This window comes from Amblyomma mixtum, chromosome 1, assembly GCF_055824585.1.
Source record: "Amblyomma mixtum isolate Tamu chromosome 1, ASM5582458v1, whole genome shotgun sequence".
NCBI lineage: Eukaryota > Metazoa > Arthropoda > Arachnida > Ixodida > Ixodidae > Amblyomma > Amblyomma mixtum.
In genome coordinates, this window is record NC_143012.1 from 37262098 (window position 1) to 37529116 (window position 267019).

The 267019-nt window shown below is 48.3% G+C and overlaps 10 protein-coding genes across 12 annotated transcripts; 7 read left to right on the forward strand and 3 right to left on the reverse strand.

Moving 5' to 3' along the window:
- The first annotated feature begins 16792 nt into the window (after positions 1–16792).
- On the forward strand, positions 16793–40314 carry LOC149366040 (uncharacterized). Its single transcript, XM_089569577.1, has 12 exons — positions 16793–16917; positions 17965–18116; positions 19464–19796; positions 21330–21599; positions 22679–22945; positions 23747–23925; positions 31213–31352; positions 32987–33141; positions 34231–34312; positions 34986–35106; positions 37725–38061; positions 39996–40314. Exons 1-12 carry the CDS (start codon positions 16793–16795, stop codon positions 40250–40252), a joined length of 2418 nt encoding a protein of 805 aa, XP_089425703.1. The 3' UTR covers positions 40253–40314.
- A 13674-nt stretch (positions 40315–53988) lies between these two features.
- On the forward strand, positions 53989–58263 carry RpL37a (ribosomal protein L37a). The gene is made up of 4 exons (XM_089547886.1): positions 53989–54038; positions 54295–54430; positions 55058–55142; positions 58123–58263. The coding sequence occupies exons 1-4, from the start codon at positions 54036–54038 to the stop codon at positions 58199–58201; spliced, it is 303 nt and encodes a 100-aa protein (XP_089404012.1). The 5' UTR covers positions 53989–54035; the 3' UTR covers positions 58202–58263.
- A 2063-nt stretch (positions 58264–60326) lies between these two features.
- Positions 60327–85552, reverse strand: AMPKalpha (AMP-activated protein kinase alpha subunit). Its single transcript, XM_089547873.1, has 15 exons — positions 85229–85552; positions 77155–77296; positions 76967–77060; positions 76456–76600; positions 76241–76328; positions 76064–76133; positions 75643–75691; positions 74436–74541; positions 72744–72849; positions 71290–71472; positions 66247–66361; positions 64827–64897; positions 63855–63920; positions 63687–63786; positions 60327–61674 (listed from the first exon to the last, which is right to left on the reverse strand). Exons 1-15 carry the CDS (start codon positions 85335–85337, stop codon positions 61586–61588), a joined length of 1533 nt encoding a protein of 510 aa, XP_089403999.1. The 5' UTR covers positions 85338–85552; the 3' UTR covers positions 60327–61585.
- A 103-nt stretch (positions 85553–85655) lies between these two features.
- Positions 85656–88678, forward strand: LOC149366043 (armadillo repeat-containing protein 7-like). The gene is made up of 5 exons (XM_089547898.1): positions 85656–85846; positions 85923–86021; positions 86087–86155; positions 86938–87075; positions 88166–88678. Exons 1-5 carry the CDS (start codon positions 85768–85770, stop codon positions 88315–88317), a joined length of 537 nt encoding a protein of 178 aa, XP_089404024.1. The 5' UTR covers positions 85656–85767; the 3' UTR covers positions 88318–88678.
- A 2116-nt stretch (positions 88679–90794) lies between these two features.
- LOC149366044 (sushi, von Willebrand factor type A, EGF and pentraxin domain-containing protein 1-like) lies at positions 90795–148739 on the reverse strand. The gene is made up of 34 exons (XM_089547911.1): positions 146832–148739; positions 145237–145492; positions 143117–143293; positions 142074–142232; positions 140157–140336; positions 138545–138724; positions 137098–137292; positions 134330–134581; positions 132671–132910; positions 131004–131195; positions 129997–130124; positions 129734–129875; positions 128555–128764; positions 127311–127481; positions 126563–126724; positions 125239–125397; positions 124147–124287; positions 122556–122783; positions 120741–120942; positions 119086–119243; positions 118453–118651; positions 117454–117626; positions 116509–116748; positions 113984–114151; positions 112623–112796; positions 110755–111211; positions 108765–108969; positions 107481–107584; positions 104421–104757; positions 102561–102772; positions 101385–101612; positions 100482–100766; positions 98592–98949; positions 90795–91160 (listed from the first exon to the last, which is right to left on the reverse strand). Exons 1-34 carry the CDS (start codon positions 147333–147335, stop codon positions 90822–90824), a joined length of 7515 nt encoding a protein of 2504 aa, XP_089404037.1. The 5' UTR covers positions 147336–148739; the 3' UTR covers positions 90795–90821.
- A 3495-nt stretch (positions 148740–152234) lies between these two features.
- LOC149366045 (neprilysin-1-like) lies at positions 152235–161588 on the reverse strand. Its single transcript, XM_089569582.1, has 6 exons — positions 161308–161588; positions 157788–157917; positions 156623–156809; positions 154743–154950; positions 152677–153780; positions 152235–152574 (listed from the first exon to the last, which is right to left on the reverse strand). The coding sequence occupies exons 1-6, from the start codon at positions 161586–161588 to the stop codon at positions 152235–152237; spliced, it is 2250 nt and encodes a 749-aa protein (XP_089425708.1).
- A 14940-nt stretch (positions 161589–176528) lies between these two features.
- On the forward strand, positions 176529–185697 carry LOC149366046 (pancreatic triacylglycerol lipase-like). Its single transcript, XM_089550415.1, has 7 exons — positions 176529–176803; positions 178272–178418; positions 178506–178614; positions 180025–180147; positions 180798–180917; positions 181816–182085; positions 185537–185697. Exons 1-7 carry the CDS (start codon positions 176531–176533, stop codon positions 185653–185655), a joined length of 1161 nt encoding a protein of 386 aa, XP_089406541.1. The 5' UTR covers positions 176529–176530; the 3' UTR covers positions 185656–185697.
- Positions 185698–195428: 9731 nt separating this feature from the next.
- Positions 195429–210311, forward strand: LOC149366047 (uncharacterized). Its single transcript, XM_089569591.1, has 6 exons — positions 195429–195491; positions 198649–199609; positions 202176–202413; positions 206518–206800; positions 208334–208477; positions 209994–210311. The coding sequence occupies exons 1-6, from the start codon at positions 195429–195431 to the stop codon at positions 210282–210284; spliced, it is 1980 nt and encodes a 659-aa protein (XP_089425717.1). The 3' UTR covers positions 210285–210311.
- A 10088-nt stretch (positions 210312–220399) lies between these two features.
- Positions 220400–239637, forward strand: LOC149366048 (pancreatic triacylglycerol lipase-like). The gene is made up of 10 exons (XM_089569599.1): positions 220400–220580; positions 224630–224907; positions 225518–225664; positions 225754–225862; positions 227976–228098; positions 229419–229538; positions 230492–230761; positions 236064–236178; positions 238378–238551; positions 239553–239637. Exons 1-10 carry the CDS (start codon positions 220484–220486, stop codon positions 239635–239637), a joined length of 1518 nt encoding a protein of 505 aa, XP_089425725.1. The 5' UTR covers positions 220400–220483.
- A 9788-nt stretch (positions 239638–249425) lies between these two features.
- On the forward strand, positions 249426–261445 carry LOC149366049 (uncharacterized). 3 transcript variants are annotated; one of them, XM_089550502.1, is made up of 7 exons: positions 249426–249725; positions 249847–249894; positions 250245–250353; positions 251842–252927; positions 255293–255372; positions 259958–260048; positions 261126–261445. In XM_089550502.1, exons 4-7 carry the CDS (start codon positions 251975–251977, stop codon positions 261250–261252), a joined length of 1251 nt encoding a protein of 416 aa, XP_089406628.1. In that variant the 5' UTR covers positions 249426–249725; positions 249847–249894; positions 250245–250353; positions 251842–251974; the 3' UTR covers positions 261253–261445. The 3 variants fall into 3 exon arrangements, with proteins under 3 accessions (XP_089406628.1, XP_089406694.1, XP_089406759.1); XM_089550568.1 differs by having other exon boundaries at positions 249426–249584; XM_089550633.1 differs by lacking the exon at positions 249847–249894 and having other exon boundaries at positions 249426–249584.
- Positions 261446–267019: the final 5574 nt, after the last annotated feature.

The following is a 267019-nucleotide window of genomic DNA, read 5'->3' on the forward strand; positions in this document are numbered from 1 at the left end:
CTTCCCTTACGGCGCGGTACGGTGTCCACCGAGGTTGGAGACAGTTATACTGCGCCATTTATTTTCCTAAAAAACAAAACAAAAAATCAATTTTGTCTTAAAAGTCGGCGGCCTTCCGCAAGCGGACTGTACGAAGAAATAAAGATGTAATGTTCTTTACATAAACAGAGAACATGTTACAGGCGGTTATGCTGAATGTAAAGGAGGATCAAAAACAACGCGCGCGTTCCGAAGACTATAGAAACAACTATTTTCTTTTCTTCTTTGTTTCCGCAATGAACCGACTTGTTTCATGTTGATCGAAATTGGTTCTTCGGAGTTGTCAGTTCCCAGGCTGAGCTCGCGTTTGAACAGAAAGGTAAAACACACGTCCCAAAGCCTGTCTAAAGAACAAATGTGTGACGCATGCGCAGTTGTACGCACAGTACGAACAATGCCGAGGCCTGCAATTCTCGGTGCCCTTTTGTAAGGCTGTAGGCACACGTCCACCTTTCGTTGCACTGCACAAGATTACGCAAGTATGCATGTCATGCAATACCTCAGTGTCGCGCGGAAACCTCCTTTCTCTCGCTGGTTATCGTGCTGATTGAGTGCGCGCTACCGTTACAAGCGCGACGGGAAGCATTGGCAGTGGGCATTGTAACCTGTGAGGAAACCGATTGGTGGGAAGTGTTATCTTCGACCAACGCGAACTCGAGTTTTTTTCTTAGAAGTGCCTGTTTCCTTTTTTTTTTCTTCCTTCTATCTCTGTTCTGAGGAAGGAGCCAATGCTAAAATCAAGAGTGCGACGTGCTTGTACGGCTGTCGGCGCTACTCGTAGCGCAGCGGAGCCGTCACTTTCCCCAGGGGAGTTGATTGATGGGTGCGACAAAGTATTCGCTACAAGTTGAAAGGCAAGACACTGGCTACTCATCGGCGAGGCATTGGCGTGCTAACGGTTGCAAGTCAACGACCGACATGTCCTCAGGGATAATTCGCACTGGCATCAGCACAAAACAAGTCGCACAGAAGAAAACACGGGAGTCGCTCTGCTAACGATTGCAGCTCTCGCAAGCTCACTAATGAGTGACATCCACAACCGTTACCTGAATCCGCATGTGGGAGGAGTGCTCGCTTTAGCAAATCAACGCATTCAGATTTGGCTCGTGAACATTCACTGATCAGTCGGTCGACCGACCGACCGACCGACCGTCCGTCCATCCATCCATCCACCCTTCAATCAATCAATCAATCAATCAATCAATCAATCAATCAATCAATCAATCAATCAATCAATCAATCAATCAATCAATCAATCACTGATGCGCTGCCGTCACTTTGAAACTCGGCCGCCGCGGTGGCTCAGTGGTTATGGCGCTCGGCTGCTGATCCGAAAGACGCGGGTCCGATACCGGCTGACGGCGGTCGTAATTCGATGGAGGCGAAATGCTAGAAGCCCGTGTACTGTGCGATGTCTGTGCACGCTAAGGAACCCCAGGTGGTCGAAATTTACGGAGCCCTTCACAACGGCGTCCCTCATAGCCTGAGTCGCTTCAGGACTTTAAACTCCCATAAACCAAACAATAAACCAAACTTTGAAGCTCGCTGCTCTCAAGAAGCTCGTCGCTTACCTTTACACCACCAATAATTAAATTAGTCAATCAACAAGTCGTACGCGCGCAACTGCGCACGCGCATACCAAGAACACTTTCCTGATCCCGCCAGCTTTGCACTAACTCTCACAGTGAGACAATATTCAGTGACCAAGGTCAGCATGAGTAGGTGGTTGTGTCCATGCCTCCAGAAAGATGACGTCACACCGTTGGTACTTTAAGTCATGGAAGACGAAAAAACAAAAAAAAACGCTGTTGGGCCCGGCAAAGCTGGAGCTAATTCCTTGTCTCCGACAGTAGGAAAATGAAATAAAAAAGGTTCAAAAACAAGAAAATGAATTCGTTTTGCGCGCAGCTGTGTAGAATAGGCGCGATCTTAGAAACCACGACAGCACACCATTCGAAACAGCCATCCTGTTGGCATGGCGGTAATTAATAGCACCCTAACGTGTGTTTCACCTGTGTAGAAACAAAGCTGTCTGCAACAACAAAGAAACCGATGTTAAAAACAACTGGTCATATCCGTCCGTACACTGTCCAAACTTGGCTCGGCTTCACAGACTGTGCCCAAGAGCGCTCCGATATTGGCCGAGAATCTCCGATCGATAAAGGACCGTTATTGGCTCTGGTTAGCCACTATCGGCAAGAATGTTCTCCAAGAGCTGACTGGACCCAAACCTTGAACGGAAACAACACAGATAAAGCGATAAGTGAGCATTTTCTACGTCTTGCGGGGTGTAAAGAAATAGTGGCGTTACGCCCTCTTCCCGTGATAACGCCCACTGTAAGGCAACACATTGGCCTCGCCCCCTATATCACGTGATCCCCTCATTGGGGGGGGGGGGGGGGGGGGGGTGCTCTTTCTTGGAAAAGCTAGTTCCAGCAGGTGAACGAAGGAATGTCTGGTCGCCGGGACGCCATTCATTCGAGAAAAAAGTTCCCACGTGCCCATCGCTCTATCTAGAACAGTACACAGCGTCTAAAGCGAACGCCCGCGTGTCAACTTTCGGTGAGTGTTGCGATGCGCGGAATGGTCTCATTCCGTCGTCTCTGGGAGTTATGACCGGCCACACGACTGAAACTCTGGGAATACAGTCGCGCCCACTTATAACGAACCTGATGATTACGCGGATGGCTTTCACTGTATCCGAAGTTCGCAGTAAATGGATTCGCCAATTTACTGTAAAAATGCTAAGTCCGACGAAACTGGCATTTATTTATTTTAAAAAAATACGAGCTATGCGCGCTGTTTCTTTAAAGCAGATACTATCTCGCAGCTTTCCAAGCTTTCGATTGGCTTTGCTGCAAACAGTATGCTCTGGGACGCGATATAAGTAATCGCGGTTTGAAGTGTTTACGGCAAGTGAAGTTCGCGGTGCTGTACATTATGTGCCGGATCCGGTTCGCGTTAGTGGAACGCCCATTACGTTCTTTCTCTGAGCCCTCCGCACAACCGCAGAGAAGAGGGTGAATAATACTCAGCCCAGCGGGATAAGGGGGGCGCCGGATAACGGAGGATTACGGGATAGGTCAAACTCTCTTCAGGGACGGATTCATTAGGTCGCATCTTGTGTGCACGTGCTTGCGGCGAGGCGGTATCCGCGTCACAGTGCGTGGCTTTTGTCCCATGTCTGCAGCGGCGTGCGTTGACAGCTTGAAGCGCGGTCAACAGGATATTGCCACGCTAGCTGCAAGCATGAGGAGCGACGATGCGGAACAGATGGGTTGAAGTGGCTTTCCTTGAACTTGGGTCAAGCGGACGTTGGGAAAGTGAGAGTGTTCGCGAAGCTCGCAGCAGGAAAGCATTATTCTCCAAAATCGTGATGGTAGAAAGTGTACATATGTGTACAGTGTTTGTCGCGATGAGTTACCTTCTTTCCCCAATCATTGATTGGTTGTGTTCTCCTTTCCGAATTGTTGATTAGTGATGTTTTCCTTTCCCCAATAATTTACTGGGTGGATGTTTCTGTAGTTACCTGATTGGTTATTCTCCCCACCGAGGGCATGGACATAGGTTTTAAAACCAGCTGTTTCGGAAGGACCGAGGGCTGGTTTCGTCACGTAGAACTACGAGTCAGTCAAGTGTAAATATGTTTTCTCCTTGCTTGAATCTTCCTTTGTGCTTTAAATTGTTATAAAAAGTTAACCTTTCCAGAAGTGTCCTCTAGCAATGTGATTGAGCAATTCGAATCTGCAAGACGTCAAGCATCCTCCAACAATTATCATCAACCCAGTTTCCCTATACAAGATCTCAAGACAGGATTTCAACTGGCGCAGCCCTAGGGGGGACTTTGAACTCGGCAGCTGGTGGCAGGTGTGCCTTCTTAATAAGATTCCTGGCGGTCGTGGAGTTCCCGCACTTCGCGTACAATGACTTCATTCGAGTAGGTCTCTGCGATGCCGACGTCTTCACTAACGAGGTCATCCCAGCAGACATCCGACCAAGTGTGCATCAACGACGTGCTGCTGCAAATCTCTTCGCCGCCGCGGTGGCTCAGCGGTTACGGTGCTCGGCTGCTGTCCCGAAAGACGCGGGTTCGATCCCGGCCACGGCGGCTAGAATTTCTTTGGAGGAGAAATTCTGGAGGCCGGTGTACTGTGCGATGTCAGTGCACGTTAAAGAACCCCAGGTGGTCCAAATTTCTGGAGCCCTCCACTACGGCGTCTCTCATAGCCTTAGCCGCTTTGGGACGTTAAACCCCAGAAACCAAACCAAACCAAACCAAATCTCTTCGACGTGTCTTCGATACGTGGGCTTTCGACACCGCCATTTGTCCCGCACGGGTCAATGCAGTGATGAGCGCATAGCGCAGCGCACGTGTGAACAGAACGTACCAGGTGCATTGCCTGCTCTGTGCACTGTCTTCAGGCGATAGCAGCAAACAATGTGGAGAGCCGAGTAGGCAGGCGACGCATATGCTCTAAACAGGAATACACCTATATGGGAGTAATAAGGGAGTAATCTGGCTGCTAGGAAGTGTGCTAGAAGCCAGCTTACTACATGTTTTACTCCTTTCCGTTTTGGGGGCCTGCCCCCACCGGTCCCTTCTGGTCGGCTTGACCAGCGAGGCCTGCAAGGCATTCAAACTTCTCAAATCGCCACTGTTAGTTGGTCTACGACCGTGAGCTTCGCTATCGAATATGCCCCTGTATAGCGCCTACCGCGCGTCTCCTAAGTTAGACGCTTAACCCAATCGACACTCACGCAAGGAATGACTGACTTTGTTGGCAATCGGCGAATCCACTCGCTTGGCCGGCGGTTACCTTTGGGTCACTTGGTTGCCTACAGTTTCAATTACTTTCTTTATTAGGCGAAAACTTTATAATGGTTCGTTAGCAATGAAACCCGGCGTCGTTGACGGCGTCTAGGATAATTGCTCCACGAAACACCCAGTGACCTCATCAGCGAAGAGAAAATTTCTTCCGAAGGTGCGGGCAATTGAACTAAGGGCCTTCAAATTGCAAGGTGAGCACGCAACTCAAAGGACGCAAAACCGCGTTGCTACTTGGTGAATGAAGGCGAACCTAGTATATGCGTAGCCTTACGACTGTATGCCAATGAGTAGGTGTGTCATTAGAATGGAAGGAAAAATATAAATAAAAATTAATGCTGTCGACTTCAAAGCACGCCAGTATTCTTAAGTGTCCTTTGATTTTTTTGCTTTTTTTGTTCAACACATCCCTTCCAAGAGAAGCCACCACTTGCGTACCTTTCTGTCCATGGGCAAAACCGTTCGGTTCTGCAACTCATCGCCAACAAGCGCGGCCTATTAGGTTCAGTCTCGTAAACTATGCAAATTAAAAAAAAAATGTCAGGGTGCGAACGCAGCGAACACATTAATACTAGTTCATTTGTTGATCCTTTCCAGAAGGCCCCCGCAAAAATACTGTTGAACCTCGTTATAGACCGTTTACAGCGCGCAGTTCTTCCGTTTGAAACCAGATGGCGCCACCGGTGCGCTCAGAACACGGCGTCATTACTTGCCTCGTAAGTCGCCGGCGTGTATGCCTCGACACAGCAGTGGAAATGCAAAAGAGAAAATACATGCTCTGTTGTGGATTGCAAGAATTGCGACAAACAGTTAAAGGGGCGGGATGCGATCGTTTGCGAGCTTCACGGAACCGAACTGAACAAGAACGTACTGCCCCTGTTCGCGCCCGTTCGCCATGCACCCTTTCCAAACGGGCGAACGCAACACCCATACTCGCCAGAACTAGACAGCGAATATAGAAGGAAATGTCTCTATCTTGGAAAATCTGCGAGGGTAAGTGCGCAACATAGCCGCATGAACAAGCTGTCCCGCCACCGAAACGGCACAAAAAAAAAAAAAACGACTTACGCCGCTACTGCATTGCATAGCCGTGCGAGCGGACAACGCTTACCGTCAGTTCGTGTATTACACACCGTCTTGGTGCTACTGTTGAACTTCGCTCCAAGTAGCGCGGTTTTCGTGGACCACAATCGGAATAACGCATTTGTGTTACGGCAGCTGTGCTCTGTGCTCTCCGGTTGTCACTTCCTCGCGATCCATGTGAGACAGTCACTAGAAGTGACTCCGGTGATTACTTACAACCAACGAGACCTCGAGCATTTTCATCTCCGCATATTGAGCATGGAGCGTGCCACAATTTTATACTATCTGAGGCTGATATAATTGTGAACTTCTTGTAGTGAACGCTCTACCATGCGCGCGTTATAACAATTATATCGCGGAATCCTTCTAAACTATTGCATGCAAGCTTGTGATGGCTGCTTGATGCATGGTACTGCTTACATGATTGGGTAACATTTGTTTGTTTATTTATTTTTGTCGCCTTCCCTTGTTTAGCAAACCAACAGAAAATATTTTAGGCTTCATAAGCACCTTTAACAGGTTGTAAACAAATGAGTACGATGTGCATGTGAGCGTTTTAGAGCAATCTCCGCATGCATGTACACAATACAACAACGACCTGCGCAGCCGCAGGGTCATTAAACCTTGCTGTTTTAGATAAATACCAATAAAAAAATATTAAGCAAAGCCTTCAGCGGCATTCAGGCGATCCACCCGTTGCCTCGATCAGGCGGAGAGCTCAGCGGCTCTTCGCGACATGAAGCCCGATCACGTTTTCACACCTAAAGTGATCAAAGTAGGGTTTTCACATGTGCTTCGAAGCTTCGGACCAACCACAGTGTCGTCTTCCCACTCCTTTACAACCGTATCAGCCGACACACTGCCTGCGGGAACCGAAACATCAGACGCAGCAGCCGTCGCGACGAGGCGCGCGCCGAGCGGTCAGGAGGCGAGTAATGGCGGCGTGATCACGTGATCAAAGATGGCAGCCCCCATGATACGCCGCTGTAAAGCGTGTATAAGGGAACTGACGGGGCCCGGCGGTTACTTCGTTATAGCCGTAGCTTCGTTATAGCAAGTGTTGAAGCTTCCAAGGGGAATCGTCATTACTTCGTTATATCCATTATTTCGTTACAAACCTTTTTCTTACAACGAAGTTGAAGGGGCCCGGCGATTACTTCGTTATAGCCGTAGCTTCGTTATAGCCCGTGTTCAGGAGCTACCAAGGGGATTCGTCATGTCTTCGTTATATCAATTATTTCGTTATAAACCTTTTTCTTACAACGAAGTGGAAGGGGCCCAGCAATTACTTCCTTATAGCCGTAGCTTCGTTATATAGCCGGTTTTCACGAGCTGCCAAAGGGAATCGCCATTTCTTCGTTGTATCCGTTATTTCGTTACAAACCTTTTTCTTAGAGAGAAGGTGAAGGGGCAAGGTGATTATTTAGTTATGACCCGTTATGGATGTAGTTTGTTATAGCCCATGTTGACCGAGTTTCCAAGTGTAATCGTCCATCCCTTCGTTATATAAATTATTTCGTTATAACGAGCTCCGATTGTGATCCGTATTTGCACCATTTATAACTAAATAAACGTCAGGTGCGCATAACAAAGAGACCGCAGTGAAATGACGCCAGAGATCACACGCGATGCGTTTGCCTCCAACAACAATAGCAACAGCTATATAGCGCGACACGGCTGCTGTAACGGCGTCGTTTCATTACGGACTGCTGGTGGGAGCCACAGAACAGCGGCGGCGACCAAATTGGCGTCCCCATCTTGCGTGCATATCAAAGAGGTTGGCCCCATCGTACCGTCGGTCCACTTTCCCGGTTTCGAATGTGGTTCCCACCACCTCACCACCTCCTCTCCCGTTTTACCGTTGTCCGCCTCCCCCCCTCCTCCCCCTCAGCCCTCCGTGGACGACCCATTCACGGGACGAGCCAAGCGTAGCGTGACGTCTGTACGCCGCGAGGCGTGCTACAAGCGCGGTTATAAACGAATACGTGCGAGGAGAAGGCGGTTAATGGAAGTAGGGGGAGGGAACGAGAAAGGAGAAGAGTTGGTGAGGAGAAGCGCCACAACAACGGAGCTGACCGAGGGGGGCCCCCAAAAATGAAACCACTCGTCACGTGGTTCACAGTTGATGGACCACGAGGGAGGTGTACGGACGAGACACTGCGCTGACGCTCAAGACGACGGCCGTGGTCAAGAGTGACGACGACGATAGTGACAGTGGCGGTTAGGGGTGTGTGTGCCTGTGATGGGTCTAGAGACCCGGATGTCCAAAGACGCTGCTGACGGACCGTCCCTTCCAGGACTGGATTGACGTCGACGTGTTACGCCGGTGCCCAGGTATGTATTGAGTTCACGTTATCTATCGATAAGCGTATTGGTGGGGATCGTTGCAAGAAGTCGTCCTTTGCGATGTCCTGTGGTACCAGCCACGTCCACTCTATGCCTACTGTTTATTTTTATCTCCTCACTACACCTGATTATCACGGCTACGCGCCCCGTTCCCTTATCAACGTACCACTCCCTTCCTCTAGTAGGCCTTCGGTTATCAACTCCCTCTTCGACTCATAATGTACCGCCAAAGGTCCAAGTCTTGACGAAGTGTGCTGTGTGGTGCCAGTGCACGTTGGAGAATCATAGGAGCTTTAAATCAGTGCGGAAAGCTTCACTATGGTGCCCTTTTCTCTACACCCTTCCACTCCCACTCACAGCGGGTTAGAGGTGTTCACCGTGGGTGAGGATTGCTGCGCCTCTCCTAATCACCACCCCACCTCACAATGACGAAGTTAATTTCTTGTTTCCAGTTTTACACTGGGACATCAAACTTATTTAACTTTATTTATCTCTTGAGTTGTCAAAAAGAGTGCCGTTAAATGATGGGCGGTGTTACAGGCAAACCAATAGCACAGCGTAAATCCAAGATGGTCAGCACATAAAACGTGACTGCGTATCTAAAGAACAAGTCTAGGAATTTGAGTCTGAATAACGCATAAATAATCCATAAAAGATAGCAAGAATGGCGGTCGTGGCGTTAATGCCGGGCCGACCATTGCAGGACCGCGCATACGTTCTATAAACACAATCATCGGAAACAACCGCGTTAATAAGCCTTACCGATCACGATGACGACTTAATGAAATCACAATGCGATCAAACACCAGACCGCTCGCTTTGCTAATATGTTGGTACAATGCAGAAGGCGCACATTATTCTTGTTTTATTTTGTTCACTTATTTTTATTTTGGATCATAATGCTGGCCTCTTTCGAAGTTGTTGCAGGTTTGGGGCACAAAGTGATGTTTTTAGACACAACACAAAAAAAAGCCATCCACAAAATGAAAGTTCACACAACAGAAATACGAACACAGCAACATCAATATCATATGCCAAATTTTCTAAACAGCTTATGCGATTATATATTATGCAATATTTGTACGGTATGGAAAATAAAGTTTCTTAAAATGTAGTGCATGCTATGCAAGTGTAATGGTTCAAATATACAATTATGACAAGTCAGAAAGAAAATTGCTCAGAGATTCAGAAACAACAGGATACTCTGTTAACATACTTCATTCCCTGATCGCTTGCGGTGAAAATAAATGACGAAAGGTGACAGTATAAATTGAAACTAATAATTCGTTTCAGGTAGAACCTTTATTTCAAGTACATACTTACGTTATTTGTCCAAATGTGAAAATATCGCTATTTTGCCCGCGCCTACCAAATCGAATGCGGTGATGTAGGACCTGTTTGTTCATCTTGTTACAACGCAATGCGCAGTTATCACTCCAAGGTGTCGTAAGATCCAGCGAGCGAAAGCTTCAAAATACTCTCTCAGCTTTGTACTCTTCGAGGTCGTAGGAGTTCTCTCTACACTTACCACCTCAATACGTTTGTTTTACTAAGCATTATCATCATCCTCAGCCTGACTACGCCCATTGTAGGATAAACACCTCTCCCATATCTCTCCATTTAACCGTGTCCTTTGCCAGTTACAGCCACCGTATCCCCGCAAACTTCTTAATCTCATGCGCCCACCTAACACTCTGCCGCCCCCTGCTACGTTTGCCTTCCCTTGGAATCCACTCCGTTACCCTTAAAGAACAGCGGTTATCTTGCCTTCGCATTACATGCCCTGACCAAGCCCATTTCTTCCTCTTGATTTCGGCTAGAACACAGCTTTTCCCCCGATCCCAATGGCTTGCCCGCAGCTGGGTTCCAGGTCAGAAAGCAAGGAGGCGGGATCGACCTTTAGGATTGTGCGATCCTCAGAGAAACCACTGCCTACAACGAACGCTGCAGGCTCGTCGAGCGAAGGTCATGAACCCCTCCTCGGCACGCGACGGCGCTGCAAAGAACTCACAAAGAGTGCTCTCAAAACAGGAGCGACCGAATGGAAGAGGACAGTGAATTAAATGCAGACCCGCTTGTTATATCGTGAAGCAGAAAAAGAGAGAGAAACGCCGGACAAAGGGACAGCATTAACAACGAAATGCGCGCGAGAGAAAAAAAAAGACTCGAGCGCTGTCCAGAACGCAGCAAGCGATGCGTGTCTGCCGCAGAACGATGTTTGCTCTGCTCGGCACAAGGGCCGTCCGCAGGACATCCTCTGGCCCAGTTTGAGCGTTGCGAAAATTGAAGACCGACCGCCCAGAGATGGATGATATACGGACCAAGCTCGCTCTTACGGGATGTCCATCACATCCTCCCCAGTAGCCGCTAGACGGCAGCACAGGCAACACGCGGATGTGCTTGCGAGGCTGTAACGTATACGACGCTGTCAATATCGTCGTTACAGTGATCAGTCTCATAGTTACATCCCTGCCAAGAAAAAGGACTCTGTTATAAATCTACAACTATCCCTGTCCTATGTCTGCCGACGCTAACCTATGAAAGAAAATTTCTTGACCACATCCGTTCACCTTACTTTCTGCCGATACTGGCTACGGGGTCTTTCCCTTGGAATCTACTCCACACTTTTAACAAAGTGACGGTCAGCTGTTCTCCGCATTGCAAGCCCTGTTCAAACCAATTTCTTCCCCGCGACTTCCCTCGGGCGTTAAGTCGAGTTTGAACTTTAATGTAGGCCGCTTTCCTTGGGTCCCTTAAATTTATGCCGCCGCGGTGGCTCAGCGGTTATGGTGCTCGGCTGCTGACCCGAAAGACGCGGGTTCGATCCCGGCCGCGGCGGCTAGAATTTCTTTGGAGGAGAAATTCTAGAGGCCCGTGTACTGTGCGATGTCAGTGCACGTTAAAGAACCCCAGGTGGCCGAAATTTCCGGAGCCCTCCACTACGGCGTCTCTCATAGCCTGAGTCGCTTTGGGACGTTAAACCTCATAAACCAAACCATAAACCAAACCTTTAAATTTATCGCTAACACTTTTCGCCAAACAGGGCAGCAGGTAAAGATAGGAAAACTGTGGAAAACGGACATGTATGCTCACTCATGAAAGGAAGTACGGTGGGCTTCCAGAAAGCGTGCATCTTGCAACATGCCCTCTCTTGCTGTCACTGGAATCAGTTACACGAGCGGATTGTAAGAATGGAATAGAATCGGACGAGTAGAATTGCATCATACCGGCCTTACATTCTGTAAGAGCCTTCAATCAACTGCTTACCAACAAATTGAACTCACAATGCGCCGTTGGTCAGATGTTTAGGGGAATCGCCCAAGGTCTACTGCACCTTGGGGTATTCCCCTAAACATCAGACCAACGCTGTTCCCACTTCGAGTAACTGATCGATTCGCTCTCGCCCTACCTTATGCTAGCTGCCCCGGCTAGCTCAGTCGGTAGAGCTACTGCTCCGGTGAAGCGATGGCCCCGGGTTCGAACCACGGTCCAGGAGGAATTTTTATTTAAATACGAAGTTTCTGTGCAAACCGTATAGTTTTCCTCTGTAACCGTGTGGCTGCACTTGGGTGCATGCCAATGAGCAATTACACCCTTACTACAAAGCGTGGTTAATGGCTCCATGGAAAGAGCGGGTCGGAATATGCGATCTCATTGGTCTCGCTTTACACTTGCACACAGGAGTATAACTTTTGTTTTCTGATTAGATAAGCACAAAAAAAGGCAAAAGGGTGTAGTTTTATCAGTTCGAGCTAAAGCGACAGTGTGACAAAGTTTTTTATCTTGTTTTCTGATCAAGCAGCAGCATCGTTAGGTCATGAGTGCCTGTAATGCTTATTAAGGCGAAAAATTGCATTTGTATTTTTGTCATTTGCCCATTGTACAAGAGTCTTCTATGCCGATGTCATACAGTCTAAACACAGATAGGACTAAATGGGTGTAAAAAGTGGAGTAAGCTGTCCTTTAGAGAACACCGTTTTGTAGAAGGGAGTGCGCTAGAAGACAGATTACTCCCGTTTTTAATAATTTCTGTTTAGAGTATAGGGGGTTTGAAATCCATCTGAAGCGCGTCGTCTGTCTGGCGCTTAATTTCACACCAGATGGTTTCAATCGCCAAACAGCGATTTCTTCCTTATGTCGCATTTATTCCTTTACGCCGCCGCGGTGGCTCAGTGGCTATGGTGCTCAGCTGCTGACACAAAAGACGCGGGTTCGATCCCGGCCGCGGCGGCTGGAATTTCTTTGGAGGAGAAATCCTAGAGGCCCGTGTGATGTGCGATGTCAGTGCACGTCAAAGAACCCCAGGTGGTCGAAATTTCCGGAGCCCTCAACTACGGCGTCTCTCATAGCCTGAGTCGCTTTGGGACGTTAAACCCCATAAACCATAAACCATTTATTCCTTTACGCAGTCGAGGAAAGGAGACTGCTGGGCTCATACGAGGCCGCCACTATCGACGAACAAGTGCGAGTTTACCGTGAAATTTTAGAACAAGCGCGCTTAGGCCTAAGCTCACCACATGTAGCATCAACTGCGCCCCCTGTGGGTCGTGGAAATCGCTAATAGGCCAGTTACTATTACGATTCACTATTCTTTAAGCATAATTACGATGCTCTAACTTGATTTTTTTTTCTCTACCGCATCAGGGCATTTGAGAATTATTTTTTTCTTTTTTCTTGTTTTTTAAATTAGTTTAGCGTCAAAATCATCCAAATTGTCAAAAAGATAGCAATCGTGTTCTCGGAAACAAGCATCGAGAGTTTTATCCTTAAGGCTTAGTAATTTGTTCCTAAGTTCTGAAGTAAATGTTCTAGCACATGAAAAAAGTGCCATTCTGAATAATGAACGAAGTTACATGACTCCCCCCCCCCCCGTTTAAAATAATTGATTATGACAGATATAATTGTGATTACGTCATACCGCAACTGTTCTAATCTTAAAATGAAGCCATGTTGTCCGCAGCATAGATAATTTATGGTACAGGATTTGAGTAAGGTGACAGACGGGAATATTACTGCACTATACTTGTGATCCTTGAACTTTCTGACTATGCTGTGACGCGAAATTATTATTGATATTATTGATAGTGATAGGTCGCATTACAAAAAAAAACATAAATATAAGTTAAACCGCAAAACGTTTACAAACTGTGGAAAGAAAGCCCGAAATTATTGTGTGTACATTACTTTAATGAGCTTAAAAGCATTACAAGATATAAAAGCGTGATGTAAAGCGGTATAGGAAATAAGAACGTTGTTTTTGACTGTTCTTTATTGAGTGCATTCCAATTTATTTTAAATTGCTAATCAGAAAGTTGCGTTTTTTGGTGTTATATTCTTTCAAATACAAGTTCTGTGATTGCACAATCTTTTGATCTTCCTTGTGCAATGTTTTACGAGGTGTCTGATCGACTAAGAAGCGCTAATTGCTTTCCATGACCACAAACGCTTTTGTACGATATATTTTTTAGTCACCTTCGATTCAATTTTACTCGATTAAATTCGACGAAATGGCGAATTACAGCGGATGAAGACGGATATGAGCTCTTTCGAAGAGTTGCCACACTGTCTGTCGGTTCATTTTTTTTTTGTATATATCTGAACAAACAGTCATATTAACGGTTTCTATTGGCAGTTAAGAAACCTACTCTTTGTCTTAATATTACAACCTACACGCTCACTGGCTTCTTGAACTCAGGTTATGCACAAAGGATCGCTAAGCTAAGATCTAAGCTAAGATTTGACCACTCTTTCGTCGTTTTGCAGTCTGACACTCTATGAGCTGGCGCTAAATAAAGGCTCTGCCGCGACTCGAACTAAACTCGCAGCGGAACGTTGCACGCTGCCTCTCTCACTCGTCACACATCGTGGTCCCTCGAACATGCGCCATCTTTTTTTACGCAGTGCACAAGGCACACCTGCATGCTCTATTCTGTACTGTGCTTGATACGGAAGAAGTGAACATCATAGCCATGCCTTCGGTTCTTGAGACTTGTGAGGATTGTATTGAACGAATAGAAGTCTTACGTGGCAAAGAGGCATATTCAGAGGCAACGTTTCTACTTTTTCACGCAACTATTATTAAAACTCAGGGACATGCCCACAACAGTTCCGGAGAGCAGTTCGAAGTATCCATGTTCTACCTGTAGAATACTAACATCACCTGAGTGAAACTAGCGAAGAAGGTTGAAGAACTTAGCACTTTGATCCCTAACACTGCACTCTTTGTAACTTACAGCAGCTTTCCATTCAATCGCGGCATAAGTGAATTAGTATAGTCCGGCTGTTGTGTACTTCATTAATAATGTCAGTCCTTGTATTAGAACAGGCTTTGTCCTGCTGGCTGAATCCTTTTCACTGCGGAGATATTTGCCTTAGCTAATAAAAGCGCACGGTATTGCGCTGTCGATCACTCTGGTGTCGTTCAATAGCGAGAGAGAGATAAAGAGGAAGAGGAGAAGGCAGAGATGTGCGCCAAATTAGCGCTCTTACGAAATAAGTCACAGTGTGCGACTCATTCCGCGAATGGTTGCTAAAGTTCTCTGCGCATTAACGACGCCAAGAAATCGAATGATTTGTCGTCTTTTATCCATTTGCGTTCCCTGTATACGCCTTCAGCTTTATACCGTAAAGTACAGGTTGTATTCGCCAGGCGACGGCATTAGAGAGCGCGCTAACACAAAGATAAGCCTGGAAAAACGTGAGGATATAAATTTCAGAGCTTGTTGTCCTCGAGACCTAGCGGCAGATAAGATAGTGCCACCTACACTGAGCATCGGTTTTATGTCAGGAAGGTGCTTGAACCCACGTTGCCGACAGGCATGTAGCGCTTGAAGCAAATGAACAAGTAACCATCCTCGGCCTCACATTCCTTTAGATTCACTTTCAATAAAATCACGTTCGCGGTGGAATAGTGGACCCTAAGTTTCTTGCTTAAAACATGATAGTGACTGTAAAAGCCTTTTCCGAAAGTTTATTGTCCAGGTCTGTTTGTTTCCGGGTAGTGTGTGGCTTGTTATGTATCCACAAAATTAGTACATTTATCTTGAAGATGAGAGTTACTCCTGTCCTCCAACCACCGAAGGTTAGGACTTACGCAGATGCTATAACTCCCCCCCCCCCCCCCCCCATCGGGCTCTAAACTTTTGACAAAGGCTGTTATAAACTGTGCTCTAACAGTGTCCCTACCGCTGTAATATTACTACTACTACTACTACTACTACTACTACTACTACTACTACTACTACTACCACTACTGCTACTGCTATAGTACTACTACATCTGCTACCACTTTTATTATAGTACTACTACACGTCCTGCTCCTACTAATAGTATCTAAGATGGTACCACTATAGCACTACTACATCTACTACCACTACTATTATAGTACTACTACATGTCCTACTCCTACTAATAGTAAGATGGTACCACTATAGCACTATTAGCACTATACCACTAACGGTGCCAGCTCCGTTGCTCTGCACCATGTAAAGGTAAACTAGCGCCTTCAAGGATTCCTTGCTGCGATGACGGGGAGGAAGGCGGGGGGGGGGGGGGGGGTGCTCCTTTAGAAAGCGCCGCTTCAGACAGGCGCAAAAGCAGATCTATAAAAATGAAGCGCAAGAAAGAAGTAAATACAGCTAAACAAATCCGAGCGCGCTCTGAAAAAGGCGGACGAACCGGCGTGAAAAAGTTGACGTTGCTGACCTTGCGGCTCTTTAAATGCGAAAAGGCAGGCAGAAATTCACAACGCTCCCGCCTCCTTCTATAAGGGGTTTGTTAGCCCCCCATGTTAAGTAGGCCATATACCTGGCGCCCCGTATGTGACTCGGAATAAAGGAGGTGCAGAAGGCGAGGGGGCGAACGCCGTTACACAACAAAAGGTGGGACGGGGTAAAAAAAAAAATCATAAACGTCCGTAAACATGAAAACAAATAAAAAAATGCAGGGTGCATGTGTGTACAACATCCCGTTTCGTCTCCGTATGTGACTGAACCGCGAACAAAAAAGAAAGACAAAAGAAGAAAAAAAAGTGGGAGACCACTGCACACTTTGGCAGCGGACACACGCATACACGAGTGTGAAGCAAGAAGAATCAACAAAACAAAAAAAAGGAGATTAGAAGAAAATCTGGGCTAAGAGAGGGTAGATAGAGAGAGAGTGCTGACAACCTTTCCCCCTCCCCAGCCGAAGACAATCCGGTCAAAACGTGGTCCGTCATGCGTGCTACCAAAAGCCGGCCGGGCGTGTAAATGAACAAGCAGAGAAATGAAGCGGTGCTGGGCAAGAAAGCGGGCGCACAATGCGGGGACGGCTCTCCACCGGCGACGGCGCCCTAACGGAGAGGAGAATGCATATGCGTATGAATAGGGCCATATGGACGAGCGAGAATGGTCCGTCCGCGTAACGCACTACACAGCGTATATACAGTGCGGCCGGAGTTTCTATTTCAGAACAAGGGAGTCGATGCCCTCAACGCGTGCGGTGGTCGTGATTATCGCGATGGCGATGGTGCTGCCGCTGTCCCATAGGGTGCTCCTACCGTGGGAGCCATCCTCGAACGACGCCACCAGGAAGTCACCGAGCGTGTTCGCGGCCTGTCCGTTGCAGGACAGTGCGGAGTCTTTGTAGCGCTGCAGTGACAGCTGCATCGGAGGACATTGGAGTGACCACGCCCAAGTCGCGCTGAGGGTGTCAAGAAGTTGACAAGAGCCGTGTAGGTGGGCGGGGAGCTTCGTGGCGTCGCTGTGAACGTCTTTTTGTTCCTGAGTAGCGGTTATTTGGGTCAGGCTAACCAGGCGGGATATTTCGACGGTGGGTAGCGTGGACAGATCAATCGACGCGTATACATGGCTTCCGTCCCAGCAGCCCACAGCTCTGCGAGTGATCTCAAGCGCGGCTGTAAACAACGAACTGATTCAGTGTTGTCCACAAAGTAATGTCACCATTCGCGCAGATGCGAATGACGTGTTGATTATATTGGACAGGGCGTGACGACCACCGCGTACGTCTAAACTGTTTGCTCAAGGTACTACATCAATGTAGAGGCAAACGATAAAAGGAAGGTGCCGCGAAGTTTTAGAGAATTTTAAGATCCTAATGCCATTTTTCGATACTAAATTGCAAGTATTCCCACCAATCTACCGCCTAATGACTAGATGCACACAACCTAGATTATATGGGACACGGCATGACAGTACACCGCTGGTCGATTATTTGGCTTAGAAAGGGGCAAAAATCACGTATTGTGCCACCCACGCTCTGAAGTTTTTGCATGTGGCGTTTGGGTAAGGGAAAAGTCAAACGACAGTAATACTCCGCGGGGCTCCACAAGTGACGTACTTTCAGTTGGGAATATATGAATGAGTTTTCTCAGAACTCAGGCAAGTTAATTGTGACAAGCCTTGTTGCTACGAATCACTGAATTCGTAATGACGCCATCTACCTGGCCTCTTTCCGCTGCACACAGCGCAGTCACACAGTCGCCATAAAAGGATACCATTCTCGTGGGCGTCGCATGTCTCCTTCTCATTAACGTACATGCACGTCCTTGGACATTAAAACGGTGTGAGAAACTCCTGCTCTTCACTTCCTACAGTTCACAAGGGCATAGGTCGTGGCTAAGTGTTTTGGAAAAATTAACTGCGGCCCGATGTAACGGTGCCGGGGTGCAGGACAAGGGACATGCGGTCGGGGACCGGCGGGCTGGCCCTGACCGCCTGGACTGCTGGTGTCCTCCTCCTCCTCAACGTCGGCACCATGGCGGACCCCCAGGCCAGGGAACTGCCCACGCTGAGGGATGTCCAGTTCTGGGACAAGCCGACAGGTGAGGGAGGGCGCCACTCGGCTCAAGTTACTCCCATAGGGGCAGAAAGCTTCTGAGAGACTAAGCCAAGAGACTATCAAGTCTGAAATGGTACAGGAAACGAATAATGTGCTCAAGATACTGTTACTGCAAGCAATCGATAGTGAAGAATAGAAATCTGCCTGAAAGCTCTACCGATATCTAATGTGACCGGTTCTGCGTCGATATACTAACACTGTCCACTGAACGGAAGGCAAGATGTATGTGGACATACCCAAAATTCCACGAGAATGCATCTCACATGAGAGTATATAGCCGAAAAAGAAGATTATATATAGAGAGAAATCTGATACTGAGCAGCGTCTATGCTGTGACATGTGACGCCACGCACTTCAAAACAGACCTTGTAACTCCGTAAAGTGAAAAAAGTGATATGGCAACGCTAAGCCTAAAGACGCTACTTAGAACCTCAACAATACGCTTGGTGCGACTGGTTGGTGCACTTTCTGGTGGTAGAACAACAAAACAGAGCACAGGCATAGCGAGAACTGAAGACAGTCGAAATCGCTGACCGTAGCGCCTTGTCTGTTTTTAGAGGTCGATCGCCTCTTTGAACAAGCTTGGACGGATATAAAGATCAGCCGTTCGCTTCATATACAATCGCTGGCATCGTCATGATTCCTCATCTGAGTTAATGAGAATCAATCACATCAAGTTCATAGAGTCCTTGAGAAACCATGCACGGTTAAAAGTCCTTTTTAAGCTCTATTATGGCCAGTTCCGCATTAACCCTTCAATATACTTGCAGCCCTTATCAACTAGAGTCACAAAACATTACCATGCTCATAAAGTGACTCCGTTATTCGCCCGCACAAACATCTTTAAATATTCCTTCTTTCCTGTATCCGATTGGAATAATCTACCAGCCCATATGTTCGCCGTAGAAAGTGTGCTCTCTGCGATTGAACGAGCTTTTGACTGTTGGCCTTTGTTGCTCATCTGTCAGAACCATGTTTTCTGTATTTCCTCTTTTTTCGTGTTTTTTTTTCATCCCGTGTACAGATCTTTACACTTCGCATTGTGTAATAATGGTCCACTTCATGATTCCTCACTCCTGCTTGGTTCGTTTTCGCTTGCAGTATTGTACAACCCAAGCAGCACAGGTAATCGGCCCAATATTGGAAAAGAATGGTTTCACTCTGGTCCTTTGTAGCACCGACCTCTGCCAATACATTTACAACACTGGGCCAATATTGCCAATAAGTTGCCAATATTGGGCCGCTACCTTGAGCTGCATTTTCCGTGCCACATTTCGCACAGTCCACGTTCAGGACCTGCACAGCGCTGCGCGACTGCCGCCTTTTTCAGTGCACTCGAGGAACGAGCAGTGCCCCCAGGGCGAGGACACGGTCACGTTCGAGAAGACCGTGGCCATGAAGCCCGGCTCTCGGCGCCTGTCGCCCATGTTCGCCCCCCGAGAGGACTTCCGCTCGCGGGGCGCCGTCACCCTGGACTGCCTGCGGCGCTGCCAGGCGTCTCCCCGCTGCCTGGGCGTGGTGGTGAACTACGAGCACAACGCGTGCTTCGCGGCCACCGCGCTGGACGACGAGGACGTGGCCAATGCGCTGGGGTCCGCCGACCAGGCGCCCCTGGTGCCGGCCTCGGACCGCTCCAACTACTTCGCCAAGATGTGCGTCCACGGTGGGTGTCCCGGAAGGAACTAGTGGGCTTCCGGCCATCGTCGCGCTTAGCACGAAGACACTGAAAGAGTGGAGGAATCATTTTTATTAAAAAAAATGGCAGTGGTTGGATTGCGAAAGCAACGAGGAGAGAGAGAGAAAGGTGATGGAGAGCGCGCGGCAGCGGCGGCAGCACGCTAGCTATGCGCCGCTACTGCGCATGTGCAACTGGCAAGCGTGGCGGCGGCACCTCTGAAGCCTGTCACACATGCAAGCGAAAACGCTAGCGAATCCTGCCGCCGCGTCGGGAAAACCTGTTTGGAGCCGTCGCTGCGATGAGCGGCAAGGTTTCAACAAGTTGGAAATTTTGGCTGCGATGCGCCGCTCATGTGAACCAGCCTTGAGTAACCCGCGCAGCGACGGCGGCGGCGCGCCAGCTGTGCGCTGTGTGACGTCACTGCTCTTCGCGCATGCGCAGTATGACCTTTCCTCGGCTCCGCGAAATGGCTCGGCGACTAGCGTAGTGTTGCTTTCGCAACAAAAACAGAGATTAAGACTCCGAATACCAAAGCCAATTGGTACTCCAGGTGGAGCGGACGAAACCCTGTCTAAAAAAAAAAAAACGACAGAACGTGTCAAAAATGCGATCAATTATTTTGTAGTGTTGTCGTAACGACAGATTTTCCTTATGTTCTGCAGTATTTTTATATCGTACTGTAGTTTTTTTCTGTAGTACTCTTCAGTAGTCTCTAGTTCTGTAGGACATTCCTCTAGTAACTACACTACAAAAATTTCGGTGGTTACAGCAAGGTTTCGGTCAAAAGCGTTACAAAACATTACAGAAAATCTGTTGCGACAACATAAATTTTTCTGTTGCGTTTTTCGAGTGGCAATCCAGACACTCCAAGATGGCAAAGGGGACCAGGGCGGAGTGTGAAGGATGATGCCACTGGGCACTGTGAGAACGCTCCAGGCTGGGGTATGGGGAGGGTAAGACTGGCAAGCAAGTTTCATAATGGAGTTTATGAAACATTTGTTAGGTTATTTCTAACAATCTGAGTTTGCGTCGCATCTCGTTCAGGGAACATTAGAAGTTCGAATAACTTAGTGGCAGACAAGGAGCTGGCTATGGGATGCTTATTCCACGGCCCTTCTGGCGCCTGCGTTCATGGCGGTTCCTTGAACTGCACGGCGCATGCGTATACAGGCAGTGTCTACGCGAACGTCCCCAAGAGAGAGTTGTCCCCGAGCGAGCTACGCTCGGGGACAACTTTCTGTGGCTCTGTGCCAGAAGCAATGAGTTCGAGGGTTCGGCTTCCAGACATCTGTGGCCGGCTCGTAACAGCACACTAGTGGAAGCATTCACTAGAGCGCTTCACTGCACTGCAGTGCAGGACCACAGAATGCTTTTTCCAAGTATTCATAATGTGAGCCGCGTGCACTTCCGGATACTGGGGGCTACATTCTGTGGCTCTCCAGTGATAATAAAGTTGTCCTCTCTCCGTTCCAAGGTATGACACTGTCACTCAGCCACATCCTCCGCACATGCCGACAGGTCCCGCGTGCGACAAGGACTGGGTGATGGAGCGCGTCCCCGACAAGGAGCTGCGCGGTTTCGACGACCGGGTGGTGTCCGGCGTGCCCACTTGCCAGCGCTGTCAGGAGCTCTGCCTGCACGAGACTTCCTTCCCGTGTCGCTCGGGGGAGTTCGACGGCCGCGCCAGGGAGTGCCGCCTCAGCTCGCAGGACAGGCGCTCCCAGCCGGGCGCCTTCGGCCCGGCGCAGAGTCCGCACATGCACTACTTCGAGAATCTCTGCCTGCCCGGTAAGACGAGTGTTGTGTCCCGAGGCCACAGAGCTTCGCATCCTCAGTCGATTTCGTTAATAGCGGGGGCTTTTATTTCGTTGTGTTGGACAATGAAGGAGCAGCAAAAGGAATCTAAGTGAATTATGATCACAATAGAATAGTTATATTATTCCGACTGAAAAGGTGGAGGAATCACCGTTATAAGGAATCGACTCAGGATAATGGTTTTGTCTTATTTTCACTGTGCCCACACGCTAAGAACAAAAAGTGCATGGCGTCGTCTTCAGTCTCTGTTCAAAATGTAACTAAGAGAGCACTTAGTAATTGCAAACCTTCGTGTTCAAGTCTTCTTGCACACCCTGTATACATCCGGTGTACGGATCGTGTGTGATGGATGCATGGGAGATAGAAGCGTCCCCTTTGAAATGGTGTGATGGTAGTTGTCACCATGCTCGGCTTTTATTGCGAAAGCAATACTACGCCAGGTGTCGCCTCTTCGCGGTACCGCAGCCTACCCTTCACGGTCGGTGGTCGGTCATGTGACTACTGACGTCATACCAGAGCGAGAGATGGGGCACCAAGTCAGCTCTTCAGCGCGCCGCAGCTAGACTTTGCGGCCGGCCGAACGACCACCTGCGAACGGCGGCAAGCGATTGACGCCATACAAGTTGCAAGAGCTTACAGACCTTGCTGCGGTGATGGATGTGTGTTGCAGCGTGTGGTATAACGTCATCCACAGAAATCCAGGCGTTATCGGGTGTAGAGAAAAGTAGCGCCTGCTCGCCGGTTCTTCGGTATAGCTATGGAAGACTTGGGACGCGAGTCAAGATTCTTGTGTTGTGTTACCGTTCAACCTGATGGAGGCTATGGATATCGAATATGCTACAAGTTACACCACTTGTGTTCGCAATTACCTAGGCTTAACCATCCCAGCAATTTTTTTTATATTTGTTTAAGTGTGTTGCAACTGGGGCTTAAAATTCGCCATTTTCTTTAAATACGTTTTCCTGCTCTTCGAACCTTCTGTCCCCTCTCTGCTTTTCAGCCACCGATCTTCCAATCGCTTTTTTTTGCCAACTTCCGCCGCCTCCTCGCAGCGTCGTCCTCTGGCGGCCTGAGCTGCGACTTCGAGCTGCACAAGGACGTGGACCTGCGGCGGCCCGACCAGGTGCGCAGCGCCTTCAGCGCCGACCAGTGCCGCTCGCTGTGCGAGACAAGCCGCGAGTTCGCCTGCCGCAGCTACAGCTTCGCCCCGGCCTCGGGCGTCTGCGCCATGTCCGGAGACGACACCGTCAGCCTCGGGGGCTTCGCGCTGCGCATGACGCCCGGAGTCGGGTACTACCAGAGGCCCGCCTGCCCCGAACGTGCGTACATACTACACACGCTTCTCGTGGTACTTTTTTCTGGGCGTACGTCGTTGGTGGTGCCCTTACAGGCTGTCACATATTTCGAATGCAGTTATTAGAATGAGTCACCCAACCACTGTTCATTAAAGAATAGCAAACGCAAGTCAGAATTCCGACTGAACCAAAGTGTCAAAAAGGATACCTTTGGTTATCGTGCCTTGCAGTTTGGTGGTAAAGAGCGAGACGGTGATAAAACAGGAGCTAAGGGTACGCCTTCGGAATGGAAGCAAAGTCTAGGATGGCCTCCAGCGCTGCAGCGAAATGGGTTGTCGTGAAGAAGCTTGTGACTTCTACTCCAGTGCGCATTTGCTTTCTATTAATCTTTCTCGAGCCACAGCGCCCACGGCAATCGCGTTTTCGAAATTCCAGAAACTTAATTGGCTGTATTACTAATGGCCAACTACAATCCTCTAATTACAACAGGGCGCATATCTGTAGTAGTTAGAAAGTTAGGTATTCAATGTTTCTTAACCAGCTTACTAGTTGACAAGATTCATTTGTTTTCTGACGTTCGCGAACACTGGTATTACTATTCCTCCGAAGTCAACTTTACACTCCAAAAAGCCTAGTTTTAAAAATCAGAGTCAAGCTTCCCTGAAACACCCGGAGTAATAATGCGCAGTTTCTGTAGGTTGCAGCCTCTATAGACCTATGCAGCTATCTTCAGGCTATAGCCTACAATAAGTGCGCTATTACAGCTACCGTGTCCCTGCGCTGTTATGGATATTTTGACGACGTTATCTGTTCATGACATCGCAGCCGTGCAGCTATCGTGCACGCGAGAGTCGATGTCACTGACGTTGCACACCAAGGACCCGTTCGGAGGCAGGATCTACCCGCGGGAAGAGACCGCCGGCTGTGACGTCCAGGGCCGGGGATCCCGGGAGACCACACTCGTCATGGGCCTCATGGATCGCCATTGCGGAGTCTCGGAGGACGTGCGTCTCTTTTGTTTTGCATGTGACTATAGACAGCGCATTAGACTGCAGTGCGGTGCGCAAGCTGAGACAATACTGCTCTAAAGGTTAACGCGAAGATCTTTGACAGAAGTCCGTCAGATTGAGATTGGCACCACCAAAGTTTTAGAACAGTCACAAAGTTTCGGAATGAACTCGAGGGGCGACTGAATGGTCAGCGCGTGGCAGGCAGGAGTCAGACGCCCGGGGTCATTGCCCTCCGCCTAAGCCAATGACCTCCGTCACGTGGCTGTGGAGGAAAAGCGAGGTCTGCTGCCTGCTGCGTGAAGACCGTTTCGTCGTCTCCTGAAGAAGCGAATGAGCGGGATTTCGTTCTGTACCTTTGGTTGGTGTCAGAGTATCCTGTATGGTTATGAGGGTTAAAAAGCTAACGATTCAGTGGACAGGACTGGTCAATGTCATTCGAGGTTCGAAAAGGAAGCACAGGGCCACCATGGTCTTTCACCCGATGTGTCAGGTGAACAGATCTACAGATCTAGTGTTCTGCTACCACATTGGCCACCGGGTTTACCTTATCGGAAATTATTTCTGACGCATTGGGCGCAGTGGCTATAGCATTTAGCAGGTAATATCGGCTGAACGTCCTAGTATTTCCTTCCGTTATTAGCTATCCTCTTAGATATGATGGACATATCTAATCCCCGAGCTCTGAAATAAAAGGAGAATACTGATAAAGTTTCATGGCTTTAGATGCTGATCAACCAAAGGTGACCGCCCTTATGAGAAGCCCAATTTTTTTTAAGCGCATGGGGTGTGTCCTGCTTTAAAGGGACTCGGAGGGCAAACTGCAGTAGGCCTCTGTCAATATATTGCCACAATCTTGGGCACTCTCGGGGCGCCGTCTTCCGGCCGAACTGCCTTGACCGCTATTCTGGCTAGCCTTAGCCATGGTGGCGGGCGGTGTCTTCTTCTTCGTCGTCTCTTCTGTGTGGTGCCCTCGGGAGTCCGCTGCTGCCTGGTGCTTCACAGCAAAGCGTGTCCTGGCCGTCCCGACTGTCTAGCTGTGACATATTTGGTGGAGCCGTGCTGGGTAACGTCCCATGTACACTGACTCTGAAGACGCCTTTGAAGCCGATTCTCAGGGCGTCGATACAACCCCCGTCCACAAAGCGAGCCGCCGCCTGCTAGGCCTACAGCCAGAGTTCAGCGGCCTGACAAAACCAAGGAAGATGACATCAACCACTGGCAGCCAGACCACTCAACGTTTTGGAGCTGACGCTCCGTTCGTGCTCCACGCGCCCCGGTCACCGCCGACGTTCCACGGAGACAGGTTTGAAGACGTTGAAGATTGGTTGGCCAGCTTCGACCGTGTGGCAGCCTTCAACCAGTGGGACGGTGAGCGGAAATTGAGGAATGTCTACTTCGCGCTAGAGGACTCTGCAAAGATCTGGTTCGAGAACCACGAGACCTCTTTTGCCACCTGGGAGGTCTTTCGGCGTGAATTGCTAGCGACATTCGGCAACAGTGAAAGAAAAGAGAAGGCTGAAGTCGCTCTGCACTCCCGGTCGCAGCAGCCAAATGAAAGCGTCACCATGTTTGTTGAGGACATGATGCGACTGTTCAATCGAGCCGACCCTGCTATGGCCGAGGCCAAGAAAGTGCGGCACCTAATGCGGGGTGTCAAGGAACAGCTCTTTGCTGGACTTGTCCGCGACCCTCCAAGGACAGTGGCCGATTTCACAAGAGAGGCAATGAGCATGGAGCGCTCCTTGCAGGAACGCGGCGCGCAGTACGGCCGGCAAGCTAGTATGGCAACCGCCCAAATCTGCACGCCTACACCGCTGCCCGCAGAGGATCTTCGAGAGCTCGTCAGGAGCATTGTTCGCGAAGAACTAGCGAAACTCCGCGTCGAAGCCACACAGCCCACCGTCGCTGCACTGTCTGACGTGGTGCGGGATGAAATACGGCGAGTGGTGCAGCCAGCACCAGTGGTTCCGGAGCCGCAGCCCCACATCATGTCCTACAGTGAAGCACTTCGACGGCCTGCGGCAGTGGCACAAGCTTTTTCACCTGTGCCGGCTGTGCAGTACCCACGTCCAGCTGTACCCACCACCGTGCCGCAGGAATTCCGGCCCGCCATGCGTAAAGCGGACGTGTGGCGTACGCCGAGGAACCGGCCACTCTGCTACCACTGCGGCGAGCCCGGTCATATCCTGCGCCACTGCCCCTACCGTCGAATGGGTTTAAGGGGTTTTGCTTCGGACGCTCCTCGCCCACGCTACGGCGAACGACCTCAGGAGATTGAACAGTTCCTGACTTCCAACCTGCAGGCTCCGACCGTGCCGCAACGTCAGTCTCGATCCCCATCGCCACGGAGATTCTCTTCTCCCAGCCGTCCATCAACCTCTGGCGTATTCAGAGGCACGTCCCCACGGCGGGAAAACTGAAAACGGCGTCCTCCGGGGGTAGGGCCGCCGCGGCTGGGAAGAGACAAGAGCCTCCACTCGACGATTTGCAGCGACGACGAGACCTACGACCACCTGACCCGACGAGCACACCGACGAAGAGCCAGCGACTGGCTTCAACGGAAATACCAGTAACCGCCGATAACCTAGAAATAACCGCACTAGTGGATACCGGCGCTGATTTCTCTGTGATAAGCAGCCGGCTAGCCACGACCCTCAGGAAGGTTTTGACACCTTGGACTGGGCCGCAGATCCGCACAGCCGGCGGCCATGTTGTGACGCCGACCGGCGTCTGCACCGTGCGAATTCAGATCCGCGGCGTCACTTTCCCCGGCTGCTTTGCTGTGCTTCCTGAGTGCTCTAAAGACCTCATACTCGGTTTGGATTTCCTCCGGGAATACGGGGCGGTCATCGACTTTAAGGAGCTCATCGTCTCGTTTGCCGCACACCGCACTGTTGCCAACGAACCTCAGCAACGCAGGACTAAGTTGCGGGTCTGCGATGATGACGTGGTGATTCCGTCGAGAACCAGCATGTTAGTAACTGTGGAGTGCGATGACAGCGCCGGCACCCATGGTATCGCTGAAGCCAACATGTCGCTGCTCCTGGGTCGGCAAGTGTGTGTAGCTCGCGGGCTTATAGAATTGAGCAAAAAGCGAGCCGAGCTTTTGATCACAAATTTCGGTTGTGAACCCCAACGTTTAGCGGCCAACACAACGGTTGCTTATTTTGAAGAACTCGGGGAATGCGCCGGAGAGTACTCGCTGACGGGGGCTACGAAATCAGTAGAGTCCACGAAGGCTCCTGTTAAACTCGACGTGAACCCGAATCTCCTGCCTAGTGAAAAACGCAACCTGCAGACTGTCCTTGACTTTTTCCGGGACTGTTTTGCGTCAACCTCCAGAGTTAGGCAAACTCCGATAACAAAACACCGAATTATAGTCGACGAAAGCCAGAGACCATTACGCCAGTCGCCGTACCGTGTATCTTCAAAGGAACGAGACGCAATTCGAAAGCAAGTTCAAGAAATGCTCCAGGACGACGTGATCCAGCCATCCAAGAGCCCGTGGGCGTCGCCTGTGGTCCTAGTTGCAAAGAAAGATGGGACCTTACGGTTTTGTGTTGATTATCGACGCCTGAACAAAGTAACTAAGAAAGACGTTTATCCTTTGCCGCGCATTGATGACTCCCTCGACCGCCTGCGCCATGCCAAATACTTTTCATCACTCGATTTACGCAGCGGCTACTGGCAAATAGAGGTGGACGAACGTGACCGGGAGAAGACCGCATTTATTACTCCGGACGGTTTATACGAATTCAGGGTGCTACCTTTCGGTCTATGCTCGGCTCCGGCAACTTTCCAACGGATGATGGACACTGTACTTTCAGACCTCAAATGGCAGTCCTGCCTCGTGTACCTGGATGATGTTGTCATCTTCTCCGACACTTTTGAAGAACACCTCAGCCGCTTACACGCTGTTTTCGAAGCTATCCGTTCAGCCGGTCTCTCCCTTAAGCCAGAAAAATGTCACTTCGCTTTCGAGGAGCTGAAGTTTTTGGGCCACATTGTGAGCGCCAAGGGCGTTAGCCCAGACCCCGACAAGACTGCCGCCGTAGCTGCTTTTCCCATTCCTGCTGACAAGCGAAGTGTGCGCCGTTTTCTGGGTCTCTGCGCCTATTATCGGCGTTTTGTGAAGAACTTCTCCCGAATTGCTGAGCCCCTTACCCGCCTCACCAAAGATAACGAACCGTTCTTCTGGGGTCGGGAGCAACAACATGCCTTCGAAGAGCTACGCACGCGTCTTCAAAGTACACCCATACTCGGGCACTTCGACGAGGCAGCTGCCACAGAACTGCACACAGACGCGAGTAACGTTGGCCTTGGTGCGGTCCTTGTACAGTGGCAGGATGGTGTCGAACGCGTAATCGCTTACGCAAGCCGCACGTTATCACGATCTGAGGTGAACTATTCCACCACCGAAAAAGAATGCCTAGCTATTGTGTGGGCAGTAACGAAATTTCGCCCCTATTTGTATGGCCGCCCTTTCCGAGTGGTGAGCGACCACCACTCATTGTGTTGGCTGGCAAACCTCAAGGATCCTTCAGGGCGACTCGCACGCTGGAGCCTCCGACTGCAAGAATTTGATGTCACCATTGTGTATAAATCAGGGCAAAAGCACAGTGACGCAGATTGTTTGTCCCGTGCCCCACTTCCAACCAACAGCGCGGACCTCGACGACGATTCCCTTTTCCTTGGGGTCATCTCCGCGTCCGACTTGGCTCAACGCCAACGAGAGGACACGGAATTACGGTCCCTGATTGACTATCTCGAAGGACGCGCTCCGACTCCGCCCCGCATCTTTTCACGCGGCCTGTCATCATTCTGTTTACGGGACGGCATCCTGTACAAAAAGAACTATGGGCCGACGGAGGCCGTCTATCTGCTCGTTATACCTAATGCCTTTCGTGATGAAGTCTTGCAGGCGTGCCACGATGACCCTTCCTCTGGTCACCTTGGTTTCTCTCGAACTTTGGCACGCATACGACAAAAGTATTACTGGCCCAAGCTCGCGGTGGTTGTGAAACGCTACGTCCGAACTTGTCGCGAGTGTCAACGTCGCAAGACGTCGTCCACTAAGCCGGCCGGACTACTGCAGCCTATTGATCCACCACACGTTCCTTTCTACCAAGTCGGCATGGATTTACTCGGCCCCTTTCCGGAGTCTTCGCTCGGTAACCGGTACATTGTGGTCGCCACCGACTACCTCAGTCGCTACTGTGAGACGAAAGCTCTTCCCCGTGGAACAGCTGCGGAAATTGCCGCCTTCTTCATGCACAACATCGTGCTTCGTCACGGCGCACCCACGGTCGTTATAACTGACAGAGGGACGGCCTTTACTTCGGCGCTGACAGAAGAAGTTATGCGACTCAGCGGCACCAGCCACCGACGAACAACAGCTTATCACCCGCAAACTAATGGACTCACTGAGCGCCTAAATAAGACGATCGCCGACATGATTTCTATGTATGTGGACGACGACCACCGCAACTGGGATGCAGTACTCCCTTACGTAACTTTCGCATATAACACTGCGCTGCAAGAGACGACTCACTTCACACCGTTTAGCTTAGTACATGGTCGCGAAGCCACGACTATGCTCGACGCAATGCTTCTTCCTGGTAGTGTAAACTCCGCTGTCGTGGGGGCCGACCGCTTTGTTCACGAAGCTGAGGCCGCCCGCCAACTTGCTCGGCAACATATTCGGCATCAACAAGCAAAAGACGCTCACCGTTACAACCATCGCCACAGGGATGTCACTTACCAGCCCGGAGAAAACGTTTGGGTGTGGAGCCCAATCCGCCAACGAGGGCGCTCTGAAAAGCTGCTTCGGAGGTACTTTGGCCCCTATAAAGTGATACGACAACTCGGCGAGGTAAACTATGAAGTTCTCCCTCAAGGAACTGTTCGTTCCTCTAGACGACCAACGTCCGAAGTTGTGCATGTCGCTCGAATGAAGCCTTACCACGCCCGCTAGCAGCTCACTCGTCTCTACCTGCGGGCGCCGAAGACGGCGGTATTCAGCGTGCGCGCCCGTCGAGATGGTGGTCGGCCAGAACCGCCTCATGGAATCCCGCACTCGCCCTGCTGTCTAACCTCAACACGCTGCCGCTTGAATACTCCGTCGGACAGCCTCGGTTTCGAGAACGCTCAACGACCGCGTGCTGCTCGAACCGGAAGTACCAAATGTCCAGACGACTGAGAGCTGTCTCTCCCTCCTCGTATACGAGATCAAGACAGCCGAGACAGTGGATTCCGCGCCCGCCGACGATCACTGATACATGCACCAGGGCCACTGCCCCTCTGCACGGGCGCCCCATCAACAGCAGGTGTTCGCGTGCCAAACTCCCGTTCCCGGGGGAGCCGCCGTCGGTCCACACGACCTGCCGCGCCGAGGGCGGCGCTTCCCAGAGGGGGGAGCAATGCCACAATCTTGGGCACTCTCGGGGCGCCGTCTTCCGGCCGAACTGCCTTGACCGCTATTCTGGCTAGCCTTAGCCATGGTGGCGGGCGGTGTCTTCTTCTTCGTCGTCTCTTCTGTGTGGTGCCCTCGGGAGTCCGCTGCTGCCTGGTGCTTCACAGCAAAGCGTGTCCTGGCCGTCCCGACTGTCTAGCTGTGACAATATTAGCTAGTTCTAATCACAAAGACGGCACTTTCGTTGAAAGCAGAACTTCAATTTATAAACCAGAGAAGGCCAAAAAATTAAACACAGGTGCCGCTGTATTTCGCTGCAAAAATATTGCTTTGGAAAACTGTTTCACTTGACTGTTCCTATAAAAAGAAAAATATGCTTATCTTTTTTCGCGGTTCGCTGAGGCTACGCTACATCGCTATTCATTTCCAAGCAGTGATCACGGAGTCGTCCCTCGTCCTGACGTCACGAGTATGAATCAAATGCTGGGAAAATTTTTAAATCCAATTTCCTCAGCAATTAATGCACCTTTTGACGCCAAACAAACACTGACATCGCCAGAAAGAGCTTCAACCCTGATTCTCATTAAGAACATGACTTGCAAGGAGCCGTCCTCAGCCTCCATTTACGAGGATGGTTCATAACAGTGGGATCTGTGTGTGCTGTTTCTATGAAGCTGGCCGTATTTTGGAGAGCCTGCAGTTATCAACAGGGATATACCCCTGTCAGCCACCCCCTGAATATGCCTCCTAACCCGGGAGGCCTTAGCGAACCTAAACATCACGGAGAGCCTTCGTCATTGTTCTCCGTATCACCACGTGGCTTACACGTGCCACGAGGAGACTCTGCCGAGCACCGATGCTCTCCGCAGGACCGCGGACGGTTCACGAGCACGATAGTGATCCAGCAGCACCCGGTCATCCAGCAGAAGGGCGACAGAATCGTCAAGCTGTTCTGTATCTTCGACACGGGCAATCGCACGGTCACCAACACCTACAAGGTCCTCGTCGGGTGAGCTTGTGTGCAGCATTGTAAGCTCTGTCTTCTGCGCGCTGTGATTCCTCGCGCGGGTCATTTGAAGTGTTTGAAATCAGCCCTCACGTAACCGCGGCGATGCTTACCACCCACCAGTTCTTGAGATACAGCACATAGCTGATAGGAAGTTTACAGGGCGAGCTAAATTGAAGTAAACCAAGGCCGATTTGGTGACAATAGGTAGTGGGTTTCTCGATTTAATTAGAGGCAACGTGCGCATTATTGTGAGCAGTACTATATGCAATCTATAGTCTGTCTCTATTGTATACCAGACACCAGACGTCTATACAGCATCCTGAAGAGGGATGGAATACAATATATATATATATATATATATATATATATATATATATATATATATATATATATATATATATATATATATATATATATATATATATATATATATATATATATATATATATATATATATATATATATATATATTGCCAGGTGGCGCATAGCTGACGACGACGAAGTAGGGCTCGCTCCGTGAGGAATCTGTCGCCTTTGTTGCCCAGCTTGCCTGGCCTTGTCTGTCTTCGTGCCTGGTATTAAAGCCCCCTTCGTCAACAAGTACGCAACAGCTACAATATATATATATATAAATATATATATATATATATATATATATATACACAGAGACAAAGAGAGAGAGAGAGAGAGAAGGCTTTAGTGAAAGTCAAAACGAACAATCGGAAAGCAAACGGCTTGACGGCTTGCAATCGAGCACAGCCACGCCGTTATAGATCGAGTACCCCAGTGCCAAGCTTCTTCGGGAATGTTGGCGCGAAGATAATACTCTCAGTGAATCCAAAACAGCGGCCGCGTCTGCCTTCACACAAGTTTGTGTTAGATTTGTCGCTGCAAGGGGTAAAAGCGCTAGCAAGCTCTGGTAGCTTGCTGATTTTCTTTGAAAAAAAAAAGACGAATAGTATCAGCATTTGTTTCTGTATTGGGTTTATAGGTAGGGGTAGTACAATTAAAATAGCTCTGCAGCGGTAGCCTAGTGGTCTGAGCATCCGCCTCGCACATTGGAGCTGCGGACTTAGATCCCAAATGCAGTATGTTATCCGCCGGATGTCCAATGGGTGCAAGCTTTCCACCGGAATGGTGGTCGGCTTCTCTGGGGTGAGATGCTTAGAAAATGGGTCTCTGACCCCATATTGTGTAGAGAATGGCGCACTTTGGACAAGCTGCCCATCGCGCCATTCAAATTTTTTCATTAACATTATCATCCATAGCACTTTTAGGCTTGCTCATAGTCATTTTGGTTTGCACCTGCTTAAATGGGGTGCGATGCCAGTCAGAAACGGGGTTGGCATCTTGAGGGAATGTATCAATGGCGTGCGGGTTTAAGCTAATATATCAGGACGAAGTAATCGTCCGTGCCTGTCTTCCCTTTCTCCCTGTCAATATTTAGCGCTCCCTGGCATTTCAGCCCCAACTATAGCCCAATCTACCACCCTTTAAGCTGTTTCTCTGCAAACACTATCGAGCGAGAGGTGCTAATGGGTATTAATACGGGAGTAGAGAGATGAAGCATCTTTTATGAACCCTGAAGGGTTGCTTCGCAATCTTCCAATCCCTCCCTCGACTTTTCGTTCCAGCGGCGTGGGCCCAGCGAGCAGGGTGCCCGGAGTGGTGAACGCCACGGCCCCATCGCCCAACGTACGCCTGCGCATCACGGACAGGCAAGGGGTTGACGTGGCCGGCGCCAAGCTGGGGGATGAACTGTTCCTTCGCATCGAGATGGACGACGACAGTACGTGGCCTCCGAAAGAGCACTGCACCTTCGTGCACTCTGATAACCAGCCCCACGTCCTTTTCAGGCCTATACCTCTCTCCATATGCTAATGGCGTATTCGCCATGACGAGTTGCGAATACTTTTTCGACCTGGGCGTCGCCTTATTGCTCGGCTGGGTTGCTCTGAAACTGACGCAGTCATAGTGGAAGCGGCAGCACACGTCGCCGAGCAACACGGGGCGACTCCTAGTTTGAAAAGTTTATACCAAGAACTGGCTCGCTGCTGACAATGTGCACATTCTCTAATGAAACTTGCAAGTCGTCATACATAACCCCAGCAGAGCAGGCAATTGGCCCAATATTAGAAATATATTGGCAAAGCCGGTACTACAAAGGCCCAGAGTGAAGACGTACATTTCCAATACTGGGCCCATTACCTGTGCTGCTTGGGTAAAGGTCACTCTCAAAACAGGACTTGATATCGGGGTCGACGTCGCCGACAGTGAGAAACCGGATGTAGAACAAGTGTCGCGTCACTTCCGCGAAGCCTCCGATTGGTTCGATGGCTTTGCATTATGAGTTTCAGGGCAGGAAACTGGAGCAGTGAGCCATTGCTCCACAAATCTCGTCCTTCGAGCAAACTGACCATTTGCCACTTTCGATTTTCGTCTGTGCGACTTCGATTCGAAAGTGTTAATAGGCCATACGGTGGACACAATCTGGGCTAATCTGGAATGAAGGACACGGAGTCAAACGGCAAACAGTATTTTTCGAAAGCTATATACACTGAAAAGCTCAAGAAGCCATGCACGATTCAAATTCACTCAAGCCCCGTGGGGTACACTGGCGTTTGCTGTCTGACATGTGTGAATTTATCGAAACGGAATCCGGCGACCTTGCTGCCGGGCCTGTGACTAGTAGTGCTCAGTAATAAGCCACGCCCGTGAATTGTATTCACATTATTTCTCACGTTTTAAGAAGTTCAGCTTCCACATCACTGGAAACGTAGTACTCCGTATCTGTGCATGAACGTCTGGATGATATGGGGTGCATTTTCTTTACTGGCCTCTTACTAACGCGTTAGTCATTGCGATGTCGTTTCCGCAGGCGTGTTTGGACTGTTCGCGAGAAACCTCGTTGCCACGAGTGGCCAGAACGACGATTCGATCGTACTCATCGACAGTTCCGGGTAAGTGCCACCGGTTCACTATCGTGCAGCAGCGGATTTAAAAATAGGTGGTAAAATAGAAGGGGAAGGGGGGGGGGGGGTTGAATGCCCCTGCCTAGCTTCTTTTTTTTTTTGCGAATAACGTTTTCAAAAACAAAAATACATTGGGTATTAGATAAAAGTGGTGCAGTGTTTCATGAATGAATTCGGAAGACTTGTCGCAAGACACAGCCCCTGTTCTCCAAATCAGTAATTCGATCGTGATCGCGCCAGTAACCTGCTGACGGGATCGACCGCCTCCACGCTATTGGCACCAAGGCGAGATATCTCGCATTAGTCATGCTATTTCAGTTAGGCAATGAAGATCAAGCAGACAAAGAACAGTACATTCAGCAAACAGGGGGTGATTTTGCTAACTAGCCCCTCCGAATCTGTCCTGACCGTATTCGTTCTCGGGAGGAAGAATTAGGGGCGTTGATATTATGGACTAGCTGAATTACGGCCGCACAGTATAAGGCTACACCCTTTCTATGTGGAGTCTCTGATTCAGTGCTAGAACAGCAGTACTCATTGGCCTCAGATAGTAGATTTTGCAGGAAAGACGGAATGCCGCCAAACTCTAAGCGCAAAAAATCTTTAGTAGTTTATACAAAAGATATCTCCTCGTCTTTTCCTTCATTTGGTCGCAACGCAGGTGTCCCACGGACCGAAACATATTTCCAGCCCTGGAGAAGTTGCCCGGGGACAAGACGAGGACGTTGCAGAGCCGCTTTGAAGCCTTCAAGTTTGCCGACGATGTCGTCGTTCGCTTTCAGGTATGTACGCAAGCCTATCACACTCATTATGCGATTGACGCCTTAGTCGCCAATGAATCGCTAGTATCAAATATACCCGGTGATTGCTATACAGCCGATGAACGCTGTGTCCTTTTTCTCGAGACATGTAGAAAATGTGATAGCAGTTCGAACCATGCTACAAGCACTATTTTTACCACGTAGTGCTCCTTTTTTCTCTTTCTCTCACACACAAACGCGCGCTCACGCACGCACACGCACGCACACGCACCCGTTCAAACATTATTCCACATTAAAGGGACACTGAGGGTGACTCCATCCGATTATTGTTATCCGTAAAAACTGATCCCCCTACTCTTTCAGACTATGTTGGCGTTTTTCCGGCAACAAAACACGCATTCATTGGAGAGAAAATCGTATTTAAAAATCTCCCCGCCAGTCGATCCAGTCTCGTGACGTCCTTACCAAAAAAGGATGGATTGCCGTCGTTTTGAAGCAAACTGTGGTGTGGCGTAGCATCCGGGATCCGTGCCCAAAAGTACACATTTTAGTTGCGAATTCGGTCGACAATGGTGCCACCAGTATTTCGTTGTTTGTTCTTTTCTGGCTTATAAAAACTCCGTTTTCGGTGAGAGTGGCCTGTTTGTGATTAGAACGTGGTACTCCATCGATACAGGCCAACCTATATTTGTCCCCAGTGTTTTTATTAAAAAAAAACACACTAAGTTCGCGCCTATTACGCTAAGCAATTGAAATAGAATTGAAGATATTTCAGCTCTGACTTCTATACAAGGTAAGCAACATGTTACGTAGGTTTTTTGGCGCTCATCCATGGTCCACAACAGCATAAGGCACGAGGTAGACAAGGAATGAGCGACTGATCGCTCATCTACATCCTTCGTTTTCGTGTCTCGCGTTGTTTTTTTGAACAATTGATGAGCATCAAATTTCTCAACTCATCTTACTTCTACAGCATGTTTTCACTTCTGCTAACAGATGTCATGCCGCAGTCGTGAACCATCGTCCTGCCTTCGAGCGAAGCAGACTCATTGGTTTGAATGCTGATCCACAAAACTAAACGGTCGGGTGTCCTTGATCATCTGAATAAGCGTGCTTTCTGATCTATTTCTCTCAGGCGCAGCGAGAAACGTTTGCTTTCTGCCTTCAGTGGTTTTGCCAAACACAAACCCAGCGATCCTAATAAAAGCTTACGCAAAACGGAGGCGAATAATTGAGTACACTGACGATCGACAAGGTGAGACGGATTACACGACGAGTGCGGAAAGCTGGAAGGACAAATACACCTATCGTCAAAAGTTTAAAGTCCAAGCAGTTTGCTTCTCAGCCACGCTGTGTGATTCGAATTATGCATCGCTAGTGTTCTAAATTTGTTGAAAGTGAGCGGAACGCATGAATTCATTCTTCCTGAAGTTAAGACGTCTATGGATGCTACAGGAGGTCTACTACGTGACTCAGAAGCAAACCCTCTAGGCTCTTACTTTTGACAAAGGCTGCTATGAAGTTTGCGCACCACACGATCTTTTTCTCCGCGGTATCGGCTTCGATCGCGAAGTCATGATTAAGCTAACGTCAGTAGTTTCGAACAAACAGAACAGATGGCGGTGTATTTTACAGTAGAAGCACGCAACTATAGGTCTTGCGAAGTTTGCCACTCCGCAGCACTTGTATTTTGCTTAGAAAAGGCTTCCGGGCGAAACGAAACAGAAATAAGGACAACAAGATGAAACACCACCCGGGCCTGTCCCGTCGCCTTTCTTCGTGTTAGTGTGTTAGCACTATAAAGATTTTAAATTCTACTCCCCTGCTCGCCGATTTCGCCGTTGTCAGTGCGGTTCCACCACGGCAGGTGGGAGTTCATTGATAGATTAGTCGCGAGAGGAGCAACCTGGGTCGCCAAGCCCCACCGCTGGCAGCACCTGCCATCGCAGGGCAGTGGCGCATCGTTTTACCGCTGCACCACTGCGCCAGGAGTGGCATAAGGACTCCCAGGGATCTATGAATGTAAAGTAGAGAATGGCCAGTTCTGAACATATGGACATTAACTCATTATCGCTATCGTGTCATACCCTTAAGACGGAGCCTAAGTCCGATTTCGCCGATCATTGTCTGATACGTACTTGACCTTGAAAACCGAGCCTCGAAACGAAACCGAAGCGCTACCGCACCTAGCTAATTCGCATTTGGCCTAATCACGCTACATCATCCGCCATTTTTTCTGTCTCGTCCCGGCACTCTCTGACCAATATTACTTCCAACCAACTAGACCCAACAGCAAGTCATTTGGAGACACAGTAGTAACCTGCCTTGTTTGATGGAAATTAGAACATCATTACCTCACCGGCACCACGTCGTCGCCTTACGACTAATGAGAATGAATACCTGCCTTGGTTACATGTGCGCCATTGAGAAGGTGTATTCTTTTGTGATATGGTCTAGTTTTACACCTGAATTATGGGTGAAAGCTTTGAGAGAAGTTACATTAGTAAAACGAATGATTACTGTCTCTTGGTTCCCGGGAAATGCCCGGGGGAACACAGATGCGCACAAAATTTTGTGTGCGCATCTGTGTTCTGCATGGGTGCACGTTACAAGTCTTCTCCCTCACTCGGCTCTCGCAGGTAACGGTGCAGTTCTGCCTGCACGAATGCGCACCGGCGACGTGCGGTTCGGGCGCGGCTCGGTCCTTCGGCAAAAGACGAAGGCGGCGCCGTATGTACTTCCGACCGCTGGGTCTCCAGAGGCGGATGGGCCGCAGGTCGGTCACCGCCACGGCGACACCGCCCAGGACCGCCTCGAACGCCACGGCGGCGACCGGCAAGACCAGTAAAAGCGCGGCGTCCAAGAAGAACATACTGCCTACCATGCTTCCAGAGTATCCGCTGCAGAGGGAGATCATTGTGCAGGGCATCGGAGAGGGCTCCACGGATTCTGGGATCTTCAGCAGAAGGGACAGAAGTGAGTTTCTCGTGGCACGTCGGTGTCCAGGATAGCAGGACGCATCTGCGACAAAGTGCGGAGGCATATGGACGCGTTAAAGCGGCTCTTGGGCATCGCAAAACGTTGAGTTGGGCTAGTTGGCATAGGTTCATTATAAAACAGCCCAAAGAACGAGAGACAGAAAGAAAGACACGGCACAGCGCTCGTCCTGTGTCTTTCTTTCGCTGGTCTCTCCGTTTTTTGCGCTGTTTTACACTGAACCTTGGGTACCGCTAAACAGATCCCATAGTAAACTCGTGGGGCCCGGCAACGGAAAATTTGTCCAATATATTGGACAAAGGAATCAAGGCGCGGCAGCCATGGATAAACGTTTAGTGCCTAAAAATATATTTCTCGGCTTCAATTACTATATTGTGGAGCTACCGAAGTGAGTATGGTTAAGATGGTATCCTTTCCGTCCTCTTCACGAGCCTTCGAAAGGTGCGAATCGGTGCGAGTATGTTTAAAGGTGGTAGTCCAAAAAAAAAAAAAAAGCGGAACCAACACACATAATTAAGCATGTATTTGAGCGACGAAAGCTCTAATGTTTACTTGTGCTTCGGAAAGTTCAAGATTTTCTTCATATTGTACATTTTTCTGCACACAGCCAAAATTTCGAAATGCAGAAAAATATGTTTAAATAATGTTGTAGGCCCGAATTGCCATATCATAAGCGTTTGAAAGAAATCGGTGCCATAGTTTAACCTGCGAGCAGATCTCGAGGAGGGTGGTCCCTAACGCATGCCGTCTACTTTATCCATTGACCCATGTTGTACACATGTTGACCCATGTATTGACCCGGCCATGTTGTGACCTGGCATAGAAAAAATACAACTGCACCTTTTTACAGGGTCACGGTCGTTGTGTTGGCAACACGGAACAATTAAATCGTTTCCGCACACCATGCACGCCCTTCCGTTTATTGGCGTAAAGAAAATATGACGCGAACCGCAAGCGTTCGAAACAGCGAAGACAGAGGGAAATTATAGCCGACTGGGCATTTCCGGCGCCCAGCTCAGCCATGCCGGTCTTGTAAGGATACAGAGGCAAACAGCTGTATTCGGCATCCTCATCTATCCACATTCTGCAGCTCTCTTCTACATTAACTCTGTTTAAGATTTAAAATAATTTCTCGCTATCAGCTTATAGACTTGGCCAGCGCGAAACATACTACACATCGTTGCAGTTGAGGCGCAGTGATACGTTATTTCAATGTTTGAGAAGATCATGACATTGGGGTAGTCGGCGTTTTAATGTGGGCATTACTGCGGCAAGCTCTGCTACTGTGCAGAGGAAGCCTACTTAATTTAAGATTTATTTTACCGCGAATTATAAGATCTAAACACAGAAAGGGACAACCGTTTATGTCGCGTTATTTCTCCCCACGCATTCCTGCCATAGTTCGCATGGACATATTCCTAACAGTATCTGCTGTATAGAGCTTTGCAGGTTTGCAAGGAATGCAAAAACTTTGATATCATTGCGGTGACCCGCACTGGAGCAATGCGAAAGCAAAATGTCCACATACTACATCGACGTCCGTGGATGTTCTGACGTCCTTGTACTATATTGACGTCCGCGGCTATTTTGACGTCTAAGTGTATTTTAACGCGTTTTTTTCGCGTTTAATTAACAAACTAATACACACGCTCATTAACCAAATTTTTCCCACGTCAACATTTTATGACACACTATCTGTCACAATCACACTGTCATTTATCTACACAGCACGACGTAATCGTGCGGACAAAATTTGCGGACTCTTTTTCTGACGCAATAGATCCATATAATGCTCTCGCATTAATGAAACTGTCTTCGCAGAACTGAGTTCAGGCTGCGGGGTGAAGTGTTATCAAGGTTTATACAAACCCGGAGCGTGCTGAGCAGTCGTCGTTCTGTTTCTTCTCTCCCAGCGTCCAGGAGCGACTCGCGGATGGTCTGCGCAACACCCAGCGTCCTGACCGCGGCTGTGGTGGCGGCCTTCCTGGTCCAGCTGGCGTTGATCGCCGCCTGCCTCTCGTGCGTGGCCCTGGCCCGACGCTGCGGCGAGAAGCGCCGGGGACACATCGACGACGACGACGACGAGGAAGCACCGGCGCCGTCCAGTAGAATGCCGCCAGTGAGGGCGTCACAGCCTCCGCGCCGAGTTTGGACATCCTCGTTCAGATGATGAGTGTGCGCCGGCAAGGGGCTGGGCAGGAGGGAGAGCTTTCGATAGGAGGGACCTTGAAATATCTTGGTCAGCTCTGGAAAGAAGGGACCTTGGACAGAATGGGACCTTGCAATACCTTGGAAAGCTTTGGATAGAAGGGACCTTGGACAGCAGAGACCTGGGAATACCTTGGACAGCTTTTGGCAGAAGAGATCTTGAACAGAAGTGACCTTGGACAGAATGGTAGCTTGGAATACCTTGGACAGCTTTGGATAGAAGGGACCTTGGACAGCATGGACCTGGGAATACCTTGGACAGCTTTTGGCAGAGGAGACCTTGGACAGAAGTGACCTTAGACAGAATGAGAGCTTGGAATACCTTGGACAGATTTGGAGAGAAGAGATCTTGAATACGTTGGACAGCTTTTGGCAGAAGAGGTCTTTCACAGGAGGGACCTTAGACAGGAGAGACCTTGGACGGGATGGACCTTGAAATACCTTGGACAGCTTTGAACAGAAGTGACCTTGGACAGCATGGGACCCTGGAATACCTTGGACAGCTTTGGGCAGAAGAGATCTTGGACACGAGGGACCTTATACAGGAGGAAGCTTGGAATACCTGATCAGCTTTGGGTAGGTGGGACCTCGAACAGAAGGTCCCTTGGAATACCTTGGACAGCTTTGTGCAGAAGAAATCTTGGACAGGAGGAACATTTGACAGAAGAGATCTCGAACAGAAGGGACCTTAGGCAGGAGGAACCTTGGAATACCTTGGACGGCAGGGATGACTTTGGTCAGGACAGGAGAGACCTTGAAATATCTTGGACAACGTGGGACTTGGACAGCAGGAATTTTTGGAATATCTTCGACAGCTGGGACGCCTTCGGACCACAATGGCTAGCCCGAACATTCAAGGTCTTCGACGATTTCTTTCGACACGTGTACCGCGGCTATCCAGGGTGCGCAGTCCGAGACGAATACAACACACGGACCAATGAACTGACAACACTGCTGCGATGTAGCGATCGATATCCGAGCGGTCACGACAACGCGCCTAGCGAAGGAGAGGAGAGACGACCCGTGATGTGTGAGAGCGGGAAAGAACAACAAAGGCTGGAAGGCGTCGCTGTTTTTCGAGTTGTTTTACACAGAGGAATAAAGATAGAGATCTGTGCATTGTGCGGGAGGTATCGGTACCAAGCGACTCGTGGCTTATTAGTGGTAAGCCAGAAACAGCTCCTTGCCAGAGCCACGATGCTGGCATTCTTTTGAGTCAGAAGGAGTGTGGGGAGGGGAATACCACGAGGCAGCTAATTGTCTGCGTTCACCTCAGTCGCACGTGTGTGTCGAGGACGAAGATCTGCAAGATTTTCGCGTCTCTTACTTGGGGCTGCCCGACTACCGTAAACACGGCCTGCCAAATGCGTACACGGTTTTGGTTTTGGCAATGATTATTTTATATGAGCAATTGGCAGGTAAAAATTATTTTGTACGCACTCAGAACCCCTAGACTGGCGAGTTCTTGTTGATGAGAGATGTTTTGAGATATCTTTGTTGTTCTCTGAATGGACTCTCAGTACCAGAAATTATCCGGCGCAATCACAGATTTATTTCACCAGCCCAAGATGGCCACTAAGATGACCCCGACTGCAACTAAAATGATTTACATTTCAAGGCTATAGGACGGCGTGCTGATGCCACTTCCATAGTCACAATTACTTTAACAACTGAGAAACAGTCGGTGCGGTCTGTTTAGCTGGATAGTAAGCAAGGCGGACATGGTGTGCTTCATATGGATCAATAATTAGACGATTAATTAACTTAAATTGACGATTTCTTATTTTTAATTTTAGGGATCAAGGTTATATAGCGAAACTGATGGCCGTCAACATCGAAAATGAGCCCTGTTTTGAAATTTTCTTACCGGGTTTTAAATATCGAGCTTTAAAAAAGCATATCTGAAAGATTATTGAGTTGGCTTTCCTGCATTACCTTATCATAAAACGGCTTCGCTGCACGTGGTATCATCACAGAAATCACAAGTTCACTTGTTCTACATAATGAGATACACCAGCTGCGTTTGTATTTGATACATAAGAAGTACGAGAGACGGCATCTTATAAATAAACAATGAGGGAAAGCCAATTCAACGAGGTTTCAAATCCGTATTTTTGAAGTTCGATAAGCACAATGCCGATTAAGAAAATTTCAAAACACAGCTCACCTTCGATGTTGACTGCCACCAATTTCGCAATATAACCTTGTCCTCTAAAATAAAAAATTATAAGTTTATTAATTTATCTTAATTAAACGTCTAATTCCTAATCCATATCAGGTATATAATGTCCGCGTTGCTGTACAATCCAGCTCAACAGACCGTACCGGCTGCCTTTCACAATTTTTGAAATAAAAATCGGGACAGGTTAAAAAAATCACCCTAGCAGTTTAAACAACTTCCATAAACTACCATGCCAACTACATTGGTCTACCATTGCGCAAGGACGGCCTATAGCGTCGGCAAAACCTGCCGCTAACACACCGTTCTCCGCTGAGAAATTAAAGACCAGGTAATTTCACGCCTAACGGCCAGTTCGCTTATTGCCCAATTCCTCCCCTGTTTGATGTCGCCGCAAGCTGTGACCGTATAGCCTATCACGGATATCGCGTAATTTCACGACGCGCACATCATACTAAGGGCGCCGAGGTGGAACGTTATCTGAACATCAACGTACTGCCTAGGTGATATCGAAGAACAATAAAAAAAAAACTGAAAAATTTTCTTTCGTGCTTGTATCGACGAGTCGCCAATAAAAAGCCGGAGCATTTACGTGAGAAAAAGGTTGCGCCCGAGGATATACAACATTTGGTCGATCCCGGATCTGCCTTCCATGTAGCAATGGCTTTCCGAACCCAGTTCATCACTATCAGTGCCAGGCTTTGATACTAGCAGTGTGTGTAGACGTCAACAATCAACGGATGAGTCTTTCAAACGCAGGTACAAGAAAGCGTTCATGGCGTGCATGTTCTGCTGGAAGATATGCCAGCACCGTTTCTTCTAGGAGATTTCAGGATCATTTCGCAATTTTTGTGTGTGCGTGTGTGTGTGGTTTATCGAAAACGTTGAAGTTGTAATGCGTGCGGACGAAACGAAACGAGAATGGAGACGATGAGGATTAGAACGCCGGTCAGAGGATACCATTGCAAAGCTCCGCTTGAAAAAGTGACTTCTTTCAGCAGCCTCTTTCCGGGTGCTTACGGATGGTTGCGCCATCTGAAAGTGACAAATAAAAGCTGATGCCTTATGTCGCCATCGTCTTCTGGAAGGCTTCCTTTTCTGCTTCTTTTATCTCTTAATTTATGTGTCTGCAGGATACGTCGCTGGGCGAGTTGGTTCATGACGAAGGGAAGGTAAGTGCGCAAAAAAGGACGATCACAAGAGAAGAGACTGGACTTTATCGTTATCGGTCCGACTGTTATACCCACAAATTTTTGTTAATAAATCTGCTTCATTGATTTTGTTGGCAGGCGGTTTTGCGTTTATCAACAACATTAAAGTTTGCAACTGGAACCCAGCTTACATCATTCAGCGCGAGCGGCGCGGCAATTCGTAAACACCCGAATTTTGTCCACTCATTGCCTTTTTGGATACATATCAATTCCAGGCAACGTAATGACGTCGGTCAAAGCACTAGAATGCACAAGGCCCGCAATTCCTCCACGTATTCGCTCCTCCAGCGCGGGTATGCAAGTGTAATTTACACTGTAAAGCCTGTTTCACCCCTATTGTTTTTAATATATATTAACGATCTCCCACAGTATGTATCCTGCCAAATTCGAATGTTCGCTGACGACTGCGTAATTTACAGCCAAGTAACAAAATAACTGATCAAGAAGCCCTCCAGCAGGACCTTAACCAAATTGAACAGTGGTGCGAAGATTGGCTTATGACCCTCAACCCTAGCAAATGCAAGCTTCTTTCCATTACCCGTCGCAAAAAGAGTCATGCCTTCAATACAAAATCGCTAACGAGTCCTTAGAATCTGTATCATCTTTCAAATACTTAGGCGTCACATTATCTAATGACCTAACATGGAATGCACATGTTGCTAACGTGATATCATCTGCTAAAAAAAACTCTGGGATTTCTTAAACGTCACCTTCGCCTCACCTCGCATCACGTGAAATTACTCGCCTACAAGTCACTCATTAGACCTAAACTTGAATATGCATCCTCCATATGGGACCCGCATCATATTAACCTCGTAAACGATCTAGAAGCCGTTCAAAACCGCGCTACAAGGTTCATTCACTCTTCTTACTCCTATGACGTCAGTGTTTCAGCCCTAAAAACTAAATCAGCACTATCGCCTCTTTCCGTTCGTCGTCGCATAGCCACGCTATCCCTGTATCACAAGTTATTTTACTCATCACTTAACCGTGCCCCTTACATCACGCCAGCATCATACATTTCTCACCACACTAGCCACAAGCGTCAAGTTTTTCGCCCACGCGCCCGAACCGTTACTTTTTCAGCCTCCTTCTTCCCACGTGCAGCTAAAGATTGGAACGGCCTTCCCCAGCATATCGTCGACATCACCTGCCCTTTATCATTTGCTAGCAATCTAAACAACATTTTTGTACATGATCACAAATTGCATTGTCTTGTACCTTTTCTGCTCATCCCACCCCTTATGTAATACCCCGCGAGGGGTCTTTAAGGTAATAAAATGAAATGAAATGAAGCGGAAACGCTAGCGAAACCTGCCGCCGCGGCGGAAAAACCTGTTTTGAGTCGTCGCTGCGATTCCTGTTTCTAACATCAGCTATATTACATTTAAATTTAGCCCACGTGGCCATGGGACTGATATGGGATATGGGATGCATTCTCGGGTCATGAATAGCAGCTTACTAATATAGACCAGATTTTTGAGCCTCTCCTGGGCGCGGCCATTTTGCACCGACTGGCGCGCCGCGGTGCGGGCGTTTCGTTGGGGACTGCGGGGCTGCGGCAGTTCCGCGGCCGCGCCTGCATATAGCCGCGCTTCGGGCGCTAAAAAAACATTGTCGAGCATACTTCCGCTTCGTGGCTGTGTTGCAGGAAGTATTTACGTTATCAAAGCGATAACATTGACGCGTTTTAATTACATTTAGTTTGACATTCAAGTTAATTGTGCCGGCGCTTAGAACGCGCTCGTGCTTAATCGAATTCCGTCTTGGTGCTCCACCGCAAAGAAACTTTTTATTCAATATCAAGAATTAGGTGTGCGGCTAGTATGCAGTTCCAATTCCCATGCACTCTTATTCCTTCCTGCCGGCCATAAAGCCCCCCCCCCCCCCCCCCCTTCCACAAACGGCTTTCTTGTCGCCGCGCCAGTTTATCAACAAATTACCGCTGTGAGCTCAACTGAGTCGCAGCGCCAACAGAAAACAAATTTTGTCATGGTTTATGCAACCTGGTGCATAAAAACGTACTTCCGCTTAATTTATAAAAGCTTGAATAGATATGAGCAGCTAATCCAGCTTTCACTAATTCTGAGGTCCGAAGTCGCGTTATTTTATTCAGGAGCTCTCGCCGCGTGTGAGAGCGTTGCGTAGGCGTTTGGCTAAGTGTGGAAAATGTAATGAAATCGCGCATATTTTCCTATGAATAATGTAGATACCGCACCGCTGCGGTGGCTCAGTGGTTACGGCTCTCTGCTCTGGCCCAAAAGACGCGGGTTCGACCCCGGCCGCGGCGGCCGAATTTCGAAGGAGGCGAAATTCTAGAGGCCCGTGTCAGGTGGTCGAAATTTCCGGACCCCTTCACTACGGCGTCCCTCATAGCCTGAGTCGCTTTGGGACGTAAAACCTTAATAAACCAAACCAAGCTAAGGTAGATACCAACAGCAGAAAGATACTATAGATAAACCTTTCCCCAGATACCTCTAACATGCGTGCGGAAAAAGCAGCTGAAATCGGTAGCGGTCGTGCTTACAATCCTCTGCATGAAATGTGTTTAATGGGAACAAGAGCAAGCTCAGCGCAAGGGTGCCGAACACGTACATGGTGATCGAAAACACGCGCTCCGTCGGGACAACCTTCAGTCTGCAGCTCGCCTATCCAGTTACTACTCCACTGAGTCAAATCAATAGATCTACATTCTGATGCATAAAATTATCATAGATGATATCGCACGTAAAAGGCGACGACAAACGACACGACAGCGCAGAAATCTGCTTAGAAGTGCCGGTTTCCAGTCCGTACACTACTTGGTCGACTACACTCGGATGTCACGTTAACGAGTAACTGCGCACAAGATAACCGCAGCACTGTCTGGAAGAGGGCAAATGTGAGTAGTGACGCACAGCACACACCCTCATACGTTAGCTGATGGAGCACAAAACGGCAGAAGCGAACACGTAAACATGCGTTCTATGCGCGGCGCCGGCGCGACCCGCAGTCCCTCGGGCCGCGCGCGCCGACAGATGGCGACTGGCGTCGAGAGTAGGCGCGCGTCCGCAGCCTGCGTGCGAGGGTAAAAAAATCTGGTCTATACCTGAAGAGGAATCTGTACAATAATTTTACTTTGACAGTGCGTGCGCACCTGTGGGTCTGAAACTTCCAAATCAACGGAGAGTCTCGAAATCAAGCAGAGGGCAGCGGAAATCTAGATCAGCTAGATAAGACATATAGGTGGGACATGCATTATCGACAACATACAGCATGTTCTGCAGTTAAACATGCGCCGTAGAATGCTTCTCTCAGCTAAACTGACGCCCGTGACGTTACTTTTGCTGCTTCATTTTTTTCCCGGGCTGCTGCAGACTGGAGCGACCTACCCAACAACATCGCAGCCATCAAAATTCGCCGAAAATGTCGCCAGTTATATTTCGCGGTGTTAAATACTTGCTCCCCATTCTATTTGTACCCCTGCCCCTTGTGTAGTTCCCGTCACCGGGTCTTTAAAGGGACCCTGAAATTATATCGGTAGGCATATTCTAGTGGAGCAGATAGATCTATAAAGGTGGTCTCTGTCTGTATTCGAGTCAAATTCGAAAGACCTGCTTGGGCCCTATAATTTATAAATACTTTTTTTTAAAAGCCGCTGCTCGCAGTAGATAGCCACCGATTAGGGCGACACACCTCACCGTGCGTCTCCTTCCCCGATGACGTCAGTGGGCGGACGGGGCAAGCTTGAAGGCTTGCTCTTCAGCCCACTGACGTCATCGGGGAGGAGGAAGCGGGCTAGTGCGAGCAGCGGTTTTTAAAACTTCATGGTATTCAGATGAAATTAAATGAATTGTGCGGGCTCAAATTGCAGCCAAAAATGGCATTTGGTCGGCAGAATTGTTGTATGCTGCATTTTTGGGGGGGAACTTCCCTCAATCAATCGAAAAAAGTCGGATATTCGCATCGTCCGTAGCGACGACGAAACAGAACAGACCGTTAACCGTTATCTCAGCTTATTGTACCTGTGGCGCCATCTCGTTTGTCGGTCGTGGAACTTTGGCAAAGAATGGAGGGTGGGTGAGGGTGCTTTGCGGGAGGTTTAAAGGCGTCTGTTCACGAAAGACTTTAAAGTTAGTGCATTTATGGCCAAACAAAGTTTTTTTCTTTTGTCATCACTGATAAAGCAGTAAAAAAAGTATTCACTTCAAAACCAAGATTTTAATGTTTGCACACTAATGCTCATTAATACGTCATAGTGAAGAGCTTCGAAACCGTTTCGGTAGCGGAGGCTTCTCAGTTTTCACCGAAATACCGTTATACTGGCTTAAGCTGAGAAATGCGTTTTTTTTTTCGGAGCGCTTTTTTTTTGTCTGCATTATTATGACGACTAATTGTAAAACATTTTATTGGTCGGAAAGAGCGTAGTGCTAGAAGATCGCGTTAAGTGTTCGAGAGTGCATAGCACTCGACGACTTTGCGAGCCCATTCCATCGCCAGAACTTGCGTTCTGGGGTCAGAGCTAGCCAGCACGGTCTTCCACCGCTCGAGAGAACAAGAGGTAACTAGATCACCCGGTGGAAGCTCTATTTGCAATCCCATTGGATATGTTCGTAGTTGTCTCGTTGGCCGCCGCGTTTACAGTGTGACGATTTGATTGTAAAACATTTTATTCGCCGGGAAGAGCTTGGCAAGAGGTCGCGTTAAGTGGTCGAGAGTACATAGCCCTCGACGACTTTGTCAGCCCACTCCACCGCCAAAACTTGCGTTCTGGGGTCAGCGCTAGCCAGCACGGTCTCCCACCGCTCGAGAGAAGGAGCTGTAAGTAGATCACCCGGAGGTGGCTCTATTTTGCAGTCCCACAGGATGTGATCGCAGGTACGATTCATTTCCAAGTTGCAAGCGTTTGAAAGTCGCGCTACTTCGATACCAGCTAGCCCTGCGTTCTTAGACAAGTTCTTCGACAGTTTCAGTTTCGCTGTCGCGACTACCGTGGACGTCGTTGGAACTAACGGCGTTGCAGTCGCGCTTTTCTACATGTCTCGCGCGTCGCTTGCAATGACTTTCTAAAGACAGGCGGCGTCGTGCCCATATCTGCGGGTAAATGCTTTTTTTTTTTCGGCGTGAACAAACAAGAAAATGGTCTAACTGATGTTGGTGCATGGTGAAAATAGCACGTGATACGCTTCGCCTTATTACGCATTGTGTGTCTTATGCTGTCCATGCGCTTTACTTTTTCGCTCTGTTCTTTTCGTCGGTAATAGCACTTAACACCAATCGGATGTAATGACAGAACTGTCTCAATGTACAAGCACCGAGCTGTGCACTGTCATGCCAGACGCCGATGACATGAATGCCGGGTGCTGCAAAGGTAGACCAACATGCATGCACTGCTCTTTGAGTTCCTTGGTCTTTAACTTCGGACTGTGCTGCTTTCAATGTCAGGACTTTTCGCTTTTTTCTACCCCGCGGAAGCGTTCTGTGATGAACAGTTTCCAACTTCGCCACCCGTCCGTACTCAGGCGAAAGAACCATTAGGTACAATTGGTCTTTCCCATTGGCTCCAATTGTGCATTTGAAACCAATTGGTTCCAAATGGGACGCCCCAAATCCTGCTTTCAGTTGGTTCCAAATGCACAATTGGAACCAACTAGACATTCAAATTGGTTCCATCTGGAATCGTTGGGTTCCGAATACACAACTGGAACTGACTGGACATTCCTATTGAATCCACTTGGAAGCCCCAGTCCCACTGGTTTTTTCGCCTCAAGGTCAGTGACAGAGGCTGCAGTTTTCAACAGCTTCTTGCGCAGCTTGTTGCTATTCACAACGCACCTAGAATATTCTTGACAATTAACATCCTTCGGAATTATTAGACGGCCTGCATCTATAGTTTTCTGGAGTAAAAAGCTCCAGGCACCTTACCTGCTATTTCATCGTGCTTCATGTCACCAGTCTGCAGAGGCGCCACAGTCACCAGGACCCCAAGCGTCAGTGTCTCAGTCGAGCAGGAAAGCGGCACCAACTCATTCGGAATGAATGCATATGAACGGCTCGCTGGAAGACGATGCAAGGATCTCTGGACTTGTAAGCCTGCATGAAAGCACGCTTATTTGGTGACTTTCGCCTGTAGCGCACATTTTAGTGCTAGAACACTTGAGCACTTTAGAAAGCACTTATAGTGAATACAAGTTGCATGTTGTATACACTCACATCTTCAGCTAATGGAGTGGGTCTGATCTTTTTGATGGCATATTTGCATGTGCGCCTAGTGGAGCTCTTCGTCATTGCTGGTTCTTGCAAAGCGTTTAAGTTGTGTGCTGTCACAACTGGCGAGCCTGCAAGCTTGAGCAGTGCTTTGAACGAAAACATCTTCGACGGAGGTCCGTCTGGTTGGGTTTTTGATAGTTAAGAGAAAAAAAAACGCATAAGTTACATTTATGTTATTTAAATGTTTCATTAATTTTCGGAGAATGCTATTCTAAAGTTTATATGTAGCATTACAAAAAGGCTAAAAAAAAAGGAGATTAAGAACATTGAAATAACATTCGACCAAGAAAAAAATGTAACATTATTGTAATCTTACGGTGCTTGGGTGCTTGTAGTACTTGAGAATGTCATCACCCTCAGAAGGACGCTCACGTATATAAGACGTGCGAGACAGTTGTTCTTGCGACGAAATATCTGCTCCAACCTTTTAAACTGGCTGTCTTGGCTAGGCGATGTGAAAAAATGGTGATCAGTGCCGTCGTTTCTGTTGCCACTTGTGCAGCCAGGCCCAAAACAGACTGACATGTGCGACACTCACGAAGTCATCAAGTGCATAGATTACACCTCAAAGAAGTTTTCCCAATCACTATGAGCACCATACACGCAAAAAACAGCTTGAAAATCCGACTAACTTGTTACTGCGCGACCGAAACTCCCGCGACAGCAGATTTCGACTACAGCGCCACTAGTTCCCGTGGCCGACACTTCAGCCACCTTCAGTTTCAGTTTCGCAGTTCCTTTCAGCTGCAAAACAAACGGTTTCATCACCTACAGCATTCAAGAACACGACCCCCAAGATGTAAATTTAAATGCGTCGCGAATATGGACCATTACACAACGGAATTCCAGTACTTGCGGGTTTGATAGCATGCTGAACGCAATACGGACGACAAACATTCGAATATTCTGCAGTAAAGGCTATGCACACAAGGCATACACGGCGGGTCATTAAGGTCACGGTGGAAGAAACAGACTGTCTGAACGCGGCTGCCACGCCGGCGACTTTTTTGATCGTAGTTTACGCCTCTCTCGGCAGATGGCGTGGATCGTTGGGGGGTCAACCGTAGCACCCGACGCGGCGCGCGGACCTCCACAAACATTCGCACGCGCGTAAGAATGACCAGTAAATTGCCCGATATATGTCTGTATACTAGACTGAACGTCCGGCAAGCCTTTGGAAGCAAGCTTAGGTATATACTCATGATTATTTCAGCTTAGAAATGCTATTCATACCTAAGCGCGCTTTGGTACTCGTAAACGTCCAATATATCGACCACAGTGGAATCGGCCGCGTGCTTACTAGTCCTCAGCTTGTACAAACGCAAAGCAATTTGGCTTGTGCGGAATGCAGAATTCTTAGAAATTTCCAAATACGCGCTATTATGATGTCAAGAAATCCTAGTCACGCATGTCAAATACGCTAGCTCCTGATAACGGAAGGTGATCGTTGGTTCCCGCTTGGTTTTGTGTCTGGAATTATTGCTCACGTAGGTGCTCGCTTTCCAATTCCATATCTGCGCGAAAATAGTGGCCCCACGCAAACTACGGGCTGCCGCGTGTTCCCGTAATGCACTGTCTCCACCTCTGTTTTGCCGGCACAAGCGTACAGGCACGCAAAGTAAAGTTTGAAGGCCGTGCTCTCGAAATGTCTCATAAAACAACCGGCTACACAACAAGACGGATTTTACTTTTCACATTCATGCAGACGTCGCCAACACAATATCACATCGGAGGCCGAATTTCGATGAAAGCGAAATTCGAGAGGCCCGTGTGCTGAGCGATGTCAGTGCACGTTAAAGAACCCCAGGTGGTCCAAATTTCCGGAGTCTTCACTACGGCGTCCCTAATAGCCTGAGTTGCTTTGGGACGTTAAACCCCAATAAACCAAACCAAACCTAAATTCAGGACTGCAGTGCTTTTCAAGGTGTTTGGCATGCTAGACAAGCCTTGAAAGCTTCCTAAGATGTTGCATTTTCGCTTTCGAGTCAATTTTTGTCTGTTTGCAGGCCTGCGTCATTCGCATAGCAATGTAATAGTGCAGCAAATTTGTCATCATATCTTCTTTATGCTCATGCTCCTCACATGAGAACGAGAATGTATGCTTTGCTAGCATATAGCTTCAATTGTTACCTCATACGCATTCATGTGTGTGGCATTTTGCTGAAATTCTTTTTCAGCGATCTGCAGCCAAGAAAAAATTGTGAGATTTGGGTGCAGGAGCCCACCTCTTGTCTTACATTGCACAAGTGTGCTTTCAGGCTGAGCATGGACCTCAGTTTCTTCAACAAGGCTCTGTCTGCATGCGGGGCAGGTTGAGCCCTTCAACATTTTTCTGCACATAAACCCAGCCAGGTAATACACAATGCAGTCAGCAGCCTCTGGCTCTGCACATACCTCACCAAACGCTTCATCACACTCAACCTCCGCGGCAACCAATCCATCCAGTTTGCATTTTAGCTGCTGAAGACGAGTCTCTTGTTTTCCGTCCATTTGGAACGCAAGCTTTAGATCAGCCAGCGTAAGCATATGTGTTTCCCGAGCTTGCTCTATCTCGCAGTTCCCAAGCTTGGGTGGTTTGATCAGGATATACACTGAAAGCATGTTATATAGCTGAAGAAATGTGGGTAAGGAGGGATGGTCATTCTGACCACCTGCTTGGCGGATTGTCCCAAAAAAACGCTCTAATACATCCTGGTTAAATTTTCCAGTCAGTACTTACTTGAAGCCCCACTGTTTGAGCAAATATCTTGTCAGCACTAAAGCTGACAAAACTGTGACACGCATAAGCCTGCTACAGTATGCTCTGTCAGAAAATGATCGCGAGATATCCTTCCGGCCACCACTTCCCCCTCCCACTTGTTGAGCCAGTACAAGAAGGAGGCGAGAACTCTGAGATCTTTGCTGCTTTCACTGATGCCTTCTTTGGGATGATTGCGATTGAGTGCGTCAAACAGATCGTTAAATTTCAAGGTGAATTCTACCGTGCCTTTAACATTCTCCAGTCCCACTGTTTTCCTTTGCGAGTAAAACTCCAGCCCGCTGGCCACACTTCGACTGAACATCTGGGTAGCGAGTTTTACGCGCATCTTCTCCGTGTTCGGCGGATTAATATGGGCATATGTGAGCTTGTGGCAAACACGCAAATGTCCAGGCTGCTTTTGGTCTTGAACAAAAAGCTCATCATAGTGTGCCCATCGGACACGGCCACCAGGAAAGTTTAGAACCTTTTGGGAATGCAGACGGTTACGCACACACTTCATAAGATGCGGAGCATCCGAAAAGACAAATATGCTACGCTTGTCATCAACAGGGATGAATGAAACAGCTTTTACCCTTCACACAATACACAGGAGTGTATGACGGAAAATATAATGGGCAAAAAAAGACACGTGGCACAAAAACAAGCACAGCGATCACTACCTCTCCTCCAAATACATTCGCCGGCACACATACCGCCCACACGCTCGCTCACCCCCTAATCTGCTAGCGCCATCTCACGACGCTCCCAGAAAACACGAGCCGACGGTCGTCAACTTCGCCTGCTGGAAAGGCGCTCTCGTTCAGACACCTAGTATATTCATCCACCGTGCCCGTGACGTTGCCTAACCTAACCTAACCTAATGGGAAGTAGGAATGCTGGAAATGGCTCCAGAAGTAGCATGGAACTCTAGGAAGGTGGCAAGATTAAGGTGTAAGCTTCCTTACCAGCCATGCATTTTAATAAATTTCGTCATCAGCTTCAACTTTACACTCTCGAAGTTATGCATGGTGTGAGTATAATACATACTTACCGCCTTTATAACTTACAAGAACAAGTTGTCATTATCTACAGAAGTCGTAGCCCTAAACAACCGCTGGAAAAGTCAGCGGATGAAAAAAAAAAAGTACTTAGGACTGACCTTTAAGAGATCTTGTAAGGTTCAGTTACTACGGTAATGCTTTTTGTTTATTTTACTACAAAATTACGCATATTTTTATTATATAAATAAGCACACAACTGCTAGCGCATATTTTGACCAACCACTAGCGCCACCACTAACCTTGTGCTCATATTGCTGATATCGTTTGTGGTGCCAGGTCCTTTCCCGGATTGGTAGATCGTCAAGATGGTGAGTGCTTCTTGGTCGCTTCAAAATCTGTTGAAATCGGGAAATTTAGAGTTAAATACCTAATATACCTCATAGCAAACGTGTTTATGACTGCCAGCCAATACTGCCAATTTCATATTTTACCTGAAGGTGTCCTAATTTAATGAAAACTTGCCGTCGGCGTCCATGCACCGCGGCTTTGGCTTTCACTCAACGCGTCGCACGGTTTGTGTTTTGACTTGGTTGATGACAACGTGTTCCTGCTTTTTCCTCTCAGACGAAAGGTACCTCCAGTTTTGGAAAACGGAGGAATAAGACCCACACGCTGTGCCGGCGTTGTGGGCGCAGCAGTTACCACATCCAGAAGTCGCGATGTGCTCAATGCGGCTACCCCAACAGCAAGATGCGCCACTGTAAGTTGCCTACACCTGTCTTGGTATTTATCGTCATGGTATTTAGCAGTGCATTTCGCGGACAGTTCTTTCTGCTCTGTCGGTACAGTTAATATTTTTTAACGGATCCCGCCGCTTCTGTGTTGTGATTGCTCGCAAGAAAGTTCTTAGTGTCGTTCTCGATTGCAAAGCGTGTTTGCTTTTTCAGTGCAGGCTTTGTTGGGTTATCGAAAACAGCGTAAATAACTTCGTGGGTGTTGGCGGAGAGCACAAGGACCCGGTAGGAAGGAATTAAACTCGTGTGATCGAGCCGATCGCACGACCGACTTCATATCACTCAGTGGCAGTAGTAACTATTCCTTGAAGGCATAGTTACTAATTTTATTTCACGAGCTTCTTATTCTAAAGCTCGGTGTTGCATTTCTGTATGTGTTCTTCATTTGGGAAGGCCGCACGGTATCCTGTACCGCCGCGAAAGCACTGCTGATTACCAATTGACGACTGCCTTAACGGCGTGCACATGATGTAAAAATTTCATCACTTATGAATCGTGCTGATCTAAGGAACCACTGATGCCTCGCTCTTTCTATTCGTTGCTGCACGGCTGTGATTGCAGAGTTCTAAGTTTGGTGCATCTTTTTCTTGCAGACAACTGGAGCGTCAAGGCTAAGAGGAGGAAGACCACTGGTACTGGCCGTCTCCGCCACCTTAGGAAGGTCTGGAGGCGTTTCAGGTGAGCTTGGACAAACTTGTTGGGTTGTACTGTTGCATCTGCTTGTACTCTTTGAGTCTGCTCTCTTTTCACTGATGCCGTAGTTACTGACAAAGGTCTACAGATGTGACAAAAGTGTGCTTTAGAACTGCACGAGGCCAACAGCGAAGCACATGAAATGCTTTTCGCGCAGTTAGTGTATCGTAATTAGAACTTTAGGTGCCACTTTGGTTGACGAATTGGGTGTCGCATACATTTCAGTAGCATGTCAGTGGCATGGTGCTACATGGCGAGAGATTCCTCAGGAATTCATGCGAGTTAAGCAAGTACGCACATGCCCTAAAATTGTTGGCAGCTCTTAAGTTCCAGCTAGATTCTTTCATCCAGACATTATTTTTAGGGTCATGTTTCTTTGGGTGTTAGACAGCATTTCATATGATTTTAGCCAGGAATATAACTGGAGACAATCCAGAAACACATTCAGAGCATTAACCAGCGGAGTGATGACGGGTGTTGCTGCATGTGTTTTATTTGGGCAAGAACTGCTTGTGCATTTTATTTGTTGGGGGCGTTTGATGATTGCCGTACTGTTTAGGTTTATGGGGGTTTAACCTCCCAAGGCGACTCAGGCTATGAGGGACGCCGTAGTGAAGGGCTCCGCAAAATTTCAACCATCTAGGGTTCTTTAATGTGCACTGACATCGCACAGTACACTGGCCCCTAGCATTTCGCTTCTATTGAAATGCGACCGCCGTGGCCAGGATCGAGTCCGCGTCTTTCGGGTCAGCAGCCGAGCGCCGTAACCACTGAGTCACCGCATGATTGCCTTACTGTAGGTTCCCTGCTGAAGTGCCAAGGTAGTATACTTGTTTAACTTGTAGTTTAGCCTTTGTATCTTCCAAGAGTGCACTCTGAGGCTGAATTTGTTACATTTGCCTGTGAAACACAGTTGATTGGTGACACAGTCTAACCATCATAGAAAGGTGTGAAGTTTTGTAACACTGGCAGAGACTTTCGGCGCTTAAGTTCAGGCACGCTTCCTGAACATGTCACTCTCGTGGGAGCTATTTTCGGCGCTGTTACACCTGGGCTTGGTTTACTAAAGCTGTATTATCAGTACTATGCTGCAGTCGTATAGCTTAGCTTGGCTGTGCTGCTGGTTGTTAGTTGGAACTCGATTCAACGCATTTTTGTTGGCAGTGCAGTTTAAATTTTTCAGCTTGGCTGAGAGGTTTGCTGTCATGTGGTCGGTTGTCTGCAGTTGTGATACTGCATGTACTCTGTACAGGTCAATCTGTTCTTGTTTCTTCCTGCCTCAAAATTATGCTGTCTAGACTCTGGGCTTGGACATTATGCGTGTCTCAGCCAGAGTAATGTGCAAACCGGCTGCAAACATAGGAAGGAAGGGAATGATGCCAATGTTGCCTTAATCTTGTGTTCTGGTAGCCCTCTTGTCTTTGACTATCAAATGTAGGTGTTAACAGTGACATCATTCGTGCATTCTTAGCATGAGGCATCTTCATGCTCGGCGCAGCGGATTCTTCAGTGGCAGGTTGCCTTATTCATGTTTGAGTCTCAAGATATCATTGCTTGGTTTCTACGGCATTCAATTTTTTTTCTTCTTGAAGTTAGGGGGTTGACTTGTACAACATAGTGACCAGTATGGAGTATGAACAGTCAGTATTGATAGCGTGAAAGTTACGCAGGGATTACTGATTAGACTTTCACTTTGGAGGCTCACTGTGAACGTAGTGCAGGGTCAGGTTGCAGCTTTTACGAAATTCGTTGTGTGGTCCATGAACAGACGCTAACGCTGCCAGCTGTGACAGTATAGGATGAGACGTCAACCCAGCAAAGTCATTCACTATCGCCAGCAGACGCATTTGATGTGCTTTTGCTTTGTTGTATGATCCATTGCGTTCAGCTTCCTCACATCCAAGCTTCAAGAATCTCTGGCTGCATCTTGTAGTGGTTATGTACTTTGAGTGACTACTTGCCTGATCTGATCAGGATCAATTGGAGACCACTAGAGCCTGCAATGACAGCGGACCAGAAAGGCAACATTTCTCAGACTGTACCAGTGACGCCATCTCGCGCCCACCGTAGGAACGGGTGGTGTCTTGATCTGGGCTGGATCAAGCTTGTGATGCTTTGCCTGACCGGCAGAAATCGCATTTATATCGGGCTTCCATGCATCTGATAGCATACGGGGAATCCTCAACTGCGCACTGCCAGCCAACTTGCCAAGGCGCTGCTGGGTGTAGGCTTGGCACCAAATCCGCCAGCTCATAGCCAGGAGCACGCAGAGTGCGGCCCCTCATGAGGCACCTAAAAGGTCGCCGTGGTGGCTCAGTGGTTACGGCGCTCGGCTGCTCACCTGAAAGACTCTGGTTCGATCCTGGCCGTGGCGGTCGAATTTCGATGGAGGCGAAATTCCAGAGGCCCGTGTACTGTGCGATATGTCAGTGCACGTTAAAGAACCCCAGGTGGTAGAAATTTCCGGAGCCCTGCACTACGGCGTCCCTCATAGCATCAGTCGCTTTGGGACGTTAAACACCCATGAACCAAACCTGGAATAGTCACCCACTAAAAAATCACCGGGATGATGACTGCATACTTGGGTAATCATATCTTACGAATGATAATGTGGTGCTTTCTCAGTAGTTCTTGATTTTTATTCAGTTTCCCTTTAAAGTTGTCTAGTTGTGTGTGCATTACTTGGATGTTGTTGGTTTTTTTGGGTCAGTGTGGTCATGTCTGTGGGTTGCAGTCTGTCATGTCTTGAGGGAAGTAATGAAGACCTTGAGAGGTTTAACACAGAAACTGTCACTATGGTTGACACCAGCGCAGCCCGAGAGTTCTTGTAGTCAAGGTTTAAAAGGTGACATAAGCCATGGCAGAGAGAAGTGCAAAATGGGGAGCAATAGTCCTGTGTTCAGTGCTCATGCTTTGTTTCAAAATGGTTCTGGGAGTTTAAAACAGTGATTGTGTTGTTTTGCAGGAACGGTTTCCGTGAGGGAGGTCTGCCGAAGTCCCAGAAGCACGCCGTTGCTGGTGGATCCGCATCCGGCGGCAAATAAATGTGTATAAAAGCCATCGAAGCTCTCACAGTAAAAAAAACTGAACATTGCTACCTGGCCTATTCTGCTGACTCACTGTGGCACTAATTACTGCATTAACCTTGTAGTGGGTGAAAGTGCTGCTGGAATAGTCTCTTTGCGCAATTCATTACTCTAGCTGCAGTGTGGAGCAATTTTTTCCTCGAGTTCCTGGCCATAGAAACTAAAATGACAAACCACATGTCATGCTTATGTTATTGAAGTAAGGAATTAGCTCATTAGGCCTTGCTACCATCAAGGAAACAGTGAAATTCTCTACCCACAGTAAATATTCCCACTCGGGCAAATATTTTAACGTGGTGTTCTAACATCAGTCAATGCATTTAATTTCTTTTTTAAAGTGCTAGGGCCATTCCCTGCTTTTAGCCGTTGTTTGAGGCCTGCTCCACTGGCCTGTGGGCAATCTGGCAACTTGCTACGGTGGGCAGGCAGGCAGTAAATCAATGAATGTGTCGCAAGCGGTTGCTTGGAAAGAGCAACGAATTAAGTATATATGAGCTGTAACTTATCATTGCCTGGACACCAGAACCGAAGTTCTAGCCCATCTAATTCACATTTGGCCTAACTGCACAAATTGCCATTGTTTCTGCCGCGCAAGATAATTGGACTTCAGGAAGTTGGAAAGATGTGGCGGTATAACACGCAGCTGGTAGGCAGACTTCATATGTGCCTGAAAAGTAGTTCACACTTCATGGACATTATAGCCTGAAGGCCTGAACCTTGGTCTCTCAGTTTCCACCATGATCTTCAATGGTAGCACTTCGTTGTCCAAACGCTTGCCAAGACTTCGAAAAGAATAAATGATTTGAGGCGGAGTAGTACGGTTTCACGGATGCACAGCTTTTGGAGCTTCCACAGCGTTGACTGCTATGTATAGTTGCAAATTCTGTTGCAAGTCGGGACTGGGAAAGATGAAATAAAAGTCTTGTGGTATTGCACCAACTTGTGGTTACTAAGAAGGAACATGCATTATGCAAAGTCTAAAAAGAATGGATTCAAATGTTCAGTAGCGCCACGAGTAAGCTGAATGGCCAAGAGGCACCACGAAGCCTGGAATGACTCATTAAACTTGTGTAATATAATTTGCTGTTTCGTTTAACTTAAAACTATCTCTGTACTTTATTGTTCCCGGACAGTTCGGCCAATTTTTTACTGGTCAGCTATCGCACTTTCACTACCAGAACAAGAACATGACGCTCTGGTATTTAGCACAACCATAAATAAGCTTAAGAGTATACAGCAGCTACAGAACTTCAGCTGTTTGTACAAGAGGGACATACTAGGTTTACATTCCTTATGTTCAAGCACTGTAAAACTGGTGCAGAATTGAAGGCCTTTTACAGTGATGCCCACAGCCTAAACCAATTATGCATTCATAAACCAGTGTAAATATCCTTGTGAATTTTTTGGCTTTCTCCGGCAGCGCAAGACAGTTTGTAACACTTGATAAAATGTAGGTCGAAACATGACCATGAAAGGTGTGCGACTCTACAACCATTACTACGGAACTGGGCTCTACAGCCAAATACCACAATTAAGGCAAGAAATGAACAAGACTCAATGGTATTGTTCTTGTATTGACGTATACGTACATATGTATATATTTATAATATGTACAGGATAATTCATTTTAGACTACAGAACAAAAAACAAATTCCCCTCCATCTCTACTACTGCATGCTTGGGGTATCTATCCCAGGCGCCAGCTAAGCTGGTATTTATTTATTTCTTTTTTTACAGAAAGTTTGTCTGCCACACAGCCTTTCCAACAACTCTCATGAGCTTGGGAATCTCGCATTCAGGCTACACACAGCCGCACAAAAATTCTTCACTTTTGCTTTTCAGGTCAATACTGAACGTATATTTTAAACCTTTCCTCAATCCACAACTACTGATTTCGCGCACAGCATTCAACCCCTTCGCTTCAATGCTATTGGGGTGTGTGATATGCCGAATTACATAAAAGCACAGGTTCACTACTTGGTTTCAAATCTATCCAATGCTAGGTTGTCCGATGACACTAGATTACCACTGCACGTCGACAATTTCACTTTGGCGGGGTTTTGCCACTCCAGCTTGTCATATCTTTGTAACAAACTAGGCTGTCAAACATCCTTCAGCGCTTCATGCTGCTACAAGCTTGCAGCGTTTCTACTGCAAGTATGAATACTTATCGATCTGCGGAATTAAAGACTGACTACAGGCCTTCCCTGTACTCTGTCAGTGAGGTTGTGCAGAAGTGCCCAAACTGCACATTAAACCATGAAAAGAAAGCACATTAACACTAACTGCAGCAATTCAGTAAAAACAGCTCGGCCCCAGCGGCTTCTACATAACAGGCCTGTCTCTACAAGAGGAGGCTATGCATCTAAACAAAAAGCCACAACGGTCCAAGAACCAAATGTTAATTTCTTGCATTTTGTGCAAACAAATACTAGCACCACTAGGTGGAATTAGAAATGACTGTTAAGACTGCGTCACTGCAGGCCAAAGCCTGCAGTGATGCAGACTAAAGCCAGGTTTGCAACATTCCAGTGGCTAGCATTACCACCTTCCACTTTTTACCTCATTCCCGTCGCAGTAGAAACGTCTTCTCTTTTCCTTTTTTCTAAGTAGACTAAGAAAAAGTAACAAGAACTAAAACATCCTATATATATATATCCATCTCCGCTCACAGAGAAAGGAGCGGATTGTGCAACATGGCACATGCAAGCACGTACATAATAGGTGGCTTGTCGTATACGGGGTACGGTGACTAGATTTGGCTAGCGTGCCACCCGCTCTAATGAGAGAAGAAAATGTACTGCAAGTGTTGATCGAGGCACGGGGACGCTACTCGAGGAAGAAAAGGCAATTGTAGGCAGCCTTAGATCCCATGGCTCTGTTAATTAATATGCACGCTGTACAGACCACATCTGGATCCTCATTCAGAATGAGATATTAATCTCGGCCTTCACAAAAAAAAAAAAGCAAAGTGTAATTGAAGCACAGATTCCAAGCTGCAGCCACTGCTTTAGTATGTGCCGAGTTGTAGTTTGTTTGGTTCAGGCTTTTAGTTAGTCCGAACATCATCACTCCCGTTATTCAGCTACGCGCTCCAGTCCTAGAGCAGGCAAGTCCTCCCACAATGCCCGGTGCTCACGAACTGCTTCAAATAGTTGGTGCACTACTGGAAAATGTTGACAGCTGGGGAAAAAAAAACCTAGAATCTGCGGTGACCATGCCTAGCAAGGTCACTGTTCAGAGGACAGCACGCTAGCCCAATCTAGCCACCGCCGCAAGCACTGGGGACTGAGGTCAACTTGGATAGTTGGGTTGGCACCGTGGACCAACGCGATGTGCGGCTCAGCGTGCCAGCTGAGTGATGAGTGCGGCGCACATCTCGAAGAACTCCATGGTGTTGTGGACCTGGGTGTAGTTTGTCTCAGCAACGCCTGCACAGAGACGGATTCCACAAACGGTGAGTAAAGCAAGCGCTCACTAATATAGAAAAGAAAAAAGGGAAGATTTTTTTTTCCTGCATGTTAAGTGGCATGACTTATCACGTACCTCAAGAAAATACAAACAGTAAAAAAGACCACCACCGTCTGGAAGACAAAGTAATGAGTGTTATTGGACCGTGACGTCGTCATTGGTATGAGGCAGGTGGTTGTTTCTACAATGCTGTTGTGAATGGCGCTACAAGTCTCAATGCGAGATGTGCTATTTTCTAGTTGCTGCCACAGATAGCGCTGTGATCTCACGGTGGTAGCAGACCCCACGAAATCTTGAAATGTGATGAGTGAAAGCTAACGCTTTTAAAAGATGGAACAAGTGGGAAAGACATCTGTAAAAAAAATGCATATTTTGTGCACCCTATATCAAGCTATTTCAACTACCACATTATGATCAACGTTTTTGATGGTGTTTACCTTAGTGAGTAAACACGTGCGTGCACAGCAGTCTGAAAAGTTACAGAAGTAGGTTCAAGAAAAAGGTGTGTAAGCCTATACGTAAAGCTAAGTTATACTCATCTGTTCTAACGTCGAGACCTTAGAATTGCAGCTGAAAATACAGACACGCGTTTAAGACAGAAAGCAAGCACAACTACGTCTGAAACTGTAGCTACGGATTCCTTGCAACACAGTTAATTCCAGATCCATTCTCTTTTCAATGCCTCACTCTCTCCCTTATCACCCTTTCATGAGATTGGAAGGAAATACAAGTGCTCAGCCAGGGGACAGTTAAGATACTTCACACTGAGGCTTCATCACAGAATAAAGTTTAATTAGGCTTCAAATGTTAGAACATAGAAACCATTAGCTCTCTTTCATTTAGACGTGGTAGCGGCGGCCACACCGGAAATAAGTAAATCAGGGACTGAACTCCCAAACCAGCCTACATGTGTCCCACGGATGGTTGTGATCACAGCAATCATGAGAGGCCTCCATAATATAGTTTAACCAATCGTGAAAATTATCAGAACATGAATGTCCTGGACTGCATACAGAGAACATGACTGTCCTGAAGCACATTTGGTGAATGGCAGAGTTTTAGAAATGCTTTTTCACCCCTACCAAGTTTCACAACTATTGTGTACATCTGATTTTTACCTGAAGAGCTGCCTTTCTGAAATGCAGTTGGCCAGTGCAAATGGCCAGAAGCCTTCAGACCACGGAGTTAGCTTTTGAACTGCGTTAGCCAAGTACTCGCATTACCCATGAAGCTTTGAAATATCCAGAGGTGTGAGAACACGTGTGTTCTCTCTTGTTCGGAGACCTGTCCAACTACACGATCCAACTACATGGCTCAAAAGGATGATGTAGAAGAACTCTACTGCAGTAACGATGTAGCACACAATGATGGTATTTTAGGTAATGTGGGAAAGTGAACTCAACAGTTTTCAAATGCATATTTTTGATGTTCGACATTTCGAACCACACTGTTGATTAAGGAAATTTAAAAACAGGGCTGGCTAATCTTCCATGATGACGGTCATGAATTTTTCAATATAACCTTGGCCCCTAAAATCAAAACTAAAAAAGTTTATTAGTTAGTTTTACAGTCTTAATAGTCTAATTATTGATCCATATAAAGTACATAATGTCTGCCTTGCCTACAGTCCAGCTCAACAGACTGTACCAAAATACCTCTCACAGTTTTGAAAATCAAAATCTGTAATGGATAAAAAGTAGCACCCTGTATACTCACTTCTGTGCAACAATTATCAACGCAGCTGCAAGCGCAGTTTCCGAGAAGACGATGTAACAGAAAAGATATGTCTGCTATCGCCACCTCTCGATTTGGCGCAGCAACCAACCGGTGCAAACCGAAGTGGTCAATCCTGCTTAGTGGACACCTTCAGATTACAGACCCTACTGTCTCGGTAGACTACAACAGCTTTGCTCATTGACCGTAAATTAATGCTGCTAACTTCAGCTACAGAACAATTTGCAGCAGAACTGACTTGGATCCTGCGGTGCTGCCTCCTCATTGGTCGGGAGGGACTTGAAGTCGAGGAGGAAACTCTTGTATTCCACCTGGTACAGCTGCAGGCTCATCTTCACCTGTGGTGAAAGCAGAAGCTGCATCAGATTCTTCCACTCGCGAGAAGCACAGGCAACCAACCGCTTACCGGGCGTGCACTGTTTGGGTTTTTCCGGCGGACACGCACGTGGAAAGGGTTGACGACCTTCCATTCCTGCAGGGGGAAGAAGTGGATAACTATACATAAAACGATCAAGGAAACAAGTTGGTTGACGTGTAGTAAACTTTTAATCGCAGTACTTAACTATTATGCTGCTTCCCGGGGAAGGGGATATATGGCAGAGGACACATCAACTGTCTCATGTTCACATGTGAATTTGCTGTGACCAACAAGTCCTCCTCTTGAGCAACTCCATTTTTTTTTTTTTGGGGGGGGGGGGGGGGGGGGGGGATTATCAAGCTAGCTGACCACTTGATTGAAGTTGATTAGAAGTGGAGCAATAATGACCCCTCCCCATATCTATTAATGAGGGAGGCCACCCTAAGCAGCACATTATATCTTTATGATGACTCCGACCGGATTCCATGACAGCACTACTGCCCTTACTAGCACATTTTTCGCTTGGGCCAAAAGAAAGTGTACGCCATCTATCACAATTTTAAATTAGATTTATCTTAGCCAACTCCTACACAAAACAAAAGTCTTGCCTAACTGCTCCCATTCATGTTTTGCACCAGTGGCAAAATGCTCCATCCTTAATGCTCCATCCGACTCTGGAGGATCCTCACTCGGGCTAGAAAGGCTCCACTTCACCAGATGTCAAATTTCCAGGAAAGGGAGCGAGGGGGGGGCGGGACTCTAGCCCTGCTTTTGCAGTAAAATGCATAAATTCAATTATGACTGGCTGTATAGTGATAAAAGACATAAAAAAGTGCAGTATTATTAGACCCAAAACAAAGTGGGGGAAGGAAAAATGAGGCTTGAGGCACACATAGATTTAGGTGCCCAGGGAACCGAAAAGGCACCAGCAAGGAACCCAAAGGTTTCGTAGAACCTAGTTTGAAAAGCCCTCGTGTAAACGATGACACCACGGGTGCATCAAAGCAGAATGTTACTCACAAAATTGAGTGCCTTCATGGCGCGGTAGACCTCATTCATGATGTCGTGGGGCTTGCTCTGTGATCGAATGCCTGCCAGAAAGGAGAGGAAAAAAATGGTGTTACTTGTGAAGTGACCACGCTCACAAGAAACTTAAGCAAAATGAACAACAACCTCATTTACACAAACTACTACTCGAGAGAAACAGATGCAAGAAGTGTTTACAGTTCCACATGCTATTAACATGTTTACAACCGTATTGAAGCCCTGTCAACCACTGGGTGCTAGAACATAAAATAATGCGAGACCTTGAGAAAGGTTTCTGGAATCCAGATAAAGGCATTATGTTCTACTGTTGCAGTACTAATAGTAGTGCAGAACTTAACTGAAAATGATTTTTTTCTTTCTTTTTTAGTTTAGCATTATGAGTGTACTGTTTACGTAATCACCCCACTATCATATTCCTAAATAGGACTGATAATACTGCCTCTCTGATGACAATTATAACTCAAACATAAGGTCTGGCCAAGGGTTCCGTGCTCTCAATAGAGAGGATTTTCAGTTACGACACTAGTACTGAATGGATGGCCCAAGAACTAAAAGCACACAACTAGCCAGGCTTGTAAGCGTTCATACTTGAGCAAGAGAGTGAAAACAAACAAACAAAACGAGACCAAGCAAATAAAAGGACACAACTAGGTGTGAGTTGTCTCTCCTGTCTTGGCCTCTTTCCGCACATGTCTCGCACACCATGGGACCCAGCACTAAGGTTTTTTTTCACCCTATTCAATATTGACACTAGACTTCCCACAACAAAAACTCTCATGTAAACACAATAGTGTTGCAGTCCACACAAAACCAAGAGCAGATTTTCATATGAACCATTTCTCGCGAAGGAATGGGGGTTGCCGAGGCACTAACGTACCACAGCACTAAAAAATAAGCTCCATAACCTGATGCACACACCTTCAACTAGACAGAACACCATGAGCAATTCCTCTCAGCAAATGGCGCTACGCAGTCATAAGGCCATTTTTTTTTCATGACTTTTACTCTTGTGGTATGTTCACATTTGGATGCTTAGCAGCACTAGCAGGCTAGATTTCTTGCCACAGAAACGCTGCGGTGCTTGCACCAGATGCGCCCACTCCACTGGTGCAACTATGAGGTTGCACAAGATGTTGTCAGGTGAGGGTGCAGCCGCCTCATTAGCTAGTGTTGAGTGGCTGGCTTCTCTGACAGAAGAGATTGGTTCTGTACTGGTTCCATGTGAAGGAGTTACCAGTGGAAAGCGACTTGAAGTGGTAAACTTCGCTCACTTTAGACACCAAATGGCCAAGTGTGAATGTAGAACCATCATTCTTGTGGCATTGCTACAAAAGTGTGGCTAGCAACAGGCAACCCTCGGGGAATGAGGCAACGCCAGGAGAGATGAACGCACCTAGATGCCACTTTGCCCTCTTCATTGGGGTGCCCTTGCGATCCGCTCCATTCCCTCCGCTGAGCATCCGTTGCCGACTCCCCAAGCGCTCTGGATGTGGCCTCTGTGGGCTTTGCTGCAAGGTGGGGGCACCCAAATTGTGACACATTAGGATCCCGCCCGCTAGACAAATGGCAAAAACACTGCTGCGCAGTCAACAAAAACAAATCTCACACATTCAACAGTCCACTCAGAAGTACAGGGGATGGTCTGTACAGGGTGTCTCATTTTGTTAAATATAATAGTGTCAATATACAACCTCGTTAGATTTGGTTTTATTGGGGTTTAGCGTCCCAAAGCGACTGAGGCTATGAGGGACGCCGTAGTGGAGGGCTCCGGAAATTTCGACCGCCTGGGGTTCTTTAACATGCACTGACATCGCACAGCACATGGGCCTCTAGAAGTTCGCCTTCAAGAAATTCAGCCGCCGCGGCCGGGATCGAACCCGCGTCTTTCGGGTCAGCAGCCGAGCGCCGTAGCCACTGAGCCACCGCGGCGGGGCACAAGCTCGTTAGAAACTGTTCATTAACCACTTACCGTATAAATGTATGTAAGGGTACGGGCCACACCGTGCTTTCCCTTAGGAAATATTCAAAAAAACAAACAAAAACCCTCGTAAGGGCCACACCCAGCCTTTCCATGAGCCACATGGGAATAACCTTCGAAATGCGCCCACACAGAAGCCTCCAGGCACTGCCCGTGAATGGCGTGCAAGGCCGCACGTCATCATCATCGTCAACATTTTCTCTGCGAACTCCCGCTATCCATATTGGCATCAGTATTGCCAGCTGCAGCTTTTTGCCTGTCAACCATATGTGCATTGTCACTTTTGTGTGCTATATGTCTCTTTTTTTTTTTATGAACTGTCACCGAGCGTTGGAATTTCAGCATGACAGGCAAACTAAGAGCTACACGGCTGGCTTTTAAATTGAGTCACAGAGTTCGCTCTTTAAAGGGTCAGTCTACTGAATTTTATCGACCATATTTTCTTTGCTGCAACCGATAGCTCTTTACTCAAATTACCGTTTAGCCAGCTGTGGTGCGAAGAAGTGCAGTAGAACATTTTAAAATAGAATTTATTGATGTGGGAACACATCTGTATGAGATGGTAGTCTCATCTGGCAACCATCTGGATTTCCGCCGCGCGGCGACAAACATGGCGGCGCCCGTCGAAGCCGGACCTCTCGCTTCAGACTGAATTCTCGTTGTTGCTGCCTTTTTCAGTGCGTTCACTGGCCATAAATGGGGCGCCTGTCTTTCGCTTCGTCTCATCTCGCCTATAAGAAAACATATAAGAGATAAATTTGCTTTATTTTAATAATTAGAGTGACGATTCTGCCGCTCCTAGGCTTAAGTGGAGAGTCGATTTGTTTACAGCAATGGTTGCCGTCCTGACGACCAGATGGCGCCACTATAGGCTGAGTTTATTTTTGCGTCTCTGCTAGCATACGCTGAACTAAAAGTGGGAATGTGCCTGCGTTTTGCGTACGTGCAACTATAAATATTCATGTGATTTACAGAAAAAGCGAGCGGTACGCCTTCTACAGTTTACTAGAACAAAACGTGCATTTCTCTGACATTGGGGCATACAAATGGTACGTAGTATATTCACTTATGCTTCTACAAAAAAAGACTACCACTTTCTTGAACAAAATGAACGTTTGGGTTCGCCACGATGCATTTTTACGCGACTTTTAACGCCGAAATAAAATATAAATTCCCGCCCAAACCGGGCGCAGATCCCTCGTTATTGATGTTATAGGGTGCCAACTACCAGAATATGCCATTATTTATATACTCATCTCGGTGAGTAGACTGACCCTTTAAATCGCAAGCATCTGGCGGGCAGGAAACTTGACTCGGACGAAAAGTGTGTTTGATGATGGTGCAACGAAAAGGATGCATCAAGGAACACAAGCTGCAATAAGCGCGCTTTCCGAGGCAAGCCGTGCAAGTTTCCTGCACTGGAAGAAGAGCTGCTCTGCTATGCGATGGAAGTGCGAAACAACCGCTACGCGTTGACAATGGACATGTTTGGCATGTGCGAAAAACATACTGCGCGAGAACTCATTGGTGTGTAGTTTTTACTCATTTTTTTTTCCCACATTGCGTACATGGGCCACACGCCAAAAATTGCCCCTCGAATCTTGGGGGAAAAAAAACAAAACCTGTGGCCCTCACATGCGTTTATACAGTGATCTTTAAAATTATCCCTGAACAAGACATCTACTCTGCCAGATAACCAAATTTCACATGCAAGGCTCTGCACCTATTAAGGCGGAAGCCTTTAATGCCTCATCGTTGTAAGCAGGAGCTGTCGACAGAAAATGTCACGCTTTTCAGTTGGTCGAAACAGTCGTCACGTCACAGTGAGCGAATTTCAAACGGGGCCAATTGTACTTTGGCTACTAACCATGCAACCAATTAAAGGAATCATATAGTGATGCTCCAAGTAAGTTTGACTGAGTTTAGTTAATTGCTTTCTTAACCAATTAGTCCAATTAACCTTTCTAGTCAGACCAGATAAATAAATAAAACCGAGTATGAAATTGGCCGAGCTTGGGAATCGAACCTCGAGCACGCTACCACTCCACCATGCCAACTCGATGGTTTGGAATGAACAAAAGTGCGTCTAGTGAATATGGTGTCTTCATTCACTCCCATCTTCCTCCCTTCCCGTTACAGCGAGGTTTAGGTGTCCACCGAGGTATGAGAGACAGATACATTTCCTTTACTCAAAAACCAATTTATGAGCAAGGACAAAGTATTTGTCGGCATTTCAGATTGCTCCAAATTGTTGTGACATCACTGCCAGCGAATTTTGACGGGTGTCCACCCAAATATGCCAGACAGTTACTGCGCAACTTCCTTTCCTCAAATACAATTTTCGACTAGTGTCTACTGAGATATGTGAGACAGTTAATGCAATTTCCTTTCCTCAAATACAATTTTCATTTTCTTCACTACTGCCCCTCTTTCTTCTTTCACTCACACTTCCTCCCTTCCTCTACGGTGCCAACAGAGAATTACAGCCCCATTTCCTTTCCTTAAAAAGCGTTGCATTCAAAGGGCAATGCATTGCAGGGGAATGGGTGGTGGCCACTGGCAGCCCTACAACAAGCTGTTGTGTTCCACTCCTAGGGAAGCTTAAGCGTCATTAATTGGCAGTTAATTAATGCACCAACAAAATGTGCACTGAACAATCGCGTAGCAGAATGCAGCACGCGGGCTTTTGCCTTTCACCACTTTAGCCGCTAAAGTTCCTTGTAATTTTTACAGTAGTTTTATACATATACATGTTAAAAAAAATAATGACGAAATAACTTCAAATTAGGCATCCTGCCCACAGGGGCTCTTGCTGAAATTATAGCCACACGCACGCACACTGTAAGCAGAGGATTAAAAAGGCCAGCGCATTTTGAGTTCCCTTATTATTTTCTATTCAACAAGAGAAAGGAGCAGTAGCATTCTTAAAAGGGCCAGTTTACGGTACAAGACAAGTATAAAAATACTGCCACATTCTTGTAAATATTTCCCTGCACATACAATAATAAAGGCAGAACTCTCGGTTTTGGCAGGAATTTCTATCTAAAAACTGGCAAAGAAAGTCATGCCAAACCTGATGGTGGCACCACACTAACCAAACTTCGAGGCTTTTCTTGTATGGTTGAACCTGCTTTTTCTTCACTCTTTAAAATGTTTAAGCCGGGACACTTGTCTTTGAGACCAAAAAATGACCAAAAAATCGGTTTTAAAAATATTGAAATGTGCGGAATCTCCAGCTATTATTTTCTAACTGTACCAATTTTTTCCTTCAAGAAATCAGCATTTTGACCATAATATTAAATTCAGATCATCGTGTGGGCTGAATTGATGCAGGAGCTGACAATGTAATGGCATGAAAATTTTGGACATCTGGTGGTCTTAGTATGTCGATATCTCAACGTCTAGGACAGATAGAGATGTCACTTCTTTGCTAAGGGAAGCTGAAGACAATGTGTGCAATAATCAAAGCAGATTTGCTCAATTGCACTTCAAAAATTTATGATTTCGTTAAGTTTATTGAAGCATTACATTCACACCTTGAATATTGATATTCCAAGTGCTCTAAAATTAGTAATGAGGGCAAAATGGAAAAATGGTTTTGATTATTGCACTCTTCACTCACCACACATGTAGCCATGGATTAAAAATTATTTTTTATTGAGCTGTTTTTTTTTTTGCACTGAGGTACTAATGAATGACTAATTAAAATTAATTATCTTGGGAACCAACTAATTCATGAGAAAGGTAATTTCATTGTCAAAATCAGTGTAAGAAACTGAGCAAGGTGGTAGAGTTTCATTAGGATTGGTCTAAAAATAAGTAAAACAGGTCTAAGACCAGTGTCCCCCCTTAAAAAAAAAGACAGCCACCATGGCCCCAGTGTCCCTGCCCATCAGCAGCAGTGCTACAGCAGAAAACGGTCGCTGACATCTGTGACAAATATATCACCACTTTATTGATAGTTTTTTGAAACCACCATAGTGGATTGAAGTATAGTTTTAGTAAAAACCTATGCATCTCAGTTAATGTAAAGCTCACTGCCTGCCGCCTAGGCCACACGCACTCATCTTGTCCGTGACATCAGGGTTTCCAAACGCCGACTACCGAGGGAAACAGACATTCCCATACTGAACAAAATTTTTAAAATTCTTCCGCCACGTTTCTCAGCCCCACAGCCAGGTATACATTTAAATGGGCGAGGCACTTTCGATTGCTGCAAAGAGATATAGCCGATAAAAGCCAGTAGCCTGTACCTTCGCACATACGACGTAACTGGGTACCCTCATTTATTTATAGCTCGTATCCTCCTCTTGATGCAAGAAAGGTGCAGTACATGTTAACCGCTCTGCCTCAGTGGAAAGACAGCGTGGCGCGAGGCGAATGATCTGTGTTCACAAAGGATATGCCCATACTGGACATTACACGTGGTTGTTCAGCTTTAACCTGACCAGCACTCACATCAAGCAGGGCTGCCGTCGGTGGTGGGCTGGAGGCCAGGTAGAAGTCCTTGATCTCCAGCTTGGCGGTCTCGTCCTCGATGCGCTTGTTGTCCACCACCAGGTTGTAGGCTATGGCCAGCTGGTCATGCGGGTTGCCACTAAGCAGCGCACTGTGCAGCTCCTTCTCTTGAACACCAAACTTCTACTCGCAGCACCATCCCGGAAAAAAAAGAAATGCAGGAGACGCAAACGCATGTTAGAATCTGTCTTCTACAAAAGTGGCACAAAATTCAAGTAAATGAGGGCAGGAAAGGAAAGAGACAAAAGAAGCCGAAGTTGAAAGCATGAAAGAGAATCCTGGGTTCTGTTTCCACGTGATGTCATGGACTTGAAAACAGTGATGTACCTAGTATTGAGTAAGATGGTCTCGATCTATTCTTATTTCGTGCTAATATTGAACAGAGACGTAAAAAGAAGCGTCCTGTGAAACGACGTCAACGAGCGTCGAAGATTCGCGAAATAAGAATGGGTCATTGTGATTACCTTGTTGCTGCCTTCTTGCTGAGCCTGTATTCAATATTTTGTGATGCATGACTGGACAGGGATGGAGGAAGACACGACATGACATAACTCCATGCATTTCACAGGACATCATCATCATCATCAGGGGCGTAGTCAGGCTGATGATGATGATGTCCTGTGAAATGCATGGAGTTATGTCATGTCGTGTCTTCCTCCATCCCTGTCCAGTCATGCATCACAAAATATTGAATACAGGCTCAGCAAGAAGGCAGCAACAAGGTAATCACAATGACCCATTCTTATTTCGCGAATCTTCGATGCTCGTTAACATCAAGGCGCGTTCTAGAGTAATAACTTGCTGCACCAATGTCCACAAAATCAAGGATCGAATTACCTGGCTGTATAAGACATGCAGGCAGGTGTTCTTAGTCCAAGTCACACCCCAGTGTGCATAGACAACCACTACTGTCTCCATTATTCAGCCTCCAGACACATCTCAGCCCCAGCCATGCACACATACTTAACAATTATGCATTTACCATGAATGAGTCATGTACACAGAAATGCTTCCTGCCAAGGGCATCCACAGAACTTTTTCCAGGAAGGGGGGGGGGGCACCCGATGTCCAGGGATGGGGGCGGCGGTAGATTAGCACCAAAAAGGAACTAGTGCATAAATAATATCCGTAATTCCAGGGGGGGGGGGGGGGGGCAACCGCCCCCCTTGCCCCCCCCTTCCGGACGCCCATGCTTCCTGCATTTTCCTATACTAAAGCCTTTTCTAACAGTCATTTTACATTTACTTAAGACATGGAAACCTCTGTTGACATGTGCATGTACTATAACATGTAACAGTAATCAAATCACCAAGAGTGCAATGTCATTTCATGCAACTCGCTCGTTTGTTGCAAGTTTTGCTGCAACAAGATGAATGGAGAGAAACTGACTGTACCTCACAAACAACTTTCACAGCATCCATGTCGATTATCGAAGCATCATTGTCGTTAGGCAGCGGGAACAGGTAGGCGGGCAGCTCCTTCTTGAACCAGTCATGGTTTCTGAAAAATGAAAAAAAAAAAAAAAGTGCCCTGAGACTGCAGCAGGAGGCACCTCAGACTACTTCACATTCGACACTTTGCCCCTTATGGAAGAGCCAATTAAAGGGACAGGTTAATATTATGTCGCTGTTTATTAACATAATGTAGCAAAGACCTAAAATTTCTATGAACATACACAAATACACATATCATCACCATCATCATCATCAGCCTGAGGCAAAGGCCTCTCCCACGTCTCTCCAACTAACCCTGTCCTTTGCCAGTTGCGGCCACTGTATCCCCGCAAACTTCTTAATCTCATCCGCCCACCTAACATTCTGCCGCCCCCTGCTACGTTTGCCTTCTCTTGGAATCCACTCCGTTACCCTTACGGACCACTGGTTATCTTGCCTTCGCATATACATGCCCTGCCCAAGCCCATTTCTTCCTCTTGATTCTGACTGGGATGTCATTAACCCGCGTTTGTTCCCTCACCCACTCCGCCCGCTTCCGATGTCTTAACGTTATACCTATCATTTTTCTTTTTATAGTTTGTTGCGTTGTCCTTAACTTAAGATGAACCCTCTTCGTTAGCCCCCACGTTTCTGACCCTGACACATGCACACAAGCAAATCATCTGTCTGCCTGACTGCTACGAGTAAATGTAAGCATGTGTGGCCATTTGTCAGCAAAGAAAGAAAGAACCCAGCTGTATTACATATGCCATAATAAAAACACTGGCATTAAAGCTTCTGCAACAGATTTTTTTCCGTCATTCACATCTGTAACACGTGCAGTTTACCCTCTGTGAGTGCTCATGGAGCGCAGCTCATGAAGCACGAGTGTTATAATACCAAGGATAAAAAAATTCCAACTTTGCCAAGAACCTTTCTCTAGTTTCCTTTATTTCGTGCCTCAAAATGTGCAAGAGGCTGCCTCCAGGCACTGCACGCAAGAAAGCCAAACGTTTAGGGCATGACAAAGTAAAGGCTGCTAACAGCTACAGGTGTAAACAAGCTAGTTATGTTAGTAAAAATGGTTTTCTGAGGAAAGGAGATGGCACAGTAATTGGAAATCACAACTGCACTGTGAGGCAAGAGATGAAGGAGGGAGTTAAGAAAGAAAGGAAGGAAGAGGTGCCATGTGGAGGGCTCTGGAATAATTTCGACCACCTGGGGATCCTTGACGTGCATGAACATCGCACAGCACATGGGTGCCCTTTGCGTTCTGCCTCCATCAAAATGCGGCCACCGTGGCTCGGACTGAACCCGAGTTATCCAGCTCAGTAGCCGAGTGCCCAACCACTAAGCCACTGCAGCCAGTGCTTATTAGTAAACAGAGGAATACACAAGCAATTTCTTCAAGAAAGAGAGAGAAAGATTGTAAATGCAGCACAGTGGACATCAAAGATATGCATGAACACTAATAGCATTGCTGGACGGCCGGAGTGTGCTTAACGCTAACATTCAGATTCTGGCAAATTCTAAGCCCTCCAACTAGAACTCAACGAGAATCAGTGAAGTGATTTCGACAGCAGCTTTTAATGCCCTGGACCACTTGAGCGGGGTGAAAAGTTGGAACATTGTTGGCTGCAGGAGTGGCCTTACTTTATGTCCTCCATGGTAGCCCGCTTCATGGGGTCCACTTGCAGGCAGTGGATGAGCAGGCTGACGACGGACTTGTTGAGGTAGTCCGGGATCGGGAACACACCGGCTGTGCATGTGCAAGGCATCCACATCACCACGACAGGAACACACATCACAATGCAGGATAAAAATACTGTTTGCATAGAAACCCAGCTACAACGCAAGTCACCAGATAGCTGTAGAGAGGAAATGTAGGCTAGTTCCTAAAACAGCCTACAGGGAAAAACGGAAGTTTCTCCTCATGGTCACATAGTTAGAGTTTGGTTTGGTTTATTGGGGTTTAATGTCCCGAAGCGACTAAGGCTACGAGGGACGCCGTAGTGAAGGGCTCCGGAAATTTCGATCATATGCGGTTCTTTAACGTGCACTGACATTGCACAGCAAACGGGCCTCTAGAATTTCACCTTCAAGAAATTCAGCCGCCGCGGCTGGGATCGGTCACATAGTTAGAGTGCAGCCAATTCAACCTGTGTGGTAAAATATATGAGACCCGGCTGCCAGAGGGGCAGAATGTTTGGCAAACTCATGGCAGCAAATGCCGCCCTGGTGCAGTTTATAAAATGTCACATGGTGGCACACTTGAAATTTCACACAGCCTAGAAGGTGAAGAAAAATGGTCTCATAAAAACCACATAGATTTGCCAAATGCACCACTAAAACCACATTTCCAGTTTTGTATGACTGAGTGTAACAGCAACTTGTGATGCAGAATCAGTGTATACCGCTGATTTAAATCCATCTAGTGTCGCCTTTCGCAGCACATAATATAAATGTGGCAGCTGAAGACCTGCATGTTCAGAACAACTATCATGCAAGCACTTATGGCATGCCTACACAGTCATTATAGACACGTGCTTATTTCGCAGCAAAAGATGTTTACAGAGCCCTCCCCACTAGATTCAAAGCATAGACTGTCAGCATCCAGTCCTGTGTCATCACACGACCAGTGGTTCCTAAGTGACCAGCACCAGCATATGACTGACAGCCCATTGTGGTAGCCTAGGTTACCATAACAAAGTGTAGATGTTGGAAATCAGCAAAAGACAGGCAGTAGCACAGGGACAGCTTTCGCCAAATTTAGCATGCCATGCATAAGCAATTTGCGATTTTTACTTTTCTCATCAAAATGAATACTGAAGTAACAAAACAAATACCACGCAGAACTTACACTTGATTTTGCGGAACAAGGTTGGGACATGCTCGTCATCAAATGGAAGCTGCAAAAGAGCGCCACATAAGCAAGAGCAAAGTAAATCAAGCGTTGACAGTCAACTACTGCAAATGTCCGAGCGCAAAAGAGGCTGCGAGTTCGATAAAATTGTCCAGGTGAAAACTCTAAAATGGAAGCGCACAGAATCAGTAATGTCATGGTTTGCATAACTGCACTTGCATGCATGTAATCCTTGCACCTGATTGCAACTCTTATGTCAAAAAGTTTGGTAAAGATGAGAGTCCTAATTGCTCATGAAAGGTGAACATGCTGCTTTTTCAACTGTACACAGTCAGCCGGACTCTGGATGACAACACTACCTCAAGAAGTGAAGGCCATACCACATAACAGCTCAGGCCTACGAGAAAAAAACACTCACCGTTCCACAAAGGAGAGCGTAGAGTATGACACCGCAGCTCCAAATGTCAACTTCAGGGCCGGCGTAAAGCCTGGGATGAAGGAAGCAAAAAAGTATCAACACATGTAACCATCGCCTGTGCTTGAAAAGTCAAGGCACAAATGAAAAACAAGGAAGTGTAAAGAAAAGGCTACGCACTTTCCAGAAATAACCTCAGGTGCAGCATAATTGGGAGACCCGCAGCTTGTCCTCAGGAATTCGCCATCCATCATCATGTTAGAGAGTCCTAGGGGAGATAGGTACACAGCAGTGTCACTAGGTGTATAATGCGTATGAGCTTCAGTGCATTAACAAAAGCTTTTGATGCTGTTTTAAGCAAGGTATTATGAGGTGCCACGTCGACATGAACTCACCAAAATCTGCAATTTTGACGTTCAGATTTTGGTCGAGCAGAAGGTTCTCGGGCTTTAAGTCTCGATGGACTACCATGTGCCGATGACAGTATGCCACGCCCGAAATGATTTGTTGGAAGAAGCGACGAGCTTCCGACTCTTTGAGCTGCAAAGTCAGAGATGAATGAAAGAATGCATTAGTGTCAGTTGCCAGCATATCTTGGAACACATTTCCTTTGGGTGCATTAACTAGTGTTCACATCTATGTCCTATCCCACTAGTGAACTGTTCACAAAACAGAAACTTTACAGCTTTTTAATAACATTTCAGCTGTTGAAATACTTGGTTTAGCACTACATGAAGATGCAGGAACATGCTACTTCCAAGTTTGGAACATATCTGGCCAAGTTCTATGTTAGTTTGAAAACTTGTTCCAAACTGCATGGCTCAAGCTGTAATCTGAACTGTTGGTTCACAGAACAAGCTCTACACCTCTGTTCACTTGAACACTGCGCTGTGCTAGCTGCCTCACCTTTCCGTGCTTCACGATGTAATCAAAAAGTTCCCCGCCACACACATACTCCATGATCATGAAAATGTCAGTCGGGGTGCTGATGACCTGATACCTGAGAGAGGAGCAGAGACATAACATGCCATTTAATCAAGCTGTCTTACAATCACACCACGCTTAAACGAGTTTTTCGTGATGGTTTCGCTTACAATTTGATGATATGAGGATGCCGAAAGAGCTTGAGGTTTTGTATCTCCCGTCTGATCTTTCCGACGACATCGAGATTCTTTATCTTTTGCCGGTTCAGGATCTTCACGGCAACCTTGTGACCAGTCAGTTGGTGACATGCCGCTGATGGGGAACGAAATAATTAGCACTCACGGGTTTTAAACCACCGGCAAACCACCAAAGTGGCGCACACTAGCTCCTTGTATTTAGTGTGTCAAGATCAAAGCGAATCGCAGGTTGGGCGGAAAAGCGAGTAACTTGCACTTCTGATGAGTAGGCGCATTAATGAACACGCTCAAGTATTGCGCAAATTAACCTGTTGTCCGCAGACGAGCAACAGTTGCACGTCATCTTCAGTTTTACTCACATTAGCAGCGGTTTGCGAGAATTGAGACGGCCCGCTGCCCATCAACTTCGATACGCAGTGAAGAACTGCAACCATGCGCAGCATTTCAGAGCGAATTCACGAATGCAGCATTTTTACTTCACACCACGTCGGGATTCCGGGGGCCGGAAAGGCGACCAAAAAGTAGCGGCCCAAATCACGAAATTTCGAAGATAGCAGCGAGTAGCAACAACTGCGGCCAGCAAGCCTCGTCGGCTCGCAATTCGCACTCGCTACGTTTTCACACATTTTGTTTTTCCGCGGACGGTCTGCAGTCGGCGGCAGAGTTTCGTGAGACGTACCCGCCGTCTGCTATCCCAGTGTTGCCATACTATAGTGTTGCCAGACTTGCGCGACTTCCAGTGTTGCCAGGCTATAAGGTTGCCAGATTGTGAACTAAAACCCAGTGTGGCCAGACTATTTGTTCCCTCTCTCTTTTACATTCTCCTCCGCCTACAGCTACGCTGTCGCGCCGCAACCGCCCAGCTCGTTAGAGCAGCCTTGCCCGGAGTGGCCGCCGCCTGTTCGCCAAGCGAAAGAGCACGTCCGCGGCGGTTGTGGAATTGTTTTTTTAGTGACTTGTCGAGCAGACGGGTACCACAGACGAAATCTGCCGATGCGTGGCCCCAGTGAGAGTATTAAGAGGAGAGAAACGCGTGATCGTGATTTTGTTGAAATAAGCGTGCTGTGCTCAAATTCACTTGTCGAGCAGACGGGTACGACAGACGAAATCTGCCGATGCGTGGCCCCAGTGAGCGTATTAAGACGAGAGAAACGCGTGATTTTGTTGAAATAAGCGTGCTGTGCTCAAATTCACTTGTCGAGCAGACGGGTACGACAGACGAAATCTGCCGATGCGTGGCCCCAGTGAGCGTATTAAGACGAGAGAAACGCGTGATTTTGTTGAAATAAGCGTGCTGTGCTCAAATTCACTTGTCGAGCAGACGGGTACGACAGACGAAATCTGCCGATGCGTGGCCCCAGTGAGCGTATTAAGACGAGAGAAACGCGTGATTTTGTTGAAATAAGCGTGCTGTGCTCAAATTCACTTGTCGAGCAGACGGGTACGACAGACGAAATCTGCCGATGCGTGGCCCCAGTGAGCGTATTAAGACGAGAGAAACGCGTGATTTTGTTGAAATAAGCGTGCTGTGCTCAAATTCACTTGTCGAGCAGACGGGTACGACAGACGAAATCTGCCGATGCGTGGCCCCAGTGAGCGTATTAAGACGAGAGAAACGCGTGATTTTGTTGAAATAAGCGTGCTGTGCTCAAATTCACTTGTCGAGCAGACGGGTACACCAGACGAAATCTGCCGATGCGTGGCCCCAGTGAGCGTATTAAGACGAGAGAAACGCGTGATTTTGTTGAAATAAGCGTGCTGTGTTCAAATTCACTTGTCGAGCAGACGGGTACACCAGACGAAATCTGCCGATGCGTGGCCCCAGTGAGCGTATTAAGACGAGAGAAACGCGTGATTTTGTTGAAATAAGCGTGCTGTGCTCAAATTCACTTGTCGAGCAGACGGGTACGACAGACGAAATCTGCCGATGCGTGGCCCCAGTGAGCGTATTAAGACGAGAGAAACGCGTGATTTTGTTGAAATAAGCGTGCTGTGCTCAAATTCACTTGTCGAGCAGACGGGTACGACAGACGAAATCTGCCGATGCGTGGCCCCAGTGAGCGTATTAAGACGAGAGAAACGCGTGATTTTGTTGAAATAAGCGTGCTGTGCTCAAATTCACTTGTCGAGCAGACGGGTACGACAGACGAAATCTGCCGATGCGTGGCCCCAGTGAGCGTATTAAGACGAGAGAAACGCGTGATTTTGTTGAAATAAGCGTGCTGTGCTCAAATTCACTTGTCGAGCAGACGGGTACGACAGACGAAATCTGCCGATGCGTGGCCCCAGTGAGCGTATTAAGACGAGAGAAACGCGTGATTTTGTTGAAATAAGCGTGCTGTGCTCAAATTCACTTGTCGAGCAGACGGGTACGACAGACGAAATCTGCCGATGCGTGGCCCCAGTGAGCGTATTAAGACGAGAGAAACGCGTGATTTTGTTGAAATAAGCGTGCTGTGCTCAAATTCACTTGTCGAGCAGACGGGTACGACAGACGAAATCTGCCGATGCGTGGCCCCAGTGAGCGTATTAAGACGAGAGAAACGCGTGATTTTGTTGAAATAAGCGTGCTGTGCTCAAATTCACTTGTCGAGCAGACGGGTACGACAGACGAAATCTGCCGATGCGTGGCCCCAGTGAGCGTATTAAGACGAGAGAAACGCGTGATTTTGTTGAAATAAGCGTGCTGTGCTCAAATTCACTTGTCGAGCAGACGGGTACGACAGACGAAATCTGCCGATGCGTGGCCCCAGTGAGCGTATTAAGACGAGAGAAACGCGTGATTTTGTTGAAATAAGCGTGCTGTGCTCAAATTCACTTGTCGAGCAGACGGGTACGACAGACGAAATCTGCCGATGCGTGGCCCCAGTGAGCGTATTAAGACGAGAGAAACGCGTGATTTTGTTGAAATAAGCGTGCTATGCTATGCTAAGGGATGATCCCCACGCTGGCGTCGCTGCGTCTCATGGTGGGATAGGTGGTAGCGGTTTATTTTAAAGAAAAAATAAAAAAAGGCGAACGAAAGGAATGTTGCCGGCCGCGTCAATTGCCATCTGTAGCACGCGAGCTGCAGCCGGCGGAGGTGAAAGGGAAAATATAGCGAGGAGAAGTATAGCGGGGAGCGATGGCAAGAATGGACAGGGAAGAGCTTTGTATGCTATTTATAAAATTCAAAAAGTAATCAAGTTCGCGCCGCTCGCGCGCAAATGTCCGGGCTCTGTCCGAAAGCAAGAGCGCGCGAGCGGCCACTGTGCACAATCATTTACAGAAAACGACAAATTGTACGTAGCGTCCTGTCTCGAACTAATCGCGCGCGTGGCACACTGCCTTCGTCCACTCGTCCGGCGACACGTTGCCGGTTGGGGCAGCAACTCCAAACTTCTTGAGAAGCAAAACTATTTTCTTGAAGACGGAAACAAAAATAAAGGCAACAGGAGAAAAAGGCGGTTAAAAAAAAGGCGGTTTGAAAAAGGTCTGTAGAAAAGCGGCCGAGATTGGGACTCGGCGCGCTCCTCTTCTTTGTTTGCAGCTGGTTTTAATACCTTCGATAATTGGGCGGAGCTTTATTAAATCTGCTCTCGCGCAATTTCAATCAATACTGCTGCAGTGGCACTGTAGGCACAAGTGGGCGGCGCCCAGTGCTCGCCAGAGCCCGACTCTAGTGGCGCCAGTAATGTCCGCTGCTTAGCTAGACAGTGCGGGTTTTCAGAAGTCGCCGACCTTACTGACCCCCACCCACTTGAGAGCTAATCTCTTTTTAATAGGAAACGGCCGTCGGCCCCTTGGTCCCCGTTTCCCGCGGCCTTGGAGAGCGTCCGAAGCGCGCGACGCGCTGTCACCATTCCTAACCCCTCTAGACTTCCGATGGACACGGTAGTTACCGTCGAGAGGGGGAAGGAACCTACTGGCGCCGTAGGCGTCTAGCTTACAGGTACCAACGACGCGTGCTCAGATTCACGCAACATTGACACTTTTAATTGGGGTAGGCAGTGTTGAACTGAATAACTGATAACAACGAAATTGTAGGCTGTGCTTGGTGAGCTTCGAAAAAAGTGCGAAATTCGGGCGTCGTCAGAAGCAGCCTTGCAGAAATAATTACGTCATGTGCGTGCATCCAATTATTGCCCAGGCACTTCGTAGTGGCTGGATATTTTTTTCTTCTGGCAGTTAAGAATGCTCTGGAGCTCGTGCTGCGTTGAAATCCGCATTCAGAGCAGTAATTGTAGGAACGAAAACATCTTCGACCGAAATCCGTCTTTATGGGTTTTTGAGATAGTTGAGAGGGAACTGACGCCAACCAATATTTTCATTTTTTTGCCCACCGTTTCGGGACCAACTTGGTCCCTTCTTCAGGGGTGGGTGCTGCCTTCGCTCTGCCTTTGTTAGCCCGTGGCGCAGTGCACTAACGCACGAGAAGGGAAGCGTTCCTGGAGTCCTATTCATCGCCGCCTTTGTGAACCGGATGTGTCATGACTCCACATGTCGCCTCTTGAACGGTTTTTTTTTTCGCAGATTTAAAAGGTTTATTAAAACGAAATATAAATGAGCTGTAAGTTTCATAAAAAAGTTAGTACAGTAGGAGGTCCCAAAGTGGAAACTGTCTGGGGGACCTCCCATCAGGAATACATAAGAAAAGTGCACAAGTTTGGCAGGGGAGCTGGAACAAAAGTATACAGTTAAGTTAAAACCGATTGGTGTAATTTGCGCCAATGAATAAGTCAGACAATAGTTAGCGGGCGTAATTTAACAAAAAAGGCATAAAACAGCAAAGCATAAGAGCAAGAGAAAGAACACAAAAAGACATCGGATAGCAATGGGCATTGAATAAATGCAGATATAAAACATAGGCGGAGGAAAAACCAAGAGGTTCCAGATGAGTAACAAATGACCGTTTGCTGTCAGAGTGGGGAACAGAAAATGAGATTAAGGCAACCTTAAGCATGGAATGAGGCTTAATGGGTTGATGAGAGATGTTTTTTTAGTAAAGTGTAGAAAGCGGGCTGCGAACGTGCGGATTTGATTGCTAGTGGTAATGAATTCCAGGTTTTGATGGCGGAGAAAAAAGCAGTTTGTTTTCCATAATTTGTACTCACTTTTGGTAGAAGAATATTGTTTTGTTCAGAGAATCTAGTGTTATTGCTATTAGCAAGGAAAGATGCGGAAAAACAGAGAAGTTGATTATTATCATTGCGAGCGCGGTAGATTAGAAGGCCCAACCTAAGATTACGGAGGCATTTCAACGGCAGAATGTTTACGTCAGAGTAAAGAGGTGAAGCAGAGGCTGTGTATGGGCTGAAAGATAAAATGCGAAGCGCTTGACTTTGAAGATGAGAAATACATGACACATGGCATGAATAGGTATTTCCCCATGATGACAGGCAATAATTAAGGTGACTGTTAATGAAATCATAGAACAGGGATAAGAGAACATGGCGTTGAAAGAAATGTCTAGTTTTTATTAACACCCTTATTCCAAACGAAATTTTTTTACTGATAGATTTCGTGTGTAGATGAAATTTTAGATGGCAGTCAAGCGTGATGCCGAGAAATGTAACGGATTCGGAGGCAGTGATAATATGATGTCCCAGATAAACGTGTGGGCTCGGGATGACATGCTTTTGATGAGATCGGAATATCATGAAAGTGGTTTTTGTAGGATTAAGTTGTAGCAAGTTATTGTCACACTATAAAACAATATTCTGTAAGTCCATGTTTAATTTGTTTATTAGGCTTGTGAAAATGCTGTCCTGAGTGAATAATGTCTTATCATCCGCGTAAAGTATACATCTTGTGTTAATTAAGGACTATCGTCGAGCAAGCAAACCACACGCATGCTAGAGGAGGAGGAACGCCCACACGTAAAGTTCCCTTTCCCGACTGCTGCTCTTTTCGGTTGGTTGTTCGCCCGTTCACGTGCGCGGTCTCTTCGAGGCTGGCGGCGGCTCGCTTTGATTTCCAATGAGTGTCTCCACTGCCCGGACATTTGCGCGCGAGCGGCGCGAACTTGATTACTTTTTGAATTTTATAAATAGCATACAAAGCTCTTCCCTGTTAATTCTTGCCATCGTTCCCCGCTATACTTCTCCTCGCTATATTTTCCCTTTCACCTCCGCCGGCTGCAGCTCGCGTGCTACAGATGGCAATTGACGCGGCCGGCAACATTCCTTTCGTTCGCCTTTTTTTTATTTTTTCTTTAAAATAAACCGCTACCACCTATCCCACCATGAGACGCAGCGACGCCAGCGTGGGGATCATCCCTTAGCATAGCATAGCACGCTTATTTCAACAAAATCACGCGTTTCTCTCGTCTTAATACGCTCACTGGGGCCACGCATCGGCAGATTTCGTCTGTCGTACCCGTCTGCTCGACAAGTGAATTTGAGCACAGCACGCTTATTTCAACAAAATCACGGGGTTCTCTCGTCTTAATACTCTCACTGGGGCCACGCATCGGCAGATTTCGTCTGTCGTACCCGTCTGCTCGACAAGTGAATTTGAGCACAGCACGCTTATTTCAACAAAATCACGCGTTTCTCTCGTCTTAATACGCTCACTGGGGCCACGCATCGGCAGATTTCGTCTGTGGTACCCGTCTGCTCGACAAGTGAATTTGAGCACAGCACGCTTATTTCAACAAAATCACGCGTTTATCTCGTCTTAATACGCTCACTGGGGCCACGCATCGGCAGATTTCGTCTGTCGTACCCGTCTGCTCGACAAGTGAATTTGAGCACAGCACGCTTATTTCAACAAAATCACGGGGTTCTCTCGTCTTAATACGCTCACTGGGGCAACGCATCGGCAGATTTCGTCTGTCGTACCCGTCTGCTCGACAAGTGAATTTGAGCACAGCACGCTTATTTCAACAAAATCACGGGGTTCTCTCGTCTTAATACTCTCACTGGGGCCACGCATCGGCAGATTTCGTCTGTCGTACCCGTCTGCTCGACAAGTGAATTTGAGCACAGCACGCTTATTTCAACAAAATCACGGGGTTCTCTCGTCTTAATACTCTCACTGGGGCCACGCATCGGCAGATTTCGTCTGTCGTACCCGTCTGCTCGACAAGTGAATTTGAGCACAGCACGCTTATTTCAACAAAATCACGCGTTTATCTCGTCTTAATACGCTCACTGGGGCCACGCATCGGCAGATTTCGTCTGTCGTACCCGTCTGCTCGACAAGTGAATTTGAGCACAGCACGCTTATTTCAACAAAATCACGGGGTTCTCTCGTCTTAATACGCTCACTGGGGCAACGCATCGGCAGATTTCGTCTGTCGTACCCGTCTGCTCGACAAGTGAATTTGAGCACAGCACGCTTATTTCAACAAAATCACGCGTTTCTCTCGTCTTAATACGCTCACTGGGGCCACGCATCGGCAGATTTTGTCTGTCGTACCCGTCTGCTCGACAAGTGAATTTGAGCACAGCACGCTTATTTCAACAAAATCACGGGGTTCTCTCGTCTTAATACGCTCACTGGGGCCACGCATCGGCAGATTTCGTCTGTCGTACCCGTCTGCTCGACAAGTGAATTTGAGCACAGCACGCTTATTTCAACAAAATCACGATCACGCGTTTCTCTCCTCTTAATACTCTCACTGGGGCCACGCATCGGCAGATTTCGTCTGTGGTACCCGTCTGCTCGACAAGTCACTAAAAAAACAATTCCACAACCGCCGCGGACGTGCTCTCTCGCTTGGCGAACAGGCGGCGGCCACTCCGGGCAAGGCTGCTCTAACGAGCTGGGCGGTTGCGGCGCGACAGCGTAGCTGTAGGCGGAGGAGAATGTAAAAGGGAGAGGGAACAAATAGTCTGGCCTCACTGGGTTTTATTTCACAATCTGGCAACCTTATAGCCTGGCAACACTGGAAGTCGCGCAAGTCTGGCAACACTATAGTATGGCAACACTGGGATAGCAGACGGCGGGTACGTCTCACGAAACCCAGCCGACTGCTACTGCGAAGCACACTCCACGAGCAAGTTAAAGCGGCGGCATAAACACGTGCTACTGCAAATAAAGACGCATCGAAAGGTGCACTTACTTTTCACTTTGCCAAATGTGCCGACACCGAGCGTTTCCCCTAGAATATAGTGTCCTATTTTGACGAGAGGCTGCCCTTGAGCGCCTTGAGGTTGCGATTTGTCCGCCATTTTTTCTCAGGCACTGCGGTCCAAACACATGTTTTCGATCTCGTGTAGTCAGCAAACTGCGTTACGCTCGCTACCGAAGCGGATACAACGTTATTCGTCGTGCGTACACAACGGGATCAATTTAGGCTTGGCAGCTATCAAACGATTAGGTCGTAAACAACTCAAGAAAAGCGTCAAAAGTGTTTACCAATCTTTTATAAACAGCTGTTTTCTGTTTAAGGAGGTGGCGCCATCGGTCGGCAGTGTAGCACACCATTGGGCTAGACCAGTAGCGAGGGCCTCCGAGATGTAGAAGTCAGTGACGTCACCTTGAATTGTTCTCGGAGTCCACAGTTGTTAATGGTGGCTCAAGCGCGTGCTGCGTGGAACATTTTTCTCTTGTTCAGACCTTGAAGGCTTGTGCAAGTTCTGTGATGAGCGCATAGGTATCATGGCTCGCTACGACCCCAAGGAAAGGTTCAGGTATCTCAAGGAGCTTGTAACGGAGTTTCAAGTCAGCTGCTCCAACGGTAAGCGGCGCTACGCCTGAATTTGTATGGCGTCGCAAGCAGAAACTGAAACCGCTTGTCAACTTTTGTGTTCCAGAGGCGAAAGAACAAGTTCTTGCCAATCTAGCCAACTTCGCTTACGACCCCGTAAATTACGAGCATTTCAAACGTTTGAACATACTCAGTCTTTTCATGGGTAAGTTTTTCCCGAGTACAGTTCGCGCGGTCGGATTTTCATTTCGCGATTCCTCTCGGTTACAGATCAGTTGGACAGCGCCGATGATAACCTGAGGGAGTTTGCCATTGGTGGGATCTGCAATCTGTGTTCAGGTAAGCGAGTTTATTAGCACTTTCATCTAAGAGCGCTGTTCTACTCCGAAACAAGCGGAGACATGTTCGAGCTTGTTTTCCACCATCGATTGTTTCACCTCGCCGCGCAATCCTTGTCATACAAACGTAACTGTTAACTCTGTTAGGTTTGAAAAGTTTGCTTCAAGTATACTTGTAATTCAACATAATGACGTGATGAAAAATTAACGCACTGAAGACATGCGTTTAGAGTTAAGTATCGAAATAAACTGTACTCAGACCTAGTTGCAGCGTTCAATCAGGTCTGAGGCATTTGCTCGACAGTCTGTCGGCGCATCGAAAATTCATTCCATTAATTTGTGACGCAATCAGGACCAGGCTTCGCTAACTGGGAGGGTTCAATTTAGGTGAATGCTTTTTTTTTTTCTGTAGCGGTATACCTGCGTATCAGTGAGGATGGTGTTTAGCTCGATTGCCTACTCTCTACACGCATTTCCTTGTGCTAGGGAAGATGGTTAGAGTCTTTGCCAAAAGTAACCAGGCAGCATGGTTTGCTTCTCAGTCGTATAGTAGATCCCCTTCCCTAAAGATCAAAAAGTTCTTTGAATGTGAAGATGTGGGTTCTCCCTGCCATATAGCCATTCAGAGCTTGAGGACTGGCATAATAGCTTTTAATATACGACTGAGAAGCAAACCGTGCAGCCTGATTACTTTTGGCAAAGACTATATTCTGCGTTGCATGTGAACATTTTTTGATGCGCTGGTATACAACTGGGTTTCTGCTTATGCCGGCTTGCTTACAGATCAGGACTTCCGTGTAGAGGTCTTGAAACCTGAGAACTTGGACAAAGTAGTGAGGTGCCTCTCAAACTCGCAGGAAGAGACTGTGCTGTCCACAATAACAACACTTATTTCTCTTGGGCTCTCAGGCTGTCAAACAGGTAGGTGCTTATTTCACACAATTTAGTCACATTTTGGCTGCATTTTGTTGCCAGATTCCACGTTTCTGACACGTGACTACTGTGTGTGGAAACTTTGCGTTTGCTTGTCGATTTTGCTTAATTCATAGTGATACTTAGCACCCACTGCTGGCAGTTTGTTGCATGAATACTGCAGTGTGGAATCAATGGGACAAGTTGCCTGTTTGAGAAAATGATGTGGGGAAACTGTGAGCTGAGAGACCTTTACACAGGAGGTGCAGCTTAAAATGCTGTGATACTGAACAGTGGTGTGCAGTGTTCCTTGCATCCATCTCTCATCTTCCATACCTGTTTTTTGTGCTGATGGTATACCTCATTTTGTTCAAAGCACTGTCTTACTGAACGCAATGAACTGTTGTGAGTTGGTATTTAATGCCCTGTTTCGTTGAAACCCAGGACAGACCCTATTATACTGGTATATGTTGCCTAGTTGGTGCCTAGTCTTTTTGCATATATTTTTGGAATATACAGTGCATCCTTGTGTGTGTCTGTAGCAATCTGTTAATTGTCAATGCAGTTTGTTTTTCCTCTGTAATACCCCTGAATAGGGGTCTTTAAGGAAATAAACTGAACTGAACTCTTTTTGTGTTCATGTGCAATTGCGTCATGAGGGCAAGACTTTTGTTTGCTTATTGCAGTACTGCTTATTGCATGACGACAACAATAGGGGGAGTAAGGATGTCTTTGCTTATGGATGATGAAACTTGACAGCAACATAGTTGAGTGCCCATTCCTTAGGTTTCACATTGTAGCGTATAAGTGGCTGGTGATTTCCATGGGGACCACCTGGAGAGAAGGTTATGTGTACCTAGAGGGTGGCGAGTAAGTAGGATAGTATGTAGCAAGAGTGGAGGTTGGTTATTGTGAAAGGAAGAGGGTATGAAAAGCGCATGGAATGTGCACGCGTGAAATCGTGAAAGGAAGTTACCTTAACAGCTGTCACTGAATCTTGCGTTGCACACTGATAACCATCCTGTGGTTTTCTTTTGTGCATGTTAGCAAGGTTCATGTAAAGTGTCGTCATAATACTGTTAAAATTTTTCTGATGCAGATATAACCACTGCATCTGTGATTGACTGCATGTTGCGGTATTCCGAATCGCCAAACACACGGCTCAGCAACCTCGCAAAGATCTTCCTCGAAGATATATGCAGCCCTGAACAGGTCAGCAATGTCGCATGTGCAGCCAGCGCTGTTCCATAAAACGAAGCACCAAAAAACATCTTTTGTGCCCAATATCGACTTGTCTTTGTTGGGCTGGAAAACATTGTAACATGTGTAAATAAAGTTTCATGACATAGCCAATCATGCTGTATTGACCTATTAAGATGGCAAGTCTTGTGTAAAGACTAACATTTAGTAACTGCACAGAGAGAATGCATTTCCTTGGCACAGTATTTGTATATACAGAAGGTCAATCCAGCACTCATATTGGCAGCAGTAGACTTTCCGTTTAGGATCTGCTGTGATTAAAACTGTCCTTGCATTTTCATGTGTATTCCACTGTACCTGTTTTATGTGGGGTGTCTTTGAATAAAAAATTGAATTCATGTTGAACAATGCCTTTTGACACTACTTTCGTTGGCATTCTATGTCCACTGTAGCTGATGCTACATGGAACAAGAAGGGCAGTTATAGATGCATGTGCAAAGAAAGTTGGCAGGAGCAAGCTATGTGTTCAAGCTATGTGTGTGGCTCTACATAACCATAATTTTTCTTTTGAACGGTTAAAATTTGAGTTATTCATTTTTACATTTTATACTGTAATACATTTTGAACTAAGTTTTGTTACCAGGTTTATGGCATTGTGTTATTCTCATTGCGGTAGTAAGCCATGGAGAACATGATGCAATCTATCATTTGGCGATGCAGTATGGCTACCATAGTCCGTTTGGTGTTGCAGTAGCAACAGATAGAGCATCCTGCTTTTTCCACAGAACTTCCCCAATGTTGGGTCTCGTCCCATGGTGCCATGGCCTTCATAGTTTGCACAAAAGGCCACGCTGTGGTGCGCACATTGATTATATAGATTGAGCATGTCAGTTCCACTAGGGCACTGATTACACCATATTAGCTTGGCTGTGGTGTACTAAAATCATGTTTAGTACGTTGTAGCATATTTGTAGACTTGAATCCTACAAAGTGATGGTAATTCAGAGATCTGTGAAATTTTGTATGGCAGGTATCTGCGAGAAGACATTTGAAATGGGAAAGTTCTTCACTTTACACTGTAGGCCTCGATGTTTGTTTACGGGCATATACCTCTTTGTACATGAACAGTCATGAGGACAGCAAGACCTCACGACAGCGGTGACACATGCTTGTAGGCTGAAGAGGTGCACGATAGCGCAAGCAGACATGAACTCTTGTACAGCAAACACAGTGTTGTGAGCTCCACCAAGAAGCAGCAGCAGAAAAGAACACTATGGGCAGCTGTTGCTTTATTTTTACCGCCCTAAATACCACCGACTGGAGTGGACAGAGCAATATGGGAAGCTAGAGTGACACGAAGCCATGTTGAACAACTGCTAAAGGGGACGGAAGCATTGAAAAGATCTTTGAGATTCTGACATGAACAATCTACAAGAACATGTCCGAGCTTTCAGACTGAAATCTACAAAAATGCAAGCACACTTTGAATGCCTCTGCATGTTCTTTGACCACTACGCACGACGTTTCTTTTTTAACACTCTGAAGTTGTCAGTCGCCATACTTCTTTCTTTTTGTACTAGTTGCAGATCTTACCAAATGAATTTTTACAGAACACTGAACTAGAGTCCAGTGGTCTATTCTTGCTCTTCATCCCAAATGGCGGCCTTTCTTGCTGTAGGAAACTGACCTGACAAGAACTTAAACAGAATGCATGCTGTGCCACTTGGCACAAGTTCATGCCGACTGGCACAGCACAATAGACTTGATGCAAACAAGGTAGTTCTCTTGTCCTCTTCTTTTGTGTTTTTGTGTTGTGGCTGCCAACATGAACACTTGTGAAGTTGCCAGGCTTTCCATCTTGGTTCATTATGTTTTTTTTATCGTAGGTTTCTTTTTCCCATGCCTATGTGGTTTTTGCAAACCTCATATTCCTCTTAATGGAATTCAGACACCAAATTTTGGATATCTGTCTGGTCTTCGTAATGATGCACAAGACATTTGTACATGCATGGGGTTTGGCTATGCCCAGACTGCATAAGCAGTTTATAAAGAAATTCTGTTATTAAGCTATTTTGGTTTCTGCAACCGAACATTGGCTACGACATGACAGTAGCAGTTTCGGTCATGTGATGGACACAAAAAAACAACACTATTTCAGCTGGTTCTTCATTCGTTGTCATCCCAGCTCTTGGGGTAGGCTAGCTGGTGTAAGAGTAGCAATGAATTAATACGTCAAAGCAGCGGTTATATCGCAGTTTCGTTTGTGCCTCACGTTACCTAAACTAAGCTTTAACACCATAACCAGTGCTCGGAAGTTTTTAACCAAAACGTAAGGGAAAGAAATTAGATTGCAGGTGAAGCCCGTGTGGTTGGCAATGTATGCTAATGTCTTACGGACTGCTGAAAAGAAGAAAACACGCAACCAAAGGCTTGGTGTCCATACTCCTTAACGGTTGCGATTCAGGACTTCAGTGCCCTAGTTTCATTCAGCACTGTAACTGGCACTGCACTGTGCCCACCAATTTGGATAGATGCACACCGTATTGTGATGTACGTCAAGGTGGGTTGCAAGATGCTTCCGTTCCGCTCCAAGTACCGTCTGCGCTGCACACACGGGAGTCGTCGCCCTGAAGTGCGTGACCTGGGTCGCACTCGTACTGGGCCTTTGCTCCCAACCAGATGCCCTCTACTGTCACCCGCCCGTGGTCAGGGTTCTGGAGGGGTAAACAGAGGTCGCGCAGGCACTCGAAGCTCCCATCTGGCTTCCACGAGCCATCTGATTGGCAGGCGGACCGCGGGTGTCCCCTGGCCGAGTAGCCTTCGTCACAAGAGTAGGTCGCATTGTGACCTTGGGTGAAGCCCGTGTAGTCCACGTGAGCGTGTTCCGGCATGGCCTGTATGCGGGCGAAGTGGGAAACCCCGTTATAGCGAAATAACACGCACTACGAATTCTCACTACAACAAAACGAAGCGCAGCAACACAAACTTCAAAATGTGATAGGTTGGTCGAGTGGACGAATTAAAAGACGGCTTGTGAACCACACATATCTGATGCCGCGGAAGACTGGGCTTGGTGAAAACAGCGCGAAAGAAGAAGCCCGAAGGCGAAACGAGGAAGTGACAGGAAAGAGCGCTGTTTTTTTTAGTTTTTTTCTAGAGTGAGTGAGTAGAAACTTTATTGATTTATAAGATTTAGCCTGCGGTGGAGGTCTTCTTCAAGTCTTCTCTTCAAGTCTTGAGGTTGCCTCCTTAGCCTTGGGTGGTCCCCTAGTCCAGGGCTCCACTGAGTCTGGCCACCTCGCTTGCGTGTGCTATGAGTGCCCTTTGGGCCTCTAGCTCGCAGCTGGTGAGCCGGCTCTCCCATTGCTCCGTACTTGGTGTGTCGTGTTTGTGGAACGATATGTTTCTGTCGCATTCCCATGTTATGTGGTATAGTGTTGGCCTCGCTTCGCACCAAGGGCATGTGGCGCGGTATTGTGTCGGGAACATCTTGCTTAGTATATATAAGTTGGGGAAGGAGCCTGTCTGTAGCTTCCGCCATTTTGCGGCTTCTTCCTTGCTTAGCTCTTTGTGTGGTGGGGGGTATTTGTATCTTAGCCCCCTGTATAAACTTAGTGTTTCAGAGTACCCAGCCCCTAGGCTAGTCCAGAGCTCCTCCGGGGCTTGTGACCCCCCAGCTCGGATAGTAAGCCCTCGAGCTAGTTCGTCCGCCCTTTCGTTGCCCCAGACCCCCGCGTGGCCTGGTATCCAAATTATGTTATGTTTCTCTCTCCTCCCCGAGGGTGTCCCCTCGCTGAGGATCCTGAGTGTCGTTTTGCCTACCCTTCCTTTTGTGTAGTTTCGACACGCTTCTTGTGAGTCTGTTAAAATATTCAAGCGTCTCCCCTTTCTATCCCCCTCCCTCATTGCTAGGGCTATCGCTATCTCCTCCGCCTCTGCTACATTTGATGCCCTGGCCGTGAGGCTCGTTATGTGTTCTCCCTGGTGGTTGACGACTACCGCCACCATTTTATGTCCTCGTTCACCATAGTACGGGGAAGCGTCGGTGTATACCGTGCTGTCCCTGTGCCCTATTGTTTTTTCATAGTATTCTGCTCTGGCTCTCCTCCTGCTGGCATGGAGGTTTGGGTCCATGTTGCGGGGGATGGGTTGTACGCTTATGTTCCTTCTTAGTGCGTCTGGTATGTTTGCCCTGTTGTTGTGATGGTTCTCCGTCTCGCGACCCAACCTAGTCAGAAGTGCTCGTCCGGTTCTTGTGTCGCTGAGTCTTTGAAGTTGTGCCTTTATTTGGCATTCACTCAGCTCTTCAAAAGTGTTGTTTAGCCCTAGTTGCATTAGCTTCTCGTTGGACGTGTTCCTTGGTAGATGTAAGGCTATCTTGTACGCTTTGCGAAGGATAGCTTCTGCTTGCTCTCTTTCAGCTTTGATGGTTACGTGGTATGGTAGTGAGTATGTTATTCGACTGACTATCAGGCTGTTCACCAGTCTGATTGTGTCTTCTTCCTTCATGCCATGCCTTTTGCTGGCTACTCTATTTATCATTCGGCCTACTTGCTCCGCCGCTTTGCGTAGCAGGCTGAGTGTGTGGCTGCATTTCCTGCTACCTTGCAGCCACATACCGAGTATTCTTATCATTCTTTGTTCCGGTATGTTCTGCCCTTCTAGTTTCACCTCGAGGTTAGCCTCTGTAGGGTGCCTGCCTACTCTGAGAAGTTCGGACTTTTCGGTGGAACACCTTAGTCCCCTCTTCTTCATGTATCCTTCAATGCAGGTGGCTGCCGCTTGTAGACTTTCTTCTTTGCTTCCTAGCGAGCCTTCGCTGGTCCATATGGTGATGTCATCCGCATAAATTGCGTGTCTGATTCCTTGTATCTGGCTGAGCTCTTTGGCTAGGATGATCATTGATATGTTAAAGAGCACTGGTGATATCACTGAGCCCTGTGGAGTTCCCCTGCATGGTGTTTGAAAGACCTCGCTTCGTAGGTCTCCCAAACCCACCGTTGCAGTTCTGTTTGTGAGGAAGCTTCTCACGTAGTCGTGTGTTTTCTTTCCGCAGTTGGTGGTGTTGATGCCTTCCATGATTGCTGCGTGGGATACGTTGTCGAAGGCCCCTTTGATGTCCACGGCCATGACTACGTTTTCCCCTTTGCTTGGCATTGTTTCTAGTACTTCTTCTTTGAGCTGAAGCAGCACGTCTTGGGTCGATAGATGTTCCCTGAAGCCGAACATGGTGTTGGGGTACCATCCTCCGTCTTCTAGGTGTCTTTGTATTCTTTTAGTGATGATTCTTTCGAAAAGCTTGCCCAGACACGATGTTAGCGAGATAGGTCTGAGATTTTCTATCTGCAGTTTTTTGCCTGGTTTGGGTATCATAACGACTTCCGCGTGTTTCCACTCTTTCGGAACCGTTCCCTCTTCCCAGTGTTTGTTTAAGTATTTTGTGAGCTGTTCTACCGCTTCATCGCTGAGATTTCTTATCAACGAGTTCTGGATCTTGTCCGCCCCCGCTGCCGTGTTCTTTGTCGTTGCCCTTATGGCTTGAATAACTTCTTCTCTTGTTATCGGTTTGTCCATGTCCTGGTTTTCTTTCCCTTGGTATTCTCCTTGGTAGGCTTTCACCTGTTCTTTTCCGTAGCATTTCTCTTTTACTGCTTGGATTAGCTGCTCCTCCGTCCCTTCGTATTGGTGGATCAGTCTTTGTATCGATTTGTTACTTTCTGCTTTGTTCTTCGATGGGTCCATGAGCTTCCTTAGTATTTGCCACGTTCTGGCCGTGCCTAGGGTGCCATTCAGTGATGTGCTGAATTGTTGCCATCCCTGTCTAGCCAGTTGTGTTGCGTATTCTTCCGCTCGCTGGGTGATTTCTGCTATCTTCTTTTTTAGTTTCCTGTTAAGCTTCTGTTTCTTCCAGCGTTTGGTCAGGCTTTTCCTTGCCTCCCATAGGCCGAGGAGTCGTTTGTCTACCTCTGGTGCCTGTTCTGTGCGGTTAACTTCTTTGGTATATGTATCTCTTATTTGTTTAAGTTGTTGGCTCCATTCTTCTAAAGACGTGATGTCGCCTTTGATGCTTTTGCAGTGGGTGCGGAAAGCGTCCCAGTCTGTCAGTCTTGCCTTGCCTATTTTCCTTCTGATGCTTTCGGCTTCAATGGCCACTCTGATTATAAAGTGGTCGCTGCCTAGGTTCTCCTGTGTGTTTTCCCACTCTGCTTGTTTAGCTCCTCTGACAAAGGTTAGGTCGGGACACGTGTCTACGCTAACGCTGTTGCCTTGCCTTGTGGGTTGGCTCTCATCCGTAAGTAGCTCGCAGCCTGTGTTTTCTGCTGCTGTACATATGCTCCGCCCTTTTATGTCCTCATTTTTGCTGCCCCATTGCGGGCTTTTCGCGTTGAAGTCTCCTGCTATAACTAGGGTGTTCTGCCCTGCAAGTTTCTTTGCCTCCGCGAAAAGCGTGATGAAGTCTCCCCTGTTTTTAGGTGGGCTATATATGTTTATAACAAAGGTGCTTTTTGCTTTCCTTTTCCTTTTGGGAATTATTTCAGTTATCACGTGTTCTAGCTGTGTGTCTGCTATTTCCCCATGATTTATTGCTGTTATTTTGTCGCTAATGAGTGTTGCTGTTTTCCCTTTTTCCTGGCATGAGTAGCCTCTTAGGGTTGGGGTACAGTTTGTTTCTTGTAATAAGATTAGGTCTGGTGGGGTTCCCCTAGTGCTAATGAATTGCTGCAGGAGCCCCTGCTTGTGCCTGTAGCCCCTGCAGTTCCATTGCCAAATCTCTAGTTGTTGTCCTCCTGCCATGTTGCTGTGTTGCAGCTACTATTGTTCCCTTGGGTTTCTGTACCGAACCTCCGCTCATTAAAGAGGCGGTCTCTGGCGTCGTTTAGTGTTCTCTGTGTTGTTTGATTTTTAACGTAATTACGGAAGCTCTGGTCTTGCAAAGCTATCTTCTGGCTTAGTTGTTGCATTTGTTGCTGCATTTGTTGTTGCATTTGCAGCATGAGTGTTTTTAGGTCTTCCCCTGCCGTGTTTGTCTCCCCCATGTTTTGTGGGTTCTCTATAGTTTGTGGTGGTGGTGTTGCGGTTCTCACTGGTGAGAAACCTGTTCTCCGTATCTCCTGTAGTTCTGCGATTAAGTCGCTGATCTGCTTTCTTAGCTGCCTATTCTCCTTTCTTATGTTGTTGATTTCTGCTCTTAGGCTTTCGTTTTCTGCCTTGGTGTCTGTTGTGTTGTTTTCCTCGTGCGGAGCAAAAAGTATTTTGGGAGAGCCGCCTCCCCAGCTTACCTTAACTCCGCCGCTTTTCTTCTGCTGCGTTTGCTGCTGGCTGGCCGTGGTCTGGCTCGCCTCGCCTCGTCCCCGGCTCTGGCTCCGGTCCCGGCTGCGGCTGTTGCTGCGTCCCCTGGACTCGCTTCCGTAGTCAGGTTGTTTCTCCTGGTCCTCGTTCCGGAACCAGCGTGGTCGTCGTCCTCCATTTCTGCCTTGGCTGCGGCCGCGTTGCTGCTGACCCCAGGCTCGTAGCTCTCCGAATGATTTTAGTCGCTGTGTGCATTCCCTTGCTCCTGTGACGTGGGAGCCCTTGCACACGAGGCACTTCGGTACGCATTGGTGTTGCGTCTCCGGATTTGCTTGGCCGCATTGCCTGCACGCCTTGCTTTCCGGGTTTGGGCATACATCTGCTCGATGCCCTTGCTGGTAGCAGTTGTAGCATATCTGCCTCGTTGGTCTATATGGGTGGCACCACATCTCTCCCCCGTAGAGCAGGACTTGCTTGGGAAGGATTGGGCCGCTGAAGGTAATGACTGCTGTGCTGGATCTCCCTAGCATTCGTGCCGCCAAAATCTTCACTCCGTGCGTTCTTGTCCTTAGGTTGGCCTTTAATTCTTCTTCTGGGGTTCCCGGGTCTACCCCGTGGATGACTCCCCGTAGCGTTCCCTCCGGCGCCGCCACGTGTGCCGTGACTTGGTAGCTTCTTCCACCGAAGTTGAGCTGCGCTATGTTTCTGACTTGTTTGGCTGTCTCTTCCTTATTCGTGCTGACGATTATGATGTTTGAGCCGTTGCGCAGCCGGATTATAAGGTCTTCTGCCTTGCATCCATGCCCGGTGGCTGCAACCACCGCTCGCGCCACTTGGTGTGTTTGCAGCTCTCGCACTGCTAGTCCCTTTGGCCTCAGGATCACCTTTAAATCTTCTTTCGGTAGGGGAGGGAGTCTCCTCTTCGGCGCTCCTTCCCTCTCGCCTTGCTTGGTTGTGCTTTGTTTGTCGCCTGTGCTTTTCCCTCCGCTTGAGGGGCTCGGATCCCCCGTCACGTGGCCTGCCGTCGCTTCCTGGCTCTTCCGTATTTTCTTGTGCCGCCGTTGCGACATGGCTACTGTCCAGTCTGAGTCCGAATCGTATTTGCGACTCGCCTGCGCTGTTTTTGTTAGGGTGCTGCCTCCCGGGATTTGGGTGTTCACCGTCGGGCCCTGTACGTGGGATCCCCCGGCGGTGGCGTCTCGTTGGTCTTCCTCCATTCTTTCTTGGGTCTCCATAATTCGGTTTGCCGAAAATTCATGTCTGGCATGGATGTCTTGCGTCTGGGCCATCTTTCCGCTGCCTCCGTCGCCTGCCGAGGTCGAGGAGTCCGCGGAAGTCGCCGCCCGTGAAGCCTAGTCGCTAGGTTTAGCGTTGGCTTAGCTCATTCGTCCACGTGGACGATCTTCAAGACCGGATAAATCCAAAAATATTGGGCCCACCGGTTTGAAAATGGTGTCCTCGTGGTCCGCTTCTCTTCCTGCGTCGCCTCCCACCAAAATTTTGGCAGTTCCGCTGAGTTGACCGGGCCAAAAAGCCCAAAAACTGCGGAGCGCATGTGGCGTACGTCCGCTCGTAGTGGTAGAGGAACGCACCCCCTTTTCTAGAAGAAACACACAACGAAGGGCCCACTGTATAAGAAAGGTAATCGAAACGAGGAAGTGACAGGAAAGAGCGCTCTATTTCCTGTCACTTCCTCGTTTCGCCTTCGGGCTTCTTCTTTCGCGCTGTTTTCACCAATGTCAATGGACCAACTAGCCCAGCAAAAAGTTCTGCTAGCAAGACTGGGCTCTCCAAGAACGCTCGATGACGCGCTTCGACGAATTGTTTTGAGCTGTGCTGCTCGGAATCCAGCTTAGCAGCGTAAGTAGTTGCTAGGGCATAAGTAGACGTTACAGCTTTGCATAATGCGTTAATGTCGTTCCTCGTCGGGTATCGTAGTGCAGCGGCCAAGTTTTAGCGACACTCCGGGGGCGGAAAATGAACGTCGATAACGAAACCGATCCTATTCCACTTTTGTATTTCCCGTCTTTCGGCATTGGCGGGAAATTCAAAAATGAACGGGGCGTACGGGGAAGTAGTTCGATCTGGCGTTCCGATGTGCTGCTGTCGAGGGGTGCCCGAAGGCTTAACAGTGTCATTACAGCCCTTGTCACAGGGCTGCGGGCGACACTTCCGCAATTTCACGGTCGTTTCGGTAGCGATGTGAGCGCGCGTCCTAGCCCAGAGGTGGTCTCATTTAATCCAGAGGGCACCTCTATCCAGTTTATTGCTCTCGGTGTAAAAATTTACTCTCCGGTTCTTTCCGGCTTCTTGAGGTTAGCCCGGGAACAAAAACATGTTTGTCGCGGAGAAAGTTTGATTTAGAAATCTTCCCGCCAAATAAATAGATCATTAAACTGATTTTTGTGGAAAGCAAATGGCGCAGTAATTGTCTCATTTATCGGTGGACACCTCAATCGCGCAGTGAGTGAAGGGAAGAAAGTGGCAGTAAAAGAAGAAAGAGAAAAAGAGGCGCCGCAGTAGAGGGCTGCGGAATAATTTCGACTACCAGTGTACAGCACTGAAGTGTCTAGCGTAGCCTCTGGGATCTGCGTCTATGTCGACGCATGCTTTTAGTTGCGAAGCTGGCCGGTGATGGCGCCACCTGCATTTTTTTTTTATAAAGGCTCCGTTTTCGTTCAGAGAGAACGGGGTACCTGTGCGATGTCAGTGCATGTTAAAGAACCCCAGGTGGTCGAAATTTCCGGAGCCCTTCGCAGCGGCGTCCCCCATAGCCTGAGTCGCTTTGGGACGTTAAATCCCCATAAACCAAACCAAACCAAACCAAACCTATTGATTCAGGCTAACTTATGTTCGTCATGAGTGTCCCTTTAGTTTATGCGGGTTTAACGTCCCAAAGCGACTCGGGCTATGAGGGACGCCGTAGCGAAAGGCTCCGGAAATTTCAACCACCTGGGGTTCTTTAACGTGCAATGACATCGCACGTGAACTTGAATACTCTAGTTCACCCATTTGAACTCAAATCGGATGGATACCTGAAGAGGTGGGCATCGTCGGGAGCGGCAGGTGGGCTCCTTCCCTTCCCAGCGTCCGTCGCGACCGCACAGCCTGTTTGCTGGGCCTGACACCTTGTAGCCGGGCTGACAAGAGTAGTTGGACGAGCCTCCCACCGTCAGCCGGTCGTAGGTGACGTGTCCGTTCAACGGGTGCTGAGGCTCCGGGCAGGACGAGACTGGGCAGGGACGCGGCGTCGGGCCGCCACCGCCGCAGCCTTGCGCCGGCCTGCACACAGGCACGTCGCCGTCCCACTCTCCGATGTCCCGGCAGGTGCGCTGCTGTATACCATCGAGGACGTATCCCGGGTTACAGTGGTAGAAAACGACGCTTGATATGCTGGGTGTGTAAGGGACGAAGAAGAAAGGAGAATCTATCACAGGTCACGTCGTTGCTTTACACGTTAATTGTTCATTCGCAGAACAATTAACAATTAAGCATAGCGCAGGGGGCGGCAGAAAGTTAGGTGGCCGGATGAGATTAAGAAGTTTGCGGGGGTACGGTGGCTGCAGCTGGCAAAGGACAGAGTTAATTGGAGAGACATGGAAGAGGCCTTTGCCCTGCAGTGGGCGCAGTCAGGCTGATGATTATGATTAGATGATACGCTGGGTACCAGGACCTGAAATTAGTCGACCAGTCGCCTTGCAAGTGGCACATGATCACGACCTCAAGTGGCTTTTCGCTGTCTGGCAGGCCTCGCGCAATCAGAGAGCGAGGTCTTCATGAAATAGTGCCTGTTCCGTTCATAAACTGGGTTTGTGGCGTCGTTTAGTGTCTAAAAGGCTGCGTTTAGTTTTACTCACAACTTCATGCACTGTTTCAAAAGCATCATTTCTTGCAGATGCTTCAAGACTGCGTTAATGAAAAAAAATAGATCGAATATTAAAACAAATTGTTTCAAATAAATGTTGCCTCTAGAAAATGGGGTATTTTTTTCTGCCTCTTACGTCTTCATTATACCTATAGATATAAGACATGTGGAGGAGTAGACATATGAGCAATTAAGGAGGAGATCCACGTGTTACTGGAATTCGCGGAACAGGCTCAAACACCAAAAAGACGTAGGGTGTCGTGTTGCGTCCTTGTGGTTCGTTTTTTTTTAATGCACTTCAGCAAAATCTCCGCCTGGTGTTGCGTGATACCGCCGCCTCCCTCAAGGAGACCTCCACCGACTACCCGCCCACCTTTTCTCTCTACCCTCCAGTCCTCCACCCACCACCGAAACGCCCACCTTCACTTCATCGGATATTTACCCACTACCAACCGACATTTTCTCTCCACCCAAAGGAGCCTCACGCACCATCAATCACGACCCTCCACCACCGGAAGGCCATACCCAAGCAGACATGCCCGACTGTCGACGGCTTGCCGAAGGTTGGCAACAGGTTGGGGACTGGCTGAAGACCATTTTGGTCGGCCAGGTATGCATTGGCAAAGCTTGGCATGTGGTTGCCTACCGACCATGTCGACTGGCAGTTGGTGAGATAAGTTGGCCCGACGTCTTGTGAAAACCCACTGCTTCGCGTTTTTTTTTTTTGGCACGTCTGAACGCAACCTACAACCAGCCTTTTTACGAAGTATTTGACCGACTTAAACCGACCACCGATCCACTAACTTCTACCCTCCCTACGCCTCCACCCACGAGAAACCCATGCAGAACAGCAGCGAAAAAGCGACGGTGGATTACAATTAAAAACGCAAAAGGAATGCCGTCATTGTAGAGGCAAAATGTACAACCAATACTGCTAACGCATATTTATAGCATCTTATCGTATGATCGCCTGTGCATTTTTTTTTCGCCGTCTTTCGCAAGTGACGAAGCTATTACAGGCGGGGTCTGACATGCTGCGGCAAATTTTCGTACACCGTACTTGAAATCTGTGCCCGAGACCACTCCGTTGAGCGGCGGGTCGGGAGGAGGGCATTCGGCCAGCAGACACGTGGTCGCCTCCCCCGGAACCATCCAGGACCCGTCGGCAAGGCAAGTCCAACGCCCGGCGCCTTGCAGTCTGTGCCGCGGGTTGCAGGACGCTCGGACCGTTTCACCCGTGGCGTCGTCCTGGACCAGCCTGCCATTGGACAGCTGCCCGTCGAGAGAGCAGTTCATGGGCACGCACTCGGGGAGGTCACCGCTCCATGTTCCATCGGCGCGGCATCTGCAAGAGACAAGCAATCAGGGTGCACGATGGTAATCGCGCGAAGTCAACCGAGTCGGTGGGTCGTCCGTATCCATAGATTACTCCAAGGAGGCGCTGGCATCTTTTCATGATATTACAACTCATCACAAATTGGAAAGACACAAATTTCCACCACCTCACAAAACGTTGGATAAGGCACAAGAGACCACCTGGAGGAGACTCCAAACGAGGTCTTTCTTACCCCCTATCTATTATCAAAAATGTACCCGGATGACTATATCCCCGAGTGCAGGTTCTGTGGCGAAATAGCCACGTATGACCACACACTATGGCAATGTAAAGAAGAACCTCCACCGGAGGAACTAGAACGAATTCCTTCTGTTGAGCGACGGAAGGCCGTGCTTGTCAGCTCGGACCCGAGCATTCAAGCCTTGTCCACCGAGTGGGCCGCCCAGGTCGCCGCCAGCCATGGTTTGGTGGCCACTTAGCGCGGACCGTTTGCATCTGCATTTTTGACGGAATAAATGTTTTCCAATCCAAACGCAAACGCCGGATTTTAACTAAACTTTACTCTTTCTTTTTAGTTTTATACACCTCCTTAGGCCGTGCGTAGTCATGCGTGCTCGAGGTACCCACCTAAGAGCCTTTGCGCCGACGAGTCTGAAGCCCTGCTCGCACGCGAACAGGCTGAACGACGGTGTGGAGTGGACCCGGCCGTGCTTTATTGGCCTCGGAACGGCGCACGACGTCGGAAGGCATCGGGGAGCCGAGTCGGACCAAGTCCCGTTGGCCAGACACGTTCTTTGTTGAGGACCATGGAGCTCGAACCATTGGTCGCACCGGTACTCGACGCTGGAGCCGAATCTGCGGCACATGAACGGCACTGAGAGGGTTAGAATGCGCTAATCTGACAAAAGCACTACTAGTTTAACCAGTCACCAAAGTACGCATGTGGAAGCCATCATCGGGAAGCTCACTGTTAGAGACTTTTAGCCTTTTAGCATAGCGGACAACGCTACCGCTCATAGCACACTGTCAGTGCGCGTGCGCAGATTACCCTGACGGCGCCAGATGGCGCCAGGGGCACGGCAACCTCGGGCACACGTTTTTGAATGAATGAATGAATGAATGAATGAATGAATGAATGAATGAATGAATGAATGAATGAATGTTTATTTTGACAGGAATACAAAGAAAGTTTGTCGAGGAGGCTGACAAAAAGGCAATGCCTGACTAAGTGTCAGTCCCTGCAGCGTCGGGCCTATCTGTGCATGACCAGTTGCAATGCCCTGTCTCTAAAAATGCTAAAAGTCTCCATTACTGTGGCCCCAGTCTGAAAATGAAAGTGAATCACCGAAGCGCGATACCTTGGCTTAGAAGGATATTTTAAAGTGCACAAAAGACTCGCATCCAGCGGGACGCAAACATTAAAAACATATCGAGGTGTGGTCAATGTTATCAAGTCTCGGAACTACAGGTTATCGCAGTAGACGTTGACACAGATGAAGTGGAGACAAATCAATTTTCTTTAAGATGGAGAAGTTTCAGCACACTTTACTCATCCACAAAGTACTTGTCAACAAGCATAATTAACTCGTATACAATCCCTGGCCGTGTTTATTAATTCTTGTCCTTTATATAAAAACTTGCCGTTTGGTGATTCTGCAAGCAACACCACAGCGTAGTGTTTCGCATGACTCGCGGTTTTGGCTTTCAGTGTTGTTATACTGCAAATAATCCAATCTAGAATGCAAATAACTCAAGCTTGTGACTCAGCGAAGTATACGAGTAGATCTCTCTTAGCGCACGTACCTAGTGCTCGCGTAGGCTGCAGTGCCGTGGAGAACTTCGTCCGGCGTGGGACAGGAAACGACGTCACAGCTCGTGATGTCACCCGTCCACGTTCCGTTGGGACCGCACGTTTGTTGCCCAGAGCCTACGAGTCGGAATCCCGTGCGGCAGGCGTACTTCGCCACGCTCTGGTACGTGGTTCCGCCTACCTCCGCAGCTTGTCCGTCTTCTAACTGCAAAGCGTTACAAGCGGGATTCTTGACTACTATATGTATATTAACCCCATAATCCTTAGGAAATTAAGCTCTGGTTTAAGAGTTCTAAACCTCCAGAATCTCGTCCTTATTGACCTCTACATTGCATATACAGTTGAACCTCTCTATAACAAAGTTGAAGGTCCCCGGCGATTACTTCGTTATAGCCATAGTTTCATTTTAACCCGCGTTGACCGAGCTTCTAAGGGAACCGTCACAACTTCGTTACATCCATTACTTCGTTATAAACAGCTTCGTTATAACGAGGTTCGACTGTATGTGAACACGGGTAGATTTGGTTTATGGTTTTGGGGAGTTTAACGTCCCAAAGCGACTCGGGCTATGAGGGACGCCGTAGTGAAGGGCTCCGGAAATTTCGACCACCTGGGGTTCTCTAACGTGCACTGACATCGCACAGCACACGAGCCTCTGGAATTTTGCCTCCATCGAAATTCGACTGCCGCTGCAGGAATCGAACCCGCGTCTTTTGGGTCAGCAGCCGAGCGCTATAACCAGTGAGCCACCGAGGCGGCTACGGGTACATTTATGGAGGACACAAAAAAGCGTCATTTTTATGTAATTATTATATAAGCATATAAAAGATAAAACAGTATAAGCACACTCAGACACATACAATAAATCAATAGCCGAATTTAAAATTTTTTCAACACGTGCTGATGGAGCGATGGGTCCGTTCAAATTACATGGTTTTTTTTTTCGCAAGGTAAGATTTGCAATGAGGGAACTCGCACGTTATAATGCACAATAGCCGCCGCGGTGGCTCAGTGGTTATGGTGCTCGGCTGCTGACCCGGAAGATGCGGGTTCGATCCCGGCCGCGGCGGCCGAATTTCGATGGAGGCGAAATTCTAGAGGCCCGTGTACTGTGCGATGTCAGTGCATGGTAAAGAACCCCGGGTGGTCGAAATTATCCGGAGCCCTCCACTGCGGCGTCTCCCATAGCCTGAGTAGTTTGCGACGTTAAACCCCGTAAACCAAACTAAACTTCACCCCCTCTCCAAGCGTAGGGTAGCAAATGGGGCATAGTCTAGTTAACTTCCCTGCCTTTCAACAGGATAGAAAGCTGCGCTGAGTTGTAGGCTGTTCAAGACGAAATGTTCACGTGCAAACTTTACAGGCACAGAGAAAAAGGGGACACAGGACACGCGCCTGCCTTCCCATTATTCAGTCTCTCCCTCTCTCTTCGACAAGATGGCTTGTCTTCGCCTGGGAAAGTGGGGTATCACTGGCAGGGGCTATGTAGCTGATCCACTTCGGGAACGAAGCACCAGGGGGGTGAGAGTAAGGGCAAAACAAACCTTTCTTTCCCTCTCACCCCCACGTTTGCTTCTGTTTCTCTTTATCGGAGTGAATGACCTACATGACCTCTACTAATGATACAACGAATGGCCTACATAACTCCTGCCACTTTTACCGTACTGATCAAGGCAAAGACAGGTCCTCTGGTTGAAACGTTGGCCACAGGACCGAGGCTCCCCTACTGCTACATGTTCATTTTGTCCTGTATGTTATAAGATTATCCCGTGGAGCTAAGTATATGTGACTGGATTCAAATCCTGCCAGAAACAGGAAGATGATGAGGTCAACCGCCGGGGTCCAGACCTTACCGGAGGCGGCGGCCCACAGTCGACCGGAGCGCAGGCAGGCACTGGCGGCGTCCACAGTCCGCCCCAGCTGCACACGGCCGAGTCGCTGCCCCGCAGCGCGTAGCCCTCCTCGCACGAGAAGCGCACCCGGCTGCCCAGGGCGGTGTCGGTGTACGAGAGCAGCGCCTGGGGTCCCGCCTTGGGCTCGGCGCAGTCGGAGGGCTCGCACACGGGCGTCTTGGGCGGAGTCCACAAGGCCGGACTGTGGCAGCTCCGCCTCGACGCACCGCGCAGCTCGAAGCCCCGGGCACAGCTCACCTCGACGGTGCTGCCCAGCGTCCTGCTCGAACCTGTGATTCTAATGGGGTGATAGGAAATAGGTAATAGAGAACGGGAAGATTTTCTGTGAAGGTATGGAAAAATTTGTCTGCATCACGTTTCCTTACGAAGATTTTACTTTTTCGCCGTATATGGCTGGGGCCAGGTCGACTTTGGTTGCAAGTCAAAAAATACGAAATACACAGTTACGAAACACAACAGAAATGTTTATCTTGTCATTACGACCGATCTTTCTGTAGTACTGTGAAGTTGTCTGTTGTTGCGATAGAACTGGCTCAGTCGTTACGGCAGGAAACTGCTCACTGCTACGGAAAATCCTGTTTTTACTAAAAAAATTTCTGTTGTCAGGTCCCAATATACTACAGCAAAATCTGCGGTGACAACAGAAGATTGTCTGTTGTGTTTTTCGATAGATTCTCTCGCTTGCAGAATCCTAGAATTGGCCGCCGCGGTGGCTCAGTGGTTATGGTGCTCGGCTGCTGACCCGAAAGACGAGGGTTCGATCCCGGCCGCGGCGGTTGAATTTCTGTGGAGGCGAAATCCTAGAGGCCCGTGTACTGTGCGATGTCAGCGCACGCTAAAGAGCCCCAGTTGGTCGAAATTTCCGGAGCCCTTCACTACGGCGTCCCTCGTAGCCTGAGTCGCTTTGGGACGTTAAATCCCATAAAACCAAATCAAACCAGAATTCTAGAAGACCTAGGCTCAGACAGGCATGGCTGTCATCTGCGTTTAATCTTCGGTTATACACAATTAACCCCCAGCATCGTGTTTTTAACTTATACTAGAGTCCATGACTCGAAAGTCTCTATATAGGCGTTTACATGAACTCGACAATGTTGGGACAAGTCGGCCTGTCGGGCTCACGTAAACGCTAGTTTCGTTCTGAACATCCGTACTTCGGGTCGGGCCGTTACACACCTTGCCTATCTACCCGCACCTAATCCCCAAATTGATGTTGAGAATACGATTATCTTCAGGGGTGAGAAACTGCAGCCGGTTTACTGTAGGCGCCGCCGCGCCTGCGAGGTCGCGTGGCGACTGGCTTGACTCGCTAGTAATGGGCTCACGTGAACGCGTAGTCGCACAGTTTGGCTGATCAGTCCGACGACTGACTAAACCCGCTCATATCTGGTTCATGTAAATGACCATTATGATCGGTTTTAGAGCAGTGCTCGAAGTTGTATCCCCATGCCCCACTTTGCTTCCTACAGTAAGCTTGCTAGCGATGAGTTTTTTTTAGAATATGTACGGAACAGACGAATCCGAGCTCCCTGAACAGGTTAGAATCCCGTCGGCTGCTCCAAGTTGTAGAAAGGCTTGGCCGCCATCCTTCTTATTCTTTTGTAATCGCCGACTGGTCCTTTCGCAACCGCCGTTTGTTACTTGGCGAAAAGCGTTAAACCGCGGAGCCCTCCTCACGAATCATTAAGAGGTGCGCCAGCCAAATTCTAATTGTTATCAGTATTTAATTTAGCCACTTGGCACCTAACTGCGGAAGGGCGCAGTGGATTGTGTGAGACTTAATGTTCTGGTCGCGGTTTTGGGAGTAAATAAAGTGTTAGTAACTAGCACTTTGCTTGTAGTGCTTCATTAATTGTGCACGTCTCTCGTAGCGCCAGCTTGAATTTCCTACTGGCGTTGCTAGTCGTATGCGACTCGATAACAAAGCAGCAAAAGCTCATCGAAGAGTCATGGGCGTCCGGAAGGGGGGGCAAGGGGCGGCGGTTGCCCCCCCCCCCCCCCCCCCTTTCTTGAAATTACGGATATTATTTATGCACTAATCTTTTTGGTGCTAACCTACCGCCGCCCCCATCCCCGGTCATCGGGTGCCCCCCCCCCCCCCCCCCCCTCGCCCCCCTGGAAAAAGTTCTGCGGACGTCCTTGCAAAGAATTCCTTTCTGCCAACGGCGTCGACCGATTTTCACGACGTCACAGATTAACCGCAACGTCATGAAAATTGGTCAACGCCATTGGCTGGTGGGCCACCTTTGTGGGGCATTTGCTGCTTTGTTATCGAAGAACTATGGTGCGGAGGTGCAAATCTCCAGACACTGGCGAGCTGCTCCTTTTTATCATCGCCTTAGCGCTCCCAGAGCTAAATGCTCGAATTCGTGCCTCTCTCATTCTCGAATGCGTCGAGTATAGCATTGTAAAATAGAATTTCATAATCATCATCATCAGCGTGACTAGACCTACTGCAGGGCAAAGGCCTCTCCCATGTCTCTCCAATTAACCCTGTCCTTCGCCAGCTGCGGAGAACTTCACGTGGCCTTAACTAGCGCTGCACTAAAAAGGCCATGATTGTGGCCTTTCTTTAGTAAAGCGAGAAACAGAAGTTCATGCAATCCACATTCACGGTGCGGAAGGACCTGTAAGTTTAAAGGCAGGTATCCCGCGTAGAAAAGAGTCCTGCTTTAAATGATGTGCGTTCCCTTAGTTGATCATGGAAGCGGATATAGAGTTGTGACTCCATTGAGGTTCCCCGCCGAAACTGAGAATTCCCTAACTCGGACTCGAAAATCCCTGTTTCAGGCCTTTTTATCCTGCATCAGCTTGAAAATTCGGCCAATTTTGGAGAGAGTGAGACAATTTTTTCGGTTCTTAAATTTCCCTGCAGTTAACTCTAAAAATTTCCCCTTTTCACTCAATTTTACTTCTGAAATTCTGTGCAGAAGGGAAAATTCTCTGAGGTGGACATCACTGTGTGGCCTTCCTCGAGGATGAAGTGGCCCTCGTACTTGCCTCCCATTGGTGACGGGTGGGTGCGGAGGGCACTGGAGCGGAACGCACGTAGGCTCGTCGTCACTCCACGACCCAGCGTAGCTGCACCTCCTCCAGTGGCTTCCCTGGAGAGCATGCGCGAAGGAGGTTGAAAGCTTGTAACCATCTGGTACATCACACACGCCAATAGCGAAACAGAAAGAAATAAAGACGATCAATGCTACTGGTGCGGCAGAGTATGCGTTAGCCCTAGTCAGCATAGCAGCCGCTGACGAATTCAGACCGTGTCCCAGCCGTACCCAGTCGTACCCCCCTCCCCCCCGTACCTCGCTCCACTCTCCCGATCCAATCCAACAATCACAGTGTGACACGCCGTACCTCCTCCCCACTCACCCACCACCCATTGCCTCCCACCCTCTCTTCGTCTTCCCTTCCCATCTCCTTTGAAAGTAGAGAGAAGGACTTCCCTCTCTGCTCTCTGACACTTGCCAACCGAGGCTGCAGATGGACCTGCGGACAGCCGGACAAATTTTTTTCCGACATCGGGGTTCTAATGATAACGCATTGAAATAAGCTCATAGCCTTTTTTGGATCGCATGCATAAAAAAACAGAAATAGACCAGACGCAATTCTTTTTCACTTTTTAAAACCTCTAAAATTCTCATGTGCTATGATCAAAATTGTTAATCCTACATGGGTTTGTATGTTACTGATTGAAGAAAAAGCTAATAAAGCTACCAGGGACTACATTTTCTAATGTCCCTTTCGTTTTCGTTTCATTTCGTTCTCTGCCATTGGTCGTTGCTCTCGGTAACGTAGGCCGTGGGGGATGACGTCACGCTGGTCTCGGCGTCCCATGGCTGTATCGCAACAGTAAACCGACGCCGACGAATGACGAAACGGGATGCGTATCTGACACGCCAGTCGACATCTGTCGGCGCTAATCTCACCTCGGGAGAGTAACTGTGTGGGGAGTGTTTCTAAGAGCTGGTAGAGCATGGTTGCTACGACTCGGTAGGACTGGATCCGACTGGATACGGTGGCATTCGGGCGGCTACTGGCTGAACTGCGACTAGACCTGCCTTTGCTGTGATTGGTCGTTAGCTTCCGCACTTACTGTTGCTTTCGTTATGACATATGACTTACGTTACGACCAAATGAATGCAAAAATACGGCCAAAATCATGAAGAAGAGAGAGGGTTCCCACGAAGTGATAAATTTTGAGAAATCAAAGTGTCTATGCTACAACTTGGACGGCATAAAGCTGTCGGGAAAATATTTAAACGAAGAGCCGCGATTCCTTACCAGCAAAGTGTGGTTGACGTGACAGAGGTACGTGGCCGTCGCTCCGAACTCGGAGCTTGCAGCCGTAACTTCGCCGTACTCCGGGTTCGACAGCTTGGAACACTGTACAGGCTCGCACCGTGCTTCCGGCGAGGACCACGTCCCGTTCGCCAGGCAGGCTATCTCGGCCCGGCCGGAAAGCGTGTAGCCGAGCTCGCATCGGCAGCTGGACGAAGCAGGCGAACATCAACAGTGCACTATTGGCTTTATAGAGTACTTGCCAGTAAAAGAAATAAGTATTTGAAAAGCTAATGCTTCAGCGTTCCTTCTGTGCTGAGGGCAAGAGAGAGAGAGGATGAGGGTAATAGGAAAGCAGGACAGGGAGGTAAACTAGAAAAGCTGTCAATGGAACTTAAATGCGCACCGAGGACAACACCATTTGGTTATTGTTCCTAGTAAATACCAACCCTCTGGCTGTTTCTCGTTACTTTAACGTTTGTCCGGCAGCAAAATACTCATTGATGGCGGAAAAAAATTAAATTTAAAAACTTTCCCGCCACATCGAGTCAAACTCGTGACGACTACGCTGAGAAGGACTCGGTGGCCGCCGTTCTGAAGTGAACGGCTGTCTAGCATAGCCTCTGGGTTCCGCGGTGAAAAAATCAGTGTCGACGCACGCAGCTTACTTCCCAAATCGGCCGGGAATGGCGACACCTACATTTAGTTTTTTTTTGTCTTTTATAGCTTATAAAAGCTGCGTCTTCGTTGACAGTGGTCTCTCTCTCTTCAAAATACCGTAGTCTATCAACACAGGACCGTTTCAATACACCCTCAGCGCCTGGAATGTTAAATAAATAATAAACAAACAAAAACTGTCTAAACGTGCAATAAGAGTAAATAAACAAAACTGATTAAAACTAACTAACTACATTAACAATAAAGCGAATTTTTTAGTATAGTTGTATACAACTAAAAAAGAAAGCGGCTTTTCTCTGTCAAGGCACCCCTTTCCAGCCAATGGCTTTGGCCGATTCTCGTGAACCTATTAGCGTGAGTAGCCTAACAATGCAGGCAGGGGCTATCCCCTTTCATCTGCCACTCCCTACGCTAGTAGGCTCACGAGAATTGACATGGTAAGTAGCGCCTAATTAAGATACACAGACACAGAAAGATGCGCCAGGACACACGCGTCATGTGCCCGTGTCTTTTTAACGCTATAGTTGCCATTTCGGCATCCGTAAATCAACTAGCGCAATTTAAGATATTTAGCTCATGGGAATCGGCCGGGCCCATTAGCTGGAAAGGAGTCCGCTGACAGAGAAAAGCCGCTATTTTCTTGACTTGCATGCGACTAAAGCAAATTTGCCGACTGACAAGTTCCTTAAAGCGCCGTCCGATATTTTTGCGCGCAATATTTTTCTGCCTATAACGAAAAACAATGCACATGGTTTTCTGTTTTTGGTTTCCTATGGTTCCTCACGAAAGCAGTAACTTAACTGCAGCTCACTTACTTATTTTTGTTGCTGCGATAACGTGAGTAATGTCTTAATAAAAGGATATCTGACTGCTGCTTCGTTAGATATCTAGGTTAAGTGCGTACACGTAACGTAAGGATAGAGGTTAAAACGCATAACGCGAAAGCTGTAATATCGGATTTCCGGACGAACGTTGTCGTACTAATGAAAGAAAAATAAGATTGTCGTTATGATTATGTCGTGTGTCTCGCGTATGGCACACGTAGTACGCGCCTTACTTTACATATTACCAGATTTTTCTCTGCGTTTCTGAACACTGTCATAAATTAGGTTTCTTGCATTGTATCCCAGTCCAATCAGCCAGAAAACTTCCTTTGCGCATAAGGACCGGGGTGAGCTCTCTCTGATTGGGCTTTTTTGCTGCCGTATTCGGTTTCTTTTATCCTGCTGTGTTCACTCACTTGAAGAAGCAACACGTTTTTAAGAATGGTGCCAACAGTTTCTATACAAATACCTAAATAAAAAACTGCACCGACCTGACGACGTCTCCGAAAAAGTGCTTCTCCCCAGCCTCGCAAACGAATCCCGCCGCCAGGTTCGCTGGCTGTCCGCAGGACACTCGCTCGCAAGTGGGCACATCGTCCGACCAAGTCCCACCTCCTTCGGCGTCGCAGGTCATGGTCCGTGCCCCAGTCAGAACGAACCCTTGGACGCACGAGTAGACTACGGTGACGACGAGGCGAGTGCCGTCCACTTTGGACGCGAGTCCCGCGACCCCGTTGGCGACCGTCAGAGGTTCCTGGCACCCCCTCGGCTGACAGATGGCGTGCGCAGGACTCCACTCCCCTCGGTCGGTGCAGGTCAGTTCTCGCTCCCAGAATTCGTAGCCCTGGTCGCAGATTACTCCAAGCTTGCTGCCCGGTAGAAACAAGCTGTCGTTGGTGGGCGCCAGCCTGCCGTTGGTGACCGTTGGGTTTGCCATGCATGTGACACCTGTTAAGGAAGGCCCGTTGAATCGACAGTGTAATAGCGTTAATGCTGGGTTCTTGAAACCAGCGCTAAGCAGCACAGACAATTGGCCCAATATTGAAAATGTACTGGCAAATGCCGGTCCTGCAAAGGACCACAGTGAAACCATGCATTTCCAATATTGGGCCAATTACTTGCGCTGCTGGGGAGAGTGCTTGCAACGACTTCAAGCAGCCGCCATGTTCGCGAACAGAAGCCACATTGAAAGGCTGCACGCGCGTGTATCCAATCCGCCTATCACCACCTGTTTCGATGTGCACTCTGGGAGATATACAGTCGAACCTCGTTATAACGAAACGGTTTATACCGAAATAATGGATATAACGAATTTATGATTATAACGAAGAAATGACTCGATCAACTCGGGCCATAACGAAACTATAGGCTGTGAGGAAGTAATCGCCCGGACCATTCAAGTTTGTTTCAACAAGGTTAAATTATATACATGATTCCACCATCGTAGTGTCCGTGACGTCACGCGCAACCTATCTGTACTGAGCGGCAGCTATCAAAGTGGATTATAGTACGATGGGAGGCGTCTAGAATGCGCGTGAAGCTCACGTGTTCACTCGATCAATCTGCATTTGTATTTAGTGGATTGACGGGAAAAACCTCAGAAACCTCCGATGTTTTCTTCCTGGCGAGCTGATCACATGTAGACGAGCAGCTCAGGTGACGACAATGCGAATGATAACAGACTGTGGGACGCAAAGTGCGATGGCAGAGTTAAAAAAATGCCCTAAAGAACTCTGTTGTTCTGACCGGTTCGGCTGAAGGAGAACACGCAATAAAGTACAGGAAGTAGTGAAGAAGCAGACTTGTCTAAGCCAAGCAAATACAGCGGGTGCAGATCACGAGATAAACAATCAGTGGGCGAAATCGATCCCATTTGGCAATCACTCACGCATTAACGACAACAGCTTTCCCGTGTCACTGAAACGCAAAGCACCTGCGACGTATTTATGACGAAGACGGTATGCTAAAGCTGTCGCTTGCGGAAAGTGGTTTCAGTTTTTTTGGGTGTCAATTTATTAATGCGAGAGCATTATATGGCTCCGTCGTGTCAGCAAAAAGTGTCCGCAAATTTTGTCCGCACGAATTACGTCGTTCTCTGAAGATGAATGTGTGAAAGTGTGAGTGTGACAGATAGCGTGTGTGATAAAATGTCGCCGTGGCAAAAAATTTCGTTGATGAGGTATAATTAGTTCTTTAATTAAACGCGAAAAAATACACTTAGACATCAAAATAACCATGGACGTCAGAACAGCCACGGACGTCGATATAGTATGTGGAGGCTTTTCTTCCGCATTGCTCCAGTGCGGGTCGCCGCAGTGATCTCAAGGTTCTTTTGCGTTTGGAAGAGGAAACAACTCACTCTCGCATCTCGGTTCGTCCCCGCTCCATCGTCCGTCTTCCTGGCAGCGTCTCTCGGCAGATCCGGAGATGCGGTAGCCGCTGCTGCACACGTACGAGACCTTGGCCGAGTAGCGGAACAGCGATCCCCGGAGGCTGCCATTGGCTGGCTCCACCGGTATCCCGCATGGCACGCCTACGCGGTGTGGATGGCAGATTGGCTCACTGGACAGTATTTGACGACAGGATATACACTCTCACTGCTCTCTCCTTTATGCTTCTATGAGGCTGCTTGTGACTGTAGCATATGCGATCATTGGGAAGCAAATTAAATGAACGAAGACGAGACACAATCTGCGGTTTCTGAAGGTTTAGACGGCACTTTGAATCCAGCCTTGACGCATATGGCGTGGCTGCTACTACTGCAAATGCTGAGAGGCAAAGGCAAAGGGTTTTAAATGATGAGCCGGCTACATTCGTTAAGCCCATTTTGGATATGGAGAAAGCCAGTTCCTTGGGGGAAAAAAAGGCACATTCTGTTGATCTTGAAAAGTCGTAAATAAATTCGTAGACACATAAATCAACTCTCATCCAAGAAAAAAAAATATAGTAGTCAAGACAGCTTCCTCATTTTACTTATCGAACGTGAGTGCAAGTTATACTGCTGTTGCGCGAGACGGTGTGCAAGACGTTCAAGAACCAGTGCAGAAAAAGACATCGTGGACGAGAACTGGAGGGACGATTAGCGCCTTAATTTAACCGTTCATCCTTCTTGTTCATGTCCGTCGCGTTTTTAAGTCGAAAAAAAGCTTTTATAGGCTCATGGATCAGCGAAGTGTCCGCAGGATTTGTCCGTCCTCAGAAAGTGTCCGCTCCAACTGTCAGTAGCACTTAGTTAAGACTTAATTAGTTACGACTTAATGAGCAATCAGTTAAGACTTCATTAGTAAACAGTTCTGACTGAATCAAGTTTTGTTTATAACGAAATTCCGGATATAGGGAAGACGTAGTATGTCGTAATGCGAAATTATCACGTTATCAGCATATGTATGTGACGTCACAAATGACGCCACAGGTAGGGTGACTGATGGCGCCACAGGTGGCGCGACTGATGACGTCGCATGTGGCGGTGTCAGAAAGGCTTTCGCCTAAACGCATGTAAGGTGACCTAAGTGCTCTCCTAAATTTTTCTGCGCCGTTTCTTCGAACTTACACTTGTAGGAAAAACCGGAGGATTTGTTGGCCGGACGGGAACTAATTTCCTGGTGGATGCGATTACAAGGAGGTCATTCTACATACGGCCACCATGTGGCCAGGTGACACACCGCACCCTGGCTCCTTCACCCGACAGCCCAATAAGAGTGGAGTGACTGAAACACCCACCCAGGCAGACTGGTATGGGGTGCGACCATTCCCCGGAGGCCAAGCACCGTCGAGCGGTGGCCCTGTGCACGGCGTATCCCTGGTCACAGCTGTACGTCGCCACGGAGCCCATGCTGGTCGTCGAGAAGCTGGCCACCCCGTGGACGGGGGCAGGCGGAGGCGGACACCCTGTGCAGGTGACGACGGTGCAATGTGGAGCACTACGAAACAATCAAAACTCTATTATGAGCCTCAGGTAAAACGTCTCGGAAATGTAGAGAGGCCAAATTATCGTTCGCGTGTTTTTTCTTCGGAATGGTGGGTCATTATAGCTCATCACGTGAAACTCGCCTGCATTCGCAAAATAATTTGCAATTAAATTCTAACCTATTGTTTCACTTTCAACAGCCGGGCGGTGGCTGTGACCTCGTAAACTTGTTGTGATCGTTGAGGCTACGTGGGGCATGCAATAACTGCGATATAACAGTTTCCTAACAATATAAAAAACAAAACAAATTTTCCTGTCGTCACAACAGACTTTTTTCATTATTCTGGGCCAAGCACCGCTGTCCCATCCAAGTCTGGTGGAGTTAGGCTGGGTAGGCGAATCGTAAACGTGACAGAAAACAGTGCAAAAAACTGTGTGCCGTGTCTTTCTTGTCCGTTTTCTGTGCCTTGCTTTCCGTTATATTTTCAGTCCTCTGGACGGAAATGCTACCTGGCGCTCCGAAACCAGCCACGCCTCGCCATTAGTCGGGCCGCCGCGGTGGCTCAGTGGTTACGGTGCTCGGCTGCTGACCCGAAAGACGCGGGTTCGATGTCGGCCGCGGCGGTCGCATTTCAGTGGATGCGAAATTCTAGAGGCACATGTACTGTGCGATGTCAGTGCACGTTAAAGAAGCCCAGGTGGTCGAAATTATTCCAGAGCCCTCCACTGCGGCGTCCCTCATAGCACGAGTCGCTTTGGGACGTTAAACCCCATAAAAACCAAGCCAATCAAATCAATCGCCGCCTTTCGTCACAGCCTTGACGAGTCGAGCGAAATCCGCAATGTTGGACACCAACGGTGGCTCAGTGGCTTTGGTACTCGGCTGCTGGTCATGGGCTCGAATCCGAGACACGGAGGCCACATTTCAATGGGGGCGAAATGCAAAATACGTTCACGTGCTGTGCGATAACAGTGCACATGAGAGCACCGCAGGTGGTCGAATTAGTCCGGAGCTCTCCACTATAGCGCCCGTTATAACCGATATGTATCGCTTCGGGATGCTAGAAGGAGGGACACTGGGGACAAATTGAGGTTGTATCGATAGACTACGGCACTCTAACGAGAAAGAGAGCAATCTTAAGAAAAATGAGGATTTTAAAAGCTTGAAAAGTTTGGTTTGGTTTATGGGGTTTAACGTACTAAAGCGACTAAGGCTATGAGAGACGCCGTAGTGGAGGGCTCCGGAAATTTCGACCACCCGGGGTTCATTAACGTGCACTGACATCGCACAGTACACGGGCCTCTGGAACTCCATCGAAATTCGACCGCCACGGCCGGGATCGAACCCGCGTCTTTTGGGTCAGCAGCCGAGCGCCATAACCACTGAGCCACCGCGGCGGCTCAAAAGCTAGAAAAGATCAAAAGATGAAACACAAGTGTCGCTGTCAGCGGCCAGATTTGGAAGGTAACTGATCTTAGAGGCTGTGCTACCCACTATTCACTATTAAGGCGAAAGCCTTTAATGCCTCATACTGTCGTTAGCAGACGTGTCGGCAGACGCGTCGGCAGCCGTGTCGACAGACGCGTCGGCAGATTCGTCCGCCTTTCGGCGTCACTGTTTAAAAGGCTCAAGGTTCCAGCATGAATAAATGCGCATCTAGTGAATGCATGGGCTTCATAAATAAAATAAAAGGAGTAAAGTCAAGAAAAGGAAAAAGAAAAAAGAAGGCAAAAATAAGAAAATAAACAAAAATAAAAACAAATATAAAATAAGATGTGAAAATGAATATAAAAATCAATAAAATTAAGAAAAGGAGCAAAAAATAAATAAAGAACAAAATATGAAAAATAAAAAAGCAAATAAAAACAAACAGTGGCCAGGAAACGCTTTCGCCTTGCAGCAAGTTTGGGTGGAGCGGCGGGAAAGTTTTGAAATTCAGTTTTCTGAGCCATGAATCGTTATTTTTTTTATTTTTTTGCTGCCGGACAGACTTCATCATACCCAGAGGGAGCCATACAATCAATTTTTACTGAGAACAATAATTGGACGGAGTGACATAACACAACACACCATTACAAGCTACAACATAACACAGTAAAACATAACACAATACAGCATAATATAACACAACATAATATAACATGACTACTATAGCGAAGCGGTGTTTCCGCTCAGCGAATGTTTGGACTTAGTTCGCGTATTTCTTCTATTCGACAACTAAACAGACAGCTGTCGAATATTTCCTTTCGGGCTTACTATTTTTATGAGAACTCACAGACGTATTGGCACCGTACAAGAATGAACGGTATGCACGTTATCAAGAGCACGCGGATATACCTTGGCAGAAGCCCCAGCTGGCCGCCAAGATGTGTCCGCTCAGGCGCCCCCGGAAGTCGGTCCAGGCGACCGCGTCCCCGAAGTAGAACTCGCAGCGCGTAAGCAGCGAGGCCGCCTGGTCGACGCTGAGCAGCGTGCTCCACACGTTCACCTGCGTCATCTCTCCGGAGAACGACTCCGAGGTGGAGAAGCTCCCGCCCCGCCTGTCCTGCTCCTGACCAAGGACCAGTGTTCCGTCCGCTGTGTGGGGGAAAAAATAGGAGGGCAAAACAAACGCTCACAACGGAAATAGTCCCTTCTATACATCGCTTATATGCAGGCACCCTCTATTCTTTTATGCGAATCGTTAAATTAGTGCACAGGAGGAAGAAAATGAACTTGTAGACGACCTAGATACTCTTCTCTGCATGTCCGAAAGGTTAACTGGGTGTTCACAGAGCATTATCATCTCCATGAATGCCAGTATGGTTAAGGGACAGTACCGTCACCCCCTTGTCATTCTCGACATTTTAAAATGCGCTCTGAGTGTTCCTTCATTTACCCATAATACTCTGCAATAGATGACGGTCATCACTAAGCTTCAAGGCCGCTAAGACATTACCGCGAGAAACATGGTAGCAGCCTTAACAAATGAGGATCAAAGAAGAGTTACCATTCCCAATCAGCTCAGGTGATTGTCCCAATATTGGAAACGTATTGGCTAAGACCGGTACTACAAAGGTCCCGAGTGATACTATTCATTTATAATATTAGGCCAATTACCTATGGTGCTTGGGGAGGACCATGGACGCTTTATGGCTTATCTCCAGTCCTCTTCTGTTAGCGCCAGTTCCATATCCTCGCATTCAAAGCAAGGATCTGGGTCATCTATCCGAGCTACTCGGCGCCGAGAATCGGGAATCGCCGCTGACTTATCGAATGTTGAGACGTCGCACGTGCACGTACCCGGTATCTCCACGCCGGCGGCCAGACCCACGCCGCTCTCCGCCAGCCTGCCATCCTTGAGGACGCTCCACAGGCCTCCGCCGGAAGACCAGCTGAAGCATACGTGGTGCCAGTAACCGTCGTTCGCCGTCACGTCCGTGATGACCCGCTCTCCGTTCACGTACAGCACGAAGCTGTCGGCCACCACGGCGATGCGAATAACGCATACGAGGTCATGTTAGGAATGACCGAAACGTAATGTCCCCTTATGTAATGTCCCTAACGGGACCTTAAAGGGTTAATAAATGATGATGATGAATGCCAGCGGCAAATTTACTATCCCTTTTATGCTTCGATGTAAAAAAGAAAAATACGTATTGATTATTATGTTAGTTTCTTTAAATGTATTTCCTTTTTGTTCCAAGGCCTATCTGCGTGGTAGGTGCCCGTAACTTTTTTATCTCCCTCCTTTTCACCAACAATATTTCCCTGTGCGGGCCAGAGTGAACTTTGGGACGCAGGGACGTAGAGAGTTCACGCTGGCCCGCATACTGAATCATACCAACTGGTCCAGAAGGATGTCATTATTTCCCTCACGTCACGGTTCAGGTGTCCACTAAGAGTGAGAAAGCTACCGTCTTTCCCTTCCTCAGAACATAAACTAACCTGACCTAACCTAATCTAACCTTACCTAACCTAACCTGCCCTAATCTAACCTAACCTAACCTGCCCTAATCTAACCTAACCTAACCTAACTTAGCCTGCATGACGGAAGCCAATATCCCGTGCTCACTAACCTAACCTGTTTCTTCAAGTATCCATTGCCGATGTGTGCTGCTTCTGTGGTAGAGGATCTTTCCTTCTTACGAACATCGATTTCTTCCATTGTGCCATATTGCACTGAATTGTAACGTACTGCATCACACTATATTCTGCTGTGCTCTTTCAGAGAAATGTCTCCGACAAGGGCGCTCGAAACGCATCGAGCGGTACTCTGGATATCAGCTTTGCGATGCGTACCCGCTGTAGTCAGTGAAGGTGAGCATATTGTCGACGTCGTTGGTGGCGTAAGAAAAGGGCGTGCCGTAGTTGTACCGGTCGGTCGTCTTCACCCACATGCAGGCGGTCAGCTCCCTCAGCGGCTTCCTCAGCGACTCGACGGAGGCCCGGTCGAACACGTTCGTACCGGAGAAGTACAGCTTGAAACGGGGGTCCGCTTCTGCAAAAGACGTCTATTGGTAAGAATAGGGACAAGAATGGATCTCACATCTTAAAGGCTTAGGCATCACGACGTAAGAAAAAAGGGAGTAATTACTCATTGCCATCCACATAAGCGCTGCCATGCGCTACAAAGGAAAGCTATACAGTTTCCACCAAAACTTCGTAGTTAAAGAGCAATTCCTCCTGGTTCGGTGTACGAACCCGGGACCACCGGTTCACCGGAGCAGTCGCACTACCAACTGAGGGTGGATGGCAATGAGTAATTACTCCTTTATTACAAATTTTCTCCACCTTGGGGGTTTCCTCTGAACATTTGACCAACGATGTAAGAAGTTTCTGAATTCGTCCCTTTTTATTTGAAGTCCCATCTGTCCATCCCTCAACGCGCATGAAGTGCGAGTTGCTCGCCAGGCGGCCGTCGTAGTCGCTCACCTGACTCGCACAGCCTTCCGGTCATTCCGGGCGGACACAAGCACTCGAACCTGCCGACGTGGTCGACGCACGTGGACCCCTCGTTGCAAGGCGCACCGGAACACTCGTCGACGTCCACTTCGCATCGATCGCCTTCGTATCCGGGGGAGCACACGCATCTGCGAGTGGCCGAGTCAATTAATCGGAAGGGCTGTGCTCCGCAAGGCATTGAGACACGTGCACTGATGCCAGCAGTTAAAGAGGAATTGACGTCTCGAAATCGCCGTCCGTGCTGTTTCGGAAGAGCTGCATTTTGGGCACGCCAATAGTTCGTGTTCCTTCCGCTAGGTGCTGCGTAAGAATTTCGAAGAATTATATTTTACGGACGATACCGGCAGTACAGGGTGTTTTGTTTTGTGCAGTAAAGTTTTCGATAAAAATGCTACAATGGTAAGAGAGCACCGTTCTGGAAGTTGTGTTAATTGGCCAGTCGGATATCCTATTCAAGTACATTTATAGATATATTTAGATTAACTAACAAGTGTTTTAATGATTTCCTCAATTGCATGATCCTGAATTTCTGTATTGAATAAAACTAGTTATAAAATATTCAGTGTCGTAATTTGGAGCATCGATTTGAGTATTTTTTTTAAGAGTTTGCAACCTTGCTTTGCTTTCTTTATGCCGGATTTTTTTTCTTAATTTTGCAACCACCGCGCGAATTGGTTTACGCAAATTAACACGCATAAATAATAATAAAACGCGCTTAGTCATAAAAGGTAAACTTTGGGGCCTCCTTCTGTACTAACCATACACGTTTTGCAAGGTGAATTTCGACGAATAAAAAAGGCAGACACCGGCGATGCTTGACGATCCAAGACGGTGAAAGTATGCACTCAGCATTTGGGTAGTCCGCCTATCTTGGCTGCTTGATGTGCTGAATCATTTACGCACACTTGAGTTTGGTGACCCCGGCGCAGGATGTATTCGATGATTAATGCTGCGTCGCAATTAAGTTGCCGGCTTCTGCCAAGCGTATTTTTCAGCACTAGACTGTTTATCCACGGTCCATTTCTTCATCACTACACGTTTTCAGTTTTGTATGGTGGAACATGAAACCTATGCCATTAGAAAAGACTTGCTAAGCATTTTCGTTCGGTACAAGCCGATTTCTCATAACATCTATATTTGTCTATATTTGGCGACAGATAGGAAGACATGTTCTCGCGAATGATATTCAGGCGTCCTTGAGCAGAAGAGGGCATTTGATGAATTCTTACGTTTAAACCCCCCGAGATAACCTGGCACCCTTCTTCAACAGTTACCAAAAATTGCGATGACACTTTGGCAACTGAAGTGTTGAGAGGCGAAAGCCGAGGACACTGCGCCGTGACGACTTCCGGTGGATGTGACGTCACACCGCTCCCGTGGCTATATCGACGTCCGCGCTATTTCGACGCAATTTTGACATTTTTGTCTATAATTAATTAACTAATTAATCCACAGTCATCAAACTTGGCTTCTAGGTTCATTTTTTCCCTCCTCTATTTGAAATAACCATTAGTTGCCTTCTATCTTTGTTAGTTCCCGAGTTGAACGCGTGTGACACGCTTTATTAACGAACGACAGCATGAGCCATTAAAGGCTTTCGCCTTAAAAATTGTCCGCACTCTCACCGGTAGTGCGACCCCAGGTTAACGCACTTGGCGCCGTTCAGGCAAGGGTTGGCCGAGCACGCGTCCAGCTCCGTCTCGCACCAGCGGCCCGCGAATGGCGCCGGGCAGACGCAGCTGAAGTTGCCCGGCCCGTCCCGGCACGTGGCGCCGTTCAGGCAGGGGGCGCTCGCGCATTCGTCCTCGTCCACGGAGCAGGTGGGCCCTGCGTTTTGTAGCGAGAGCTACATTGGCCGTATTCTCGCCGTCTCTGGCCACACCGCGAGCTGAGCCGTTGCCTAGCAACCGCCGCAGCTGGCAGCGCCGCTCGCCGTGCCATATGGCATGGCGTCAGAGGAGGAGCCGGTGAAACCGCGTTGCAACAACAAAGCAGGAGCCGGCTTTGCATCGTATGTGTAGAAGGGGCAGCTCGGTGGGATTCATCGGCAGATGTGGAAAGCGAGTCGGAGAGACTGAAAGAAGCCAGGCTTCGTCGTCGGAAGGAAACCAAGAGGAGGCAGCGAGCCGAGGAGACGGAGGAAGAACGAGCAAACAAACAACATGAAAAAGGACAAACAAGAACATACAAACAAAAGCAAAAAAGAAAAAACGAAAAAACAAACAAGACCAAACCTAGGCTTTAAAGTACTGTGTCGGAGCCATTGAGACGGCTGCTTGCTACTTCACCGACCATCGGGCCGCCTTTGTGGCAATTGAGAAACAAGATAACTTTCAAAATAAATGCGTTGCACTGTATGAATGTCTAGTCTTTAATGTAACCATAAATTAACGATAGTTAACAACAAAACCTAAACACTGAGACGTACAAAGTTTAACGATAAAGATGTAGCCCCAGAGATAACCAAGCTAAACAATAAGATTAACCGTAGCTCTCGCTACGCACACCCAGGCATAAGTGAGTTAAGCCATAGCCAATTATTTGACAAGCACAAGTGGCCGAGTGACGCCTTGCTTATTGCAATACTTTCACATGGTTTAGCCGCACCATTTGATTGCTCTACGGGAGGGAGGGGGGGGGGGGGGGGCGTATTTCGTATTCTTCTTTTCTTTCTTTCGTTTCCAGCGACAGATGTATATGTTGCACGTTCCCTGCGCTACTCCCCCTTCCCCCTCATGACTTCGCCCCCCCTCCCCCCCCCCCCCCCCACACACACTCTATGGTTATATGTACGGAAATTTTCTGTGGTACTGCAGCAGAGACGCGGCGGAAAAGGAAGGGAGATGGGCATTTCTCCCCGTGTTGTGGGGAGTGGGTCTTTCGCTGTTCGGGCTAGACGTGTGAAGGTGTGAAAAGGGCAAGTTGCAGAGACAGTGCGAGGTTGCTAGGGCTGAGGTAGGTCCTTTCCCACGGCACGGGGGCAAAGGCTCGTCTCCTTCCCTTTCCTGCCTAGCTTCTGCTACAGTAGCGCAGAACAGCGGGAGTGAGGTGAAGGGGGAGAGGAACGAATATCGCACACCCCGCCCTAGGTAGCAGCGTAACGTTAGAGCTTTGTCACTGTTTTGTTTTGGTCAAATGGAATACATTGTTATTAACGCACTTTTTTTCCCTAGCTTTTGTGAAACGTTTTAAATAAACTTTGGAGTAACGTTTATCCTAACCTCGGTTAAAAATTAGAATAACATATATGCAATTTTCTCTAAAATGGTGAAGTATATCCCTGAAGAGCTAGACCCGCCAGTTGTGAGAGTATACAATTCAAACCAACTCTTTGTAAAAAGCAAGTGGCAATGAGGCTTCCTGGAAATCACTCTTCCTTTTCTTCTTTCTTTGCCGTATGCAGCGAGGAGCAGTTGGATGCAGATTCCAGAAGCACTTACCTGAGAAGCCGTGTTTGCAGTTGCAGCTGAAGCTACCGAAGGCGTTGAGACAGGTGCCGTTGTGCCGGCAAGGGAGGGAGGCGCACTCGTCGACGTCTTCCGAGCAGTCGGCGCCTGTGCGGCCGGCGGGACAGACGCAGCTGTGTCCGCCCGCCTCTTCACTGCACGTCGCCCCGAATCCGCACGGGCTCCGAGCGCAGAAGCCCAGCCTGCGCTCGCAGTACGGCCCTGTGGCGCAACAACGGAAGGAAAGTGAGCAGTCTTCGAGTTAATGCTTTACTAGGGTTAATGCCGAGTGGGCAATAAACTCCCTTGGATGTTCTGTGGACGTTTTGGATGTCCATGGGACGTCCATGGGAGTTTACATGACCATTGGGTGGAAACCCATAGCACGAGGTTTCATCGAATTGTTCTTGTGCCTGCTTGTGTCCTTAAATAATGAATGTACAGTATTCTTTCTTGTTTTACTCAAATACTATCGGAGACATAGGTCTTCAAGACGCGCTATGGCCAGGATAGAGGCCGATGGCTCCGTTATTAGCCAGTGGCTCGAGGCTATCATGTCCAACAATCTCGGAGAAAAAAATCGAAAATTGGAAAACTGTAAGGTACTGCTATGGAAACATTGAAGGTAATGGTCCATTCTTCTTATATGTAGCAAAATCTTTAATCTAAAGGGTTTCCATCGATTGCATCGAACAGTTGTCTTCCATAGAAAACCAATGGGGAAGGCTTTTGACGGTAGCAGAAACGTTGGTAGGAAAAGAGATGCAAGACTGCCGTCGGGTTATCTGCGGATATATTGATTGGTTTAGTGAAATCTTTCATTATATGAAAAAATTTCGTCCATACACGGTTGCCCGCCCAAAAGGGCTTTTGTTCAGAATTGTTGGGTATGACTTGTGGAGGTGAAAGACGGACTCGTGTGTTATAGCGTGTGATGGTGAAATGAGTTGATCATGGCTAAGGAAAGAAAAATGGTTGATGTGGGACGCTCCCCAAGACTCACGTGCATCTATCAATGTCTGAGAGCGTCCTAGGATACAGTATGCCTTTCCAGCATTGCATTTCATGCGTACATCCACTCTCGACGACGAGACAGTCTATGAATTTTTAAACTCCCAGAAAGCATTCAACATTCCTGGCAGTGGCTGATAACACCCAGTCTCTCGTTCATGGAAATTACAATCCAAAACAGCAAAGAGGTTCTCTTTTCTTTAACTCCTTCTCTTTTATGCCCTTCACAAAACTCTGTACCGGAGCTAACGCAACAACTGCAGACGTCTAGGACACGACGCGAGCACGCTACTTCATTGTGGTGCTTCACACTCTCTGCCATGTGACAAAATATTTCATGTTATAGGTGTTGTAACTATGTAAAACCGAAACATAATAGAACCTCTTCAAAGTTATTGGCATTCCTTAATTTTTTTTCAGTATGATTGGACCATTTACTTTATGATTTTATGCATACCATTGTTTAGCACTGCCTTTGTTTAGGCACGGCAGCCTACTGTAAATCTGACACAACTCGCCTATTTTTTTTACTCAACCGTCATGTTTCAAGATACACGGAGGGACGCCGCAGCACCTGAGAATAGGCGGGGACACACGCACAGGAAGCCTGCAGGTACTGCGACGCATGTCCCTCCGTTGGAGCAAGGCTGTGAGAAGCATGGATTCACTTCCACGGTGTCCCGCAAGTCAATCTTCTCGTCCGACAGAACGGAATCTGGAACGCGGAAAAAACAACATCGACATCAGATACATGCAGATTCCTGGAATAGACTTACACAGAGCTATATCTGGCAGCTCTAGACGAAATTGCGGAAACGTTCTGAGGGCATTAAAGACTTTCGCTTGAATGTAACACCGTCCAATTCCATGTTTTTATCATCAGACTCTCAAAAAAACCATCTGTTATATAATCCATCCATTATACCAAACCATCCATAATATTATCCATCCATTCCACCAAGCCAACCATTATATAAACAAACGTTAAGTTAACGGTGTAAACCCACCGCTCTTTCACGACCTCTCGTCTCCAATGTAAAACGAGGTTGAGCAAACGCTTTTGGAGAAGTTTGCATAACGAGGTATTGTTGGAAATTTATCAGAAGAGGTTACAAAATGTACAATTCTGTGGCATGGTTTTATGCACGCATACAAGCAAACAAATCAAAACAGCGTAGGAATAGAAAACAAATTTCGCCACATGCTTTCCGCCCAATCATGTTGCATGGTTCCTTGATCTCAGGCTAAACCCGCCTGACGCAAACGCAAACTATACGAATGCATTCGTTCGTATGATTGCGAGTTTATAGGCTTTAAAACAGGCAGTTTCTCGCGTCGAACAAATGTGGAACTAGCTGCGACGTGCTTCTTAATTCGGCTGGACTGAGGAAGGAAAATACTCAGCAACTGGGTTTGTAGTGCAGTCAACGAGGTCTAATATCGCATCAACAGGCCTCACGACACCAAGGAACATGAACAATTTTTGTTTTCGTGTATGGAAGCCGCTGTTTCCGCGAAAATTAAGCTTCCTGGCTCTTTAGACATCTGTACTAAGCGACTGCATCCCACAAGAGTCTTTGTCCGCTAAACTGATCGATCGTGGTGTCTGTAGACACTGCTTTCTAGACTTAAGCGCCGCGTATATGATAAGTGCTCGGCGACTGACCGTTGCAGTGTCCGGTTAGCTGGGCTTGGGTCATCGCCACGTCGTCGGCAGGACACCTCCGGCACGCCCTCTGTCCCTCCCTAGGCTGGTAATATCCGTTCGGACACTTGAAGCACGGCACGACGCCGGACTTGGACACGAAACCAGGGGAACAAAGAGCTGTGACGACGTGGAACGCACACGCTGTTAAGGAGAACCTGCTCAAAAGCTATAGTGCTCAACTGTGGGCGGGTGCCGTGTACTCTCCCGTCTATACTATACTGGCGTTCAGCGATGCAAGGATATTCCATGCTAGAGCGCTCGGGCGACTTTTCAAAGTTTTTGATGCGTTAGCATTATAACCCCCACTTTGGAAGAAATCTGTCCGTCCGCCCGTCTGAAGCCTCGGTTGGCAGGCAGAAAAGTGGAGAAGGGAAGAACCTTCCTTCCGCTTTCAGAGCAGAGGAGGAGGGAGACAGCACGTGAAGAGAGGATGGGTGGCAGAGTGAAGTGAAATCCCTCTCTCAGGAGAAAGAGAGAGAAAAAGTGGGAGAGAAGTAAGACGAAGAGAGGGTGGGAGGCGGCGGAAGTGGAGAGGTGGTTCGGCGTATCACCCGGTGACTGACGGACTGGAACACGCTGTCCGCGCTGAACCCGTCAGCGGTCAGCGGCAGCGGCTGCTCTCTCCGGAGGGAGCACTAATGCTTACGCATACTCTGCGCATGAATAGCATTGACCGTTGATATTTTTTAATGTTGTTATGGAATGCCACGGCAGTGTGAAAAAAAGTTATAATTGAAACGAAAGGAAGAAACAATGGCCGAAATTTTTATCATACCAAACTGTAATTTGTAGCACCTACTGAACTAGTCCCGTCTTTTCGAGCGCAACAGCACATTTGCGTTGCAGCAAAACTAACATTTGAACGAGCCGGTAGCAATTCGTGGTAAGGCGAAATAGTTTCGTTTTTCCTGTATGTTCGCGCTGTCCGACTTTATCAAGAAGGCGTACGTATACGGAACGGCAAGATGAAACATTGGGTAGAAAAAACAAAACTATTCAAACGCTACTGTATCTTAGTCGGCGAATTTGTCCGCAGTTATAAGCTTCGTTTCGTGGACAGCTTTCGTCGCAAATAGTCACGTTAGTAGCCACGCACACGTGTAGGCTACAGGGAGTTTTAGCATAGCATCATTACGTATCGCTCTGTATCTCACGCACTATAACCACATTATGAGATCACACGGCTACGGATGCATATTATTAACTGCAGTATGTTAAGCAAATATGCGACTATGTGATGTCATCCTGCACAAACACAGGCGCGAAACACGGTCCCCTATACCTTTGCACTCTTTCTCGCTGACAGAGCCGCGGCGCTTGGACCTCGTACCGCTGGGGCACGGAAGACATCCTGCGGCTCCGTAGTCGGGCTGGTACTGCGCCTTGCGGCAGTGTTTGCACGGCTTCATTCCTGTTGCCGAGTATGTTCCCGGCGAGCATTGTTCTGTGGAAGACGGGAGAAGTGGCTCAACAGAACTTGCAGGAAGCGATGAAAGCGCACTTGAAAGACAACCACCAATACAGAGAAAGGGAAAAGTGACTGTGGGTGGTCATGCGCCAATGAAAGTTCGATAGCACGGCGTTGATTATGATAACAGCCGATAGAAAGTGCGCATCGTTTCATGTGGAAAGTCCGCCGGGTGGCTTATCTATATTTCACCGTGGACAAGTGGAATGGCCGTGTGGATTACACGACATGGGTGTTCTTCTCTGTAGAGTACTCTCGGTGCGCTGGCTTGGTACCGTCCTGGTTTAACGGCTATGACAGCCTTCGTACGCCCGCAGTCAAAAGTTTATGGAATGCAATATTAACGAAAAATATTTGCCCGTAGCATTGAACACATATATGCAGCTCGAATCGCAATGTTCTAGCTACACAGTGCGCTGTTAAGTTTCAAGCAACTTGCCCTGATTGCGATGATATGGCATTTCCTTACCAAAGTCACTTTCCGTAACCCTATGACGGCGGCTGTATATACACATACATGCTTACTATAACGTACAGAAAACGTTGTAACTTCTGAGCTTACCTTTGCAGTTTTCAATGCTCTTGGACTTGATAGCAAGGGTGGAGGTGCGGTTCGGGCAGTGGATGCACAGTGTCTGCCCTTCCTCCGGCTGAAAGGTACCCTTGGGACAGGGTCGGCATTTAGGCTGGGTGTCGTTGTGGTGGTCAAAATACGTTCCCACGGGACATTTCACTGGAACAAGATCAATATATATCACTTGATATTAGTGTGATAAGGCTTGATTGTTTACTAAAATGCAAATTTTCATAACGTCCAACATCTTTGTAGATGAGCGTTTCTGCGTTTCGAAGCCATTGGCATTTGGCAACCGCTGCAGGGATCGAACCTACGACGTCGTGCTCAGCAGCAGAACTCTGTTCCCACTAAGCCACTGCGACAGGACACTTCTAGTATTCGGGGTACGTCATCTGCAGTTTATGAACCGGAACGAACCTTACGTTCTCTTGCGACAAAAGTTATCGCTGCGTCTTCAGCGTTAATCATCCGCTTTGAGAAAACTGCGATTATAATGACTACATGGGCGAATGCCGCCAGTGACGTGCCATAGCGAAAAGAAAAAAGCAATGTCGGGGGGAAGTCAAAGACGACCAGTGCGATTCGTGCTGTAGGGTATGCGTTTGCATCAGTGTTTCCCCCTGACGCTGGCGGGTGGCTTGCTACAGTCCATGAATAACCTTGTGACAGGCAGTACCTCCTCTCCCTCCATTTCGATCCCATCCAGGAATCACAAAATGTGCCCAGCCACGCCCCCTAGCCACGCTCCCCACCATCCCTCAACTCTGACTGGTGACCGTGTTTCTTTCTCGTCACGCACCGCATGTCACCGACTCGCCCGCTTACTCTCTCCACTCACAAATAACGTCACAAATAAATAAATAAATAAATAAATAATACTCTCTCCACTCTTCCCCCGCCCTCTACCCTCCTCTCTCCTTCGCCTCTCCTTCGTCAATTTCCTCTTTCCGCTTTGCCTCCTCTTCCCCGAGGCTTCGCGCGGTGCCAACGCCGGTCTCTTTTTGAGCCAGTAAGGGTTGTAATGCTAACGCATTAAAAAAAAAAGCAATGAGAGCGCGCATTGACGACTCTTCTCTCTCTAGCGTGAATCACAACTCAATCATCTTGTATGGATGCAAGCATTTAGTTCCCAGTGCGGTACTGGCGACGCCCAGAAAAACTTATTTTTTGGGGAATACAAAAAAATAAATAAAGTACATAAATGACTGGGAGGATCCCAATTAACTTACCGCACTGCGATGACAAGGCAACGCTACCAGCGGGGCACTTCAGGCGGACGCTTTCCTCCGAATCTTCCAGCGCTGTGGCAGTGAGACCGCCTTCGTCCAGCGTGAAGTCCAGCTCCTTGTGAAGCATGGCGTCCTTCAGTCGCCCTAGAAGAGCCTTCATAGCTGACAGAAGGTGGTGGTCTCTCGAGGTTGTTCCGTTGTCCGACCCAGCTGCGAAAAAGACGTTAAATAGACGGAAGAAAGGAGCGACACAGGAGACGGCGTGAGATTTTTTTACGAGAAAATGCGAGATCGCTACAAACTGGAGGTATCCCCTTGACCAAAAGTAACCGCGCAACAGTTCTTTGCTTCTCAACCGTATAACGGAGCCTTTAACGCACCCTTAAGACCTAAAAATATAAAAACGTGAGGACAAGGGTTCACCCTACTTTACTTTACACAGTACTTTACACACTTACACAGTTGCCCTTTAAGATCTGAATGATCTTAAAGGACGACTGCACCACTTCTTGAGAATTTCACGATATTCAAGGATTCAAATCTTTATAGGCTGTAGGTAAAGCATGCCATGTCTTTTTGCACTAGCATTTAAAATAGCGACGTAATCGGCGACTTAATTGCGCGCTCCTCCTCAAAGCACCGGAGTAGTGCGGGGAAATTTAGTGTGACGTCACGGAAAGTATGATTTCAAATTACCACAGCCATCAGCCACACCTTACCGTGCCTCGTTGGAGGCTTAAAACAACGATCTGTGGGATTTGCCTTCGGTTGCGTTGGTGTTTTCCCCCTTCAAAGCAGGCGTTTATGCGTTCGAAATGCACCGATACCTTAGATGACGTCATCATGAGCCCCTCACCTGGCGTTGTGTGCTGCGGAGAAGCTTGAAGGGCGTCGCGATTTTAATCGGCGATTACTTCACTATTTCAAATGCTAGCCCCAAAACACTTCGAATGCTTTACCTGCAAGTTTTGCACAGTCGATCCTTCTAAGCTCGTCGATTTCTAAAACCTATGCAGTTACCGTTCCGCGGCGAATCAAACCACCATTGCCCGGTTATTTTTGGGAAAGACGGTACGTGAACTCCTCTAAACTAGGGCACCTGCTGTCTACAGCAAGCACTTGAAGCTGAGGACGTGGTACAAACTCAAGTTGGAGGCTTGAGGAAAAAGACGGTCTCACCCGTAACACGGAAAGAGACGCCGATGTCTCTGTCTTGCGAGCGCCTGCGCCGATAAGTGCTCCGCACTCTGGCGCCCTCTTCAGGGCACTCCACGTGCAAGTCTTGGACAGAACAGCTAACGCCTTCGGGACACATGGCCACCTGCGGTGAAAACACGTGTTGTGTCGGATGAAGCTTACAAGGAAGTCCATGGACTTTTGCGTAGCCTGTTAGGGCAGAAGTACGGTCATAAAGCCAGAAGCAACCGAGCACTACGACTTACCTGAGTGGCCAGCTTCATCTCGAGGTGGTCTCGCAGATGCCTTCGCGTGAGCTCGTCCTCGCACGAGACCCCCACCGCGGAGTACAGTAGTCGCGCCTTTACCGCGGCCGATGTTGAAGGCACAGACTCTACGAAAACAATAAAAGAGAAACAGCTGGATCGGGTACATTGCTGTAAGTTCTTTTGAGAGAAAATTGTTTCATCATCATTGCCAGGAGCAGCACCACTGTTATCATCATAGTCAAGATCAGGCACCTTGCGTCCTGTGTAGGACGCAACTCTTCCACGGACCTCCAACCAGCCTATTACCATACCACATGGGCTTGCCAGAAAATAGACGAGCTAGCTATAATAGAAAACCTGAGTGCGGAACAGTGGGAGAGGATGCTATCCAGCGACATCCTGAAAGTCCAACAAGGACTAGTAAGGCGTGCACGCAGGGCAGCTACCCTCAGTGGAGCCCTGGACTAGGGGAACCGACCCTGAAGAGAAGATGGAAAACTCCATCTGAAGCCGCAAAAAAAGTACTGTAAAATAGAGCAAATAAACGTTTTCCACCACCACCACCCCAACCTATTTGAAATCGGTTCAATAATAATCTAATAAGAATCGGCCTATTCGCGCGATAGACGCGATATAGGAGCACATAAGCTTTTAAACTAAGAGCATGCAACACTGACAGCGAATGTTTGACTTCGGGCCTGCGCAGCAGAACTAAGTCGTTTTAGCGCTCAGAACACAGCAAAAGGAAAGAAACTGAACATTACTGTTTTAAACTGCGCTAGTAATGCGCAGTCTTGATCAGTTTTTTTTTTCTTTCGTGTGCCAATCTTTCCACCCCCCCCCCCCCCTAAAAAATGCTTTTATTTCTGTTTACGCAGTTATGGTGCAACCCAAAGGGCACTGAAACTTTCTTGGACATCCCACGGATGTCCTAAACGTCTACAAGACGTCCAAGGCAGTTTCAGTGCCCACTGGGAATCGTCCTTGTGCTCGAAACGCCTTACCAGAACAGTCGGGAAAGGATTCCGGTCTAAAGGGCGACCAGCCATTGTCGAAGCTGCACGAGAATTCCCTGGGGCTGTCAGGCTCGAGGTCGTAACCTTCCCAGCACGAAATGGCGCACGTGACACCAGAGCTGGTCCTCTGACAGTCCGCGTCCCCGTTCGCTGGCGGCGGTGGCTGGGAGCACCGATGCTCTGGAAACGAAATTGACACACAGTGTACCCTTGTGAAGACTTCGCGGTTAGCTTTCGTCTCATACTTACAGCTTGAAGTGCGTTGTAAACAGCTAAAACAGACGAGAGTACCAGGAGAATGACTCCCTATTTGAGCTTAAGAGGACGCGCAAATCAATTACGTTCTACATAACGGTCAAGTTTAGATGCACGATTATAAACTGATTGTCAGGGACGACATAAATGTAAATGACGGAGTCTTCCTAAACAATATGGTTATTTGCCTATAGAGCGAAGTGGGTGCTCTTTCATCTGATAAGACAGAAAAACAGAGCTTGTGTCGGTTTCTGAGAACTCCGAGATGCCGCTTCCAGAAAAAAAGAAAGCGGCTCCCTGGGGTCACACTTCCTTTTTTTATTTTAGTGATTGGGGATCGACAGTGCCCAAGCATCGCGAATGGCCCAGACGGGCAGGTATAGCCTCAAGGCAGGTGCAGAAAATTCGCAGCGTCCAGCTATGCAACAAACTGAGCCATCGAAAGTAGCTTACATGCAGTCAGCAAACACTTTGGGCATAATCTGATTGCAAAAATAGAAATAACCAGGTATTGCGAAGCCTCCTTATCGCAGTTACTCGTGTTTATTTTTGTTTTTTTACTATAAAGGTTCAATATCTGCTCGTACGCTCGCCCCGCTACGCTAAGCTATTGTGCCCTGTGCCGCTGTATCACTGCGCTGGTTTTTCTCGGCACTGTTTTTTCTGTGCGCTGTTCTGTTGTCGGGTTATTTTTCCCAAGTACTGTTCGGTCGGTTACTGTTTTGTTATGCTTTCAAGGTACCTGTGCATTTATGTTGCCTTTTGCGCATGCTGGAAACTTTTGTCCGCGTCATAAAACCGAAACCTCAGTACTTCTATAGGCGTCAGTACTTGAAAGATACCACCATGGCCAGTATCGAACCCATGACCATGAACACAAGTGCAGAACGCTACAGCCACTGTCCCACCCCTACGGATAATTTGCAAAGCTCTTCACATGCATATCTTTGGTCAGCCATTGAACGAAAAAATTCATAGGGACATCTAGTTCCATTGTGTATTGGCAGTGCGATAGCATTACCAGCTGTTGATGGCGTTAGCGTGGTGACGCCATTTCCGGTCTGTTTGCGTCACTTCCTTCTAGCCAATGGGAATGCTTCGGCCTGGTGACGTCACTTCCCTTCAGCCAATGGGAATGCTCCGGTTTGGTGACGTCACTTCCCTCCAGCCAATGGAAATGCTCCAGTCTGGTGACGTCGCTTCCCTCCAGCCAATGGGTGTTTTATGGCCGACAACGCATTCTGGCTCCATGTGGGTTCTAACGCTATCGCATAAAACAGGCACTAGCCGAACTTGACAGCGAGGCGACTACCATTCGCATGTCAAACGAGATAGGTTCTGCGCATGTTATGCGCCCCTGGAATTCGAAACCCATATTCACAAAAAGAAAAAGCGGTCACCTCTCACGACGACCCTGATGACGCAAGAAGCATTGTTTCCCGCGCCGTCGGTCGCCACGTACGTGACCAGTGTCTCGCCAACTGGAAACAGACCTTGGCTGCGGGACTGCCATAGCGTCACATCCGCCCCAGAGTTGTCCGAGAACGCTGGCTCTTCCCAGGAGACGTACGCGGACATTTGGTCGTCAGCGAACGCTTCGGGTGGATCGGCACAGCTTTCCACAAATGGCGGCTCTAAGTCTGTGAGGAAAAGCAGAGGAGAAGTTCCAGCAGTTCGGTTCAGTTCAAAAACCTTTCATGTAAAGATAGCCGACATTAAAGCAGCAAATTTCGCAAAAAAAGGAAAGATATTCTTGCACATACGATGTTAGTGTCTGGCACTAAACCTAAACGCCACTACACTATCGCTAAGTTTAAAGCAGCACAATTTTGTGCAAAGAGCACGAAGCGTCTGCTGAGAGCAGGCTCGTCCAGTATGCAAGTGAGCACCTCCTAACTACACAATAAGCGATTTTAATTTTATTTATTTATTTATTTATTTACACAGTACTGCTAGCCTCTAGGTGAGGCTGTAAGCAGGAGCGGGAGATGAGAAAAAAAAAACGTAATGTGACGTGCGTAAAACAAATCAAGGCACAACAAGTTGCTTTCACAACCAACGAGGTGCACTCACGAGCAAGAATAGACGCTGCCAAGTTGCGTAAACACACATAAAGCAATCGTAAGAACGCTCTGTAATCGACAGTTACAACTGGAGAGCTTTCATGAATGCTTCAGTAGAAGGACATTCTACCATGCTGGCCGGAAGCCGATTCCACTCACGGACCGTTTTCGGAAAGAGGGAGTTAGCGAAGGTATCAGTGTGGTAGGAATAATCTAAGTTCTTTGCTATGATGCGATCGGGTAGGTTCTAAGTACATAAGTATGATCGAAGACAATAGTTCCTGGTGTTTCCAAAAACGATTCCCCAGGAAGAGTAACTCGCAGTAGCTTTTAAAGCTTAAAGAAGAAGCACCGGCAAAGGCGTAATGGGCATTTGATTCCGAAGCAAGAGAAATTGACTTTAACCACCCCTGTTATTCAGCTTGTCCCCATGCCGACTTTCTGCCCTAATTCGCGCGACTGTACCTTAAGGCAGCTTTAGAGACTTGTCTTCACCAATCTAGCCCTACCGGTTTGCCAGTTAAACAGATCTCGCTTCTGTAGAGGAGCTACATTAGCCAGTTTCGCCATTTCGCGTACCTCCAACAGGTGCAGTTCTACGCATGCGCGAGGAGCCGAGTGACGTCACTACGCGCCCCTCGCCACCGCTCCGACCACTTAGCCAGCTGTGCGCATGCGCGAGGAGCCGAGTGACGTCACTATACGCGCGCCGCCACCTCGTCAGCTGTGCGCATTCGCAAGGAGGCTGCGTCGGCGTTTAAATGCAGGGTGATACAGCCGCGGGGTATAGCCGCTTGCCATGGAAAAGGGGAGTCGGGCCGCTGCCGAGCGGCGCTGGAGACTGGAGAATCTCAACTCGTCCGACCCCGAGGTTTGCGGCCTGGCGTAACCAAGTTAAACCTGTACCTGTCGCTACGTATATCCCGAGCTAAGCCACTGCCTGAGCTAAGCCACTGCCAATTTCTTTTCGCGACTTCCCGTAGCGCTTCAACTCACCTGCGACCGTGACGGTGAAGTTGCAGTACGCCACATTGCCAGCCGCGTCTTCCGCCCAGTAGGACACCTGGTGTTCCCCAATGGGGAAAAGGTGCGGCGGCATCACGGCCGGGGCGACGTTCATGAACAGCGATGCTCCGCTCCTGTCCACGGCCTCCAGCATCTCCCAGTCCACGATGGCTTCGCCGTATCCGGGCTCCGAGCCGACCTCGATGTCTCCCGGGCAGTTCATGATGGTGGGAGGCACGGCGTCTGGTGAAAGGAAATTGATCTTCAACGAGACACAGGGAAAAACGCGGTTGTTGAGCCGTCCTGTCTTCAAAGCGTGTCTCGCTAAAATCGTAGGACTAAAGGTGCTTGAACGCTAGTTTGCTCATGGCTCCATGTTTCCTGCCGTTATTTGAAATGCAGTAGCTTATATTCAATAACAGCGGTATTGAAGCCTACTCTTAACAACGTACACGTCGGAGACTTCGAGTCCAATAGGAGTCCAAGAGGAATGAATGCTCACAAGACTCTGAATTAAAAACTCCTTTTAGTACGCTCATCAATTTTACCGACCGATGAATGTACGCGACTAAGTGCTGACCGCTGTTTTTTTTATTATTATATTCTACTGAAGTACCGTATGGATCCCTACGAAACGTTGTTATTATAGTCGTACGTACCCAACAATTCTGAACAAAAACATTTTTGAACGGGAAAGAGGTTACGAACGCAATTTATTGATATATTGTAAGATTTACCTATAACAATCGATATATGCCCAGATTTTCCGTCGGCAGGCTTGCATTTTTTTTGCTATTAATGTTCTTGCTATCGTCAAAAGCGTTCCCCAATGGATTTCTATGCAGTCTTAACTGCTAGATGCGAGCAATGGAAAAGCTTTAAAAAAAATCTCTGCCTCTCCCGTAAACGAGAGTAGAGTAAGCATGAAATGTTTACGGGCCTAATGTCATCTCGGTGGACACCCGAACCGCACCGTACAGGAAGGGAGGAACGCCACCACCCGTTCAGCGCGATGCCTTGCCATTTGAACGCAAGGTTTTTTGAGGAAAGGAAATGGCGCAGTAATTCTCTGCCATCTCGGTGGACACCCGAACCGCACCGTAAAGGAAGGGAGGAACGCCACCACCCGTTCGGCGCGATGCCTTGCCCTTTGAACGCAGCGCTTCTCCCCCGGATCACGTATGACAACGAAGTGTAACGTGGCATTTATGTGCTTTTTGCATGCGTTATTAGAAATCGGAAATTATAATTCCGTGCATTATCAAACCCACAGCTCCACTGATATCTTGATAAACATTGAGAACGCACTGGCAGCAGTTATTATTTGTCTCCTTTGGAGACCAACCGGCGCTTGCATGCCGGTCGCGTAGGAGGGCTTAGAGAGTCTCGTTAAGTCTCGTTAAGTCTCGTACGGTGCCCGGATGTTCTCGTTTCAGAGCCCGGATGAGTGGATTTCAGTGCCCGGATGACTGGAATTCAGTGCCCGGATGAGTGGATTTCAGTGCCCGGATGACTGGAATTCAGTGCCCGGATGAGTGGATTTCAATGCCCGGATGAGTGGATTTCAGTGCCCGGATGACTGGAATTCAGTGCCCGGATGAGTGGATTTCAATGCCCGGATGAGTGGAATTCAGTGCCCGGATGAGTGGATTTCAGTGCCCGGATGATGGCTCTCGGTCTCGGCGTGACGTCACCACACTGCCGACAACGGGAGCTAAAAGCATTTCATGCTTAAAAGATTTCGCTACACATTGGTAGAATGAACCATTAGCTTCAATATTTCCATAGCAGTAGCATACAATTTTTCGAAATTGAAGAAAATTTTTCACAAGAATATTGAATGAGCCTGGCGTTTTGTGGGAACACCCAAGCGACGCTTTTTTCAAGTCTGTAGCAACGCGTTTCATTCGGTGTGAGATCTTACCACGTTCATCATTTTTGAACTAAAATTTTGAATATTGGAACTTTGAACTACCATTGAAGGTAATGGTCCATTAGTTCGATATCTTGCCGAATATTTATTTTATACTGTTTCCATCGCTCTCACCGAGCAGTGAAGACTGCCACAGAAAACCAATAGGGAACACTTTTGACGATAGCAAAAACGTTATTAGGAAAAAAATTCAAGCCTACCGACGGCAACTCTGCAGATATATTGATTGTTATAGTTAAATCTTACAATATAGGAAAAAAAAATTGCTCTAATAAACTTTTTCTGACTCAAAAATGCTTTTGTCAAAATTGTTGGATGTGACTGCCCTAACGAATCAGGCACTGAGTTAAATAGCAGGATCCACAAAATAAAAACTTCGCTCTTTAGCGCTCCATGTGTGTTTGTGCTGTCTAAAGGCCCATCTACATGGGCGCATCCGAGGCGCACGAGCGCAGCGCCTACGCGTACTAGCGTACGCCGGAGCCGGACTGCGCATGCGCGACGCGCCGACGCGAGCCGGCGCTGGCGCTTGGCAAATATCTGTCCATGTCAGATATTCGCGCCTCGCTCGCGCCGGCGCCGGAAGTGATTCGCTGGTTTGCGGTCGGTGTAACCAATCAGAGAACGCAGTTCTCTCGGCATCCGGTACGGCCCTTCGCGCCGTTTGCTTCGCCGAGCCGAGCTGAACGCGGTAGCCGCGACAGGCCATCGAGTTGTATGTGTTTTTCGACGCTTGTCGCGGTGCGGCGCTGGGCGCGTACGCGCTGCGCTGGTGCGCCTGCGATGTGTCCATGGAGATGGGCCTTAACCGGCAGGGGGCACTCACCAGCGCAGGCAGCGGAGGTGTCGGGCTCACTCCAGGTCCCCGTGCTGAGGCAATGACGTGTCTCGGGTCCAGACACGCGGAACCCGTCGGCGCAGTGCAGGGTGCAGGCCTCGCCGAAAGACGACTTCGTTTCACTGCAGTGGGGCGGGCTGAAAGCACCGTGGTCGGGGGCGACCAGCGGTGGACAGGTGACGGCTGGGCACGAAAGCACGATGACGTCAATTAGTTTTCTTGTAATAATAACGCTGACATCATTATTTAAACTTGGTAACGGCTTATAAGTGTTAACTTAGTGAATGATTAATATTATTGTTACCCTTACTATTTGCACGTCTTGTGAATCTCAACTTCCTATTCTAATAGCAGCGGTGTCCTAGTAGTCTGAGCGTCCGCCTCTCATGCGGGAGGTGCGGGGTTCGATCCCCAGTGCCGCCGTGTACTCAGCGGTGATACAGTGGGTACAAGGATTCCCTGGCCTGGTGCTTGGGTTCTTTACGGTGAAATGCTTTGAAAATAGGTATTCTACCTCACCTTGTGTAGACAAAAATACCTTGAGCCATGGCGCTTTTTAGCGAATGCGTCCTTGCCCCATAAAAAATTAATAATAATCATCATCATCTTCCGATTCTAGCGAGAACGTATCTTTTTATGCGGAATGGAGCCACCGTGCAAACAATGCCATAATAGGTCTTTCCTCATAAAATGTTTCTGTTATAACTGGCCTATCGTTTTAGATTTCATAAGTTAACTCTACTGGAGGTGATATTAGCGCAGAATTCTAAGGTGACGTCCCGCAGCTGCTGAAACGTAAGATTCACCCTTTCCCGCCTAACGTTTTCTTTTACAGTCTTCAGAAACGTTACAAAGGGTTCAGTGATGCTGCAGCTTAATCTAGTGGGTTGGCTGCATACAAATGGAGGTCAGCGCACTGGTAATAGAGGAACACTGAAGACAGACATCCTTAATTATTCCCTGTTCAATGATCCGTTTCGAGCATAAGAAACCATCACTTGGCTGAGTACTTTAGCGCACGCTTTTGTTTGTTCTGCGCCTTGGTTTATGAAAGCAGTTCTGTAGAAGCTGCAATACCACGAGGCGCCGCAAAACTCTTACAGGTAGAATACCCCATTGGAAAAGTAAGGCCAACGTGTTTATATCAGTTGCCAGACTGTGGTTCGTTTACAGACCAGATCACACTTGACTATGCCCCTGATCCCGTCAGCACAGAGAAACGTGACCCTATACGTCAGATACCCTACTACTACCTCTTGTATAGATATACCTCTTGTATAGAGCCTTTATACTTAACTAGTTCAGTTCCAAACACAATCGCATGAATTGTCTGTCGACCCGCAGTTTTGTGCTTGCGCCTACAATAGAACTTCGATCGCTTTCGAAGGTGTCGGGAAATGCAATGGCGCAACGGCTCGCGTGTGACCGGCCTTACGTCGGCAGAGGGCGGGCAGGCCGTCCCAGAGGGCGATGGAGAGGCAGGTCCTTCTGCGGGAGCCGATGAGCGCGTATCCCCGCTGGCACTCGAACTCGCACGTCGTCTCGAAGTCGAACGAGTCGCCGGAGCAGCTCATGGCTCCCCGCAGTGGGGCCTCCAGGGGAGAACACCGCTTCTCTGGGAAGAACAGAATACTCGTAAACGTCAGCTTGGGCCACGTTTTCTCACACTCGCCATTTGTAAGTAGTTTCCCCGTTTAAAAATATTCCCAAGCAGCACGAGTAATCGCGCCAATATTGCAAATGGACGGCTTGACTCTGGTCCTTTGTTGGACCGGTCTTTGACAATAAATTTTCAATATTGGGCCAATTACTTGTGCTCCGCGGGAAGCCTCTTTACGCTCATAAAAGTCGATACCGAACTAAGAAGAAAAAGTGGCCCTTAAACTAGAGACAGTGTGTTCCATTTTATACTGTATAAGGCTGTAGAGTGCAGTCACACACAGGTATCTGTTTGCAGGAAACACAGGTAATCGGGCCAATATTGCAGATGGGTGGTTTTGTAGGACCGGCATTTGCCAACACATTTCACATATTGGGCCCATTAGCTGTGCTGCTTGGGAAGCCTCCTTACGCTCATAAAACTCGACACCAAACTAAGAAGAAAAAGTTTGGTTTATTGGGGCTTTAACGTCCCAAAGCGACTCAGGCCATGATGGACGCCGTAGTGAAGGGCTCCGGAAATCTCGACCCCCTGGGGTTCTTTAACGTGCACTGACATCGCACAGTACACGGGCCTCTAGAATTTCGCCCTGAAACTAGAGAAAGTGTGTTCCCTTTTATACTGTACTGGGCTGTAAAGTGCAGCTGCACTCAGGTACCTGTTCCCAAGCAGCACAGGTAATCGGCCCAATATAGCAAATGCATGGTTTCACTCCGGTCCTCTGCAGAACCGGCCTTTGCCAATACATTTCCAATATTGGGCATATTACCTGTGCTGCTCGGATTATAACAAGAAATATTTCTCGGTTTAGTAGGGTATATGCTTGGGCTTGTTGGTTCATATTTGAAAGGTAAAAACGTAGCGCAAAGAGACAAGGACACAGAAAGACAGACAACACACGGCGCTAACCCAACGATAGAACAGATTTCACATGGTCAGGAAGATCCAGTCCTTGCGGGGTATGGATGCCATACCGGGGTGAAGATGGGTTGTTGCCAAGCTGACTTCTGAGATAGCTCAGCTGTCGCTACCAAACGAAGTCCGTAGTCTGACTGACAAGCCGCTGGCACTCTCGAAGCTTGTTCCCTGCTGGTCGAGCCAATCCACAGCAGGGAACAAGCTTCGAGAGTGCCAGCGGCTTGTCAGTCAGACTACGGACTTCGTTTGGCAGCGACAACTGAGCTATCTCAGAAGTCAGCTTGGCAACAAGCCATCTTCACCCCGGTATGTCATCCATACCCCGCAAGGACTGGATCTTCCTGATCATGTGAAATCTGTTCTATCATTGGGTAGGCGCTGTGTGTTGTCTGTCTTTCTGTGTCCTTGTCTCTTTGCGCTACGTTTTTACCACTCGGTTTAGGATTCCAGCACTCTGGGCAGAACTCACTCTCGCAGACCGGGTCGCTTCCGGACCAGGTGCCGTCGTGCTGGCAGACGCGGATGCTGTTGCCGATCAGCCGGTACCCCGGGTTGCAGCGGAATCCGCACGCGGCGTTGAAGACCACCTCGCAGTCGGCGTTCACCATGTAGCCGTTGACCGGAGGGGTGAGTTCATCGCACCGGACCACTGCATAGGCGTCGTGCCCTGTCAGTGGACCTCTTCGCGAACAGTGGATAGGACACAAGGCCTAGGAGCCATTTGATGAGAATTCTCTTTCCCCGATTCGTTTTTAATCCGTTCCGCCGTTTGACATACTTGCTTTCTGTACCGAAGTCGGCGAATGCCAATGTATGACATTGTTCGCTGGCTATCGGTCCCAAAGAAATCCTGGTAAGTAGTTAGAAGAGTAGATAATTAGTAGCAGGTGCTTGGTATCAGGACAGTGGTTGTTTCCTGCTATATGATAGGCGCAACTCTTAAAGCTTCTTCTTCAACTCCATTGTGCCGCTTTCATTCTACCGCCCCCCCCCCCCCCCCCCCCATGATACTCTCTCGTTGACCTCCACCAGTTATCTAAACACCGTTTACTGATTTTCACTTTTTCAAAATTGTGTCCACCGTGTCTTTCACTCAAAATGGGAACCATTGCTATACTCTCCCTTTGTTATCCATCCCTATATTCTTATTCTCTGTATAGTTTCGATCTCTCTATAGTTCCATTCCACCATTCTCTGAAAGCTAGCAGCACCAGGAAGAGGAAACGTTCTCTGTTTGCAAATTCTGCAAAATGCAGAAACAAAGCAAATGGTCTAGCAAGTGCAGCTTTTCTGAAGCATTATCACGTGACGATGACGAAAGTAAAAAAAAACAGCTTGCTGACGACAGCACTGAGTGCAGACAGCTCATTTGGGCTGAAGTGTCATCATAATCATCAGCCTGGCCACGCCCACTGCAGGGCCTCGCCCATTTCTCTCCAATTGACCCTGTTCTTTGCCAGCTGCGGCTACTGCATCCCCGCAAACTTCTTGATCTCACCCGCCCACCTAACTTTCTGCCGCCCCCTGCTACGCTTGCCTTCTCTTAGAATCCACTCCGTTGCCCTTAAAGGGCAACTGCAGCACTTTTTTGAGAATTTTCCGATATTCAAGGATTCAAATCTATATAGGTTGTAGGTAAAGCATGCCAAGTGTTTTCGCACTAGCATTTAAAATAGTGACGTAATCGACGATTGAATTTTGCGCTTCTCCTCAATGCACCGGAGAAGTGCAGGGAAACTGAGCGTGACGTCATGGAAGGTATGATTTCAAATTACCGCTGTCGTCAGCCACACCCTGCCCTGACACGTTAGACGCTGACAAACAACTCTCGGCAGGGTTCGCCTTCGGTGGCGTTGGTTTTTTTTCCTTCAAAGCACGCGTTTGTGCGTTGGAGATGTACCCATACCTTCAATGACGTCATCATGCGCCCCCCACTTGGCGTTGTGCGCTGCGGAGAAGCTGGAATGGCGTCCGGATTTTAATCGGCGATTACTTCACTATTTCAAGTGCTAGCCCAAAAAGACTTCGCATGCTTTACCTGCAGGTTTCACACATTCGACCCTCTTAAGCTCGTTGATTTCTAAAACCTATGCAGTTTCCCTTTAAGTACCATCGGTTATCTGGCCTTCGCATTACATGCCCTGTCAAAGCCCATTTCTTCCTCTTGATTCCGACTAGGATGTCATTAATCCGCGTATGAAATGAACTTACAGCAAAAAGGAAACAGCAATCCGTAAGCGTGGCAAGCTACTGTGTCCCCACCTGCAGTGTAAATCTTGAACCGTGCTTCAAATCGAGCGGTGATGATCGCTTGCTCCAAATGCAAGAGCGGACAACAGCAATAGTGCGCTGCAGGCTGCACGAAAGCGCCAAAGCTCTCACGTACCTTTGCAAGTGCCGTCCTCAGCGCTGTAGCCCCTCTTGCAGTGGCACTGGGCCACACTGGTGCTGCCCGGGGCAGACTTCTGGTGCGCGTGAGGGCAGGGGACGCAGATGCTTGCGTCTCCGCTGCCTTCCACCGGCTGGTACGTGCCTCGCGGACACGCTGCTCCGGTGCGGAGACGTGGCATGCGAATGACGTCCACAAATTAATGGAACGGGAGGTTGCAACATCTTCGCTGACCAGCGTTGGGCAGAGTGAGCAGTAACCGACAGCAAGACGCAATGACACGCACTGTGACGTTTCGGAGCTTCTGTGATGTTCAGAAAAGAGTGCTGATGTTAGACTGATCATGTTCCGGATGACTTGTGTGTCGCGCTGGCGTATGAGTAATGCGTCACATATACTTGAATAAAAAAAAACGCCTTTGTTGTAGCGCTTGCTAGAGATTACCGTGAGCTGACAGCGTACTGGATGAGTTAGGTTTAGGTTTAGCGGCGTATTTTAAAAACGAGGTCCCTTACCTACACAACGTACGCCTCCCTGGAAGTTATACCTCGGCATCATGGAATGTCTGGAAGTCATACCTCGGCATCATGGAATGTGGCTCAATCACACTAACTAATATCTATGCACACACGCTCATATCCATTCACTCATATATCCACTCACTCACACTCAGGCCCACCCACACTCACATCCAATCACTCACACTCGCACTCACGACTGCTCACACCCACAGATGAGTTAAGCGAAATGAGTGCACTCATTAGTAAGTGCACCGACCTATGCTGCCAGTATACCGTTATTGCACACTGATTCCTGACTTCAGTGCTGTTTAGCGAGTCTGACGTCCGCTAAGATGAAGCTACAACGCACCCATAACAAGGTTTTCCTTTAACCTCCAACATTGGGCTCCATTGAGGTCGTTTTGAAAGTTGTACGCCTGAATTTAAAAATGAAGATTCACATTTCGCAGGCCCTAGAAAAAAGACTGGCCCGGGAGCGCATGCAGGTACCACCCGGCAACTTTCAAAACGGTCGCTTACGGTGGCAGTCTCCCCTGAGCCCCGAGCCGTAGTGTCCCCGCGGACAGAGGCAGGCGTACTGTCCCGACGAGAGGCCGCACGTACAGAGCGGTTCCTGGTGGCAGCAGCGTTCCCCTTCCGGGCAGAGGCCGCCGCACTCGGTCGCGTTCACCTTCTGGTGTGGGCCCACGTGCATGTCTGCGGTTATTCGAAAAGCATTGTGGGAGACGTGTCTGAACGTGGACAACTGCTGTATCCCCCAAGCAGCACAGGTAATCGGCTCAATATTGGACACGCATTGGCAAAGTCCGGTCCTATAAAGGACCAGAGTGAAGCCATTCATTTGCAATACTGGGCCGATAACCTGTCCTGCTTAGGGTAGTGACTTCCAGTTTCCCAGAAATGGCTGCGGCGACAATGCTAGGCAGCGTTACGTACAGCAAACATTCACAGTACTTGCCACAGGTTTCTACGCCACTTCACATCAAACAGTGTGCGTAACCTAGGTTGAAAAAAATTCAGGGGGCACTTTGGCTCTCTTAAGTGCTGCAAGGCGAAAGCGTTTCCTGGCGCACTGTTTGTTTTTATTTACTTTTTTATTTTTCATATTTTGTTTTTTGCTCCTTTTCTTATTTTTATTGATTTTATTCTTATCTTCATATCTTATTTTTATTTTAGTTTATTTTCATATTTTATTTTTTATTTTTTCTTTGCTTGACTTCATTTTTTTATTTTATTTATGACACCCATGCATTCACTAGATGCACCTTTATTCATGCTCGAACCTTGAGCCTTCGTGGCGGAGTGGTAGCGTCTCGGCTTCAAACGCCAAAGGCCCTGGTTAAGCAGAGACGCCGAAAGGCGGACAAATCTGCCGACGCGTCTGTCGACACGGCTGCCGACGCGTCTGCTAAAGACAGTATGAGGCATTAAAGGCTTTCGCCTTAAAAGTGGCGAGGCTGATTCGTGTTGCCTTGCGGGGACCCAAGAGCCCACTTAAAGGGTCAGTCTACTCACCGAGATGAGTGTATAAATAATGGCATATTCTGGTAGTTGGCACCCTATAACATCAATAACGAGGGGTCTGCGCCCGGTTTAGACAGGAATTTATATTTTGTTTCGGCGTTAAAAGTCGCGTAAAAAAGCATGGTGGCGACCCCAAACGTTCATTTTGTTCAAGAAAGTGGTAGTCTTTTTTTGTAGAAGCATAAGTGAATATACTACGTACCATTTGTATGCCCCAATGTCAGAGAAACGCAAGTTTTGTTCTAGTAAACTGTAGAAGGCGTACCGCTCGCTTTTTTTTAAATCGCATGAATATTTATAGTTACACGTACGCAAAACGCAGGCACATTCCCACTTTTAGTTCAGCGTAAGCTAGCAGAGACGCAAAAATAAACTCAGCCTATAGTGGCGCCATCTGGTCGTCAGGACGGGAACCATTGCTGTAAACAAACCGACTCTCCACTTAAGCCTAGGAGCGGCAGAATCGTCACTCTAATTATTAAAATAAAGCAAATTTATCTCTTATATGTTTTCTTATAGGCGAGATGAGACGAAGCGAAAGACAGGCGCCCTATTTATGGCCAGTGAACGCACTGAAAAAGGCAGCAACAACGAGAATTCAGTCCGAAGCGAGAGGTCCGGCTTCGACGGGCGCCGCCATGTTTGTCGCCGCGCGGCGGAAATCCAGATGGTTGCCAGATGAGACTACCATTTCATACTGCTGTGTTCCCACATCAATAAATTCTATTTTAAAATGTTCTACCGCACTCCTTGGCACCACAGCTGGCTAAACGGTAATTTGAGTAAAGAGCTATCGGTTGCCGCAAAGAAAATATGGTCGATAAAATTCAGTAGACTGACCCTTTAAGTTCTCTCTTTTAGTCACTCGCTAACTATACAGTAATAAGACGATGGTAATATCTGTGCACCTGAAGATAAGACTCTCCAATTTTCTTGAAAGCGCATAGTCTACACGGCGAAGCAATTCCTTTTTAGTGGATGCTATTCTGAGGGAAAGGCATTTCTGTGCCCGGCACTGTATCAAAACCTTAATCTGGCCTTCTCCGGTTTGCGCCCCAACCTGAAGGCCGGGAAGAGACAACAACAACAACAAACAAGAAAGAAATTTCACGCACCTTCGTGGAGAGCCCTCCGGGCAAGCGCCTCGAACTGTTCGAAGCTGTCCAGTATGTAGCAGTGCTCGTGGTACGGAGCAGAAGCCACGTCCTGGAGCTCCCGGACATTTCCGTTTCGAATTCCGAACGTGTAGATGGTGACGTCACTGTCGCGAAGCATCTTCGCGCACGGCCGCGGGTCTCCTCCGTTCGAATAGCCGTCCGTAACCAGAAACACAGCCTTGGCAGCGTCTTTGCGGGCGAAGTCCAGAATGTCCTTGAATAGAGGGTGATAGAGAGAGTATAACTTTGTCCAATTTCATGCTCTGCTTTCCTGGACATCAAGAACTAGCGCCATCCTTCGGCCCCTCACTGCAAAGTCTGACATTAAAATTCTTCTTGCGCTCGAACGAACATTTTTCCGAGGGACACAGAAAATAATTAATACGTACCGAACATTCGAAATTCCCGCGCTAATTTTGAGTGTTCAGCGCCACGTGGAACATGGTGGAAGCCGTGCAAACTAGAAGGTTCTGTCTAAATTTCCTGGGTTTGGAACAAGTACGGCTCTAAACAGCCCGCAGGGAATTTGAATATCGTCACTATGTACTAAGCAACTGAATTGGCTGTGACTGAAACTTACCTAGCTGACGATATTGGAAGGGTGATTTGTTTGGTTGAAATCCAAGCACTAAGCAAATTAGGGATTGAAAAACACATGACACTGATAAGGATCTGTCTACTTCATCTCACTGCCTAGTGTACCCTGTAAAGACTGCTGTGTAAAGGCTTACCACTGATAAAACAGTGTCTCGATATAAGGGACGAAAGTTCTAGAAAACTGAAGTTATTACAACGAGACTTGATCCACTATCAAAATCAGGTTACGTGCCTGCTTTTTACAAAGCAAGAATACTCTACTGTTTAAGATAAACAGGCTCTCCTATAGGTGCCATAGTCTTTCTTGAACGTTAACACTAGGAAGCACCAATGGCAACGTTTCACGGCATAGTTTGCAGTCGTAGCCATGTGCAAGGCGCCAACCTTTACCGCCACTAATGCTCGATTTAATTAAGATGCTGATCAGAGGTCTAAAGTGCGAAGCAACCGTGACGCCACACAGTGCAGCTAATCGGCCCAACATTGGAAATGTATTGGCAAAAGACGATCCTACAAAGGACCAGAGTTGAAGAATCCATTTCCGATATTTCGCCGATTGCCTGTCCTGCTTGGAGATGTTATTTTTTTCAGGAAATTTCAGAATGGATGGTGTTTTGTTAAACCCATTCCTTAAGGCATCGACTTTGTTTCCACTGCAAACGATCACAGCACCGGAAGCCGAGAATTCCTGGTTCTACATAGGAACGAAGTACAGGGTTGGTCAAAAGCTTCCAGGTCGCAGGGTCTGCTTTTGAGCCGCATAGTCAGCATGTTACGACATCACCGAAGCTCAAAGTATCTCTAGAGGGTAGAAGAAGTCTGAGAGCCTTGAAAGCTTTATCGCCATCATAAATGCCAGGATATAAGTATGCAAAGCAGACCATGTGGCTTGGGAACTTTTGACCAACCCTGTACATTTATCCTGCGAAACTCACTCGCGGCAAGGAAGCACTCACCATTGCCTCCTGCATGGCGCCGAGGGTGAACGTCCCGCCGCCTGAGTACCTCACCGCCGCCAGCTGCCTGTTGTGAAGGGCGCATTTGTGGTTCCGCGTCGACGGCTTCGTGATGTGGTCCACCTCGCGGACGACCTTCTGCTTGGAGCTGAACGTCACCAGGGCCACGCGTGCCCTGTCGTGAGAGACCGTGAAATCGGCCAGGAGCTTCCTCACGAATCGCAGCTCGTTCACGAAGTTCTCGGCGCCTACGGAGGACGAGCTGTCCACGAGAAAGACCAGCTCTGCCTTCGGAGCACTCCGCAGCTTCGCCACGTGTCGCTTGAGCGTGGCTCCCAGTGAGTCCAGGCGTTCTCTTTCAGGGGTCAACCCCGGGAACCGACGGGGCACCCGGTACGCTTGCACGCGGAGATCACACAACAGGGTCGCCGAGTATAGAGAAGTCAGCAGGAGAAGGAAGTTCCGAAACCTCCTGAGCGGCATCATTCTCTCACGGCCTGTCATATGTGGGCGGACATGACGTCCAACGCTCAAGTCCAACAAAGATCTGATAAAGGGTATTCTGACTACAAAGACCTACAGGGGTTCTTAATGTGTACTCCGGAGTCCACAGCCAAGAGGTCCTCGCCAACGAACGGCGCTGAATATCTGAGATCCCTAGTAACTCACTCATCCACTGTCAAGTAAGTCGCACACTCGAGTCCTGATCACCCGCATTGGCCATGATGAGTCGCCAACCGCCGGAGGCTCCAAGCTGATGCATGCGATGCGGTGCGTCACAGGAACTTGCACTTCTTTGAAAACGTTGTGAGTCGATGACGAAAGCTTCTGCCAGTGTGAAGATGATTCGTCGAAAAACGTTGACGCGAAATGTGCACCAAAGCTGCCAAGAAGTTTAGCTTTCTCGTTGCACAAGAAGCGCGAGAAACAATGTTGATAGCGCTTTCATTTGTCACTTGCGGTTGAGTTCTGGTACCCTCCGAAACCAACACTCTAGCAGTGTTTTCTAAGGGGTCTACGTGAAAGAATGGCTGCACTGATATTCCTGTTGGATGGAAAGTCCTCAGCTCAGTCGCGCCGCACACAAAACTGAAGTTAGTTACTTAAAGCACAGACAGGTTAGGGGTTATTGTACTTCGCGACGCGCACTATGACTCACCGGCTCCAGCCGAGGCGTGAGACACCCACGAAGACTTCAAGCAGGGATGCCGTTTGACGCCGACTTGAACGCCTTTCACTAAGAGCACGTTGACAATATCAAACTTCCCGCTCGAAGCAGGAGCGGCGTAGTTTCCGTTTGTCTACCAAAACAGACGCACTCGTCTACCAATTCTGAAAGGCACTTGTCGAAGAACACTAAAACCATGTGGTCAACTGCGCAGCACATATCTGCCGCTCGCCCCCAGCGCCTCGAAGAGATCGGGCGATTCGTGCGAGATGTAGAGCAAGCGTCCTTCCAACGAAGTTCGAAGTCTTTCCGGTCGTGGAGTTTAGGCGGGAGGGAAGCTGGCTCGTAGGAGTTTCCTTGTTTATATAAACGAACGCCTGGTCACCGCGGCGCCGGTCGCGCCGACGCCGCCGCCGCGTCCGCCGACGTCGAGTCATCCTTGGCGTCGTCTCTTCCGGCCGCCGTCGGCGCCGGCAGCACTAGCAGCAGTAGCGGGCGAGACGGCTGTCAGTGGTCCGACGGCGCCGATACCCGACGCGAAGGAACGGGAGACGCGGCTTCGCGCGCGAGGCTCTCGCCGGGAGTCCTTTATGCGTTGTTGTTCTTCGAGGCGTGTGTTTACGTTGTGATGCTATATTGCCCGCCGCTGCCACCACACCACCGCGCCGGGTTTTCTTTATGCCACGGGGTTTGCTGCTGCTGCTGCTGCAGTTCCCAGCGCGTGGACTGGCTGCCTCGGTGGCGACAAGTGGATGTTCTCTGAGCCGAGTGAGGAGAGGGGGGGGGGGGGGGTTGTTTTTTAACGCCGACTCGTAAGCGGGCCACTGGGCGAAGAGAGATCGTCCACGTGCTGTTTTTCGCGCCCGAGAGGTCTTGGGCATTTTTTTTTTCTCGTTCATCTTTTACAACCTGACCTACTGCTAAAAATATCCCGCGGAAGACGGGCAGACGAAGTATATGTGTGTTAGGATTCGAGTTGTTGGAATGTGTAGTTCGAAACGTAGGAGAGCGCAGATGCTTGAAAACATTGCTCTTTTTCTCAGGAGCCCCGCCACGGTGGCTCAGTGGTTACGGCGCTCGGCTGCTGGCCCGTAAGACGCGGGTTCGATCCCGGCCGCGGCGGCCGAATTTCTTTGAAGGCGAAGTTTTAGAGGCCCGTGTCTGCGCGATGTCAGTGCACGTTAAAGAACCCGAGGTGGTCGAAATTACCCGGAGCCCTTCACTACGGCGTCTCACTTAGCCTGAGTTGCTTTGGGACGTTAAACCCCAATAAACCAAACAAATAAACCAATCTTTTCTTAGGAAGTGCTGACAGTGTCATCGGTTTTGCATGCGAAAATATGTAGGTTAGTTTTTTTCTTGCAGCGTGGAGTTGTTTTAGAGCTGTTACGCCGAACGAACGAATAACTTCGTTTTCCCGATGACAGGCAATTCGACCATCGTCACTTCTTCTTTTTTTTCTGAAGTGCGGTATTTTTACAGTGAAATATATTCTATGAATATGAGCAATTACAAAAGTATTTTAAGAAGCGGTATGAAATCCCATTCTAAACTCGTCACACCCACGTAACAAAGCGTTATAGAATGGAAGCAATGCTGAATACATTACCCAGAGGGAATGTAGCCTCAAAGCAGTTGCATACGTACCTGCGATCGCAGTCCTAAATACATGATAACCGTGCGTCGGTGGAGGAGTAGACTATATGTACAGAGTGAAAATGTATTATCCATAAACACCAAATCTAATTTTGGCAAATTATTGTGGACGTTAAAAATAAAATCCGATCGCTGGGTGTGCAAGAATCGTTCGTTTTTCACCACGAGTTCTCCACTCACCCCGTGCACCCCAGTAGTTGAATCCGAAACTATAAGACCGAAACTAAAGCGAAAGCGTGAGCGGTGACAAGACACAGCAATATAGTTAAGAAGACAGAGCTGTATGTGAAGCCGACAGCTTAAGTGACAGACTTGGTGGCGAAACAAACCGCGACCCTGAAATATTCGTGACAAGGCACAAGCTTACCCTTACCAATTTTTTGTTCATCATTTCTGACATTTTCCATTGCGACAGGCGAAATATATATTTAATGACTAGAGGTGAAGAAGCGAAAGAGCGCTAGCGTAAGAAGAAAATTGGCCAGTTCTACGCGGCGTCGTCTTGATTTCTTCGTCCCATTCTCAACGCTTCTAACACATTACAGTAACACAGTTGAACCTTTTTATAACGAAGTAGAAGGGGCTTACTTCGTTATAGCCAGCGTTGACACAGCTTCCAAGGGAAATCCCCATCCATTTCTTTCCTTCGTTATATCCAATATTTCGTTATAAACTGTTCGTTATAGCGAGGTTAGGCTGCATTGCAGTTCTCGCAGAGTTCTGGTGGAATGACCCTTCTCAGGCGCTGATTCAGTCCAAGTGACGAGCAGCTCGAGATAGACGCAAAACAAGTAATTTTAGTGTATGAGGGGATTAACTGTTTGCGACAGGCAGTAAAGTATTGGAACCTGCAGTGTGGTCGTGCTTGCATGCGTATATTCGGTACTCCCTTCAAGCCTCTTCAAGTGACCTCGGAGCTGTATCGTACAAGCGCAGTGCGTCCCCGTCGGTAGTGTCATTTCGGCGCGGAGCCCAGACACCCCCAGTGAACCAGGCTGTGCATTCCTTGAAAATCTATATATTATGCGTCGTTGTGTGCGTTCAAGACATGCATTTCACATGCGCCTACTGACCGCAATGGGAGTGCCAGCCAGTGTGTGTGTCTGTGGACATCATCCATTAAACTCATTGTATTATGCCATCAACCTTCATTCGCACTTTCCTTTTCCTCCCCTTCCCTTTCCCCTGTGTGGAGTAGCAGGCCAGGGCCGGGTAACCACCGGCAGGCCTCTCCTCCTTTCCTATGCGTCCTTTCTCTTTTTTTAAAAAAAATATTAATGCAATGACATTAGAAGCCCCATCCGGAGGGGGGGGGGGGGGGGGTAGAGGGAACGCATTCGGCAGCGTTCCTAAAGAAATTCGCTCATTGGTCGAAGGGATGTGTCATCGCAGATCGCCTAGAAAAAGGGGAAGAAAAAAATGGCGGGAAAGCAAAAAGCGCCGGAAGGCGTGAAAAGCGGCGGTAAAAGTGGGGGAAGGGATAATAGAAAAGGCGCAAAAATTTGGTTAGAACCTCATGGTATGATCATAGTCCTTCAATTATAGTATGATGCATTAAAGGCTTATAATGCTATTCTGAAGGCGTAATGGAATTAAGTGTCCCCCAAGGTTTTATTTCCTCTGGTGGACTTCGAAGCCAGTTCGCGTAAACGCAGTGCCTCCGCGCAGATAGTGCTTGTGACCGTTTCGACTCGAGGGCCAGAAGCTTCGGCGGCTGGCCCCTACATGCAGAGCATACCTTGGAACTGATGGTAGTGTCCCCTACAAGAGAGTGCGTTACTCCAGGTTTGGGTTCCTGGACTTGGAGTGACGACCGTGATTCTGGGAGAGTGAGCAGTTTAGGCCGGAGCTCGGGAGGCGAAGGACGACCTCCCGCACGCTCGTGCTCAAGTTCGCTGATCAAGTTTTGCCGTTGCCGTCAAGCATCTTCACTATTCACGTAAAGGAAGGCACTTTGCGCCGCTAAATGAGAAGCGATGGTGGCGGGAGTCATCAGATACTCCAGGTAGTAGGGCGCGAACGAGTCAAACGACGCAGTACATTGAAGATCAGAAAACGCGTAGCATGGAAAATCTATTATACCGATTGAAAATTAAGAATAACGAATGATAATTGCCTCTATTGAATGCGATAAGTTCAACTGGTGCAGTTACTCTTGTCGCTAAATGAGATCAGAGTGGCAAAACAGTGACAGCGTTAACACAGCCATCAATCACCACGTCACCAAAGTTACCCCGACATACCACCCATTCGTTATCCCCTAAAGGCTACGCTGGCTGTACCAAGTCCGCGCGGATGTTTACAGCCAAGTGGTCTTCCAGAAATTTCGTGCAGTTCGTGCCGCCAGCCTCAACACAAGCGGCTCAAATTAGTGCGCGTTTTCTAGACACTTCCTCTGATACCTGCATTAACCGGGCTGACAGCGTTAATCTCGCTGACGTCTACGGAAGCTAAAAACTAATCGCGATGAGAACAAAAGCTCAGGGTTTATCGTGCGTCTGGCCAGTGGAAGATGACAAATATCGTAACAGATTGCATAAGATACAACGGGGGCAGAGGAGTAAATATCAGCTGAGTGGTCAAAACAGCTCACACCGCTGTTCTGGATTCATGGCAGCGCCTTGCGCGCAGTTGAATGCCTCGGAGAATGCCGGGGTGTTCATCAAGGGTACGTTGCAGCGCATGCGCAGTGGCGAGTATATCATGACGATCTCCTCCAGCGCTTCGTCTCCGCTTGGCTGCTGAGTGACCTTTTCGCACCACTTGAAGCAGCTGCTGACGAAGAAGGCTTGTTCAGCGGTGAACTGGTGCTTGCCAAGCTTGACCGCCGGCTGCTCGCCAAGGCTACGGAAGGCACGCAGTACCTTCTCCATTCCACCGCAGTCTGCAAAGTTCTCCGACAGGGCAGTGTCGCCGTATCTGTGAAAGGAGTTAAAAGAAAGACCCACATCAAGAGACAGTTCGCGATGGAGACTGATGTACATTAATAGACACGACTGACCCCACAGACCGAATAATTACCTGCGGCCGGTTGTCCGGGAAACTCTGTTGTACAGATCTCGCAGGCACTGAACGCGCTCGTCGAACACCTTCCGCGACATCAAGCTCCACCAGTCGCCGTTCTGGCCGGATTCGTTGAAGACACCGAGAACGGGGTCAAAGCCGTGCGTGACCTCGTGACCTACCACGTGACCGAGGGCGCCGTAGTTGACAGACTCGGGCACCGAGAGCTCGTAGAAGGGGGCGAACATGATGGCGTCCATGATGAAGACCCAGTGGTAAATGGGCAGGTAGAACGCGTTCACCAAGATCATCGGCTGCTCGGGGTCTTCGCGCCGCGGCACAGGACTGTTGGCTTTGATGAGGGCCAGGCGCCTCTCCGCACTGGCGTCGTGGATGGCTATGAACATGGAGGAGTAGCTGTCCGGAAGCCTAGGCAGGAAAGCGTAGTGCTCCCGCAGTCCTTTCGATGTGGGCAAGTCGAAAGGGTGGCCGACCACACGCCCGAGTCTCCGGATGCGCTTAACGCCGCTGTCGCGTGTCTCGTCGTCTATCCAGGAGAGGTTCGCGATGATGGATTCTGCGGCGTTCCAGAGAGTCGCGGACATGTTGCGAATAGCAGCCAGCTTGCCTTCCTCGAGGAACCACTCGTTGAACAGGTCCACCATGGCGTACGAGAGCAGCTGGTTGGGAACCATAATACAAGACGCCATACGGAGCACGGTGGCACTGGATTCGCTTCCCCCAGGCATGACCGTTGCCAAGTACATCGGGGACATCGGCCCCGCCAGCTGGAGAGCGACAAGAAAGGACACGTAGCCGGAAACAGTCTCCGAACCAGAATGTTCGCCGACGAGGAGGTCGGCGACGAACGGCAGGAAGAACTTGTTCTTGACTATCATCTGGTCGTCGGCTGTGAGCTGGCGGTCTGCTGGAAGCAGACGATTGACGGCATGGAGCAAACGGTCGGCGGTCAAGCTCGGAGCCATGGCAGAGGGCGCGTCCGAGATCTTAACGTAGTCCAGCGTCATGTGAGTTCTCAGAGCCAGAAGAGGCAGCGCTGTGATGGTCAGGAAGCGATTGTCCAGATCGATGACGCGGCCGATCAGCCGAGGATCCGGAGGACTTGATGTAAAAAGAGGTAGGAAAGCGTTAGTTTGGACATTGAGACCGATTCTCTGTAAGGTGGTTATAACTGCCCGTTCATTAACGACCTGCAGCGTACAAACTGCGAGGGGAACCTATACTTCAAAACATGTCAGCCTAGGGTGCCTGTAGGTGAGTAACAAGACTGGGAACAATAGCGAGAGTTCCTTCCTGTGTCAGGTGTTACCTATCGCCACACCGGGCATGCATTAGTGATTCGTCACTGCTTCCGAGGCCGTGTTGTTTAGGTTATGCCTCGCAAGTCTGTTTTTGACCCAGCGCTGACCATTCTTTCACGACTATCTGCCTACATGATATTCGCAGAGGGCGCTGGCTACAATGACTCCGGGGACAAACCGGGGTTGCCCTAGATTGATTAATTACGAGTTTCCATTCTTTAATAGCACAATAAGGACTCAATCGAAGATTATACAGTATAAAGCAAGGAAAGCGAGACCACGACGTAGGCACCAAAATTATGATGAGTTATTTTGAAAGTTTGCATTACTCTATAAGGATATTACTGAGCTTGAAGTAGACCCTTATAAAGATGGTGTATACACTGTCCATAAGACTTCTTATACGCTCTATTGCCTTCCTATATACATTTCCTTTTGTCGATTCATAGTCTATGTAATGTCTATTCAGAAATCTTGTAAAAGTGTACGGCCATAAATCACAGATTGTCTACAGACTGTGTATACGATTTTTATTGCCTTTAGAGTAATCTAAACGATTTATTTATACAAAGTGTATAGCTTTTATAAACAAAAATCTATGGACAGACTGTCTAAAGAAATTGTTGCAAGGCGATGCCAGCTGTATCTTCCTGTCCATATAAGGCATGCCAGCCGACGTACCTTCCGGCTAAGAGAGTGGCCGACCGGACGAAAGCGTCATGCAGTTCTCCCACGCTTGCGAGAAGAGTTCGCAGCACTGACCAAGTCAAGATAGCCTCAAGGTTCAGTTCCCAGTGGAGCATATAGAAGCCAGGCTGGTTGAAGTTCTTGTCTGGTTGCAAGTGGAAGAGCACGTTCACGTCCCTCTTCAAGCTCAGTTCCACGAGCGTATCGAACAGCGAGGCGGGTAGCCTATCCTTGTTCGGAGGCCACGACAGGTTGTAGCCGGCCATGAAGTCCTTGAGCATGTCTGCGAAGAATCCGCAATTGTACAGATGATTTTAACAGCTGCGCTTGCTGGTTTGCAATCCTTGATGTGTATTCAGGACAATTTGTGCTTCAGTTTTAAGGCGACAGCCTAATACTTCATCGTTGTCGACAGAAGGTTGTCAGCAGAAGTGTCACGCTTTTCCAGTGAGACCAGAGAAAAAATCTTTGTGCACGATGGGATTCGAACCACCATCATTCCGTTCCGGAGCCGAGCGTGCTAATGGCTACGCTACTTCCTGCCAACGCATATGTAGTTCTCCTTGTCTAGGACGCTGGAGTGTGTTTGCAGAGAGGCGTCGAATTAGACGGATGCCTTCCAAACGCCCTCCAGTGTCTCCAGCATTTAAGATTCACAAACAATTGTGTACTTGATTAGCATCTTAACCACACGTCAGTGACACAAGCAGCAACACCGCGCTTAAGGCTTTCGTCTCACCGCACTTTAGGTCAACAAAGTGCCCCCCTGAATTTTTTTAGAGCGAGGCCTGAAAAGAAACTTTGTAACAAGTGAGTAATTACTCATTGGCGTCCACCCAAACGCAGCCATACGGTTACAAAGGAAAGCTACCCTTACAAATTTTTTTTAAACAGTCTACAGACTGTCCATAGACATCTGTGTTTAAAGTCTATAGACAGTCTATGGACAGATCCTAGAGAATAGTCTACAGGCGATACAAATGCTATAGGCAGTCTATAAACAATCTGTAGATTTATGGCCATATGCTTCTGGTATGCTTTTTCTACAGAGAGTATATAGACTTTGAATAGGCAAAAAGAAAAATTATAGGAATGTAGAGGGTATAAGAAGTCTATACACTGTCTATAGACGATTTTTACGAAGGTATAGAGCTTTCGCACCCGCTCTACCATAAGCTTGCCGTCCCGGTTGGCTCAGTTGGTAGAGCGGCTGCTCCGGTGAAGCGGTGGTCCCGGGTTCGAACCCCTCTAAGAAAGCAGTATAGATTTCCTTTGTAGTCGTATGGCTGCACTTGAGTGTAGGCCAATGAGTAATTACTCCTTTATTACAAATCTACTCCATCTTGGGGGTTCACCTAAACATTTGACCAAAAAGAAACTTTCTATTTAATAAGCGGTATCGCCATCAGCGTCTTCAATGCATGTCGTATTCCTTGAGCGAATACTCCTTGAGCTAACCTCAGGGGACCCCAGGGAAATCCTCACTATGGTTAAAGATTGATGAACTGAAATGGCACGCAATGGCTTTTGAAAGCATTTATTTCACAATACTGGCTACTTCAGGCTAGGTGTCCTGTCGACGCGACCAGCAGTATTTCCGTTCCACGTGGTCGCGGCCACGCCAAAAGGAAGTGCCGTTAGTCGCGACACGATCGCCAGCCATGCACGAACTGTTCTACTACAATTCTCAAGACTGCAGCACTCTGTACAAAAAGCTGCTTTCGACATTGGTCGCTTGTGGTACCCAGAAGGTTCTGCGCCGTGTTGAAATAGAGCGCGCCCAAGAACAGCAGTCATCCAATCGATGAATGTTAAGTGTACTATTAATCATGGCTGCCGTCACCTTTTTTACTCCTTGGGTAAAAGGTTCACCCAAATGACAGTTGACTTTCCGGTATGCCGGCGCCTGTGCTGATCCTGAGTGCAGTGCACAATCTTGGGGGCAAGGCACGTACCGAGTCGATCGACGCCGTTGAAGGTCTCGTGAAGGCACCGCTGCGACATGTAGATGGCCTTGAAACGCGGGCTGTCTTCGCCTTCTTGCTGGCGCATCGCGTCCAGGTCCTCGGTGATGACCCTCTTGTAGAAGGCGAGGATGACGCGGACTTGGAGACGCAGGAAGGCATTGGGAAAGATGGTGCCCTGCAAGAGCGCAGCGCTCCAACACTCATATTGTAAGTGGCAGCCAGGTGGCCACAATCCGAAGTGACTGTGATAGGTGTTATCACTTGCTGGTGGCCAGTGAGAACTCATGTCAGTGTATGTGGAACTGGATGTGCATCCCCCGTCAGAAGTCTTCTGGCCATAGCGCCCTCTAGTAGTGGAATAATGTTCCTCGAATGCTCAGAGAAGAGGAACGTTCAGAGTACACGTCAAGCAGCAAGCTTCTATTCCGCGAGAAGAAACCTTCATTAGGATTTCAAGGCCCTTTGGTCTTTAATCGTGCCGCAATGGCTCCGTTATGCGGCTGAAGCGAGATGCCTTTGGCCTGAAGACTTTTGACCAGGACAGTACGTACTCTCAAGAAAGGTAGGGCGCGGTACAACCAGCGTGTCACTTATCTTCCGATAGGTAGCGCTTTGTGTTTTCTCTGCCATAGCAGCTTACCACATCGTTTAGAAGGAGAGCGCATAATAGTTGTGTCCTGGCAGTATAGCCCAAGGTGATGGAACTTGGAGGCTAACGAAAAGGCTTGAAACTATATTCAGGACATAACAGTGATCTATGGAAGGAAGATGGTAGGGGTGACGTCAAGGAACCGGAAAAGAGCAGCACGGACGAAACGAACAACACGCGAGTTTATGACTTCCATGCTGAAGTCAAGGAGGTTAATCAATGAACATGGGCTGGACATGCAATGTGGAGATGAAAGAACTGACGGCCAGTTAGGCTAGCGAAGTGGATTCCATGAAAAGGAAGGCATAGCGGAGGGACACATAATTACACATAATTAGATTAGATTGGGGAAGGAATTTACGTAGATATGGTGGAAATAATGGCGAAGAAAGCAGATGAATTGGCGTCAATGGGAGAAGCATTGTTTTGCAGTGAATGTAAGCTTTTGATGTTGATGCTGAGCGATTTCTTTCGTGTACTCGGCAGAGTTGTAAAAGTGCTCACCGCGGCGCTCGAGTAGTGTCCGCACACGTAGTCGTAAAAGTCGTCGCACGGCTTCTTGGAGGCGTCGATGGACTTCGACATCTCCTGGATCCAGCTCTGACACGTGGGCTGCTGGCAGCCGATGTAGGACCTGAGGTAAACAAAGTGTCATAAGAAAATGTAATGACTGAACTGATACGAGCAAATGCTTAAGAATTTGTGAGCATGCCCATAAAAGGATACTCAGTTGCTTTTGGACCTCCGCAAGATCAATAGTTTTGTGAGACTGAACAGAAATTCGCCGAGTCCCCTCAGATTAGTTTTTTTTTTTCATTATTGTACTGGTTTCTCGAGTAGCGTCCCCTTAACTCATCCGCTTTTCAAAACACGTTACAAGAACTGCGTTGAACCAGTCATAACCAGTCAGAAAGCGTTGTGTTTACATGGGTCCTAAAGCCGCTGTTTCACGTTCCGTTCTATTAGCTTGTTCAATTTGGGCACGCAGCAAAATGCATGGACAAGCATAGCAGCTGGCTCGATGCATATATTTAGCGAGCTTTCTGTATTAAATGATTGTAAAGTTCTCGAAGACACAATGTGGACAAATTGAACCTTGCTTGTATCGATAGACTCCCACTTTCTAATGACAAAGATGTTACTTTAGTTAGATCCGAAAATGGGATGGTCGGCACGAGCGGATGTTCTCACAACAAATGCCATTCACTTGCAAACGATAACTATGGAGTATTTTTCGTTATTGACGTCATAAGTTTGAATCGAGTAGGGGGGAAACACGTTCCATTTTTAAATCTAATGTTCCTAGCGATAAACACGTCTTTTGTCGCTTAACAACCCCAGCATAATCATAAAGGGCCAAGCACGGAATTTTTATTAACAAACATTTGATAAAATAAAGCTTCAGATGGCAGAACTGCACGAAGGTGTGGTACATTGTGTGAGCGCCAGCTCATCCCCGCCGACGGAGATGCTTCGCCGGAGGGCGAGCAACCCGAACTTTGAGTCCGAGCAACCCGAGCCGCCCGTGGGAGGAGAGAGTGATGTGAGGAGAGGATGAGGAGGACGAGCGCTCGCGCGGCGCGTAAAGAACAGACTCAGGTGTTGGACACGAAACAAGCAACGCGGCCTCTTGTTAACCCAGTGTTCCTCTGTAACGGAAAGACGAATAAACGTCTCTCGGAATTGTTCTTTTATCCTAACAATTGGATCTCCGCACAAATTCGGCGGTGGGCACTAGCCTGGCTTTGATCAGGTGATCCTGGGCCTGCGCGAATCAGTATTTTCTGTACCATCATCAGGGCTCGTTTTCTCTATACCGCTGTGAAAGCACAGTCAGGTTGATAACGATCATGAGATAAGATTTGAGAGCCAAAAGAAGCGCTTCAGCATTGTACGCCCACTTGAGTGTAATTCATGCCAGAAATAAGCTACCGCGCACCCTTGGATCAGACAGTTCGACCAATTTCGCATCGCCATTGAAGTAGTATCTGCAATCTTTGGACTAAATTTCCATTCTGTTTTAGTTCGAAATTCCACAGCAGCGGTATTTTCTTGTCCCGTCTGACCAATACCTTCTTCCGTGGCTACTCCAGGTGGAAATACATTTGAAAAAAGCTGCATTACCAGCAGGAATTACTCTCTCCATTTTCATGTTTGCAGGCAATGGAACAATTTTTAATTTTGCTGTTGATTTATAGTATATGCCTGGGTATCAGAACTGTTAGACACAAAAGATGATCATAATTCCATCATTTTCATTACGCAGTAAGTGTTTTTTTTTCGTTACATTTCTCCAATATAAGGACCCCGCCAACCAGTCACCAAATATTTGGCCGCCGCGGTGGCTCAGTGGCTATGGTGCTCGGCTGCTGGCCCGAAAGACGCGGGTTCGATCCCGGCCGCGGCGGCTGAATTTCTTTGGAGGAGAAATTCGAGGCCCGTGTACTGTGAGATGTCAGTGCACGTTAAAGAACCCCAGGTGGTCGAAATTTCCGGAGCCCTCCACTACGGCGTCTCTCATAGCCTTAGTCGCTTTGGGACGTTAAACCCCATAAACCAAACCAAACCAAACCAAATATTTGAAGTTCATAGCTTTGATTAGAGGTTGCCGCTGTTTGGGAATTACAAGGTCCCCCTACAAGTTGGCCGGCCATATTACCACATTTTCTGCGTCATTATTTTTTCGAGCAGAACGGGCTGGAATGGCGCACCCCATGACATCTTTAACAATGCTTCATCGTCTACGTCTCAAGAACGTTGGTTTGGTTTATGGGGGTTTAACGTCCCAAAGCGACTCAGGCTATGAGGGACGCCGTAGTGGAGGGCTCCGGAAATTTCGACCACCTGGGGTTCTTTAACGTGCACTGACATCGCACAGTAGACGGGCCTCTAGAATTTCGCCTCCATCGAAATTCAGCGGCCGCGGCCGGGATTCTCAAGAATGTGTTACCGATCACCTTCAATGCTAAATAATTTTCTCTCCTCATTTCCATAAATCCCAACCCCTTATGTAATACCATAAAAAAGAGGGTTTTTAAGGAAAAATCAGTGGTGTAAACCATGCTACGCCTGCCGCCGCAGTGGCACAGTGGTTATGGAGCTCGACTGCTGACCCGAAAGACGCGGGTTCGATCCAGGCCGCGGCGGCCAAATATCGATGCAGGTGAGAGAGAGAGAGAGAGAGAGAAAAGTACTGAAAGGCAGGGAGGTTAACCAGGCGATGCCCAGTGCAGGTGAAATTCTAGAGGCCCGTGTACTGTGCGATGTAAGTGCACGCTGAAGAACCCCAGTTGGTCGAAATTATCCGGAGCCCTTCACTACGGAGTCCCTCATAGCCTGAGTCGCTTGGGGACGTGAATCCCCCACAAGCCAAACCATCGACAAAGAACTAGCTATGCGCCTTCCCTTTTCTCAAAACCGAGAGATTTTTTACACCGCAATAAAATTACCCGCCGCGGTGGCTAAGTGGTAAGGCGCCCGTCTACCGAGCCGGAGTACCCGGGTTCGAACCCGACCACGGCGGCCGCGTTTTGATGGAGGCGAAACGCAACAGGCGCCCGTGTGCTGTGCGATGTCAGTGCACGTTAAAGATCCCCAGGTGGTCGAAATGATTCCGGAGCCCTCCACTACGGCACCTCTTTCTCTCTTCTTTCACTCCCACCTTCCTCCCTTCCCTTATGGGGCGGTTCAGGTGTCCGCAGAGATATGTGAGCCAGATACTGCGCCATTTTTCCTCAAAAACCAATTTAACAAGGCGAATAGCTAGTTCACTTTTTCTGTGGACACCTCAAGCACACCATGAACGCCGACTAAAAGCTTAGAAACAGCATTACAGTCGGCGTTCGTGGCGCGCTTGAGGTGTCCACCGACAAAGTTAACTAGCTATGCGCCTTTCCATATCTGTAGCCTTGGTGGATGGAACCGTGACGACAATGGGAGTTGAAAATGTAGCCGTTAAATGCATTCCTGCATTAATAAACTGAACTGAACTGATCTGAGCACTACAGTAATCGTGCCCACTCACCGAATATAGGCGGGTATGCCGAGGCAGATGAGAACGGCGGAGCCCGTGGCGACGAGGACGCACCTGGCATAGCGTCGCCAGCGTGGCTTCTCGCGACGGAACTCGAGCCGCTGGTAGCCGTACGGCTGAGGTTGCGGCGCGGCGTCGCTGGAGCTGCTGGAGGACGACGAGGACTCACTTCCGCTTTTCCATGCCTGCCTTCCGTACTCCTTCTTAGTAAACGCTTTGCCGACGTCGCCTTGACTCTCGGACGGACGAACTTTGCTGGCCAGTTTTGCCATGACAAGAACTTTCGACCAGCTCGGCAAAAGCAAGCAGGACGTCTAGGAGAGGTCCCTGCGATTGGAGCTGCGCCAGGTCAGTTCCCGTTGAAATGGTTTCGCGGCAGCACAGAGAAATTGCCGTCGTTAGCTTTACGGCCATTTTCTTTCGAAAGAGACATCGTAGTTTCAAAGAAACTTGCACGCAAACAGTCGCTGAAGTATGCTGGTACAGCTTCATTCTGTATTCCATGTTGAAAGCAACGTGAAAAGACGACTACGCCTTGAACGTACACAACGCAATTACACTATAACGCTGGTACTAACGTCTTAAGCTCAAATGAAACCTCGGTGTACTGACGGGGCCCTTATTACTACTAGGCTACATCCCCGCCAAGGATACAGATGTAAGTTGCAACAGGGCAGAAAGCTGAGCTAGTTGGTATACATTCATTATGAAAAATCCAGGCGCTAACAAACAACAACACAGAGGAGACACGGCGGGACACAGAGGGGACACAGGGGACACAGGCGACACAGTGTACCCTCTGTGTCGTTTGTTAGCGCCTAAATTTTTCATACAGATGTAGACACGTACACATCCCTGCTTTTAGGTTTAGGACACTTCACATGAGCTTTCCTTTTCCTCCAGAGAATAAGAAAGTAGCGGGCAGAAGCTCGTAACTGACTCGCAACTGCGAAGGAAATGCGAGGTGGAAATTTTCTGATGACCGCAAGAAGCAAACGCTGAAAAAGAACCAGGTAAGGCGGATAGTTGAGGATGATGGCCGTAAAAGTAGAAGGATGCGGTCGAGTACCATGGTCGGTCACGATCCACGAACAGCTTCTTCGCCTCCACCTCGGCTGTCACTGTTGCCCAAGCAGTCTATTCCTTCCAGGCTACTGGGAAAATGCGACGCTATGTCGTCGAGTCTTACCTCAACGCTTGAAGGGTACGCCGCGTAGAGATGCGAAGGGCAGAGGTGCGCAAGCAGTTGCTGGCTGTCCGAGAACGTTCTTCTGTACTGGAACGTGGAGCGCTGGCGCGAGCTCACGCATTTTTCCCCTCTTCGTTTTTCTCACTTCGACTGGCCTGCTGACAGAACCCGAGCCGGAGGCATCGTGGAAACAGCTTCACTGGAGTTAATATCGTTTTTTGAATTTTGTAGTGAGTCCGTGTCCCCCCCCCCCCCCCCTCCATCCACATTAAGTGCGTGACCAAGAACCGATGCATCCAGGTGGAAAAGACTGTTTAGGAAAAGACAGTCAGTCATGAGCTATGGAGGAAGAGGTGGCGCCTATTAGAAATTCACTTTCTCCACCTGAGGAAGCCTGCGAAGCTGCGACCTGGATCTGCTCTAGCTCTTTTGCGACTTCGCGCTGTTGGGTTGCGGCTAAGTACCAGGCGGTGCTGAGTTATTCCTTGAATTTCTGCTTGATTTCTTGTGTTCTCTTCCTATTTTCCAGGGTTACTGAACGCGGGAACGTGGACTGATGTCCACAAACTCTCCAGGCCAGGGGAACCCCCACTGGTCAGCTTGTCTCTCCCAAGATGAGCTGCCTCTTGATTATTTCTTCCGTGGCGGAGTAAGCAGTATACCGGTTGCTCTCGTCCCCGCGGATGGGGGCTCCATCAAGCTGAACAACCCCGAGGCTGTTCAGGCTGCTCTTAAATCTACCTCCCCCCATTACATGAGGATCACTGACGTCCGGCAGTTCGGCCGTGGAGGGATCATTTGCAGATCGCCAGACCAGGCATGCGTAACCGACCTACTCAAGTGTTCGTCGTTTGCCAATCACCCGGTGAGCGCATTCATACCTCCTCATCTGGCGTGTTCGAAAGGGCTAGTCCGTGGCGTAGACCCACGGCTAAGCGCGTCTGAGACATTAGAAAAGCTCACTTCGGCTGGCGTGATCGCCATTCACCGATGCAGTCGTGTGGTGGATGGTACAAAGATACCGACGGAGACTGTTATTGCTACATTTGCGGGGCTGTCCTGTCCATCTGAAGTTAAGGTGTGGCCTTTGGTTTTCCGTGCGGATCAATTTACATCTCGGCCTCTTCAGTGCCGTAATTGCTGGAGGTTTGGCCATAGCGCCAAGGCCTGTAAATCGAGTTTTCGTTGCTGTGGATGTGGAGAGAGCCACGACCCCGCTGGGTGTTCTTCTCAACACGAGAAATGCTGTTTGTGTGGCGGTGGATACTCAGCAAGCCATACCGAATGCCCAGCGCGGGCTGAGGAAGTTCAAGTACTAGAGTTGATTGACAAGCGCAGGTGCTCAAGACGTGAGGCAGTTGTAGTCATCAAAGATAGGACATCTGGCTATGCAAGTGTGGCAGCGCGGCATGCAACCGTTGTGGATTCCTCCTTGTCGCAAGCGATTGCGGCGGCGGTGGAGAAAGCAATGGCAAGTGCCATGGATCGCATAGTTGAAAATCTGTCCGCGTGCATTTCGCAGGTCATGGCATCTCAAATGTCCACTTTATTGCAAGCTTCTATTGCCCCTCTTTGTGGCACAATCACTTCTCCATTGATTGCACCTCCCCAACCTTCTGTGCCCGTGACTTCCAATCCACTGAGTCAGACTCAATCACAGCCTTCGTCGATCCCTACCACCAGTAATTCACATCACAGTGAGACAGAAATCTCATCTGAAGAGTGCGTTGATATGGAGACTGAGATGCGTGCTCAAAAGCGCAGTGCGTCTCCATTAGGTGGTGCTGGTCCGTCTTGCTCTCAGTCGAAGAATAAAAAGAATCACCCTAGATCTACATCCAAAGGCAGCATTTTGGATCAGGCGGTCTCCGCTGCGGCCCTTTCGGCGACATAGGGTCGTTGAAGGTGCTGCAGTGGAACTGCCGGTCTATTCTTTCTGCTTCAACAGATTTAGTTTGTTTAATCAGTAAATTAAGTCCAGATTTAATTGCTCTTCAGGAAACATGGCTCACTAAGGATTCTAGGTACAATTTACAAAATTATCGTTCTTTCAGGCTTGATCGGCCCTCAAGAGGTGGTGGGTTGCTATTGTTCGTATCCACAAAATTTTGTCACAGGGCAACTGTGTCATTTCAATATATGGACAGACAGTGCGAAATTCAGGCACTTGATCTCAATATTCCTGGATATCAGCCACTCACTCTGGCTAATGTATATTTTCCAACAGGTGTGCATGACGTTCGGCCTCTTGACTCGTTTTTATCTAGTTGCAGGAAACAGGTTTTAATTGTTGGAGACTTCAACTCGCATCATGTTTCGTGGGGGTTTCGAACAGATCGCTGCGGTACGCTCTTATGGGACTGGGCTTGTGTAAATAACCTCATCTGTTTAAATTTGGGTCTCCCCACATTTGTCCGTGGTCAGTCTCGCTCAGCGTTAGACTTGTCATTTTCTTCCCCCGGAATAACTGTGTCCTCCTGGGCGCCAGTTGACTGTGCCTCCAATAGTGATCACCTTCCGATCAGCTTCCAAGTTATGTGCCAGTTCACCTCTCCTAACAGCACACGGCGCACATTCATAAATTACGACAGTTTTAAAAATGCCCTCAAAGCAGACCTTCAGGAATTATCTCATTCCAACAGTGGAGATAATGCCATCCGCATTTGTTCAATTTTGGATGGAGCTCGTAAAAAATCGGAGTTCTTGGTTCAGGCACATAAGGAAACATCGCCGTGCCTTTGGTGGAACGCAGAGTGCGCTCGAGATTATAGGCGCCGAAAGGCTGCTTCGAAGAAACTTCTCCACAATCAGTGTCCCAAAAACTGGATCGATTATAAGATCGTTGCAGCTACGTTTAAGCGCACCGTATCTCGTGCAAATGAGTTGCACGATACTGAACGCTACGAATTCCTTTCAAAATCTGGTAATAGGCGCGCTTTATTCAATTACCTAAAATCCAGGAAACTAATCTCGTCCACCATGAACGCTGTCTCCCTAGTTCAGTCACCGGCTGAACTTGCACAGTCCCTGGAAGAGATAGGCAGAGGCCTTGAGCGCCGGTTTACGGCTCTTCTTCCTTCTCCTCAGAGATTTCTTGCCACTTTGGACGATTTCGAGGAGGTCACCCTCAATGAGCTCTCGAACACTGTATCCCGCCTTCCACCCGCGGCCCCTGGCCCTGATGGTGTGACTTCTTCTATGATTAAAATTTTGTTCGAGGAATCTCCCACCGACTTACTGGAACTTATAAATTACTCTCTCAAGGGGCCATGGATTCCAAATGAGTGGCGTCTAGAAAAGATTATCCCGGTGCCTAAAAAGCAGGGAGATGGTTATGTGTTAGACAATATAAGGCCAATTTCTTTAACTTCGAATCTCGTTAAGTTAATTGAGAGGGTGTTGCATGCTAGAATAATGTCTGTTATTTCAGAGACTGGGTTGTTGAACCCTTGCCAGATTGGTTTCAGACCAGGATGCTCTATATGGTGTGCCCATACCGATCTGGAGAGCCGCATACAGTTAGCTCGTCGCCGAAACCAATACGCAGCGCTTGTTACTTTAGATGTATCTAAAGCTTATGACAGCGTTGAACACAGGACGCTCTTGCAAAGACTACAGGCAGTAGGACTTCCGAGATACTTTGTGGCTTGGGTTGCTGAATTCCTTGCTGACAGGGAATTTTACTGCTTCCAGAACGGTGTTTCATCAAGCAAATTTCGACAAGCGAGAGGAGTGCCCCAAGGGGCGGTCCTCTCCCCTGTATTTTTCAACATCTTACTCAGCAGTATTCTCTGCAGTCCTCAGGTGTCCACCTATGTGTATGCTGATGACATCGCCTTTTTTGCTTCAGAGAACGACATTTCCTCTTTGTACCAGTCCTTACAGTTCTACCTGAATGTCCTAGACCAATGGTTAGGAGACATTAATCTGTCCCTTAATGTCAATAAATGTGCTTTATTGGTTTTTCCGCTCTCTCATCCAGTTAATATCTCTATTGTTTACCGGAACCATGTAATTCCTCAAGTGCAAAGTGTCTAATACCTCGGAGTAATTTATGATCCTTCTCTTTCCTGGGGGGCCCATATCGAGTAGATCACTGCGAAAGGAGTCCGAGCAGTCGGTATGCTGCGTAGGCTGAGCAGTGTTCGTTCTGGCATGAGAAGACACTCACTTCTTATGATTTATAGAATGTACGTCCGTCCAGTCTTAGAGTTCGGCTGTGTTTTATTCTCTGGTGCGCCAGCGTATAAACTTCGCCCCTTGATTCTCTTGGAGCGGGAGGCGTCGCGCCTTTGTTTGGGCCTTCCAAAACTTGTGGCGAATTCACCTGGAAGCGCGTATTCCATCTTTGACTTCTAGATTTCGGCTCTTAACGGTGAAAACGTTCGTAAGAATGTGCGATTCTTCGCTTCATGCCTCCAATTTGATCTTCCTTCGACAGCCTCGGCCATTTTTCAACGAATCCTGGTCTCGTTTCCGTACCCCTCAGATATGTTTTGTGCAATTCCTCCTTGACCCCTTAAACGTCCGCATTTCGGACATCCGTCCGGTATGCGCCAACTCTTCATCTATTCAGATTGTCTTCGATGACATCTTTCCAAAACATGCAAAGTTAATGCCTTTTCATTTGCTCAGCGGTTTATTGCAGGATTACCTGCTGTGCTTTAAATCTCATGTGCTCATAGCGACAGACGCCTCACAGTGTGAAGAAAAGGCCGGTGTTGGCATTTTCTCCATCTCCCTTGACTGGTCATTCTCACTCCGCCTTCCCGATTACACCTCTATTTATTTGGCCGAATTTCTAGCAGTAGTCTTAGCGTTGCGCAAATTAAACAGCTCCTTGTCTTCTGTCATAATTATGACAGATTCATTATCGTTGTGTTCCTCTCTCACCGCGTCTACAACATCTCAGGCACTTCGGTTACTCAAATGCTTGGTTCCATCCCACGTGTGTTCATTACGGTTGGTCTGGGTGCCTGGGCACAGAGGAATCCATTTGAATGAGGTTGCCGATACCCTGGCGAAGGCATCTCTTCAAGGCCCAGTCGTATCTGTGCTTCCACCCAGCGCATATATTACGGCGGCCAGGTTTCGCAGGTATCTGCTCTTGAAAGAATTTGCAGCATCAGCTCTGACCTCCTCTCCCGAATTCCGGCATCTCCTTTACCCGTGGTGCAGTAAAGTATGGCGATCACGCAAGCTTGAGGTTTCCTTCACGCGTCTACGTTGTCGCGTGCCTCACTTAAATTTCTACCTTTATAGATCTGGTCTGGCGGTCTCCCCATTGTGCCCGTTCTGCGGAGAACCCGAAACGATAGATCATTTCTTGTTGTCCTGCCGCCGTTTCTCCTCTTTACGGAGCCGCCTGCTGGAGCTTCCGTTACGACAGCTTGGTCTAAGTCTGTCTGCCGGGGTTGCTCTGTCTCTTGGGGCTTCCTCCCTTGGGCACAGCAACTGGAATGTGCTCTCCGCCATGCAAAACTTCCTTACAGACACTAAACGGCTGCCGTCTTAAGCTCTGCCCTTTCTCATGATCAATATTCCTCTGGAACGAAAGCTTTCTGAAACGTGGAATATTTAGCCCCGTTCTCTATTTCAGTCACCGAACTCACAGCATTTGTTTAGCCTATTTCAATTACACATCTGAGATCCTTTCATTTATTTCCTAATTGCTATTATTATCAAAATTATTTTAGTTTTCCCAACCATTATTTTCTTGTTTCACATTTTGTGCACCTATCAGTTTCCGCCTGTGTCTTGGCCAATCCCCCGCAGTGGGTACGCGCCATTATCTAGAGGACAACAACAACAACAACAACAACAACCTGGGTCTGCCTGTGTCCACTGCGGTTGTTCTCTCCTTTGGCGCTTCTTGGCTTGGACGAAGCAACAGGAGTGTGCGCTGTGCTGTTTAAAATTTTGTTCTGGAAACACAGCGACTCCCATGCTAATTTTAATTTTATTTATTTATTTTTCTATTTGTTTTTATTTTTCTGATTTTCAAATATTTATTTTGTTTTATTTTCTCTTTCAGTCAGTGCAAAATTGAACCATTCCATGCGTTGCATTGGAATTTGCACATAAAGCCATCGTCCCGTCTTCGATCTCCCAGCTAACAGGACGGACCCCTGTCGTTGCGTCGTCCAATCTGTCAGCCTATACCCTATTGCTACTCCTTTTGCTCTACAAATGCTCCTTTTTCCAGCAGTTCACCGCCTGTGTCTTGGCCACTCCCCTGTAGTGGGTATGTGCCATTTCATTTGAGGCCAACCAACCAACCAACCAATTGCCATCTTTTAAAAGGCTAACATGAACAACATAATCTCCGACTAAAGAGTATGAGGCGATAGCCTTAATGTTCTCGGATTTACATTCATAGATCCCTGGAGCCCCGTCGCGGTGGCTCAGGGGTTACGGCGCTCGGCTGCTGGCCCGAAAGACGCGGGTTATATCCCGGCCGCGGCGGCCGAATTGCGATACAGGCGAAATTCTGGAGGCCCGTGTGCTGTGCGATGTCAGTGCACCTTAAAGAACCCCAGGTGGTCGAAATTTTCGGCGCCCTTCACTGCGGCGTCCCTCATAGCCTGAGTGGCTTTGGGGCGTTAAACCCCAATAAACCAAACAACAGATCTCTGGGAGTCATCGCACCACTCCTGGTGCAGTGGTGCAGCGGTTAAGGGATGCGCCACTGCCCTGCGATGGCAGGTGCTGCCACCGGTGGGGCTTGTGCGAACCACGATTGCTCTTCTAGAGCAACGGTGGCAGTTGGATTGCGGGGCAGTGGCGCATCGCTTAACCGCTGCACCACTGCACCAGGAGTGGTACAAGGACTCCCGGGCTTTTTTATGCGAAGCGTACTACTTTAGCTACCACTTCAGCCCTTCACCGTGGTTGTGCGCCTCCAAATCACTTGATACATGACGTCACACCACGTGACACGATGACGTCACAACAGTGGAGAAACGGGGGCCCACCTCGCGCCGTCGCTGTGGTTGTGCGCCTCCAAATTACGCGACACGATGATGCTTCGCATTCTCCAGGCTTAACCAAGTTAAGCCTCAGCCATTTTTTGATGTAAAGTAGAGAATGACTAATGCTAACCCATTATCGCTGAGACATCATACCCTTAATGCGGAGCTTGAGTTTCGTCTCGAATTTTTTGCTTTTATTACCTGAAAAACACCTCCTTTCGCACCTTCGCACTCCTATTGGTCCTGGTAAGTGACAGATGCGGCTCAATTCTTTGGTCACCCCTTGTCGCATCCAGATAGCAGTATCTGAGCTCTACTTTGCACCGTTGGAGTTAGAGGTATTACTGTTTTTCTCCTGCATCTGAAGAAGAGAAGAAAATAATAGCAAGTTTAAAGCCCAGAAAGGCATAACACATGGTGCTTATTCAAGAAGTCATGTTCACAGAGTACTTTTTCTATATGAAACGGTTTGCAGAGGGAATGTACCGTACAAAACAAATAAATAAAGCTTCTGACACCGTGTATGAGGCCCCAAGACAAAATATGCCCGCGAGAAAAGAGAGAGTGAAAAAAGCCTGTTAATGAAGAAGAAAGACTTTATTCTTCATTTCAAAAGCGCTGCCCTGTGCCAGGGAAGTGGTTTGGAAGAAAGACAGTAAGAGAAGGGAACAGAAAAGTTACAATAAATTTTCTTGCAGTCATTTAACGAAAGTGTACATACAAAAAAAGTAAATACAAGAAGGATAAAAGTAAGTGAAGAAGTTTCAATGACCTGCGGATGAGCTCGTGAAAATTTTTGACAAGGGGGATACAAGAAAGTTTCAAAGTTTGTAGATCGCTACGGTGTCCTCCAGGCATGAAAATAAAATGTTCACTGCTCGGCGCTATTACGAATTGCTGTCTGAGGAATCCAAAACACAGTCCATCAATAATGGAACTTATGCTAGGGCGTCTTTTTCCTGCTCGTAGTATGTACGCTCATAAGCGCAACAAGGCATAGTGTGCGATACGATACCTTATACATAACCAGCATGCCCAAGCTGCTGTCCTGTACTGTTTTGGTGTCCATGGGACCGGACCACTGCTATGTGTCGGTCAGGAAAACTGCACCAACGCGTCCACAGAAGACCCGCATGCACTGATTATACAGCGAGAGCTTCTACGACATCTAAGCACTGGAGCAGAGCTGCCTAATCTATTTTAGTCACCTGTCGTATGACGTCACGCGTGACGTCACATTTCGTAGGACGAGAACGCGCACGCGTGACGTCACATTTCGTATGACGAGAACGCGCAGTCACGTGACAAAATGGCCAGGCCTCTTCCTGCCGTTCAGCAACTACTGACTCTCGTGTTGCCCAAATAAACAAAGCAAGAAAGAAAGAACAGCAACGACAACAATAACAGCCCTCGCTTAGTTGCACGTCTTAGCCGGCAAGAGCAAGCAGGGGTAAATTTTTGTAGCAAAATAATATTTCTCGCAAAACGGAGCCTATGCCGAGCCAGGCAGGTTCGCGATTTCTGCGGTACACAACCAGAAGAGGCCAATAATCAGGACTTCAATCTATAATAAGGATCCTGCAGAAGCGGAATCAGTGGCCATAACCATCACCATCAATACTCAAGACCAACAGGGGAAGTCATCGCACTTAGTGACGCACTCCCAACAAGCCTGCAGGGACTACCTGGTTGAAAAACCTCACGAAAAGGCGAGTACACTATTAAGTACACTCTCACACCCTCACAAAATAACATGGGCACCTGGTCAACCAAGGCCTAGCTGGAAACGAGGCAGCGAATGATCTAGCCCGAGCTCTCACAAACCAGGCGGATCCCCATCCCTACCTCACCCTTTGCTAAGACCGTATGGTGACAGGTTTAGAATACCTTAGGCTAGAAAGAAGGAATTTCTCACTTCCACACAAACAACTGTCCTCCTCGGATGCCATTGGCTGGAGGAGAATACAAACAAACACATATCCAAGCCTTCCCATTTTACATAAGATCAGACCCACACAATACCCAAGTTACTGTCCTCGGTGCGTAGCAAGCCCCACGCTCTCTACCGTACATCTAGGGAATGCCAGGAAAAACCGGACAAAACGTTAATAGTGCCACACCCGACACAGGAGCAGTAGGTGGAGATCCTGACCAGCGAAAACCTGGACCAGCAAATCTGGATCGTCCAGCTATAGTCCGCAAGTCAGCTGCCGCCAGCGGAGTCCTGGACTAGGGGCCCCGACCACCCAGCTCCTGCTAATTATTTTATGCTAATTAAAAGTTTTCTCTCACTATCGAAAAATTTATGTCTGGGAACACAAGGATAGGCACTGGAACGCCATCATCAAGCTGCCAGGAGACAGCTTATGAGATGGGGGCGTTCGCATTCTTTTGAGCGATGCATATGCCGCGTACAAATTTATCACCCAGGGCCGGTCATACGGAAAGTTACAAACGCACAAAGTCGAAAACCACTGTCGGCAAGGTGGGCAAATAGCGATGGCACTACATTTCTCCACCGAATGTGATGACCATTAATTCTACAGTTCGCTGAACTGAAGCTGCACTAGCGCAGCCGTATATTGTGAACATCGTTAATTCTGACACAATGGAGTCCAGTAAGGTATGTATCTTAAGGTGGGTGTAAGACCTCAGATTTATTATAAAGTCCGCCTTTGCGGGCTATGCCTGTTCTAAAATTTGCTATTTGTTTTAACGTCACTCTAGAGAAGGCCAAAGGCGAGGGAAAAAAAATATACGCACCATTAAAAATAAAGTATGCACACAGAGGTACAAGGGGCTGGCTGCTGGGGAATCAAGGCGCACGGCTGTAGGCCATGCGCAGTTAGCGTAGAGGGCTTCGTCGAATTACCAAGGTCATTGATGCAGCCTGTTGCGACTACGACGGCTGCGAAACTCCCCGAAGTGCACTGTCGAAATCCGTTGCTTTGATTGGCCCAAAATTTGAAGGATGCTATACGAACGACCCCTTTTTCAAGTATATTAGCGGCTGGGGCCGCCAGACTCGGTATCCTTTTTTTATATTCTGAAAGTTCTTCTCGACCTTAACTATTAGTCCCGCGCAGTGCACCCTTCTTTGATCATATTTTGAAACACCTTTTACGGCACAGATAATTTGACACCTACAACAATCTTAGATCGTTTCCCCGCTTTTCAGCGACCCATTCTCCAGTCATTTAAAGCTTGGAGAATCCTGTCCAGGCTGAGAGCAGCCATCATGTCTGGACAAGATTCATTCTTCCCACTTCACACCCTCTCACCGGGCCTCTCTCCTCGGAACAAAGCCTCTATTTAAACCCCGCCAATGATGAACGCTTTGCCCAGCTGAATACAAGTCCTGTTGTAGAAACATTGGCAAGCACATTCCCTGAGGTTTTCCCTCCGTTGTTCACTTTGTAATTATCAAGGACCATCTCCCCATCTTTTTCTGTCATACATAGTTACAGATTCCCAGGCGGCTTATAGCAACTATATGCGTGGCAGAATCACGCCGCTAGCCTGCAAAATTCTTAGTCAATGTAGGACTTCAGCTGAACGGAAGGAATCAATATGGGTACCAGGTCACCAGGGAGTTGAAGGAAACGAGCGCGCACACGCTTAGGCCCGAGCTTTTCTTCCCCGGCATCCTTCTACGTCCTCCCTTCCTGATTCCGGCTCCCCCTCTCCGCTAACGACATATTCAGAAATATTGCAACATTTGCGCCTTGAAAGGCAGACACTCCCGAGGCCCGCTAAGGGTCTCAGTAAATCAGAGGAATGTCACCTTCGCAGGCTACAAACTATGTCTTTCAATAACCCAGCTACGCTTCACGCCATTCAGCCCGAGTCCTTTTCGGCTCAGTGCAAATTTTGTGGCCAGAAGGCAAACTTCTACCACATGGTATGGGCTTGTCAGAAAAATGCCAGCACTGACATCATAAATCAGCCAACGCGGGAGGGCTGGGAGGCGGCCCTGTCCAGCTCGGACCTCGAGGAACAACGAGCCCTCGTCACCAGAGCACGGGCAGCGGCTTTCACCAACGGCGTCCCGGACTAGGGACCCGATCAGCCTTCCCTTCAAATAAGGCATTGTGGCTTTAATAAACGTTTTCATCATCATGGACATCACACGGTGGTGGCATTCGAAACTGGCTCCTCCCTCCTCCCCCCAGCATAACACTGAGCAGCACTTGTTGTGAAGGGCCTTATTAGCGTCGTTCCTTCTGGCGCATTCACAAAACGACTGCGATGACAAGGTTCCCCTGTTTGCGCTTGTCAGTGGGTCTGTTCACAGGTCAACTCTTTCGACAGGGAAATTTCCCGTAGGACATATATTAGTGTGGGCTGGAGAAAAAACAAAAACAAAAATAATGTTACCCGTAGGACAAAAAATAGGCTGGGGCGACCTAAAAGGAAATAACAATAAGCAAGAACGCAGTTTCTCGGGACAATTTCACTTCTCATTTTAGTTTTCTTCATTTTATTCCGCAGACACTCCAATCCTTCATTTGGCGGAGAACCTGTGCAAACTCCAGCGTCGCTTCAACGAGGAAAAAAATATATTGACTCTCAGTGTCACCTGTCCTGCAGGCAGGCAAGCATCGTTTATTTTCATTCACGGCCGTCATAACAGACGATCTGCCACCGGAGACAGAGCGCTTGACACTGAAAGTACCGCCTTTCCAGTGACCAGAGTAGGCGCGTACGGTTTAAAGGTACGGAGACATACAAAACATGGCCAGAGCGCAATGAAGGAGCAGCTTCGGCCACTGACGAGAAATAGCGCGACGGACAATGTCTCAAGACTGCTTTTGTCAAGCAAGATGCGTGTCAGTCGTCGTGGCGCTCACCGTAATTCCGATCCAAGTCGGCTGCCTCATCTTCGGAGACAGTAAGGAAGTTTTTGATAAGTCGGGGCTATTGTAAATGGAACGTTTTCCTGACCCAGTTGCTGGGTGTTTGTTTTATATAGACTGATTCTGCTGACTAATATTTCTTTTGTGGAGGCTCTTTTTTTTATTCGAGAAGTATGCCATGAGGCATAAGTTGAGAAACGGGTAGTGGGATGCAGGAGATAGAAGGTTAAAGGAAGGAGTCCACTTTTTATCATAACATTCGCGGTTCCATCGCAGGTCCACCACACTGAGCAGCTGTTTTCTAATAGGTGCTGTTCCTGGGCACGGAGGCTTACCTGTCGCGAAATGGTTAGAATTTTCATACCGATCGTAATCGATGGTCCTCAAGGGTTACGGACTGCATTCCAAGAGAAGGCAAGCGTAGCAGGGGACGGCAGAAAGTTAGGCGGGCGGATGAGACTAAGAAGTTTTTGGGGATAGGGTAAATGCAGTTGACTCAGGGCGGGTTAACTGAGGAGATATGGGAGAGGTCTTTACCCTGCGGCGGGCGTAGTCAGGCTGACGATGATGACGACGATGACGACGATGATGATGGTGATGATGATTATTATTACGTGAACATAGGGGCAGCAATGCTCGATTGTCGTGGCAACGTAAAAGTCTTGAATGTAATACCGGGTGATTTTTTTTAACGTTTACAGATTTTTATTTCAGAAACCACTAAAGATAGGTCAGAGAGATCTGTCCAGGTAGATTATACTGCAAGCCGGACATTATGTCTACGAGACAGAGCTCAATAATTAGATGTTTAATGAATCAAAACTAACTCTACTTTTTTATTTGATAATTTAGGGGCTAGATTATACTGCGGCGAATCTTTGTAGCGTTGGTTCATTCTTCAAAGCTGCCGGCACGGCGCTTTATCGCTTTCTGATGCAAGACGCGTCCAGATTTATCTCGGTTGACCGCATCCAGGCGGAGCCGATTCTACGTTGTTCAAGATTGTTCTAGTAACTTTCCATGCTTTATCTCGAAAGTTCGCTATCAGCTTCAAAATGAGCACAGCCGAGAGCATCGGGCATTCTGTTCGACGACCGCCGAGCAGGCTTGTTGCTACGCCGCCGCCGACTCATTCAGTTCTTTACTGGCGCAAGTCAGCCCCAATAAAGCGTTTTGTTTAGCAGCCATTTTGGCTGTATTCCTGCTCTCCGGACTGCAGTCACCACTACGTTATAATATTTCGCAATCGAAGGCCTCCAACATGAAACGTCAGCCTAGTTCTTAAATTCTTAATCAGCAATGTAATCCGAAATATTGAACGTAAACGAAAACGTATTTCAAATCTCGCTGAGTTGGCTTTCCTGGTTGCATATGTACAAAATGGCTTCGCTGTGTGTGGTGTTGTCGGCGAAATCAAGCTAACGTCTTCTACATCATTATCTTGGTTATCTTACCTTCGCTTATCTTGCCTTCGAATTACATGCCCTGCCTAAGCCCATTTCTTCCTCTTGAATTCGTCTAGGATATCATTAACCTACGTTTGTTCCCTCACCCACTCTGTCCACTTCCGGTACCCTAACGTTTATACAGCATACGTTTCTACACCAGTAGTTTCAGAGACCTGTTCTGCACGAGGACACGGAAGCAGCTCCCAGTTGCAGCGCTCGAGTTACGATTGAGGCGAAAAGTAAAAAATTTAGAGGGCACTTTGTTGACCTAAAGTGCGGTGAGGCGAAAGCCTTTAGCGCGATGTTGCTGCTTGTGTCACTGATGCGTGGTTAAGATGGTAATTAAGCACACAATTGCTTGTGAATCTTAAATGCTGGGGACACTGGAGGGCGCTTGGGAGGCATCCGTCTGATTCGGCGCCTTTCTGTAAACACTCTCAAGCGTACTAGACAAGCACAACTACATATGCGTTGGCAGGAAGTAGCGTAGCCATTAGCACGCTCGGCTGCGGAACGGAAGGATGGTTGTTCGAATTCCACCGGGCACAAAGATTTTTTTTTCTGGCCTGGCAGGAAAAAGCGTGATACCTCTGCTGACAACCTTCTGTCGACAACGATGAGGCATTAGAGGCATTCGCCTTAAAAGCCGCCCGTGTGCTGTGCGATGTCAGCGCACGTTACAGAACCCCTGTACTCTTCCCTGTCGTCTTTGTTCACTCACGGTCATCCGCTCCCTTTGTCACAGGACCCATGTCAGCCTGCTACGAGGGGCTAGGCTGCCTCAACCTGACGGACTTCTACGACCCGAAATTGCGCTTTGTCAACGCCAAGCCGTGGCCGAGAGCCAAGATAGGCACCCGCTTCCAGCTCTACACACCCAACACGCCGCTCGTACCGGACATCTTCTCGTGGAACGTCACCGCGGAGCAGCTACGGCAGTCCTCTTTCGACCCCAGTCTCGAGACCAAGCTGTTCTCCCACGGGTTCATGCAAGTCGAGAAGGTTCCCGACTTTCCCATGAGGGTACATTGTTATTCTCGTACATCGCGCAGTTTACCACGCTCCGCAAGTCTTTGCACTTGTACCCGTAGCGCAACCTAGCCCTCAATGTCTGCCTTGTGGCATGTATCTACTGTGCTCAACCCACGCCGTGCAAACACCCACAATACACAGAATACACTTGGTATACAACCTTAACCACACCACATTATCATAAATAACGAAGCGTAATTGCGATAAGCAATGTAAAACCATGATAAGGGCGCATCAATGGCCCCACAGTGCTGGCGCACCTAATTCGAAGTGTGGGCTGACCACGCAAATCGACCGTCGTATTTCTTCCCACTCTGAACAGGAATACACCTATATGGGGGTAGAAAAGGTGTAAGCTGTCCTCTAGCGCACTCCCTTTCTTAAAGAGTTTGTAGTAGAGGATAACTTTACTCCCTTTTTACTGCTTTCTGTTGAGAGTGTAGCACGAGCTCCTGAGCGGAAAACTCGGCAACGTCATCGCCATCGGCATGAGGGAAAGATCCCCGGAGAAGCACGTGGCCCACCTGCCAGTGCTGCCACATAGTTCACGTGACCTTGTGACGTCATCACAACCCGCCCATCTGATTGTGAGCAAAGTGCCCACCGTGGCGAGTAGCAGTTAATTAATGGTTGGTTGCGAGTGGTTAATTGCTAGGGAAGAGCAACTTGGGTTCCACAAACCTCCCAGGTGACTGTGTTCGAAACAGCCACCTACCCGGAGAGTGAGGCATCGCTTAACCGCTGCACTACTGCACCAAGAGTGGTATGAGGACTCCCAGGGATCTACTAATGCAATGTAGAGAATGAGCTATTCCGCATATATGGGCCCTAACCCCTTAACGCCGTCACGTCCTACCCTTAAGGCGGAGCCACAATAGATTCAGCAGCGACAGAAAATTCTAGCATATTCGAACGCTCCATCGAGGACAGCCTAAAAGTTTTTAGCAATGCGAGGGGATTATGCGGCTATGTAAGCGTCATCAAAAAGTGTCCGCAAGTTTTGTCCGCACGTTCATGTCGTTTTATAAGGCTATATGAAAAAAAAAAGTTTGATTGCTTTAGGTAGTGGTTGAAAACATCACGCAAGATTCCAAATTTCGTTTATGTGGAGTAATTACTTAATTAGTTAAACGGCAAAAACACACTTAGACGTCGCAATAACCATGGACGTCGATACAGCACTTTGACGTCAGAATAGCCTTGCCGTCTATATAGTATGTGGACGTTTTGCTTTCGCGTTGCTCCAATGCGGGTGGCCGCAGTGATGTGAAAACGAGAACTATAAAAAAATTTAAGAATAAATAAAAACGTAGAAATTAAACAATAAAAAAATGGAGGGAGATAAAGAGAACAGGGAAAGGCTCTCGCATTTCCGCTCTTAAGCAGACTTAAGTGCAATCCTGTAATTTTTATGCTTGGGCGCTATCGATGACAGTAGAATTCCTCTTCTGCTGTATAGTCCATCAAAGACGCTCTGCTGACGGCGGGTGACTTCAACGTCATCCTCGTGGACTGGGCGGACGGCAGCCTGTTCGAGTACGTCCAGGCGACAGCTAACACCCGCATTGTCGGCCTCGAGATCGCCCGACTCGTCGATAAATTGCAGGTATTGAGGAGATGCACGCAAGTGCTAGCCTTGATTCTTATATTGCGGGCCAGTACTTTCTAATTATTTTCCCATTTTCCTTCGAAGCAAGCGTTTGGAGTCCCCCCGGACAGGTTTCACGTGATCGGTCATAGCCTGGGCTCCCACATAGCCGGCTACGCTGGACAGAGGTTGCGCAGACTAGGAAGAATCACCGGTGAGTCTATGGCAAATTTGTCTCTGCGAAACAGCTGTCGTTATTCCACTAGAGAGGGGAGATGAACAGGTTAACCTTTATTGTAGCTGCTGCCTAGTTTCGCACTAGATGTTTGCTTCGTTGCTCAAGAAACCCTCTGGGAATGTGTGTACCTGTATAGAGGGCATGTGCCTACCTGTGGCTGTTGGCTTCTGTCATGTATATATACCGGGCCTTTAACTTTATACTTAACGCAATTTTTAAAAATCGGCTGTTTAAGTTAGAGGAGCCCTTTCTTTGGCATAGCATGTTCAGCGGTGTAGTACATCCGAATACAGCTAAGCCTGACTAACAGGCTGGTTAACTAATACCGAACCGTTAACTTTTTAACTATTACTGTTAGGCTCCTTAATTATTGAGAAGCGTGTACCCCACAGTAATTGATGTTCATTCCATTTTTTAGAATTTCGAATACGCGATTACCCACGGCGCTCTGGCCCAACAAATTTTGGCTACATCGCGCCAAACTGCGTCCGCTTTCGAGAAGCTCGCAGGCAACGCAGCATCTCCAGTGCACGTAATTCGTAGAAATGTCCAAAAATTTGTTGGGCCGCAGTCCCTAGGGTAACCGCGTTTTCGAAAAACTGATATCGATATTACTTAGGGTCCGGTACACGCCTCTCAGTTATTAAGGAGTCTAACAACAATTGTTAAAAAAGTAACTGTTCAGTATTAGTTAACCAGCCTGATATAGTTACCACGACCTGGCTTTATTCATATGTAGACTCCACTGACGACACTGCTGTGCCCGAAAAAGCGCTCTTCAAACTAAAAAGCCTATTCTTAAAAATTGTGTAAAGCCTTAGGCGGAACACCCTGTACATGACACTGACTTGCTAAGGAACAGATGAGGTCAGCAGTTCTTCGCATAGCGTCGTCTAATCAGGTTTTTGTCGTCGTCACTGACATGTGGGTCCGCGGACACTTCCGTTTCTACGGTTTTCCATAAGCCCACTATGACAGCGACGGGAAATTATCCCAACTTTATTGCCTCTGTTGAACGCCACTTGGGAACTGTGCACCTCCGGGGCTCAGGACAACATGCAAAAGGCTAAACGAGTAGAGTTTCAAGATTCTTGCTTTCAGAGGCTGACCGGATGTTGTTATATGGGCGCAGTTATGTAAGCCACTGCTAACAACGGCTCCCGCCTTGGCATCGTTGCATCCCGAACAGCACGGCTAATCGTACCAATGTTGTAAACCGGCCCAATATTGCCCGTTGTATGAACCGATATTTGCCAGTATGTTCCCAATATTGGGCCAATTACTGTGCTGCTTTGGATGCGTTCCTTAGGAATGGAGTGTGAGAAACACGTCCCGACTCCCTGCAGAAACATCATCGGGCATGTGCTGTGCCTTACTCTCTCGCAGGTTTGGACCCGGCTGAACCGTTTTTCGAAGGTATGCCGCCCACAGTACGGTTGGACCCTAGCGACGCTGGGTTCGTGGATGCTATTCACAGCGACGGCAAGCGCTTCGTGTTCCCGATATTAAGTATGTATAAGCCGCTGCTTTTTCTTGCTCTGTCCTGAGTAGTGTCAGTAGTAGAAATTAGCCAATTAACGTGCTGACCGTAAGCGAAGAATGCACAAAACACACCCACGGAAGAAAGCAAGGAGGCAGGTGGGCGCCACATAGGTCACGTAACCATGTGGCGTCATCACAGCCTACCTACAGGATTGTGAGCAAACCGCGTACCATGACAGGTGGCTGTTAAATTATTTACAGATTACTTAAATTAAATTAGCACATTACTGAGCTAGTTGGTTTTAGTTATGTTTAACTAATCTGCTAGGCATAGTTCTCAGCGCAACACGTTGACAGAGAGACAGGAATAGGAAAGCATTACTTCTGACAGTTTGTGGATCATAAACGCAGCCAGTATAGTATACACATGTGCCGATGATAACAGAGATGAGAAAGGGTTTAATCCATGCCTTCTAAAAACTCTATTTAAGTTCGAAACAGAACCGCTGACGTGCTACTTAGGCAAAGCTGCCCTATCTTATAAATTGCTCTTCCAGCAATTCATGAGCCTCCGGATCGTTGCTCTTTCCAACCATTTTGGTTTGGGCACAAAAGTGTTTGAGGAAAAGGCATATCGGTTTTGCTAAGACTAACCGACGTCGCATCCTCTTTTCCAGTCGGCCTTGGCATGATAGATCCCGTGGGGCATATTGATTTCTACCCGAACGGTGGCGTGACCCAACCGGGCTGCCAACGAATCGTCAAGAACTTCTCTCTCAAGAATGGAGCTTGGCAAGGTAGTCCGCACGTGTACGGGGCGCTTGCACTGACTCTACTAATGCCAAAGCATCAAAACAAAAAAAAAATGGCTGAGGCTTAGCTAAGGTTAAGCCTAGTCAGATGCGAAGCATATTGATGGCTAGGCTTGGTAAAGTTCCTCGCTTTGTTCTTCAGTTGTTGTAGAACGTTGTCGCCGAGCCGCATATTGAGCACGCCGCTTAGCCAGACGTTCATCCCGCTCTTCATCGGTCTCTGTGGCACGCTGAAGCTTTCGCTTCTCGTTCAAATCAGCCCTGCTTCTAGGCGGCATCCCAACACCTGGCCGCCTCGTAAGTGCCCGGAGAGTTGTTGTTGTTGTTGTTGTTGTTGTTGTTGTTGTTGTTGTGACTGAGAGAAGGATGAAGAGGAAATTGCACGGGCCTGCTACTGGCTCGAGCCAAGCCACCACCGCTGCCACGTGCAGATAGAGGAGAGTTAAAAGATCAGAGGAAAGAGAAAAAGGAAAGAAAAGACGCGCGTCGCAGCAACAACTGCGTCCGCCGGAGCGGACGCTGCTCAAAAAGAAGCGGCCGAAGCAGCGCTCGCCGAAGCGAGAACAGAGAGGCAAGCTCAGCTTTATACCGCTGCTGTAGCGTCACGTGGTCAGCTGCAGCGCCTCTGATGTGGAGCCTCCACCGCCGCGGCCGACCGCGCGAGCCGGCAGCCCATCTCTCCTCTGCTGTGACGTCATGTTGTTACGTGGTGTCACGTGGTCACGCTAAAGGTCAATGGTAGCTCCACTGCCGCGCTCGACGGGCTGTAGTGTAGCTTTAGTAATATGCTTCGCATAGTATACACTCGAAACATCCCCAACACCACTGTTATATCCGTCGCTGTGTTTGCGAAGACGCAGACCACGCGTTGTCTCCCAGACAGGCTTTCGGGACTCGGTGGTCTGCCGTCACGAGAGGGCCATCCAGTTCATGACCGAGGCGCTGTACAGGGAGGCGAGCAGTGACCCGGGAGAGTGCGCGTTCGTTGCCTACGCCTGCTCCAGCTACGAGCTCTTCCTGACGGGCCAGTGCGCCGACTGTGGTCCCAGCGGGACAGGCTGCGCCGTCGTGGGTCTCTCCGCCATCGCGTCACGGCCTCGAGAGGGACCGGTCAAGATGTACTTCAAGACGAATCAGCAGTCGCCCTTCTGCCGTGAGTGCGCTCCGTCGTCTTTTAAGGCGGAAGCCTTTAATGCCTCATCGTTGTAAGCAGGAGTTGTCGACAGAAATGTCACGCTTTTCAATTGGTCGGAATGGTCGTGACGTCACAGTGCGCAATTTTCAAACAGGGCCAATTGTACTTTGGCTAGTAACCATGCAACCAATTAAAGGGATCGTATAGTAATGCTCCAAGTAAGTAGGTCTGAGTTTAGTTAATTGCTTAGTTAACCAATTAGCCTAATTAACCTTTCTAGTCAGACCAGTTAAATAAATTAAACCGAGTAGAAAATTGGTCGAGTTGGGGAATCGAACCAGGGCCTCCGGAGCGCGAGACAAGCACGCTACCACTCCGCCATGCCAGCTCGATGGTTTGCAATGAACAAAGGCGCGTCTAGTAAATACGGTGTCTTCGTTCACTCCCATCTTCCTCCCTTCCCGTTACAGCGAGGTTCAGGTGTCCACCGAGATATGCGAGACAGATACATTTCCTTTCCTCAAAAACCAATTCACGGACGAGCAAAGCGTAGAGCCGAACGGGCGATGGCGTTCTGTGGACTCTCTGGCAGCGTTGGAAGACGCTATCGCGTTCCGCTCTTAACATCTTAACCACACATCAGTGACACAAGCAGCAGCACTGCGCTTAAGACTTTCGCCTCACCGCACTTTAGGTCAACAAAGCGCCCTCCTGTTTTTTTTTTTATTTTTCTTGTCTTGTCACGACGAGGACTATATCGGCAGCTTTTCCCCGGTAAAGGACCCCTTTCCAGCCAAAGGCGTCGGCCGATTCTCATCACCCTGCTTAGCGTGACAGTGCAGGAAGCAGCGCCTCAATGGAGAGAGGGTTTATCCCCGACCACAGAGGTAAGGGATTATCCCCTTTCCTCTAACACTCCCTGCTTTGTCACACAAGCAGGGCCATGAGAATCGGCAGATGCCATTGGCTGGAAGGGGACACTTTGAAGAGGAAAAGCCGCTGCGTTCTTGAGTTGTGTCCGACTAAGTACAGTGAGACGTTCCCATCTAGCAACGTCAGCGCCATCGTCACCGTCATAATGCGTCGTAACCGTTAACTCCTGAGCACACCTACGGCTAGATGAGAACATTATGTAGCTGAGACAGGGTGTGGGCACCTCTGGAAATGCGCCACCTTGGGGCCCACAGGTCATACCCCGGGCGGGCTTTACATTGGAAACCAGAAGAGGGTGTGACGATCGGTGGAGCGGGAAAAATACATCCGCCTACACATCTGTCAGTTCGTCCTTTTGTCTGTACGTCTGTCTGTACAGTCGGGGACAAAAGTCTCCGGACCACGTGTTCCTCCAACGAAGCCGATAGCTCTGCTATTAGTCGGCGGCTGGAGACCACACTTGTGGACGTAAAAGTTAAATTATTGTTCTTTCATCTCCACAAGTGCGCTCTCCAGCCGCTGTCTGATAGTAGAGCTACAAGCTTCGTTTGAGGAACACGTGGTCCGGAGACTTTTGTCCCCGACTGTACATCCGTAAGTACATTTATCAACCCGTCAGTCTCTGTGTGTCCTATCAGCGCGTCGATTCGTATGTCTGTCCGCCCGTCTGTTATGTGTAACGGGCGTCACTTGGCTCCGGAGGAGTTCAAGAAATCTCAGTGTCTTCTATTTCGCGCTGTTTCCCGTGGAACCTATGTACATGGTCACAGCAGGCCAATGTACACGCGAAAGGCTTGTGGGCAGAGGTGAACCAGGTTTTCGTCGAAGCTCTCACGGACTCAGATGAAGACTTGAGGACTCTTTAACTCCAAAGACATTTAGTCACATGTCATTTTGGAACAAAGCACAAACATTACGGCTGGAGCTTAAGACATGCTTACGTGCTTATAGTGCGATTTATTTCATGTTATTTTGTTCTTATTTATTCTCACCTATTTTTCTCTGCCCAGTGACGCACATACTCATTGCACGCAGTCGTAATGCAACGCATACTCTGTGTTCATCTCTGTTCGCCGAAAAGCAACGCTTTCCTGTGGTCTGTGGGTAACGTGTTCGCCAGGCAATCTGGAAGTCCTGGGTTCGATTCCCTGTTCTTTCGGAAAGATTTTAATTTCCATCGATAGCACGGTGACGTCATCTGTGGTTTTCGGGCCCACAGCTGCTGGTTTCTTTGCCGATGAGCAATATTATGTTTTCTGATTAAATAAGCAGGTCGATTGGAGGATCGAGCCATTGACGACTGGTTGCTAGGGCCAGAGGGCTACCGGATAAGCGATGAGCCTATGCTAATGAATGCAAGAGTTAAAAAAAATAACAGTGCTGGTGGCAGTACGCGCACCTGGATGTTGCAGGAAGAAGGAAGTTCTGTGTCGCGCAGTAAAAAGAAAAGACAGCTGCAGTGCTTGTGAACACGCAGGTGGCTAAGCAAAGTCGACGCTGCAATCATTATAGCAACTTCGGGCTTTCTTCTACTTCCCACAACGATATAAGATGCAGTTGTTAATAAAGAATTTAAGCGTTCATTTCCGAAGTTCCCTGTTGGCAGGTTTCGAACTGCATTCGGAGAGGTCTTAAGCGTTCGGTGCTAACAAGACACTTGCTCTGAACGAGGTGGCACGTGATCCTACGTTGTTGGCGCCACTAATTTTTCTGCTGCCGCATACACGCACCGATGCTAGCACTAGGAAGTCAAATAAATAGTAAACTCTAAAAAGATACTTTGACAGCGCTACGACTGAAAAACACTGTGCGCAGGTATACGTTGGCTTCGCCAAAGCAAGATGTGCACCCCTTAGCCTTTAAGAAATGGCTTCCCATGGACCTTGCTGAAAACTTGCCAAAATACATATTGTTCAGGTTAGGTTATTTAGGTACTTCGAAGAAGGCATTACGCTATTCCCGTGTCTTGTCAAGTGCGAGCTTATATCCGAATCGCGGCGTGAGGTCATCTTCGGGGTATTCGACATTTTGACTGCACTCAGAATTTTTGTCATGTGTGCAGGAAGTATACAGTACTTTCACTGCTTTCTCATAGCCGATAACGGTTTAGTCCCGTATTTAGATTTACGTTGAACTGGATTGCAAATTGCAATGTCACACTTTGTGTGTGTGTGTGTGTGTGTGTGTGTGTGTGTGTGTGTGTGTGTGTGTGTGTGTGTGTGTGTGTGTGTGTGTGTGTGTGTGTGTGTGTGTGTGTGTGTGCGTGCGTGTGTGTGTGTGTGTGTGTGTGTGTGTGTGTGTGTGTGTGTGTGTGTGTGTGTGTGTGTGTGTGTGTGTGTGTGTGTGTGTGTGTGTGTGTGTGTGTGTGTGTGTGTGTGTGTGTGTGTGTGTGTGTTTCGCCTCCATCGAAATGCGGCCGCCGCGGCCTGGATCGAACCCGCGACTTTCGATCGGGTCAGTAGCCAAGCATTATAACCACTAAGCCATTGCGGCGGCTGCATAAATCGCATTGATCGCCTTTGAATTTCTATTTCAGTGTACCACTACCACGTTGTTGTGTACCTGGGATCACTGCCGTCGTCGGTACCTGGGAAGCTGACGCTGAAGCTGAGAGGGGAACTGGGTGAAGCAGACTTGAAGCTGAGTACTAAGTAAGACATGGGTATTGGGCGTCACTGCATTACACAGTTTCTCAGTGCCGCCGGGTAGCCACCGGTGATACAATGGGCCCAAGCTTTCGCCTGGCCTGGTCCTTGGCTTCTTTAGGGGTGAAATGCTTGGGAAATTGGTCCTTGACCCCACATTGAGTAAAAACAGAAAATAAACCCTGTGCCATGGCACTCTTTGGCGACAGTTGCCCGTGGGCCATAGAAAGCCATCATTATCATTATACAGTTCACAATGTGGTTGAACTACCACTCAAGATTAAACGGAGGATCTCCCGTTTACTACGGTGACATCATTACGGCTCGAGAAGCCGTACTCAAATAACTGCTTAACCTCAATCTTTTCAATGTCACATTGTTAAACTTCCCACAAAGAACACCGTAAGACGCAGTCATATGTCGCGATCATTTTATCTCGATCGATGATTGGACCTGGCTAAGACAAAATCTCCTCTTTGCTTTATCCCGTATTTGCAATGATGGCTACCTAAACATGATGATGTCTTGCAAACATTTCACCTTCAAGTGGCACTGAAGAAAACTATCATACGCTTGTTCTCAGCAAAACTCGATTCTGTGACTATTCCCGGTATTGTTGACGACTGCCCAACAGCAAAAGACGCATTTATTGGCGGGAAAACCGGATTTAAACATTTTCCCCGCCCCTGAGTTCGAACTAATGAACTCATAACCGAAAATGACTCGGTGATCACCGTTATGATGAGAAAAGCATGAAGCCTAGCCTCCGTGATCCGCACCCAAGAACCAATCTTGGATCCGCACCTTGGCTCATCACCCAATCTTGGCTCATCACAGTTCAGTTGCGAAAATGGCTGATGATGTTAGAAAGAAATTATCACATCGTAAACGCGACATTTTTGAAATGGAACGTGTGGCAAAAAATGACCTATACGGTTGGGAAAACCGCCTCTGAGCAGTTTTCACGTCTACTGTGTGATGTCCACAGAGAGAGGATACACTTCACGGGCTGTTTGCCCTTCTTCTGGGCAGCTCAATTTCCTCTTTTCTATTTCTTTGTCGCTGCAAATTCGATATCTCGAAAACTCGAATAGCTGGCGCGCAGGAAGGAATATTTAACTTTTTGTTGGGCTAGATGGTGCATGTTGTAAAGTGTCAACCACGGTTTCATGAGATAAAGATTTTAGGTAAAAGCAAAGACACAAGGGCAAGGGAACTATTGGAAGCATATCATATAACGAAGAGAGGTGTATCTTGTGTTAGCGATACGTCGGTGAACCTCTACAAATCGGAGATGGCGTATCTTGAACGGTTCTGTAGATAGTGTGGTGTGGAAACTGGTATCTCTCTGCACGTGTCCTGGTTTTCCTTATATTTGCTGCGCTGTTAGTGAATAAAGTTAGATGAAGTTTAGCGCTAGTCCTGTGTGGTCCTCTCTTGTAGAACGTGTTGTCGGGCTAGTTGGTTGAATACTTCAGACATGGCAGTTGCGCGAAACACACACACACAAGACAGGTTACGGGACGAGCGCTCGTCCCGTAACCTGTCTTGTGTGTGTGTGTTTCGCGCAACTGCCATGTCTGAAGTCCTCTCTTGTGTTCGTCTTGGTTGCGCTACTGTTCTTTTCTTACAGGAAGGAATACTTCAACTCTGGCTCCACAAGGACGTATCTGTCCACGACAGGGACGAGATTGGGCCGCATTCTGGAGGGCACGCTTAACCTCAAGGCCTCAGGAAAAGACGCGACCAACGAACTGGCCGTTCAGCGTGTCGAAATCTCTCTGATGAACGACGTAAACGTCGCAAGGTAAGGAGCAACTGCAGTCTTCTTTGCCAACTTGATTCTTACCACCAATAAAACTGGTACCTGCTGAGACCATTTTTTATTTGGTTTGTATGGACTCTCCCTGCTCTGTCCCCTCCGGTTTTCCTCCCCGCGCGCCATGCGTCCTTTCTAGTTACCTTAACTAACAAGAGAGGGCGCCGGCGTCGCAGCGACACGAGCGCCACGAACGGCGTGATTGCTGCGCGGGGAGGGTAGAGGGGGGGGGGGGGGGGGGGGGCGTATTTATCGCCCTATTACGGCCCCAGATGTTATTTGTACGTACTGGTACAGGCATGTGGGCTTAAACGTCTCAAAGCTGCGCATGTAGGAATGAGAGACGCCGTAGTGGAGGGCTCCGGATCAGTGGAGGGCTCCGGATGGCTCCAGACCATGATCTCTCTCTTTAAACTGCAGTGACATTGCAGAGAACCTGGGCGTCTTTTTGTGCTCCACCTCCATCGAAATTCGGCCGCCGCGGCCGGGTTTCGATCCCGCGACATTTGTCGCAGCAGCCGAACGCTTTAGCCAGTGAGCCACAGCAGCGGATTCGTTTGCGAGTACCGCAGCCTTTACAAAGCAATACCAAAGAAGTTGAATGCGCTTACAGTGCACACCTACACCGCAGGGTTAGCAGTAATACCCATTCGCTCCTCAAATAGTGACGAATGGGGTTTTTGAAACCGTGCGATGCCGCAGCTCGAAAAAGCCACAAAAACTCGGACCTACAACAGCAGGCCGGGCAGCGCGAACCGCGCATACGCTGTGTGCGGAGCCGGATCCATTCAGACGTACCTCACTGCCTTTAAAGTATTTATCAAGGCGAAAGCCTTTAATGGCTCATACTGTCGTCCGTTAACAAAGCGTGTCACACGCGTTTCACTCGGCAACTAAAAAAAGATAGAAGAAAACCAATGGTTGCTTCAGATAGAGGAGGAAAAAATGTACCTAGAAGCCAAGTTCGATGAGTGTAGAGTAATTAGTTAATTAATTTTCGCCAAAAAAGTAGAAATTGCGTCGAAATAGCGCGGACGTCGATATAGCCACTGGAACGGTGTGACGTCACATCCACCTGAAGTCGTCACGGCATAGTGAAAAGTGCCACAGAATGGTCGGAAAAACGACGGTTTTGTGTCAGAGACTCAGAGTAGATGGAAAAATGTGTAATTAAGCGTAATTAACACTTAAGATCCTCGAAAGATGTATAATCTGGGCATCGATACAGCCACGGGAACGGTGTGACGTCACATCCACCGGAAGTCGTCACGGCATAGTGTCCTCCGCTTTCGCCTCTCAACATCTTACTTGCCAAAGTGTCCTCGCAATTTTTCCCCCAAGAAGCACTCAGTGGGGTGGCGCGGGCAGCTATACTTACTCTAGATTAACAGTTCCTTCCCTTTTTTTTCAGGTACAGAAAGAAGGCAACAGTAATACTGGCTCCAACGCTACAAAGTGGAGCTCAAATAATGCTATCCAGATGCGACAGTCAATAAGAAACAAAGCACGGAGTATCCGCCACATACTGGGAGCAACAGGAGTGTGAATGGTTGAAGCGTGCTTGCGATAGCAAACATATATATATATATATATATATATATATATATATATATATATATATATATATATATATATATATATATATATATATATATATATATAGGTACAGTATTACGACAAACGCGACTGTTCTTTTAACGTTTATTTTGCCAACAGTTTCGGGAATGGTATTCCCTTCGTCAGGGCAGGCTTACAATGAATCCGTTTCGTCAATATAAGGACACAGAACAAGCGAGGAGGTATAATCTCCGCCCTCTAAACAAACTTGAGAATGAGGGCAGGGGACCGTATAATAGGCAGCACGACAAGTCTCAAACGGGCCGCGGCTGAACAACAACCAGAAAAAACAAACGGGGAGGTGGAAATGGTAAAGTAGTAGCAAAGAACGAGCCTGAACAGCACAGCGATAGAAGGGGCAAAAGAGCGTTAGACCCGGCTCTCGGCGCACACGGAAGCCGCTACCCCCCCCCCCCCCCCCCCCCTCCAAATACGCGCACACGCCGCCGGGTCCGAGCGGGCGGCCCGTATCAGGTATCCTGAGACGCTTGCAAGGGACGCGTTCGAGAGACGGCCAACACACACTTGTTAACCGCTGCAACGGCAACTTGCGACTGTGCCCTCTGTGTATTTTTGCTTCATTTCGTCGCTTTGCTCTGCTGTCGGGCCTTTCTACCAGACAATCTGGCGCCCCTTTTCCCATAAATATACTAGGCGGTCCAAAACCGTGTCCCGCAGTGAGCTTCCCGTGAAAAACAGCGTCCGTCGGGTCAAATACTGAGCTAGCCCGAGCGCGTAATGGGAAGGCAAAGATGAATTTGGGGGGAACAAAACAAAAGAAGGGAAGAGCAGAAAAAAAAAATAGCTCTAGAAATGTTTAAAGAAAATGTAACACAGAAAATGTTAACGCACACACAGGAAGAGAAAAGAGAAAAAGAAAAACTTCTGATTAAATGTGGCGCCAAACAAGTATGACATGGTGAGAGCACTTTGATAAAGTTGGGCGCAGTGCATGTGGTTTCGAGATTTGCATGCACACGCAGGTTAAATCATTCTGAGATGTTGGTGTAAGTAAATAACAAATGACAAGAAATATGTAGAAAAATGAAAATAAAAATGGCACGGAGAATAAAAAATTGAGCACAAGAAGTTATACAAAGGTTAACAAATTAAAAATAATAATAATACATGTGTGCGGCCGCGGCCCGTTTGAGACTTGTCGTGCTGCCTATTATACGGTCCCCTGCCCTCATTCTCAAGTTTGTTTAGAGGGCGGAGATTATACCTCCTCGCTTGTTCTGTGTCCTTATATTGACGAAACGGATTCATTGTAAGCCTGCCCTGACGAAGGGAATACCATTCCCGAAACTGTTGGCAAAATAAACGTTAAAAGAACAGTCGCGTTTGTCGTAATACTGTACCTAAACTAGTAAACTGGGCCATTGGAACCCCTACTGAATACAATATATATATATATATATATATATATATATATATATATATATATATATATATAATGCGTACGCTTTGCATGCAAGCTTCGTTACCCACTGTTCTGACGCAAGCACAAGGGCCGACTTCTGCAGCAGGCTGTAGGCTCTAGTGGCTGCCACACTTCAGTGAAATCGGGCGCCAAGTTGAGCATACGCGAAAGCCACATTAAAGATGATATGTAAAGATTAATTGCACTTTTTTCCAAAAGAACATAATTTCGTGTTTGTAGCATTTCCATCCATGTGTCCGCATTTCACTTATTATCACTTTGTACAATATTTAGGTTTATTCTTATCATCTGCTATGTATGTAAAATAAAATAAGTTGTATAGTCAAACGTTAATTTGCTTACAATACAATGAAGGGGGGCTATCAACCAACTGCCCCCTTCTTTTCCCTTTGTATCCTTCAGTGAGCTGTAGGCCGCCGCGGTGGCTCAGCGGTTATGGTGCTCGACTGCTGACCCGAAAGATGCGGGTTCGATCCCGGCCGCGGCGGCTGGAATTTCTTTGGAGGAGAAATTCTAGAGGCTCGTCTACTGTGCGTTGTCAGTGCACGTTAAAGAACCCCAGGTGGTCGAAATTTCCGGAGCCCTCCACTATGGCGTCCCTCATAGCCTTAGTCGCTTTGGGACCTTAAACCCCATAAACCAAACCAAACCAAACCTTCAGTGAGCTGATGATGATAATTATTTTGTTATGGCACAAGGGAATCTGTGGCCAAAGATCGCCATGGCACAAGGTATTTTCCCTGTTCTTAAGATGGGGTCAAAGAAAGACCCATTTCCCATGCATTTCACCCTGATTAGGCCGAGCACCAGACCAGGGGAAAGCTTGTATCCATTGTGTCACCGGTCGGTATCCAGTGGCACTGGGGATCCAACCTCACACCTCCCGCACTGAGGTAATGCCGTTGCATCCTGCTTTGTGAGGCATCGTTAACAGACGGTGAGAGTGGGGCGCATCTAGCTGCTGTTTACGCCCGTTCCAATGAGGTGCTCACCCACCCACAAAAATTTACCTTCTTGTTCCTAACCGACAAGAGAAGAACGGGACTGGACATTGGGTTTGTTTGTAAGCTTTTGTGATCCCTAGCATACAACTCCTCGCAGATGTTCGTTGTTCGCTCGCGTATCTTTTTTAAACTTCCAATGTGAAGTTAACATGTGGTATTTGGTATTTAATAAATGTATTTTCATCGCACTAGAAAGAACCCCAGGTGGTCGAAATTTCCGGAGCCCTCCACTACGGCGTCTCTCATAGCCTTAGTGGCTTCGGGACGTTAAACTCCATAAACCAACCAACCAACCAACCAGACCCCTGTCATTTTCCCTACAGTTCTACCCATTTGAAATGTTTATAAAAATTAGGGTTTCAGAAGAAAACAGCTTGTTTGATCCTTGCTTCTTTTTTGGAGTGCTTGTATTACCAACACATGGTGGATATATGGATGGAAGCAACTTTATTGGGGCAAAGCAAATAGTCACGTGGGTGGTCTCCTACTGGCATAGGAGTCCACAGGCGTGAGCGTCAAGTAGAGTCCGGTCCTTTAGCCATTTCTGAGTGCAGACCTGAGCGGTTCGTAAAGCAGCAGCCCAGAAGGAATGAGTTTGGTGGGAGATGTAGGGGACTACAAGCGGAGATGGACTACAGGCAGAGTGGGAGGGCAGATTTGGGCACGCCACAGGTGTTACAATAGGAGAGGGGACTGGATGACAAGAAAAGCAGAACGGTGGGTCCAACACTGAATATGCCGAAAACCAAAGTAATCTAGAACAGACTCGGACGGAAATAGCAGTTTACGATTGGCAGGGAGGCGCTGGAAGGAGTAAGGGAATACGTCCGCTTCGGGAACGTAGCTACGGCAGATCCGGATCACAAGAGTCAAGTAAGAAAAGAATAAGATTAAGGTGGAGCGCATATGGCAGGTTCTCTCGGATCATGAACGGCAGTTTACCAATATCCTTCAAGAGAAAAGCATACAAAAGCTGTATCTTACCGGCACTCACCTATGGGGCTGAAACGTGGAGGCTAACGAAAAGGGTTCAGCTTAAATTAAGGACAACGCAGCGAGCTATGGAAAGAAAAATGACAGGTGTAACGTTAAGAGATCGGAAGAGGACGGAATGGGTGAGGGAACAAACGCGGGTTAATGACATCATAGTCGAAATCAAGAGGGAGAAATGCGCTTGGGGCAGGGCATGTAATGCGAAGGCAAGGTAACATATAGACCTTAAGGGTAACAGACTGGATTCCGAGAGAAGGCAAGCGTAGCAGGAGACGCCAGAAAGTTAGGTAGGCGGACGAGATTAAGAAGTTTGCTGGGATAAGGTGACTTCGACTGGTGTAGGGCAAGGTTAATTGGAGCGACATGGAAAGGGTCTTTGTCCTATAGTGGGCTTAGTGAGGCTGGTGATGATGCTGATGATGCACCCATCTCTCCTTCCATCCTCCTCTCCCGATTTCCTTACCCACTCAGAGTAGCACGTGAGCTACTCTTAAACGCCGAGGCTGAATTCTTTGTTTTTTCATTGAAGGATCTCTCTCTCTCTGTCCACAATTACAAAACACACCCTAACCTTCTAATTTATTGACTTTAACTTGCTAAATAACGCAATCTTTCTAGGTTTCCAGCTGAAAACAGTTTTCTACATTGGAATTTTATTGCTGACATTATGGCGGATTATAGTAGCTGCGCGATCGTTACAGATATCTTCCAGTATTTTCGAATAAGGCTCTTCTACACCCTGATTCCGCAATGCCTGCTTGACTGCGGAGGTTTCCACTGAGTGAAATGCTTTCTCGTAATCAATGAAGGCGCACCCTGCAGATTCGGGGCGCTTTCTGGCGGATCTGACAGCGTGTGCTGCCGACAGCTGAAAACAGCCAAGTCAGCGATGCTGTCAACTTTAGTACTCGAGCGCACTGGTATAAACGAGCCGTGAGTCAGGAGTTACCAAGCTCCATTAAGAATGCCGCTGTAGTGAGGCCCGCTGCTTGATTTTGCGCAAATTATTTTAATTTCTTCTCTTCTATCGCTGAACGCGGCGAGGTGTGGGCGCCCGAAATTACTTGCATATAGCACAGTGAATGACGCTGATTAAAGTCGGTCAACAAATGAGCCTTCTCTCATTCCCCGTCAGCAAAAAAAGTAATAGCAGTGGTTTATTAACAAACTACTGCAAGTATTTTAGCTCCGGGATTCTTTCATTTCTGACATGTTTCGGCCAACGCATGAAAAAACGAAACAGCATTACTTGTAATTTTCCTCGTGTGAGGAATATGCAGCTATATAGCAGAGCCGAGTCCCTGGCTCTTCATCTTCACGCCTTCTCTCCACTCGGATGGAGCTTCCGCAACGCCTGCCTCCCATTGGCTACAGCTGGGGCAACTTGCCTCCGAGCTTACCGGAGTTACTCCGAGGCTTCGTCCGCACATCACGCCTTTTCCGCTAGAGACCGACCTAGAGCTACCTCAATAAAATGAACCTCGTCTCTAGCATCCATTTTATCATAAAATATAATGAAATTTTTAAAGAAAACTTAAGGTCTTTGCATCATATCAAGAATATGCTAAAAGACATGTTGCCAAATTTATATCCATATTTTCTCGCAGTTTCTCTTTCACGGTACTTCTGTCTGTGGTGGTTGAATTTGAACGCACTTGCTTTTTCGTTCATTTTGTAACCAGTCAGCCGTATCTCACGTTGTGAACAGCCTTATGGCGTATTTCGAAACGTATCGGCTCTGGAGCTTGCCGACACATCACTACCAATTTCTGTACTCAGTCGACCCGCATCTCAGATTAAGACTCCCACCTAGAATTCCTCGCCATCTGCAAACACTTTATCAACGACTTCGCGTGAACGCGCTGCATTTACAAACGGCTAGCGATACCATTTCGGTCCAATGAACAGTCCACTTTGTCACAACTGCGGCTCGATCGAAACTGTGCAACATACCCTGCTTGAGTCTCTATGGCTTGAGTGCCCTGCATGTGCTGACGAGCGTGCGTACTATGAACATTGTATGGAGGAGCTCTCCCCAGTGTCTCTAACCATGAACAGCGTTCTAGGCATCAGAGACATGCAATGAATTTTCTGTTTGCGTATTTAAAGGACACTGGACATTTTGACAAACTCTAATTTCACCTCGCATGTTACCATCCCGCATTCTTCACGCAGTGCACTTTGTTATTCGATTTGTCGGAATATGCACTTCATTATTTCCCATGTAACATCATTACTCGCCGATGCACCTTAGTATGCAATTATTGGCCGCATTTTATGGTCTCCCTTTTTTTCTTTTATTTTACCTTTTCCGCACCGCTCTCCTTCAGTCTTTATCCCTAGAACTCCTTTCCACACATAGAGTCGCGTGCCAGTGGTTTTTAAATGCCGGCTAAATTCTCTGTTTTTTTCATTAACGAGTGCTTCTTTCTCTCTCTTTCCCTCATTCTATATAATCGCACGATTCGAGACCCTTCTCTGTATGATTCACATCTAGTAATATTTTCGGTTGCAATATTTGCGGGTTCGATCCTGGCCGTGGCGGTCGAATTTCGATGGAGGCGAAATGCTAGAGGCCCGTGTACTGTGCGATGTCAGTGCATGTTAAAGAACCCCAGGTGGACGAAATTTCCGGAGCCCTCCACTACGGCGTCCCTCATAGCCTTAGCCGCCTTGGAGCGTTAAACCCCATAAACTAAACCAAACCAATTTTATTTCATTTTAAGCACCCTATAGCCTCAACCAAATATTGATCCTCTACACAAAACAAGGCATTAATGAGTATAAATTCTGATGCATTAGCCCACCCTTCGTCTTCATCGCCTCGGACCTCGAGCCAAGTCTTCTCGCGCTCGCGCGCGTCGAAGTAGAAGAAGCACGCACCCGCCATAGCGTCGCCACCGAGGATGGAGCTCCCAAAAGAGTCCAAGACGAAGGCCAAGAAGCGCCGCGCTTCCAAATCGAGCCGGGTATGTCATCACAGCGCTTATTAGCCCCTCCTTTCATGCATGTTCCCCTTAGACGCGCGCTTAGCGTTAAACTTGCTTGTGGCGGTCTAACTACCACCGGCTTAACTGCTGAAGGCCTAACAAGCAAACCTGCAGAGTCTGCTCAGTGGCTGTAGGGTTCGGTTGCCCAGCACGAGGTTGAGAGTGCGATGTCAGTGAACGCTGAAGAACCCTAGAAACCCTAGAAGAACCTTAGATTTTTATCCGGAGCCCTCCACTACGGTGTTTCGCACAGCCCATACGCGGGTTTAGCGCTCTGAACCCCACGCGGACCATACCCAACCGGCTCGAACAGGAGGAGCGTTTACCGCGCTTCCTCAAGCTGTTAAGCACGAAGCCAGTGGTCCCTGTAAATTGACTTCTTCATCTGTGCCAATCCTTTTTCTTTGTTACGTTTGTGCTTTCATTTCACAATACCGGGTTTTAAGTAAAGAAAACAAGACTATAATCTTCTGCTCATATCCCCAGGCATTAAGCACAAGCTTGCAAAAGGAGCAGAAGGAAGGCCACACTCCGATCGCAGACGTTTCGACTAGAGAACATAAGCAAGTGTAGTCATCTATATGGCAGAGATTGTATACAGACGAAGACAGTGTCCTCTTAGTCGAAACGTCGGTCATCGGAATACGGCTTTCCTTGGAACCGCTTGGAGAATTTCTTCACCCTGTCCATCGTGAGCACGGGGCTTGTCGGCAACGCAGTGACCATTGACACTGGGTAGTGTTACTGCTAATATATCGAAGAGGTTGTCGCCCATAATCTTGCGGAAATAATTTTAGGGCGTTTCCGTTCCATTCACGCTCGCGACCGCAGTCCTGTCAAAGGCGCGGTGGCGTGGGAACCTTTTGTAACATTTTGTGCGTCAAAAGTTCGGCTGCTGGCATCAGCTTCGGCACGCTCTTTAGCGCGCTTTTCGGAATCCGGGCCGCGCTATGCAGAGAACGATATTCGCTAGCACCGTTGCTGTCCAGTTGTTTGCAACCACGTATTCGTACTCAACCCAAGCCAATAGCGAAACCTTGCTATAACTGGGCACTAATAAGGGTGTACCGCTGAGCTGGTAGGTGCTGCCACCGGTGGGGCTTGTGAAATCCTGGTTACTCTTCCCGAGGAACCTCTCGCTACCACTCATTAATTTAACTGCCACCTGCCACGGTGAGAAGTGGCCTCACTATCCGATGGGCAGGTTGCGATGACACCGCAATGTCACGTGACTTGGGTGGCCCACCTACCTCCTAGGTTGCCTCTCTGGGGATTTTTATGCGAAGCATACTACTTTAGCTACCACTTCAGCCCTTCACCGTGGTTATGCGCCTCCAAATCACGTGATACATGACGTCACACCACGTGACACGATGACGTCACGACAGTAGAGAAACGGGGGCCCACCTCGCGCCGTCGCTGTGATTGTGCGCCTCCAAATCACGTGACACGATGATGCCACACCACGTGACACGATGACGTCACGACAGTGGATAAAGGGGGGCCCACCTCGCGCCGTCGCTGTGGTTGTGCGCCTCCAAATTACGCGACACGATGATGCTTCGCATTCTCCAGGCTTAACCAAGTTAAGCCTCAGCCATTTTTTTTTTCTTGACTTTTTCGCTCACGGCCAACGAGACGCTGACGACGACGACGGATTTTCTGCGACAAGAGCTCCTTAGCGCTATCGCGTTAGAACCCGATTCATGAAATGTCATTTAGATTGAGCTATTTCTCTTAGCATCTGAGCGGATATGCGCGTCAACTCTAACGGCAGCGGCCTGGGAAGATAGTGCGTTCCAGTTACTGTTTCGAGCCACTGCTTCGCGCTGTAACCATCCACCCACTTAAATGCCCTCTTGGAAAAGCTGTAGAGCGCATGTCTGTGCACTCCCAATTTGCAGAAGTCGTCGATGTCGAGTACAACCTCGAAAGCGGACGAGCCGATGCGGTCGGGCGCGGAGAAGGCGGCCGTCGCTGCCGCACCGGCTCCGGTTTCCATGGCAACAGGGGAGAAAAACGAGGAGAGGTCGTCGTCCCTCCACTCTACAACAAAGTCGCATCAGGTATATATACATGTCCACAAGACAATACTGACGGAAGTCGAGCTTGCGAACTGGGGTAGCCTCGGCATTCGAACGTCTGTCAGGAAGGTACATGTATTAGGCCTTGCTAGGTGCGCTTCGGGACCCGCGCTGCACAAAGGCGACATTGAAAGGACAGCGCTCATTCGGACGGTTTTACTTAGCTGAAGTGCAGCATTTCTTTGCCCAGGATGAGGTTAATTGGAGAGACGTGGGAGAGGCCTTTTCCCTGCAGTGGGCGCAGTCAGGCTGATGATGACTTCTCTGCCCGTCGTATCAGTAGGTGTCGACCCACATTGGCATTAGCTCTGAAAACGTGAGAATGCTTTCCGTAGAACCGGTTCCATGGGACAGAGATTTCCGACTTCGCCCACCAGATTCCATGGCCTGTCTCTATTATAGTGTTTCGTTATTGTAGTTGCATCGTATCACGAAGGAGGTCATCATGCATCTTGGACACACTACTGAAGACGTTCACTTCGGTCGTGATGGCGGTGTCAAACCACCTTCTATGAAAGCGTTCGGTCTGCTGAAAAGGGGCTTAGAGAAGACGGGAAGGTTACATTATCACTGCATTAGGACACTCCTTTTGTACTGTAGTGACGCCAAAATGCCAGAGTTTCTCTCATTTACAACGCTACAAGATACAGTCCACTGCTCGACAATATGCCTAGCACTTACATGAAGGATTTCTAAATGTTTATTCGTATTTGCCTGATTTAAGTGGGTGGATGGTAGCACGTAGTAAAATAAGCGTAGTTTTGTCCTTTTATATGATTTCACAACATAGATGACACATTACTCGGACATCGATTGTTTCCTACAGAGCGACCAAAATCTAAAGAGTAGCACTTTCACGCATCTCCCCAATCTAACCGATGTATGCATCGCCCACGAAGTCTTAGTGCAGTGCATGCGTCCAGTATTTCACAATGACGACCGATAAAAAAGCCACCACTGAATTCGGTAACGCCATTTTCTGATAATATGCACATTGTTTCATGACGTCGCCATGTACATTATTGCCTTTTCCTTGGCGATCTCCCACGCAGCATCAACAAGCAAAGGTGCCCAGTCTTCCCACCGGTTCCCCTTCGTCAACGATCCAAAGTGACCAAACTCACGAATCAGGAGCAGTCGGAAGTAGCCCCAGCAGTCCGGCGTCGTGCCAGACTGCGCCCTTATTGAAGACAACGACATCGTCCACCGGCGGAGCACCCTCACCCGAGGAATCACCAAAATCACGCCACTTGCCGCCACCGCCACCACCCCACGATTCCGACAGGTCGAACACCAAACGCCGTGCCAGCCGTCCGGTGGCGAAATCTGCTCTCGATGCGTCGAAGCCGCAACTGGATTCCCAGAAAACCCAAGGGCAACCGGAGGGCCACGACGTCGTCCAGAAACCTCCAAGTCAACAGCAAGCAGAGCTAAAGGCGGAGTCCCGGGAGAATCCTGGACTGAAGCCGGGTTCCGAGGAACTCGCTTGCACAAAGCCGAGCGTACAACCAGAGGCTCATCCAGGCGAGGCCAAACCTGTCGACGCTCAAGCACAGACGCAGGGAGAGGTGAAGACAGCGGTCCAAGACGAGACGCAACTGGAGGCCAAGCCGGAGACCAAGCTGGAGCCGACACCGAAGACGGAAGCTGACGCAAAGCCAGACGCGAAGCACGACCAGACGCAGGCGAACCAGGATCAGCAAGAGTCAGCGGCGCCCCAAGTTGTACAGGTACAGACCGATGGACCACCACTGACGGGTGCAGGAACGAGTGACACGGCAACGCAGCCCTCTCCCGCCGCCGCGATGGCTCATCCCGTGGTCCGGCATGCGGCGATGGTCGACACCGGCACGGACACGCCCCATGACCTGTTGGCTCCGGTCGGGCCCATGCCGGAGCTTCCTTTTGCATCGGCCGAGTACACGTCACCACCAGGTCCGGGCGCCGCTAAGGCGGCAGGAGCAAGTGGCAGGCAGTCGGCGGACAAGAAGCGCTTTGAGAGCACAGCGAAGGGTGAGGTCATGCACAAGCCGGTCGGTATCTTGCCGCTTGCATGCCATTGCCTCGTATGAAACAAACATTGTGCCACTACATTTTTTGCAGAATTTATGCTGCAGTTTTTCGGCAGTAGTTATGGTTTCATGACACTTTTAATTCAGCACTTAATCTAACGGGCGACTACGCACCGGGAAATTCTCTCTTTAATGAATGTAGAACCGCATGCAACAAGATTCCGTCCCACCGCACTAGCTCAGAAACTCTGGCATTCGGCTGCTGATTCCGAAGTCGCGGGTTCCATCCCAACTGCACCGACCGTACGCTAGAACCGGAGTGGACATCCCCCGGTGGTGGAAATTTCCGGAGCCCTTCACCAGGGCGTCCCTCATAGCTTGAGTTGCTTTGGGACGTTAAACCCCAAAAAACCATAAACCAACCCTTTAAAGGTATAACGTAATAGCATTAATGGGTTAGCACCCATATATACGACACTGGTCATTACTTGCTTTACATTCATAAATAGCTGGGGGTCCTTGTACCACGGGTAGGGCTTGTAAAACCCAGATTGGTCTTCCCGATCAACCTCTCACGACCAGTCAGGAATTGAGCTGCCACCAGTGAGGGTGGGCAGTTTGCTCGCAATCCGGTAGATGAAGTCACAGGTGGCCCACCTGCTACTTAGGGGCACCATTTAGGTCACGATAAGCCAGACATACAGGCTTGTCAGACACAAAATGGCGAAAGCACTTTAGAAAGCACCCACCCTACATGTACACCTGCCGTGAAAAGTTTGTGGAAGTCGACTCTGTCGAAAAAAAATTATTTCTGTCTGCAAGCTCCGTTGCCTAAGGTTTAGTACAGGAATGGGTAAATCCTACAGTCACAATTAAGCTGCGTACTTTCCTTCCAGTATGCATCGTCAGACGCCGATGAAATGATTTTTTTGCGATAACACTGTCATTCATAAACATTTGTCAGCGGGTGCAAATACGACAACGATTTCAGATAAAATATCCAGGGCATTAATTATTGTTTTTGCGTACGAAAGCAGGGCCCGTTTCGTGGAACAAATTTGCACCTGCAGATATTTTTGCCCGTGGTAAGATCAGTTCACTTTCTCAGATTTTCTCCCGGCGCTTTCTAGGTTGCCACTTTTTCGGCAAAAAACAAGATGGCGCTCTCCAAAGCGAGAAATGCTCAAAAAAGGAAGCATTCTCTTTGGTTCGCTTGCTCTGTGTTTGGCTAACGGAAAACGAGCGCTGCGCTAGGCTTTCGCTGTGAATAGTTCGTTCCCTACACTGTAAACACAATGGAGTAAAAATGAAGTGCGCTAGAGCACATCTTACTCCCTTTTTACGCTCATATAGGCGTATTTGTGTTATAAGGTACCACAAATTTCCCGCCATGAAACAGAAAACGTATCACTCAGCGAAAGCGGGCCACGTATCAGCTCGGCCTCAAAGAGCGTTGGGCGCATGCCCACGATACTTTTCGGTGTACCGCTATCGTCTTGCGCAAGTCCTCTTTATCGTTATCCTGGTTACATACGCTGCATGAAAAATGATTTTTAATTAAGCCCGTCGCCTGTCAGTTGCCGTCCCAGGGCCGATCACCTAATCTCATTACGCCACGTGACATCCTGGCGTCTCATATTATTTTCCTTGTGCTTGGAGTTAGTCCGTTACCCAAGAGTCCATGTTTCGGCTGAGTCAATTGCCCCCTTTTTTTCATATATGTATATGCATTATGAACGTGAGATTGGTCCTTAAGCCTTGCTACTCTTGCCGGTCTTTCAACGTTCATTATCATCATCTCCTTCTTCAACCTCAGTACGCACAATCGCGATGAAAAGAAATGCGTAAAACGCAGTGCCCACGTCCTCCGCTGTTCTATTTTTTTGTTTCATTTTGCTTTTACCTATGTAATAAAAAAGGTCGTCAAGGTCGTTCTAGATTGCATCACGGACGACTCTAGCGTCTTTTTGCCACCGCCGACGTAAAAGCGCGATGAAAAGATATACAAAGGAGCGCATAGGATGTGCTCTGTTGGCATTTCGTTTCATCGCCTCTGTACAGTGCTGTACAAAGGCCTATCCAAAGGACTTACAATTAACAGTGCCCTGATACAGCTGAGGCCACATTATCCTCAAAAAACTTCCTAATCCCGGCCTTCCACCCGGCCCTCAATGCTACCGCTATTGTTTTGTTTTCGCATAGCTCACTGCGGTGACCTGAATTTAATTTCAAACCTTTTAGTAAGCCTTCAACTATGTCTATATACGCTTCACTAAAACTCCCTTGAGAGCCGCCGCGGTGACTGAATGATTATGGTGCTCGGCTGCTGACCCAAAAGACGCGGGTTCGATCTCGACCACGACGGCCGAATTTTGATGGAGGCGAAATTCTAGAGGTCCGTGTGCTGTGCGATGCCAGTGCACGTTAAAGAACCCCAGGTGGTCGAAATTTCCGGAGCCCTCCACTACGGTGTCTCTCATAGCCTGAGAAGCTTTGGGACGTTAAGCCCCATAAACCAAGCAACCAAAACTCCCTTGAAACACGAACCGAAGCTTCCCTGTACACAGGGAAGACATCGATGGGGCGCAAGTCGGGTCCTGCGACCACCGAGCTCGGCGGCGTGGCCTCTACGGAGGCCACCGTCATGCTGGACGTCAACCCGTACGTCCGCTTCCCGCTGCTGGTGATGAACCTCATCATCTGGCTCATCGGCCTCACCCTGCTGCTGGTGGGAGCGTACGCCTACGTGGACACCTGGGCCCAGGCGGAGATCCCGATGAGCAACCCCTCCTACAACGTATTCAGGTGGGCACAGCGCGGGTCCAGACCCTGGTGTCTCCTTCCGCCGCATTGAGAAACTGCGAGCGATGCCGCCACTATGGGGAGTCCGTCGCATACAGCTCGCTGAACTCCGCATTCGCTAGCTCATTATACGCCGGTGTCAGGGATGCATGGTTAATGACCAATGTAAACTGCCTCCATTGGTGCGGTGCTGAACTTCCTCAAGCAGCATAGGTAATCGGACCAATATTGGAGCTGCGTAGGCATATCTTGGTCCCAAAAGGACCAGAGTAAAACCATCCATGTCCAATGTCGGGTGGATTACCTACGCTTTTTGGGTTGAAATCATCTTTTAGAGCGATAGTCGATCTCCTTGTCGGTGCGATCCTTCACCTTGACTGACCTAATGAGCCAGCATAGCAACAGAATCACTTTATGCCTAACTACGCCTAACAAGTGGGTGTACCATGACCACCACGATTCACCATGGTGGCATGACATTTGACCTCGACCCTCGACCTTTGACTTTGTTTGCTTGCAGTCAGTGACGACGTCGTTAGTAATCATGTGCAATAAAAAGCTTAACCCTTCAAAACTGCGTCTAGCCAGGCCAGAGCTATCGCTCGACCTTTGGGTGTAATCGTGGTTAAACCGGCACCACTGTTTTCTACTATTACGTCTTGGCTGTGACGTCAGAGGTCGGTATAGGTCACTTGAGGCATGAAAAAAACTTGTACTGCTTCGTAGTTATAATTCACTACAATATTAAAGCCAGCTAGCCTCAAGGTGTCCCATTCTGTTACCAATACACTATAAAAAAGGATAATTTGCTTTAAGCTTTGGGGTTTAAAATAGGGGAGATAAATACGTTCTTCCCGTTTAAGAGCGGCTGACATAGTTCAAAACCGCCAGGACCCCACCCCGTGGTCGCGAGCGCTACCGAGCGCACGCCGACCACGGCGGGCCTTGCTCTACGGGAACAAAGGAACGACACACTGGCTGACACAAACAAGGCATTTATTGCTATAACAACAATAACGCCAGCTAGCAACAAAATACACTGAGGAATCGAGGATGTCCGACTCACCAGCACGGTTACGAGCGAACGTTCGCCCACGGTAGGGCAAAGGGATAAACTCCGAGGCCCGACGGGACGGGCTCGGCGGGAGCAAGTTCCGACCAAGAGGCGCCCGCGGCGAAGAGCGGGGTGGCGCGCGGAAACGTCCGCTTGCGTTCTCGGTGCCGAGCAGAAGCACGGCCGCTAGATACAAAGCGCAAAGCGAGGTACGGCCTGCAACGCCGCACAGAAACGGCGTCTTGGGCCTAGTTCTCCGTGCGCCCGCCGCGGCGCCACTGCTCGGGGACAACTGCTCGCAGGGAAACGCCGCGACCGCTGCGCCGGTACGCCCGCTGTTCACTGTTTGAGGGCGTAAACAGTGCGCTTCCTAGTGCCTCGTTAAAGACTGCATTTTTCAGTCGTCATTGAAAGCGCCGATTATGCCACAAATCACCGCAGAGGGTGGGAATCCCCTCCGAGTGTAAGACTGAACGCTGTCCATAACTGCCGCCTATACTATGCACGACCGGGCCAGCGGCTCTACCTCAGGATGTAGCGTTAATGCGCCTGAAGCTTTCATTCTATTTTTAAGGCGAAAGCCTTTTATGGCTCCTGCGTCCGTCCATGCGTCCGCGGCAGCTGTCAATAATGGTTACTTGAAAGGTCAGTAATGATACTTAATGGTGTAGTAGTAGATGTACGAACAGTAATGATGATTAGTTAATGATACCCACTAAACGCGCACACTGCGCATGCGCAGTGCCCCATGCGCAATCCTCAGATGGTTGTCCACCCCAGAGCTCTCTCGGGTGCTCTCTGAACGTCGATCGAGGAAGGATGCAGCCCTCGCGCGCTCCAATGTCGCCCGCTACGAAACGCGCTCTTGATGCCGTACGGAAGCGCTCAAGAGTCGCCAAACGATCTTCAACAGCCGCCAAGTAGAGGGCAGCGACAGAGGCGGTTAAAGGCTTTCGCCTCTTCGCACTTTAGATCGTCAAAGTGCTCCCTGATTTTTATTCACTTCTCGCTACCCCATGTAGACGGTGAATGAGATGGACACGCACAGCTGGTCACACGCAGTAAATTTCCGCTTCGTTTCACGCCGAATTTTGGCTCTTATATACACAAGTTATTGCAATTTATAAAAAAGAAAAAAAAACGATCATTATAGCTGAAGTTGCGGAACTTCATAAGCCCACCTGCAGCCGAGAAAACCACAAAGTACTTGACAATTTTATTGCATGGTCATACAAGAAAGGAAGGAACCATTCAGAGACGAAGAAATTTTCTTGACCTTACTTTTTGTAGTCATTCTCTGTAAAATGCAAAAAACTTACCAGAGACCTGTCGCTTGGCACCCACTTGCTTCTTTTCCCTGACAGTCCTTGGCGAGCGATATTTTTAGCCACGCTTCTCGACGCTGTAGTTCGGAGGGAAACTCGTGATTTCTCACAGTTGGCTGTTTTCTGGAGTTTGTGACGGACAGTGGCACACAGCAGATGCGCGGTATCGTGCCCCATACACGTCACTGACCTCCACACACGCATGCACGAAAAGCCCAAAGAGTGCACGGCCGACACAAGGCAGACATTCAGTCACGCGCACACGAAAAGCCCAAATCCAGCACCGCAGGCGCGAGGCAAACGTGCTCACTCATGCGTACAGCAGAAAATCCAAAGAAAACACTGCAGACATGAGGAACGTGAGTAGTAGTAGTAGTGGTTTTTATTTTGCATTGAATATGGAAGGCAAACGCTGTTTTACACGAGGCAAACGCTCTCGAACACGACGAAGCAAGGAGCGCTTCGGGAGTCCACTCCTGGGAAACCGGGCGACCTGGATGGATGGATGGATGGATAGGAGCGTCCCCTTTGAAACGGGGTGGTGGCAATTGCCACTATGCTCAGCTTTTTTTTATTTATTATTTTTTTTTGGTTTACTGTGTTGGCAATTCTCATTAAGATTCTCCATCAACTTTGCCTACGGTTTCCTACTATTCTAACCTTATGCCACATCTCTGCTTTTCAGCCACCAATCCTCCAATCGCTTTTTGCTGACTTCCACTGCAGATTTATTTACATGACCATTGTTATCTTTAAACCCTAGGGCCTCAGAAAGAGTGACTGTGCCTACATCGACATCCGGATGGATACCATCACATTTGATTATGAGGTGTTCAATTGTTTTCCCAATTGTTTCCCTGTCCCCGAACAGTGGCGCCCCCACCGAAAACAGCGGCCGCGACTGTAAACTCCGCCAGGACATGCTCACCCATTGTCGGCGGCGCGACGTGGCTGGCCGCACCTCGCTTTGCGCTTTACATCAAGCGGCCGTGGCAGAAGTGACCCTGTCGCTTCCCGCGAGCGCGCAGCAAAACGCCATCCGTGGCGCTGGGGTCGCTGCGACGCGAGCGCCCTCCCCTGTTATTTAGAGTAACCAAACTGAGATGGGTGCGTTGCGGGAGAGCTAAGTACAGGGAACTAGAGCGTTGAGGGAAAACGAACGCAGGGGACGAAGGCGTCCCCACAAAGCTAAGGTGCAGTTAGTTTACCCAATGCCTTCGACAGCGAAGCACGCCAGGCGAAAGCAGCCGTTACGCTTCAGTTAAGTTAACTTCACTGCATGACAGCGAGGGGCGTTGACAATGAGTAGAAGGTGCCGAAGGCCACTCTCGAGCCGAGCCCACGTCCACAACCTAAGGTGGTGTCACAACGCTAGCGCTACCAGCCGGTTGCACAAAGCTGCACAGCCGACGCGTCTCCTCGCGCGATAAGCTATCAAAAAACGCCGATAAAAGCCAGTTGCAGGGGCGCGGCGCCCCTTTCGAAGTATCGAATGTTTCGTTGAACGCGACTTCGATAAACGTGAAGAGAAGTGCTATACTCCTGAACGGGATTTTCAAAGGAATGTACTGTGTGCTGGGTATCAACAATAATTCTTTATACGGATAGAATGTATCCGAGCTTGACTGCATCAAGAAAAAGGCAGGCACGCCAAGTGGCTGCAGTGTCTAGAGGCGAGGCTGTAGATTCGGTAGGCGTTGTGAACATGTGCTGTCCCTTTGTCGCCAGCATGTTTGTGATCAAGATGGAGATCACGGTTATGCTGTTCGGCATGATCACCATGTCGCTGTCCTTCTGCGGCTGCGTGGGCGCCCTTCGCGAGAACACCTGCCTGCTGAACGTGTACTCGTCCTTCATCACGGCGCTGCTGCTCATCAACCTGGTAGTGGGCCTCGTCGTCTTCTTCCTGCCGTCCCAGATCAAGAAGATGCTCTCCGAGACATTCTCCATGGAACTCATCGTCCACTACCGGGACTCGCCGGACTTCCAGAGGCTCATGGATAGCATGCAGGTAGGCTTCGCGAGAGCCTCGGGGAAAACACTGACTGGTGGTTTCTAGCACCTCCTTGTGAAAACTGACCTCCGTAGAGTGCTCAAAAGCCGATCGCGAAAGTGGCGTACTGCTGTCCTCTAATCTTTAAAATAGGGCAATGAGTGCATGTTAAAACGTAGCCAATTGCTCTTAAGGTTAACTGTCCCAATCTTGCGCACACGTTCACAACGGGATCGTTGTGGATGTTTCCTTTGCCCATCTGGAGAAGTGAGATAGCGTCGACCTCACTTCGTTTGAGGCGTCAGTCAGTCACTTTCAATATTGGTAGCGCTTGCTAATATCACGCTTGCCTTGTCTGTCGCTCACCCCTGTGGTTCTCAAGCGACGAATATACAAAAGAGCAGAAAAAAACGGCAGATAAAACCAGATGCTCCCCTGGGACTACCGGCGCCATTGCTGCAGAAAGCATTATAAAGTAGCACCACATTTCTATACCAAAGTTCTTAGGTTATTCAGATCGCGAAACTCCCTACGTGGTCCACGCACTGAAATCTAGCACTGTGATTCATGATAAGGCCATGGAGTTTGTCCGACTCTTATACCGCTTGCGACGTTCGAATGAACGGTTTTGCAGTGCTCAAATCATAATTATATAAGACGTACAGAGATGTTCTCTAGACATAAAGGAGTAAAAAGGGAGTAAGTTGTTTTCCTCTAGCGCACTCCCTTTCAGAAAAATTGCTGGCGATTTAGCATTGCTCAGCACGGAATACTGAGCGAAAGTAGGTTTTCGCAGGTGGATACCGCCACGTACATGAAAGCGAGATTGAGGTGTTCACTGTCCCAGGGAGCCAGCTGTGCGCCTTTGCTTTCTTCAAAATCAACGGTCTCTACAACATTGTCACCGCCAACGACAATGAACCCAATGAACGCCGGCGGCCACTTGTTTTGTTTGGTTTGGTCTTTGAGGAAAGGAAATGGCGCAGTAACTGTCGCATCTTGATGGACACCCGAACCGCGCCTTAAGTCAAGGGACAACGGAGGGAGTGAAAGAAGAAAGGAAGCAAGAGGGAATTGCAAATTGATTTATGAGGGAAGGAAATGGCGCAGTATCTGTCTGACATCTCGGTGGACACCTGAACCGCGCCTTAAGGAAAGGAATAGAGGAGGGAATGAGAGAAGATATGTCACGGAATGAGAGAAGATATGTCACGTGGCTGCACAACACCACAGCTCCTCCATTTGGTCAAATTGCGGCGCCGATGACCATGGCTTGAATTAGGCCAGTAAAGCTCGCTTTAAAAGGGTGTGCGCTAGAGGACAGCTTTACTCCCTTTTTTACTCCCATATATAGGTGTATTCATGTTTGGCGCCACCGTCTACCGACCAGCCGCTTTGAGATCATGCTCAGATCTTGATTCGGAGATCTCACCACAAATAGGCATTAAAGAACTATGCTGTTCAATGACAGTCATGAGAAGTGACACGGGGAAGCAGTACAGTTTTGATTCAATCTCGAGCGACAACATATGCCACGTCATGCGAGTGCAGGAGAGGATGCAGTGCTGCGGCATCTCGAGGAGGAACTTCCGGGACTGGAACGCCAACATGTACTTCAACTGCTCCCGGGCCAACCCCAGCAACGAGCGCTGCTCTGTGCCCTACTCGTGCTGCAAGAGAAACAGCACCGACCAGGTTGGTTTGAATGCCTCCGAAAGCGCTCTGTTGATTTTCTGAAGTTGTTCTATCGACAGTAATTGAGCTTTCATTGAGTATTATTTAACATCACTGTCAGTTTCCATTCGATGCCGCGTGTACAGTGCTGTTACTCCGTAGTCAGTGTATAGTGTGTGTTGGTTTAACTATTTGGCTGCGCTGTAAATAAATGCCGAGAAGGCGGGTTAGAAAAAAAATGCCACTCTGAGGACTGTGGGTACTCTTCAGTATTACTAACGTTAGGAGCTGTGGAGACAAGCGCGCGTAAACGCACCGGCCCCAATATTTGGGACATGCAGCAGCACCTTTCCTGGATGCGCACTTGAAGCACTCAAAATACGTTTTTTTTTTGTCCTCACCGTACGGATCTAGTAATGCTTTTACGCGTTAGTCTATTGTGTACTTGTGGCAGGTGAATTTGAATCAAAATTCAGTACGTAGTACAGCGCAACAACCGTATCGTTTGTGCGTCTAGTGTTATATCAGACGGCAAGCTTCGTAGCGTGAACTTTTGGACCAGATGATTTTTACTTACGCTGAAACAACGAGCTGAAAGTGCGACTAGGATAAGACGACTAACTAATACAACGGCTTGACGTACAAATGAACAAAGCAAAGGCCGCCTGACGAGACAAAGAACGAGCGCTTTCAGCCTGCAAGTCCAGCGGAGCGCTGAGGAATACTATGCAGCGTTGCGCAAAGCGTGCACACAATCTAACCTAACCTAACAGAACCTAACCTGACCTTACCTAATAACACTCCCGCCGTATGGGTAGCGCTTTACCTTTTCCGGTTATTACTACGATAGTTCACCCCTCCCTCACGGCTGCACCGGTACTGAGCTGGGCTTCTCTACGTTGCCGTATATAGTGCTGTTTATTCCGTGTGCTATTTTGTTGGTATGCTGTTCTTTCCAGGTGTGCTGTATTGACACATGCTGTTATTTCCCGGTGCTGTTTTGTCGCCATGCAGTTTTTCCTTGTGCTTTTTTTGTCGTTCTGCCATTTTTGTGTGCTGTTTTAAAGCGTGTTGTTTTGTCGTGCGCTGCTTTTTCGCATCCTCCTCGCAATTGCTTTTATTATTGCGAGAGGATTATAAAGCTCTCTCGCGTCAGCAAAAAGTGTCCGCAATTTTGTACGCACGATTACGTCGTTCTCTGAAGATAAACGTGTTAAAAGTGTGATTGTGACAGATAGTGTGTGATAAAATGTTGACGTGAGAAAAATTTGGTGAATGAGGTTTAATTAATTAAAGGCGAAAAAACGCGAAAAAACACACTTAGACGTCAAAATAGCCATTGACGTCGATATAGTACATGGACGTCAGAACAGCCACGGACGTCGATATAGTATAGTTTTGCTTTCGCACTGCCCCAATGCGGGTCGCCGCGGTGACCTCTAAGTGTCTGAATTTGCTTTCCGTCCACACGCGGCCACCGCGGCCAGCAAGCAGCGAACCCTTGACCTAAACTCTTGGCCCCGCGATGTTGTCGCAGGTGGTGAGTCTGTCGTGCGGTCGCAACGTGCTCAACATGACCGACTACGACGCCTGGTTCCAGGTGTACACGGGCAACTGCCTCGACTCGGCCCACCGCTACGTGCGCGAGAACGTCACCATCATCACGGGCCTCTGCCTTGTCTTCGTCATCCTGCTCGCCTTCGTGCAGATGGTCACGCAGGCTCTGATCGACGAGATACTCATCATCCGCCGCATCTACGAGAAGTTCTACGAGCGCGCCTACGACATGCGCGCCGCCCAGGAGCAGACCGAGCCGTCCGCCAACTAGCGCCGACTCGCTCACTTGCACCGGACCTCGACCGAGCGGAACTTAGACTCTCAACAGGACTTTACAACGACAGAACATATAAGCTCATCAGATGATTGCTAACACAACAGTTTGCGTTGAAACTCACTGCAATTGATTAGGCCTTCAACAGCGCTTTAAGAAGGAACAATATAAACTGATTGACTAAAGATAACATTATATATACATAGACAATGTTTCAAGAACTTTCGAACCGTAATGGCGACTTCAAGGCCCACATCTCTGCAAGGACTTCCGAAGAAGACTCCTCTACTCCTTCTACCGGTGATGGTCTCGATGATTATGTTCGCTGATGCAAGAGGTGCCGGTACTGACCGTAACACTTCAGGCGGGCGCATATTTGCAACGACTCCTAAGGAAGACTCCTCTACTCCTATCAGTGATGGTCTCCATGATTATGTCCGCTGATAAAAGAGGTGTCGGCTCTGACCGTAACGCTTCTGCCGGACGCCCTAAGCGGATTTAGTAGTCTCGCAAGAAAGGAAATAAGATGGCCCGCCATGAGGCGCTTTCGATCTAGCAGGAGTGATGGTGCCTTCCAGGAGTCATCCGGAAAGCGGTCCTTTGCAAGGATATGGACTGGGATGGCACGAGCTATATTTATGGCCACCCGTATTGTTTCAGTCACAAGACGTCGATCGCGATGTGAGTGAGACAAAACAGTTGCGCTTGTGCTGTTCGAGCGCTTGTGTCCACAGGCACATATGAGTTTATTTTATTGCGATAATTACCGCAGACTTCTAAGAATAATGTCATATCAGTCGCCTGAATTGTCACTGACGCAGGTATACAGAATTCAGAGTTGTCTTAATTCCAAGGAGAGAGCAGAACTGTTTCCCTACGTGCCAAGTTTAATGGGTGCTGACTGCTGCCTTTACTCATTTTGGCCCATGATGTACCGTGTGCCGTAAGGACTTTCAGCGACTCTGGAGGATTGATGGAGTCGGGGCAGCGTGTAAAAGTTTGATGACGGAACTGCTCCAGTTCTTTCCTCCTGTTGTGTTGCTGTTACGACTGTCCATTGTGTTATGTGCTCTGAGATTTCCTTTGCGTCTTTTCGGACAGTATTGATTTGTAGTTCATCTGGCGCTCAAAATGTTAGTAATTGCATCCTTCTATGCCTCGTTGTGGTTCCCAGCGTAGCACTCTGTGCGGAACTCTTGGCTGTTGCTGCTGTTCCGATTCATAGCAGTATAGGTAATCGACCCAATATTGGTGATATGTTGGCAAAGGCTGGTTCCACAAACGACCTGAGTGAAGCCATCTATTTACAATATTGGGCCAATTACGTGTGGTGCTTGGGATATGGATGGAAACTGACCTTTAACGGACGGCTTCACCGGATTAATGCCCGAACTTATCTTTATTGCAGAAACTCTTGCTCTAGTATGATACCTGTCATCCTGTGGACACTAACTTTCCACAATAGTAATTACTGGAATGTCCAGTTCTTGGTACGCAGTTCTTGGCGACTTCAGATGTGTCAGAGCTGTGCACGGACCAGGACACTGCAATACAGATTAGTACAGGGAGAAAATTATGTGAGCCTTATTTTTGTGTGCCACTTCGTGTTTTAGAGAGCTGGCGTGCAGTGCAGTCTGCAAAAAACAACACGCTGAGGCCGCCATTTCTAGAATACTTTGAGTCGTTTTACTACGATACGTGATTGCGATGTTCTGTGCCAAAAGCTACCGGCACTGACGTCAGCTTTCGGGAACTGCAGCGATTGAGCGATTTGGAATGTTCGAAAATATGGCCGTTAGTACCACGGCGCTTTAAAGTCTAAAGGTTTAAGGCTTTAAAACTGTGTGAAGCCCTTCTATATCGTAACTTGCACCCACTATTAATTGCCCAGAAAAACTCGTGGTGCAAAACCCTTGGCGTCAGTGCGCAACGCGCGAAATATCGCAACCGACTGTGCATCTGACAAATGTGCATACGCAAGTGATTTGCTGAACGTTCCGTGTGCAGCTGGTTTTAAGCGCAGGCTTAATTCCCGTAATTACAACAGCGATAAAATTGAAGTAAAAGTGCAAACGTTTATCGTAAATTGGTCCAATTTTTAGGGGAATCCCCCAAGGTGGAGTAGATTGTTAAAAAGGGAGTAATTACTCATTGACGTCCACCCGAGCGCCGGCTACAGCTATACCGTAAATTCCAGAATACAGCACGGGGGTAGTAATGTTTTAATGTTAAAATTTTGTGCTCCGCAGGTTATAGCTGTCGACTAAACAGCACTCGTTTTAAGTATCGGCTAATATAACATCAAATGTCCAGCGCGATACTATATATGGAGTGCGAGCAATGCATATGGCGCAGGCCATGTACCGGCTGCGGACAATCTAGTTAAATGTTCTCAGCCAACATTATTTTTTGTGGTCTTCACACCTGATGCGGACTATATACCGGAAACTGTGGCATATCGGTTGAAAGTCCAGTTTCGAATCGGCACTCGTCCCATCCGCATCTGCCGCATAGTTGTCTTTCTGCGGCTATCGCCACTGTGGACTTCAAAATTTCCGAGACAAAGTGGCATAGGATCAGCTATTTCGTTCGGCTCTCAGAGTTAGGCAGTCATGTGATCATCTCAAGGCAATCATCCTTAATAGCGATTTAATTGCCTCCGACAGCACCGCTCAGTACTTTGGCGTAGTTCACTCACCCGCTTTCCTTGTGGACACTGCTACCGTAGACCACTGCTGCAGCAAAGAACGCAATGTCAGGAGGTGTCCATTGTTTTTCTTTAATACTGTTTGCCCTTCTGTACAAAATATGCGCAGATGTTCTGCTCTTGTAAAGACGATAGAAGCTTGTGAAGCTGCGATAAAGCAATTTCGGAGCGGAAACTCCACTTCACGAGCAAAGCTGCAAAAGCCGGGACATCGCTGAAGCCTTGACCTTGACCTTGAATATAAAATAAACATATAAAATAAAAGCTACTGGGATTCGAACCCGCGGCGGCACGAACAGATCAACTTCACTGGCCACTGCACGAGAGCACAAGGCTGTCACCGCATTTTTTTTTTCAACATGGTGTTTGCTACAACATGGTGTTTGCTATGTACAGAAAGGGCTCTTTACCGATTATTTACAAATACTTCAAAATACTTCAGCTACTGGCTACACTCAACCAGTTTGACAAAACTAAAACACAACGAAAAGGACGAAACAATAGACACCATATCTACAGCAGAAACGAGACCGGTAGAAAGTCTCTTTCACCGTAAATATCCCTGAGCTGCAGAATCATTCGGCTAGAAAGGCTTCTGGGGGAAACATGATGTTCAGCGTTGCAGTCTAACATGTGCGTTTTCCACAGGCTATGAAGTCCAATGAGAAAAAGCATGTCATAGGATTCGTAATCAGGTTGAGTGGCCAGAAGGTAACGTACACTGTAGAAAACAGTCCTTCTTTAGCGTCCTTTGCAGCGCATCCCAAAACAAAATCACATTCTTGCAATTGATAAAACCGTGTTCAATTGTGTCAAGCACATTGCACAGACAATAGTTAACAGAAGTAACAAAAATGTTGCAAAAAGTTACAAAAATTGCGGCGATCACGCCTGCTGTTAGATGGCAACACGCTCTCGCGCTGTGCATTACACATCGTCGTCTTTATGAACTTCCACCTGCAGCGCGAACAGATCAGATCAGCTTAACCTCACTCGGAGCTCAACCTGAGTCTCATATCGTCGCCAGACGTGTCGGCGACCCAGAAAAGCAAAACCATGATCAAATCAGGCTAAACACAGACTTTCGCGCGTCTACTCGGTCTAACTACGTTAAAACCCTACAACTTTTTTCTCCAATCTCACGTAGAACACATAGAATTAAAGTCTAAAGCAAAATTAAGAAAAAAAAACTGGAGCCTACACTTAAGCTGCGCCTTAAAGGTATGGCCCGATAGCTTTGAGGGGTTAATGCCCATATACACGGACTTGGTCAATCTCTACTTTACATTCATAGATCTCTGGAAGTCTGCATATGCCCACATACACGCAAATGGTCATTAGATCACTGGGAGTATTCATACCACTCATCTCTTTATTTTACCTTTTCCGCAACACTCTCCTTCCGTATTTATCTCCCAAAATGCCTTCCCCATGCAGAGTAGCATGCCAGCGATTTTTAAAAGCCGGCTAAATTGCCTCCTTTCTCATGGAAGGTTTCTCTTTTTCTCTCTCTCTCTCTCTCTCTCATGGCACAGCGGTGCAACGGTTTAGTGACACGCCACTGCCCCAGATGCAGCTATTTCAAACCTAGTCAGCGGTGGCGCTTGTGAGACCCACCGCAACAAATCGTCAATTTAACTGCCACCTACCACGGCGGGCAGTTCGCTCACAAACCGCTAGGCAGGTTGTGATTGCGTCACAAGATCACGTGACTTATGTGGCAGGTGGGCACGCGTACTCAGGGCATTTTTCGCTCACTCCACCGCCGCCGACGACGACGACGACGCCGGGCCTTCCGCTGAACAGCGCTAATAACGCTATCGCGTTTAAAGATAACGAAGTGCCATGAAGGCAAAAACTCCATTCTTCGCTTCATGCCTCCAATTTGATCTTCCTTCGTCAGCCTAGGCTATTTTTCAACGAAACCTGGTCTCGTTTCCGTACCCCTCAGATATGTTTGGTGCAATCCCTCCTGGACCCCTTAAACGTCCGCATTTCGGACATCCGTCCGGTATGCGCCAACTCATCTATTCAGATTGTCTTCGATGACATCTTTCCAAAACATGCAAAGTTAATGCCTTTTCATTTGCTCAGCGGTTTATTGCAGGATTACCTGCTGTGCTTTAAATCTCATGTGCTCATAGCGACAGACGCCTCACAGTGTGAAGAAAAGGCTGGTGTTGGCATTTTCTCCATCTCCCTTGACTGGTCATTCTCACTCCGCCTTCCCGATTACACCCCTAATTATTTGGCCGAATTTCTAGCAGTAGTCTTAGCGTTGCGCAAATTAAACAGCTCCTTGTCTTCTGTCATAATTATGACAGATTCATTATCGTTGTGTTCCTCTCTCACCGCGCCTACAACATCTCAGGCACTTCGGTTACTCAAATGCTTGGTTCCACCCCACGTGTGTTCATTACGGTTGGTCTGGGTGCCTGGGCACAGAGGAATCCATTTGAATGAGGTTGCTGATACCCTGGCGAAGGCATCTCTTCAAGGCCCAGTCGTATCTGTGCTTCCACCCAGCGCATATATTACCGCGGCCAGGTTTCGCAGGTATCTGCTCTTGAAAGAATTCGCAGCATCAGCTCTGACCTCCTCTCCCGAATTCCGGCATCTCCTTTACCCGTGGTGCAGTAAAGGATGGCGATCACGCAAGCTTGAGGTTTCCTTCACGCGTCTACGTTGTCGCGTGCCTCTTTTAAACTTCTACCTTTATAGATCTGGTCTGGCGGTCTCCCCATTGTGCCCGTTCTGCGGAGAACCCGAAACGATAGATCATTTCTTGTTGACCTGCCGCCGTTTCTCCTCTTTACGGAGCCGCCTGCTGGAGCTTCCGTTACGACAGCTTGGTCTAAGTCTGTCAGCTGGGGTTGCTCTGTCTCTTGGGGCTTCCTCCCTTGGGCACAGCAACTGGAATGTGCTCTCCGCCATGCAAAACTTCCTTACAGACACTAAACGGCTGCCGTCTTAAGCTGTGCTCTTTCTCATGATCAATATTTCTCTGGAATGAAAACTTTCTGAAACGTGGAATATTTAGCCCCGTTCTCTATTTCAGTCACCGATCTCACAGCATTTGTTTAGCCTATTTCAATTACACATCTGAGATCCTTTCATTTATTTCCTAATTGCTATTATCATGATTATTTTTTTTTCCCACCATTATTTTCTTGTTTAACATTTTGTACACCTATCAGTTGCCGCCTGTGTCTTGGCCAATCCCCCGCAGTGGGTATGCGCCATTTTCTAGAGGACAACAACAACAACAACATCAGCGTCTATGTCAAGCCTCCTCCCGCTAGCCATGGCATGTGGTGTTAAAGGGGGAATTCCCTTTCTCCACACACCAACCTGGCAACCTGCCATCTTCCGCCTGCGTTTCGGCATCGGCTTCTCTGCGTTAACAGAGATATGTTCGTTTCAGTTTGGCGATATTGTGAGCTGAAAACATTGCACGCTTAAAGCGATCGGAGAATCGGTGCCTGAAAAGCAGAGGACCTATCTGGAGACGGTTGTAGGCGTCATGTTCGTTTTATACCCTAAAAGGTATTAAAATGCGCAATCGGAGCATGGTGAATTCCGTGGCACTACTAGTTAAAGCTGACAAGAATTTTCAGAGTATAGAAACGAATGCTGAGACTGGCGGCCCCCGCTACCAACTCGTTTAAAAGTGGGCCGGTCGTGCACTCCAAACAGAAAGGTTAAAAGGGAGTAAGCCTATTCTCTTTTTACTCCCACATAGGCGTATTCCTATTTAGAGTGTAGCGTCCTTCAAGTTTTGGACCAATCACAGCGACGCGTTTCGAGAGGGTACTTCGGAGAGCTTTACAACCGTCGTCATTGCAATAGACTGCGTCTATGGCCTTTGTAAATACGACGAAGCCTTCTGAGCTGCCTGAGCACTGCCCAAGGCCTTAAGCCTTGATTGCTCAGCTTCCAGCCACTCGTACATCTACCCAGCTATCAGATTCTGAAAATACCACGCTGAACAAGCACAGTGCGCATAAGCTTGTTCTGCTTTTTAATGTCGTGTACATTCTTTGCCTTACCTAGATCCATCGCTGGAGTGACATTTAGACAAATAGCAATTCTCATAACTGTCATAGCCTGCAAGGGGAAACAATAAATATTGGGTGTTACCGAACTTTAGATACGTGCCTTAATGGGCGCCAATGGTGTCAGGATTAATGATGTTGACAATACATGGCTGCACTACTTGAGGGCAGTGAATTATAGAACTAATGGATGTCACATTCGACGCAGAAGTGTAGTGTCGTCGCTATTTGTACACCCTGCTGATAATGGCCATTGAATTTCTCTGCATTCAACTTTCCGCATACACGGTCTTCGGTGATAAATTTGTGCGTGACAGTCATCGCGTAAACGATGCGAATGCCCGCATCACCTAAGCTTTTGCCAGGCCGTGTGACGGTGACGCTCCTACGCCTCTCCTTGTGTTCCCGTTATCCACTTTGTGAAGGCTGCTCTCTTACTGTTGACATTTCATGTGCTACCTTTGCTGGGCGAGGCGTATAAATCAGCCAGAGCTGCTTGCAGTCGTTGCTGATGTTTTTCTCAGGGCCAGGCGAGAGTCAACGGCATGAGCGTCATATCACGTGACTGCGCGTTCCCGTCCGGCAGAATTATTTCCCTGCCTAATTCGACGTGACGCATAACGTCACGTCTAACTTGACTAAAATGAACGAGGCATCGTTGTTGAAGTGCTTATAGGTCCTAAAACGTTGCGCTTCCGGAGAAACCGGACCACTTGTTCGGATAGCGATAATGGGTAATGTCCATATTGGTAAGTTTCTCCTTTACATTCACAGGTCCCTGGGAGTCCTCCTGACACTCCTGGCACAGTGGCCCAGCGGTAAAGCGATGCGTCACTGCCATGCGATGGCAGGTGCAACCATCGGCGGGACTCTCAAAATATGTGATAGATATAGGAGGTATTCACATGACGTCATCCGCAAGGGGCGCTAGCGGCCGGCGCGGCATTCGCCATGTTGGTGGTCGCGCGCGCGGCCGCCGCAGCCAGCCGCAGCGTTTGAATAGCTGGTGATGGGTGAAATGTGAGTGTATATCGCGTCTCGCCGCACGTAATTTCTGTCCGACCCGTGCCGCCGCGTGACTGAGTGAATATTCCGTGAACTGTGCGAAGCAGAAAAGAGCGGGCACGCTCAGAAGGTCCTACTTTGTGAAAAGGTCGACCCCCCGTAGGAATGCGGAGGCACCGGCATGGTGTGCGACGTACACAAGACTGCTGCCGCGCGTTGAATTCACCGGTATCGAGGCCCACCTTGTGCACGGCTTAAGTTTGCAGGCAGGCCAAGGAATTAAAGGATATAAACCTATGAGAGGGTGCAATTACTTGACAAGCGGGTGAGTCCAAGAGCCGTGCTGTGGGTGCCGACGTCCGCGGTGCCGACGGCCGAAGTGCCGTTTTGAAGAGGTGAGTAATTCGAAGGGTCTGTTCACTTAGCTGTAGCTTAACTTGTCATCTCTACCTGCTGAAAGTGACGTGTTACAACTGAATCTAGCGGAATGGCTGCACACTGCGTTGCTGCGAAAACGGTCTTGTGCATACGAAGCAGCGCTACGTAGCTACAATCAAAACTGCAAAACATTCTCGCTGTGTCTGCCGTTCGTGCTGCGAGCGCATAGCAGTATTTGTTTGGCCGTTCTGTCGGGTAAATAAGGCAGCTATATATGACGCTTTGCCTTTCTGCTGAAAGACCGTACGTCTGAGAAGCGTCAGCAGTTCGCGGACTACAGCTAGGCGCTTGAATTATCAATTTCTGCGGTGGCAGTTCTGGAATTTCGGTAATTAATCGTGCTGTTTAACCACGATGTGCCCTGCATGACTAGCTGACAGTTATCAACTGATATTAAAAGCTGCAAGTCGTGTACGTTCTTGCGTGCGGCGCAGCCAGCCAATTTTGCTGCCGAGTTGAGGCAGCTCGGTTATATCACGGCGCAGAAGAATTCTGCTGCAAACTTCATGCACAATACGCGCTCTACAAGGATAAGTGGTCGCTGACGTATTCAACAACGTACAAATATGTTACGGATCACCAACAGTTCAGGCCGGGTACCTCACGGCGCACCGTGACACTGCGCGAGCTGGCCTGAAACGGCCGCAAACATGGCGCGCCTGCCGCGACGACGCTCGCGCCGTCTGGTAGCGCGGCCTCAGTGAATACCTCCTATAGGACGGCAATTTGAAACGTCGATGAAAAGTGACGATGAAAAGTAGAATTCGTGCATAACTGGCTCTCTGGGTAAGTGGACACCTCAATCGCGCTTTCAGGTACGTGGCGGAGGTGTCCACCAGCCAAATACTGTGCTTTCGCGCAGTATTTCGGGCTTAGCAATACTAAACCGCCAGCTAGAGGCCCGTGTACTCTGCGATGTCAATGCACGTTAAAGAACCCCAGGTGGTCGAAATTTCCGGAGCCCTCCACTACGGCGTCTCTCATAGACTAAGTTGCTTTGGGACGTTAAACCCCATAAACCAAACCAAACCAAACTTTTTCTTTATCCTTTGTCCCCACTGAAACACGGCCGCCGTGGTGGGGCTCCAACGCGGGATCTTGGGATCAGCAGTGAACGGCAAGGACTGAGGCACCAGAGGGGGTCCACTGAAATTCCACTTACTACCTTAAATCTATGTGGAATCGGATTCAGAATTTACTCTCGATTAAAGTTTTTTCTGCATGCGATCAAAAGTGTTTTTGTGGGCTCTCTCACGCAATGACCGACAACATTATTTGAAAGAGCCGACAGGGAAGTGAGGAATGGCACTACCTTCTTCATACAGAGGCAATTTACGCATCAATAAAATGTAGCACCACTTGCAATGTGGCAGCACAGCTTCTGCCTTGCCTTCCGTAAGCATCCGCTAGTGTGGCTTGCAATTAGGTCCTTCATTACGAAGGCCCCAACCGCAAGCGAAGCTGGCGACGCATTTGTTTGTCGGTTGTAGCGCATTTCCATGACTGCGTTGACAACGTGTCAATATCTGCGTTTTTCAGGAGATTGCTTACAGCTCAACTTTTTCTGCCCCTAAATTCATCGTCGCGGCAAACACACTGCTGCTCAAACTCCGACTGCTTCTCTTCCTCGTTTAGTTTTCCTTCTTTTTCTCTTTTTATTGCGCAGATTCACCGACGCTTCATGATAGAAAAGCTGAGCAAACAACAGATCCCGCTTCGCTTCAACGCGGGCAGAAGGGAAGGGCGGAGAATATCGGCTTGCAGTGCGACGTGTCATGTACGCAGCGAGACAAACTGTATTTTCTTTCGGAGCCGCTACGACTACATACGATTTGCCTGCCCCAGGAGAGTGTGTGCTCGACGCTGAAAGCTTTGCCTCGCCGGAGAGCAGAGCTAGTGTCTGTGGTTATAAGGTACTATAAGGTACAAAGAATGTCTCCAGCAATATCTATACGTGGCGCTGGAAATTGACGAAGAAAGCAGGTGCGGGAATGTCTGGAGAGAGCATCTGTCGAACGAGATTCGTGAGAATCTTCGTCGCGCTCCTCTCTTCTTTGATCGAAGTCCGCTGCCTCATCTTCAAAGACCGTAAGCATGCCTTTAATTAGTTTCTGCTTGATTGGTCTAGGTCGGGTGCGTCATTAAACACCACCTTTTCGAACATGCTGGGCTATTTTCTTCTAGACTTTTCCCATTTTGCTGTAGCCTTGAGCTATACTGATCAGTTCCTATCAATCGAATGGCGGCTAGAAATTTTGACGTCGGTTATAGCGAGTATAGGGTCGATCATAGCCCAGCCTTGTTGTGGCGTCGTAAAAAGTGCCTCAACTTGGTACCTATGCAAAAATACAAAACCGAGGTAGACTTCCCGACACGCGCTGGCAGTTCATATATTAGCAAAGCACTGAAGCCACTGACAGGTTCATTCCGTCAGAATCTCAATAGCCTTAGACTTTGCAGTTTGCCTGCTTTACATTGTCGAATACATTCGGCAGTTGGAAGGAAGAAGGGAAGTTGTTTATTCCAAGCATGTGTTCTTGCTTGAGGGGGAGGGAAAAGGCTTAGTAAGCGCGACGAGGCCCCTCCCCCCTGGCGCACCTGGCACAGCAACACAGCGTAACATGTGGTACCGCAATACAGCATTTAAATTAGCACCCAGCAATCACAATGGCAAAATTACCATAGGCACGTCAAGGCGTGGAACAATATAAAAAAAATTACATAATTGATTCGGAACAAATTTGCCTGCTCATTGCATTGCATGCAACGGTTGTGAGCCACTGCTAAAAAGTATCAGAATTCTGGGCAGGAGCAATGACAAAGTTTCCCGTGAACTTCTAGAGGCATATCACATCAAGGCAAGAGGTGATAACTGTGTGAGTGACACATCCGTTTCACTGTACAACGCGGAAAAGAATTTTTTTGAGCGTTTCTGATGGTTGTCGTGCAGGATTTTATTTGCCTCCTTATCTTCTCTTTCTCCTCTTTTTAGGCACGTGTGCACACTGCCTATAAAGCGGCACTGAATCCAATAAACACCAGTTGATAGTTTGCGCTCTTTCAGTCTCCCTCGTGTGTTTTTTTTCCTGTGTGTGTCTTTTCTGCGCAATTCTTACCAGCAACATTTTCACGAGTGTACGTTTGTGAGGATTCTACTAAAAGCATTTCTGTTAATTGTTTCCCAAATAAGCGCTCATTTGTACATTTATGGATGAGATCCTTTATGTGTTTGCTATAATTTACACCCGTGCTTCAGGAGTTCGCCCAAATTAATACTCTCAGTGAACTCATCGACCAGCGGGTGGCAAACAGAGCTCGCAAACAGTCTCTACAACTTCATCGTTTAAAGACGCTCCCTCCGTGGTCGTATTGTCAGCTCACAGACAATCGCCCCACTGTTTCCCCGTCGGTATCAGCCGCGCATCTGCCTGAAGGGTGCATATTGTACACCGATGCATCACATACTGCAGAGCGGGGAGTTACTGCTGTATATAGTCCCTCCCATCCGCATCTCAACTCTCGTGCGACGTACACCGCAGATACATGTACCCCACTGGCATTGGAACTTCAAGCCATTTACAATGCCATTGCTTCCCTTCCGCTCGTTCCCACATTCAATGCAGTTCATATTTATACAGACTCCCTCGCCGCCCTTAAACAGCTCAAGGCTGTTCGACCCACATTCCAGATTACACAATCAATTCACCTACTCTGCGCAAAATACCCATGTCCTGTACGCATACACTGGATTCGCGGTCATGCTCACGATCCACATAACATTCAAGCAGATGCTATGACTCACATTGACACATCATACGACCCGCCACCTTCCCCTCTTCCCCCAGATCCGTTCCTGTCCCATGTCTCCGATTCACAAGCTCTGCGCCAGCGAACACGCGCTCTAATTCCTCCGTGTTCGCACCCTCTCCCCCGTAGTCTAACTCGGCAGGAGGAGGTATCAGTGCGCCGGATTCGGGCAGGGGCGGCCCTGACCCCATCTGTCCGTTATCGGTGGGGTGATAAATATCTGCCAGCAACTGACAGGTGCCCTCACTGCGGCGCTGCACCGGACATTTGTGATGTGCGGTACCTGTTGTGGACTTGCCCAGCGACGGCCCCTATTAGAAAACGGCTCCTCAGGGAGGTCGGCCTGTGGTGGAACCGCGACGGGGACTATGTGAAGTGGACTATGGACAATCACTTCACCAGCAGCCTATGCGAGTACCTCGCCGAAACTGGTCTACACTCCTTCTTTTAACTTTCTGTAACCTACATTCCCCTCCCCCTTTTCTCAACTTATGCCTCAAGGCAGACTTCACGAATAAAAAAAAAATAATTTACAAGAACTGTTATCTGGTACAGCGTAGTTTGACAGCCAAATTTTGTTCTTATTCCGGGCGGCCTGGTACATTCAGGGACAGGTGTGTGTAGCTGGAGCGATTAGACAACTTTGATTAATACGGAAGTCTAGCGGAATGCCTCCAACAGAATTGTTAAAAAAAATTGAAGGCCTTCTAAGCTAAGTGTAATGGATGAATGCAGCAGTTTTTTCCTCTCTCTCATGTTGCATTACAAATTATACCGGATGGCAAAATCTGCGACAAGGGCTGCTTGACTTGGCCTAAGCCCTTTCGGGTCAGTTTTTCGGGTTGGTTTAGCCAGAGCGCGTATATGAGTATTCCTTTGATCAGAGAAAAGAGTCAAGTTCGTACGAGCTTTGAGAAAAAAGACGCACTGCGAAAAAAAAGCGAAAAGTATAGTTGCCGTATAATAAAAAAGCTCAGTACTAGAACTCACTGAACTAACCATCAAAAACGGCAAAAGTACATCACAAATATGCCGTGAATCAGCAATTAAAACGTCCAAGCGGCAACAGCATGATCACAAAAATATGCAGAATATACAAATACGCCGCACAAATAGTATTCCTAATTAGTTATGCTTACTTACATATTTTGAGCTAACATGCCGTTTCCCATCGCTCCATGGCATGTTTAGCGAAAACATTTCTAACCAAATACATCTGGCTCGCGTTGCATTTCTTCTCTTTTTTAGGATCGATTATTTAACCTTTGCCTCGTATATCTTTGTTATGCGCTCCCCTGCATCACTGTGCTTCCCTTCCCTTTGACGGGCGTGGAAGCGTTGCTCTTTATTTACTGCGGGACTATCAAACGCGAGGTGCGTGAGTGCAAGGCGAAAATTGGTCTACAAACAGGCGCTTGACTCACAGACTAACCCTGCTCTGTTGTTTAAGCGCACACTGAGGACAAATTGAAAGTGTTCTGAATCTATCGTTTACCGCATCCTAACGACAAAGTTGCCACTTTCATCCAAAATACAGCTTTGAAAAAAAACAAAACAATAAATTTAAACAAGACGGGCGCGTCACCAACGCTGGCCGACTTCGCGAGTAAACTTCGTGCGTCGACACAGTTTTTGTAGCGAAAGCTACATTGGCCACGAACCTGCGATTTCGCTGTGGCAGCGCTCCGAGGAGGCACAGAGACCGACCTTGAGCCGTTGCCTAGCAACCGCCGCAGCTGGTGGACGCCGTGCGCTCGCCGCGCCATCTGGCATGACGTCACACCGCGCCCCTCTCCGCAGAGCCACCGCCGCCGTTTGGTATGGCGTCAGCTTTCGTTACGTATATCCCGCCATAGCCGAGCTAAGCCACTGCCAATTTTTTGGACGCGGACCCACAGGCTAGACCACACCGTCATCATTTCAATCGCGCCGTCTTTTATGGTGTAGACATCACGAGTTTCAAACGAGCATAAAAGGAAAACTGTTAATGTCACTTTTCTAAGCAAAAAAAAAAACATGCACATGTTGCTAGAGGACAAACAGTACACCGAGAAAAGGTCACATAATCGATTTGGGCTAAGAACAAAACTGTACGAAGTTGTCCTTGCTGTCTCTCTAACAAATACTGAGCTGTAGTTGTGTGAAAAGACAAAGAGTGGTTTGTGGACCAAGACCACACCAAGAGAGATGGGTAGACCAAGACTAGACTAGGATCGGCCTGTAGACACCGAGTAGGTCGTGGTACCGGCCACTAACACACAACTGCCGTCTTCTTTGCCGTCACGGTGCTTGCTTGTGCTGCGGTCATAAATCCGTTCCATTTGCCGCAGGACCCATGACGGCCTGCTACGAGGGGCTAGGCTGCCTCAACTTGACGGATTTTTATGACCCCAAATTGCGCTTCGTCAACGCCAAGCCGTGGCCGCGAGCCAAGATAGGCACCCGCTTCCAGCTCTACACGCCCACCACGCCGTACACACCGGACATCTTCTCGTGGAACGTCACCGCGGAGCAGCTACGGATGTCCTCTTTCGACCCGAGTCTCCAGACCAAGGTGTTCGCCCATGGGTTCATGCAAGTCGAGAAGGTTCCCGACTTTCCCATAAGGGTACATTAGTTTTTTTTAGATATATAAGCTTATCAAGCCTCCGAACCCCCTTCCACCTCCCCCCCCCCTCCCCCAACGTAATACCCGCAATGTCAACCTTGTGCAGAGCACACCTCAACCGGCACGGCCAGTGTGGTCACTCTTCCACCGGACAAGAAGGCCTTTAGACCCACAGCCTTTTCATTGTTAATGGTACCGTTCTGGCGCGGTTTGACAAGCCACACAGCAATAGAACGTAGAGCATGTAATAGGGTCTTTTAGAAGTTTTCTGATTGTTACGCGTCAAGGACGACAATATAGGTCTGGCTGGAAGGTAACCGCAAGAAAACAAGAACGACTTTAGGGCTGTGCTTAGTTCGCATCTTTAACCTCTAGGACTTGACCACGAGCTTCAAACGGGTCACAGCGATATATACTGCCATTATTTCCCACTTTGCAGCACTGTTGAAACTCCCCTTGACAACGCTGGGGCCATGTACACACTTCAGGTTAAGACATTCCTTATGAAAGCGAGTCCTCCTTGAAGTTTTGTTTAGTCGACGCTTCCTTACTGTCACGATGGATGTGGTCATTGCTCCGTTGACGTCCTAGAAATCTTGTTCTTCTATAGGCCATAAAAGACGCTCTCCTGTCATTGGGCGACTTCAACGTGATCCTCGTGGACTGGGCGTACGGCAGCCTCTTGGACTACGTCCAGTCGACAGCGAACACCCGTATTGTCGGCCTCGAGATCGCTCGCCTCGTCCAGCAGCTCCAGGTACGTCGACCATACACCCCAAAGTCACGTGTTCACCCTCTATTTTCCCCTTCATACTCTCTCAACTTTTTTTGCGCGATCTCTTAAAGGAAGCGTTTGGAGTCACCCCTGACAAGTTCCACATCATCGGTCATAGCCTAGGCGCCCACACAGCCGGCTACGCTGGACAGAGGCTGCGCAGCCTCGGAAGAATCACGGGTGAGCTTAAAGGAGATAAACGTCGGTGCGAAACAGGCGTCGTAGAACCGCATGCGCAAGGCATAGGCTGCTAGAGGCTGCTGCCAGCCTCGGTAATGTGTTCCTCCATTCTTCCATCAACCCGGTCGCTAATGTGTCCTGGAAGGAGGTTGAAGAATAGGGGAGGAGTACGAACCCGTTTTCACATGTACAGCGATGGAGATTTGGAGGTATCAGAGAATTAATTGAAGGGTTACCCCCATGCATGGACGCTAACGAGGGAGGACCAAGTCGTGCGGTTAAGCATCGGCGAGGAGTCGGGCGCTAGGCGCCTGCTTAGGCTGTCGAAAGAGGGCGAAAAAAATTAGCAGCCGCCTTTGCCTTTCAAGTACAGGGTGATATTGGCTTTAGCTGTCTTAAAGACGTTGGCCATTTCCTTTTTTTTAATTTGGCCCAAACCACTGTGATTATTATATTTTAAATACGTCGACAGTAATGGACTCATTGCAGGGCACATAGAGAATTAATGGACGTTTTGAAAATGCCCAGCTGGCGTTGCGATAGCGCAAGCAGCACGCAGGGGCATAGTGGGAACACTTCCGGTTAGTTGACCACTCTTCCGGCTGATGATGTTACTCCCGGTCACCACTTCCTGGTTGGCGAAAACGCGTGGTCTGTGACGTCATGATCGCTCAGTCAAAACGTGACAATTTAGTCATGACCACGCATCACTTGTCACTGATGATGTAACATATGTGACGTCATCAGGTGTGACGCGAGACGGTGACACCGTCAAATGGCCCGACGTGCTTTTATGCCCTTGCATGAAGAGCAAAGTCCAGACGCAGTGTCTAGGTGCGGCAGAGCTCGTCGGGAACGCCGGCAGCGCTTTGACAGCCGCCGTTCTGCATTCAGGCACGGCAAAGAACAGATGGTTTGCTTTGGGTTATGGTGATTTAACGTTCCAAAGCGACTCAGGCTGTGAGGGACGCCGTAGTGGAGGGCTCCGGAAATTTCGAACACCTGGGGTTCTTTAACGCGCACTGACAACGCACAGTACACGGGCCACGGGTACACGGCTGCAGTAATTGCGCCTCCATCGAAATTCGACAGCCGTGGATGGGATCGAACCCGCGTCTTTCGGGTAAGCAGTCGAGTGCCATAACCACTGAGCCACCGCGGCGGCCCCAAAGAAAAGATAAAGGCACTCAAAGAGCGCCCCTCACAAGTGCTAGCGCTCAAACCCAGATGCGTGGCCATCGTCCAACAGTTCCTCGCCTTTCACTTCTGACGAATGTCGCCGAAAAAATAGGAAGTAATTTATTCGATAAAAAAGAAATCAATTATTGTCTCTGGGCCTTCGATTTGGTCTTCCACACAACTCGGACCAAGCGCGCGAACGGACCAAATGCTAATTAATGCTAATTGGCGACACCGATTCCTCACATTTTAGCGGCGCTAGCAAAATTTTGTTATTGGCATTTTAATGTGAATGTATTATTTACCTAGCATAATGCAGAAATACCGATTTTATTTTCTCTGATTCCTTCATAATTTGGGCAATAAAGGATCAAAGTCACGTTTGCCATATACGCTTGGTCCGTGTCTATGGCGTAACATACCAAGTGCAGCGCGTCACGTTGATCGGTCGGAATAGAGTGACGTCACAGATGACGTGATAATAACGCGCCACGCTGGTTAGCCATAATGCCAATCACTGATTGGTCCGAGCGTAACGATGACGTCACATGCATTCACTATCATAGAGCTTACCCGTGGCGCTAGTGCAAGTGCAGCAGCATAAACACAACAGACACCCCACACCCCGACCGAGAGTTACTAAACACTGCAAATAGCATCGACATTTCGCATCAACCAAGCTGCAGCAGAAAGTGCCATTATGACGATGGAAAACGTCCGGTCATGTTTTCGCATCGTGGCTCATCAGAAGTACACATAATTCTCGACTTCAACGATCGAAAACGCAATGAGTAGTTGATATGGTGCGCGCGTGTTCATGGTGCTGTACCTTTGGCTGTATTACATGCGAAGTATGAAAAGTTATATACAACGCACGTGGACCGTTGGCCTCAGACACATCATCAGACATGCGTTTTGTCATAATCATCCACAGGTTTGGATCCGGCTGAGCCGTTCTTTCAAGGGATGCCTCCCTCAGTGCGGTTGGACACAAGTGACGCAGCTTTTGTGGACGTCATTCACACCGACGGAAAGCGTTTTGTGTTCCCAATCTTAGGTAAGTAGACGCTATCGATTTGTTTGTTCTATAGTCAATTGTTATAGTAATTGCCTAGTTAAAGGTTGTTACGAGCTCGGGGTCTTCAGTTCCCACAGTGTTAGAGCAAAGTAGGTTGAACTGATGTTTGAAAGTTCGCGCATTTATAAGGGTCACAATTCATTCGAATTGCCCTCTCTGCAGAGAGCACCACAAGTACAGTTGGACAGTTTTTTCCGCAATATTTGTGCTGAGATTTAAGGCAGCTTAAAGTTTACCTCAGCAGCCGCGGTGGCTCAGTGGTTATGGTGCTCGGCTGCTGACCCAAAAGACGCGGGTTTGATCTCGGCCGCGGCGGCGGAATTTCTTTGGAGGAGAAATTCTAGAGGCCCGTGTACTGTGCGATGTCAGTGCGCGTTAAAGAACCCCAAATGGTCGAAATTTCCGGAGCCCTTCACTACGGCGTCTCCCATAGCCTCAGTCGCTTTCGGACGTTAAACCCTATAAACTAAACTAAAGTTTACCTTTAGTAAACTTTAGTTAGTAAACTTTAAAGTTTACTAACAGTCTTACAGCCTTATTTACGTTGCAGCCGGTGTCTTTGCTTCGGCGGACGGGTTTGATGCGACACGCGTCTGTTCTTTCATTTTTCCTCTCATCTCTTTCAATTCTCCTCTATCTGCACGTGGCAGAGGTGGTGGCTCAGCTGGAGCCAGTCGTCAGGCCCGTGCACTTTCCTTTTCATTCTTCTTTCAGTCGCAACAACAACAAATGACAATATGTTTATTCCGTACTGTGAACCCTTGTCCTCTAGAGGGCCTGATCGAAGAGAGATTAAGAATGCAGTAACCTTGGTTTAGGTTTGGTTTATTGGGGTTTAACGTCCCAAAAGCGACTCAGGCTATGAGGGACGCCGTAGTGTGGAGGACTCCGGAAATTTCAAGCAACCGGGAGTCTTTAACGTGCGCTGACATCGCACAGTACCCGGGCCTCTAGAATTTCGCCTCCATCGAAATCAGACTGCCGCGGCCGGGATCGAACCCGCGTCTTTCGAGCCAGCAGCCGAGGGCCATAACCACTGAGCCACCACGGAGGACGCAGTAACGTTGACTAAAACGCTTTGCGGAATCCAAAGCGTCAGTATGAGAACGGCTGTTCTGCTCCAACGTTCTGTTGATCACAAGCATTTCTGAACGTCCGATTTTTTCTTTCCCAAGTGCACAAGTTCCTGAAGCAGTAGCAAAGCTAAACGAGAGCGAGATGTTGGCCATTACAAAGAAGTTGTGTGATCAGGGCGCACAGCTTTTTCTAAGCCTAGCCGGCATTTGTTCCTCTTTCCAGTCGGCTTCGGCATGATAGATCCCGTGGGGCACATCGACTTCTACCCGAACGGCGGCGTGACTCAGCCGGGATGCGAACGGATCATCAAGAACTTCTCCTTGAAGAACGGGCCTGTGCAAGGTAGTCCGCACGTGGACACAGGGCCGTCTTCTTCATAATGGTCGAAGAAACTATCTGGTTCTAAGCCAAATTTATTTTATCCTTCTACTCCTAACAATCACGTCATCTTATTCCCTCCTGTGTACGTCTTATCTTCGTCATCTCAAAGAACCCCAGGAGGTCAAAATTTCCGAAGCCCTGCATTACGGTGTCCCTCATAGCCTGAGTCGTATTTGGACGTTAAACGTGCCCCTAAACCATAAACCTTAAAGCTTCTTTTTATCAAAAATTTTCCGCCGAATCTCGGTGGGTGATAAGTGAAGACGTCGGCAGGAAAGGAAGTGACTTTGCGGTTATGAACGCCTTAATTGCATAGTCTTATTTATAATGGCGTCAGGAAGACAGGATGTTTTCTCGGTACTTTGCCATCAAAGTAGACCTCCCATACAGCAACAGAACAGCACCGCGGCAGACAGAACGGTGCAAGAAAAAAACGGCACCATTATCGGACAGCATGATGACAGAAAAAGTACAAGTGGTTCAACTCTGCTGAATCGAGTTTTCCCGTAGCGAAAACAGCGCACAGCTCCGGTATATATAACCCATACCCTGACGTCACAACTGTGAATTGAATCACGTGACACCACGCGATTACCACGCGGCTTCTTATCGCCCTCTACCGACAACCTGAAAGGTCAAGGTCAAAGGTCAAGTGGTGCAGCACCGAGGTGGACCACACACATGGTAGGGCATATGTGCAACCATTACTTATCTCAAGGTCGTTTCAAGGTCATTCGGAGGCTCACAGCCAAACGTGCGTTAGCTATCCTGAGTGTCTTTCGCTACAAAAGCACCATGGCAGCGGAACCGGCGACAATACAGAGGACGAACTGTAGAGCCGAAAAAACCCCAATGCACACCATATCCGTTGCTGTGTTTGCGAAGACGCAGACCACGCGTTGTCTCCCAGACAGGCGTGCGAGACTCGGTGGTCTGCCCTCACGAGAGGGCTACCAAGTTCATGGCCGAGGCGCTGCAGAGGGAGGCGAGCAGTGACCCGGGAGAGTGCGCGTTCGTTGCCTACGCATGCTCCAGCTACGAACTGTTCCTGACGGGCCAGTGCGCCGACTGTGGTCCCAGCGGGACCGGCTGTGCCGTCGTGGGTCTCTCGTCCATAGCGTCACGGTCTCGAGAGGAACCGGTCAAGATGTACTTCAAGACGAATCAGCAGTCGCCCTTCTGCCGTGAGTGCGCTGCGTCGTCTTTTAATTTTTCTTTTCTTTTCATAATAGTCCAACGGGACTTTCAAAGTGTTAACGTTCGACGCCATCGTCGCCGTCATACTGCGTCGTCCGTCCGTCCGTCCGTCCGTCCGTCCGTCCGTCCGTCTGTCTGTCTGTCTGTCTGTCTGTCTGTCTGTCTGTCTGTCTGTCTGTCTGTCTGTCTGTCTGTCTGTCTGTCTGTCTGTCTGTCTGTCTGTCTGTCTGTCTGTCCGTCCGTCCGTCCGTCTGTCCGTCCGTCCGTCCGTCCGTCCGTCCGTCCGTCCGTCCGTCCGTCCGTCCGACCGTCCGTCCGTCTGTCTGTCTGTCTGTCTGTCTGTCTGTCTGTCTGTCTGTCTGTCTGTCTGTCCGTCCGTCCGTCCGTCCGTCCGTCCGTCCGTCCGTCCGTCCGTCCGTCCGTCTGTCTGTCTGTCTGTCTGTCTGTCTGTCTGTCTGTCTGTCTGTCTGTCCGTCCGTCCGTCCGTCCGTCCGTCCGTCTGTCTGTCTGTCTGTCTGTCTGTCTGTCTGTCTGTCTGTCCGTCCGTCCGTCCGTCCGTCCGTCCGTCCGTCCGTCTGTCTGTCTGTCTGTCTGTCTGTCTGTCTGTCTGTCTGTCTGTCTGTCTGTCTGTCTGTCTGTCTGTCTGTCTGTCTTTAGGAACGGAACTCTCGCTCAGCTGTTAGAAAGGCTCCCTGTCTTCATGGGGTGGCGGCCGGCAGCCGCAGCAGAAAAGGGCGTACTCCCGCTTGACTCTCACGAGAAAACTGCGTAGTGGGTGGAGTTTGATGACGTCGCCGGCCGGCGGAAGCGCCTAACCTGGCCCCTTTTCCCTTTTTACTGGTCCTCTCATAAATTTTTTAAGAAAGAAATGAAAAATAGAAGGCCCCCAGACCAGCAGAATTTTGACGGGCGTAACGCCAACTGAACTAAACGAAATGTAGCCAAGCATTTTCAAAAAGGGGAGGACCTTAAAGGGGCAACTAAATTTGTTGTAAAAACAAAAAAAATCGAGGAGCCCGCGACAAAATCGACAAGCCGTCGTTCCCGAATACAAAGAAAAAGAAAGAAAACCTTAAAAAAGAAACAAGAATGAGGCTGAGAAGGCCAGGCAAGGTGATTTGACACAAGATGACCAGGAGATGACAGGTGAAAAATGCTAAAGTTGAAAATAGAGAGAGAGAGAGAGAGAGAAAGGAAGTAAAGAACAACTGTAATATAAGAGAAGGAGACGAGCAAGGAAAAAAACCACCTGGTAAGCAACGTTAGTGCAGATGAGCATTAAGATGACTAGAAATCAGCCCATCATAACATATAATAAAATGGCAGTGAGAGATAGAGGTGAAAAGAGAAAAGAACCATCAGCAAGAGTCATATATATGCCACATGATGGTTGGTTTTTGGGGTTTAACGTTCCAATTAATTCTGTTTAATTTTTGTACTGTATAGTATTTCTCCGTATGTACTGCCTGTCGCTGCTCTGTAAACGTCTCCGGGACTTAGTCAAGGCCCAGTTGGTCCTTTTAGCCCGGAGAACGTTCCAGTGTATAACTGGAGAATATATTGAATTGAAATTGAAAGCGACTAAGGCTATGAGAGACGCCGTAGTGGAGGGCTCCGGAAATTTCGACCACCTGGGGTTCTTTAACGTGCACTGACATGGCACAGCCTCTAGAAATATATGCCACATGAAAGAGTTGAGATGTTACAATGCTACAAGTTGGTGAGATGAGAGAAAGAAAAAGACAGTAAATTTGTGAGAGATGGTAAATATACAAAGAACCGGAAACAATAAAAAAAACAAGTAAAACAAGTAAAAGAGAGCAGCAGCAAACGAAAGGTTGATTACAAAATGTTCGTATATGAAAGAAGAGTTAGCCAGAACGAGGAAAACAATTAACATGCCGATCACACTATGGGCCTTTGAGGATAAAGCTAACAGTCGGTCAAGAAATTACGTTAAAATGAGGCGCAAGAACTAGGAAAAAGAGTATACAAAAAGCAAAGAAGCGCTGCAAACGTGAACGGACAATATATACACAAAAAAGTCTGCCTGCACGTATGAAGTCCGAAGAGATCGCGAAAGGTTGCACCCACGCTGACGCCCGCAGGGGCGAAACCTTCGTGTTATCACCGGGCTCCGCGTTCGGACCAGTTGACGTCTTCAAAGATTTCGTCTGCAGGTCCTCCAAATTCAAATCCACAACCCCTGTGCGATGTCAGTGCACGTTAATGAGCTCGAGGCCTCCGAAATTACCGAAGCCCTCCACTACGGCGTCCCTCATAGCCTGAGTCGGTTTGGAACATGTTTTTCTTCCTCCATGCTTTGAAACGAAACCCATTAATCCAAACTCAAATTCATGGAGGAAGGAAAAAAATTTTTCTCCATGGTCAAACCCAACATGCTCATAACACCACCTATCGTACCTCAGCGCAAGCTATTCACTTTCATCTATACAGCATAGATGGGGCTGCCTTCCACAGCTCATGGCAGTTAATTGAAATCCTTTACACAGTAGAATGCCAGTGCAAGTTAAAGAACCCCAGGTGGTCGAAATTTCCGGAGCCCTCCACTACGGCGTCCCTCATAGCTTGAGTCGCCTTAGTACGAACTTCTTCATAAACCGAAACTAAAACCAAATACGGTCATAACACCGCCTATCGTACCTCGACGCAAGCTATTCGCATTTACTTTTATTCCTAGAGTATAGATGACGCTGCGTTCCACAGCTCATCGCGGTCAATTGAAATGCTTTATAGAGTGAAGCACGATTTTTATCAGGTCCCGTTTCGAAATATGCACACACATAATTACTCATGTACGCATCAGTACACAACGGCACTTCACGAAGTCAAAGGCCACTTTTATTCGAACAAATAAAACAAGCAATGAAGAAAAAACGAAGAGCTTTCGTATTGTGTTCTGCTCGCGCTCGCCTCGCAATCTGTAAAACCTCGGTTCGAATCCCCGTTTAGACACAATTTTTTATTTCAAGATTCTTGTGTTTCGTGCTACAACGCCAACGCCGGCTTCTCTGCGACGAGAGCTCCTTAACGCTTTTGCGTTAAAACAAATGAGAGCATGCACAGCTCGCCGATTTATGAATATTTATCAACGAGTCGTGCAGCTGCCATCTAAGATATATGTGCCAATCAATGACGGCAAACTCTCAAACAGAACAGTGCGGTCGACACAGTGCGCAGGTGAACTTCGGAGGGAAGGAGAAATTAAGGCTAGAGTCTCTGAGTAAAATTTAAAAAAAAACGTCGGAAATAAAGATGAACGTGCAGGTGGGTAAGCAATACCTTCGCAGCAATCTGTATAGCTGCAATCGCTAAATCTGGCTTTGAACTCATTCATTCCTCATGCTGTCCCAAAGTGGAGCGGTTTGCGATCGATCATCGCTACTGAAACTGACATCAGAGAATCCAGAGATCTCGTTCGCTGTGATGGATATATCTATTCCCATGTTCCCCTTTTGTCTTGTGTCTCACGTTTTAATCAATCATAGGCATTTTTCATTTTGGAGTCGTTCTTCCTAAAATGCGTCGTGTTTACTTACATGACTGTGTCGACCCTGACCCGAAAGATGAGGGTTCTGTCCCGGCCGCGGCGGTCGAATTTCGATGGAGGCGAAATTCTAGAGGCCCGTGTACTGTGCGATGTAAGTGCACGTTAAAGAACCCCAGGTTATCCAAATTTCCCCTCATAGCCTGAGTCACTTTGGGACGTTAAACAACCATAAACCAAACCATAAACCAATAAACCAAGGTTCTCTAGAAGTAACATGAATGACAAAATAAATAAAGATATGCTTCTCGCTAAAAGATAGGGTGCAGTTAATGGAGTTCACATTTATGGCATGATCCCTAATGTTTTCTGTCGTCAGGTTTTGAGCACAAACCTTAGAAATCGAAATAAATTGTGCCTTCTGTTCAATGATGAAGACACTGGCCCAGAAAAAGGTGGCAGTCCTCACGAGACAGTGATCTGGCCAGGATGGCCGGGAGCTGACAGGACTGTGATTGACCTTGGGAGAATGGAGCAGCAGCGATTGTGCAAGAAATAAACGTACGGCACGAACCATTGGTTAAAAATTGCCCAATAGACATTAAAACTCGTATGTACGTACTGCGGACGATCAGGACGTCCACAGGACGTCCGAGGGAGTTCTAGTGTTCATTGGGTAGATCCCAACTTTTCGGGAGCGACTCGGTTCTTGTTTCAGGGGTGACTATAGATGCTCGGCATGCAGCAGACTTCGTTTCATTTACCTGGTCACGTGACGAAGGCAGTTCACGTGTGTGGAAGGTAAATAAATGGCTTTCGTCACGGGACCAAGCAAAGGAAACCAGGACTGCTGCGCGAAGGCCGCTAGTCGCCCCTGGAAGAAGAGACCGAGTTGATCCCGAAACGTTGGGATTTAAGTTTAACGCGTGGTTCGTGCAAGAGCCTGCTTTTATATTATGAACCCAACCATACGGACATCCGTCAAAGATGTTCACGCTCAAAGCTTTTAGCAGCAGTTGGGTGCAGCGAACGCAAAACCCAAAAACTGTCGTGGGGTGTCAAAACTGCGTACACGCAGAGCTGGTTCAGTGCGAGAGCCACTAGAGCAGGAGTACGTCCAAAGGAGCGCGGTAGCATGTGGCGACTCTCCGAAGTATACTGTCTGCGGGTCTCGAGCGAAAACATCTGAAATCACAAAATCGCAAAAAAAAATTACCGAGTGCTTAGCATTGTGTTAAAGGGAATTTCAGGGACCCCACGTGTAGTGCGAAACACCGATGCCAGTCGGAGTGTTTATTACCGCTACAGCCACGACAGTGTTACTCTAGGCTAGGGTGTAGGATATCTGTGGCGTTCATGCCGCTCAATTCTGGTGACGTCACGAGCAATGTCATTGCGTTCGGCCTGATCAGTGATTGACATTCCCGACAACCAAATAAACCAAACCAATCACTGCAGTGCGCTGTCATGACATCATATGTGACATCCCACCATTCTGGCCAATCAAAGTGTCACGTTAATGTGACGTCGTACATGATGTCCGACGTTCGTCGGTGCAGCTTATTTGGTACCTCGCAGAATGAATAAACAGGTTGCGAGTCTGCGACCTTCAAGCCTACGCTGCTGTAACAATGGTGTACAGTAACATGTTCGTTGCAACCGCATTTATTAATGCAAGTACAATATACTTGCGCGACGCTGTGACATGTAACATCAGTGGAGTCGCATATTACGATTTACGAAGAATGCGGCCGTAATGCTGCGCTTAAATTTTGTTACAGTGTACCACTACCACGTCGTTGTGCATGTGGGGTCGTTGGCGTCACCGGTTGCTGGAAAGCTGACCCTGAAGCTCAAGGGACAACTGGGCGAAGCAGACTTGGCACTAAGTACTAAGTAAGACTTGGGCATTGTGTGCCACAGAGTTCATCCAATGGCTGAACAGCCACAAGTACATTGCAGACAATTTTTTGAAGTTGGTCTGTACCGATAGAGTGCGGCATTCTAACTACCAAGACGCCGCTCTCAACGAAAGCAGAGCTGTTATAAGATAGAAAAGACCAGACAGGTGTCGCCATCACCGGTCGGTTTCGCAAGTGAACTATGCAAAACCCAAGATCTCTGAGGCTGTGTTGCAACGCCATTTACTCCCAACCGTGTATAATCAGTCCTTATGGGTATGGACGTCACGAGATCGAACCGAGAGGAGGAAAAATTTTTAAATTCAGTTTTCTCGGCTATTGATGCGACTTTCGGTGACAAAAAAGCGTTAAGGTGTCCACAAAAAAGCCAGACAATCAACTTGTACTGAAAACAATCATTGTAAGGAGCTGTCGTCAGTGTCCTTCCAAAGAGAGGATCCATCATTTTCTGTGAGCACATCATTACAGCTAAAATAAGCACGTTGTTGTTTGACAATGTGTCGTCACGCGCACCTGGTGACAAGAACAACTGCCTGAGATCTTTTGCTTCATTTGCCGCACTGTAAAACAAAATTTCCATGTACTGGCCGTAAAACGCAATCATCTATAGCGATATGCTGCACAAGATCCTTTTCACTGCTCCACCCAGTCAGTAGTGCAGAGTGCAAATGTTGGGAAGCAGTTATCACCTTGAACAACATTTTTTTTAAATGGGATGTGTAGGAACGCACTGCACGGGCCCATAGAAGGGCGAACATCTATGCCCGCCGACAACTTTTTACGGGAATACAGCAGAAGCTAGGCAAAAAAGGGAAGTAGAAGGTCCCTTGCCCCCATGTCCTCTGACCCTCCTCAGCGCTCGCGATACAGCACCCTCTCTCCCCTTCATCCGTCCGCATCCCTAGCCCGAAAAACGAACAATGCACTCCCCACGCCACGGGGACGAAGGACAGTCTCCGTCCTGCCTAGCCTCTACTATAATGCCACAGAAAGTTGTCCGCGAGTTAATAGACACCTTTATCACACCGTGTAGCGTGTTACCGTTAGCGGAGTACCAGGAGCGTGAGCACGCGCTGATTGGTCCCGATGCTGCAGGCGCGAGCGCAGGTGGTGGACGGACGGGACAGACGGACGGACGGATGGACGACAGATGGATGGATGGATGGATGGATGGATGGATGGATGGATGGATGGATGGATGGATGGATGGATGGATGGATGGATGGATGGATGGATGGATGGATGGATGGATGGATGGATGGATGGATGGATGGATGGATGGATGGATGGATGGATGGATGGACGTACGGAAGGAAGGAAGGAAGGAAGGAAGGAAGGACGGACGGACGGATGGATGGATGGATGGATGGATGGATGGATGGATGGATGGATGGATGGATGGATGGATGGATGGATGGATGGATGGATGGATGGATGGATGGATGGATGGATGGATGGATGGATGGATGGATGGATGGATGGATGGACGTACGGAAGGAAGGAAGGAAGGAAGGAAGGAAGGAAGGAAGGAAGGAAGGAAGGAAGGAAGGAAGGAAGGAAGGACGGACGGACGGATGGATGGATGGATGGATGGATGGATGGATGGATGGATGGATGGATGGATGGATGGATGGATGGATGGATGGATGGATGGATGGATGGATGGATGGATGGATGGATGGATGGATGGATGGATGGATGGATGGATGGACGTACGGAAGGAAGGAAGGAAGGAAGGAAGGAAGGAAGGAAGGAAGGAAGGAAGGAAGGACGGACGGACGGACGGACGGATGGATGGATGGATGGATGGATGGATGGATGGATGGATGGATGGATGGATGGATGGATGGATGGATGGATGGATGGATGGATGGATGGATGGATGGATGGATGGATGGATGGATGGATGGATGGATGGATGGATGGATGGATGGATGGATGGATGGATGGATGGTCCCCTTTGAAACGTGGTGGTGGCAGTTGTCACCATGCTCGGCTTTCTTTCTTCACTTTTGTTTAATTGCTGGGTATGTTACGCTCCCCGTGCCGCTTTCCCTAGATAAGCTTAGCAAAGTTGATCTAGGGACTTTAGTTCGAGGCAGCGCTGAATTTAGAGCGAGTTTCTTGCCACGGGAAACAGGCATGGTGTACCATTTGAATTTGTGGTACGCAGGAAGGAATACTTCAACTCTGGTTCGCGGAGAACCTATTTGTCCACGACTGAGGCGAGAGTGGGTGGCATTCTGGAGGGTACGCTCAACTTTCTGGCTGCAGGAAATGACGAGACTGTCAAACTGGTTGTCCAACGAGTCGAAATATCTCTGATGAACGACGTGAACATCGCAAGGTGAGGAGGAGCTGCGATTTTTTTTCGCGTTCCTTGCCACCCTGATTCATATCAGTATGTAAACGGTGGCGTATCATTTTTTTATTTGTATATTTTTACGTACTGCAGTCCCACAATGAATTATCTAAGGATTGGAATGTTAGATGAGCTTACAGTACACACGAACACACAGCCACAAGTTTCATGTGGCCTGTAAAACTCCTTCAGTGGCAACGGCCAAGCACACTTTGGTAGCTAGATGCATCAAATATGATACGTTGAAGTGGTTGCTCAAGTCTATTGATCTCAGTTCTCTACAAATTCTTATGACTTTTGCGGTACTGCTAGAGTGCGAAATGGTAAGCAGTGACGTTGCTTGAGAAGGAAGCAGTTTGCTGAAGTGGCAGATAAAGGTCCCGCGAGGGAGGATAGCTGTGATATATATATAAGATAGTGACAGACATGTCGAAATGCCCGAAGCATATTTTGCCTTAGGACCTCATACCTGCTGTTGGAAGATTTATTTATTTATTTATTTACTCATTTATTTAATCATTTATTTAGATCGAAAATTTGCCGCGCAAGAACATTTCATGTGATGAAAAAGTGCCCCCTGAACGTGACTTCTTGAAGTAGCACACATGTTATGCGTTTCTAAATTTTAAGGCGAAAGCCTTTAATGTCTCATACTGTCGTCCGTTAAGAAATCGTGTCACACGTGTGTAGCTCGGGAACTAAAATAGATGGAATTAAAACAACAGTTGCTTCAGATAGAGGAGGAAAAAATGAACCTAGAAGCCATTTTTCATGACTGTAGACTAATTAGTTTATTAATTATAGGCAAAATTTCGAAATTGCGTTGAAATAGCGCGGACGTGGATATAGCCACGGGAATGGTGTGACGTCACATCCACCGGGAGTCGTCACGGCATAGTGTCCTCGGCTTTCGCCTCTCAATGCTTTAGTTGCCAAAGTGTCCTCGCAATTTTTTATCCTTGTTATTGTTTTCTTCTTTTCTTCAGGAGCAGGAGGAAAACCACAATATCCCTAACTCCAACGGTACAAAGTGGAGCTCAGACACTGCTATCTAGATGCGACAAGCAGTGAGCAGCGAACTGCGGTGTATCCGTCACATTAGAGGACGCACAGGAGTGCTAATCGAAAAAGACTTCTTACCGTAATAAAGAGAAATATTGTGACGAAGACGAAGCTGGCAGTGGCGCGGGACGGAGCAATCGCGCTAGGCCAGCGCCATTAAATCATCTCATAGCCATCGTTCACCGCGCCTCATCCTTCGGCTGGCCGCCACGTTACATTTGGTGTGAGGTGCGGGGGTCCCTTCATCGCCATCCCGGTCCCGGAGCTTCGGTGTCCTGCGCCTGCCGTGGACGCCGGCCGTGAGTGCCTGGTCCGCGCCGCCCGGCCATGCCCCAGCCCACCCGACCCGAACCGACCTCACCACTCACCCCAGCCCCGTCCCCCGCCCGGACCACACGACACGATGACCCAAGACCCGACGACCCAAGACCCGACCGACCCGAGACCCACACGTGAAGACACCGCCCCCCTGCCCCTGCCGTCCGGTGCGTCCAAGGACCTCGGCCGTCAGCTCCTGGCACCCTCCGGCCCGGATGCTTCGTGGACCGGGACTCATCCTTCGATCATCTCATCCACTGTGGCGGCCAGCACTGCAACATCTTCTACATACTGTTCAACCATCCACTCAATACCATCGGCATTTTGCGCGTCTGTTCGCCACCGATCGGGACGATCGCTCGGAGGCCCCGGGTAGTGTGACGAAGACGAAGCTGGCAGTGGCGCGGGACGGAGCGCTCGCGCTAGGCCAGCGGCCATTAAATCATCACATAGCCATCGTTCACCGCGCCTCATTCTTCGGCTGGCCGCCACGTTACAATATGAGCTGGGAAGCTTGAGCCGTCAGTTGTGGCATTTTGGTTTTCTTCTTGTTCTTCTGACGCAAGCACAAGGACTCACTGCTTCAAGGTCTAGGTTACAGGGTGGTGCAACTAAACAAGATAGGGCGTAAGGCTCGGCATGTACAAAATTGAAATCTAAGATGTTCTGTCTAGTTACGAACTACACTCATATACAAAGAATACCTACATTCGACGTGGTTACTTCTTCACATATGTGTTCGCAATGTATTTACTTTCTCTCTGCGCAGTTTATAATGACGATAGTTCTGCTGTTAGTCGGCGGCTGGAGACTACCCTTGTGGAGGTTAAATTAAACATTTTATGCTTTCACCGCCACAAGTGTGGTCTCCAGCCACCTTCTAAGAGCTATCGGACACGTGGTCTACAGACTTTTGTCCCCGACTGTACGTACAATTAGTTATCCACTTGAGATGTCTTGAAGGATGTGATGTACCAACCACCCCGTTCTGCTCCATTTGGATGCTCCAAACGACGTGACTACCTTTTCCTGAAAACCCACCTGGATGCATCAGTACTTGGCGACACACGTCGTATGTGGGGACACTCAGTGATTAATGAAATTAGAACGCTGTGTTATTGCGCAAGCAGTACTGCGCCAGGATTCGAGCCGTCGCGTAGCTCCCGGCGATGGCCACGGTTGACCACCGTTACTATTTAAAAAAACTGTGTCGACGCTGGGAATCGAGCAAGGGCCTCTGGCATTTGAAGCGGGGGCACTACCACTCCGCCACGAAGGCTCAGGCTCATAACGGCTCATCTAGTGAATGCGTGGGTCTCATAAATAAAATAAAAGAAATAAAAAATTATCAATAAACGAAAAAAATAAAAATATGAAAAGGAACAAAAATAAAAATAGGAAAACAAACAGTAATAACAACAAAATAAAAAAGTGAAATATGAAAAATAAAAAATAACAATACTGCGCCAGGCTTCGAGCCATCGCGTAGCTCCCGGCAGTGGCCACGGTCGACCTTTAGCCGCAGCGAGGTCAAAGAGATGGAGCGCCGTTGCCACAGCAACCGTTTCAGCCGCGCTCCACCAGGCTCGACGCTGCTTACGCAACTTGCCCGGTTAAAACAGAGCTAAACCTCAGCTAATTTTAGCTCCACTTATGCTGCTTCCACGGAGCCACACACTTGGACTTCGGCAACAAACCAGTCGAAGCAAGAAAAACGGAGAGGAGAGAGTTTGAGCTCGCACTTGTGTGCCACGTTCAGGTCCAGAGGAACATTCTCCGACAGCTTTCGCACCTCGCCCTTCGCTTCTCTGCGCGGTGAGCCCTTAAAGTGACTGAAACACCGTCCGAGCAGAGCGCATAAACTCGCTCAATCGCTGCATTATGTTGTCATGAACACCTGAGCCAAGTAATACACACATGTAGCAGAGAACCCACAATCACGCGCGAAAGTTGGCAAGCCCTTCCCGGCGACTTTTTCATGCTAGCACCCTCCTACGTCACTCGCACCTGCGTATGCACGTTGAGAGGCGGCTATTGGTTAGATTCTTTCAGACGTCAGGCAGCTACGTCAGGAAGCTCCGCCCCCCGGAGGTGGGGCCGGAAGAGGAGCACTGACCTTCCAGCGTGCAAAATGTGACGCGAGGAGAGGGAAAAGAGCGAGCACGCTGAAATTCAAATTTTGACTACAGATAACTCAGCTTCTACAAAGTGCATTGAGAAAAATTCTTGCTCGACAATATTCGTGAAGCGGCGTGCTTTAACATCCCGGGCATACAGCAACGTTATTAGAGCCCCTTTCAGATCCCCTTTAAGGGCCGAGGTAAGACTCGACGACGTGGGGTCATATTACGACGAAAGCCTCACATGGATCACCAGCAACGAAACCAGACGTTGCCGTCTTTGACATCAACAGTGATCACAAAAATCCAGTGTGACGTCACCATGGTCCCGAGACCACAAGTGACGTCAACGAAACACAAGTGAAACCTGAAGTGACGTCATGCGCCGGAAGTGACGTCACTAACCCGGAATTTTACGATTTTATGGGGCTTAACATCCCAAACCGACTCAGGCTATAAGGGGCGCTATAGTTGATGGCTCTGGATAATTCCTGCCACCTGGGGTTCTTCGACGAGCACTGACATCGCACAGTACACAGGCCCCTAGTATTTCATCTCCACCGAATTGCGACATCCGCGGTCGGGATCGAACCCGCGTCTTTCAGTTGAGCAGCCGAGTGCCACAACCACTGAGCTACCCCAGCGGCTCCAAAGCGGAGGTGAAAGCCGGCAGTGACGTCGTGGCTTGATTAAAACAGCGCTTTATATGTACAGTCGCGGGTAAAAAAGATTAGCACACATGACGGAAAACCAGAGCGCCGGAATGACAACGTGTGGCGCTGCGGGTGGCGAAGAGGCTGATAACGAGAGTGCCGGGCCGTTCCCATTGTACAGTATTAGGGGGTTCAGCGGACTGCCACGGACCAGAAAAATTACTGGCTAAAACCAGCGCTATCATCTGTTGTTCCCGCGAGTTCCTTTTGACAAACCGTCGCAGACAAAAAAAAAACAGTAATAAAATGAAGCCATGTTTGCTCATGATAGCCGAGCCGAAATAAATGCCGCATGCACAGTCACGTAGGGCCGGCACTTGAACGCTCGGGCGGTGCACACTTGATAAAGCTTACTTCCTGCCGTCCCCCCCCCCCCCCCCCCCTAGGCTGCAAAAATGGAAACGGCCCGTTAGGCAGGTCTGCGTACCGCAGCGCCGCGTGGTGAGATATCCCAATTCTGATCGCCAGCGATCTGTGCTAATATTTTTTGCTCGCGACTGTACGCGCTTGTCGTGTGGTCTTTCCTAAAGGCCTTTACCCCAAAGGCATTTGACCTAAATGCCTTTGCCAGAAAGGCCTTTGAGACATTAGTACTAGTTACTAAACAGTATTAATAACAAAACAAATATGGTTTGGTCTATGGGGTTTAACGTCCCAAAGCGACTAAGGCTATGAGAGACGCCGTAGTGGAGGGCTCCGGAAATTTCGACCACCTGGGGTTCTTTAACGTGCACTGACATCGCACAGTACACGGGCCTCTAGAATTTCTCCTCCAAAGAAATTCCAGCCGCCGCGGCGGGGAAACAAAACAAATATAGTAAACTATAAGCGCACGATGACACACAAATGCTTTCGTATTCACAGCATGTAAGCAGTGCCATTTTGTTTTGCATTAGCATGAATCGTACAGACTGCACTGACAGCAGCGAGAGCCAAGAACCTCGCACACACCTTATGGGCTTGAGTAGCGTAGCCTGAGCGGCGGTAGTTCAGTTGCAAGTGCCCCGTCAGTACACCGATATTTCGCTGGAGCATAAAGTTCTGTAGCGGCGTTATAATTAAATTTCGTTCTGTGCGTTCAAGGCGTTTAGAATTGGATTAGAGGTTGCTCTTATATCTCAGAGCAGAACTGAAACGCAGTACCCGTTTCTATTTGTCTTCGTGGCATTGTTTTGCGCATATCGTGCTTGCACCGCACGTGTCAGTCGACGTCATAAGTCGTGATGTCAGAAAAGCATTTAACAGCTGCTCACTCTGACAGAATGTCACTTCAGAGCCTTCCGGCCGATAGAACTCGGCAGACAGAAATAGATATCAATTGGTCATATGTTTAGGGGAATCCCCCAAGGTGGAATAGATTTGTAATAAGGGAGTAATTACTCGTTCACACCCACCCGAGCGCAGCCAAACGGCTACAAAGGAAAGCATACAGCTTCCTCAGAAACTTCGTAAAGAAAAATTCGTCCTGGTACAGGGTTCGAACCCGGGACCATCGCTTCACCGGAGCAGTCGCTCTACCAATTGAGCTAACCGGGACGACTAGCTTTCCTTTGCAGCCGCTTGGCTACGCTTGGGTGGACGTCAGTGAGTAATTACTCCTTATTATAGCAGTTAGTTGTAGTAGTAATAGTAGCAGTAGACCTTTATTCAGCCATAATTTACAGACTGAGCAGAAATCGCTAGACATCTGCTGACCAAGCATGGCGTGCCTAAGAGGCACTGTACTCGCCGCACATATTCATAGGCTTCAGAGGCCCATCGGGTTTTTCAGAATTGTTAGTGAAGTGCTGCTTTCGCACTACAAAAGTTCCACGGGTCGGATTCGAACCAAAGAATTTTCGCGGGAAGCTGGTACGAAACCTCATAGCCACGACGAGTGGCGTGTCACTTGATTGATAGATGTGAACATAGCCTGTGCGGCAAGACAGCAGCATTGGCAGCACAAATTTCAATGGCGTCATCATAGGTTGCGTGAGCGATTAGAAAGTGGATGACGTACACAAACTCCGCCTCCGATGACGTCATTGAAACAACCGCGTGCGCGTCACCCATTCGCATCACCCTCGCTCCAGACATGAACCAGGCAAAATGGGCAATGCCCTGGCGTGTCGTAAACAAGGTATGACAACACACTCGAAATCACGTCTGCAGAATTATGCTTTTGTTTTTTTTTATTTGTTTTTATACCGACAAACATTCTTCTACTATTGCACTGATTATTTCTATTGTACTTAATCTGTTATTTTGCCCCCCCCCCTCACTCAATACCCTTCTGGGCCCTGTAAGGTATTTTGAATAAATAAATGAATTATTACTTGCACCATTCTAAGTGCAACAGAAAGAAAAATACAGAAAAGAAGGCGAGCTGCTACAGGTGCAAGAAAAAGGGGGAGGGCACGGAAAACGCTTAGGAGAACCATCGTATAGATATGAAGCGTTTTATAATTTTATAATTTTGTTTTTTTTTCATCCGACTCTTTATCGTCCGACTCTCTTGCGGTCCAAACGCGATGACTGCTTTGTCAACAGCAGTGATCAAATCATAGTTCATGATTAACGGCACCGAAATGTGTGGTCCCGAAAAAGCTAGCGGTTCCCGTCGTATCCGTGCGGGTTTCGCAGTACTCTTCGCAATTTCCAAGGTCACGAGCACAAAACCAAACACCACCGTAGCTGGCACAGCACCGACATCTCTAACCCATGAGAGAACACGACGCCAAAGCGCCTGTGACTGGCGCCGCAAAGCAGGTGACAGCGCCCGCGAAAACGCGACTAACGGAGTTCACGAAACACGCAAAGGATGCGAGGCAGTTTCAACGGCCGCGCGCGTCAGAAATTCAAAAGGGATAGAGAGGGAGAGAGATCTCTTCTCCTTTCAAGAACTTCTTGCGGTTAGATCTTGTTCTTGTTTACAGACGGTAGCGCCAATTCCTCCTTCGGTTGCGTTCATAACGGATGGTGGCGCAGTTAGGGCTTCAGCGGAGGACGGAAGCGACGGAAGCTGCTCACGCTCCCTCCACTCTGACGCCGCCTCAGCGGCCAGGTTTGAACCCGCGTCCTCAGACTCTGCAGCCCCTAACAACTGGGTCACGTACGAGAGCCATCATTTGAGGGTAATACAAACAGCTACCAATGTAAAACGACAGCCTGATCTACGACGTCGCTATAAGTCGAAGCCCAGCGGACCGAAATTAATCCCGAGCCCTCTATTACGGTGTCCCTCATAACCAACATGGAGGTTGGGGACGTTTAACCCCGCGCACTATATTGTGCCACTTAACTCTTTCGCTACCGCGCCATAGGCGATCGTTCGCATATGATCGATTTAAATCGCCCGCGCAAAAAAGCTAATTTTGGAGCGTTGTGGACGTGCTCCGCCATCTAGTTAGCGAGCTCAACAACTGCTCTTTCGATTGCAACCTTGGTTTCAGTGTTTTGACATGAGGGGGCGCCGTGAAAAATAAAACTTTGAACGGCCGCAGCACCGTCAGCAGGAGAAAATGGCGTCCGCGTCGCCGCGCGCTCCTCGGAAGCGAAAGCTGACACCGAGCACGTCGGCCGGTTTCGGTTTCGTTTTTTGCGACGAAAGCAGCGGTTATTAGTCGGGCAACAATGTACAAACGTTGGATTTCGGTTTCGGCAGCGAGACTTCGCCTCGGGAGCCTGGAACGTCAGCGCGTACTTGCATGTAAGTTCTGTTTTCGTTCGCTGTGTGTTTTCTGCGGTGCATACGGTTTGTAATTGATGACAGTGGTTTATTTTTGTACTTCAGGGTCTTGACAACGTATGGCGAAGACAGTTTGCCAAATGCTCAAGGTCGCGTCACGTTTTTCAACCAAGACGACAGCTAGGTGTCCATATCGGCACATCGCTGCGGAGCGGCGCTCGGAGATTCGCTCGAGTTCTCGACTTTTTTTTGATGCTCTTCACGGCGGAAATGATGAAGATCATGTGCGGAAACACTAATAAGTATGCATGGATGAAGATTTTCAGTAAATTCGGCGTGACGGCTCATGGGAAGACGTGAATCTGTTGGAGATTCTGATGTTCATTGGAATCATCATATACATTGGAATTGTTGACCTGCCACGACTGTATCTCTACTGAAATACCAGAATAATCTATTCTGGCCCTCTGCCATCAAAAATCATTTCTCAAAATTGGTTTTTCGCTTTTTTTGTTTTTGTTTTTTTGCACGTAACGGACCCGGATGATTCAGTGGCGGCAGCTTCTATTGGCAACACTTGAAAAGTGTCCTGGCTTTTGAACCACATCGATAAAACTTATTTCAGCGATCCTGATGTTTTAGAGCTTGCCTAAAATGCCAAATTTTATCAGCTGGCTTTCAGGGAGCAGCTCATTCAAGAAAACTTCGGGCATGATGAGGGAAAAGAAGTCCACGCCCCCAATCCTCTCATAGAATCCATTCAACACCAACCGAAAAGAATGAAAAAAAGAAGAAACTACAAGCTCGACTATCAGAGAACAAGGGAGGAACAAAGATAAAACCTTATGTGAAGCACTTGTCAGTCTACCTCTACTTCACATCTTCACCTCTGACTGCTCTTCACAGTGGCAACACAGTCATGACCCCTGTCTTGACAAGCCATGAAAAGTGCAGTAAATTTTTCTCATAGCTGAAACTGTGAATAATGACAGCTATAAACATGTGCAACAGTTTGTATATTCCAGTTTTCCTCTAATCAAGTTCGGGCTTAGTGCAGCCGGTAATTTTTGTTTTTGCTATTTAATTTTTTTGTGTTTTTAGCAAATTTCACAAATAAATGTTCATTTACTTTTGCACACACAACTCTGGTGTTTGTTTCATTCAGAAGTGTAACTAATAAGCTACAATTTCATGCATTGCAATATGTGCTGGGTGTATTAGTTCTTGAGAAAAAAAAAATTCTTTCAGTACGCTCCAAATCGTGCATTTTTCCGCGGTAGCGAAAGAGTTAAAATGTATGCATATCTATGAAGTGTGAAAATAAAATGACCGTTTCTTTTTTTTTTACAATAAAGTAGCCGTATGCATTTCTATACACCACCCGAAGAGTCACTGCACACACTAAAATATACATATGCATCTCGTACTGTGGCGCCTGTTCACCTTAACGCCCTGCAACGGCGTGAAAAGTACCTCATAGGCTTGTCGGATTTTAAAAAGAAAGCAGAACCGAACAAACGTGCACGCAGTGCCAGCGACATGACCGGCGAATCAGAGACGTCGAAATAGGTGAGGAGCGTTTCCGCCGTCAACGCAAAGAGTCATGGGAAAATCGTCTGCTAGCTACTTCCGGTTCCAAATTGTTCAACTGACTGCATGTTTCGCCCTATTCACCGCGTAAGTTGACATCGTTTATGCGATAAATAACTCTTGGTACTAGTCACTGATTGCACTGAAGCATCGAAAGAGAAATTCAACTTCGCCTCATGAGCAGTCTGCAAGTTGAATCGCCTTGTAGCCTGCCGCAGTTGTGATTTTAGGGTGACGAAAGGAGCCTGGTACCTAACGCACTTTTCGCTCTAATATGGTACGTTGCGCAGCGCACGGCTAATCACACATGCGATTGAAGTAAGTAACGTGGTGACCTTGACTTCATGCAACGTATTTCCAACGGATCACTGAAAGCAGTAAGTACTCGATAAAATATTTCTGCTCCAGAACACGCGGGCAAGCCATTTCATTTTATTCACGCAGCTCCGTGCAACACAGCGTGGCATATATAATCTAACGCCTCTACTCTCCTTTGCGGCGTGTTCCTGCATGTTCTCACAAGAAATTCCACCTGCACTGCATCTGGAATAACAAAAAGGCGACAAGGCGATTTATTACTGCACCATGCAATGTGCTGAGACGCGCGCCGCGCAGTGGTATATATGGGTCGTCTGCTAGCGCACTGGCGGCTCTACACGCTGTCAGGAAAATACGAGCATCGTCTAATCAGCTGCACAGATTGCAGTTTACCAAAGTGCGGCAAAAAACCGCCGTATAATGACTTATGCGCTAAACATGTCGAAACGCACACGAAATCACCCTCAGCGCATATGCACAACAGACATGGACTACGGCGGCCGGCATATATCAACCATGAAAAAATACGCTTACCTCTCTAGATTGTCCATTTCTGCGCTCAGGTCATGAAGATACGTAGTACGGGCTTCCCTTTCGATGCTTCAATGCAATCAGTGACTAGTACCACGAGTTATTTATCGCATAAACGATGTCAACTTACGCGGTGAATAGGGCGATGCATGCAATCAGTTGAGCAATTTGGAACCGGAAGTAGCTAGCAGACGATTTTCCCATGACTCTTTGCGTTGACGGCGGAAACGCACCTCACCTATACGAGCACGAGAAGCAGAGCCGTTTAATCATTTCAGTAAAGAAATCACCACCAGTCAAATGCTTCAAATAAAAACACATCAACTAACCAAAAAAATAAAATTTTACAAAATGTCGCGCCTTTTGTGAGCAAAATTACAGTTGCTCTTTCAAAAAACAATTATAAAACAAGCAAAATATAACTGTTCCCGCAACTCATAGATGGCGCTACATCTGTTAAGGTTATAATTTGGCATCAAGTTTGGTGTTCGTGTTTCTAGTGTTCACTGAAGTACCGAGCTCGGAGCATGCGCCGCATGGTGCGCGGCCAGCGCTGTAGCAGCCACGATTCCTCGAACGTTCTTGGCGCCAACGCGGGAAGTGTGCATCGTAGCTGAATGAAGATAGCGCGATCTAATGAGTATCTGCCGCGTCCCAACGCGTCCAAGGCGATCTTGGCTTAAGCGCTCGTCATACGAGGTTAGTTATCGCGTTCCTTCGACGTGCCTGCCGGCACAAGGCATCGTTCTACTCCGCACATGATCCCTCCAGCCGTTGAAGGCGCGAAGTCAATGCATCGCGGCGATCAAATCTCGAATCCAGCCGAAAATCATCAGGAGGGTGAGCTGCGATGTCAGAATTGGGTAGAGCGCCGCAATCGAATTTGCGCAAGCACTTGATCTCTAGTGCCGTTGCGCTTTGTGTTCATGTTTTCGTGTTGCCGGCTTCTGTTGGTTTTCAGTCTGGCGACAAACATGGCGACCTGTCAACCTTTGATGCAAGCCGTCAGGTAAGCTGGTGACTGCGCATCGTGACGACTTGGTCTCCTTAAACTTAAAGATCAGCGTGTTTTAGGTTACGCGATTGGTTAGAAAGACAACCGCGCGCGATTTGCGTCGGTGAACGAAAAACAGCTGATTGCGCCGAGGTGCGCCACAAACACGGTTGCTGTGTCGCGTTTAAAACGCGGCGTAGTGACAAATACGAGTCTTCCGATTGTTCTATGGTATTCTAATGCGTAAAATTTGGAATCAAGAAAACGGGTGGCGTATGAGTTCTTTCGAAACCAACGCGATCCCGGCATTACGAAGAAAACAAAAAGTGTCGCTCCGAGTCATGACGGCGTTCCGTGCCTTGCAGCTCGGGCGATCGGAGGTCATCGCGGACCGACCACGGTCGGCGTACTGTGAGCACTGCGTCCGCGTAGCACAAGCGTGTCAGTGGCGTTCCAGGAACCGCCGACGATCCGGTAAGCAGGTTATTTCTTTTCACGCGATCGCATTTACATTGTCGCCTTGCGAGAGTCACCCGGGTTCTCCGTAACGGAAATCACTGATTGGTCGAGAGGATCGTGACGTAATCAGTACCGCCAAATTTGAAAATCTTAGGGCTAGAATGTTCAAGTTACCTTCCGATTAATTATCATGTGATTAGTCTAGCCCTCCCGAGACCAGAATCGGGCGAAGTGGGTGAGGGAACAGACACGGATTAACGACATCCTAGACCAAATCAAGAGGAAGAAATGGGCTTGGGGCAGGGCGTGTAATACGACGCCAAGATAACCACTAGTCATCAATTAAGCAAACAAGGGAAGGGGAATGAGGGGCTCGTAACGAAGGGTAACGAAGTGGATTCCGAGAGAAGGCGAGCGTAGCAGGGGGCGGCAGAAAGTTAGGTGTGCGGATGAGGTTAAGAAGTTTGCGGGGCTACGGTGGCCGCAGCTGTCAAAGGACAGGGTGAATTGGAAAGACATGGAAGAGGCCTTTGCCCTGCAGTGGGCGTAATCAGGCTGTTGCTGATGATACTAACCCGATCTTCTCTTGCACATTAATCCTAAACTTGTTCTTTTTTGCATATATTATGTATTCGCCCCTCCTGCTTGGGCCTACTGTAGGCCTGCAGTATGTTCTAAATAAATAAATAAATAAATAAATCCGCCCACTAAATCACCTTAATGCATTTTCTGGGATGGACCTTCTTTCGTAATTTCGGGTGTCCTTTGGAATATTTGAGGGTGGGCGAACTTCCAAATGATATCGCGTTTTCTTTATGAATATGGGTAAGGAGGCAGCGTTTTTTTTTCTTTTTTTTTATTGCGCTCGCGATGAAGACTTACAAGCGCGCTTTTTTGCACGATGTCGATGCGGGCAAAATCGCGATGCGCATGCCCGATTCTAGACGCTCTGCGATCCCGCTCACTTCGTTTTGTTTGTGCGACTTCTGAGCATTACCGACGTTAAAATAGCGCTGTACTGTGAACGCCTTAAGTGGGCGGGGCTTGTTCGTGGTCGTCGGCTCGCTCTGAGAAAACGCGAGAGCCGGAAACAAAATAATAAGTGCATTTCAATGCTCGAAAATGGAGTACGTGAAGGGCATACTTACAATCGTTTAAGCGCTTACAATCGCGAGGGAACCTAGACGAAAAGGGGATGAGCGAGAAAGCACAAAGTTATGCACGCTACGGCGCAGGAGGTAAAGGCAGGAAAGGCTTAGTAAGTCTTATCCTGGGCGGACGCCATTAGGGCTTCGTGAGGGAGCGACTGACGCCTTTTTCACTCAGGAACATTGGGAAAGTGTGTGTTTTAGGGCTCTCATGTCCGTTATACTTGTGAAAAGGACGCTGTCACGTGCGGGGACGTATGATTGATCACTTTTGTCGCTTTGGTTCCACAGTAAAAACGCGCCGTACGGCGAGGCTGATGCTCATTTCGATGTGGCTTTGCTGTGAAATGCGCAGGTTCGCTGACGCCATCGATCCTCAACGCTTAGTCTGACGGTGCCGCGCTCGGCAAAGCTCAAGCTCTCCTTGTCATCTGCTTCGCCATCTTCTGGACAGGACCGCCGAAAGGCCAGGTCGTGGATCGTCCGTCATGGCTTCAAAGAAGGACAACGACTATTGCAGCGATTGGTACTCCGCCACGTCCGACCCGGCGGCGCTGGCCAATTCTGCAGCAACGGGGGACGCGCGGCGTCGTAGCGGCTACCGTTCAAGATGGTCCTTCAGTTACGGCCTTATTGACCCTTATTATGAGCCGTACGTCGACCCGCCGTTCGACCAGCGCGTCGTATCATTTCCGGGTAGTTTTAACCCCTTGTTGAGAGACCCCTCCAGCGACGCATTGGTATCGACGACATGGGGCCTTGCACAACCCGCGCTCGCCTCGGAGTGCCCCATGACTCCCCAGGGTCTAGATCTTTCCTTGCCTCGCTATACGGACGTGCGAAGCCCTCTTTCTTTTGACGAGTCTCAAGAGACGAAGAGGCTTTTCGTTATGCGCAACTTGGCCGAACAATTAACGACTCGCCAAGCGGCTGGATACGTCGACCATAACTACGCCGCCATACCTGCTGCAAACGATGGACTCCTTAGCTTCGGTCCACCCAGCCCCGCTATTGCTTGTCCCGTGTCTTCATCGTCGGAGGAGTCGTGGTCGTTGAAGACCCTTGAAGACTTATCTCTCGCCGAAGCTGCGGCGGGCAGCCCGGTTCGGGGGTTTGTGTTCGCTTCTGAGGATGTCAAGGAGTCTGGGTATGTAGAGGAGACTTTGGCGAGCACGTCTTCGGAGACTTCACTGGCACGACGGCCCGCCAGCACCGAGAGTACTCCGACGTTGTCGGAGAGCCAAGACACGTCCGCTAATGACTCGCCGCTGCAGTCTGCGACGGCGGTGGCCTCGCGGCGTGCAGGTTGCGGCCGCCGGCGCAAAGCGACGCCGCGCAAGAGTCCCAGCGCCGATGACCCGCGCTTCAAGGGCGCCGTGGTTCAGATGCAGCTCCTGGTGACTGGCGGGCAACCAGTGCTCAGGATGGAGCATTACTACAAGTGAGATGGCACATTCATCCCACTGACCTGCAGTGTTAATTCCGAACTGTTCTCCCACATTGCTGTTTGATGCACAGTGAAAAAAAAAAAGAAAACGCAAAAAAAAATCTAATCCTGCAGACACAGTGTAGAGTCGTGAGCAAAAGTGGTATACAACACGCAGCCGGCGGCGGAGCTCAGGAAAACTAGAGTTATTGTATATGCTACCAAAAGAGCATATACAGGAACTATAAGGATGGATGGATGGATAGGAGCGCCCCCTTTGAAACGGGGTGGTGACAATTGTCACCATGCTCAGCTTTTCTTTCTTTACAATTTTTTTGGTTTACTGTGTTGGAAATTCTCATTAAGATTCTCCATCATCTTTACCTACGGTTTCCTACAATTCTAACCTTATGCCACATATCTGCTTTTCAGCCACCAATCCTCCAATCGCTTTTTGCTAACTTCCACTGCACATTTATTTACAGGACCATCGTTATCTTTAAACCCTAGGGCCTCAGGAAGAATGACTGTTCCTGCATCGACATCCGGATGGGTACCATCACATTTGATTATGAGGTGTTCAATTGTTTCCACAGATCTACCACACACGGCACATGTGTCATCTTCTTGGTTAAATTTCTTTTTGTAGCTGCGCGTTCTAAGACACCCTGACCTAGCTTCAAAAAGTAGGGCACTGCCTCTTGAGTTATCATAGAAAAATTCTTTCCTGATCTTCCTTTTCCAGTATCGATATAGTTCTACACTATTTTTCTTTTCCATTGAATTCATCCAATTTTTAACTTCCGCGCTTTTAACCTGTCGTTGAATGCTCTTTCTTTCTCCGTCCTCATGACCGTCATATATACTTACTGCTTAGTTTTCTAGTTATGTTCCGCCACTGCGAGTCAACGCTCTTTCTGTATAAATATTTAAATACCTTAGCTGCCCACCTGTTATCGTACAATTTCCTCAGGCGTTCTTCATATAGTATTTTACTCTTAGCTTCCCGTAAGGAAAACTGCATTCGAACGCCATCTAGCGCCATCTATCTGGGATCGAGACAAACGTGGCGGTGCCCCATTTTATCGACAAGCCTGTCAGATATCTCGGCTTGATGCGTCGCGCTCCTTCTCGTCTAAACGCTCTGGCGCGATATCAGTCTCACTCCGGAGCAAGCGCCAGCCGTCCGTGGTACATTATCGCTGAAAATAAAAAATAAATAAATAAAAATGGCACCGCAGGTACGGTTCTGCTGCGGCACCGCTAGGCATTTCACCGAGCGGTAGCGCGACACACCGAAAGGATTCAACTTGCATGCCTGCAGCGACCCCTGTCGCTGTGGCTAGATGGCGTTTCGATGCGGTTTTCCCGAGCTCTGCCACCGGCTGCGTGTTGTATACCACTTTTGCTCACGACTGTACTTACTGATTACGGAAGCGTGTCCTTTAATAGAATGACAACACACGCGCTGTCGAAACGAATGAATGGAATAAAAGAAAATGGGCTTCTGCATGGTCGCTCAACTGCGCCGGTGTCGCAATTGCTAAAATGGCGCAATGACCAGTACTACGGGAGGTTATGACTCACCTTATACGTTTGCCGAAGGTGTGTCGAAATTTTTGTAACCATGACTCGTGCGCATGGCGATACGCAGAGTAAACTCTAAAATCGCGGGAAAACGAGCCCGATGATCGCTCAGGGCGTATAGAATTAGAGCCAGAAAGGTTCAGCCTATCCGTTCAAGCCGTGATCCGCTTATCTTGTGTACTAATGCGGAGGTTATGATACTACATCTGTTATCACTGTATCTGTTATCAAGGGACAAGAAAAATCGAGGCGTGGTATTTCCTTGATATTGTGTGTAGAAATGTGCCGCTCTTGAAATGCATATGCTGTCTTACACTTGTGCACTCTAAACATGATTACACCTATATGAGATTGTAAGGGAGTAGGTTGTCCTCTAGCACACACCCTTTTTTAAAGTGTGTGCGGTAAAGGACAACTGTACTCCCTTTTTACTCATTTCTGTTTAGAGTGTGCGTACGCATGTTCTTGGAAAGAAGCGAGCAGATCTATAGTCTATAGGCTATACAAATGCTATAGACAGTCTATAGACAACCCATAAATTTATGGCCATACACTTTTGTCGAATTTTGTCTATAGACTATGAATAGACAAAAGAAATATTTATAGGAAGGCAACAGAGTCTATAAGAAGTCTAGAGACTGTCTATAGACGGTTTTTTATAAGGGATCACCTCACCTTGCAGAGCTGTTCCGGCGGAAGCTATTGGTTCGCGTTTAGTTTATTACGACAGGTTGATGACTGTGGGCGTGCTTGGCATGGTGAAACAGCTTGTAAGATTCGTTGCTCATTTCAGGGACGAGGAGCGGCGACGGGTTCTGGCCCAGGACAGCAGCGGTCCCAGCGATTCGGAGGACGACTTCGATATAAGCCGAGGTGAACGCCACAAGAGGGCGCGGACGCTGATTCGTGCGTAGGCTCTGTGGTAGATTGCCTGCCATCTCTGCATTCGGTCGTCTACTGTACATCGCTCCGGAAGCAGGGAACACGTGATTAGTGAGGTACTCGGTAACAGTAGGTGGTCACGCTATGCTAAAACGGCTAAAACACATTCTTAGTTGATGCTACCGTGAGCGCGCATGCCAGGACAACGCTTCCTGTGCTTTTAGAGCCACTCAGCTAGTTCACTATCTTTTCAACGGGAGCAGCGCGGATTTCTAGTTCTCCGGTCGTCCGCGGTGTGGCGCTCTCCAGCGGGTGCGATTTTTAACGATACAACTGATCAGGTGCTTACAATACAAGGCCACGAAATACCCAAAGTGGCCGAATACACATACCTCGGGATATGGCTAAACGATAAAAAACGATATCCGGTCGGGATATGGCTAAACGGGATATGGCTACACGGAAAAGCATGAACAGGCTCTTAGGGCAAAATGACGAAGAGACGCCGGGATAATGTAACATAGGGCATTATGGGGGTACAACAAATATGAAGTACTAAGAGGTATTTGGAAAGGAATAATGGTGCCGGGACTTACTTTCGGCAATGCGTTTCTGTGCTTAAGGGCAGAAGTTCAGTCGAGATTAGACGTAAATCAGAGAGCTGTTGGAAGATTAGCATTAGGTGCCCACGGCAAAACCACAAACGAGGTAGTACAAGGGGATATGGGCTGGGCATCGTTCGAAGCACGGGAAGCTAAGAGTAAAATACTATATGAAGAGCGCGTGAGGAAATTGGACGATAACAGGTGCGCAGCTAAGGTATTTAAATATTTATACAGAAAGAGCGTTGACTCACAGTGGCGGAAAATAACTAGAAAACTAACCAGTAAGTATGCCGGTCATGAGGACGGAGAAAGAAAGAGCATTAAACGACAGGTTAAAAACGCGGAAGTTAAAAATTGGATGAATTCAATATAAAAGAAACAGTGTAGAACTATATCGATACTGGAAAACGCAGATCAGGAAAGAACTTTTCTATGATAACTCAAGAGGAAGTCTCTACTTTTTGAAGCTAGGTCAGGGTGTCGTAAAACGCGCAGCTACAAAAAGAAATTTAACGAAGAAGATGACACATGTGCAGTGTGTGGTAGATCTGTGGAAACAATTGAACACCTCATACTCAAATTTGATAGTATCCATACGGATGTCGATGCAGGCACAGTCACTCTTCCTGGTGGTGGTGAAAAACTTTAATCAAAGAGAGCTTGAGGGTAAAAAAAAAACCCTGCTGCATGGTCGGTATCCTTAGTCCTGGACACCGCACGACGAGGCCCCGTCTCGCGCCCGCTTGACCAGAGCCCTTTGGGACTCCAGTGTGGAGCAGTTGAGGAGGGCAGTCTCCCATGCCTCTCGGGTGGGGGTGGGGGAGGTGGGAAGGTGAGGATTCTGAGTACATGCCCACACCATGTGAAAGATATCGCAGATCTCTCCACAGTGCGGGCAGCGCCCATCTGTGTTCGGATCGAAGTGTTTTGCTATTGCAGGACAGAGAAGAGTTCCTGTCTGCAGGCGCCGCAGAGTTCGCTCCTCCGCCTTACTCAGCCTCTTGGCAGGTGCCGGGTAGAGACGGTGGCTGTCGCAATAATAAATTAGGATTTCGCGGAACCGCAGAAGCGGTTTATGAGCTTCTGAGCCATGAGAGCTAGGATGAGGAGCCCGGTGTGTGAGCGCTCGGGTGGCCGCATCAGCGGCCTCATTGCCTCGTAGATCCTGGTGGCCAGGAGCCCAGATCACCTTTGTGCGAGTTGGATCGGCGAGAGCGCGTCTTAGAATTTGCGAGGCAAGAGGTGATATTTCGCCTGCAAGATAATGTTCACAGGCCCGGCGAGAGTCTGTGATAACCGTTTTCGATTTTGGATCGGCGGCAGCGAGAGCTATTGCGACTTCCTCCGCTCGTGTTGAATTTGGGGCCCGAAAAGATAGCCCATCGACATTCATTCCCCGATGGACTACGGCAGCCGTGAAGAATCCCGCGGGCGACGGCCCTGTAATAGACGCCCTCTTTATAGCCATATTGCCTCTCAAGCGTGCGAACCCGCGCTTGTCGTCTGCCTTCATGTGAAGCCATGTCCATGTTACGCGGGAGCGGAGCGACCAAGAGCATGTGGCGCCACAGCACCGGGATGTTCTCCGTCCCCTCTGGTATGCATGTGTGTTGGATGTGTAAGCGGTTTAGCAGGCGGCGCCCAGGCACCGTCTGCGATAGCCGCGTATATTGGTTCACGAGGTGGGCCTCCCGCAACTCCTGATAGGAGTTTACCACTCGCAACGCCTTCAGTTTGGCATTGGAGGTAGCCACCGGGAGGTCCAGTGCTCGCTTTGTTGCCTTCCTGCTGATGGCGTCAATGCGCTCGTCTTGTTTGGTGGTGCGTAGGTACGGCACGGCGTAGAGGGTCCGGCTGGTCACGAAGGCATAGGCGAGCCGTAGCGCGTCCCTGCCCCGCAGACCACCCCGCTTGTTGGAAACACGGTGGATCATGCGCCCTACCTGTTCACCTATGCTCTTGAGTTTCGCTATAGTAGAGTCCGGCCTAAGTTTGTTATTGATGAACAGACCCAGGATCCGGAGCTCTGCCACTTCTCTGATGGGACCACCCGACAGAGATATGTGTAGAGACGTGTTGTCCTTGTGGTTTGTCCTGACGTGTAGAAGCTCTGATTTGGCGGGAGCAAATTGGAGACCACAGTCGGCAGCATATGCTTCGACTGTGGAGGCGGCCTGCTGAAGGCGGTCCTCCATCTCCCCAAGGCTCCCCTCGGTGGTCCAGATTGTAATGTTGTCTGCGTAGAGTGCGTGTTTTATGCCCTCCACCTGAGCCAGTCGGCCGGGCAGGTGCATCATGGCGATGTTGAAAAGGAGCGGTGATAACACCGCCCCCTGTGGTGTACCTCGTGTACCCATAGAGTACGGGCCGTATTCCTCGATCCAGAGGAGTGCCTGACGCGCAGTGAGGAAGTCTCTGACATAGGCGAAGACCTTCGCCCCGCAGTTAGTGGTGTTCAAGTTAGAGAGTATGGTGCCATGTTTAACATTGTCAAACGCCCCCTTAAGATCGAGGGCGAGAATGGCCTTGTCGTTTTTTTGCATGGCTGTGGGTCGTATTATGTCCCTGTGTAGTTGGAGTAGGACATCCTGTGCAGACATGTGAGGGCGGAACCCGAACATAGTGTCTGCAAAGAGGCCCTTACCCTCCATGTATGGAGAGAGGCGATCCCGAACCATCGTCTCCATGAGCTTTCCCACACACGAGGTTAATGAGATGGGTCTCAAGTTGTCCGTAGTCACTCTTCCTGAGGCCCTAGGGTTTAAAGATAACAATGGTCAAGTAAATAAATCTGCAGTTGAAGTTAGCAAAAAGCGATTGGAGGATTGGTGGCTGAAAAGCAGAGATGTGGCATAAGGTTAGAATTGCAGGAAACCGTTGGTAAAGATGATGGCGAATCTTAATGAGAATTTCCAACACAGTAAACAAAAAACATAGTAAAGAAAGAAAAGCTGAGCATGGTGGCAATTGCCACGACCCCGTTTTAAAGGGGGCGCTCCTATCCATCCATCCATGCATAAAGGTGCGAAGCGTTACTAGATACCTTTAGCGTACCGTGACAGAAGCCAAGAGCCACAGAAACCAACGGGCACAGGGGATTTTTATTTTTGTTATTAATTTATTTATTTTGTGGTGTTGATCAATTTAGAATATTACTGAATATGTCATCGCTTAAAGCTAATTGATTAGAAAAGCAGAAGAAAAAACAACCACATGCCGCCGCTGGGATCCGAACCCACGACCTCCGAATTACGCGTCCGGTGCTCTACCTCTGAGCTACGGCGACGGCTGTCAAATTTTCTGCTTTCGGGGGTATTTATGTTTACAAGTAACCTAACCTTGAGAGTGTTCATCAGCGCCACCCACGTTCATAAGCGGCGGACGTAGAACGTCGGCGGACGTAGGACGTAGAGCGTACCGTGTTACGGTTACCGTTACCGGAGTACCGGGAGCCCGCACGCTGTCAGTGCGCATGCGCAGATCACCTTGTGGGCGCCAGATGGCGCCAGGTGTCCTGCAGCTGCGTGTACGCCTGCTGCATCGGCACCAATCAGCGCGTGCTTACCGGCGGTGGACGGGCTCCCGGTACTCCGGTAACGGTAACGCGGCACACGGTGTGCTAAAGGTGTCTACTAGTCCAGTACACTATAGCGTTAAGTCGGTTACGGCCCTCGAGCTGCTGCCGATGCGGCGTAGTACGGCGCGACCGCACCTGGCTAGAATGAGCTGTAATAGGCTGAAAAACTTGGAGGTGCTTCAGGTTTCGATGTCAGATGCCGCGGCCAGCAACATCTTTTCCTTCCATTGTTATTATTAAAGAGTCACTGATAATAATGTGCAGGAAAGGACTCTTGCCCTTTTCGGCTTACATGACGGGCATTGAAAAAAAAAGGGAAATGATGGCCGTGGGCATTCCGTATCGTATTCTAAGTTGGATGGTGGCCCCTAATGATCTTTTTTTCTTCTTGTAGTAAAGCAGTGCACATCGTGCGCGACGATATCCACGCCTCTGTGGCGTGGCGCCGAGGACGGCACGCTGCTGTGCAACGCTTGCGGCATCAGGTATGTACCGCGTCACGTCGTTTGCGTGGCAATGAAAAAAAGAATGAGGAATCGTCGAAGAATGCCGATGAAACGTGTTGCTTAAATCGTGGGCGCAGGAGGCGCCCAGTTGCTTCGTACTTTTTTCTTCGTGGTTTTTTGTTTTCTCAGAGTTCTACCGAATGTTGAGAAAAATTAACGTTCCAAGTACACTCCACATATATAATCGCCTTCGTAGTAAACACTCTGCACATATCCCTACTTTGGCGGGACTGCTGCTAGAGAGTTCTTTGTCCCTGTATATCACCGTCTCCGCTTCTCACCGTCTGCTCAGAACTGTTCCCGTACATCTATATCTCCCTACGTTTCTGTCCCCTTATATATATTTGTCCCCGTACCTGAGCTGTTCCCTTACATCTATGTCCCCGTACGTGTCTGTCCCCTTATATATCTTTGTCCCCGTATCTCAACTGTTCCCTTACATCTATGTCCCCGAACGTTTCTTCTGCCCCCTATATCTTTGTCCTCGTAACTCAGCTGTTCCCGTAATCTATGTCCCGTACGTTTCTGTCCCCTTATATATATTTGTCCCCTTACCTCAACTGTTTCGGTACATCTATGTCTCCGTACGTTTCTGTCCCCTTATATATCTTTGTCCTCGTACCTGAACTGTTCCCGTGCATCTATGTCCCCGTACGTTTCTGTCCCCATATATATATATATACATATTTGTCCCCATACCTCAACTGTTCTCTTACATCTATGTCTCCGTACGTTTCTGTGCCCTTATATATTTTTGTCCCCGTACCTGAACTGTTTTCGTACATCTATGTCCCCTTATATATCTTTTCTCCATACCTCGACTGTTGCTGTACATCCGTGTCTCCGTACGTTTCTGTCCCCGTATATCTATGTCCCCGTACCTCTCTGTCCTCGTTATGTCGCCGTACAGCTATTCCACGTGCGTCTATGTCCCCGTTCGTCCCTGCCCTTTCTTGTGTCTGTCCGTGCCTATATGTCTTGCTTTCGTTATTTCTTTGTTTTTTTTTCCTTCACTTGCTCTCACTATCTTCTTCGCACTTGTTGCTTTTGGTGCAGGTACAAGAAGCACAAAGTGCGCTGTACCCGCTGCTGGTACATCCCGAAGAAGAACGGGATCAAGCTCAAGTACTGCGTGGAGTGCGGCGGTTTTATGAATATCGCCTTTAAGTATTGGCGGCCCTGAGAGAGAGAAGGCACTGCGGCCTGTTCATATACGTTTTTGTGTTCATATACGTTTCGTGTAGGTTATAATTTTTCGCTTGGCGCGGCGCGCCGCGTCCATTATAACGTATTGTATAAACTTGAATCGCGTTTATAATTTTATTGCGTTGTTCTTGGCTGGAAGTCCAAATATCGTCGCTGGACCTTTAATAAAAAGGAAAAGTTCGCCTTATGTAAATTCTGTCACTGTTACATGTGTCTCTTCTTTTGCGGGGGTAGAACGTCTCTCCAATGGCATTTCTGCGTTAAGTTTATTTTTATTTATTTATTTATTTAGCAAATACTGCCGGCCTGTGTTACAGGCCTTAGGCAGGAGTGGGGTACAAACATATTGATAAAAATGACAAGTACATTGCAAGAGAAGCAGATAGCGAACAGAGCAAAAAACCAGAACATACGACATAAAATCGATTACAAAGACAGAGAACATGTGATGACATCGAACCTGGTAGCAAGCGAAGGCATCGGACTTGGCCCAAAACAAGGATACATAAGAGCCCTATGCATCCTTCAGAACTTGTAAAAATAAGTAATAGTAAGTAATATGTATTGATTGATTTAAGTAGACTTCGGAGGGCTCGTAAACGCTGCGATGGACTGAATGAAGTACTCCGCCTGACTTAATGGAAAAGCAGTATTGTAAGGAGGTACCTGGACTCAGCGGTCACTGCTTTCTGCTGTGCTGTCTTGTGACCGCAAAAGCAGAGGTTGCGCGGCCGCTTACCGTGACAGTGGGCAGTGCTGGCTCAAAAAAATTAGCTCTGGCTTAGCTTGGTTAAGCCCGGTAATTGCGAAAGCAATATCCGTAGCTATGCCATGGTTCAGCTGGTAGTGTAGCTGGTGGTGGTGCTTGTGGTTAGACTTGTGGTGATGCATCGGTTATACAATCCAATCCAGTCCAATATGCTAATATGGTAGCTACCGGCCTCGCTACGCGACGGGCGCCGATTGACGTCATCCTAGGTCACGTGACGCATTGCGTTATACCGATAGGACGTCATCCGTTCGCCCATTGTTATTTTTACATTTCGCTGTAGTTATCCGTTGCTATAGCAACACACACATCAACTGAATAATTACGCTAATTAGTCTTATTTAGGCTAAACTTCCTCTTTCCAATCATTTATTATACGTGAACATTCTTTTGTTTCCAACTCATGCTTATCACTGCTATGTCGTCATCATGGTTAACCACACTAAATAGTTCGCGCCTATATACATCATAGTCCAGCGATCCAGCGTAGCTACGCCCCGGCGAAGCGCAGAGCTCGTCTGTTTCTAGACGCAGATCCGGTTGCTATGGACGCCGTTGCTAACCACCAGCTACACACGCTGTGGAACTTCGGTACTACTAACGTAGTAGAGCTTTCGCTCTCATGCCAACAAAAAAGTTTCATGTAGCGAAAGCTACATAAACATGACAAAACATTATCTCTAGTACATTTTTGATTGTTTCTTCATTCCCCCCACCACACCACAGCCGCTTGTTCGTCGTCATTGATTGGCTTGATGGAGACACACTGATCGATGGTCCGTAAACCAGTTACTCCTCAGCGTGCTCTCCTTCCTCCATAGCGTCTAAGTCAAGCGCACAGCTCTAGTTATATACACCCCATGCCTGACGTCACAAGCGTGAATTATATCACGTGACACAACGTGATTACAACGTGGCTTTTTTACTGCCTCTGCCGACAACTTGCAAGGTCAGAATTCAAGATCAAAGTTAAGGTCAAAGGTTAGGTATATGGACATAGCAACACTAACCATGACTTATCTCAAGGTCGTTTCAAGGTCATTCGGATGCTCACGGCGAAATGCGTCCCAGCTATAGTAGTGTAGCTTTCGCTACGAAAAAATAGCTTTGAGGAAAGGGTAGATGTAGTAACTTTGGCAGTTGAGGTGTTCAAATCGCACCGTGGGAAAATTGAGGGAGTGAAATGAGGAAGAGAGGAGCCGTTGTGGCTAATTTCGACCACTAGGCGTTCTATAATGAACAGTTCCAACGCACGCCACAAGGCGACTTCGCTTTCATCGAAGTCGGTCCCGAAGTTTCACGTCAGGGACCCTGGAGAGTTTGTTGATTCCACTACAAACTTCCCTGATACCACTCCACGGCTCTGAGATGGTGTCACGTGTCGTTTGAGGGTGAACTGTGCTTGGCGCCGAAGTTAGTAGTTTGGTGACTTCTTTCGATCTGAACTTGATGAAAGGTAAGTCGGTAGTTTCGAGTCAGGCGTACCCGTTGGCAAAATGGCCTAGCAGCGAGAAACGCATAAAGCTGCTGCGAGTTTTCAGTGGTGTTCGCGCAGTGCTCGATATCGGTGAAAAATGGGAAAAAGCGCGGATTCTCAGCACCTTTCCAATGGCCAAATCACCACCGGAACACAGGTTCTTGCCTTTTTCCTCTTGTCAAGCCATGGTAGTTGTGAGTGAGGCATACCCATTCACCTAGCTACATTGCTGTCCTGCAGTGAAGCCCACATTCGAGGAGAAATTTATGTGGCAAAACTTACACTGCAGGTGTGAAAAACAGTGAAGCCAACCACTGAGGAGAAATTTAAGCTATGTGGCAAAACTTATACTGCAGGCGTGCAAAGCTCATGGACATTGCTGACACGCGGCGAAGCCACCCTATCAGGGTGCCCGTGGCTCCGTTGAAAACTTTTGGACAGCCGAAGTACTGCTGGCCAACTTCTGAGCAAACGCAAGCGTACAACAAGATAAAAAAGGCTCTTAAGAGACCGTGTGTGGTGATTAGGCCATTGGCAAGCTGCTGATTATCCGCGCTTTTTTCCCATTTCGCCGCCGCTGCCCAAGGGATAGCGGCCGCCGTTTAAGCGGAGGGCGACTTCGGGTCGCTCCTCTATATCCGCTGGAAATAAAGCTCCACCACCACCACCGACATCGCGCACTGCGCAAACACCGCTGAAAAAAACTCGCAGGAGCGTCGCTGGACCAATTTGCCAACGGGTACTCATGACTCACAACTACCCATAGGTCGCCGGTTAGAATCCCTGCCGCGAGCTAGGCTCCAACTTAACTAGTAAGTCTATGCTGCACGAAACGCTGAATCGTATGAGACGATCCGGAACATCTGCGGCAAAGGGTTAGCCCACAAATTTTGCACGAATGTCGGGACTATGTGTGGCCTGTCTTTGACGCCTGCCAGACAGGGATATACTACATAGTTTAGGTAGGGTCGCTTATCTGTTTTTTCAGCCAGCGTCCGCTTCGGCGGACGCGGTTGTTGCTGCGACGAGCGTCTTTTCTTATCCTTCACTCTTTCCTCTCATCTTTTAACTCACCTCTATCTGCACGTGGCAGCGGTGGTGGCGCGGCTCGTGCAATTTTCCCTTTTCATTCTCAGTCGCAATAGTTTCCATTTGTGGTACTCCGGCGTCACACTGCCGCCTGTTATTATTTTATTGCATTATGCAACCGCCTCGGTTACCATATGGCAACCACTGGGTTACGATATGCGTTATAACGCATAACGCTGAGATACGAAACGCGAGAAGCAGGCCTTAACGCTCTAAAATTAAAAGTATTATCGAAGCATGTACTCGAGAGCAGGAATAAGAATTGGCAGTGGATTAGTACCCGGGTTCGAACCCGGCCGTGGCGGCCGCGTTTCGATGCAGGCGAAACGCAAAGAGGCACCCGTGTGCTGTGCGATGTCAGTGCACGTTAAAAATCCCCAGGTAGTCGAAATTATTCCGAAGACCTCCACTACGGCACCTCTTTCTCTCTTTCTTCTTTCACTTCCACAAGCTTCCTCCCTTCCCTTACGGCGCGGTTCAGGTGTCCACAGAGATATGTGAGGCAGATACTGCGCCATTTCCTTTCCTCAAAAACCAATTTACCAATTTTTACCGGTGGCTTAGCTTTGCTATGCCAGGATATACGTAGTGTGAGGTGAGGGCGAGGTGTCCACATCTCGGTGGACACCCGAACCAGGGGGAAGGCGCATAACTGCCCTCTTGGAACAGCGGACACCTAATCGTGCATTAAGCTAAGTGGCGGTAGTGACAGGTGTGCGCTGCGTGCGTTGGCATTGACAACGTTATGCCAGAAACGCGGCGCCGAAGCCGTAGGCGTTCGTCGGCGTTGCCAACGTTTTACACTCCAATCATTTTAAGGAAAGGAAATGCGCATAATGGCTCCCTGGGTCCGTGTACGCCTGAATCGCGCTTATAGGTAGGTGGGGGGATGAGAGGGAGATGTGGGCTGCAGGCATTGACAAGGCTGTGCCAGAAACGCGGCGCTGAAGCCATAGGCCATTGGCGTTCATTGTGTTCAGTGGCGTCGGCGTTGCCAACGTTTTACACTCCGATCATTCTAAGGCGAGCGCGCGCGGCGAGGCACGCCAGCTGTTCGTAGCATCGTTTATAGATCCTTTATAAACGGTGGTTCGTAGTGACTCCACTTGCTCCTCGCGCATGCGCAGTACGGTCGACGGAGGGAGCATGCGAAACGGAGAGACTGTGGGCAATGTAAAATGATGATGATGATGATGTCCTCGGGCTGAATGGCACATACCCACGGCGGGGGATTGGCCAGGGAAGCTCACGCTACAAAAGCCACAGGTTCCCGCGCGATGGTATCTGCGACGTTGTCGTGCTTGCTCATGCGTACGTTCAAAGGGGTTGAAGCTTTCGGTTTCTTTCACGGCGCAATTTTGTTCTTTGTTTCTTTTTTACGTGTCTGATATAATGTGGTATTCCTGTGCAGTCTAAAGTTTATTCAGCTGTAAATAACTAACGAATGGTCTTACTTGGAGCTGCGCTTATATGCTTTCGCCAAACAAAAAAAATACAAATAGAAATTAAATGAGCCGTCAAACAAAAGCGTAAGTTTGCATTTAAAAACTAGATTTTCATGTTAGCGTTAGGTTATTAGGCTTTAATTTAGAAATTTGTTTAATTATTTAATTAATTTAGAAAAATAAATTTGGCATACTTTTATCGTTTTTTCCCCCTCTTTAAACCGAAAAGTCAGACCCTTAATTCCCCTTAGTTTTTAACTTGAGCGAAAGATAGGTTTGTGAGAGTTAATCAAAATATATTTCCTGAGTCAGAGTGTTTCCATGATTTCACAAAAAAAAAATGTGGCCCTAGATCTAACAGGTCTTATGACCATTCTATGCTCCGTATAACGCCCTTTTATAGCTTGAGAACCGTGCAACAACGTCTTACGACTCATATTTAATTAAGTGCAAATGCAGCAGAATGCATATTCAAATCATAACGTTATAAGACTATTTTCAACTTACTTTGGAGGCTGCACAGAGACCACCAGCAATTATTGAAAAGGCAACTGCGTGGTAGCACAGTGAGGCTGCATAACTGATGCGTCATTTATTTTTTAGCTCCGTGCACGAGGTCTGACGAATATATAACGCAGCGGGCGGCGTTGTTTAGTACTTTGCGCGACTGTACGCTTGGAGGCCACGTGTCGTGTACGCAAACGTAATTCCCAAATCATGAGCTTGCACTGCTACTGACACTACACGCATTCGAAACCAGAGCGGACGGAAATAACCTGCCAAGACAAGCGGAAATCTGCGCGACACCGCATGCAAAAAAAAAAAAAAATCAGGATAGCTTCGCACTGAAAACAAAAGCGCGGTTACGGTCACGCAGGCTGAGTACACTTATCTAGAAAATTTACGAGGTAGACGCGGTTGCCAACCTCTGACCTCTGGGACACGATTCGCTGCTTTTCAGTCG

What these genes read in the sequence shown, in the direction of transcription:
- AMPKalpha (XM_089547873.1), bottom strand. Translation starts at nt 85,337, where the DNA reads ATGGCGGACAAATCGCAACCTCAAGGCGCTCAAGGGCAGCCTCTCGTC. An exon ending in ACGCTCTCCTTTGTGGAACG is followed by an intron (nt 75,692 to 76,063) that starts GTGAGTGTTTTT and finishes GCTCTTTTGCAG; the next exon opens with CTTCCATTTGATGACGAGCA. An exon ending in GCTACCATGGAGGACATAAA is followed by an intron (nt 72,850 to 74,435) that starts GTAAGGCCACTC and finishes TTCATTTTTCAG; the next exon opens with AAACCATGACTGGTTCAAGA.
- LOC149366043 (XM_089547898.1), top strand. Translation starts at nt 85,768, where the DNA reads ATGGCTCGCTACGACCCCAAGGAAAGGTTCAGGTATCTCAAGGAGCTT. An exon ending in CATACTCAGTCTTTTCATGG is followed by an intron (nt 86,022 to 86,086) that starts GTAAGTTTTTCC and finishes TCTCGGTTACAG; the next exon opens with ATCAGTTGGACAGCGCCGAT. An exon ending in GCTCTCAGGCTGTCAAACAG is followed by an intron (nt 87,076 to 88,165) that starts GTAGGTGCTTAT and finishes TTTCTGATGCAG; the next exon opens with ATATAACCACTGCATCTGTG.
- RpL37a (XM_089547886.1), top strand. An exon ending in CAACAGCAAGATGCGCCACT is followed by an intron (nt 54,431 to 55,057) that starts GTAAGTTGCCTA and finishes TTTTTCTTGCAG; the next exon opens with ACAACTGGAGCGTCAAGGCT. An exon ending in AAGGTCTGGAGGCGTTTCAG is followed by an intron (nt 55,143 to 58,122) that starts GTGAGCTTGGAC and finishes GTTGTTTTGCAG; the next exon opens with GAACGGTTTCCGTGAGGGAG.
- LOC149366049 (XM_089550502.1), top strand. Translation starts at nt 251,975, where the DNA reads ATGGCTTCAAAGAAGGACAACGACTATTGCAGCGATTGGTACTCCGCC. An exon ending in AGGATGGAGCATTACTACAA is followed by an intron (nt 252,928 to 255,292) that starts GTGAGATGGCAC and finishes TGCTCATTTCAG; the next exon opens with GGACGAGGAGCGGCGACGGG. An exon ending in CGACTTCGATATAAGCCGAG is followed by an intron (nt 255,373 to 259,957) that starts GTGAACGCCACA and finishes TTCTTCTTGTAG; the next exon opens with TAAAGCAGTGCACATCGTGC.
- LOC149366040 (XM_089569577.1), top strand. Translation starts at nt 16,793, where the DNA reads ATGGCGATGGTGCTGCCGCTGTCCCATAGGGTGCTCCTACCGTGGGAG. An exon ending in GTTCTGGGACAAGCCGACAG is followed by an intron (nt 18,117 to 19,463) that starts GTGAGGGAGGGC and finishes CGCCTTTTTCAG; the next exon opens with TGCACTCGAGGAACGAGCAG. An exon ending in ATGTCGTCGTTCGCTTTCAG is followed by an intron (nt 35,107 to 37,724) that starts GTATGTACGCAA and finishes CGGCTCTCGCAG; the next exon opens with GTAACGGTGCAGTTCTGCCT.
- LOC149366048 (XM_089569599.1), top strand. Translation starts at nt 220,484, where the DNA reads ATGTCTGGAGAGAGCATCTGTCGAACGAGATTCGTGAGAATCTTCGTC. An exon ending in CTGCCTCATCTTCAAAGACC is followed by an intron (nt 220,581 to 224,629) that starts GTAAGCATGCCT and finishes CATTTGCCGCAG; the next exon opens with GACCCATGACGGCCTGCTAC. An exon ending in GAAGAACGGGCCTGTGCAAG is followed by an intron (nt 229,539 to 230,491) that starts GTAGTCCGCACG and finishes TCTCCCAGACAG; the next exon opens with GCGTGCGAGACTCGGTGGTC.
- LOC149366047 (XM_089569591.1), top strand. Translation starts at nt 195,429, where the DNA reads ATGGAGCTCCCAAAAGAGTCCAAGACGAAGGCCAAGAAGCGCCGCGCT. An exon ending in GCGCTTCCAAATCGAGCCGG is followed by an intron (nt 195,492 to 198,648) that starts GTATGTCATCAC and finishes TCTCCCACGCAG; the next exon opens with CATCAACAAGCAAAGGTGCC. An exon ending in CCCTCCTACAACGTATTCAG is followed by an intron (nt 202,414 to 206,517) that starts GTGGGCACAGCG and finishes CTTTGTCGCCAG; the next exon opens with CATGTTTGTGATCAAGATGG.
- LOC149366044 (XM_089547911.1), bottom strand. Translation starts at nt 147,335, where the DNA reads ATGACAGGCCGTGAGAGAATGATGCCGCTCAGGAGGTTTCGGAACTTC. An exon ending in ACCTTCACTGACTACAGCGG is followed by an intron (nt 117,627 to 118,452) that starts GTACGCATCGCA and finishes GGTGGCCGACAG; the next exon opens with CTTCGTGCTGTACGTGAACG. An exon ending in CCACCCGTCACCAATGGGAG is followed by an intron (nt 104,758 to 107,480) that starts GCAAGTACGAGG and finishes TCACCCCATTAG; the next exon opens with AATCACAGGTTCGAGCAGGA.
- LOC149366046 (XM_089550415.1), top strand. Translation starts at nt 176,531, where the DNA reads ATGTCAGCCTGCTACGAGGGGCTAGGCTGCCTCAACCTGACGGACTTC. An exon ending in GACTCGTCGATAAATTGCAG is followed by an intron (nt 178,419 to 178,505) that starts GTATTGAGGAGA and finishes TTTCCTTCGAAG; the next exon opens with CAAGCGTTTGGAGTCCCCCC. An exon ending in CTTCGTGTTCCCGATATTAA is followed by an intron (nt 180,148 to 180,797) that starts GTATGTATAAGC and finishes CCTCTTTTCCAG; the next exon opens with TCGGCCTTGGCATGATAGAT.
- LOC149366045 (XM_089569582.1), bottom strand. Translation starts at nt 161,588, where the DNA reads ATGGCAAAACTGGCCAGCAAAGTTCGTCCGTCCGAGAGTCAAGGCGAC. An exon ending in GACACTACTCGAGCGCCGCG is followed by an intron (nt 156,810 to 157,787) that starts GTGAGCACTTTT and finishes GCGCTCTTGCAG; the next exon opens with GGCACCATCTTTCCCAATGC. An exon ending in TCCCGGACAACCGGCCGCAG is followed by an intron (nt 152,575 to 152,676) that starts GTAATTATTCGG and finishes CTCCTTTCACAG; the next exon opens with ATACGGCGACACTGCCCTGT.